At 51.5% G+C, this 207,786-nt stretch overlaps 2 protein-coding genes across 4 annotated transcripts; both read right to left on the reverse strand.

The window, feature by feature from the left end:
• Positions 1-6,952: 6,952 nt before the first annotated feature.
• On the reverse strand, positions 6,953-43,910 carry FBXO21 (F-box protein 21). Of its 3 annotated transcripts, none has more exons than XM_054594235.1 (12): positions 43,639-43,910; positions 42,630-42,765; positions 39,943-40,037; positions 34,513-34,634; positions 31,831-31,977; positions 31,419-31,555; positions 30,104-30,240; positions 26,569-26,748; positions 25,325-25,457; positions 19,265-19,455; positions 17,627-17,784; positions 6,953-11,106 (listed from the first exon to the last, which is right to left on the reverse strand). In XM_054594235.1, the coding sequence occupies exons 1-12, from the start codon at positions 43,875-43,877 to the stop codon at positions 10,919-10,921; spliced, it is 1,863 nt and encodes a 620-aa protein (XP_054450210.1). In that variant the 5' UTR covers positions 43,878-43,910; the 3' UTR covers positions 6,953-10,918. The 3 variants fall into 3 exon arrangements, with proteins under 3 accessions (XP_054450210.1, XP_054450209.1, XP_054450211.1); XM_054594234.1 differs by having other exon boundaries at positions 19,265-19,476; XM_054594236.1 differs by lacking the exon at positions 19,265-19,455 and having other exon boundaries at positions 10,963-11,106.
• Positions 43,911-58,950: 15,040 nt separating this feature from the next.
• NOS1 (nitric oxide synthase 1) lies at positions 58,951-207,421 on the reverse strand. Its single transcript, XM_054594224.1, has 30 exons — positions 207,331-207,421; positions 128,588-129,728; positions 118,750-118,876; positions 105,763-105,891; positions 104,988-105,133; positions 103,666-103,828; positions 102,918-103,009; positions 99,615-99,756; positions 97,206-97,345; positions 95,828-96,002; positions 92,808-92,909; positions 91,241-91,435; positions 90,762-90,847; positions 88,235-88,379; positions 86,940-87,044; positions 86,083-86,141; positions 85,017-85,118; positions 83,226-83,342; positions 79,382-79,556; positions 77,726-77,864; positions 77,222-77,300; positions 71,228-71,421; positions 69,621-69,790; positions 67,201-67,411; positions 66,510-66,597; positions 65,039-65,160; positions 63,857-64,005; positions 62,448-62,642; positions 61,051-61,169; positions 58,951-60,033 (listed from the first exon to the last, which is right to left on the reverse strand). Exons 2-30 carry the CDS (start codon positions 129,310-129,312, stop codon positions 60,018-60,020), a joined length of 4,407 nt encoding a protein of 1,468 aa, XP_054450199.1. The 5' UTR covers positions 129,313-129,728; positions 207,331-207,421; the 3' UTR covers positions 58,951-60,017.
• Between the last annotated feature and the right edge of the window lie 365 nt (positions 207,422-207,786).

The raw sequence follows: 207,786 nt of genomic DNA on the forward strand, positions 1-207,786 counted from the left end.
GCACCTTCTGAACGCAGGGCGTGGCGCCATCTAACTGGCTGCCCGCCAGGGAGCCCACCTCCTCCACGTGCCCAGAACGGCCACTGGGGTGGGCAGTGGGGGGGGGGGTGGCAGGTCATTGCCAGCGCTTGGGGGATCTTGGCCAAAGTGAGAACGAGCCGGTCCTGGTCATGGCCCAGGGGTGGGGGGAGGCAGGAGAGGACCTCTGTCCTTTTACTCAGAGTCACTTACTGGGACCAAGAAAGTCCAGGTTTAACATGCAAGTGCTATCTCAAGGACAGTATTTCGGAAGGCACGGCCACCCTCGTGTGCTTTCCCAGCCTGCTGTGTTCCCCTGGATTTGTGGCACGTATCACAAGGCAGCAACGTGGGACCAAAACCTCATGTCTGAGCCTCCTGAACCCCACCCGCCACTGGGCCGCAAAGGGGCAGCAGCCCTTTCATTTAAAATGAAATGGCAACAGAGAGAGCATCTCCGAGGCTTCGGGAGGTGCACGGGGAAGTGGGCAGCGAGGAGGAGGTAGGATCAGGCACAGGAGCGGGGCCAGACAAGTGTCTCCCAGCCTTTGCAGCTCAGCCAGAGAAATGACAGAAGTCGTAGAACAAACTGGGAACAGATTTTGCTTTCTTCTGAGTCACTCGGAGAGGGAGGATGGAAAATTCCCACTCTCCCTCTCTCTCCCTCGCTCCCAAACGGGAACACGGGTTCCCCAGGGGGAACAGCATAGCCTGAGCGCGCGGCCAGCTGGCAGGACACCTGGGCCATCCTGTGCGGTGGCCGATCCCTCCTGGCTCTCGGTGCTCCCTTTTGGCAGAGCCCCCTCTGGGTATCACAAGCCTAATGAGCTTTTAACATTAGTGGCGTGGTTTGCTTGGGGCCGCTGTGCAATCAGACGGCTGGGTGACTCATCCTGAGTGTACCTTGCCTCGACTGTGACACTTAGCAGAGTCTATCACTACCAGATAAAACTACAAAACATTTCCCCCAGACCCCTTCCCCCTCCTCACCCTGGAACCATCTGCTTGCCTCTCTGCCTCCCTCCGCAGGGCTCACGCGGCCGCTGCACGTCTGACAAACCTGCGCATCTCAGACCCCAAACCAGCTCAGCAGCAGCTTGTCTACCCCCAGCTCCCAGCAGAGGGCAAAACCAAACTAAAGTGACTAATAAACAGCAAATGTGTTCAGATGCTTTCAGGGAGCGATAAAGAGACAAGGAAGGTGGATGTCCTAGCAAACACAGAGGAAAACTTAGCCGTTGATAACTGACACCCTCATGTAGATATGTGACTGAGAAACCAAGAAATCAACAGCAGCACTCAGCCTCAGTCCTCAGAGCATCTTTGCCTGGCAGCCACCGACCCCTGCAAAGGCAAAATGGTGACAATGGGCACACAAATAAGCCATGCATAAGGTCGCAAAGTGTGTGCCCCGAGTCCGCCCTTCTGAGCCTCACTGACTCAGCCGAACCACGCTCGCTGAACTCTGCTGAACTACAAGCAGATCCCTGAAAACGGGACCCCTGTAGAAGGGGAGCTGCCTCATTCCGCATGTTTTCAGGAGGGGCAGGCGTTAAGTCCACCAGCAGCTACCCTAGTCTGCTCAGGCTGCTGTAGCACAAAGGCCATAGACCGGGTGGCTTGGACATTTATTACTCACAGTTCTGGAGCTTGGGAAGCCCAAGATCAAGGCTCTGGCAGATTCGGTGTCTGATGAGGCCCCGTTTTGTGTGTCCCAGCGGCGGAGTAAAGGGTGAGGGCACTCTCTGAGGTCTCTTTTATAAGGACACTAACCCCATCATGAGGGCTCCGCCCTCATGACCTCATCACCTCCCAGAGGCCCCACCTCCAAATACCATCACCTTGAGGGCCAGGTTTCAGCACACACCTTGCAGGACGCACACTCTCAGCGTGCGGCGTTGCCCAACCAGCTCAGGGTTCGCAGTCAGGCAGAGCTGGTGGGGGCCTGGGCCCTGTGGCTCAGTAGCTGTGTCATTTTGGGCAAGTCACTCAACTTCTCGGAGCTGCAGTTTCCTCGTGTGTCAATTGGGGATCATTCCGAGTATACCTGGGGCTGGCTCGGAAAAAGGCTCGGAAGAGTCTGAGCTCTGACACGGCGTGACATGTTTGTGCAGTGTGATTTGATCACAGGAAGGAGAATGACTTCATCTAACTTTCTAGAAGCATTCGCCTGCCTCGGATGTGTCAGCCGCTGTGGACACAGGCGTAAGTTGAATGCAGACACCAGGAGCTCATTCTGTGTGTCCCACTGAGGCCTCCGGGGCAGACAAGCTGAAGGAAAGGCTGCTTCACTGAACGTGAAGATGCCCACCAGACCGGTGTGGGTGAGCTCCTGCTCCCGAGCCCCGCGGGCTCCCAGCAGCCGCAGCATCGCCCCTGCGGCCACCTCCAGCCTAAATCCCGCCCCCCGCCCCTTTCTCCGGCTGGAGTAAAGCTCCGCGAGCCATGTTTTCCACATCATGAGGTTCAGGCCCTGACAGCAGAGGGTGAGCAGGCTCGTCACAATGCAGAACTCTGGCCCTGTGCCCAGCGACCCATGCCAAGCACCAGCAGACAACTGGCCCATGCGCAAAGATGTTTTTGGGGACGGTGTCTGCTAAGGCCAAGGGACTTGGCTGAGCCCCAGGGTGCCATATCTCCAGTCCTCACACGACTTCCGGCTGGGCCCCTCAAGACGAGTGTTTCAGAGTCTCTAAACCCTGAAAGCTCTTGGAGGGGAGTGAAAAATCTATAGGAACATTTCTCCTCTCCAGCGCTAAGAAAATAAAAGTCTCTGAGCCCGCAAGTGGAGAGCTGTGTCAACCAGCATCGCAGATGAGACGCTGGAAGAGGGGACTGGCCGGCTGCCTTATAAGAAATGTAAGCAGGCTGGTATGGCCACGCCGCTGGCTCTGCAACCTGCATGGTCCGAGAAAGGTCCAAGTGCACGGCACAGGAGGCGTCAGGAGAGAGGGTGTGACAATTTCGATGCAGCAGGGAGACCCCTGGCTCATTCACACAAGGAGGCAGCCCCGGAGGAAGACAGACCTCGGGGCTGCTGAGAGGAAACAGCCCCTGATCGACCTCAGGCGGCCATTCTCATTCCTCAGACCAAACCGGTGTTCTCGGCCAATCCCGTAGATTGAATCAGGGCACTTAAATTTTGTTAAGAGGGCAGAACTCGTCTTAAATGTTCTAGCAACAAAAAACAACAACAACAAAACCCAAAGGGACACGGGGACACTTTTGGAGGTGATGGATATGTTTTATCCCTAGATTGAGGTGATGGTAACACAATTGCACATGTATGTCCACACATGAATTATGTAGTTTTCTTGCATACCAAATAGACCTCAAGAAAACAAGGGGGGGAAAAGCAATCTCCCTGTAGGCTTTTCATAGGGTTTCTCCAAATTTCAAGAGAATGAATTGCTGAGATAGTGAGGGAAACACTCGTTTTCCTTCAACAAAGTAAACACGAGCCAAATAAGAGTGGCTGAAGGTGACCAGGAGGTGGCAGCAGCGCAGCCGGTGAGGAAGACACATCAAGGTTTTTGAATCCCAAATAATAAAGGCTGATGATATGAGCAGGACATTTTGTCTAAGGCAAGAAAGCGTACAGAGGAGCAATTTGGGGGCAGCAGAGACACCACCTCAGTCAAGTCCGAAGGCCCAGGCTTGGGTCCCCGCTCTGAGTCACCTGCCAGGTCAAGTCACTTAACTCATTATTTCTATCTGCTAAACATCGGAATGAATGATCCAGGGGCCCTTTACGTTCCAGATTCTCTCATCTCATGGAAGCAATTTAGGCAGTAGTTCCGTACAAGGGTAGCCCTTACCCAGGAAGTCTTGTAACTGCCCTTTCTTTTATCCTACTTTTCTAAGAGGCTATAACTCAAACTTACCAGGGTTTGCGTCTGTGTGTGTCTTTGGTTGATTTTTTTTTTAGGAATATGTAGGAGATTCTGGAATCAAGTCATTATAACACTAAACAGATTACACAATGGATGTACAAAAAGCTCTTTAGAATATACATTTTAGCACTTCCTGGTGGCAGAAATGACCGCCTGGCACAGAACTGGGTTGATTCAAAGACACTCAAAGCAAGACAGCTGTGGTCGACCAGTGTGATGACATAGACAGCAGGCCTTCCTAATGCCGCCTCCCAGGTAGAACTCGATTTCCCACTGGGGCAACATTGCCCCTAAAGGGAAAATCTGGTACTTGGGTGGGGGAGAGAAAAACTATTAGTCTTTTAATGTGTGATGCACAGATATATGTGCAATCCTTAAGTAGATAATAGCTATCTGTGGTATTAAAATGTCATGGGGGTTCACAGCAGCTCTATCAACAATAGCTAAAAGATGGAAACAGCTTAAACCTCCTTCAATAGCTGAATGGACAAGCTGTGGTCTATTGGCCCAATGGAATATTATGCAGCCATGAAAAGGAATGAGGTACCGATTGATATACGCTACAACATGGCTGAACTTTGAAAACACGATGCTTAGTGATAGAAGCCAGGCACAGAAAGGACACTTTTTACATGATCCCATTTATATGAAATGTCTAAAATGGGAAAATCCATGAAAACAGAAAGTAAACTGGGGCTGAGGGAGAGAGAGAGAGGGAGTGGCTGCTTAATGGGCATGGTTTCACTCTGGGGTGTGGACGTTTTGTAACGCAAGAGTGGTGGAGGTTGCCCAACACTCTGGGGGTACAAATGCCACTGGTTTGTCGACTTTAAAATGGTTCACTTTATGTTACGTGAATTTCACCTCAATTGAAAACAAAGGTCAGGCAATCTCCGGGGCGGGTGCGGGGTGGGGTGCGGGGGGAAGGACTAGGAAAACAATTGTCCACAGTGCTGGTCCTGGGGGTGAGGGGGCCTTTACTGGAAAAAGGCTGAGAGAGGCCAGGGCGGAGCACGGTGCCGTGGGAGGAGCCCGCACTGCCTTCACCGAGGACGTCACCACGCGTGATGGGAGATTACTAGGGTCTAAAACCTTGAGAAGAGAGTGTCCTGGAGACAGGAAAATCACGAACCATTCAAAGTGACCTCTAACTTCCCCCAAATTCAGCCACCTGAAGAGAAAAGTCTCCGTGAAGAATCCTGTCATTTTATGAGAAGCAGACACGACGAAGATTCTGTGATACAGACTGTCCCGCTGGTCTCCCCGCCAACCTGCTTCTTTTACTCTGAATTTTTTTAAAAATATTTTTTAAGTTTATTTTCAGAGAGGTAGGAAGGGAGGGAGAGATAAACATTGATGCGTGAGAGAAACATCAGTTGGTTGCCTCTCATGTGCCCCCTACTGGGGACGTGGCCTGCAACCCAGGCATGTGTCCTGGCTGGGAATCAAACCGGCGACCCCTTGGCTCACAGGCTGACGCGCCGTCCAGTGAGCCACGCCAGCCAGGCTTGGGTGATCTCTTTTCCTAAGTTGATTACACAACTTGCTTTAGCTCTTTCTACTCCCCAGGGAAGTGGACATCATTACGTTCAGGGTTTTTTTGCACAGCCAAACAGGAAGTGGAACTTCCTATGGAAACTTGAAACTTTAAAACAACAAAATGCCCCGGAGAGGAGAAACGCTGTGACAAAAACCTAGACTCCACGGGGTCAGCTGAGCGCCAGCTGGCAGGGTGGCGCCCGCGGCAGGCCGGGAGGCCAGAGCGCTGTGTTTGTGGGCTGTACCTGACAAAACTGTCACAACCTGCAAGGTGGAACCCCTGGTCTTGGGAAGTAGTTGAAAAGAAACAGAATGTGGTGTGCGGGTTGCTCTTTGCTGCTGATGGCCAGGTAGGACCCAAGAGAAGCTCAGGCAAAAATGAACTCAAATGAAGAGAAGTCAGAAACTCCGCCCGGCTCTTGATGTTGAAGAAGAAAACACGTGGGTGCCCCCGTTGTGAGGGGTGGTGGTGGGAATCAGTCAGCTCTGCCTCCTGTCGGGTTAAGGTGGCCACGCTGAAGGCAGGGCGGGGAGAGGCATGGGACAGAGAAGGAAATCCAGCAGCCTGGAAAGTTCTGGAAAAGAACCTAGGGTCTGGTTGACTATGGACAGAGGGGTTGGCGGCCTGCTAAGTTTCCAAGGGCATCATTGCCAGGGGATCTCAAGCATGTTGTACGAAGTCCCAGACTGGCCCCCCAGCTGCACCTGGAGGTGGCTGTGAAAGGTACGCAGCTACCAGGGAGGGGGCGCCCCGACACCCACCTGTGAGGTCAGCGGGGACGACGTGTCCTAGAGGGCAGGATCGGGCGTGGGTACCATGGAGGAGGGGCCGTGTCCCAGCGAGCACTCTCCACTGCCCGCTCCGCTCCCACGGCTCAGGACTTCACGACCCCCACCCGGCAGGACCTCGTCGCTGCAGGAGCCTGGTGTTTGGGGGGTGTGGGTACAGACGCAGTGGAGGCAGACAAGGCAGAGCCGCAAACTTCACTTCCTCCCGGGCACACAGGCCACTGCCCAAACTCCTCTCCCTCCCTCGCACGCCATCTGTCGCAGAGACAGGGATTTAAGACAGCGCAGCCCGTGGGGAGCTCCCCCTACTGCCTGGGCACCACGCTGTGGCAGAAGCCAGGGCCAGCCCAAGTTGCACAGGCTTCCCACCCCCGCGCCCCACCAAGGCCCCGGAAGCAGGGCACGTCAGGCCCCGGGAAGAGCGCGCCTGTGCAGCAGGCAGGGGCGGCAGCTGCCCCCCCCCCCCCCGCCCAGTGCCCTTTCCCTCCCAGCCTCCCCCCGGAACATGCGTGGAAGTGCTAAGAGCTGCTCCAGCCTCAGCTCACAGAACCCCCTCAGACGTCACCCTCCAGAGGCCTGGTCCCCTCCCCGCTGGACAGACGGCCCCAGGGTGCTCCTGACCACCCCCACCCCCCGCCAGGGTCTCTAAGTGACTGCCCCAGGGCTGCCGCGCCCACCCACTCCCGTGCCCCGGGGTTACTTCGGCAAGAAAGTTCTTTTGTGTTTGAGCCATTGTATTTTTGGGGGGTCTATTTATTACAGAACTAGCATTACCCTAATACAATCATTGCTAAATGGCCATTATACATTTATGCTATAATTGCACATTTTAATCACCAAAGGAATGTCCTTTTCTCGATTCTAAATTTTCAGAAGTGAAAGGTTAGAAGTTAAAGTTGCTGCAAGGCAAAGGATAAAAACATTGCGAGGTAGTCGGTAGTGTGGCTGTCAAATGCTAGGTTTCCCGCCAATAAACGAGCAGCGTGCGGTTCCCCGCCTGCACGGTGGAAGGAATGCCAGGCGGGCCTGCCCCCGCCGGGGCCGGCCGATCGGCCGGCGGGCCGCATCCCACCTTCGGCCTGCTTCTGCACAGCCCTCGGGCTCAGGTTTTGTGTTTTTAAAAACAAAGAAGAATATGTGACAGACTGTATGCAGTCCAAATAGTCACTACCCAGCCCTGCCTGTGGGGCTGCAGTGAGGGCCGTCAGCATCCTGGCCAGTGCCTGGCTTGAAGTAAGCAAGCAATAGAAAGTGATACATGCAATACAGCTATTAACGTCTCCAAAAATACACTGCCACATAGCTGAGTTCCTCATTCCCTCTAGGTGCACAGTCTCTCCTCCCCTCCCAGACACAAAAGACAAGCATCTTGATTACTATGGTCACAAGATACTTTCAAATTAAAAAGTTGCTGGTGGTTCAATTTCACATATCTGGAATAAGAAGTAAGAGGAAAAAGTGTTTCCCTTCATAGCAAAGGGACTTGACGGTGGCAGAAGAGAGCCTAGGAGAGGGATGCACGACTCACGATGGAATACATCAGGGAAGACCGAGACATTTGACATTTTAAAATTAGAACAAGACATTAGGTAGATAGGGGAAAATGTTAGACTGATTTGGCGACAGTATTTAGCGCTGGTTTTCGCAATCAAACAATTCTGCGGTGTGAATGCACTTACAGTAGAGATCTAGGATTCAGGCAGAGACACAACACGAAGCCGGCCTTTCAAAGTCCGATTAGACGGGGAGCGTTGTCCAACGAGACGCCTGGCAAACCCGGGCTGATGCTAAGGTAGGCTAGTGCTGGCATGACCGGTGGACTGGCGTCACACTGAGTCCAGGTTTCCCAAAGGAGGTCTGCACCCCTGGGCCCCAGGGACGCGGTGTGCGTGTGTGCGTGCCTGGGGAGGGACGTGCCAGCGTCTTAAGATGTCACGAAGACTGGCCGTGCCACACGCTCTTGCGAAGTCACACTGCACGACAGCGCAATACGGGCCTCGAGAAATGCCACAGCGCAGGACACTGGTGACCCTGCCGAGCCCACGGCCCCCTCCTTCCACAAGCACGCAGCGGCGCCAGGAAGGGCCGGGACCCTGCCGGACACTCTGGACAGGCTGCAGGCCGCGCAGACGTCAGGTCGACGGGGACGCCGCACCGGGGCTTCCCGCAGAGCATCGGACGTTCTCGTTCCACAAACGCACACTTGGACATAATTAAAAAGCTGAAGTCTTTGCATTATAAGCAGATACTCTCAAGATTACTAGCGAGCTTATAAAATTCAGGTTTGGCAGGAAAATCACAGTCTAAAGATACCCTGTTCACTCACCAATGTTAAGAAAATTTTCAGCAGGGCAAACTTTTGCATATTTTGATCAGAAGAGAAGAGAGAGACATTCTGCTGCTTGTCACGGTGGGGCTTTCTGTTCTGCAATGAAGTCGGGCCGTGTGCCTGGCTTCTCCGGGTAAGTTCCATTTATTAATCATTGTACCCCCAAAAAATATCTTGGCATTCATTGGAAAAGAAGTTACTAGATCCCAATATTTAATATTTTAACATTGTGAAAGTTCTACTTTTGTAACAGGGCTTTTTAAAATGGAGAAAACTTTGGAAAAATTTTAAAAAGAAACTTATGATTTATTAGAGAACAGGTTCCAAAAAACGTTCTTAGAAAAATATAAAGTGCCCAAATACCAACTGACACAGGTGACAGAGGCCTCCTGGGGCCAAAGAAGCATTCGTGAAAAAAACATTTAAAACAGTCTAGGTACATATTTACATTGGGTCAGTAAAGGTGAAACCATCTTCCTTGGCTTTGATGTTACTCTATGAGAAAAGAAAATCAAACTAGAAACCCAACAATCATATTCTCAGCATGCTCCACTGTTGCTTAGCGATGCATCTCGCGAATATTTACTCCACGCTTTCTACTTTTCACCTTTAAATGAGAGTAGTGTAAAACTGCCCAGCCTCAGGCAGGCTGGGTGCTGTGAGGGGTCACAATTTCAAAGGCAAGTCCAAATTGTCTGACTCTAGATCTGACGAGGGGCATGGACACCGGACGGCAGCGACCTCGGGCTGCGGGGAGCGGGCTGGTCAAATCTCCATCTCTCGCTAACAGCTGCGTAACTCGGCTGCCACTTGCTACCAAGTGCTCAGGTGGCGTCCCCAAACCTCTGTCATCCCCGGGTTTCAGAAAGAATCATTAGGAGGCAGCCATCGAAGAGGCCGTGAAAATGCTGCGTGCAATGACCCCCGGCAGTGAGGGGTGACTGGACCCCCGGCCCCGAAGGCCCCATTCACTAGGTCAACTGGGATCTTTTCAAACCAGCGAGGGAAGCTCCGAGGCCCTGGCCGCGGACGTTAAGCCTTGGCTGGCGGACTACAAGGTCAGCTGGCTGGAGACCTGGCCGTCGGAGCGGCTGCGTGGGCTCAGAACCTTCGGCGCTGTCACTGAGAATGCGGAAAAGCAGCCAGCGGGGTCTGAGCAGGAAGTCGGGGGCCCCGCGGGACTGGAGACCAGGCTTCGTCCTGAGGCCCTCACGGCCGGGGCGTCTCGGGAGCGCAGCCTCTCCGTGTTTCCCTGCCCACTGACCGAAGGCTCCTGCACGGGGAGGCGTCCCACGCGTTCCTGCCCTGCCGCCTTCGGGGCTGTTCTGCAGTGATTCTCCGGAATGGCGGGGCCTGATGCCTCCTCTTTTCTCTTTTTCATTTTTAAGGTTCATTATTTCTTCTTTTTTCTGGTTACAAAAGTGAAATCTCATTTTTGGGACTTTGGAGACTGAGGAGGAAAATTTCTAAAAGGAGACATTTTAACATCAGATTGTACTTCTTACTGTAAAGAGAACCCATCACTGATTTAAGATCTATTTGTGATACTGAATACTTAAAAATTTTTTAAAAAGTAGCTATTTGAAAGGGAGGATTAATATATGAACATGGAAAACCCATCACCAAGGCCAATATACATTTCCTCAAAGAATTTCATGTAATAAAATGGGAGATTAAGGAGTCACAGAGATAGAAGCATAAATCCAAGAAGAAAAACTGTTACTCTCCTAATTCGAATACAGAAAAAGATAAATGCCTGAAATCTGTTTCACATATTAGAAAAAAAATAAAAGCAAATTCTGATTACCATTAGTTTGTTAATCTCCACGATGCTGCCAAGATCACTTAGCTTCACCTCTGAATAAGCAACTAAATTCAGGGTAAAAAGACAAAGAAAAAGTCCTTACTCAGGACTGCGCATCTTCCACAGAGAACTCAGAAAAGAAACTACTGCAAACTTGTAACCCCATCTTCCCAGTAAATAAAGTGTTCTGAGACGAATGTACGACAGACAGAATGGAAATGAATTAAAAAAGTGACTAGAAGAGTGTTGGCTGTGAGACCTCGTGAAGACAGAACGTCACACACTGTCACCACAGGACAAGCATACAAGCCATGCCACTGAACGCAGCGCCTTTCAGACGGACTCACTAGTGTGGGCGCAGAGCAACACTGTCTTTGCGGCTGGAGGAGAGCACAGGCTGCCTAAACTCAGGGGCGCCCCGGCGCCCCGGCTAAGCGGCTTTCCTGCTGGGGCGAATCCGGAGGGATCCGTGGAGACTTCTCGAAAGAATCCTGTTCTCTTGGAAGATAGCAGCAGCAGCAAAGGTGCAATGTCCTCTACCGGACTTTACTCTGCATTCTCTTTCTTGGCACTGTAAATGTTCTGCACCGTTTCGTAGACGGACTCCAGGTCCTCTGGGTACCGGAGCTCTAGCTCTGCGTTCGGGATGTAGTGAGTGCCAGTGAACTCTGAGAAGTAGCGTCCGACGTCGGGGTGTGAGATTTCTTGAGGCTCCACGTTATATTCCAAGTTTTCTGTTGACAAAGAGGCACAATCTCATTAAAATGGACGTTTCGGTGGCATCTTTTATCCAGAGAGCTTCCTAGCAATAGTTTTTGAGTAGCATTTTTGAGGTGGAAAAAGAAAACACAGCATGTGGCAGAACAACCAGGAACAGGCAGCAAGCGGGAGTCAGGGGGCGGAGGGGTGGTGGCCTGGGGCCCCCTGCAGCTCCGAACCAGACAGAACTTTCCTGGTCTCCGAGCACGGTGCCTGGCTCCAGCAAAGCTGCCGCAGCCTCTCGGGGACCGGCAGACCGGAGGCCACCGTGCTCCTCTGACCTGATCTAACACGAGCGCAGGCGAGGGTGTCCCAGCGGCTCCGCTTTCGCCAGCAGTTAAGCTTATGAAGCCGCCACAGCGCCTGGTGACCAGTCTCGTATCTGCAACCCTCTCGTCTACTAACGGGAGCCCCCTACACAGACCACAATCTCCCCCCAGCTCCTTCCTTTCCACACCGGCCATGTACTTCCGCAGGCACCGTCCCCTGTCACCAGTGGGCAGCCTGGAACAACGCTTTGCTGCCAGTTTGCCAAGAGCAGCAGTTCTCAGCCGGGGGCTGTCTGGCCTCTTCTGGGACATCGGGAAACATCTTAAGACACTTCCAGTTGTCATGACCCAGAGCTGCGGCAGGCGCTGAGCAGCAAGAGGCCGGGGAGCTGCTCAACGGCTGCACAGGCCAGCCCCCCAACAATAAAGAGCCCTCTAGACCTAAGCGTGGGTCGCCCTGCTCTGGAGAAAGTCAGACGCACGTTCCGGCATCTTCTCCCCTCCCTCTTTCCTTTCTCTGTGTCTATTCAGGAGCGGCTGGGGCCGCGACTACCTAGGGGTCTGAGTGCGGGGAGCAGTGCAGGGGGTCGAGGTCAGGTCATAGTCACGGACCTGCTGGGACCACGCAGGTGGGCAGCGGTGCCCGGGACTCTAAACGTGGGCCCAGCACAGGAGGCGTGGGGAGCGCAAGCGGAGGGAGGAGAAGCCGACCGCGGGCGGCGGGCAGGTGCGGGCGGCCCGGCTCCCGCCCTCAGGAGGAACGGGCACTGAGCTGGGCGCGCCCACCTGCCCGCGCCGCGGCCAAACAGGAAAACAGTGTTAATGAGAGAACTTTCTGAAGGAGAAAACAAGGAGGGATAGTGAGGTTGGCAACTATGTATTAGGAGGGGAAGATAAATTCCACTCTACTGAACAAGGTTTTTGAAATATGTACTAGAAGAGAGATGAGAAAGCTACGTGATATAAAATGTAACTGAGCAAAATGTTAAACAGGGACTACTTACAAGTCCTGAAAAACCTTGAGAAGTCTTTTTGATTCCCTTGAAATTTTCAGAGAATGTGTCTGCTTATTTTACTTTAAATTTTCAAGCTGCCCCCAAATACATGCACACACTCCTGGAAAACTGCGGAGACACTAGCTGTGAGTCTCTGGGGACAGCCCTCTGCCCTGGTCCCTCCGCCTCTGGAGAGAAACCCCTACAAGTGTGAGCGTATCTTTCTAGTCCTTCTTCTATGAACATACAGACATGTACCTACATGTTAACTGCATGTGCTTAAAGAAAATTCGGTAGTGTTTTGTCTTTGTTTATTCATACGAAACATATACTAAGTGTTTGCCTACAACTGGTTTACTTAACAAGGGCTTAGTAATGCCACAGTGTGGATAGGTCCCAACTTCCCAATCCTTGGGAACAGCACAGTTTTGTGATAACAAGGGACCTCAGGCCCCTGGGCAAGCGTGTCTCTATAGAAGGACTGAAGGCTGGAACTTACAGGTCAGAAGGGAAAGACATTTGAGATTCTCACGATTTAAAAGGGCGCACCAATCCACCCTCTGAAATGGCTCAGCTTTTACGCTCGAGCCCCGAGGCAGGGGATCCTCACCCACGAGCCAGCCCGTGCGGGCGGCCATGGGCTGCTATGTGTGGAGGGGGGTGTGGTAGAAACTTGCGTTTGGAGCTGTTAAGACAAATTATGGAAATGGGAATGAACATTTGGTGTGCGCACACATGTACCAAGCATTCTACAAGGTGCTTTATGTATAAAACACATGTAAAAACTAGATGTTCACATCACAGTTGAAGTCCTGACCTTCCAACATGGGCAGCTGACTGCAGTTCAGAGCCCCTGCCATGCTGGTTTCCGATAGGACCAAGGTCGGGCGGGGAGCTGAGCCCGGCAGCCCGCCCCCTTCTGGGGGAAATGGTAATTAGGCCAGATGCCGTATATCCCTCCTTAGGATATGGGGGACCGCTATCTTATTGTTCGGAATATTCCCTTGATCGTGCAGGATAAAATGATTTGAAGATGTCGTGCATGCATGCGATGAATGATCTACTATTCACCTCTCTTGGAGAACTAGTAACTAGAAGAGCATTCATTGGGGGGTTCTACCCAGGTTACTAGGGTCCTGGAGCCAAAGTTTGAAAATTTGGATCAAGAAAAGTTGTAAAACAGAATAGATTTAATGCAAATAAGTGAATCCAAAAATGGAAAAAAAAAAAATAGACCAACCCATATTTAAATAAGTGTTTTAAAAAGTTAGCCTCTCAAGGTCTCCCGCTGGCTAAATATGGGCTAATTGGAACAAAAAAATCGTTCCCAATGATTGCAACACACTGACAAAATAAAAATCTAGGCATCTATGGGAGGTGAGGGGAAGGAGAGCTAGTGGTGGAGGTGCAGGAGGGATGGGCAGGGAGAAGGAAGAGGGAGAGGAGAGCACGGAGACAGCCCAGGGGGCAGGGAGGGGGAGAAAGGGGGGCGGGAAGCCCTTGTCTCCGGAAGTGGAGGGAACAGCAGCAGCAGCAGCGGGGAATCAGCGTTTTGCAGCTCTCATATAACAGCTTAGGCGAGGAGGTGCAACAGGCACTGACACAAACACAAGGATAAAGGGGGCTGGGGAAGACGAGACACACAGGGTGTCACAGGACCACTCCACGGGCTTCTTGTTAACTGCGCAGGGAAGACGGTCCCTCAGTGAGTCACCATCTTAGCCAAGTGACCAAAACCCACTTCCCTGACAGTGGGACATGGAACATCACAGGCCTCTGGACGAGAGGCAACGGGACAGACACAGAGCATCTGAGAATAAATATTTCAGCCCAAAATATTGACCTGATCTAAGCAGGCCTCATGCTTCCAGTTTACAGACAACACACAGGCAGGCAAACAGTATGACTCCTCCGGGGATCAGACAATTTACAAGATAACCAGCCTGCGCTCTTCAAAATGCTGAGGGCTTGTGACAAAGGAAAATAAGGGGGGAAAGAAGAGGAATGAGAAAATGTTTTTGTTTTTTGTTTTGCCTAAGAGAGACCTGAGGCATAACAAAGCAGTGTGTACGTAAATCCTGGTTGGATCATGATTTGAAAATAATCACAGACACACACCTAGAAAGGTTATTTTGTGACAGTTCAGAAATTTGAATGATGCCTGGATATTAGCTATTACAAAATAATTTCTACTTGTTAGCTGTGATGCTGTAACTAATGGTACCGCAGTGAAATATCCTTGTTCTTAAAACAGGTATAACTGAGTATTGAGCTGAGGATGTCTGCAATGTTCTTTCAAATGGTTTAGCAAGAAATGAAAACCTCTCCAAGTCAAACAAATATTGTAAAAACGCTAACCGTTGCGTCTCGTGGAAGGTGTATGGGGTGATCACTGTGTTCGCATGTTTGAAATGCTCTTCATTCAAAGTCGTCAAAACCAAAGACATTAGCCTCTCAGTCACACACTATGTGCACGCATCTCCTTGTCTGCGCTTCTGTCACAAACCTCTCTCCCCCTCGGGGACAGGGAATCCCGCCTCCCCGCCCTCCCCAACCGCTGGATGTGAGCATCTGCTAGGTGTGGAGTGACCCATGGTGCTGGGGACCCGTCAGAGAGTGGGGCAGACTCGGTCCTGCTCTCAGAGCTTTGGGCGGAGCAAGGGAGCGCGGCCACCGCAAGGGCAATACTGGAGGAGAAGGCGCGCGGCTCAGAATGGCAGGAGCTGGGGGAGCGCAGGGCAGGGACAGGTGGCCCAGTGTGAGGGCAGTGGGGAGGCTGGGCTGACGTTAAACCGGAAGCACAGCCCAATGCCTGGGAGGGCGCAGGGAAGCCTATCCATAAGGGACAGCCACCTGTGCGAAGACCTGCGGGAACGGCGACCGCGAGGCACAAGGTTGCGAGCCCGGCAGGAGCCTGGCGGGGGCAGGAACGAGGTGAGCCGGGAGAGGGGCTACGTCACCTCTGGGCCACACACAGGAGCCCAGCCTGGCAGCAGACACTTCTGACCAGCAGCCGAAGCTGCGAGTGGAAGGTTCTCCAGCCCTGATGAGGAGATGCGCTGTGGGGGGCCAGCCTGCAGGCGGGGGCCAGCTCAGACACTGGGGCAACTCTGGCAGGAAACGCGCACGGTACAGAGAGGAGTCGGGAGACGGGGGTGGAGAAAGCGGACGCAAGTCTGGGATGGGCACTTAGGAGGCGGAATCAGCGTGATGTGCTGTCTGGCTGGATATATGACGGGGGAGGGGCTGGAGCAGAAGAGATGGGGCCCAGGTGGCACCGTTCCAATGAGACAAGCAGGAGCAGGTTGGGGTGGGGACGAGCAGTGACACAGTGCGTTCAGTCCGGACCGTCTGAGCTGCTTGAAGAACCTGAGTGCAGGTGCTGGGGGCTCTGAGAGGTGGCCACGGGCCCAGAGAAGAGCTGGACATGGAAAGAAGGTTCTCAGAGTGGCCGGCGTAAGGTCAACAGCTAACAAGGCCACGGAGGAAGCGGAGCCCCACCAAGTGAGAGGAGCCCTGAGGCGCGCCACGAACCGGGCCAGGCCCTCCGGGGGGACCTGCGACGGGGCCCCTCCATCTCTGCAGCCGCAGCCCAGCACCCGGCTGACGGGCAACCCTGCGCACTGCCTGCCGACAGCAGAGAAAGTGGACAGTGGCCTCGGGGTACGTCTGGGAAGTCAGGAATTTTCCAAAAGCCTCAGAATTTAAAATTTGAGAAGGCAACCTATGAACATTACCCACAATCACTTAGTTCAATCTCAGTTTTAGGGAGCGTAAAACTGACAGCCAGACGTTAAGATTTTTTACAAAGTTGCTACATTATTATGACTGTAAACCTTATGTGGCTTATTTAAAATACAATCAGAAATGGATTCCTGAGAATTCCTATGGATGCATTTACCAGAAAAAATTCAGGACACCTAAACCCAATTAGCATTTCACCTACTCTGAAAAGCCCATTTTAAAGTTAAACACGGGTGTTTCTAGAAACTCAAATATCAAATACTGGAAGCCTGAAGAGCCGCCCCGTCATGGGCTGTGAGCAGACGAGGTGAAGCCACAGGCGCTGGCCCGCGTGCGGTCACGAGACGGCCCCCCGTGACTCTGGCACGCACTCTGGGACAGGCAGCGTGGCACGCTTACCACGCGGTTAGTGGCAGGAGCAGAGTCGACAGGTTACTCAGTAATTTTCAGATCATGTTAATTTTTAGAAATTGTTAGTATGATTTTTGGGTCACAGCTTGAAAAGTTAAGTAAAATCGCTGCCCGCGCCTTTGGCAGAGACGAGCACAGGCCAGCCCCTCCGGAACTTCCTCGTCACGGCGGCAGAGGCTGACACGACCTGCAGTCTCAATAAACAGATTTCTCTCGTTGCACGCGATCGTCTCTCAGTTTCTGAGGAATTAACAATTAACATGAAACTTTTTCTAGTCTTCTTGATACTGGAGCTTTTTCTACATCTACTATTTCTACAAATGCAGTCGCCAGAACGTTAACACTGAGTTAGGTCCAGCATGTTTTAGGTCAGGCACAAAAGAGTAGAGCGTGATGGTTACGGACAAGGCTTTGCCAGCTGCCTGGGCTCCAATTCATACTGTGTAAGTTACAATTTAAACGACTCTATGTCCTTCAGTTTCCTCATGTAATAAACGAGGATGATGATGGTGATGAAGAAAACTAGAGTCTTCCGGTGGAGTTAATGGGCATCTGAACCCCGCCTGCCACCGAGGTGGCGGAAGAAAGGAAAGGGAGCCTCACAGCGAGGGCGTTTCTGTCTCTAGCCGCCCTCAGGGCTGGCGGAGGCCGCACTGCCATCTCAGGAGACCTGGGCGGATGCTAGGGTGGCTCCCCCAGTAGCGTCCATTCAACACCCTCAGGTTCAAGCAGGCCACGTGGGCCCGGCACAAGCTGACCCTCCTTACCTGGAAGGGGCCAGTGGCAGTGCCTGGGAAGCAGGCACTGGGGATTTGATTGGCAAAGGCAATGGCCAATGAAAACAGAGATAATCAGCAGCACGTGTGGTGGTGATGGAGGGGGAGGCTTTGAGGCCCGCGACTCCCGAACCCGCGGCGTGGCCGCACCACGGGACGCCCCCTGTGCGGACCGGCTGAGTATCGGCCCTCGTGAGGGGAGCTACAGGAAAGCGTGGGCCCACGGTATCTGAGAGCTCAAGTGTGTGCCTGAATGTGCCCTGGTGTCACTAAACGCATCGACACGAACTAGCCACTTACCTTGGGCTGCGTATCTGCAAGAACCATCCTCCACCAGGACATTGTAGAAAGGCTGATGGTGGCCGTGAGGCAGGCTGTGGACGTTCATGTTGCGGATCCACTCGTGCCCCATCATGCAGGTGGGGTCCCAGCCGTAGATGACACAGTTGTAGCCATACCTAGTTAACGCAAGAGCAACGGCCAGTCAGTTCCCCGCGATCCTGGCGACTGTGAAACAGATACAAGATGGCCTGGCTTCTCTTAAGCTCCTGTTCTTACAAATTTACCTGCCTTTACCCCCCACGCTGATTTGTCTTCCAGGACGCCCCTGCGCTTCTTTATAGACCTGTCTTACCGTCAATCTAGCACCTGAGTTGGAAAAAAATAAACTTTCTGACAAGGAGTGATGGGATAACAAGGGGCTGTCGGAAAAAATGGGAAAGGTACCAGGACCTAGGCCTGACAAGAGCACACGAAACCGGTTCTTAGTGGGACAGAGACCTAAGGGTAATGTGCAGAGCTTCTAAACTGTCTCCGTGACTCGGGGTCGCGAATGATTTCTCAAAGTCCTTAAAACACAATCCATAAAGGGAGAGACTGGCCGGTCTGGCAGCATGAAAGGACCCCGATTCAAAGAGGCTGTCTGTCCAGCTACCTACCTGGTAAGGAACTGCCTAGTTCTTAGATCTGACAACTGGACAGGAAATGTACTTTTAACAAAAGAGAGGGCCCTTACCTTCGAGAGACACATTGTGAAATAGCTACAGGAGAAATGACATCAGGGGATGCGCTTCCAGGGAGGAGGGAGGCAAGGGCGGGCGGGGAGGGGACAGTGGAGGCGGACCCTGTCACGATGACCACTGAAGCTGACAGGGAAACATCCCCTGGTTCGTTACACTCGTCTTTGTACTCTTAGGTGCTTAAAATGTCCATAAGCAGTAAGAAACAAAAGGCAATAAAAGGAGGAAAACACAAACCAAAACCTGGAAAGAAGTATTTGGAACTTAGGGGCACAGACAGTAAGCAGACAGAAAAGGATGACTCCAGGTCGGAGCCCAATGCTTCTTAGACACTTAATAAAAGAAAATGCGAGTGGCTGTCCACCTGTGGAAAGAACCTCAACCTGTGCAGCAATCAGGGAAACGCAAATCAAGACCACAGTGAAAGAGCATTGGCCGCGTAGCGCCCGAGTGCATTTGTGGAGGCCTGGCAGCGACACAGGCCGGCAAGGAGAGGGACTCGCCGCTCCCCAGCCGCCTGGGAGCTGGGGTGTAAATGCGCGCCATCACTTTGGACCCGGTTTAATTCTGTCTAGTGACTGGACCACGAGCCTACCCTACCACCCACAACTTAAATTCAGGGAGACCGGGATGAACAGAAGAGACGAAGAACAGTGAAGACAGGAGAGGACCACTCCATTTGCGCTGTTTCCGTCTTCCTGCCAGGCAGCTAAAGGTCACAAAAGCATTAGAAGACCTCCCGGTCAGGAGCGCGAGTCCCTTCTTAAAGCACAAAAAGGTTAAAGCTCTGGTTCAGCTCGCAGGCCTTCCTGCGCGGGACTGAGCTGGTCGCTGCGGGAAGCCGGGTCCCCTTCCGGCGTGTCACGGCCGCTGCTCCCGGGCTCTCGGCGTCCTCTGCGGCCACGGGTGGGGCACTCACCTCTTGTGTTTCATAATGAGCCCAATGGAGTAGCAGACATCCCTGTGCTTCTCGTGGGAACGGAGCTTCACCTCCACGCCCACGTCCTCCTTCTTGCGCTCAATGTGCTCTAGTGTGTGCTGCACCAAGTAACCCACGGCCCCGTGCTGCCCGGGGTCTAGGGTCTGAATGTGTTGGAGGATGTCAAGCACCTTCAAGACAAGACAGAAAGACTAGGTGATAATATTTTTAGTAAGGCCTTTTCCTTTTTGCTGCATTGGGTACAGCCCTACCTAAGCTAGCCTCACAGAGGGCGGCAAGGCGGGCCCCGATGGCAGCCCAGGTCCCCGAGACCCACGGGCCTCTCCCCAGTCAGCGTGCGCACTTCTCATAGCGGGCGTCGGCCTCGGACATCCCAACTCAACGGCACGAAAGCGAGGACGCCCTCAGGAACGCGGGGGCCTGCGGTCAGCGCAGGGCAGGGAGATGGGCCGCTCGCAGGTGATTAGGTGAGCTCTCAAAGGGACTTACGTTCTTGGTCAGTGTGAGCTCCCATTTTTTTATACACAGAAAGGAAACAATTTCAACCTGCCCGCACTCATGAACTGGTTGGAAAAATAAATGCTCAGCTGCTTTGATCAGGAGGACGCTGGAGAGAACTGCCTCAGAGCCACGGAGGACTGGAAGGGGTCACAGAGAAGCCCCCGAAGGGACGCTGAGTCGTTTCTGATGTTGCACTTGAAGAACGGAGATGTGGGTACCATGGTTCTGAAAGCCCACCGGTCACTTCCGTTGTTTTAACGCGCAGTGGTGCTTCCTAGTCAAGTGGGCAGGGGAAAGCCACCTCTACGTGGGGTTTGAATGACCAGCTGGTAGAAGCAGAACTCGAGGTTACACTCTTTCTACTGTAACCCCGTGCCTCCAGGGAAAATATAATTTCTGATAAAGTTAATTCCCACACACAGGTGCAAACACAAACACACACAAAATTACAGCCTTTAGCAGAGGGTCTCTGGCGTGCTTCTCCTTTGTAAACAGGACCTTTCCCTGTTTACCGAGTCCTAAGGCACAGCAACCTAAATTCTAGGCCCAGATCTGTCAAACTTGCTGTTTTTACCTTTGAACCTGTTTATTCGCTTATCAAGTGATGATTAATAAAGGCCCTGTCTCCTGATATATTACAAACCTTGTCAAAGGGTTGTGAAAGCTAGCGCCTTATACAATGGAAGATACTATTATTCTAACACCCAACCGTGCCTTCCAGACTGAGATTTGTGGGTCTCAGTATTTCCTCACCACTTATTTTTCACGGGTCACTGTGCCAAGCCCATCACTTTTGAAGTCATTTAATCCTCACAAGTCGAAGGTATGCCACAGTCACCGCCAGCGGAGGAATCGGGCTTAGAGAAGGCGCGTCACTTGCCTGAGGTCACAGGCCATGAGGACTTGGAGTGAGGATGAGGCCTGGCCTAAGTCTACACCACCAGACCAAAGAGGAGTATTTTAATTAACTTATGAAAAATTTCAAACACATAAAAATGGGCGGAATGGTACAACGGGCAGTACCTCCAACCCCGCTTCACCCACTGTCAGCAGAGAGCCAATGCCATGCCCCTCCCCCTCCAAGGGGACTTTTAACTTGGAGACACTAACAACCTTTATCTTTTGTAGCAAACAGCATGGGATTTAACAGTAAGCTTCTATTTACTGGGCTTGCGCAACGCGTTCCTTGTGTTCCCCTCTGCAGCTCCAACCAGTTACTGCTGACCAGATTTCTGCTACATTCGGGACACAGCTTCCCCTCCTTTCCCAGCAGCCCCTCCCACCCGAGCACGGAACAGACCGAACTTGGAGTGTTCAGCACACAAAGGAATTCTCCAGCTCAGAGTACGAGAGGGGAGAGGAGGCGCCAGGACAAGCCCCTCATCCTTCCCTTGACGTGTGGGTGATGGGCTGAAGGGAGTGGGCAGAAACGGGGACGAGCTGGTGATCTGGGCCTTGCATGTTCCTAACAGCTGGGCACCGGGCTGTGTCCATGCCAGGGTCCACGCCTCGAATCCTGAGTCTACAATTTGTGGGGCGGACTGGCAAACGCTTTTTGTAAAGGGCCGGAGAGTAAACATGTCAGGCTCTGTGGGCCATTTGGTCTCTGACTCCACTACTCCCTTTGGCGGTTGTGGCTGGAAGGCAGCCAGAGACAGGCAGCGAATGGGTGTGGGTATGCGCAAAAACAAAAATTCATACAGCCCGCCACTGCGGGCCGGCAGGCCGCAGTTTGCTGGCCTCACTGTCCCTCACTGCAGGTTCCTCGGGGTTGTCTCTGCAGCTCTGGGCTCCGACCTCCAAAGCCCACTGTCTGTGGGCTCTTCTACTTTCAGCTCTTCCGGTACCGGGCCCCGGTGCTGGAGCCCCCAGGGGCTCCAGGCCGGCGGCACAGGGCTCCGGGTCCTATGGCATCCAGTACTCGCTGGCCTAAACGCCCCCCCACCCCGCAACAGGTCTGCTCTCCAAATACTCACTTTTCCTGTGGCCAAACTGTTGTTGGGAAATCTGAGGGAAAGCCTCTCTGGGCCTCCTCCCCGACTTGCAGCTAATGAAGACCAGTCATTCCTTACTCATTCAGACACAAACTTCTGAGCACGTGCCGCGCGGCAGGAACTGCGCAGGGGCAAGGGGAGCAGCTCCGGGGAGGGGCAGAGCGGCCCCAGCACTCACAGCGGCTCCACGAGGGGCAGCGGGGCCGGCGCGGTGCGGGCCTGGCCCACGCGAAGCGCCCGGGACAGGGTTTCCGAGGCAGATGTGAGCGGGCAGATGGGGCCGGGAGGCAGGACAACGTCCCAGGTCGGGGTGCGGCACGTGCCAAAGACTGACGCAGAGGACAGGGACGAATGGAGGTTGTGGTCGTGGGAGCAGAGCACACAAGGGGCCACTGTGAGAGACAAGACGCTCGGGGAGGGGGGGCCAGGCCACCGCAACCCTCGCGGGCCAGGCTGAGGGCAATGGGCCTCACCTTCACGACAGTGGGGAGCCAGCCAGAGGGCCCTGAGCAGCGAAGGGACATAGCTGACATCTTCTTAAGCTCACTCTGGCCACAGCATATGAAACGGGGTCAAGGGCCTGAGAGCAGAGGGATGAGACCACGCAGGAGGCCTGTGCCGTCACCCAGGAGGCAGGGCCGTGGACAGACGGGGAGGGAACATCGGGGTACGCTGGCCTGGAGCCTAGGGTCCAGGCAGAAGATCAAAGACCCAGCGCTGTGAGCCTGCAGATGGGGACCACGGCAGGAAGAACAGGCGATGACCGAGGGGAAAGGTGCAGAGCGAAAAAAAAAGTCTAGAAATTAACAAAGGACCAGGAACGAGCAAGAGCCTGAGAACTAAGAACCCGCGCAGAAGGAACAGAGTGTACTGAGAGGGGGCGGCCCCCAGCGATCACTAAAGATAACGAACACAAGTATCTGTTGGATTTGGCAACAAAAAGAACGATTTATCAAAAAGGGGTCACTGGTTTCCTTGGCCAACGCAGTTCCGGGGGAGGAGGGGTGGGAACAGACCTCACGTCTGGGGACTGTGTGGGAGGCGAGGCTGGACCGCAGGGCCAGCCGGCACATTTTAGCCTCGCGGGGGAGGGGAGAGATGAGGAGGGGCCGCGGGAACTGCCAGCAGGGCTGTCAGGGGAGGCCTTCTCATTCTCTCCCCAGAGAGGAGAGCGATCTGGGCGTGTTTAATGCTGACAGCACACAGCGGGCACAGGGTGGCGCAGACAGAGCCGGGTAAAGGCAGCCTCAGCACCCCTAGGGGTGCAGGGAACGGGGCCGGCGCACGGCAGCTCCGCCCTGGGAGACCGCAGGGCACCTCCTTCACCGAAACGCAGAGAAACAGCAGCAGTACGGCCGCAGACCGAAGCGGGGAGGCAGCCTGGCGGCCGGGAGCCGCTGTGCCTCTGCCCACTGTCGGGGCGGGGGGCGCAGCATGCGGGGGCCCCAGCAGGTCCTCAGCGGCTCAGTGCCTCAGTTTTATTATTTATAAAAGAGCAAAAAAAAAAAAAAAAGTAGATAATAAAAAACAGCTCGCACCCCACAGGGCAGGAAGATGTTCAGTTAAGTGTCAGTGGCTTTAAAGTTTGGCCGCCCTACACTCTCCGTTTCTGTCACAGCCACATCACCCGGGATGACTACGACAGTGACCAGGGGGACTTGTGTTTTGCTCTTCCTGGTTTAATTCCACTGAAAACAAGTTGCCCTTCTGGTCTTCCTGGTTTAGGAATGTTTCTCTTTCACCTAACAAGGTCAAGCAGATTCCAAGCCCTCCACAAACTGATCTCATGTCCCATAAAGTGTTCTCTGTACACCGACGCACGCACGCACATGCACACGTGCACGTCTCGGGACCCCGCGAGGCGGGTGTCGTCTGCACGCCGGTCCGGCCCGCCGCAGCAGCTGCTTGCCTGCCTCCTGAAACGGCTTCCCATCCTTCGGCGCCTACCTCCAACCCTTCCTCGGGCAGAGAGCGTGTCCTCATCACCATAGCAGCCCCGAGCCTTCCTCCTGGGAGCGCCACGGTCTCCCCCGCCCCATCTCGGTGTCGGCTCCCTGGCTAGGGTGCCCATTCACAAGGGGGAGCCCCCTTCCATCCCGGATCTCTGAATGGGGGAAGTGCCCACACCAGCGGCAAATGCGTGGCCATGGTGAGGACCAATGTTCTGTACATGTAACAAATAGGAACTTGTTTTGTACGGTGGCACCTGCCGGGTGGGAAGGTGAGGTCGGTCCCCGGGGAAGCTGAGGTAATCCCCCAGGAGGCAGCAGGTGAGCACTTAAGCAGACTCGCTGTGGGTCCAGCCAGAGGTCCTGCAGCCTCCCCTGCAGAGGGGAGGTGACCTAACCCCTGCCAAGGCTGGTGTGTAACTTAAGGACAGAATTTATTTATCAAGAATCTTGCTTTGCAAGGATCTCTGCATTTGACAAATTACCATGAAATTCCTCCACTGATCTAAAGTAGAAAGTGATAGGAATTATGTATATCCTAGTATCAAAAATAAATAAACCATAAAACTAAAATAAGCTATCAAACCCTGGACAACAGCATTTATGCAGGTTCTGGGAAGCAGGCGGTAACTTTGGTAGAGTCTAGATTTCCTGTAACTCTTCAACCACATCACATGCTCTTTGCTCCCTGGGACACGGATGTATCTTTTCTTAAGACAGGAGTCTAGAGATTTTCTTACTGATGTGTCCTTTCTCAGAATTACTTAGATCTCTGAAGTTGTAACTGAGACAGTTTAAATCTCAGCAATGTCAAGCCATTTAGATGACTTACTTTCTCAAGAAAGATTTTTACCACTCAGAATTCAGTCCTCTCACCAGACTGTTCTAAACAAACAAAACGGATTATTAACATATTTCCCTTGGAAAAGCGAGGCCCTGTTGCAAGCTGCAGCTGCTCCTGCTCCGGACACAAGGCGGGCCTTGAACTCCGCCACACCCACAGCCTGCAGGGGAGCACTTCCGCACCCCCGCGGCCCCGGGCCAGCTTGCTGCCGGCCGCAGGGCCGTGACAGAAGAGAAATCCGTGCGGAGCACTATCAAACCGTACAGCTTCCTAGAGGCATGACTGGTCCAGAGCCAGTCCCATAGCTGGACGTGAACAAACCGAAGATGTAGCTTTCCTGTGTCCCACAGGGGTGCGTATGCATGGTCAGTTTAGTTACTAGCAGCACAGCTGGAGGCTGAGCGTTTTGAGTTTTGCCTCCCCGTGGTGAGTCGGGGTGACCTGGGGAGAATACATCTCAGGGGCACCAGTAGTGACTGGCCGGGCAGAGGCACCGTGGTTCTGGACATTTGAGGCGCTGGCCACAGAGAGAATGGGCAAGTACTGGTAGTAGAACCAGTTTTTTGGGTTTTTTTTTAAATAACAATAAAAGAAGACAAAGACATTTCTGAGAGATTGGGCACGATCGGGAGACTTTGAGCAGGTCTGCGTTCTCCCCCACGTTCACGCAGGGTAAACCTGTAGAAGCCGCCTTCCAAGCTACACATTCCCTCTCTAAAGCAAGTGCAGAGCATCAAAGGCGAATAATTACCTTCTCTGGCCAGATTCCCAGGTGGAAGTAGAGCCTGGCTTGGAGCAGGAGGAGCTGCACCTGGTCCGGGTACATTGCCAGATACAGGTCCAGCGAGTCTCGCAGCAGCTGGTACGACTGGTCGATGCCTTCCCTGTGGGGAGAAGCCTTCGTCTTATCCCCCGCACTTCTGAGTAAGACCCTCGTGTGCAAGTCCCAGGTTTTAGGAGTAACTAACGCAAATCCCATGCACTTTCTGACTCTGGTACTTCCTCTCTGCTCAGCAAATAGTTACAATAGTCTTAATTAAACACATACACACATGCAGGAAATACGCATTTTGTACCCCACTTTGGTGATGGGCACTAAACTAAAATCATACATGTTTTCATCACACAGTCACATCGGTAACACTGTATATAAATAAAAATAAATTCTGAACAGGTGGAGCAGGGGACTTTTAGGGCAGAAACTGATTTGGGGGATACTATAATGGTAGATTCCTGTCATTAAATACTTTTTAATTAAAACCCGCAGAATGTGTAACCCTGGGGGAACCCGACCATATCACTGTAGTTCTGGACGTTGGGGACGGTGACGGATCAGTGCAGACTCATCGATCGTAACTCTGTACCCTTTTGGTGCAGGATGTCCATCTGTGGGAGGCTGCGTGTGCCTGGAGGCAGGAGGCCTATGGGAAATCTCTGTACTTTCTGCTCAGTTTTGCTGTGAACCTAAAACTGCTCTAAAAATAAAGTCTATTACAGAAAGAATTCTGCCACTAGGCAGAAAACCATGGCTACAATGCACAACTTCGTATTTCCTCTGTAGGGTGGATTTCCTTGGACTCAGAGGCAAGAGAGTGTCACACTTTTGTTTGTTTTCTTACTTAAGTGGCAGAAAGGTATAAATTAGAAGATGACCAAGCAGTCGGACTTGAGAACAGCCTGCCCCTGAAAGAGAACCTTTGCCCGTCTAAGGTATTCTTGTTCCTGAACGACACTCTCGTTATAGAGAACTGTCCAAGTCTTCTGCAGAATCTCAAAGAAAACTCACTTAGCACGTCCTACTCTGGAGAGCAGTGTGTCATGGGAGGCAGTTTTTTCCATGGTGGGTGACAGCTGTAGATACGCCGACGGGACCACACCTCACCCACTGCTGCGCTGCACCCCAGGGAGGCTCATTATGGAAAGTCTCTGGGAGGCAACTCGGGCCTTCTGGGACATGCACTCCACACAAGGGCTGGAAAGCCGAGAAAACCTTACCGCTTTCCCAGGCTCAGAAGGTTCCCCACCATTCGCTGCAGCACCTTCTTCACGGTGACCACCCCATACAGCGCTGCAGTCACGTGCTGGCCGATCAGGTATTCACATTCTTTCACCGTCAGTTGCCTGCCTTTCCCAAAAGCGTCGATGTAGATGTAGTCAAAGATGTCCAGGTTGGCCCTATCCAAGGAACACATGGAGCCAGCTCAATCTCTGATCAGAGCTGAGCAAGTCAATATTTAACCCCCCATAATAAGTGGCTCAGATTAGAGACTGAATGTTAACACAGTAGCATTTCTATTTAAAAAACACAAGGTCTTGCCCCAAGTTAACAATCTGGCCCTTTAAACACTGATATTTAAGAGGAAGGGTACTGATGCACGCCATCTGATAGAGTTTTTCAGGGAAATTCGTCCTAACACTCATTGCCGGGAATACCCGGCAGGAGTTCGATGGGTGCCACACACAGGTCAGCAGCAGCTGACGCCTGTGGGTCCTGGGCCCCTCGAGGATATGCCGAAGGTCATGGCACCTTGCACCAGGAGGCTTCTGCCCTCACTTCTGCAGACAGGCAGGGGGTCACACACCTGCCAAGCCCTCCCATGTTCCAGACCACGGAGGGCTGTGTCCCTGGACGCAGCCCCACTGCCCGTCCCGTGGGGACGCCCTCCCCAAAGCGCACTTTTGTACGCGGCGGTGGCCCGCGCTGAGCGGTCGGGGGTGGCGGGCACCGCCAGGCGTGCTCTGAGAGGACTCCAAGACTTCTAGGGGGGCCTTTGTCTCAGGGAGAGTTGTATTTTTTTCCTGGAGCAACTGTCTCAGATTTCCCCCTTGAGTCATCCGAGGAGCACTCCTGGCAAGGCATTTGTTAATGCCCCAGAAACAAGGAACACTCTTCAACTTGCGTTATGAGTCTAGGGGAACCTTGCACACCAATTCATAGGCAAAAATATGAGCAAATCCAGTACGGAATGTATTTAAAAGAATCTATATGATTAAGTTAGATGCACCCTAAGAATGAAAAGAGAGCTGAACTTGAAAAAATCTACTTCAAGCACATACAGACTGTAAAAGAAAAACCCTATGATCCTATCAAAAAGAAAAAAGATTTTAGGAAAAAGATATACTGCTTAGTTATTAATAAAAGTCTCCACAAAACAGGAATTTAGAGGACAGCTTTGATAACCCAAATGAAAGTTACTGTCCCTGAGTATCATGCTCAAGGTGGGATTTTAAAAGGGTTCCATTCAGTCATACTCAAGGCAAGTGGCCTGCTCTCACTGGCTGCTGCTGGCATCTGGGCTTGGGGGGGCCGGGCCAGCGGGATAAGCAAAAGCAGCAAAAACATATCAAGGTGAGGAAGAAAAGAACAAGCAAACCCGTCATAATTTATAGACAATACGACTGTCTGCAGAGAAAAGCCAAGAGTTGACAAATTATCAGCCCTTATCATTTATTCGGCAAAGGCGTGGAATACCAGACCTGTATCTAAGTATCGACCATATCCTTGCACAATGTCAGTATTTAGAAAATGTCATTTTAAACACCATTTACAATAGCAACAAAACTTTAAGGTACTAGGGATGAATCTACCAAGATGTCAGAGGGCTCAATGGAGAAATGAGAAAATCTCTGGAAGGACCTGAAAGATGACTTCGGTGTGGGGAGACACGCTCACAGACAGAGGCCGGAGCCAGGCACTAGCAGTGCCCCTCACGCCAACGGACGCACCCGGCCCGGGGAGCCCTGGCACCACTGACATCCATGTGGGGCTGAAAAAGCCCAGTGAACTGATTCTAAATCCACATTAGAGCCAAAGGCACGAAGAACAGCCAAGGCGCCTGGAAGAACCTGGCGGGGCCTCGCCCACCGGGCGTGGGGACTGAGGGCAGAGGTACCGGGAACAAACAGCCCGTCCCGGTGCAGGCACAGGCAGGCAGGGCGGGCGCAGGGACAGTGCCAGCAGCCCCGCGCTGGCGAGACACCTGCGCCCGCCCTGCCTCCTCCCTGCCTTTCCCGGAGGGCCCAGCCCCGGCGTTGGTGGGTCTCGGTGCTTGTTTTTGCCAGGGACCTGCAATGCTAACAAATTATTTCATTGCTCATTTGCATTGTTCATTGCAACCTAAGAAGGAAAAATAATACTGCTACCACAACGGTACCCAGTATAAGTTACTATGGTAAATAATACAGTCATTGGTGTTTTAAATGCTCTGTAGCAAGCAGAAATCCTCGGTGGGTTACTATGTAGGGATTTGGGAATATTTTAGAGATATCTGGAGAAATGGATTGGGTTGTTCAGGGGGCGGAAACGGGATGGAAAATAAAATCATTTTTCCCACTTAAAATAATGGAAAATGGGTGCCTGCTATCCAAAAGGGAAAAAGTACATTTTCCTCTGAGTACATTTCTAGGGAACAGACTACATGTGGAGAAAAGGGAAGCCCGTATATATTATTTAAGGAAAAATACACAGTAAAAATTTGCATGAAGACAAATAATTTCAAATTAACTGGTGGTTACCTCTGGTGAGGAGAAGGGACAAAAGGGTAAGAATACTCGGGAAGCTCCAGCTGCATATGTGTTTTATTTCTTAAACTACCAAGTAGAAATACAGAGACCAGCCATCCTTATTTTCTATGTATGCATCCGAAACTGGTCTGCTAGGTGGGTAATGCCCTGGGTCCCCCCCACTGAACCCTCCAAGCCGTTTTATGAAAAGCTTCAGTCCCGTTTGACAGGGGAAGACACCGAAGCTCAGAGGCAGCCGAGGTCTGCATGCAGCCCGACCTCGAACCTCAGGTGCTTCCTTTCCCACTGCGCAGTGCACTGCCAAAGGCTGTTACAGCGGGCCATTGGGACGTAGTGTCCAAGAACAGGATATAATTAAATAACTCTGCTTCTTTTCCCTCTAACTGGCACATTTAATGAGGAGACAGTCTACCTACCTGATGAGCTATTTCTTGCAGGAAAGTGAGACTACAGCTGAAAAGAAGCGCTGTGCCCAGCAGAACACCGGGTTTAAAAGAGGACAAAGCCCTGTTAGCCTGGCCCACACAATGCCTTCCAGGCACCAACCTTGCCCAAGGGGACCGAGGGGAGAACGCGGGCTGTCCGCCGCGCTTTGCAAGTCAGGGGAGAGCCTGGCTAATCTGTTCTCTCCGCGCCTCTCCTGCGTGGGGAGGGAGCGGAGACTTTATGGCAGGCGGCAAAGTGGGAGTTTCTTTAAAACTCTTTGATCTGATCTGCTTTGGAACAAAAAGACTTTGAGGTTCAGAGAGGCCCTGGAACCCCCAGTCCTATCATTTAAAATTAAACTTCATGCTTTGAGATAACTGCGTGTTCACATGCGGCTGTCAGGAAAAACACCCAAAGAGTGTCCTTCTTGCGCACCAGGTTAGTGACGTGGATACAGCCAAGAAGTGAAACAAGTCCACCACCTCCGCAGGCCTCTTTGACCTCTGTTTGGTTACATCTCCTGTCAGCACAGTAGAAACAGATCCTTAGGACCCACTGCAACGTGTTGCAGGTGGCTCACCTTTCTGTGGTTTGGCACCATCTTAGTAAGAAGTGACTTGGGAAGTTGACAGGTTCCAGTGGGACCCCCAACTGCCGGGCAATTGTCATGTACAGCAGAGACATGCTGATTGGGATCCCTGTTCTGCGGATCAAAACCTAGAGGAGAAAAAAAATACTTTCGCTTACTGGAAATGAACCACATGTTCTCATTGCTTCAGCGCACATCTGTATTAGGCATCTACTGTGTATCAGGCATGAGGCTACGTTTTGAGGTTGAAGCAGAGGAATATTTTTACTTATTTTTTAAATGATTACTTTAACTTCTTTTTAATATTTTCATTCAAAGATATGTTCATTGATTTTTAGAGAGGGGAAAGGAGGCAGGAGACAGAGAGAGTGAGTGAGAGAGAAACATTGATCTGTTGCCTCCCATAAGCACCCAGACTGGGGAATGAATGTGCAACCAAGGCATGTGCCCCGATCAGGCATCGAACCAGCGACCTTCTGGTTTAGAGGACAATGCTCCAACCAACTGAACCACACTGCCCAGGGTGAATGTTTCACTTACTGAGACCAGAGGTCTGCAAACTACACTCCCTGGGCCAAGTCTAGCCCACCCCCCCTTTTTGAACGGCCTGTGTAAGAATAATTTTATCATGTTTTAACGTTTAAAAAGACAGAAAAATGCTATTTCATGACACATGAAAACTATATGGAATTCCAGCTTCCACATCTATACAGACAGTTCTGCTGGAACACAACAAGCCACTTGGCTTGGACTGTCAGTGCCTCCTCTCCAGCTACGATGGTAGAACCGAGCAGCGAGGGCCAAGCCACGGCCCCTGAGAGCCGGAAATGCCCGCTGCCTGGCCCTTCCCAGGCTGACCTAGGCCCTTCTCCTTCCAGAAGGAGTTGGAGGCCACGGCAGGGAAAGCACGTAAGACAGGAAGAAAGAAAATACAAGCAGCAGAGAGAGCGAAGAACAGATGAAGAAGGAGCCAAGTGGAGAGCAGATAACAAATGAACAGCAGCAGCAGAGCCGCCCCCCAGTGTCCTCCAGCCTCCCACAGGCCGGCACAGGAGGGCAGGCCGGGCTCGTGCTGTGGCGTGGTGCTCCTACGGCGCAGCCGACTGGCCCAAGTCACAGCGACAGGTTTTCAGATGGACGACACTTAGTGATGAGATGAAAAATTGATAGTCGTTTCCTTACAGTAGAGGCAAAATGAATTTTGTAAGCACTGAGTGATGAAAAAGATATACTGCTTGCTGTCAAAAATTGCACAATTTATCTGAGACGAGCTTAACTGTGATTGTTTTAATACACCCAAGTTTACCTGGTGCATATATAAGTTTAGGGCATTGTAGTAATCCATTCGGTTCCCCTTGAACTTCAGTTGGTCATAGAGGACATAGTTCATGGCATCCAGCACCTGGCCCTGGAGGTCGAGCTCCATGATCATGGAGGACTGCCCTGAAACACACAGACCCACTCTGAGGACACACGGAACGCTGGGACCAGGGTCCCCAACAGCCTCTGACATGCAGACACCAGCCAGGTCCTAGCAGTATTTGTTAGGTGTTACCAACCCTATGTGTGTACAGTCTTTTACATTATGCAGGTGCACATGCGGCTGTGTCATGGATGGCTGTTTTGTGACATAACGGGGACACACTGCAGAATTTCCCAACAAGCATCTGCACTAGGTGTCCTTGTGCACAGACAGCGGATCCAGAGCAATTCCCCACCTGCCTTGAAGGTCAAGCTGGGGTGGCGGCTGTTGAGGCCTCGGAGGGTCTTGCGCACCAGCTCCACGACGCTGCTGATCTGCGCCTGGATGTCTCTGAGGGTGATCTCGGCGAGCGGGTTGCAGTATTGGTCGATGAACACTGCGCCTGCGCACGAGTGAGCGAGGGCGAATGAGTGAACGCCTCTCTTTACCCTTTTCTTATTGGTCTGCCATCTGCCCCAGGTGCCTGGAGCCCCACTCTTTAAAACATCCCACCAAAGAAGTTCCGCGTCCCGGAGGTCAGGCCTGGCTGCTAAATAACACTCTGAGAAGGAGCAAGAAATGTCCGCAGAACAAAGGAGCTTACGTGTCACTGTGTCTTCTTAAATAAACCGAGCCTCTCTGAGGTCACGGACTCAGAACACTGCGCGACATGTGGCACATGGCACATTGCACATTCCATTACAAAGAGAAATGAACGCCATAAAGGAGGTCTTTCCAGCTGCTCCACTCTCCCTCTAATTCCCTAACAGTTTAAAACCCAACAACCAGAAAACTTAAGGTTGTGAGACAGTCCTTTACTTAAAAAAGAAAGAAAAAAGCTAAAAGCTCTGAACAGGTCTGCCGTTTCAACAAACCGGCCTCTCCCAGGTGAGCCTGTGCACAGACTCCAGAGACAGCAGCACTTCCAAACGAGGTGCAGGCGCACTCAGGGGCCCTGCGGCTGGAAGGCTGTACACCGAGCACCAGAGATGCTGTCTCTTGCAAGCCCCCTCCTCAGGGCCTCAGGCAAGGTTTTAACCAGAGACCCATGGGCTTCCGTGATCATAGGGCTGTAGAACATTTTGTGGAAGCCCGAGAGTTGCTTTAAATTCAAACGGCCTCAAGCCAGCTCAGAATCTTACGCCCCCCCACCCCCATCTCAGGAGCTTAAAACATGGGCGTCAGGAGAGCTGGACCCCGCTCGTTTTGCCGCTAGCCACTTCGAAGCTCCTGGGCCTCCCTGGGACTGAGCTTCTCTACCTGCCCATGGAAGGAGGCTCACTCCATCCCAATGCCAGGTCGTCTGGGCTGCATCGAGGGCATCGGCCTATCAGCCAGTCAGCAGGGGTCCCCCGCCCTCTGGAGCCTGCTTCCGTTCACCAGGCTACTTAAAAACTCCAGTGGCTGCCCAATGCCTACAGCACTGACTTAGATGGCTTATATGAGAACGATAACATTACTTTATAATTGAAAGAGAAAAAGAAGTAATCCGTTTCATAAATAAGCTATGGAAAAATAAAGCTTGTCAACTTATTCTTGACTGGGGAATAAACAAGACAGGATGGCTCCATACCAGTATGCCCATGAGAAGATGCCAGTGACGAGGGTATTTTAAGGAGCTGCAACAGATTTTTCATTTTGTTTTGGATGATGCGAGACATTCATACAGTTAAGAGTCTGCACTAGGCACTGTGGAGTAGACAGCGATCATAACATAAGGGCAAGGAACACAAGAAAATCAGTGGCCACTTGGAGAAACGACTTGCACACGAGACAGAAATAATGCAACAGAATTGGGCAGCCAACGCTCCTGTGGTAGTTCTGACGCAAGCATCTGTGTGGCTGAGCCAGAGAAACTCAATGGAAGTGAGGCCTGAACTGAATGCCCGGAGGGTGAGTGGGATTTGAGGGAGAACGCGAAGGACAAGGGACACCACGAATGAGGATGTGAGTGAGGTGCACCTGGAGGGTGGCAGTGAGGACCGCGGCCTGGCTGGGGCCAATGGGACGTTCTGGGGAGCTTGGCACAGGGCAAAGGACTGTGGACACGGGGCACTGAGAGCAGGTAGGGACAGAATACAGAACAGGGACCGGGCTGGCCGTGCTGCGGGCTCGCAGGGCGTGGGGGACGGCGGGGCTCCGACTGTGCCGCACTGCACGGCGACGACCTGGGGGCAGAGGGGTGTCGCTCAGGAAAACGGCGCTGCTTAGAAGGCTGTTGCTGCTGCAGGGAGACGGGGTGAGCGCCTGTGCGAGAGCAGTGAGAGAAGAGAGACAGGACTGTGGGAACCACCAGAGGGAACGACGAATTGGATGAAGCTCTGGGAAGAGGGAACATGTGTATTTCATAACCACAGCTTCCGGGAGTGTGTGTGTGATATGCTAGGAATTTAAAATCGTTTGGGGGAAAAAAAAAGTCACATTTTGTCCTTGTTCAGCTCGGCAGGAGCAGACAGTGGCTGCCTTCCTCGGGGCTGTCCGCGCGCCTTCTTTCTCCTCACTCCTCGTCAGGCCGGCAGACCCACTGACGCACAAGAACACTGTGTCCTCATTAAACTCCACCCAGAGGCCAAGGGGTTGGCTCCAGGTCACACGGAGACAAAAGTGGGCAAACTGATTTCTCATTGGGAAGTGATGCTTCAAAGCTTAGGAAAACAGGAAATTAATCTCATTAGCTAAAACATCAGCCCCTTGTGCTTTGAACCAATGGTGCATCTTGAGAAAAGCGTCTTTAGCTGATAGCTAAAGGTTTTGACAGCATTTTAGCTCTAAGTTGAAGAGTTTTGCCCACCTAAGTGACCAGACCGCACACTCCAACCTCCGGGAGCCCACGGAGCACAGCTGACCTTTCCACTGCTTGTTCATCAAGGACAGTTTCCACGGCTGCTCTAAGGTGGCAGCTTAGCTGCCCATTGAAAGAGCATCGTTCAAGCCTCACCTTCAAGATACGATTCGTAGTCATCCGAGTGCTGAAGAAAAGCCTTAAGATTATTTAAAATTTTCTGCTGTCGTAGGTAATAAAGGATTTTTTTTGCATAGTACTTCCAGGTCAGTGCTTTCCTGGAACAAAAAAACAATCAGTAAGTTGAGAAGAATTAAGATACTGAAACTTCCAGTGATTCACTCTTTACTTCACACTCATCGTTGCATGTAAAGAGTCTGCTGTCCACGACAGCTATAACTGCTTCACGGCCATAGAGTGATTACCATGGAAGCAAACAATACAGTTTAGGACTTTGCATTTGTAATATAACACTACATGGGTCGTGCTGAAATTCAAGAAACAGTTATCTGTCTGGCTTCAGATTTATTAAAAGGAAATGAGAGAAACCTGGACAGTTAGGAGAACTGGGTGGGCCTCAGGAGAGAGCGGCGAGGTGTCTGGAACCCTCTGCTGCCGCCCACCCCTGCCCCCGGCTGCTGCTTTCCTCCTACGCTCCAGGCCATGGCGATCACGCCCGGGCTCCTGGTCTCAAATATTACCACACGGACAACCCCCAGTCCATTTCCCAGGTGGGATTCTCCCCTACACCCCAGACCTGTATATCCAACTGCTATTCCCCTTCCCCTGCTTGGGGATCTGGTAGGGCCCTCCACGGTCTTCCTCGCCCAGTCTTCCTCGTCTCCCACAAAGGCAACTCTACCCGTCCAGGTGGCCCCAAACCTCGGAGTCGCCCTTGACTCCAGGCCACGTCTCATGAGCCGCACTCAATGCCCCCACCAGTGCTACTAGTCGGACCAGGAACGGGAACGCTGCTCCCTGACTTGTCCAAGCCACCCCCACCTCCTGTGTGTATCACAGTGGCATCCCCTCCCCGAGCAAACCTTGGCCCCCGGCTTGTGCCCGATACCGATACCGCGGCCAGAGCGCTGCAGTGACCAACCTGCCAGGCCACAGCATGAATGCTCTGTGCCCCAAGGTCCCCAACCTTGGTCAAAGTGAAGCCCAAGCTCCACGATGACACACAGCGGCCTTTAAACTCTCGCCCCATCGCCTCTCTGCCTCAGCTCCTGCCGTCGCCCCTCAGTGCCGGCTGTGCACCGGGCCTGGCGGGTGCGCAACCAAGGCCTCGCCCTCCCGGCTGCTTGACTGGAACGTTCTTTCCCTAGAGAACAGTTTCCCTTTGTTTACTATTTGGTCCCCCAATGGCATAACATATTATAAAGGCAGGATAAATACTCATTTCTTTCATTTTCCATTTTTCAAAATAAAAGTTTGGGTTCTTCTTGTCCTCCCAAGGGGACTGATTAGTTGTTAAGTATTACTACAAACTCACAGGGCTCAACTAGTTGATGCATTTCAATCCACTCGTTACTGTCCACACTGACGATCCCCTGAATTCTTCTGACGTGAAGTATCATACTTCCCTTGCTATCTGGCTTCATGCTTCCAAAACACTCCCAGCTCATCTTTGACATTTTCCTGTATTAGATCTAGAATCAGCCACTTCTCCAAAACCTCCGGGCACTAGAGGTGATCACTTCTAGTTTATAGTGCGTATATGTGCGCACATAACAACACACACACACCCCTATGTATATTTAAACATAAGGTGTCTCGTGTTTCTACTGAAATTTCTAATTCAGTTATACAGTTTTTACCTTCTTTTATTCTACATCTGTATCTTTTCTTCTTCCAAAGAACCCTGCATCTCCAGTTACGTTAAGTCCCTTGCACAACAGGAGGGTTAAGGGCATGAGTAGCCCAAGGAGTGAAAAACTCCTGTACCCCTTAAGCTGGCCCTCCGTGTACAAGCTTCCAACTGCCAGCTGACTCTTGGAAAACACAGGTTTGAACTGTCCAGGTCAACGGAGCTGTGAAGGTCAACAGAAAAAAATCTGCATATAAGTGGACCTGCAGAGTCCAAACCTGAGTCGTTCAAGGGTCACATGTACTTATTTGTTTATTTCACATCTCTCTCATGCACATGCACACACTAGCTTCAGAACGACAAGATCGACAGTCACATCACTTTGATGAGTGTTGAGAAGTAGCTAAATATTCTGCTGATGTTCTCCCACATTCCCTGCTCATTTTTTTAAACAGCTGCATTATATCCACATTGTCAGGGCTCAGGGCCACTACATACAACACAGACTAACCTACTGTCATTTGGATTTAATTCTACAAGCAAATACATATTTTTTAAAGTAAATACATATTTAATGTTCACCCCTAGTTCTTATGTCAATGTCTCTCTGATGAGTTCGTTGGTTGAAGTTCCTTTTCTAGCACATTTCTCAGGAAGGGCTCACAAGTCCCCAAGTTCTTACAAGTTGCTAATTTTGTCTGCAGCCTTTATACCTGGAAGTCAGTTTGGCTGGATGTGAAAATCCCTGGCGACGTCACTGACCCTTGGGTGTGTTAAGTGTGTTACTCTTTTTTCCCTCTGGCATTGAGCATTGTTGTTGAAAAGTCTGATGATATTCTGATTTTCTTTTCCTTATAAGTGACTTCCTTTTTTTTTCCTTGGATGCCCAAAGGACTTTTCTATCTTTAATATCCAGTGATGCAATAGTTTTACTGAAATACGAATCAGTGTTGGTCATTCAGGTCAATTTTCTCAGGTACCGTGTACCCTTTCAGTATGTTGTTTAAATCTTTGTTGTAGGATGTACTCTTTTTAAAGACCACACAGAACACCTTAAATGAACATTGTTTTCAAGTACTCAAGGATTGGTGCTTTAGTTTTTAGAGAAACTACCTACCCTTCTTCCTTCCTGTTTTCCATATCCAAACACTGACAAGGATTTGTCAAGAATAAATACAAAAAGGGTCCTTCATGAAAAGTGGCACCTCGAAGTATTTATAAATGTGAGAGTGTGACAATGTCCCTTGTTATCTAAAAACAGCCCTGTTTTAAGTTCAAAATGTATATGCCAGAGCAAGAGGTAACAAACCTATGACCGTTCTACAAAGACTATAATAATGCATGTTTTTCCTGGCTGTGCACATTCAGCCATTTTTTGCAAATCTGATGAGGAAAAAGCAGTATTTCACTATTCTCTGACATTTCTTTGAAGAGTGAGTTTAAAGGTCTTTTTACATGATGCCAGCCGCTTGGATTTGCTCCTCAGTAAATGTCATCCTCCGAGCCATTTTCCAATTTCTTCCTGGAGATTTTAAGAATTCTATTGACTTTATGGTTTCTTTGGACATACAGAAGTTTATTTTTTAATTGCAAAACCATCTGTCCATATTCTTTTATTGCTTCTGCATTATCAGTCTTGGTTAAGGAGGTCTCTCTAGACAGTACCAAAAATCTCCTATTTTCTCAAAGGATTTTCATTGATAAAATTAGGTTGTTTAATCTTGGAATTTAGTTTTTATATATGATGTAAGTTTTATTTTCTCCCAGAATGATAATCAGTTGTCTAACAGCGTTCATTAATTAGTCCATCTTTTTCCCTTTGAGTTTAAAATATACTATCTATTATGCTGGGACATGTTTCTAAATTATCCTTTGCCATGGGCGTGGCTATCAAGTTTTATTTACTGTTAGCTTTATAATATGTTCTAATATCTAGTGTATTAGATATTACTGTATTAATATCTACACTGTATTGTGTACATTACACAACTGTATTGTTTTAATTATAGTTAGCTTTATATATGTTCTAATATCTAGTGATCAAAGTTTCCCACTGTGATATTTAAAAATTATTTTTTCCCTGGCTCTTCTTGTGACTTTATTCTTCTGTGACAGCAATATCCAATTAAAAGACACACACACAGAAACTCTCCCCTCCCAAAATTCTTGTAGGATCCTAACTGGAATGGCAATAGGTTTGTGTTCATTTGGGAAGAACTACCATTTTTTGTGATGCCAAGTCTTCTCAAACAAGAGCATGGTCGTACTTTACATTTTTCACTAACATTCTATAGTCTGACCTAGAATACCCATTCCCAGAATCTTCTACCAACTAGCAAAGCCACTGAAACATCACCCTCCATAGTAACACAAAAGTGGTTACCCATTGGTAGGGGTATGGTTAAATAAATTGTGGTAAACACTGCAGAACAGTATGCAGCTGTTAAAAAAATGAATTAGATTTTTCACCAGTTGATTAGGATTGATTTCAATAAGGTAATGATGAATGAGAAAAAAGATATAGGCAAGTTACCTATTTTATAATCGTAATTTTGTAAAATAATGATCCCTCTCAGTCCCCGTGTACATCAATCAGTGCATACTACTAGCATGGAAGAATACAACACACAGGCCCATGAATTAGAACGGTGGGGGGCAGGGGAAGGCCAACACCAATGGGAGGGAGGAAGGGAAAAATCAGACAAACAACAAAGTCTGCGCTAAAGATCATATGAAAACTAGACAATAAATTCAGTATGTATGATAGTACATTTATGTAGCTAAAAGTATACGTGTGTATGTATGTAAAAAAGACAGCTCAGCTTTTATTTTTAAGGCTGCACAACACTGGCCATTAGATCATACTTCAATTCATTTATAGATAAACCAAAATAGACATGGAAAAATGACCCCTGGTTCTGAACGCGTCCGAGGCCTGGGACAGTGACACAGCTTACCTCTCCCCCACACCTGCTCCCCTGACAAACATTTCTCTCTCCCAACCCCCCTTAAAAACAACAAGAAAAAGATCTGAATGCCCTGTTTGTCAGGTATTGCACAAGGATCTCTCTTACAGAAGATGCTAAACTAGAATTCTTATCTTCCATCACCAGCAGAGTTTCCAGAACTTTTAGAGCACAAAATCTTCTTCATAGGTAAGTTAGGCTGGAAGCCAAGTCCCCTTTCGGACACACTGGTAATTAAACCTCAGAGCAGAAAATGTGATTCACAGCAACTTTTAAGCAACAACCAACAGATAATGGATTCTTCTTGATCAGGAGCGACAGATAAAAGAAAAGTTCGACCAAATATCTATACTGCTCTTGGCCAGAGTAAGAGTGTCTCTAACCTGAATTCAAAAATTCTAAAAAATCATCCATTAAGACATGTTTAAGAAATTATTTAATAAGTATTCAACGCATGACAGGCAAATGTGGTGGTGGTAAAAATAAAGGTGATAACAAAGGAAGGATAATTTATATTACCTAAATGACATTGTAGATACAAGTGCCCAGAGCACAGTATTTGACCCACAGTAGGACTAAATATGTACTAATTCTCTTCCTTCCAAAAGGATTTTTGCATGGTTTCGTTAAATATCAATTGTCTTAGTATACTTACCTTATACACACAGAATTTTTCAAAAATGTAACTGTAGCAACACATGAGGTAGCTGGAAACACATGTCCCAAGACTGAGCCACAAAGTACAGCAACTAATTCTGAGGTTATTATGAAAACAAACAAACAAAAACCTCTGCTGTAACTCTGGCTTACCTTCCTTCCATATTTAGGATACACACCAGTTCGTCCTCAAAAAATATCTCTGGCCCCTCAAGATTCTCGATGTCACTAAAACCATTACAAGGGACCTATGAAGAAGACATACAAACAGGTCTCGATAACAAGTAATAATGTTATCACTCTCATACACAAATCTGAGTTGCAAAGACAGATTGTTATTGTCATGGAAGTGGTAACAGCTATCCCATAGTATCTTACATCGCCTACCAGGGGTGGAAAAAAACATGCAAAGTAACGATAATTTGTTCAGATCTTGTTAGTTGTAAATTAATTATATTTTCATAGACTGAAATTTCTGAAACTAGTAACTCAAGAAGTCTAATGCAAAGAAAAGTGGCTCTGCAACAAGAACTAGAAATACAAAATTGAATTCACAATAACTATTTCATGCAATCTATATTGCACTCCACTAGGAGGGAAGGCACAGAGGGAGAAGTCTCGTGACTTGGGCTACTCAACCCTCTGGGCATGTTTTCTCCTCTGTAAATTGAGGTGATGGTACCTATGAGCTTTGAGAGCCCTTCAGTTTAAAATTCTGTTACTTCTCCCACATTTCTTTTTTTTTAGATTTTATTTACTTTTTAGAGAATGGAATGGAGGAAGAAAGAGAGGGAGGGAAACATCAATGTCTGGTTGCCTCTCGCGTGCTTCCTACTGGGGATCTGGCCCGCAACCCTGGCACGTGTCCTAACTGGGAATCAAACTGGCGACCCTTTGGTTCGCAGGCCAGCGCTCAATCCACTGAGCCACACCAGCCAGGGTTGCCACTTTTCTTTTTTCTTTTCTTTCTTTCTCTTTGTTTTAAATGGGCAGCAGACCTTGTGATTCCGAAGCCTGATTCTTTCTGGTTTTTTTTTTAAGACTGTATTTATTTATTTTTAGAGAGGGGGAAGGGAGGGAGAAAAAGAGGGAGAGAAACATCAATGTGTGGTTGCCTGTCGCACACCCCCTGCTGGGGACCTGGCCCACAACCCAGGCACGTGCCCTGACTGGGAACTGAACCCCCAACTTTTGGTTCACAGGCTGGCACTCAATCCACTGAGCCACACCAGCCAGGGCTCCCACTTTTCTCTTTGAAGGGAGCCAGGAAATTTCATGACAACCTGTATGTCACTCAAAAAGCACAGGAATATAAGGGTCCTGAGTCAAAGTAATCGCGAACCCACAGATAAATCTTAAGTATACTCCTGCTATATTGACAGTCCTCAGCATATTTCTAATAAGTAGTGCAGGGAACGAGGGAGCTAAGGAAAAAACACAACAATTCATCATTATTAGACAAAGGCGCAGGCTGTTAAAAATGCATACAAATGAGCTGGTATAGAGGCAGAGGTTGCAAACTAGTAGCCCACGACCAAGTGCATCAAATACATCTAGCACCCAAATATATCTGTGTGCAAACACATTTAAACGGGCATCTAAAGTCTGTGATTACGAACACTTTTAGTCAGGGCACGGCTTGTCCAAAATGGAACATAAATTTTGTCCATTCTTACACCCACAATGATTTATTTATAGAAACGAATTACACTAGGGAATATCTAGTTTTATTCTCCATAGGAGAATCTCAAGTTCAAATGTATCCAAAGTTCAAAATTTGAACTTTCCCTTTCCAAACTTCAAGTGCCTTAAACATTTAAAATGTATGAACTCCATTAAGTAATAGTGATTAGAGTTAAAAAATAGGAATGAATCTGCAGGAAACCATGATAGTAACATAAACCAGAATGGCTGTATTTCTAGCCAATCCCCTCCCCACCTTAAGAAATAAATTTAAAATATTAGTGTGGATTATTTTCCAGAGTTACAAAAAGTTAGGAATCAGGACCTGACACAGGAACTTCTAAGAATGCTTTGTGGAAAGAAAAACCATGTATTTCAGCAATATTTAAAAAAGAACTTTTCAGAGATAATGAATGCAAGACAATTCACTCAAGGGAGTAGTAATTCTGATTTACAGGTGGCCCTTAATCATGTTAACTTAACAAATAACTCAGTTCACTACTGGCTGGAACCTGCAAAGCCAGAGTGAAGAACAGTATTCATGTCATCAACCCTTTTGGGAAAACAACAGGGCGAAACCTGGAGTGTTCAATCTTTGACTGCCCCAAGTCACGTGGAGATCGCAAAAAAATATGGCCAACCCACTTGAAGAGAAATAACGCTGATCGGATCCCCTCTCCCTTGTGTGGCTGGTCCCTCCCTCCCAGGCCACCCTCATTCTCTCCCCGGCTTTAGAAAAGTAAAGCTGGCAGGGACCAATGCCCTCATGTTGCTGGATTGGAGGAAAAGGACACAATGACTCTTGCAGCCATCGAAATGAGTAAGGGATTGTGAGAGCACTGAAAAGGGAGCTATCAAAAAAAGCTGGATGAGCTAATGCCTGCAGACAGCCAGACAGACAGACAGACAGACAGACACAGACACAGACACAGACACAGACACACACACACACACACACACACACACACCCACATCACCCCACCCCCCCATCCCTCACCTCCCACCCCCCACCCCCACCCCCTCCCACCCCACCCCCACCCCCCTCCCACCCCACCCCCCACCCCCTCCCACCCTCACCCCCCCACCCCCACCTTCCACCCCCACCCCCACCCCCACCCCCAGGCAAACACGTAGAGCTACACGGGCCAGATCCTTACGTGCTCTGAAAAGAACCTCTTTGAGAAAGAGGCTACAATCTTCCGGGCTTCTACCCCAGCTTTTTGCCGAACTTTATACTCCTCCAGCCAGTTGACGTAGTCAGTGGGGCTGTAGTGGTTCATAAGAGAAGGCCATCTACAAGGAAAAAAACACCCCCTCGGCTTAACAGAGACTCAAAGGCAGGCAGGCAGGCAGAGACGAATCAAAGGCAGCCTTAGAAAACAAGGAAAGAAGTATGGTTTGGTGGGCAGAGGGGCACTGCTGATGGACCTAGTTCAAGTCCCCACCAGGCACACACGCACTTGCTCACGGTGTGACCTTGGCACAGCAATGTAAACGCTGTGTCTCCACTCCCCACCTATGAAATGGGCACAGTTGTAGCAGTAATTACGATAGTGATGACAACAACAGTGAACATTTCTGGGGCGCCTCCTAAGAATTGGTAAACGCTCCCGACACATCATCTCGTTCAATAACCACAGTCAAAGGTAGGTCTCGCTATCATCAAAGTCGATGAATGAAGCTCAGAAACGAGAAGTCTACCCCAAGGTCATACGGCAAGGATGCCAGGGCCAGATTTTATCCCAGGTCCCAAACTGAAATCTGTGCTATCAGCCAACAGCCAGCGGATGCTGCGCCCGCTTTCCCTAAGGGCTGTTAGGATCACTGCATCCCCAGATCCATGTAAACATTTTAGCAGAGTCGGGCACAAAAGGAGCGCTCGGAATAGACTAGCTGTTACACTACCGTCGTCATCTGTTAGTGAGGGCCCAGCTGCTGGGCGCTTTCCGATGCGCAATTTGGGCACCGGAAAGTCCGCGCAGCGTGGACCCTAGGGGCCAGCGGCCTGAAGGCCTTTGTCTGTCGGTCCACGGGACGGGGTCCGGGGGTGGCATCAGGGGTGGGGTCGGCGCGCGCGTCCGGGGAGGCAGGCCGAGGCTCAGGCCAGCCAGGCCCGGGCCAGGGGTGCGCAAATCGGGGCATCAGCGGCCGGGGCAGCGGACTCACCTCACCCGGAACTGCTCTTTCCACACCTTCCCGCTACTCTGGCACAGCTCGCGCAGCCTCCGGCAGGTGCTGGAGACATGGGTGATGTCCGTGGCCGTCAGCGAGCCGCTGCACAGGATGTACTCCAGCAATTCGCCGGGCAGGCGGACGAGGCAGCTGAGGCCCGCCGTGTCGGTCACGGCCTCGTCCGCCAGCGCTTGCACCACCTCCATCGGGCTGTCCACTGCTGCCTCCGCCATCTTGTCCGAATACCTGCGGCCGCTGCGCGCGCGCGCTCTGGGGAAACCCCTTCTCGCCCCGCCCACCTGACTCATGGGGTGGGCACAAGGATCGCCCCGCCCACGCCCGCAGGCACACACACCCCTGTGCCCGGGCTACTGGGAGAGCGCCGCTCCGCGGAGGAAAAGGGAAAGAACTGCGTTTTGGAAAAGAACTGCGCGGTGGGCCTCGGAGTCCTGAACCGACAAGAATAGCATCTCTCTTTCCCATGCGTGCTTAGCGCTTCCTGTGCATGAACTCACTGAACCTTCCCAATAACCCTATGAACTCATTCTCCCCCAGGTTATAGATGGGGAAACTGAGGATTCAGGGAGATAAACAGACTTGTCCAGAGTCCCTTGTCGTACCTAGATTTTAATCCAGACCTGCTTGACTTTTCCTTGACTCTGCTGTAAACCAAAACAAACCGAATATTCTTGCGTGGGTTCTGTGCCAAGCACTTCACTTATGGTCTTCAAGGATCCCTCATTTGAACCCTCTATGGTAGGTACCTTATTTACATCCACTGTACAGCTGAGGAAAACAAAGCTCATAAGGGTGGGTGTCACTGGTTCAAAGTCACGGAGACAAAAAGTGGTAAAACCTGGATTTGAATCTTTAAAGTGTGTGTGTGGGGGGGGTATTCCTTTTGCTGCCTACAACTTTTTAAAAAAACTCCAGTTAGTTTGGTTAGTTTAGTGCCAGGCCCAACATGGTGTGCCCTGGGGATAAAGAGGTGAGTAAGCCGGTGTCCTTGCCTCTCAGGAGCTCATAGAACATGCTGTTTATCAGTACACGGAGGGCTCAGTAAATTCCTCCCCTCCCTGGAAGTGGAAAATCAGAATGCCCTGAGACAGTTGAACTAGTAAAGTTACTCTCAGTGGATGGTGTTAGCCATCCATGGCTCTCTATTGCCCTTAGAAGTAAATCTGAAACCCCAAACATTGTTGCAAAGGGACAGACCCCTGTCAACCACCCCACACTTGTCCGAAGCCATTCTCTCGGTCAGCAACCACATACCCGCCAGACTGGTCTCTTCCCTCCTGCCTGTATCCTATTCCCACTCCTGGCAGGACGTTTATGCCAGCACCCTCTTCCTCCCAGCCTCCCTTCCCTCATCCCAGCCCCAGAATCAGGCAGAGTTCCTCCCCCACATTTTGCAGCCTTGTAATTATTCACTGAATTTATAATGGTTTAACCTGTGTCTTTCCCACTAGATCAGAAGCAACTTCAGAATCAGGACCAGCCAGGTGCCCAGTTACTTGGCATGGGCCCTGCCCACAGCAGATTCTCAATACTTGTCTATCATAATTGTCTAACCAGTTGTTCAGCTGGAATAAGTTACTCAGCTTTTCTGAGGCCCAATTTCTCACTTGTCAAATGGGGTTAATAATAATGCTGGCCTCCTGGGACCGTTGACAGGATTCCATGAGTGCCTTTATGTGAAACACAGTACACTGCCTGGCATAAAGTGCTTGATAAAAGTGTGTTGCGGGGGAACGGGAAGAAGTTGCTCAATGGGCACAGGTTTTATCCTGGAGAATGGCAGTGTGTTGGAACTAGACAGAGGTAGCAGTTGCACAACATTGCGGATGTGCTAAATGCCACTGAATCGTTCACTTTAAAAGGTTGAGTTTTATATTACGTGAATTTCACCTCCATCAGTTTGTTTAAAGATGTGTTGCTGCTTGCATTCGCTGGCCGGGGCTGCCATAAGCAAGTGCCACAGACTGAGGAGCTGAACAGAAAGTATTGTTTCATTGTGCTGGAGGCCAGAAGACTGAGATCAAGGGGTCACCCACCGGGGCTCGGGTTTTTTTCTGGGGCCTCACTCCTTGCCTTGTAGATGGCTGTCTTCCTGCTGTCTTCACATGGTATTTGTGTGTGTCTCTGTCCAAACTCCTGTTTTTATAAGGACACCAGACCTTTTGGATTAGGACCCACCCCCATGATCTCATTTGACTTTAATTGTCTTTTTAAAGACCCTGTCTCCAAATATAGTCACATAGGGTTAGGGCTTCGACATAGGAAATGGGGGCGAGTGCCGTGGCAGGAGCCGCGACTACAGTCCTTACAACAGAAAGGTTTGGAGGAGGCCCTGGAGGCTGGCAGATCCGGGACTGAGTCTGGGTGGACCTTCGTTGTTGTTTACCAGGTTGCTTCTTCTCCACACACTGACTCACCTTGACCCTTGTGGCCCCACCCTCTCCCTAGGGCTGCTCCTTCTCAGTCTCCTTTGTAGTCTCACCTAGCCTGTATGCGGTGGGGTGTCGGGGGCAGAGCGACAGGACCCCTCTTTCGCTTTCTCACCCCTGTCTACAGTTTGAATGACAATCCAAAGCCAGTTCAAATGTCCACGTCTCTTCAGTTCAGCCTGCCCCTCTGAGACCTGGACCTGCTTGGCCAACTGGTCACCTGGCACTCCCCTTGGGCCCCTGAGGTCGAACTTATCCGGGACGGAACTCACGCCCCCACCACCCCACTTACCTTGTCCCTCCCAGTGGTTTCTGCCTTAGGACCAGAGCTTGTCGCCATCCTTGGCCCCTCACCATCCAAATGCCCCCTACAGGTTAACATCTTGGCGCCTTGGCTTTCTCACCTATGAAAATGAGGATAACAATAGATCTTCCTATTACATGAAACAGCATCTATATTACCATTAACACATTGTTCTCAACCACCGTATACACTGTACTGACCTCTATCAGGTCCTGCAGGGCCTGGAGAGAGGGCTGGGGTTTTGTCTTTACGTGTGCTGGGAAGCATTACCCACGTCCTAATGCCCGACAGAGGTTAAGTTATCTGTGCATCAGTATTTGGAACAGAGAAGCAATTTTCTTTTCTAAAAGATTACTCCTAATGTTTCTCAGGTCTGCCTCCTTCTCTGTCTCCTCAGCCCCGGTCCCGGTCCACGTCTGCCCTGTGGCTCCTCACTGTTCCTCTGGCTTCTGCCCTGGCCCCGAGAATGTGGAAATCAGCTCCCATGACCCTCAGATCTTGACAGTTTCTATCCTGTCACGTGGGAGGCAGACCCCCCGGCTGCACAGATGATTAATTAGCTGTTCTTCCAAATGACCACTGCTTTCTTATCAATGATGTCCTCCTGGCCCTCCTTCTGTTTTTCTGCCTTTTGATCAAAGATGATTAAAATGTTGTCAGGAAAAAAATTAAAATTTCCTGCCAATCCCGAAACTCCGTGCCACAACTCTATGGAAGGGGAACAGTTTTATTATTGAACAAGCATTAAACCACACTGTGATGCACATCACAGGTAACCTGCTAACAAGATGACAAAGACAGAGAGAATTCTCATCCTTTTTCTATATTCAGCCACTCACTGCGTTAGATACATGCTGTCAAGACTAATGGTAACTTGCCCTCAGGGAAGAGGGCCTGACCACACCTTTGTTATATATTCTTTTCTAGTTCATCCTAAACTTACCTGGTCATTGGGGTACCCATTGTGCTACCTAATGCTTTTGTCTCAGGGGATAATACAACTTGTCAATTTTATGACAAGCAGGTGGCTGCAGTTGGAACCAGGGTGCTCAGGCTGACCTCCCGCTCTAGGGAGGTAGAGACACTACCTGCCCCGACATTTCATTTCAAGGGGACGGTTCCCAGACCTTTAAGAAAAACATTCCTGGGTCGTCATACTGGCAAGAGGCTTATTTTTTTCTTTTTCTTTTCTTTCTTTTTTTTTTTTAAGATTCGCAAACTATAGTATATTCATGCAACGGACTATTCCTCAGCCATGAGAAGGAATGAAGTCGTGACTCAGGCCGCTACGTGGATGAACCTTGAAAACATGATGCTGAGTGAAATAAGACAGACGTGAAAGGACAGAGATTGCATGAGGCCATGCATGCGGACTATCTAGATTGGGAAAATGCAAAGAAACAGAACATAATTACAGGTTATCAGAGGCTGGGGGAAGGAGAGAATGGAGGGTTATTGCCTAATAGGGACAGAGTTCCTGGTTAGGAGGATGAAAAGGTTCTGGAAAGAGATTATGGAGATGGTTGCACAACCCTGTCAACGTCCTCAATGCTGCTCAGCTGCATTCTTTGAAATGGCTAAGTGGTACATTTTCTATCATGTCGGTTTTACCATCATTTCAAATAATAGCGCACACAAAACAGATTTACACACCTATCAGACACAGGACAGACAGACACACACACACACACAGACACACACACACCATTTCTCCAGGAAATGCTCTAACAAAGAAAGAAAGGATGGTTTTCTTTTCCCTCTGGCCACAGGGGACATTCTGTCTCAACATTTATCCCGCAGGGCCCTCTTGCTGAACAGGCAACCGCACTCAGCAGAGAGCTGTTCCCCACTATGCTCAAACCCACTGAAATCATCCCACACAAGCCCGAACCCTGGAGGAGTCCCCTCTTGGCCGCCTGCGACCCGACTCCCCAGTGTCTCTGGGCGCCCTCCTCCCACGGCCGGAGGCTGAGGGACGTTCCTTGGTGGACTATCGGTGCATCTCCGCTTATCTTTGGCTGGAGGACATGAACATTCCTCTCCCATGAGATCTCCACAGCCTGGCCGGAGAGACCGCTTTGCTCCCTCCAACATCTCCAACGGCTTGCCTTCTTTTTCAAATAAATACCGTATATACTCCTTTCTCTCCCAGCCCATCAGCCCAGGTTCTCCCTCCCACCTGAGGAGCTTGTGGAGACACCTCTGTTCTGCTGGATGGCTGGCTTCCCAGCTCCTTCAGGTTCCAGTTCAAGCCCTTGTCTGCAGAAAAATGCCTGCCTGCTGACCACAGGCTCCTGCCCCTGCCCGCTCGGGACCCCCTTCCTTTTGTCCAGTGAGCATGCCCGACCTGCTGTCTTTCACATATTGGAGATCACTGCGTTCACCCACCAGCACAGGCAGGTCTAGGTTCTGTGGGTCCTATTTGGAGGCCCTGTTTCAGAAAAGAAATTCCCAGGGATGAGTTCCTAAGTCAACAGGAGGGCTTTTATGTAGGAGGAGAACAGAAGGCACCTTGGGTAGGGTCTTGCCAACCAAGGGGCCTGAAGCTGAGCTGTATTAACTCCACAGTAAATGGGTCTCTTTCTGTGAAATGGTAACCTCCAGCCCTGGCCAGTGTGGCTCAGTCGGTTGGGTGTCCACCCCCAAAGCAAAAGATTGCTGGATCGATTTCTATTCAGGGCACATGCCTGGGTTGGGGGTTCAGTAAGAGAGGCAACTGATCAATGTTTCTCTCTCTCCCCCCCCCCCTTCCCGTCTCTCTTAAAATAAATAAATAAAACCTTTTCTAAAACATCTTAAAATTGCAGCCTCCATGAAAGCAGGGCCCTGTCCAGTCTCGCTCAGATATGTGTGGTATTTATTGGCCGTCCTGGCTGTGCGAGAGCATCTACCCGTGGACACATTCTTCAGACCAGCTAAGCCCCTACCAGCCCTGTACGGGCGTGACGTCTCCACACCGTCCTCAAGGCTCCTGAGGGTCACCCCGCTGACGAGGCCTTCCCCGACCACCCGCTCACCCCGTCACTCTGCCCTGCTGTGTTTTTGTCACTATCTAACAACTAGCAGAAGGTTGCCCTCCTTCCAGTAGAATGGGAAAGAGTCCTGGTCGACCTCCAGGGCCCACAAAACGGCCTGGCAATAGTAGGTTCTCATTATATCTCTACGGACTGTGTGAATTAATCCCCTAAGTGCCTTTCCACTGAGCTGAATGTGCTCTGTATGTGTGGCGGACAAGAATCTTTGAGGGTTAAGATGGGCCCCCAAGCTTGTTCACATTCTCATCCCTAAAACCTGTGACTCTACCAGGGTGGGCAAAAGTAGGTTTACAGTTGTGAGTACCTGAAGCAGAATTTATTGTTGCATTATTCTTTATTAATGATTGTATTATTATTTGTATGACAACGGCAAACCTACTTTTGCCCACTCCTGGATTAATATGATGTGGATTTTTTTTTCTCCCTCACGCCACCCAGCAATTCTCTGAATTCTCCTGCAATTCAGCTCCGCTCTGACACCAGCTACCTGACGCTATGACCGGGAGACAGACTCCACAGGTTAAGGTTCAGTCCTACAAGGCTACCCACCCCCCGCCCCGCCCCCCGCCACCAGAACCCAATTGCGGGTCCAAGTTGCTGCCTGTGCTTCTGATGGACCAGCTACAGATTGGAGGTTCCCACGCTACCCTCCTTGTGTTTGATTAATTTGCTAGAGCAGCTCATAGAACTCAGGGAAACATTTTACTTACTAGATTACAAGTTTATGATAAGAGGGCATATCTCAGGAAGAGCCAGATGGAAGAGATGAGCAGGGCGAGGTCGGGGGGAAGGGCGAGAAGCTTTCAAGGCTTCTCCAGGGGCGCCGCTCTCCCAGCCCCTCCTGGGCTCACCAACCCGAAAGCTCTCCAACCTGCCTCTTCTGGGTTTTTAAGGAGGACTCATCAGGAAGGCACAATGGACTAAATCAAAGATGGCTGGTGAGTCAGTCTCCAGCTCCTCTGCCTTCCCAGCGGTCAGGGGGTGGGACTGAAACTTTCAACCCTCTAATCACCTGGTTGGTTGCCCGGGCAACTAGCCCCCATTCTCAGGGGCTTTCCCTTAGTCACGCATTAACATAAACTCAGGTGTGTTTGAGCGGGGGTTTGTTAAGAATAACAAGACTCCTTTATTGCTCTTATCACTGAGAGAATTCCAAGGGTTCTAGGAGCTCTCTACCAGCATGGAGATGAAGACCAAATAGATCCTTCTTATTATAAGTCACAATATTGCAGTGATCTTATATGGCAAAAGCAATGGCAGTTGTAATTAAGCTAGAAATTTTGAGATGGGAGATTATCCTGAACAATGTAATCACCGGAGTCCTTATAAACAGGGTGACCGGTCAGGGTCAGAGAGAGGGGACGTGACAACGGAAACAGAAGTTGAGATGACGCTGGGCCAGAAGCCAGGATATGCGAGTAGCTTCTAGAAGCCGGAAAACACAGAAATGGATCCTTCCCTAGAACATAGCCATGAGAACCTAACACAGACTTTAGATTTTTATTGCTGCTTGAACTAACTACCCCAACTTCCGGCTTAAGACAACACACACTTACTGTCTAACTGCTGTGGATGTCAGAAGTCTCAAATGGGGCTTACGTGATTAAAATAAACATGTCGGCAGAGCTGCGCTCCTTCTGGCGAAAACCTGTCCTTGCTTTTTCTCCGGCGTGGGGAGGCTGCCCGCATTCCTTGGCCCAGAGCAGCACGACTCCGGCCCGTGCAGCAGTCACGCCACGAGCCAGGGAGGTGTTGTGATTGTTGCTCAGCATCACTGTGGCAATAGGTAACAGCCCCACAGAGGCCGACGACACAGGCACAAACACACGCAACTACTGCAAAGCAAAGACTGCCAGGGGGCCCGGTGACTGGTACGGACAGAAAGTACAGTGGGAGGACAGAGCCCTGAAAAGACAGCATTTGAATCAAACCCTCAGCCATGGGCGTGGGCTCAGCTGAGGTGGGGGAGGCGGGTGGGCTTTCCAGGGAAAGCAAGTGGGAGAAGCAAAGGCCAGGCAGACGGAGCATCAAAGCTGTGTTTAGAACTAGTAAGGCAAATCTGCAGAAGCGGAGGCTTGTGGGAAGCGGGGAAGGGAGCAGAGGCAGACAAGGCTGCTTGTGGCCAGAGCAGGCACTGAACCTTGGCTGGTCCCTGGTGGCACCGAATGCCTTGGAGCAAAGGCATGACTGGGTGAAAGAGATGTTTCTGCAAGGGCAATGTGAGAACACTGTGTGCTTTTCAAGGAAGATGATGTGTGGCTTCTTGGAGGAAAAGGAAGCAGGCGTCTCTCTCCTCACAGACTTTTCCAGCAGCTCGTCTGCTAATAACTGCATTTCCATTAGTGACTCTTTTTGAAGCCTTCACAACAAAACCGATTCAATTGCTCCGTGCGTAAGGTTTAATTAATGCCGCAGATACTACGCCCTCAGTTGAAAGCACCTCTCAAGGCTTTCTTGCATTTAGTTCCTTTGCCCAGTCACACCCCTGTGAGACCAGGAACAGGAGCAGAGTGGAGAGCAGAAGTCACCGCCCTTACAGACCTCAAAGTCCTTAGACCCCAATAAGTTAGGGTGGAACTGAATCAGCCTTTGGATATCAACTTCCAACCTCAACTCTGAGTTCTAGCTGAGAAAACGGAGACACAGAGATGTCAGGGAACCAACCACCCCGATCCCCTTAACCCCGTCCCCCCGAAAAAAATCACTTCACTAATTACTGTGGCTTTAATCGTCTGCTATTTGATTCACAATCTTATTTTCCCCCAGAGGCCTTTGCTAAAGTGATTTTCTTTTGGTGATGTGCATTGAGCTCTAGCTGTATTGATCCACCAGATGGTAAATACTTTCTCTGCTTTTGCTCTTTTGGTGACTTTGCCAAGGGTACAACAAAAACAATAAGTATATTTTTACTAATTAACCTACTGAGAAGCCCAATACATTCTTTTTTTTGTTTTATTTTTAATTTATGGATTTGAGAGAGAGAAACAAGGATTTGTTGTTTCACTTATTTATGCAGCTATTGGTTGATTCTTGTATGTGCCCTGACCAGGGGTCAAACCCACAAACCCTGGCCTATCCGACGACACTCTAACCAACTGAGTTACCCGGCCAGGGCCACCAAAGTCCTGACTCAAAAATCCTTTGTTTCCCCCCAACTCCACTTGTTTCCCACTCCCTTCTGTTTGGATTTACGGTTGGGAAGGTTCTGTTTTGGTGTAAACTTGGATTTTTCTCCTGGTTGCCAGGCAACAGAACTCCCCGAGTTGGGACACATATAAATGTTACATTGTCCCCAGCCACCTCCAAAATAGGGGCTGTCAAAGCTCTAGTGTGTGCATGAATTACACAGGGAGATGGTTAGAAGTGTACGCAGGTGTCAGACCTGATTCCCTCGGATGCTAACGGGCAGGTGTGGGGAGAGGTCGGGAATTGGCGTTTACAACAAGTGGCTCCCGCCATGGCCGGTGGGCTGAGGAGGCCTGAGAAACACGGTGCCTCAGTATCACATGGCAAATGACATCAAGACGGGGCTGTCTGAGCTTCAGGAAGAGGAGAGGGCTGAGAGGGTTGGAAGGAACTGGAGTGTGGATCTTAGTTTGTTTACTCATGTATATGGAACCAAGGGTCCTTAAGACTTTGATTAAATGTAGCCTTCAGTCTTGGCTCTAGAAATTCTCCCCTTCTCTCTCTCTCTCCCTCTCCCCCTCCCTTAGAGACCTAGCCTTTCCCCTGGAAGAGCAGCCACCCCTGAGGCAGCAGAAGACCAGAGCCCAGCCTTGCCGAAGGATCACAAGGTCCGACTGAAGATAACATCTCGACCTAAGCATTGTTTCAGCTCCTGGGCCCTGACTGGAACAAGCCCCCGGCTACTTTCTGATGAAACCAGACAGAGGGGCGCCAGAGCAGGCCTCAGAGCTGTCCTCCAGACCCGAAGGAATGACTGCCCTCGCCTCCGGCCAGCCAGCTCCCAGCACGACCTGTCCCCCCACCTGCGGTGTCCTGAGATTTTGCCCTGTAGAACCTGTGGCCTACATACCACGGGGAGTTGGGGCTTTTGAGCATCAGCTCCCCATTCTCCTAGATGGTGCCACTCATGATAAAATAGCCAACGTTTCTCCACTGCGATGATCAGTGTTTAGGGTTTGGCTCTGCCAGCCCCAGTGGATGAGCTCTGTCTGCTGGGCAACATAGGGCTATTGCGTTCCATCCCATCCCATCCCACCCCATCCCATTCACGTTGTGTTGCACATAGTAACCCATTTAATCCCATCTCAATGCAGTGAACTTGGAACAATCACAGCTCATTTCACAGACAAGGAATGACGCCACAGAGAGGCAGGGTAATTAGCTGAAGTCACGCAACCAGGAAGCGGAACAGCCGGGTTCGCACTGGGGCAGCCTGGGTCTGGCGGTGGCCCCAGGAGGCGGTGAAGAACGCAGGTTCTAGAGCCACATAGTCAGGGTTCCAGCTCCGCCGCTGACCGTCACTGCCTATGCCGACCTTGCTCAAGCCAGCCGATCCCCTTCTGCCTCCGTTTCCCACGTTTGAAACCGGGAAGAGCGGTGGTCACACGGCCAGGTGTTCTGGGGGAGAGCAGTACTTAACAACTGCCAGCCGTTTCCATGAGCTAACTTCTGCAAGGCAGCGTGGAGCCAGGCCCTGGCTCCCACGCGCCCTCTGACTTGCATCTCACCCTGAGGGCCACCTTCGGAATCCCCCTGAGGGCATCAGAAGTTTTGGTTGAGGCAATATTGCAGTTCTTGTTTTCCCTCTAACTAGTTGGTCTGCTTCCCCACCCCCAGCTCCCTGTCCTTCTTTCCCCCGCCCAAGCCCACCCCCTGGTCAGACGCCTGCTCCCTCTGTCCCAGGGCCGGCTTCCTGCGGGCCCTGGCCTGGCAGAGTGGGCCAGGGGGCGAGAAACTCCAAGCAAACCAAACAAAAGACAGCAGCCGGCCAAGTTGAGTCCACTTTTTAATATTTTAACCATAATGCAAACAGGCATAAGTAGACTTCTGTTGAATTCCATCAGCTTAGAAGATGAGAACTCTACAGAGGAAGAGCATGCGGCGGACACAGCCTGGACAACCTGGCGAGGGGCGTGGGGCGGGCGTCAGTCCTTAGAGGGGGTGCTGGAGCACAGGGACACTCGGCAGAGAGCAGCAGCATCGAGAGCTCAGAGGTAGGGGGAAGTCTGTGTTTCTGACAGCGTGCGTGTGGTTGGCTGAGACATCGCTCTGCCCACCGGCCCAGCGCCCCGACCCTGGAGTGGAAACCCGGGGGCGCAGCCTCGCGAGCACTCAAACGTGCACACGTCCTCTCCCCGCCTTCCAGAAAACCACTGCTGAGCCCAGAGTGGGTCTCACAGTCACAACAACAACACAGCAACAAGGGCAACAGGGCGGCGGCGGGAGGCAGGGCGCGGAGGGCGTTAGGCCTTCATCGGAACGGACGCCCAGGGCAGAGCCCGTTATGGAAACGGAACGGTTGTCCTTCTGTCTCGGGAGGGAGTTTGTGAGGCCATGCCTTTTTATCCCCCCGCCCCCAAACTCCTTCACGTCTCAGGGTGGTGGTGGATAACAGAAGCAAAACCACCAGGCTGAGGAATGCTTGGCTTGCCCCCAGGGACACTGGGTAATGTCCAAGGACATATTTGGTTGTCATGCTTGGGGCCAGCGACTGGCAGCTCAACATCCTCTAATGCCCAGGAAGGCCCTGCCACAAAGAATTCTGCAGGCCCGGGTGCCCCCCTCACTGAGGGTGAGGGACCCTAGAGTCTCGTGGAGCCCAGGAGCCAAGTCTGGGCACTTGGACATCCTGGAGTCTTTTTCTAGAAGACTGTGGTAAACAGCATCTTAAGGTGGATTTGTTTCTGCCTGTCCAGGCCACCTTGTGAAGAGGGGACACTGTCCTGGACCAGACAGACATGTCCTACTCACTCAGAACTGCTCAGATATTCTAGGACAAAGCAAACTCATAAACATGCTAAGGCATTTTTGTCCCTGCCCACCTGCCTTGAGGGTGGCTTTGACAAGAGAAGAGACCCCAAAGAGAATTCCTTTCCTAGGTCCTCACATCCGAGACACGTCAGAGTCTGGGGAGAGGCGGCTTTTCCTCCTGGGCCCCTTTGCCACCAGGCAGGGGTCGGAGTGGCCAGGCAGGCGTCAGCCCCCGAAAGGCCAAATTCAGGTTCACAGGAGCTGTCTGAGCTGAGTCTTTGGGAGGCAGGCCCCTCCCTTAGACAGTCAGACCTCTGTTTTCTCCATCCGGCTCCTGGGCTTTCATTCTTGAGTCAAACTGGGCATGTGGACGCAGGCGACATTACAAGGGTTGGGAGAAGGCCGGAAGGATGGAGGGACAGGTCACATAGGAAGCTCAGGCCAGCATTTCTTCCTTCTCGTCACCTGCAGGCTTCAGATTAACTTGCAGATTCCTACAGAAGGCTTTGTGGGCGTAAGGTGGGCACAGTGACATGTTAGAGATAGAGGCAGTGGAGACAGAAATACAGAAATAAACATGGCCAGCTAAAAACACAGTCTTCAGTTCGCAGTTTTCCTAATGGTATGACCTGAACGGCCGTACTGGCGGCCGGTGCTGTCGGGGTGAAGGAGCCCAGACTCCTGGCTTGCCCGTCTGGCAGGGGCCACGAGCTCCAGAAAACCTCGCTCGGTTTGGAGTGGGGGCAAACCTGACCTCCTCTTGGAGCCCCAAACAGGCGGCTGCTGGGAGCATGTCTGGCAAGAAAAATCCTGCGTGCTAAGGCCAAGGTCTACGGACTGGGGGTCACTTTTCTTTCTGTGCAGCCAGGCCCAGCTGACCCTTGGAAGGACTGACCCTGTAGACTCAGGCAGAAGCCGGTTATCGTGCCGGCATCACAAACGCATCGTTCTCTTGAGCCTGTTTTTTTTTATCTCCCAAGCCCCCTTTCTCAACCAAGAGTCAAGAATCTTGACTTTCTTGTTTGTTTTCATCTTCCGCAACAGATAGGTCTCCAGGTCCTGTTGATACAACCCCTGGAATCTCTTTTATCGCTGTATCTGTTTCTTCCTTCATTCCAGCCTTTGTTACTGCAATCACCTGCCATAGGTCAGCAGGCCAGCTCTCTGTGCTCAATGCTGTTGCCAGAACATTCTTTCCTAAGCACAACTCCAATCATCTTATTTTTCCCCTTTTGAAAACATTCTGAAGGGCTCCTTAAAGTCGAAATATCTTGACATGCCACTCGCTCCCCCCCGCCCCCACCCCGCTGTCCCTGTCCATCTTCCCAGCGTCTCGCTCACCATCCTGACCCTCCTGAGCCTTCCAGAGCTGGGTACTTCTGACACCACCCCAACTTTATCCTACATGCCCCCCAATCCTGGTCTTTCCTCTCACTCATCCTACTTCCAAGCAAACCTGTCTCCCCAAACCTTCTGGTGGAATCCCAACCATCCCTGAAACCCCAGACATTTTTTGTTGATTCTAAGAATTGTCTCTCTGTACACCAGATTCAAACTGTCTCTAAGCAGGGCACTGTGTTTTGCTCTGTACATTGCACCATGCCTCCAGCATACTGGAGAAGCAAGACATGTTACAGATTAAGTGGGAAAAAAAAAATCAAATTTGATCCCTTTCAACAGGCCAGGTACTCTAACCGGAAGTCTTAGGGGTAGCATCTCATTGAATGCGCTTTGTTACGCAGGTGTATATGCAGACTCAGGAAGGTTCATACTTCACCAGGCCCCAGCTGTCTTCAGAAACAGGGGCTCATGGGGACAAACAAGTAAATACGGCCAGCTAAAAGCAAATGGGCAAACTCTGTCTTACCGTGTGGACTCAGGACAGCTTTCAAAATTCCATTCTCGTCCCCAAAAGAAAACCGCCTGGCTTGTCTCCCTGCATAGAAACCAAAGGGAAACCTTTCTCCCTTCAGGGAGTTTAACTGCTGCTTCTCTCCTGACAGAAGGTGTGGGAATTGGATTCTCAGTCATGGTGACAGGAGCATGTGGCTGTTCAAGGGAAGACCCATTCCTCCTGGCCAAGCTCACTTTCGTTAAATGGGACTGGAACTGCTGAAGGCCACCAAAGGGGGAGGGGAATAGGAGGTTTGGAACCTGAGTAACCCCGAAAGTCAACCCTATTTTTGCTCACCTATCCTTAAATCAAATTTTGCACTTATAACCTACAGACCGCCACGAGAGGGCAGCATTTACACACCCTGGATTAGAACTAACCCTACAACCAGGACTCCACTCTCCGTTGCTTCTTGGAAGGCTCATTACAGCCAGGCTTTTGGTGTCAGGGATTCTGACAAACGAGAGAAACAGACGAGTCTAGTCTCCCGTCTTTGAGCCAGGAGCTATGAAGCAGCTGTGTTGTGGCTGAATGCTGTTTACTTAAAAAAAAAATTCCTTCTTGGGAGGAGAGATGAATCCTGGTTAAGTAATCATTTCTTTGGCCTCCCTGATAAAACGACGTGATGTTCCCATCTGTCTGCCTACTTCTAGGACAGGGATATTTGAAGAAGGTGCCGGGCACAGAGTGTTCACAAGTATTTGTTCGGCGATGGAAAAGCATGCATGCGGGAGAGGTTGACTCGGAGAGGGAAGCACTGGCCGGCTCCCCCTTGATGGCAGTTGGACAGTGCAGTCCCCGGGGAGCTAGTGACAGCGAGGGGCTGGGAAGCAAGTCCCTGGAAGGAAAGCTAGCAGGAGACAGAAGCATGTTCACAGAAAAGATGGGGTTCACAGTGGGCTTCCCTCCAGGTTGCAGAGGGCTGGGGTGCAGGCTGAGCACCTGGGCTCTGTGCCTGTGAGGTCAAGCGGAAGGCGGGGAGACCCTAACTCTGTCCCAGGGCATGGGACACCAGTAGGATAGGCCGGGGGGTGGGGGGGGGGCTTGGAAAAAGGCGAGCCGTAGCCTGCCCTGTGACTTAGAGTCTTGGGGGTGTCCTCCCCAGCGCCTCTGGGGAACCCCCATTCTGAGGCCCTTCCAAAGCCGGCCCGGGCACTTTCTCCTAGGAAGCCCCCGCATGGACCATCAAGAGAGGCCCATCGTGCAGTATATAAAGCAGGTGCTGTCTTTTTGTGTGACAAAATCGAGCGGAAGGATGGGGCTGGCTTAGCGCTTCTCTCACAACCCTGGGGGCCCAGAGCGGGGCGTGGAGCTAGCCCCTTGGGGGTGGGCCCTGGAATTTCCTGGCTATCTCTGGGTGCCGCCTGCCATTGGTCTGTAGCACTTCCGAGTGCAAAGGGACCCACCTGTGCCACTTGCTCTCAGAGGGTAAACTCAGCAGCCTGCCTGCCAGGGACAAATTGTATCAGCTCTGATTCCTGCTGACCACTTCATGGCCCATGTTTTCTCTGAGTTGAGGACAATTTATTTGTTAAGTTATTTCAGCAGGTGAAAAATGTGGTGGGTCCCCTGGAGAAGGCCAGGCTCCTCCCACCCTCGACTGCGGTCCCGGGGCAGCAGCCCTGCGGTGCCTCCTCCCGGCGCCCCCTCCCGGCGCCCTGCCCCCACCGGATCCACTTGCACGGGCTTCCCTAATTCTATCCCTGAGCCTGAAATAGCAAGTCCCACTGGGAGGAATGAAAACAAAACGATGACATTCTTCCTTGATACTGTCTCTTGTCTTCAGACGTTAACGTTTGATCCATTCATACGCTTTAGTTTTATAGCATTAAAGTGAGCAGAAACTGAGGACCAGTTGCTTGCCCTAAGTCACTGCGTGGCAAAAACGAGAAGATTCTTATTCCCAGCGTGTTCCCTTGGACAACATTCCATCTGGCCTCGCGGTTGGGATGCCCCGTGAGGGCCGGGCTACCTAACCCAAGAGATGGGTTCATTTCCCAGCGAGGGCTCCTCTACCTGGTGCCGGAATCTACACGCATCTAGTTCTCTGATTCCCCTTTCCTCGGAGATTTTCCCCCTTGAAAAGCACATGCCTCTCTCTGTACCCTGATCCTTTATAACCAGGACCATTAGGGGGCTTCCATGTGTTCCAGGGACACAGGCGCAGACGTGGGGGCCACCCACACAGGCAGGAGCACGGTTCTTGGCATCCGCGGTCTGCAGGCAACACATTCGCGCAGGCAAGAGGACGGACTGCGCCACCCAGGCCCGCCATGTGCACCCACACACGTGATCAGAACGTCATCACGTAAAAGGGTGAGGCGGGGCTTCAGCGGCTGGGAGACTGGTTCAGAGCGCTCTCCGGGGAGGTCCCTCCGCCTGTTCTGGGGGGCCCCAGGACACAAGCCCTGCCTCCGGGGACGTGCGTGTTCTAGTGCCTTCATGCACCGCCGATTTGTCCTTGTCAGGAAGAGGGGGCAGGGGGACAGTTTTGTAAGAGCCACTGTGGATTATAAAGGCATTGCATTGCAGCAGGAAAACTCAAGGAGAAAACCCAAGGAAGGCCAAGGAAACACTGAGAGGCGAGGACCCAGAAGAACACCAGGACATGGCGACAGGATGAGAGGCAGAGCAGGGGGCCACGTGGGGTCCCGTGGGGACGGTTCAGCAGTGTTCGCGCTTACAAAACCTGCCGCCACCCCCGCCGGAGCGCACGGGGCGGCCCCCCTGCCATCGGTCTGGGCGAGAGGATCCAGTTAGGAGCTAAAAACCCTGTGGAAGAAGAAGTGGGGAGGGAGTTAGTGCCGCAGGAACAAGGCTGCTGCCCCCTTAAAGACACCAGAGAGACCCCCCCTTCATCTCTGGGCACTCCCTAACCTCTGTCCTCACTTTCATTTCCTCCGTAGCCCCCCCCCCCCAACTCGTGACTTGGATGGCACCTGGCACCTGGCACCCCGTGGGGGCTTGTAATGAATGAACAAATGAATGCGTGAATGCTTGCTTGCCTACACAGGTGGCCAGGGAGAGGGACATTTACAGGGGCTCTGTGACAACCAAAGGAGCGGTGATGTTAATAACAGAGCCTCTGGGGCACAAATGTACGTTTTCGAGACTGCCATTTTGTACGGGGAAAACCATGAGGCTCCTTGAGAAATGGAGCGTGTGCCCTCTGCTCCATTTCCTGCCCAATTTCAAGGGCAGGCGGCAGTGGTTGCGAGGCACCCGGGGCAGGGAATGGGGGAGCGAGGTGGCACTCGAGGCTGATGTGTGGCGGCGCTGTGGTCAGGTTTCAAGAGGGAGACTCAGTCCCAATCTTGTGGTGCGCCAGGCTGTTTCCAGCAATTTCCAGAGGAGGAGTGAAGTTGTCAAAACAATGCCAATTTGAATTTGCATCAATGAGGGCGTTCCCAGCAGTTTTGAGAGGCCAGAGAGGTGGAGTGAACCTAAAGAATACCATTTGGTAGAGAGCACTGAGCCATAGTTCCACCAGGGGGCGCCTCAGGCAGAAGCCGGCATCCAAAGCTGGGGCCCACCCTGGAACGCACCCCAGAATCTCCCAGGACACTCTTTAAAACACAAACTGCTGCACCCTGACCCCAGAGTCTTAGATTCTGCAGGTCAGGGGTGGCCTCAGGTTTGCATTTCTCCCACGTGGCTGGGAGCTGCTCATGCTGCTGTCTCCGGGGTCCCCCTGCAGGAAAGCCCCGTGGACGTCAGATCCCCCTGCCCATCAGGACCCAGAAGAGAGGTCTCTGCCCACCCCTGGCCCCCGGGGACAGGCTGGCTTACTCATCGGTGTCCTTTTTGCTCTCCTCAATGAAGGCAATGGATTCAGATCTAAGGCGGTTGGTCACTTCATACGTTCGCAGGGTGACCCCGAAAATATCTTCATGGTAACGGTTGTCATCCTAGGGGAGAGAAACAGGGAACAGCCCTCAAACGCCAGCCAAGGGCCCAGAGACAGGTGGACATGCTGACACACAGGATGAACTATGCCTAAAGAAAACGGTCCCCGAAGAAGCGCAGTGTGAGCCGGTGCCCACGTCTGGCCCCATCCAGGAACGGGGCGGCTGCTTTGTCCATTCGGAGGACGGAGGAGGTGAGGACGTCAGCCGGAAGCCGCGCCACCCTCGCCCTTTCCTGCCTCCTCCTCGCTCCTGCAAGTTCAGGCCTGGGCACTGCAGGGTTTAGTGTGAAACATCACAGTCTGTCAAGACCAGCAGAGACGGGGGGAAAGTGCTGTGTGGCTTTCAGGAGACACCTCCCAGCTGCCAAGGTGGGGACTTCTTGGGCACAATGCCACACAGACTTAAGTTCGAAGGTTTTTGAAGAAAGTTGTTCATCTGTAGAACAGGCTCGTGTTCAAGTGGGGGCGGTGTCTCAGCCTCATTCTGCATGGTTCTCGGGAACCTATGAAAGTGTCTCCCGAGGCCACTAGCAGAGACAGAGTGGCGGGGGCCTCTGTGACTCTCCTTGGCCTGCTGACATCTCTACCAGAAAGTCCTTTTATTTATTTATTTGGTTGACCTGCTGGGGGGTTAGCATCAGATTGACAGCAAGGGCTTCTGCAAAAATGCTGGCTCCTTGCTCACTTAGGGAAGCAGGGGCAGCTGGGGATCACCCCTGGAGCTTTGTGGAGACCTGGACTTTTGGGGCAGCGGGTCACATGGGACTTTGCCTGAGGGGCTCTCTTAGCCATTGTTCTGTGCATAGCAGGAGACGGCAGCCCTCCTTCTGGGAGGGGCACAGCTCCAGGCCAAGGCTCACAGCGTGGGGGCCCAGCCTGGGGTGCTTTCAGCTCCCACTTGTCCCCCTGAGTTAGGCCTTTCCACGCAGGGCCCAGCCTGTGCCACTGCCCAGCACAGAGCTGCCACTTGGTTCTGGGGGCGGGAAAAGGTGGGTTCGGGTGGCTTCTGCCTACCTCCCCAGGGATTGGTCCACCTGTGACTTTCTCATACCACGGTCCCCAACAGTATTTAATACACTCGCCTGCATGACTGGCCACCCTACCTTTTCTCTGCACTATGGGCTGGGACCACCGCAACACTCTACCCTGGCCACACGTGGAACACTAGGAGCGGGGATGTTATCAGGGCTCCCCTGATCATCGAGACAGGCGGGAGAGGAAGAGGGGATGGGACACTGGATGCCGAGAAGGGGACCCCAGGAGCCAGTCTGCTGCTCACCCTCAGCCGGCTGATGAACACGCCGGCGTCCTCCACCGAGAGCTTCCCCTGCTGGGTCATGATGCGCTGTATGGCTTTGAGGACGTCGGCGGCCATGGTGACGTCCCCACAGACATAGATGTGGCCCCCTTGCTCCTTTAGGGCTCGGTACACGGGCTCCGCCAGCTTCTCCTGCAGGATGTCCTGCACGTACTTCTGCGGGGGGACAGGGGACCGGTGACAACAGGCCAGCTGTTTGACCTCCCCCCCTACCCGGGAGCAGCGAATGACCAGAGCCTGCGGGCAGGTACTCCAGTGGGCGAGGTGATCCCTGGGGGCTAGGAAGGGTGACACCGGGGAGGAGGGAAAGCGCACCTGAGGCTGCGTGAAGGCGCTGCTCCCCACCCTGGACCTCAGCTCTGCCGAGGACCCCAGAACCATTACTTGCAGGGGCATCAGAGAGGGGACATGGTCTACCTGCTCCTCCCTCCCACCGCCAGTGGCAGCCCGGCCAGTGTGGACGCCACACACGTGCAGGAGCGGGGCTCCCCCTGCAGGCGTGCTAGGCAGGGGGCCACAGCAGGCCCCAGCTGACGGCCAGAGGTGGATGGGGCCACTGGCCTGCTCCTCTGCGAGGCCAGCTGCAGCCGCTGGGGGAGGGATGGGCTCCAGAGCGCGAGGCGGCCCAGGGCTGTTCGCCCCCGCCAGGGAGCTCCCCTCCGGGCGAGGTTGCCATTCACTGGGCACTTCCCGGCTTGGCTGTCCTGCTTGTTCTAAGTGTTGCTGTCCTTCTACACCAGCTGTCAAACGGCCACGGCCTGGGCCTCTGAGTTGCCCCCTCACCCCTGCTGTCCTGGCCCACTTCCTGGGACCCCCACCCCTGACCGCCCCAAGATCGGCCAGGAACGCGCTGCGGTCCTGTGGCCGTGCCCGTTCGACGGGTAGGGCTTCTTACAGGCTGTTCAATATATTTTTAATTCATGTTAACACTTTGTATTGTGTATTTTAAAACACACATAACATTTAGCATCTGACCATTGTGGTAAAGTGCACGATTCAGCGGCATTACGGGCATTCGCAATGTACAACCATCTCCACTGTCTAGTTCCAATCCTTTTCCTCGCCCCAGCTGAGGCCTCGTACTGATGACGGGCACTCCTCACGCCCCTCCCCACAGCCCCTGGCCACCACCAATCTGCTCTCTCTCTCTGTAGACATGGCTGTTCTGGATATGTCATAGGAGTGGCGTCGTGTCCTATGAGCTCTTAAATATTTTACATTGTTATTTTTAGGTCCCATGCTTCCTGAAGCACAGAGCAATTCCACAGAGGATTTGGGGGGCGGGGGTGGGGGGTTTCTGGGAGCATGCGCCAGCGTGCCTGTGTGTATTTTAAAGCTGGGGTGGGGGGCTGCGGATGAGCCGGGGTTACCTTTGGTTTGTCTGGCTCCCGGGAGTAGGCCGTGTATAGTTCTCTGAAGACCCCCATGTTTCTGGCTTGTAGGGTCTCCTCCTTGTAGATGTGGTCTATCTTGGATTGCCGGCACCCGAAGACCAGGATCATGGGGCAGGGACTCATTCCTGGGGACCAGAAGGGGTCATGTCATCAAGAGCTCTGCTGATTTGGGGGTGGCTGGTGGTGCCGGGGGGCAGGGTTCCTGGGAACCTCAGCAGCTGCCACGAGGGTAAGAGTCCCGGGACACTGCGGCAGGCCAGTATACGGACTCCCACACATACATGCTCCCACACACGGGAGCAGGTAAAGCGTGTCCAGACTTTGGCAAACCTCCCTTCTCAGGGCCTCAGCCTTTCCTCCTGACCACTGTGAAAGGTGCCAAGACCCCAGACTTCGGAGCAATGCTGCCTGGGTTCAGATCCAAGCTCTGTTGGACAGTGAGTGACTGACTTAGCTTTCCATGTCTCTATTTCCCCCATGTACAAAATGGGAATGATAATAGCAACCACCTTACAGGGTTATTGTTAAAAATGAATGTCAAATGTCAGAACTGTGCCTGGTATACAGCGAATACTGTATAAATGTTAGCTAGTCCACTTGAATGACAGTTGCATAGGAGCAGGGTTTTTTTCTTCCTTTTGTTAATGTTGTTTCTGTCTTGTTCATTGGTCTGCCTCCAGTGCCTACAAAAGTGTTGGGCACTTATTAGGTGCTCAATAAATCCCCCTTGAATGCCAACACTGTGGCCTTCTTTTCCTCTTTCCTCCCAAAGCTGATCTGTGTGTGCTCAGATCTCACATAACAAGAGCTGCTCTTAAATAAGAACCTCTGAGAGAATCCCATAAACACAAGTCCGTTTGAGAAGGCTTCATATTTACCTCTTCCCGAGCTGCTTGAGTTTTAGGGAGGGGTCCTAGCTTAACAGTCAAAAAAAATGTGGAATTTCAGGCCCTAGTATGGCTGGGAGAAAGATCTGTTGGGACAGGTCTCTTGACTCACACCATAGGTCAGGTCAGAACTACGCTCCCCCCTCCCCTCCCCGGGCAGCGATGCAAAGGAGAGATAAAGCCATTACATGATCACCGGGCTGCTGAGACACAGGTGGGCCTTGCCAGGTCCGGGGGGTGGAAACCATGTAGCTACTGGCTCAGGACCTACCTTTGTGCTGGATATCAAACTGTCGTTGCTGCCAGAAGCTTCGGAAAGGGGCAATGCCGGTGCCGGGCCCAACCAGGATGCAGGGCACCTGGGGATTTCGGGGCAGGTGGAAGCTGGGTGCTCTGACAAGGAAAAGAAAGTCACAAGCCTTACTGAGTCAACTGTGATGAAGAACAGCCGGGTCTTAGGTAGACCAGGTGGCTGTCTTGGGTAGCAATGTAGCAGGACCTGCAATTCTTCAGCTGGGTCAGCTGCCCCTAATCAGGGTGAGAAGCCCCACAGATGTGGGGACTTCCCAGAACAGGATGTCCCCAGAGTCTGGCTATCCTTCCATTTCTCAATGATCCCCATTGCTGAGCGGAGCCACAGTGGGCGGTGGGGTTGACCTGACCCAGGGTTTCCCTGCCTCAGCACTGCTCACATTCGGGGCTGCATACCTCTCTGTTGCGGGGCCTGTGCTGTGCATTGTAGGCTACTGAGCAGAACCGCTGGCCTCTACCCACTAGGTTCCAGGAACACCCTCCAGCACTGACAACCAAAAACATCTCCGGACATTGCCAAATGTCTGGGGTAGGGGAGCAATGTTACCCCCATTGAGAACCACTGACTTAACCACCCATGAGATCTCCCGTAATCAGGAGACTCCGCTGACTCCAATGTACAGAAGAATCCCTTGGGGATTTTAAAAGCGGTGCAGATTTCCTGCGCAATGCAGCAAGTCTGGGCTAGGAGACAGTATTTCTGAAGCAACCCCGAGGGCATGTGGACCATCCCGTGAATGTTCTACCTTCAACAGTTGAGAACAGTGGCTGGCCAAGGTCGCAGTTCAGGGGGAGATGTTACTGGCTGACAAAGCAGGAACTGACAATGGGCCTAAGCTCAGGCATATCCCTAACTTTTTATTTTTATTTTTTGAAAGGAATAGGGTTTTTTTTTTCTTTTTGGTTGATGGATTATGATAAGAACACGTAACATGAAATTTACCCTCCTAACAAAGTTTTCAGTACACAATGCAGCATTGTTAATGATAGGCAAGAGTATCTCTTAAAGCTGAGTTTGGGAGGAAAGGCTCTGATTGATGGGTTTGGGGCAAGGTGTTTGGATCTTCCCTGTTTCTAACAGGGGACAGATGGGGCATCCTACAGAATTTGGGTAGAAGCTCCCCTGGTCTGCAAATTCCATGAAGGCTGGGACTGCGTTTGCTTGGTTCTGCACTGCAGCCTCAGCATCTAGCATAGTATGTGCACTTGTTACATACCTGCTGCATTGACTTGACCTTGGCTAGAGAACTTCTTAGCTTCTTCTAGGTGCTGTCTCATGATCCCATTTCCTTAACAGCTTGGAGGGATGCAGGATGTTGAGCCTGTCTGATTCTGCCACCTCTCTAGAGCCCTTTGGGCTGGGTCACCCACCCCAGCCAGGACATCAGTGCGCAGGTTTGGGATGGCCGCTCACTTCTTTTTCCACTCACCCTCTCACGAAACAGGGGACCACTTCATCAGACTGTATCCGGTTGAGCCAGGAGGAGCACACGCCATGGTGAATTGGTCCTTCTCCATCTAGCAGAATAACCAAGGAGGTCTCGCTCACCTACGGTCCCTGAGCTCCCCTCTCGCTGGCCTCCTCCCTCCCTCCAGTCCAGAAGGCTCACAGCCCCCATGCCAAATTTCTGCCTTGGAGTTCCTCGTGTTGATCCCTTCCTCTGAAAGGGAAGAGGAAATGGTAGCACTGGGGCCGAGCTCGTGAGCTGTGAGAGTGCCCAGGGTCCTGTTGGGTAAAGGGGAGTTGGATTCAAATCCTGCCCACTGAAAGGGCCTTGGTCAGCGTGCCCTCAGCGGGCTGCTGGGATGCTGGGCTATCCGACCGACCTACAACCAGCCGGACACCCTCAGCAGGGAGCTCCCCGCTCCAAGGTAATGGGTTGTGGTGGCTTGTTCTAGCTGCTGCCTTGGGGGCGTGAGGGAGTAATGCACCTCTCACCTCCTTCTTAATTCTACACGGAGTTGGCTCTGCTTAAGGGGACAGTTTGCCTGCTCTGCTTCTACCCAGCATCCCCTGGCCACAGGCATGGGTCTCCAGCCAGGGACTTGGGATTTGGTGGGCCCACAGGGGCCCCAGTGGGGGGGTGCACACCCGGAGCCTCTCCCCGCAGCTCTGCCCACCTCGGGTGCGGTAGGAGACGATGGCCACGGTGAGGTGCACCTCGTCAGGGTACATGTCTGGGGAGGAGCTGATGGAGTAGTAACGAGGCTGCAGAAGGGACAGCTGGGTCAGGAGCAGGGTGGCTGGCATCTGGACGGACCGGAACTCCTCCAGCACCTCCACGATGGTGGGGTTCTTGCCCCACTTCCATTCCTCGTACTCTTGTAAGCCCTGTGTCAAGGGGCGGGGGCAGAGGAAAACCCGCACTCAGCGCCTGGTACACAGGTCTGGCAACAGCTTGAGTAGGTTCGGGGACGAAGGCACAAATAGTCATAGTTAACGCGTACACAGTGAATGCTCGGTGCTGGGTTCTCGCTCTCACTAGGACCTTACACAATGAGTATGATTGTTAAACCTATTTCATAGATGAGGAAACTGAGGGCGATGGAGATCCTGGGGCTACGCGGTCGTCATTCTGGGTTTTGAATCTAGCTCGGGGGTGGCCGACATCAGCCTGCAAACCAAATCTGGCTCATCCCTTGCTTTGTATGTTTAAATAGTTTGGGGAAACATCAAAAGAAGAGCGCTGTTTTATGACACAAAAATACGATGTAAAATTGGAATTCCAGTGCCCCAAAATAAGGCTGGGTTGGAATGCAGCCACGCGCACTCATTAGGCATTGTCTCCATGTTGCACTACAGGGGCAGGGCTGGGGAACGGCGACAGACACCGAAAGGACCACGAGCCTAAAATATGTATCACCTGGCCCTTTGCAGAAAAAGAGCGCTGAGCCTTGCCTTAGGCAGCCAGGCCCGGAATCTGGACTCCTGACCATCACATGCCCCTGCAGCACGTGAAGGTCAAGAGGGTCTCACCGTGCAGGGAGTCACGGCTCGCAGGGACACAGTACAGACCTGCAGTTTGTGGGTCTGCCAGGGTGGAGGCGAGTCTGCAGAGAGCATGCTCGGACGGTAAAGGACAGCCCCGAAGGCAGAGGTTAGGGAGTGGGGGACTGTGTTCGTGGGCGTGTTGACAGCAAAGCCCCGCTGTTACTAGGGAGCAGAGGGACTCCTTGGGACTCTGGGGTTATTTTCCCTACATCTCAGAAGCTGCCCTGGGTAGTCCCTTGTTGCTTCCGGGGGTTCAGATTTTGAGGAGGGGTAGAGCCCAATCTAAGTGCGCTGTATAACAAGGCCTTTTCCCATGTCTCTAAAGACCATCCTCACTTTATTGATGGGTCTGGCATTGGGGAGAACGTGCCTCCCACACCTCCAGCCTCACTGACCTTCACCTGCAGGGGCACAATTTGCCGAGAGCCCCAGCAGCTGCTCTCTGAAACGGACACCCCCCTGAAACTGATGTGACTGCCTGCGCTGGTCTGTCCTGAGAGGGCTGTGCAACCCTGGACACTTCATTCAACCTTCTTCCCCCTCCTTCGCTTGGGGTCAGACTTCTCTGACTCCCTCCCATGTTCTCTTACACAGGTGTTTCCTCGAACAAAAATCCTCGCTCATTTAACTTGGGAGTTTATGCTCTTTTGGAAGAAATGGACTAACCCAAACAGTTACATCAAATTCTACTTCAAATAACCCAGTGCAAACAGTGCAAGCTCTGGTTCCTCTTCCTATTAGATATACATGTACAGTTTAAAAAGTTAAATAATTCTGCAAAACTTTTGAAGAAAATAATGCTCTTTGGTTCCACCTCCCCAGTGTTTCCAACTCCCCAGAAGACCACTGACAGCTCTTTAAATGTTTCTTCTGCTGTTTACGTCTGTATTTCTAAATAATGTGCACTCCTTGAATTAGCCTCTGCCTTGCGACCACAACTCAATGTCCTCTCCTGGAAGGCAGGAAAAGCCGCCCCATCCTTTGCTGGGGGATTGCACACGGGGGGAGGAGCCCCCACTGGGAGAAACCTGGGAGGCCTTCCTGGGTGGGATTCTTACTGCTTGAGCAAGGCTTTGCAGCCGCTTGGAGCCGATGAGCCCTGTTTCCAAGCAAGGGTGGTAGCAGCTGTGCGTGCTGGCTTCGCCTTTCCATCGGAGAAGTCCTACCTATAGCTCCTCTGCACTGGAAAAGGCTCATCTTGAAAACAGGTCATTTTGAGGTTCTGCTTCTTTTTCTCCCAAGCTTTGGCTAAGATGGAAGTAATGGAAGCTCCAGCGTTCCAAAGGAAGGAGGAACGGCAATTTCTACTGTGGCCAAGGACCTCTGAAATTCGATGAGGTCACTGTCGTTCTAACAGGGCTTAGAACCAGGCGAGATGGTTGGGACTAACCCAAACGGAGGAGCCACGAGGGCAACTTTCCGCAAACTAGAAAATGGCAGTGCTTGCTCAAGACTGCCATCTGCTGGAAAGCTGTTGTAATACTCTACAACTCTCCAAGGACGAGGAGGTGACAGGCACGGCCTGGGGCTGTAGGCAGCAGGCACCCACCTTGCTGAGGACCAGCAGGCGCTGCTTCTCTTTCTCGCTGGTGGCCAGGGAGGCAAACTGCTGCAGCTGCAGTGGCGTGGGTGGCGTGGTGATGTCCAGGTAGTACTTGAAGGCCTGGAAGATGGTGCAGGGCGGGAGGCGGTGCTCATCCGTCCAGTTGCTGATAACTCCTGGGGAGGCACGGTGGGGGTTAGGGGAGCGGGGGTGGGGAGGAGAGTCTGAGCTCTGAGGGCTTGGGTCCCAGTTGGGAGGGGCTGGGTGAGCCCACCCACCCCTCACCCCTCCACCTTTCATATCCCGCATCTACACATCGTGTGTGCAAGGAACACACCCAAAATCCCAAGCACACTAGTCCACAAATTAAAAAATAAACTCAGATTAAAATAGCAAGAGGCGGTCCCCTGGCATTCTCCGCAGTGAGCCGCCAGCTGAGCGTGAGCTATGGGTCTATTTTGGCTCTGTCTGTCCTCTCGTGCTATTGGCCTCTCACTCCTCTGGATGGGATTCCAGAGTTTAAAATTACAAACGTGCTTAACACTTACCTCGTACTTTCTATATGGCAGGCACTATTCTCAGCACTTTATACTATTAGCTCATCTAATCCTTCTCATCTCCCCAAACTCACAGCCATCTTAGGTGGTAGTGCTATCATTATTCTCTTTTTCCAGCTGAGATAAATGGAAGCACAGAGAGGTTAAGGACTTTGCCCAAGGTCACACAGCTCATAACTGTGAAGTCAGGCAACCTGTCTTCTCACTACTACACCGTACTGCCTCTGTGTACTTTTCATTCAATAGAACTCCTAAACACAAGCCTTCCCTTTAGCAGGGACTCAACCCAAGATAAAAAAAGGCCCAGTTGTAACACAGAGTAAGAACTGGCTGAGTTGGACTGATTTGGAGAGGGCGTGTCTCTCCAAAGGGGTGCCTTCCCAGAAGATTTTCAGCAGGACTTTAACTATTTACTACTTTCACATCCCACCCTGACTTTGCCCCTAGCTCCTCCGTGAAAGCAATGCGTCGCTGCATCACAGGCTGCCAAGCAAGGTCACTGCCGGTCCTCGGACCTGAGCCCTGAGCTCACCGGCACCTACTGAAAAGAAGCACTGAGACCCATTGGCCTTTGCAAGTCCTTCAATGGGAAGGTCAAGAACAGTCCCTGAAATAGGTTAGAACTTGATCTAAAGAGGTCAGAAATGTGCTCTGTGCCTCGCGGACCATCGAGCTTCCTGTAGCGCCTCTGGACCTAAGAGGAGGCAGGGTCAGATTTCAGTGGCTATTTACTCTGTGGGTAGCGGGGTGGAGGGAACACATAAGGGAAGAGGAGTGGGTTCTGCTCAAATCAGTGTCCCCCAGCGATGGGCCATCAATGTCCTTGCGTCACAGACAATTGCTCAGTCAGCGGGGCCGGGTGGTTCAGCCAAGAAAAGTGGGAAGGCTTCCGTCTCATAGGCCAGAGGCAACAGAGACCCACTCTCCTGCCTGGGCTGGCGATTGGGACCAGGAAGGGGCCCCCTCGTCCCCGGACGCCCACTGCCACCGGAACTCCCTGGGGAAGGGAAGGGCCCTCGGGTGGCCAGGCGGGGTGCCCGGCGCGGCCGCAGTTACCCAGAGCCGTGTTCCGCTCCTCCAGCAGCTCCACCTTCACCAGCTGGTTGACAGGGGGTGCGTCCTCCAGCCGCTCGATCAGGGCATTCACGAGGTCGTCGTGGTTGCCAGGGAAGACGCCCAGGTGGTCGCCAGGCTGGTACTGCAGCTCCTGGTTCCCGTTGGTGTGGAGACGCACGAAGATGGTTGACCGGCTGGAGGGAAGGAGCGGGGGACGATCAGATAGGGGCCGCCGGCTACGGCCCCTTTCTTGGCTCCTTTGTCCGTCCTGTCCTGTGACTGCAGTTTCTCTCCTTCCAGGCTCCTTGGGGCTCATGCCAACCGGACTTCTGTCCCCATCGTTTCCACACCACGGCCTCAGCAAGGTCACCCGTGAGCCCCTCTTTGCAAATCCAGCAGCCGGTTCCCAGGGCTCCTCATGTTGGTCATGGGTGCAGCTCAGGACACAGCTGCTTGTTCCCTCCCCCTCTGGGTGCTAGCACCGCAGGCTCTCCCCGTCTTCGCTCTGGCTGCCCTGGCTCAGTCTCCTGCGCTGGCTCCTTCTCCTCTCCCCAAACCCCAGGCATCGGAGCCCCCAGGGTTCGGCCCTCGCACACCTTTGCTCCCCTGTCTTCCTGCCCCGGCTTCCCTCTTCTCCATAGCAGTTACCGTCCCCCGACCCACAGGAGAGTTTACTTCCTTCTCGGGTTGGTGGTTGTGCCCCCCGCCCCCTGGTCCCCTCAACAATGTCAATTCTAGCGGACGGGGGTTTGTCCGTTCGTTTTGTTCATGGCCCCATTCCTGGCACCTAGGACCGTGCATGGCACACAGTGGGTGCTCAAGAGGCATTTGCTGGTTGAAGGAACATCGGATTCCCAGCTGCCAGAACAGGCTTTGTTCTCAGTACCAACGGGGGTCCTCTCAGCAGCTACTACCCCATTGGCGCCAAGGCACTGGTGTCCCCAATCTGTGACACTCCATCCCCCTGAGAATCCTAAGCTCCACGCTTTTGCAGCTGGAGGTCCTCGTGTTGTCAGGGAAAAAGGGAAAAGGACCCGGCCTTAACCTTGGGTTGTTGTTAAACAGGAATCCACTGATATTATATTGTAAAATTGAGAGACCTAAGCAGAAAACCCAGAGAGGACCTCACTTACACCTGCCAGGTCATGCCCTTTCACGTTGATTTTTGTATTTCAAGGGCAGGAGGCCCGTGCTAACTGAATGGCTTCAAGAGTGAATTCTCAGACTATGAATATTCTGGTCCTTTTAGAGTCTTAGTACAGATGCTACGTTTTACACAATTTCTGAAAACATCGCGATGGATCACACTTTGGTAAATCAAGTCCTTTGCACACCTTGGGTCATGATCGCATTTCAGATCTGCTCTCCCTTCATTGCCAACTGGTTTTCATTTGATAGAGAACTTGATATTCTACATGAAGCTTTTGCATTGAACCTTGAATAATCAACACTTGAAAGAACCAATGGAACTCACTATTTAAAGGAATTTTTGGTGTAACCAAGAGCTCTTTGGTGCTGTGGGCAGCCACCATTAATAAAAATAGCTGTGCCAGCACACCTGCTTTTTGGGGTGTCAAATACTTTTTTTTTTTTTGAAGCAAGGCACCCTGTCCTTTGTATGGTGGGGAACTTGGGGTCTGAAATCGTGAAGGGCGGTACTAGAGCCTGGGGTCCCACACTCCTTTCCTGGGCAGATTTCGCCCTCTGTGGGGCACTGATTTTTGTCCATTATATGGACTTGCACAACTGATTCTGCTCCGAGCTCGCACCCATCCCGATTCCCGAGAGCGAAGACCTGACCCACGGCTAGCTCCAGGAAGGGAATGAGCAGAGGCCGACGGCCAGCAGGGGGCGCCGTGGGGCCGCTAACTTGGGAGCCTCCACAGACAACCACAGGAAGCCTTGGAAAGGCCCGCAAATCCATTCCCACTTTCTCCCAGATCATTGCAATTTCTTTCAGAAGTATACTTCCCTCTGTTCTTTTGCCCAGTGCAAAATAGAAATGCGGAGGACACGAACTTGCTGAGCTGGCTCACGTTCACAGCCACTTGCCCCAAGTCCTTTTGAATGTGGCGGAAGGTGGTCAGGCAGGTAAGGGCAGGGCTGGGGACGTAGCTGGCAGGTTAGCTAGAAGGAGGGCCCGGCTCTGCCTGCGCCAGGGATCTGACCGAGCGAGGGGACTCTGCAAGCCACTGACCAGATACGGCCCGCTGACGGCCTCAGCGCAGGGTGGCTGCGAGGCCCCGGGGACCCTTGCTGGGCTGCTCCTTGAGGCCCAGCAGGAAGCTGACCCCTGGTGGGCAGCACTCGCCTCAAGACGCGTTGTCTTACATCTCAGTTCTGTTGGGGGGTTTTAAGGGCAGGATTTGCTAAGCCTTTAACAAAAATAATGAGTAACCTTGGGACACACATGGACCCTTGAACAGTATTTGGGGGGCAAAGAAAGGGAAGTACAGGGGAGGCAATAGCCATGGGGCTTCTCCGCCGCCTCCCCCGGAGGGCCCTGCCTGTGATGTGCTTGGCAGTGGTCCAATGTCAAGTTTCCAGATAAAAGAATAACCTGCTAATGTCCGGCATTAAATGAAAAAAGAAAAAAAAGGCTCATGTTTAATCTTGCACAAAAGGGGTAAACATCATCAAGAGCAGTTTGAGTTATTAGGTTCATTCGACGCATTGCTGTTGCGTGTCAGGCACTGCTCTGGGCACCGAGGAGAAAGCACTGGATGAAGTGTCCCGCTTTCACTGGGAAGCAACTGGAAAAGACCTCAGGTTGGTGGGTGATGTGGGAATGGGTGGTGATGGGCCGGGGACAGGGGGCTTCGAGGGCCTCAGACAGGACGGTCGCGGGGGGCCTCTCTGGAGACCTGACATTTGAACAGAGACCTGAACAATGGGGAGGAGTGGACGTGCCCAGGTCTGGGGGGACAGTGTTCCCAAAAGGAGGTGCAGCGCAGGCCAAGGCCCCGGGGAGGCCATGGTGCGGGGCGGGCGAGGAAGGGGACGGAGGCCGGAGTGTTTGGAGAGTAATCAGCTCAGGGCTGAGCGGGGGAGGAAGGAGGTCAGAGAGCTGGGCAGAGGTCATGGCCTGCCATGCAAGGACTTGGGGGGTTTCCTGGGTTCAGTGGGAAGCCAGGGAGGGTATGCGGCTAAGGATGACAGGCTTCAATTTACGCTTTAAAAAGATCACTCTGGCTACTGTTTGTAAGTTGGATCTTTGAGGGAAAAGCCAAGGAACCAGGAGGCAGAGTAGGTGACTACTGCGGCCACTCAGACCCGAGGTCGTCACGGCTTTGCCCGAGGTGGCGGGTGAGAGTTGGGTGTGCAGTGGGAGAGGAGGGGAGGGGGAGGTTTAGCGTTTGGCTTACGCCAAATGTTAATGTTCTCTGTTGCGATGGCAAAGGCTGGAGGGAGCAAAGTATCCGAGGGGAGATGGGATTCAAGAGTTTGAGCCATCAAGAGCTCCCCATTGCAAGGCCCCGCCAATCTCTAAGATGAGCCAAGGGCTCAGGCCCCCTCTGCACCTTTGTTCCCTGCCGTTCTCTCTTCCGCGTCCCTCCGCCATCTTCCCAAGCCCATCCCAAGCGCATCCTGCATCCTCCTTCCTCCTTCTGCCTCCCAAGACTTGCGCCCCCACCCCACCCATGAGCCCCACTATACTCTCTTCTCTACTGTTTGCTAATTGGCATGCATAATTAGAAAATTTATTTTCTGGCTGAGCAGTAACTGCGGTCACTTTTCTCTTTAGATTTTCAAGGACACCCCTCGAAAGGCCGTTTACTTCCCCTGAAGCACTCTGCTCGCTATCAAGGCTCTCCAGCGGAGGTGACGGGCGATGGCTTGCCTATGGCCTCTTGGGCCCGACAGCCTGCCTGGGGCCTTGGCTGGGGCAGAACGGGAGAGAGGGTCATGCTTTTTCCCTCAATTAACCCTTAAAACAAAAACAAAAACCTTGTAAAGCTGGAAATGGAAGTAAGCCTGAAAACAGGCCGTGCCACAGAGCACGCTTCCACAGAGATGAACACCAGACATGGTGTGGCCCTTTTTGTGCTAACCCATACGGTCTTCCGGTTCTAACCTGATGAAACTCGTTTGGGTCAGCCAAGCAGCATGGAGCCAGCTGACCTTTCCAGAGGTGGGAGGCGGTTATTCTGGGACTTTGGTCCAACTCACCAGCAAAACATTTGCAAAATAACTTGCTTTTTATGGACTATGCTTTTGGGGGTGATTTTTGTGATCTGGTCTTTTATAGATTTTTCTGCTGAAAGAAATCTCCAGGTGATTCCTAGTCCCTTCTCTTATAATGCTACTTAGGTCCTACCTTTGCACAGGACAGAAATGGAAAGTAAGATGTGTAGTATTTCAAATGCAGAGTCCTTCTCTCTATCAGAGATTGTTATGTTGTGAATATTGCATTCAACTAGCTATTCAGAGGGATCCAGTTCCCAATCCACTCCTTTAAGGTTTGAGGACCTGGGAGAGAACATGAGAGCCCTGGGATTCTACCCAGTTGATCACTTAATCAAAGTCTTGACGTCCTTGACAGCAGGCACACAAAATTTGCAAGTGTAGGAAGCTGGGATGGATAAAGAATAGTAATGGGAACATATGATACAGCATTGCTTAGTGAACGTGCCTTTAGTACAGCAGGCCCGCAATGCGGTGGAGGCTCCGTGCACAGGCATTCAGCGTATTGACTCTGGAGCCGGAGAAACCCGGGGTGTGTGACCTTGAAACAGTCCCTTGTGTTTTCTAATCGTCATTTCTCATATGGGAAATGTGGATGATAATGGGAACCGAGACCCTGAGCTGCCCAGGAGGAGGGGCCCTGCACGGGGTGGGCTCCGGAGGGCGCTTGGGACACAGAAAGGACTAGATACACATCAGCTACCTCTGTAGCCACCGTTCTCATTTTAGGTGAGGAGACGGGGCCTCAGAGGACCCGAGGGACTTGCTCAAGGTCACGCAGCCGTTGCAGGGCAGAGCTGGGGGGTCCGAACCCAGGGCTGTCCAGCTCAGGAGGACACTTTTTGTCCCAGGCCATGCACACAAAGAGTGAAGGTTTCAGAAGATCCTCGTGTGTGCTAAAAAAATGTACTAGTACAAGTGGAGGGATGGACAGAGCTGGCGGGGTCCTTTGGAAAAGGCTGGGCAGCAAACCCACAAGCCGAAGTGGAGACCAGCAGGCTATCAGAGCGGCGCCGCAATCTCGGGCAGCGTCGGCGTGTCGTGTTCCGATCAGGGAGGGTAATAATAGCCTCAGCGCCCTTGGCAGTGATCACAGGACCTCCACTGCACTGTGACCAGTTCTGAAAATGACACTTCCAGAGGGACAGAGCGTGTCCTTTTACTAAAGCAAAAGGCGTGGAACACCAGGGCTTAGAAGGAGCGATTGGAAGGAATCAGGGCCCAGGACGGATCGGTCAAAGTCTTGGCCCGTTGCAGCCAAATTTGGCTCCTCTGGAAGAACCGCATTTGTTTTGAGTGTCACTGGAGACAGTAACTGGCATCAAAACAAAGTGCTAGGAAGGTATGCTGTGGATCTATGCTGCGGTAAGATGATTTCTGACAATCAGGACTTCAAAACACACAGTGGCTGTCTGGTGTAGGAATGAGCCTCCTGTCGTCCCTAAGGAATTAAGTAGGTCTCCCAAGAAGAACCATCCACAAGGAGGAAATGCCTGGGCTAAGTGGTTTGGACTTAGATGCCCTGGTACAATGAGCAGCTCTACAAGGGAGTGGTCTCTATTAAACTCTAAGAAACCGGTCTCCTCTCTCTCTCCACAAGGAGCACGGCTCTCTCCTTCTTCTGTCCCTCCACCTGGGCCTTGGCAGAGGGAAAGCAAGCAACCGAGATGCCACAAAGCAGCAAAGGAGTCTCAGGGGCACTTGGGATGGTCACAGGAAACCAGTCCCTGGGGCCGGCAAGGACCTCCGCCTTCCTGCGGGGGCTTCTGGAGCAGAGGTGGGTGGCCCACGGGCACGAGGTGTTCCTACCTGGATTTAGGGCTCTGCAGGTTTTGACGGCTGAGGAGGCGAGCGGCCGAGACCCTCTTTTTGTGGACGTTGGATAGACCTGCAGGGAGAAAAGCCACAGTCTTCTGACGTGGGCTCCACGGCTGTCGGTGAAACGCCTTCAGCTTCCAAGGACCGCCTCCCCCTCCCCACATTCCCACACGTCCTGAGAGCCACGTGAAGAGATGAAAGGGCAGAGGTCAGGTGGGGGCGGTTGTGGGTAATGCAGGGCACAAAGCAAACGGTGGGACTTAGCTGAGAGGAGGCGGTTCAGGGTAGCGCCCTCTGCTCCCGGGGAGAGGAACGTCCTCGCGCATGTTTCACGGAGCGTGGGGCACTAGCGGGGTATTCGGTTTTGGAGAACTACACTAAAGGTGGGTCAAAGCAAGGGAGCCTGCCTTCTCTGAGTGCCTGGTAGTGGGGAGCGCTCCTGAATTCCCTGTTTCCCCGCTGTCGCGACGCCGCCAGGAGAGTGGGGAGAGGCACCTTGTGTGAGCTCCGGAGCTTCGGCCACATAGGTGAGGCGGAACTTGTTCCTCTTCCAGCTGCGGTCGTTGCTGATGAGGGAGTTGTTCGCCTTCTCTATGTTGACATCATCTCCCACACAGAACACATCACAGGCTGCCTGTGGCACACACAGGGCTTTTAGTGACCTCTGTCGGCCAAGAGGGACTCCTCTCCAGCAGCTCCAAGACACGGCGTGTATCCTGTCAGGCATCCATCCTCCTCTAGCCACCCACCCACCTCCATCCACCCACCCACCCACCCACCTCCATCCACCCACCCACCCACCCACCTCCATCCACCCACCCACCTCCATCCACCCACCCACCCACCCACCCACCTCCATCCACCCACCCACCCACCCACCCACCCACCTCCATCCATCCACCCACCCACCTCCATCCATCCACCCATCAATTCAATTTATACATATGTAAGTTAATATAGAATATATTGAAGTAATATAGCATTAGTATATAATATATAAATGAACCGTATTTTATAGTTATATGTTGTTACAGAGAAGACATAATTCATATAATATAAACTTCACCATGTAAAAATGTACAATTCAGTGTTTTTTAGTATATTTACAAGGATGTGCAACCACCACCACTATCCACTTATAGAACATTTTCATGACTCCAAAGAAACCCTGAACCCATTAGCATTAACTCCCATTTCCACTTCCCCGAAACTTGGCAACCAATAATTTACTTTCTGTCTCCACAGATTTGCCTATTACGGACATTTCACTTAGCATCATGTTTTCAAGGTTCATCCATGATGTAGCATGAGTCAGTACTTCATTCTTTTTTAGGCCTGAATAGCATTCATTGCATAACATACTGTATTTTATTTACCCATTCATCATATTTAATATGAATGAGTTTACCTTTTTTCTTTAATCCTCACCTGAGAACATGCTTATTGATTTTAGAGAGAGGGCAAGGGAGGGAGAAAAAGAGGGAAAGAAACATCGATGTGAGAGAGAAACATCGATGTGAGAGAGAAACATCGATTGGTTGTTTCTTGTACGCACCCCGACCTGAGATTGAAACCACAACCTAGGCACGTACCCTGACTGGGAATCGAACCTGCAACCTTTGGGCTTATGGGAGGACACCCAACCAACTGGGCCACACCGGCCAGGGCATGAATTAGTTTACCTTTAAACTTAAATAGCCACATGTGACTGGTGGCCACCATATTGGCCAGGGAATCTCCAGCACAGGAGGAATAAGCTTTTCGAAGTAGACAAGTTGAGATCCGAGTTCTAGGTCGAGGCACGGCCCTTGGGCTGGTTAACCAGCTCTGTGTTTTATCTGCTTGTCAACCGAATGAGAGTGAGGCATGGACCCCTCCAGCTGTGAAATTCCAAGGTGGGTTTATAATTTTTTTTTGTAGACCAATTCCTTATCCCTAAGGCAGGAGGCTGGGTTCAGGGTGAAGAATGCGGTTTAAGGCCACCCGGACTCATCTGAGTTGTTTAAAGCTGTCTCCTGGGTGGATACTGGGGGAAGTACCACGGGATCTCTCAAGTTTCTTCTGTTTCTGATGGTTCAGGGAGTCTGTCTTTGGGGTCAATGGGAGTATGGCTTCTCCCCCCGGGTCTCTGAGATCTGGGAAGGTGGGTACCTTGAAGACCTTCTTGGCCCAGGTCCTGAAAGCCTCCTCCTGCCCACAGAGCTCGTCCCCCTCCCTCATCTTCAGGATCCTCTCTCCTCCCAACTCCTCCAGGAGGGTGTCCACGGCATGTCCAAAGGCGCAGAAGTGGGGGTATGCCCGTGAGCCAAGGCCAAACACTGAGAACCTACCAATAAGAGAACAGAAAGCCTGTGTTTAGGGACTCTGGTGGTATTGGGAGTGCCTGGCATTATAAATAGAAGTATGTCCCCCAAAACTCATATGTTGAAGCCCTACTTGCCAGTGTAACTGTATTTAAAGGTGGAGCCTCAAGGCGGTAACTGAGATTAAATGAGGTCATAACGTTGAGGCCCTAATCCAATAGGCCTGGTGTCCTTATAAGAAGAGGGAGAGACTCCAGAGACTCTCTGTCTCTCTCTCTGCATGTGTACAGTGGAAAGTCATGTGAGGGCAGAGCAAGAAGGTGGCTGTCTGCAAGCCAGGAAGAGAGGCCTCGCCAGGAACCATTCCTACTGGCACCTTGACCTTGGACTTCCAGCCTCCATAACAGTGAAAGAAATAACTTTCTGTTGGTGGAGCCATCTAGGTTGTGGTATTTTGTTATGGCCACCCAAGCAGACTAATCCATCGGGTATTTCCAGAAGGACTGAGTTTAGCCACAGTGGTCAGGCAACCCCAAGCCTATTTGGGGGAGGCCACTGTTAGATCTGAGAGTCCCCAGGACAGCCCCTTTCCTCTGGCTCTGCTAGGGATACCGCCCCCAGGGGAAAATTCCCAGTTTGTCCTCAGGAGGACGAGCTGGGACAGCGATCATGCGGAACCACTGGCTATTTCCTGTGTGTCCGTTTCTAAGCTGGACTAATTTGGGAAATTAGTCTACATGATCAGCAGGCTTAAATTCTACACGTTCTGTAATTCTACAAAGCTAGATTAGGTTTAAGTACAAAGGTAATGAACGCTAGAACACAGAAGTCCTCAGGGACCTACATGAATGAGATCAGGAGGACTTGCTAACCCATCAAATACTGGTGTGTGAACAGGCTCTTCTAACAGGGGATGAAAGATTGGTAAACATGCTGGCTCCACCCCTTGCAATGTCTATGAAATTAATTAGCTTCACAAACCCTCTTTGCATAGCTACCCCCAAGGAGATGTTGCTGTTTGAATGGTTGGGGGTCAAGTGGGTGGGATTTTTGTCTATGTTGAGATGGGGCAGGCTGCTTTCAAGTATGGGCAGTGGAGGGCTGTGCCTCAGGTGGCCCCTCTTGCTAGTTCACTGTGTCCTACAGACACTTGATGTCACACTTCCAGGGTGTGGTCCTGGGTGTAGGTCTTGACCTCTTTGGAACTGAAATGACAGGTTCATAAGTAGGATGAGAACGCCCCACCCCACTTCCCTCCCAGGTCGGAGTATTCTGCTGACAAGCCAAGGACTGGAGCTGTGCATCCGACCCCATTCAGGGTCTAGCTCTGTCCCTGGATCTCGCTTTTAGGATGCGGGGGCCAAGATGGTGAGAGATTGAGATGGGGGAGGAGGGAACGAGGCAGGAGACGTGGGAAGAAACTCTCCATCATCGGAGAATGAACCCGAGCTAGGTCCAGGTGTCTCACAAGTCAAATGAAAGTGAACATAGGTTCATCTCCACTCCGTTCAAGTCCACATTCATGCTTTCTGCTCTCACTCTCCCCTTCTTTCCTGCCCTGCTCTTCCCCCTGGGGTTCCAGAGCCGCTCCAAGGAAAGTTTGCGAGATTTGGCCACATTTCCCCCCATCACTCCTCTACCTATGCTCGTCCTGGACCTGGATTCCTCACCTCTCCTTTGCAGGGCAGCAGCCTGAAGGGCAGAGAGAGTGGGTGACAAGGAGTGGACCGGTTGGAGGTGTGACTTAAGCCTATGCAGATCTGCAAACTCGCAGCACCAGCATGCTATGTTGCTAAGGCACTGCTCTCCAAAGCTCCAATGTTTATCTTTGCGACATCCACCATACTGAACTACCACCAATCCTGTTAAGTTACTTATTAGCGTGTTAGCCTGCTTTTAATTTGTGCTTACAAGCTCATCAAGCCCACTTGTGTTCACTAACAGATGGTTCAAGTGATCAGTTCATGAATATGCTTCCCGATGCATCTGAAGACCTGCATCATCGTCACTTCCTAGACTCGCATTTCTAGCACAGCCTTTACCCTGTGAGTTCAAAATTCCTTTTTTAAGCATCTAAACCAGGAGTTGACAAACTTATTATATATGGGGCCAGAGAGTAAATATTTTTAGACTTTCAGGCAAAGAAGCAAAATTGAAACTATTATGTAGATACTTCTATAACAAGAAAGAAAACAAATTTCCACACATTTTTATGTACAAAGTTAAAAATATGATAATAATAATGATAGTAATTATAGCTGAGTACAATTTTTAGTAATACATGTCCACTAATGAGAATGCAATTCTTTTTGGAGCAGATAACATTTTGCTTAATTGGGGCTCACACGTAGTATTTTTTTAAAAATCATTAAATGAATTGCAAGTGTTCGTCTGCAAAAACCATTCTCAGCTCATGTTTGTACAAAAACACAGTGGCCCGGCTGTATTTGGGCCACGGGCTATAGCTCGCAGTCGCCCTCTCTGAGCCACGGTGGACTTAATAAGGGAAAAATAGGTCTGACTGCAAAACTGTGCAGCCGATGTTTCCATGTCAAGCTGAAAACTGTACTGATATCAAAACCTGTAAGAATGACCACCACCGAGGGCAAGCCCTAATGTAAACTACGGACTCTGAGATCCCGATGTGTCAGCGCAGGCTCATGCGCTGTGCAAACGCACCCCTGGGGTGCAGGATGTTGACAGCGGATGAAGCTGTTAGTGGGTGCGCGTTGCGGGGTGGGAAGTATATGGGGAATCTTGTGTGTGTGTGTTGGGGGATGGGAAGTATATGGGAAACCTCTGTGCCTTCCTCCCAGTTTTGCTATGAACCTAAAACTGCTTAAAACATTACGTCTATTAAAAAGTGTACCGATGGACACAATACTTCCATATCCAGGGACCCTGTGACCTGCACCATCTACTAAGCATTGCCCTGAGCAGCTGCAGAGATGGTTTAGTTAGAGGTTCTTGGCCAAGCCTGGATATTCGGCTTCTATCAGCCTCGTCTTGACCACTATCTGTGAAACCAAGGGTTTGACATCCAGTTTTGTGTCTTCCCCAATATCCATTAAACTGAATACACAACTGTTAAAATACAAAATATACGTGTATGTCCATGTACTACCTAGGGCTACCTCATGGCATGTGACTATGCTTTTGAAAACACAGGGGTAGGCCAGTATTTTTGAATTTGATGACATTGGAGTCAACTGAGGAGATTTTTTATTTTTAAAAAGCAATGCTTGGGCCCAATTCTAGACCAATTACACCAGAATCTCTGGAGAAGGGGCTTGGTTATGAGTATATTGCAAACGTCTCTAGATGCTTTTAATGCACACCTGGCTTGAGAGCCACTGGCTTGTGGCAGTGGGTCTCCAGAAGCTTCTGCTAAATGCAAAACATATCCCTTGGGAAGGGCAGCTCATTGCAGAATTTCTAGGGTCGACACCCTTCATCACAAATGATGTGTTGATGGGGGGTGAAATGTGCCTGACCGGGTAAGACATGGGTGGCAGGGGCCCTGAGGGCGTGCGTTTGAAGAGGGGTCGGGTGCAGCCAGGGTGAGGCTGGTTGTTTGAGGCATGAGTGGGCATGGAAGAGACCCCCTTCCGCCCAACAGAGAGCCCACATTGCAACTAAGTCCAGGTCCCCAAGGGCCTTCATCATCCCCGAGGCCCTGGCCCCTTGCTCACCTCACATTGGCCAGGGGGCCGGCACTCTCAAAGTTGTCTCTGACGTCCGGCCCGTCGCCTGATGGTTTGTGGGAGTCGGAATAGGAGGAAACGCTATTGAACCTGACCTTGTAGCTCCTGCCAAAATGAGAGAGAGTCATGAGCTCTGGCTTGGAGCCCCTCCTGAGGTCCACATCCTGAAGGACTTTTGACTGACCAGTCCTTGTTCTAGGACCCTCTCCTGTGTGGTGAGTGAGACCACAACATTCGAAAGGCCTCTGCAACGTACCAACTTACCCTCGCCCACCACAGTGACAGCTGGCCATCCATACTTGACGCTGGGTGTGCTAAAACGTGTCTGGCCACACTCGACTCAGGAAACTGAGACCCGGACAGGCAGAATGATTTCATTGGCAAGAAGCCAGGAATAGACCACCCCCTAAAATTAGACCATGCTTCCTTGCTACCCAAATTTTAATGTGCATAAGAACCAGCCTGGGATCCTGTTAGACAGATTCGATTCATCAGATCTGGGGCAGAGCCTGAGAGTCTGCATTTCAAATAAACACCCAGGAGAGGCCGATGCTTCCAGCAGCCAGGGCCTAGGCTTGTACTGCCCACTGCGGTAGCCACTGGCGACTTGCGGCTATGTACACTTAAAGTTAAATTAATTCAAGTTAAACATAATGAAAAATTCTGTTTCTCACTTGCACTAGCCACGTGTCAAGGGCTCAACAACCTCATGTGGCTCGTGGCTGCTGTATCGGGGCGGGGGCAGAAATACAGACCACTCACAGCATCCCAGAAAGTTTTATTTGATGGTGTTTTCCTGCAAAGTTAGGGTCCTCGGACACTCCAAGGGTCTGTCACATCCCACATTTCAAGTCGATGTGAAAATGCTCAGCATGACACATGGCCTGGAGAGTCTGGATTTCTTATTAAATTGTTTTGAGGGGAAGGAAGATGTTACTGGGGCTCAAACCTCAGCGTTAGAGGCTCATGAGCCTTAAGACTTACAGGGAAAAACCCAGTTTCAAAGTTTTCCCCTAAAAGTGGCAAGTTTTGATCTCAGACAGGGTAAAAACAAAACATAAAATAAAACAAAACAAGCCCTAAGAAACAATGTTACCCCAATGAATTTATTACAAAAATAAAACAAACCAAAAAGGTCCTCAAGACCTCCCCCCCAAAAAACCCCCAAACAAAACAAAAAACCCAAACTCCAAAACAAAAAACAAAATGAAAACACAAAAACTCAATATATCAAACTGAGTGCAAAAGACAAAAAAAGAAATAGTGCAATCTGGCAGCAGGGTCTCTAAGCTGGATGTTCTTCAAAGTTTTCACTTCAGCATTGGGGAAGTTCTAAATATACGTAAGTGTATTTTCTGCCCTAAAATAGTTGCACATTGAGTCACTTCTCCAAATAAGTCATGCAACATATCAGGGGGTGGCTATGTTGTTAGTGTGGGGGTGGGTGGGGTAAGAATAACAACACATACATTTGTATGAGGCTTGGGGTCTTTCCAAGTGCTTTCCTCTTTGTTGTTAGCCTTCCATCCTCCTAATAACTCCCAGAGGTGGCCAGGGCAGAGGGAGCACCTCCCATGCATGAGAAAGACAGGCTCCGCAAGGTCTAAGGACTTGCTCAAGGTTGCTTAGAGAGTTAGTGGCACAGTCTGGGTTAGAACTCAGGCCTTCTTGAGACCTGAACGTGGCCTTGGGTGTTCTGGCTTTAGACATGCATGCACACATGTGTACACACAGCTGCATGCATGCACGCCCATGCACACCGGCACACACACGCTCTACCTGCGCTGGCTGTCACAGGCTCCAGCCAGACCATAGACTTCGCTGTCACCTCGGGGGAGGGGAGGCCCTTTACGGGGAAAGAAACGCAAGGGTTCCGGGTACCTAGAGGGGAGAACGGATGGTGCCCTATCTCTCCCTGAAGGAGGGGTGAGGGGAACCTGCGGGAGACCACCCAGGAGGCATTGGGAAGGAGAAGGGCAAGGACAGTGGGCGCTGGAGTTGGGCACAGACGAGCACTGAGGGCAGGGACTCAGCTCTCCCTTGGATACGGGACATATGCGAGTTTGGCAACGTGTGCTCGGCTACAAGCAGACCAAGAGGCGGTTTCTGCACAGAACCGCCAGCTACAGTATTCGATGCTCAGCTGAAGACATGGATCGGTCCTGTGCGGGAGGAAACGCTGTGCTGGCCTCATCGGAAGGCGGCTCAGTATGCCCGTGCCATATGCTCTCGGCTTTATGGGGGATTTAAGGGCTTTCCAAGGGTAATTTTGACTACAGGTGTCTTTCACCTTAAGAAATATCTTTAAGGATGCACCCTCACGTTAGATGCAACTTCACCACGAACATCTTTTGACTACAGGCATTTCTTTGCTGCCTTTTGAAGGCAACCTCCACATTAGCTGCCGCTCCATCATGAGCATCAGATGGACATGTTCCAGGGACGGCAGCTCATTTCACGGATTCTGAATGTTGGTTTCCAAAGGCAGGGGATAAGAACTGATATTTACACAGAGCTCGTAACTTCTCACAGGACATGCGACATCTATTTTCTAATTTGACTCTTACAAATTAGAAAGTTCAGGCAGGTGAATTAACCCCTATTTCATGGGAAAAAGAAACTGAGGCACAGGGCTGTGCAGTGACCAACCCAAGACCTTCAAGTCAGAGCCCAAAATACCAGCCCCAGTGGGGCACAGACACCCGCCTGCTCAAATCAGCGGCAAACGGATGTTAGGTCACAACCACCATCCATCCAGAACTCAAAGGTGAACCCCAAGGGCCAAAAGACAATTTTCAGTTACACCCACGGGGTGTCATGTGGCACTGGAGGGTCATTCACTTACTTCCTTTCCTCGTGCACAGAGTTGGGGTGCCGCATTTCCATCAAAGCGCAGCCGAACTTCTGCAGACCAAAGGAGACAAGTGAGATGCAAAGCGTATGCTATTAAGTCAGAATAGGGCCAGGCACTGACGGTCTGGGGTCCTAGCTGGAAAAAGAGGAGCCTCATGCCTGTGGGGCCAGGATGCCCGAGAGGGGGAGGGGCTCGGGCGGGCAGCCAATGCTTGAGCTGTGGACGCACCTGGAAGGGTCAGCTGCTTAAAGGGCTGCAGGTGTGGACTCCCCCGCCCTAGTACACAATGCCCTGTTCTGGCTTTCTCGCTACAAAAATACTGTCCCCACTTCTCTCCTCTGGAGCAGGGACACTAAGCTCTTGGTTGGAGCACCCATTCCAAAGAAGTGGCTCACTCAGGGGACGGCATTTTCACAAGGAGTCAGTGATTCACCAATAGACCGAGGACTTGGAATTGTCCAGTCTTTGCCAAACTTGGATCCAAACTCAAATCACGGTCTTTAAAAAAAAAAAAAAAAAATCTTCACCCGAGGACATTTTTTTTCATTGCTTTCTGAGAGAGAGGGGAAGGGAGGGAGAGAAACATTGATGGAAGACAGAAGCATCGACTGGCTGCCTCTCTCATATGCCAAGGTTGGAGGCCGTGCGTACCCAGACACTGAGGATCTAACCCGTAACCTTTTGGTTACTGGACGATGCTCCAACCAGGTGAGCCACACCGGCCAGGGCTTGAAATCGCTGTCTTTGAGGCTCTGGGAGGATTTGCTACTGAATAGTGGGTGTAACTGTGGCCCCTCCTTCTTCCTGCTGACGGAAACACATGTAGAACACGTGAAAATTCATCTTACCTCCCCGTTTTCTGGGGGATCACCATTGCCGAAGGTGCTGGTGACCACCAGGACCAGAGTTTCATGTTCCAGGTGCACAATGTCGTATTCTTCCATGGACATCACCTAAGGGAGAATGGTGCGGGAAGAGGAAGGAAGAGGTGATGAGGAGAGAGAGGAGGTGGGAGAGAGCAAGGAGTGATGGGGGAAGGAGAAGAAGAGCGAGAAAGGAAAAAGGTGAGTCATCTTGAGCCATTTTGCTTGGAAAAACCAAAAGTTTGGGTGTCACTCCTTCAACGGGCTCAAGTGTTTGATCTGAAAGCTTTTTGGTAGCATGGGACCTCTCTGTGGTCACTGTGGCCCAGGGGACCGCAGGGAATCAGGGACAATGGTGCCCAGGGTTGGCTGCCTATAGAGACAGGTCCTGATTGAGACCCTGAAGCTTTTGATAACCAACGGCTCTTGGAATCTCCTTGACCTCATCTAGGCTGGGAATGACCTGGCTGGCCAGTCAGACCAACTGTCTGCTCAGCCTCCTTTCTAATCCTCTCTCCAGCAGAGCGGAGGGCCGGGGCCGAACAAGTCTGAGATAACCGCTTGAGGGAAAGACCGCTGCCCTGTATCTTAGCATCGCTTGAGCAACAGTTCTCAAAGTAGGTTCTAGGGAAGCCTAGTTTCCGGACATGCTCCTTGAAAACACAGGAGCCATAAACATACTGAGAAACATTTGCATTCTCTGCCCTCCTCTCTTGGGGATGATAACACATATGTGCAGATTAAAGGCTCTGAGAAGTCCTGCAGCAAAGAAACCCATCGAACTGTATTTACTTTTTAAAATTTTGTATTGATTTTTAGAGAGAGGGGAAGGGAGGGAGAAAGAGAGGGAGAGAAACATCAACGTGAGAAAGAAACATCAATTTGTTGGCTCTCATACGCAGTCTGACTGGGGATCGAACCTACAACCTGGGCAAGTGCTCTGCCTGGGAATTGAACCTGTGACCTTTTGGTTTATGGGATGACACCCCAACCAACTGAGCCACACCAGCCAGAGCCACTGAACTGTATTTAATGCAGAGCTTCTTAAACTGACTCCAGAATTGATTTTCATAGAACTCTAACATTTTGCTCTAGATATGGGGGTTTCATTTTAGACCCCTGGATGATTCCGAGGGAGAGGGGCAGCACAGTCCCCTGAAATTTATGAGAACGTGAGTGTGTGGCATCGGTTCTCAGAGGGTTCTACTTTGAATCTCCTCTGTCCCCTCCCAACTGTATTTACCCCGGGGTCTGGAGAGCTGCCAGGGCCCCCTACCCACCTTGGCATCAAAGGCGTGTTTGAAGATCTCACACAAGGTTTTGGCGTAGGCCTGCGATTTGCCCGTCTCTGTGGCGTAAAGGATGGTTGCCTTGACCCTCTTGGCCATTGCCTGCCCCATCAGCTTGGCCGAGAACTTGACGGCTCTTGGAGGAAGAGGGTGGAGAGGAAATTGGGAAATGTCAGGCTGGGACTTTTGGGCAAGAACAATGATCCATGAAATACAGCTGGAGAGAACTTCATCTTCTGGTCCTGGACGGCCTCGGGGACACTCAAAGCCTGAGTTTAGACACCCCTTGACTCCTTATTAAATCCCTCAGTGCTATGAGTCAGGGGCTAAAATGGTTGGTTAATTTTGTTGGGTTGTTACTTAGTGGATCAATCTCAGTCTTGAGAATCTTGCTTTGTCAAGCACTGACCCCAAAAGATGATCATTCATTCATGCACTCATGTGTTCATTCACTGAATGTTCATTATGTGCCTGTGTACCAGGCATTGCTATAGAAGCTGAAAAACATAGAAAATATAGTATGGACAAGCAGCTGTCATGGAGTTAACATTAGTGTGCATGTGAGAGAGAGAGAGAGAGAGAGAGTTAGAGAGAGAGAGAGAGAGGAATGAATCACTAACAAACCACCAGGTGCTGAGTTTGAAGGGATTTTAGAGGCGCTGTGGCCCACAAAGGAAGGCCCAAGTCCGGGTTAGTCAGCCATGCATATCCAGGGTCTTGCATAGACCCTGATACCTGACAGGCACTAAATACATATCTAGCGAAAGAAGGAACGAATTGGAAAGACGCTGCTACCACTTGGGAGTTCAGATGCCAAGCCTAGGCCCTGGAGTGAAGTGGGGAGCTCAGAAGCACCGCTCTTCCTTCCCATCCACGAGGGCCCAGGGTTGGCAGATAGGCCAGAGCCTCAGGAAAGTCTGGGCTCACCTTCTGAGCAAACATCCCTGCTCTAAGTAGGTATCTCCCTGCAGACAAATTGCTAATTGCTTCCACCTGGGAATTATTGGTGGTAAATTCATCATTTTTTAGAATCAGGGAAGCCACCCACGCTGCAGGAGCACTCGGGCTAAGGGGGAGAAACGGGGAGAAAGAAGAGGTGCCTGGGGGGCTCCCTTAGAAGGATGGAGGCATTAAAAAGCAGCTATAATTAACTTCCATTGTGCCTACCCCAAACTTAATAGTGCAATTAATGTTTTAGATTTCTCCCTCCTTTCTTCACCCAAAGACAGCTAAACTGAACAGAAGCCAATGGCTGCCGTCCCTGAGGATATCTGGGATTCTCTCGTAAGGGAAAGAATGGCTGCTGACGTGACCTTGCGTGCCTGGAAGATGGGGTTGTGTGGAAGGAGAGAGAAGGGCAGAGAGGGAGAGACACCGTGGGCCATAGTATCCAAGCCAGCACCTGCGTTTGAGTCCCTGCAAGACCCACCAGTGCCCTGCTTCTGTGCTCCGTGGCATGGTTGGCACTTTTTTTAAAACTACATACCATGCACAGAGAGTTTTGGACCCAAGGGGCACTCAGGACAGAGAGTAAGGAGCTCAGTGCATACCTAGCTCCTAAGCCAAAAAGTTAGCTCCACACAGGGGGCGTCTCTGAGCGGACCCGTGGAGCTCTCTTGCTTTAGGTGAAGACTGGCAGCCCCGTTAAAGCATCTCAGATGGCCCCATCCCATTTGTCAGCTGGCCCCTTGGCCAGCTATGTGTTCTTCAGGACAGTTATTCTTTAGTAGCCTTGGTCCATAACCCCCTTCCCTCCCTTTTGTGCCCAGTTAGGGCTTAACGTATTCTTCAGTTCACTTGTCGTCTGAAGGAAGCCTTCTTTGACCTCCCAAACTTGGTTAAGGCTGCCGCAGGACACCATGGATTGTTCCTCAGTGGCACTTGCAGAGCTGACCATTTGTATGATTCTTTGGCAGATGGCTGTGAACTTCAGGAGGGCTGGGACCACATTTATCCGGCTCAGGATGGCATCCCTGGAGCCCAGCACAGGGCCTGGCACGGAGCAGGCACTCAGCGCTCATGTGTTGTCCAAATGAATGAACGAACGAATGAATGGGTGACATTTAGAGTTCAGCCCTGGACAAGGGCGCGGCTAGGCAGGGACGCTCCGGAGCTCCTCTCTGCTTCAGATTTAATGACCTCCTGTTGGGAGCTTAAAACTGGTCATAGTGGGAACGCAGCACTCCCACTGTGCAACTGCAGCAATTGGCAAATGCTACGAATCTACTATTATTATCACTTTAAATATTATTATAAGAAAAAGCTGGTTTACCAACACACCACGGCCTCCAGGAAAGGAATTTACAAAACTGGACGAGGAAAGTAAAATTAGGAAGGAGAAACATTGCGGTGATATTCACATCCCAGACTCTGAGGCAAAGAAGGCATTGGGGGTGGGGACGGAGAAAGTACTCCTATCACACGAGAAGTCAGAGGCATGGCTATCCGCCTGGCCTCCTTTTCTGGGGCTTTCTGAGCCTGGAGGCACGTATACCCTCACCTACTCCCGGAGACTTACTCTGCCAGCTTCTTGAAGCCGATGGCGCGCCGCTTTGTGGGGGTCCCGTTGGTGCCTTTCCAGACGTGGGTGTTCCAAGGGTCAGGCTGGGAAGACAGGACTAAGGTTACCACGCTGAGGGCATCTGACTCCTCCCGGGAGAGGCTCAGGACCCCCTGGAGGCCTGTGGCTGCCCAGCCATGCCCAGCCCTCAGCCTCTGAAAGGAGTGGTTCTGCTGGTGGTGACCACAGAGTCCTTGCACAGCCTCCCTGCGTTGTCCCACTAGACCCCAGACTTTCCTTGGGACCCCAGACTACTCATTTCATCTCCACTAGTCTTCCAGCGAGAGCTGTGCTGTCCCAGGTGGTAGCCGCTAACCAGGCATGGCTACCGAGTACCTGAGTGTCCAAAGTGCCGATCTGGATTGAGACCTGCTCCAATCATAACACACAAGGATACTGAAGACTGAGCATGAGCAGAGGCAGGGAGGGGGCAGGACCTGGTATTCGAAGGAGGGGGTGAGCCGGTAGTTGAGCATCTCCTGGTGGAAGACAGGGGTGATGCTGCCAGACATGGGGGGCACAATCCACACCCAATCTGCGGGACAGCCCCCCCGGCAGCGGTATTCATTCTCCATGTGCTTGATGAAGGACTCGGTGGCCGAGTGGTGGTCGACGATGGTCACTTTGTCACTCTGCGGGTGGAGAGGGAATGAGGAGTCAGAGGTAAGGAAGCTGGGGTGTTTCAGGGCTGCCCCACAGAGCGGTGTTTCCCAAAGCGGGGTCCTGGAGATGATTTTAGGCAGCATCCAGTGCTTCTCTGCATTTCTCCTTCTGATCGTACCCAGGAGGAAGTCTCTGGTATATTGAGGTATCTTTAACGCCTCTCTTGCCTCTCTCCTCTCCCACTCCCCCCCTTGTTTTCAAATGCAGGGAACCTCTCTCTTATTTGATTAGAATTTAACGACTTCATTACTGTTATTCCCTGTATTTGTTTGTTTACTTATTTAAACGTACAATTCTCTTCTATCTATGGCAACTAATCCTGGCTCTCCATTTAGGGTGGCGATACAAAATCCTCTTATAATAAAACATTTAAACTAATAAAGTTGAGTTTATTAAAATTAAACAAGTCCGTCACAGCAGAGGCGGCGCGGTGTCCGGGTGCACAGCTGGCTGGGATTCACACCTTCGCTAACCACCGCCTTCCCTCTCTGCCCGCACACCCTTGTCCCCAGCCTAGAGGTGCGTGAGATGAGTGGCTAGAAAACCCTTGTCTTTTTTAATCACCCATCTCACTCACCGCTGCTGTCTCTGGTTCATTGGCCCTCACACTGGTCACCAAGCCACACTCCATCGTTTTTGACTCCTGATATCTCCCCCCTCCCCCCAGCCCCATCGCAGCTTGTCTTTTTTCTGAGACGTTTCTCAGTGTGCCCGTTCGCTTGACTCCTGACACGGGACCCACGGTTTATAGCCATGTGTCCGTGACTGGATATGTCCATTTTACTGTGTGTGCCTCCCATGTATGTCCATGAGGGCCCAGCTTCCCAGACCGCCAGCCCCCAGAGGACAGAGCTGGTGTCAGTGACAGACCATGGCTTCTATGTGTCTCCTGGTCTGCCCAGAAGAATCCTGGCTTATGCCCATTGTCCTGGCACAATAATTAGTGGTGCCCCACCTTTGCTCTCAAAAGTGGCGTGGTTCCAGTGATAAATTTTATACGGTTCTACTATAAACACCATTCACCATGGGGCTGCATGCACCAAGGGGCCCATGTGCCTCTGATCATAATGTGTCTGTAAGTCCCTAAGCAAGAAACAGGTGATGCCTGCTATCTCAATCTGAAAAATCATAGGTGACAAGTCACAACCTCCCTATCGGTCATCTCTTTCTCAAGTCGTCCACACTCAAGACCCACACTGGCGAGGAAGGCATGCCGGACCTCACTGGTGAGCAGACCCCCCTCACTGGTTCCTAGCGGTGAGGGCTCCTGAGCCTTCGGCTCCGAGGCTCAGAAAGGGTTCGTTCTTCTCTGAGGCTGGGCAGCCGGGGCCCCGGCGCTACCTGGAAACTGTAGAGGACTGCGATGTTGATCTCCACCAGCGCCTGGTCCTTCCACAGGGAGGACGTCCTCTTCATGTCCAAGTTCATCTTCTTGGCCACTTCCTGAAAGGGGAAGGGAACACAGACTCACAGCCTGGGGCACTTCAGCCTAACGAGCGACAGGGCCAGCTAGTGGCATGAACTTCTTAATTAATTCACCGACTCGCTGGCAGACTGATTCACTCACTCCGAAGATTTCTTACTGAGGGCGGGAAACAGGAGAGACGTGGCTGGTCATTTATTACTGAGCGTGCCTTCTAGGAGGGGGGAGAGGCAGTTCACGTTGTGATGACTGCTAGTGCCTATAAACAAATAAGACGAGGAGGGATGGGGGCCAGGACGAACTGGACCACAATTCAGGGAGGCCCACTCTGGAGGTGGCATACTAGGTGAGACCGAAAGGATGAGAAAAAGCAAGGCATTTGCCGATAGAGCGGGGGAGATTCTAGGGGGAGAGAGAGCATGTGCAAAGCCCCCGAGGCGGGTCCGGGCTGGCAGCATCGAGATACAGAACGGAGGCCAGTGCGCATGGCAGGTGGAGAGCCAGGCGGAGCTGGTGGGAAGGGCAGGACTGGGTCACGCAGGGCCTTGAAGAATGTGCAAGGAGCCAGGGTTTTTATTCCAAATGTGACAAGGAGGGTCTTTGCAGGGTTTTAAGCAGAGATGTGGGTCCAGGAGTAACATCATCTACTTTCTATTAGGAAAAGCTCGCCACCCAACCTGCTCCACCCCTGGAGTGGCTGCTACTTGCAATCTAGATCATGGAAGCTTTGGGCTCATGGGGGCACCTGCCTGACTCCATCTGACAGATGAGAAAACTGAGGCTCAGGGAGGGGCCTCGGAGCTGGAGTCCAGGGAGCTCCAGCCACTGAAGGGACAGGCGGTGAAATGCCCCGAGCTGGCCGGCTCACTTGGCGAATGTACTCGGGGAAAACAACCCCTGACATTTCTGTTACAGCTCCAGCCGAAGGAGGGGCTGGTGTCAAGCGCCGGGAAGACCCAGGAGCAAATCCACTAATTAGAGCCTTGCTTTTCACTTACTCTGTCAATTCTAGTCACTCATGGGAACCCAGGTCTCATTATGGGGCTAGAAGGTGACAATTTCTCAGCTTTGGGTAAATCGCTTCCCAGCCTCAGCTGTCAACATCTGTCCACAACAGCAGTTGGAATCGGCGGAGGCAGGGGTGGGAGGGAGTCTCGCTGCCCTTACCCGGTGCAGCTGGAGTGGAAGCCAGCTCCTGGAAGCAGACTTACTAATTCGCTCCTTTGGGGTTTGCGGCGTTAGGTTCTGCTTGGGGTCTTTTTTGGCAGTGACACATGCAGAAAAGTAAATACATACAAAACCTGCTGCTTTACATAAACACACATAAAACTTGAGTTAGTATATGAAAGAGGAGAGTATGTCTAGCCAGTCATGCTGCTACTGTTACTTCTCCGACATTATTTTGGTTAAAAGAATAGAAATTAATTGTGGGAAAAGGAGGACCACATGACTTCAAAAAATCTCCAAGTGTGACTAGAGGCATCTCTATGAAAATTGCCTGAAATGTCTTTTTCTTCCTTACCATTATTAGTCTGTACAGATCAGTGGCTGCCCCTAGTAGAATCTTCTAGGGAGCTTTGAAAAATGCTGAAGCCCAGCTCCCCTCAGCCTACCGGCCATGGAGCAATTACATTCAAATCTTGAGGAGTGGGACCCTGGGCATCACTAGCTCCCCAAGGCTGAGGACCCCTGGCTTCTGTTTTCCAGGTTAACACCCGTGGGATTTTTTTAAAGTGGGAAATAAGTGACAGATAACATTGTGCAAGTTTAAGATGTTGGATGCATTTATGTATTGTAACTCCTTCACCATTGCAGCGTTAGTTAACACCCGCCCAATGAATTCTTTTTTTGTGGTGAGAACAATTAAGATCTAGTCTCCTAACAGCTTTGAAGTTGATACTATAGGGTTGTTGGCTATAGTTGCGATGCTTTAGATCTCTAGAAATTATTTATCTGTACAACTTAAACAATATCTCCCCAATTCTGATGCACCTTGCCCCTGGTAACCACCGTTCACCTCTCTTTTTATGAGTTTGGTTTTTTTAGGTTCCACATGCCAGCGAGATCATGCAGTGTTTGTCCTTGTCTGTCTGTCTCGGCTCCCTTAGCATTATGCCCCCAAGGTCCATCCACGTGAACACCCACGGGTTTTAACCACAAGACTGATGCTGGGGTCTGAGTTCTAATCTCGACTCTACCTTATTTACTGGGCGACGCAGGCCCAGCACTTAACTTCCCTGCGTTTCGGTGTCCCATTCTGAAACAAGGCCAACCACAGCAGATTGTTGTGGGAACAACGTTCGCTGACGAGACGAGACCGCGGCAGTCTTGCCGCCGTCACCAAAGCTGAGCCCCGGGAAGCACACCGCCCAGCACTCCTAGTGGATGAGGAGGACTCGGCCTGGCAGGAAGTCAGACCCTCCGCTGGGAAACGCGGACGGTGGGGAGCGACTGCCAGCCCTCCTCCTTTATTTTTCAGATAAGAGACCAAAAATGTCCCAAGTTCATGGGTCATTCTCAAACCCTTCTAACAGTTTGACACCGAGAGGCCGTGGTTATGAACTTGGACCATAAAGCCAGATTGGGTTCGCATCTCAGCCCTGCTACTTCTAGGGGCGTGACCTTGAGCTTGTCATGTCATCCTTGCAAAGGCCTTGGTTTCCTCATCTGTGAAAGGGGTTTTCATCTCCGGAGGCTGTGCCAGGATTAAACGAGCCTGTAACGCACGCCAAGAGCTTTGAACAGCGCCTGGCTCACAGCACCTGCACAGCCAGTGCCTCGGGGGTCTCCCGAATCGCCAGAGGCTTCCCTGGAGCGCAGGGCTGCTTTTACCCACTGTCAGTTTCTAGGCCCCAAAGCTTGGCTGTGGAGCTGGGCTGCTGAGCCTGCCCCTCCCGCCTTGTGCTTCCCCGTCGTGGTGACTCAGGGGAGACCTTACCTCCAGGATGTTGTATCGAGAGTTGTCACAGTAGTCACGGACGCCGATCTCCGTGCCCATGTACCAGCCACTGAAGGGACAGGCGGTGAACTCCAGGCCACCGATCTCCAGAAGCATGTTGGACACAGCGGGGAGGCCGTACCACTTCAGCCCCAGGTCCTTGAACCATTCAAACCTGCGGAGAGCAACACGACCCCCCTCACCGTGGGGCGGGAGTCTCACGGGCAGGCAAGGGGCGGGACACCTTTAGCCTGGGACGCTGAAATGCCAGCGACTGGCTGGGACTCCCTCTGCCGGACCTGATTCCTGGGCTCTGCTTCAGACCTGTAGAATCACAGGTTCCAGAGCTGGGGCCTGAGAATGTGCATTTTAACATGGTTCCCAAGTGATCTGGATGGACACCCAGGCCTGGAAACCACCGCCTTGGCCTGCTGTTTATCCTCCAAACCCGCTCTGAAAATTAGTCCAGGAGAAAGCGCATCCCTTCCCAACCCAGGGCCTTTGCTCGGCAGTTCTTTCCTCCTGGGACCTTCTCTCTTCCTTCTGTGTCTGTCCAGCTCTTGCACTTTAATCCTCAGCTCACATGTGGTCTCCTCTAGAAAGCCCTCCATGAGGCCCAGTCTGGGATGGATCAGTTGACTTCATGCCTCTGGGCACTGTGAGGTTTTGATTGCAGCACTTACTGGAATTTAGTTGTTATTTGGGTATGATCAAAATCTTAAATAACGATAGGATTCTGCCCTGCACTTGCATGACTCTTGAATCTCAGCCCTGAGTTGGGTCCTGTCTTTATTTAAAATGTTGACACATTGTGCACCGTAAATTTTTTTTAATAGTCGTTGACTTTTTCCAATAGTTGCATGAAAATATTATTTATCTTGATTAATGAGATTTTTGGTGCCTGCCTCTAATTCTGCCCCCGAAGCCAGGGCCTCATGGGATTCCCTTCGCCCTCACAGTGTGAACTCTGCGTGCCTGGATGGCCTCAGTCCTCACAGCCCTTGCCTGGCTCCACATCCTTTTGGACTTGACTCATATCAGGTCACACAGAGTTTTAAACAGCTCCCTCTATCTAAAATTTGTGCCTGCAACAAGACAGCAGGTACTTCTGCTGATCCACCCCTTAGGGTTAAAGGGCAGGTCTGGGACAAGAGCTGAGGAGTGGCATAGGGAGGGAGATGTCTTCAGAAAAAACGGCAGACCCCAGGCTGGCCAGGGAGGGATTATTGATTCTCAGGCCCCACGGTGAGGATTGGAACCAAGACCCCCTTTCAGCCTGTACCTGGGCTGGAGAGAGGGCCAGGGGTACAGGGACGGGCAGAGAGGGGCTCCGGGCATATCCGCCCAGCCTCACCCACCCCACGCCAGGCCCTCTTACTTGGGGTGCCGGATGGGCACTTCCAACACCAGCTCTGGAGGGATCTGGAAAAGCTCGGGGTCGTTGCCGTTGGCCTGGAGCAGGAGAGGCAGGACGTCGAAGCGACCTCTCGGGGGCTTCCAGCCCTGCTGCACGCAGATCTGCAAAGAGGCCCGGCCAGGTCAGGCCACCAGGTCGGCCACCGTGCCCCAGGCCCTCCAGACACAAAGGCAGTCGGGGAGGGGCCAGGACGCAGGCGCCAGCAGCCCCTTCCTCCAGAGGCTCCTGACCACAACTCCTCCCTTGTCAAGGTCTCCCTGACGTCACCACGTAACCAGCATCACTTCTCGGGGTCCCAGGGGATGGAGGCAAATCTGTGGCTCGGCACCACATTTTATTATGTTCTCTGGGTCTTCCCTGCCCACTGGGGACCCCCCAAGGGCAGGGGCTGGGTCTGACTGCTGTGTCGGCAGCACCCGCGTGCACAGGCCTGGTGCACGGCAGGCAGTCCCCTGGACGTGTTCGCATTGGGAGCCCTGAGCTACAAAGAAAATGTGCCAGATTTGATGGGGGCGAATCTATCAGAATTCGTGCATAAAAAGCACCTGTTAGAGGAGCATTTGTCCAATCAAAATATAAAGCAAGTCACATTAAGTAATTTAAAATATTCTGGTAGCCACATTTAAAAAAGCAAAACAAAAAACAAAAGGTGAAAATAATTTAATGTATTCATTTTATATATATTTTAATTTAAACATTTAATAATTAAATAATTATTAATTATAATATATCAATTATATCAGTATTAATCTATTAATACTGTATTAAATAAAGCATTGGTTTCAATATATTTCAATATATTTCACACTAAAATTACATATGAATATATCTATTAATTCAACAAATATATGAAATATGTATATAATATCTCATGAAATGTATTAGAGACCATAACTTATTTGTTAATACATTTTAAAATAAATTTTAATATTGACATATTTAAAGCTATTTCACATACAATCAAATACACTTATTAACCCAATAAATGTATTAATTTATTAATAAGTATAATAAATAGGTTAGTGCAATGTTATCCACTATCTTATTTTCAGCCTGTAGTCCGGATAAGCACTTATGAAGGAGATATTTGTCACTCCCCTTTTTCGGTTTCTGTTGTGGAGGTCGGGCCGGTCTCAATGTGAACCCCTGTGCCTCGGGCCCTTGCTAGACGCACATGCCCAGTAGCTGCAGAATGGGACAACTCAGGGGAGGGGGCTTCAAGAGATACAGCTGATGTACTTATGTTCTGGGTGGTCTCTTCTGCCACAAAGCAGCAGCATGAAATTATGGGCTTAGGAGAGAGAACCTGTCCTGTCAGCACGGTTGGAGACAGAAGGAGAGGGACAGGCCACGGCGTTCATGTTCGGCCGCCACGAGGACAAGGTCAGCCAAGTAGACAGTTAGCGCTCAGCCAAGCAGAGCAGAGAGTCTGGCGGAGTTGAAACCGCACAGGTGCGACTCCTGGTCGCCCCGGTTACAGCCCCTTCCTCGGGAGAGCAACATTTTAATAAGAAGAGCCAGATGCAAATGGAGTCAGCAGCACTGAGGGAAGGGAGCGGTCCTGCCCTGCCAGCTCATCTTTGAGTGGGGAGGCGGTACTGGGTGGAGTTTGAGGGGGGCTGAAGAAGGACAAAGATGACTTTCAATTGGAATTGAGTGGGGTGATCAATGAAAGGGGTTGCCAGGCCTGTGTGCCTGAGATCCTGGCAGGCATAGTGTCTCCTCTGGGCACAGATGCTGTAAGCACCTTAGCTGTGCTACCTGTCCCCATCGCCACCTGCGAGGAACCTTGGATGGTGGTGTTTGCGTTCCTGGTGGCTTCTGTGTGTTGACTTGGAGCGCCAGCAACAGTGGCTGTGCAGGTACCACGCGGAGTCCAGTCCGCCCACAGAGGGCTGTACGGGGAGCATAGCGGTGCCAACAGATGAATGAAGGAGTGCTGTGAGTTTGGCATATCACCTGACTCAGAACACGTGGGTGCCAGATGTGGTTTCCATATGCCAGCTCCTCTCCTCCAGGTGGGAGGCAGGGGACTTGGACGGCACTTCTAGCTTTCCTTCTGTGCACTTATTGACTCGCATAACTCATTTGGCCTTGGTGAGACTCAGCCTACCAACCTGAGAAAGGGGGCAACGGTTCCCATCACGAGGTTGGGCAAGGTAATGGCATGGAAATGCCCGATCGGCCACTTGCGGAAGGACCAGCCGGACTGGGGCAGTCGGAGGGCGGAGGGGATTTGGGGAAGAATACAGAGAGCCTCTGCGCTCTCTCTGTGATGATAACATTAAACCACGAAAAGTCTGCGGGTGAAAGTAGCGTAGGGTGGGGGAACGAGAGCCCAGGTGGGCACGGACGGCGGGGGGCACACACCTCTGTGAACTGAACATTGGCTGGGTCCCCCAGGATGGAGCCGTCCGGCTGCTTGTAGCCAGCGTAGCGGATGAGCTGGGAGTTCCAGACTCGGAAATCGTGCTTGCTGTCGATCCTCTGCGGAAATATGGTGATGGCAGACCTGTGTCGGAGAGAGGGGACACCTGGTATCAGGGCGGGGCTGGCACTTTGGGTGACACCTGGGAAAGCCAATGACTAGGGATCCAGGCCAAGGTCCCCAGGGCCCGTGGAGCAGCTGTTGGTAGGGAGGGGCCCTGCGCTCTTCCTCCGGGGCACCGCGGTCTGAGGAAGGGTGGAAAGCAAGAGGCTTAAGGAAAAAGAGTGCTTCTCAAATGCGACTTTCACACCAACTTGACTCGGGCCATTTTTCAGGGAGTTCTTTTGCAGCAGGTAACCTCCAGGGAAAGAAAAGTAGACCCTGCTTCCCATTAGGGATGAACCACCAATTTCTGGTTCCAGTCTTTCTCCTATCGTGGTTACCACCATTGTTCTCGTCCCCCCCACCCCGCGCCCCTCCCCCGTTCCATAACAAAGTCTATAGATTCAGGACTAGAAAAGAAATAGCCTTCCCCGTGTCCTCACATTTTTTTACTCCGAAACTACAGATCCCCACTGGCCTCACCCGCCTAGCGAGGCAGCCGCGACACCTTATACCGCCAGTAAATGGCAGCTGTCGCCCGTCGAAGGTGCCTGATGGAGGCGCTGCTCTCTGCTGGTTGAAAGGGGACCTGCAGGGCTAGAGAGCCGTGAACGGTGGGTGAGCACCGAACAGAAACTGTCTTGGGACAGGCAACTTTTCATGAGGTGGTTCAATGTAATCTCATGCCAGGAGTTCCTGCCACCTGGATCCATTGGTCCCATTAGGGGACCGAGTCCCAGGCTATGACACTTGTCAGCGTGGCAGTTGCATCGTGGGTCCCGCCCAATGCGTACACACCTTCTCCCACACACATCCTGCCTCTCGAACTTCGTCTCCCTCCGCTGGACTCCCTCCCTGTTCTCAGGCTTCCAAATCCAAGCCCTGACTCAAATCCACTTTCTCCATATGGCATCCCCTGTCCCATCTAGTTCCCAAGTTCCCCCTCCTGAGCACATTTAGGTCTCACTCTTTGCACAGGACAAAAGTACATTGAAGCAATGCACCTGGTGCTATGCACCTGGCGGTGAGTCTACGCACCTGGCGGTGAGTCTGGAACAGGGACTGAAGGTAAAAGTCACAAAGAACCAGAGATGCTCTTAAAAATCTCTTAGCAAATGTGCCATATTGGGAATCGACACAAGATGAGTCAAACCATCAGTTTTCCCTCCAGCAGTAAAACACATAGCTATTTCTTTGGTTGAGCACCAGATAAAGGGTGTTTGTGTATATATACAAATTTAGAAAGCATGTTTAGAAACACCAGAGTCATACACAGCAGGGCGGGATACATACTCTGTGTGCAGGAACTGAGACCAACAGCGGAAATACAGCCCATGTACACCGCTCATCTCCTGCGTCCCCTAGGCCTAATCTCAACACACAGCAGGGCGAATACCCGACACTGTTTAAATTATGTCTCTCTTGCCCTGGCTGGTGTGGCTCAGTGGGTTGAGCGCCGGCCTGGGAACCGAGAGGCTGCTGGTTTGATTCCCGGTCAGTGTACATGCCTGGGTTGCGGGCCAGGTCCCCAGCTGGGGGCGTGCAAGAGGCAACCAGTCAATGTTTCTCCCCCTTCCTTTCTCCCTCCTTTCCCTCTCTCTAAAAATAAATAAATAAAATTGTTTAAAAAACAGTTTCACTCATGTTTCAATAGATAGATAAATAAAAAACATTCTCCCTTCCCCCCTCTTTTCTCTGTTTTCTCTTGCCTACTTTTCTCTCCCATGTTAAGATTATTTCTATACGTGGTATCATGCTCTTATATATGTGTCCAGCTGTGTGGTTTTCAAATTTGTAGAAAAAAAATCAACTGAATATTTTCTTTAATAGAAGATCTCATGAAGACTCCCCCAAAGTGGAGGCACACTGCCTGGCCTGTGAAGCCCCCACCCACATATCACCCCCACAGCATCATTGGAAAACCACCAGAATAGCCCACGAGCTCTGTGAGGCTGAGACCTCGACCAAGCCCTCCTTTAACGCTCCGGATATGCAGGATTTTCTCTGACCGGTGAGGTCTTCTAGTCAAAGGACAAACAGTTCACTCATGAACAATGTAGGGTTTAGGGGCACATATCCCGCGCAGTTGAAAATCCACAGCTAACTTTTCACTCTCCCAAAACTTAACTACTAATAGCCCACGGTTGCCTGAAAGCCTTACCGATAACAAACAATCAGCACATTTTTGTATATGTATTACAATACTGTATTCTTACACTAAAGTAAGCTAGAGAAAATATTATTTAAAAAATCACTAGGGAGAGAAAAATACATCTTCTGCATTTCTTGAAAAAAATTCTGCACGTAAGCGGGCTGGTGTAGTTGAAACCCGTGCTGTTCAAGTGCCAACTGCGCTGACTCCCCATGCAGGCGCCGAGCTTGGATTGCAGGCCCTTTTCCTACCGGCAGGCTCAGCTGGCAAACACTGGTTCCTTCTCGAGGAAGAGACACATGCAAGAGAACCCATGCTTCAGGCCAACAAGCCACTTTGGGGATGAGCTCAGTGTCACCTGGGGGCTTATGGGAATATCCCTCCAGCGGCCTCAAGATGGGGCTGGTCCTTAGGAGCTGGGAACAGATGCCAGGGCAGGGGACAGACTGGTCAGCATTAACAGGTTTAACTGCCCGTCTGTGGGGACCCAGCTGTGCCCCTCCAGCTGCTCCTTTCCCAGCTGCAACTTGCCAGGGTGAAAGCCACCGGCCCACACCGGGGCCTTCCTGCCTTGGCCTGCTCCTGGCGGCTTTGTTCTTCGTGTGGGGCAGGAGTTGGCTCGGTGGAACCTGACGAAGCAGTCCCCACAGCTGCAGGAGGACAAATTAATTGCTTTTTCAACCAAGGGGGATCCTGAGGCTGCTCCACGCAGCAGAGCAGGAGCTGGTAAAAGCAGGTCACCACTGGCAATGGGATTCTCCTGCTCCCAGGAATGAGAAACATCCCTTCTCACTGCAGCTCTGCAGCCACCGGGAGTCTGTTTCTCCCAAAGACAAGGGACAAGGCGGTGGAACAAAAGATGCCAGGCCGCCCCTCCCAGCTTGGAGCAGCTCCCCGTGGGAGGGGGAGGATTTCCTTGCCAGCTGAGCCAACTGCAGACCGCAGGGTCAGTGGGTGGGGGGACGCCCCTGCCCCGAGCTGGTCGGCTCACCTGAGGTTCCCTTTGTTGGTGGCATACTTGATGTGGTTGCAGATGTAGTTGAACATCCCATGAGCCGTGGTGCAGTCACGGGCATCGAACACCTGGAAGAAGGGCATGGTGGGACTGATGGCCTCCCATCCCTCCTCGACTCCCCCAGCCATTCCCACTGGAGGAGAGCCCGGAGCCCACTCCAGCTGCCGCCCCACAGAACCAGGAAAATCCCCTAAATGCAGGCGTGGAGTGTAAGTGATGTGGGAAAGGGACGGCGAGGAGAGCGGAGGCTTTCAATGGACTGGCTATTGTTTCCTGTTAGGTTACTAGGGATTTAAAAACAAAGCAAAACCCAAACAAGAACCCCTTGAGTTTGATAATTAATCTACTTCCAACTTGAAACTATTCCCCAGGGGAAAAAAAAAATCACACAAGGGGACACAGGATCTGATGTTTTCAGTGAGTAGGCAAATAATATAGTTAAATAAAGAGCGGAGATATGAGACAAAAGGGAGTGTATAAGCCCTACCAAGAGGCATGTAAATTTATTTAAAAAATGAGCACTGTGTTGGCTAAAGGAGACATCACTCTAAACCAGATTTGGTCATGATCTGAGAGCCTGGGACCCCATGACAACGATCTGGTGGTTCACCATCGCCTCCAGATGCCCCTGGGAGGAGCTGAGCCATTTTAAAACTTACCCTCCCCCCGCCCCACTACCCGCTCCACCAAAGGGCTCACCGAGGAACCCGAGCCTCGCCCCTACCTGCAGCTTGGACCACTGGATCCTGCCAACGCAGCGCGAGGCATTCCTCCAGGCGTGCTTGGCCCCGTAGATGAGCTCCGTGTCTTTGAGTTGGTAGGTGCTGGTGGTTTCAATCTCTTTGTTCACCTCTTCCAGCCTCTCCATGTGGGCTTTGGAGCCAAATCTGGGTGAGGAGGGAAAGGAGATAGGCGTGTCACCTTCTCTCCGAAATTAGAGGTTGGTGAAAGGAGGGGGCCATTCCAGGAGGCCAGAAGCCACAGAAAGTCCGAGTCGATTTCTGGACACAACAGCTCAAGCAAAAGTAGAGACTGCAAACTAAAATGCCCACAAAGGTCTAGCAGTGAGCGAACCGGTTGGGTGGGAACTGCGGCAAACAGGTGAGCCCATGCCTGGTCCAAAGGGGCAGCCACAACGCGGCTCTGCCCACTTGTTGCCTGAGGGCCACAGGGGCCCACTGCCGCCAGATCTTCTTTCAAACGAAACCAGAAATTGGACTTTTAAAGGAAACTTCTCATTTTAAATGATGGCAATGAATTACGTTTTAGAAAGTCCAAAAAATTATTACAAAAAATTTCAGACTTACGAAAAGGTATAGAGAATAGTACAATGAACAACCAAGCACCAAGCCTAAGAAATAATAAATAAATAAGACCTAATATTATAGTTCCTTGGCGACTACTTCCCCATAGCAGCCCACTTTCTTCCCAGAAGCGACAGCTATTTTGAATGTGGTACTTACCATTCTCATACTTTTGCCAACATGTATATGCAGTAATATTATATACAATATTACATATATTAATTATAGTACAGTAATATTCTGCATGTTTAAAATGTTTATATAAATGTCCGGACTGTATCCTTTTACAACTTGTCCTTTCTCTCTTTTGTGAGCTTCATTCCGACTGGCATGCAGAGTTCCAGCCCTTTCATGTTTTACAGCTGTATAGTATTTCATTATGGAAAACACCACATTCTATTTGCAGATCCTCTTGTCGAATGGCATTGAGGTGGTTCCCAGCTGGTTCTTTAATTTTAATTTTTTTCCCTATTACAACAATGTTTCAGTGAACATTTTTATGTGTGCCTTCTTGTGCCCAAGTGTGCAAGTTTCTTCAGGGTATACACCTAGGCGTGGGATTGCTTGAAATGTTTCAAATGTGAGCAACACTTTGCAGGTCCAACAAAAACATTTGGGGGCCAGTGTGCCAGATAGAGGCCTTATGCACAGGCCTTGGTTCAACCGCCTGCAAAGCTGAAGCTGAACTGAAGTCTTTGTCCCCAGTACTCAGTAACGCCCCCCAGGCTCCCCGTGAACTTACCTTTTAATGGATGAGTAGTACTGATCAATAAACTCTTTGGCGAGAGGGAAGAGTTGTTCTTTTGTGCGGATGTCTTCAGGCCTTCGTACTTGCTGAGAAGCATGCATGATGGAGCCCATACAAATGTGCTCGCTGCATCCCGTTTCCTGGGTGGAAAGGGGAGATTTGAACTATCGCTGGGCCTTGCCCAAGTGTGGCAAGTACTGGGCTGTGGACTCAGAGTGGATATTCATGGTGAAGTTCACCTAGCCCTTCATTCCCAAGTGGGATTTCTCGAGTACCAGCTTCGAATCATCGTTGGACGTGGTCATTGGCCAAGGTAAAGAACCCTAAGCAGCACTTTAAGGTTCTGAAAATGTTTGCTCTACTCCCTGGGGGCAGAGGGGCTTTGTGACAGGCATCCCCCTAGAAACGATGCCCACGGTGCTGGCAGCGTGGCCTCAGTGACTCATTCAGACACATCTATGGTCATTCAGACACTGATTGCAAAAAACAGCCCCCGTTTTCCTCTCCCTATACTATACCCTTTGCAATGTGACTTTATAGAAACTCTCCAGCAAGAGGCGGAGCCTCTTCCATCACTTCGTGGCCTGTTGTCCACTAGGTATGAGTAGCGCCCCCTGAAGTAGTGACAACCAAAAATGTCCCCAGATATTGCCCGTTGTCCCCTGGGTGGACACACGGAGCAGTCCCCACCACAAAGAACTATCCGGTCTCCAATGTGGGTAGTGCTGAGACTGATAAATCCCGGTCTGCACCCTCCTGAGATACTCACCAGCGTACTCTTAAGGTGGAGGGTGTCCGTGAGAACCACGTCAGTCTCCCAGTTCTTCACCTTGAGGAAGCGGGGGCACTTGGAGGGGCTGCCGTTCTTTGTGGGGGACTGTTTTCCCGAGGCAGGGGACTGAGGAGGGAATGAAGATGGGACGTTAGGCAGGGTCTCCACTGGGACCAGAGAGGCATCGCCCTCCCTGGAGTCTGCTCAGCTACCCACTGTCTGCGCAGAGAGGAGGGTCTGACTCTCCTTGGTTGACCCGTGGAAGGTGTCTGGGAAGCCGGTCCCGCCACCCCTGTGGAAGGAGGTGTCGCAGAAGAGCCTTTTGGGCTCTGTTCTGGGGACTGGGGTCAGGAGCCCAAAGGCAGTCGGGGACTCCGCAGTGTCTAGCCCAGTTGGACAGGTAGCAGGGACTCGGTGACTGTGTGCCGAATGAATAAACGACTCAAAGGACACCACTGGTTTCTCTGAAGAATTAAACCGTCAGGACTGGGGGATGGATCAAACCTGAGGCGGGGTCAAGTTGCTTTTCTGGGCCTCCCTGCTACATCCCAGACTCATGATTTCTAGCAAGTACTGGGAAAACAGAAGGTTTACATGAGAAAGATTTGAAGCATAGAGCATTTTCCCCAAATTTTAGGTTTCTGCCTCTCAAAATAGTCAAGTGTGCCCCTGTCTCAGGGCCTTTGCACTTCCTGCTCCCTCTGTCTTAAACCCCTTCAGTTCTCCATTTGTCTTTGCCACTGTAAGCAAACTGCCCAGTAGCTGCGGGGATAAGTCCTGGACTGAGTGACGCTGGCCTCTCCATTTTAGACTCATGGATAAGGACCACATGCTATCTCGGTCGTTTCTGAGTCGTTGTCTACCTGCCTGGGCAGAGGTGTGCCCGAGCACCAGACAAGCTTCATTCACTGCGCAGTGTGTAAGGGGGAGGCAGCAGGCACACCCTGATGCGGCCGCTGAGCAGAGAGGGGAGAAGAGCTGATGTTGAGTGATGCTCATGCCAAAGAGGAGAGCAATGGCAGGGCCTTCACACTTTCAACTGCCATTTATTGGGCCCCTTCGATGTGCTAGGGGCTGTTAGACCCTGGGGACGCTCTGGAGAACAAGTCAGACAGGGTCCTGGACCTTCCGGAGCACTGTTGTGGGAGAGATGGAGATAGTATGTAAATGAATTCACGGACGACGTAATTTCAGGGGGCGCAAAGAATATGAAATAGAGGGAGGTGGCGGTGACTAAGCAGAGGGGAGAAAGGCGAGTTCAAAGGCCTTGAGGGGGAGGTGAGCATGTTAAGTTCAAAGGACCAGCCAATAGACGACTATGGCTGGAGTAGATGACTCATGGCGAGCAGCAGGTGACAGAATCAGAAAGAAGGTAGGGCCACGTTACATCGGCTTGGAGGACTTGAGGTGAGTGAGGGAGCTGCGAGGGGCTAAGTCCAGGGCAGAAGGCACAGAGAACTCTGAGCGACTACTACCGAAAACTGCCGTTCAGGGAGCTCTTACTTTGTGCTAAGCAAAAACCTTATTATCCCCGCTTCACAGATGAGAACACTGAATCACAGAGCGGTTAACGAAGTTGTCCAAGGACACAGAACTAGTAAGCTAGAGCCAGGAGTCAAATCCTGGCAGTCTACCTCTCAAACCATTGCCCTAACTGTGTGGCAATCCTGCCTCCTGACCACTATGCCTAATTCATTCATGAACGCATTCAGCTCATGTTTATTGAGTATCTATCTCTCCTAGGTGCTAGGCAAGGCAGCAAGGACCAGGGCTACTGTGACAAACAAGACAGATGTGGTCTCTACCCTCACGGAGTTCACCGTTCCAATGAGAGGGGGAATCACAAGTGAATGAGCCACTGTAATTGAGAGCAATGGGTGCAATAATGTGGAACATTGGCAGCATGGAAGGGACAATGGAAACACATAGAGGAGGCACCTGACCCAGAGCATTTGACTTCTGAGTCAAGACCTGAAGGACAAGTAGGTGTTAACAAAGAAGGGGTTGGGGGAGGCCAGCACGGTCTTGCAGGCAGAGAGAACAGCCTGTGCAAAGGTCCTGGGGTGAGAGGCCTATCACAGCCACCTGTTGGCCATGGGCAACTCTGGGCCAAAGCGCCCATCCCGCCCTGTTGGAATTCGGGGAAAGGAGCACACCGTTATGAAAGAGAGCTACAGCACAGTGCAGGGAACAGTAGTAGAGAACAAATGGCGGGGGCCGTGGCTCACGATCTCCCACCCCTCCCTGCCCTGGCCAGATCCAGTCACCCCTAGTGGTCCCCATCTCGGCGCTGGGCACCACTATCTATGCACCCGGGCGAGCCACAGAGGGAGCTCTCCTGGACAGAGTCCTCACTACCTCCCATGCCTAACCCGCCCCCCGCGCCCCTCCATCGTAGCTTTCTAAATAGTTCTAGAAGCCCTCCACGCCTCTGTCCGAGCCACCATCATCCCTCACTTGGATGACAGCAACCACCTCCTAAATGTTAGCAATGGCTAACATTACCTATTACAATCGGTGTTATTATTCTGCTAATACTAGTCCAGTGTCTAGTATTATTACTGTTGTTATTGCTAGAAGTATTATCACTACACTGCTACCAGACTGGGAGCAGGAAGACGGACCTGGATGTGTTCTTCCCTTGGCCCCCCTTTGGCACTTTCTGTCCAGCCAAACTTTATTTAACTTGTGAGGCTGCATACAAATAACCCCGCTGCCTTTGAAGGCTTCAAAAGACATTCTAAACCCTTCTTTAGGATTCCGTCTCCACTGCTGTCTCCTCCAGCAGACAAGGTGACGGAAGTCGCATCTGGGCAGGCCTTTGTTGTGACGGACTCCTCTGATGGGGCCTACAACCTGCACCCGTGAGGAACAAACGGTCCTCCCTTGTCTGTGGGAGGGCACCTGAGCACCCTGCGCATATACCTGGCGTCACTCAGCCAGCTTAGAAACTGTCTGGACCATCCACGTTAACGCCCTGGAGGCTGAGGAGCAACAGGGATCCCAGGTGATTACAGAGCAGGTGCTGACGTGGGGTTGGGCCCAGGACCCAGTACCCATGGAGACGGGGGGTGGGGAGGGCAGATGGTCAGGCCCACAGTGAGGCGGGAGGAAGAGGTGTGGGGTGTGGCCGGTGGGCGGGCAGCCGGCAGCCCTCACTGGCAGGGAGCAGAGCTAAGAGGCCTAATAAAAGAGGCCATCTGTTGAGGTTCCAGATGTGCAAGGGGTGGTCATTACAAGCCAAGTAATTGGGGGCCCGAGCGCCAGGCCTGCCACTCTCCGCCCCGGGCTGTGCTGAACCGCACGCTGGAAACCCACCATTAGGAGGCCTCTGGCAGGGCTGTTGTGCTTGGGGCTTTGATGTTTTAATTAGCCAGCAGTAATATTAGATGACTCAAGAGGGGACAAATGGGAGATTAATATAGCAGTCAGGAGCCCTGTATGGAGGATGCAAATGACTTTTCAGAGTGGGGACTGAAGGGCTCCGCTGAAAATGCAGATTGTGGCACTTGTGAGTCATTATGCTGGGGACAGGGCACAAGTGGGCTCTGGGCTGCGGCTCTGCGCGTCCTTTTCCGGATTTGTGTCTGGGGTGGACAATGGAAGCTTCTCCGGTGGCAGGGGACGCTGATTTGATCTAGTAAGTTCTGTGGGAGGGCTGCCTGCTCGCACATTTGGAAAGAAGGCTCTGAGTTTGTGGGCATTTCAAAGGCGACGTCAACCTGTCTTTGCAGAGGCTCCGAGGAAATGGCCTTGAAGCCCAAGAAGAGCCAGCTGGGCAAAGTCACCGTCAGCCTAGGGCTCCGAGCCAGGAATGCCTGCTTATAGGATTTCTTTCTTTCTTTCTTTCTTTCTTTCTTTCTTTCTTTCTTTCTTTCTTTCTTTCTTTCTTTCTTTCTTTCTTTCTTTCTTTCTTTCTTTCAACAGCTTGTTTGTTTATTTTATTTATTTATTTATTTATTTGAGAGGGAGGAAGGGAGAAAGAAAGGGGGAGAGAGAGAAACATCAATGTGAGAGAAACATTATTTGGTTGCCTCCCATACACTCCTGGACCAGGGGTCGGACCCACAACCTAGGTGCGCACTGACTGAGGAAAGAGCCGGCAACCCTGCAGTTACGGGATGACGCTCCTACCAGCTGAGCCGCCCTGGCCAGGGCACTTGTAGGATTTCTGACACCCCGATTCCTTCTTCCCTTTCCTTCACCCCCTTCTTTCTCTCCTTCAACAAATACACATGGAGTTCGTGCTGCGTGCCAGGGACTTGTGTTCTAGGCCCTACGCTGGTGCCCCCCCACCCCACAACCCACAGCTGGGAGAAGCACCTTACAGCTTCATGCTCTAAAGCAGGGGTTGCAAACTGTGGCCCGTGGGCCACGTCTGGTCTGGGCCATTTTGGTATAGCCTGTAAGCTAAGAATGGTTTTTCCATTTTTTATCTTTCTCAGTAAAAAAAAAAAAATCAAAAGAAGAATGTTTCATGATACATGCAAGTTCAGGTTTCAGTGTCCACCAATAAGGTTTTAATGGCACACAGCTACGCTCACTTGTTTCTGTATTGTCTATGGCTGCTTTTGCAATACAATGATGGAGCGAGTAGTTGTGATGGAGACCAAGATGGTAGGGTCCACGAAGACAAAAACATTTCCTATCTTAGTCTTCACTGGAGAAGTTTGCAGACTCCTGAGCTAAAGCGTTGAATTCCACTGGTTGAACTCTAAGCAATTCGACATGTCTCCGTCTCCTTAAAGGTCACTACCTTAGACATCTTTCCCGATCATTTGTTAAAACTATGCCTTACCTCTGTTAGTCTATGCTCCCTCACCCCCTTACTATGTTTCATTTTCCTTCCTAGCACTTGCCACTGCTTGCAATTATTTTGAGTATTTGCATGTGCATGTAAATATTTACATCTTATAGATTTATATGTGTCTCTACAGATTTAGCTTTCTGCCTACCCACTGTTCACTTTGTGCTATCGCTCGCCCCTATACCAGTGCCCAACATGTTCAACTGCTTGTGGTCTGTCGTGGACGGAATTGTGTCCCTCCCAAATTCATAGGTTAAAGTCACAATTCCCACTGTCACTGTATTTGGAGATGCGGTCTTTAGGAGGTAATTAAGGCTAAACGAGGTCATAAGGGTGGGGCTCTAATCTGATAGGATTCACGTCCTTAAAAGAAGAGGAAAAGGCATCTCTCATTTTCTGTCTCCACAAACACAAAGAAGGAAGCCTCTGTAAGGACACAGCAAAGGCGCTGTCTGCAAGCCAGGAAGAGAGGCCTCACCAAATGTGCCCATGCTGGCTACTTGACCTTGGACATCCCGCCTCCAGAACTGTGAGAAATAACTTCCTGTTGTTTAAGCCACCCAGTCTGTGGTATTTAGTTATGGCAGTTCAAGATGACTAATATAAGATCTAAATGCATTTCATAATGGTGGAGTCTGTTAAATGCTAAGCCAGAGACTTTGGTCTTGACTTAGCAGAGAAGAACTCCCACAGCTGCTTGAATGAGAGGGTGACCTTATCAAAGCCGAGTTTTGAAAAATATGTGCCTGTAAGCATTGCAGGACAGAAAAGGGGATTGGGGTACCAGAAGAGAGCCCCACAGTGGAAGGAAAAAGATAAAGTCAACACTGACGTGGAAGCTTCCAGTTTGAGTACGTGGGCGCAGGGTGAGCCTTGTGGCCGAAGTCGGGCAGGGAAAAGCAGGAGTGATGAGAAGGTAGAGGGAGGCAGGATTTTAGGCAGGAAGGCAGACACTAGACCTCAGAATCTGGAAGACCTAGAAAAGGAAGCCCAGCCCCTGCCCTTCCCCAGTTACGGGCTGCCCACCATCAGGAGCCTCGTAGTGAAACAGGGCCAGGAGCCAGGGGGAGGCACCTGTGAGACACGGGGCACCGGAGGAACCGTCACGGGGTGAACAGGGTCCCTCCCAAACTCACATGTTGACATCCTAACCCCCAGTACCTCAGAATATGACCTTATTTGGCATTGTTAATGAAGGGATTGCATTAGAAGGAGGTCACTCGGGTGGCCCTATCCACTAGGACTGAAGTTTCATAAACGGGAAACTGGGAGACAGACAGGCGCACAGGGAGGACGCCTTGTAAGCGCGGAGGCAGCCATCGGCAGCCGCGGAGAGGGGCCTGGGGCAAAGCCTTCCCCCGCAGCCCCCGGGAGGAGCTAGCCCTGCCCACACCTTGGTTTCGGACTTCCGGCCTCCAGAGCTGGGAGATGGCCGCTTTCTGTTGTTTAAGCCACCCCGTCTGGGGCGCTTTGTTATGGCAGCCCCAGGAAACGAATCCCGGAGCCGAACGTCCACCCTGTACACGGCGAGTAGCTTCCTATTCTCTCACTGTTGATGCCAGCGACAGCCCCTGCACTACAGGCCTGAGCCCCCTGCCTCGCAAGGCCTCTGCTTAAGTGGGGGCAGCACCTGGGGCCGAGCTGGGCAGCAGGCCCCGCGCACCAGGGGCCAGAGGCCGCTCGCCGTGCCCTTCCCTGCAGCTCCGGCAGCGCAGCCCCAGCCGGTGGGCACCACGCGTGAGGGCAGCAAGTGCGACCCACGTACGAGCTGCGGCAGCTCAGGGTTCAGGAAACAGACCCGCACACTGGCAGGGATACACCCATCCGTGCAATTAAAAAATTGCTATTTAAAAAGCTTAACCAACTGTGTTTAATTCCTTGGAGTCTAATTTCCTTGTAGTATACTCAAAGCATTATTTCTAACGGGATTCGCTCTCCATAATAACTCCGCGGAAGCTTGAAATGGCTTATTCTCTCTCACATTCTCTCCCTCTATCTTTCTTCCTCCATCCACAATTCTACAGTCAATGTTCTATAGTTTGAGGAGGGCGATTAAGGAAGGGGTGCTTGGGAGTCATACCCGTCACAGCCTGGGTCCAAAGACAGGGGCCTCTGGAGGTGAGGGGTTGTTAGGTTACAGAGCTGAAACTTCCTCCGGATGGCTTTATGCGTACCAGTGCAATGGCATCTCAAGATATTACCAGACAACTTCAAACTTGGTCCCACTTCCGGGCCAGAATGTATATGTGTCCTATGAATTAATTTGAAAATAAATCCTGTAATTATCTTGTGGCCTATATATTGCATGGGACGGCGTGTTTATTAAAATTGCTAAATGGAAATAGTTAAAATGCACAAGCATTGTTGTGATTATGTTTTGGCCTCTGAAAGTATCCTAGGACCCCCAGAAAATGGAAGTGTGTTGGGCGTCCATCGACCTCTGAGAATCTCTGTTTGGGTTTTGGACACTGATATTAATTTGCAAAGGGAGGAAACAAAAATGGCTTTGACCCAACTTGGCCTGTCTGGGCACAGAACCTGGGCACGGCGTGAGGCACTGAAGGGACCTGTGGAGCGGTGTCACCGATTCCTGAATCAGAATGCCATCGTCCCACTCAGCAACAGCCGGGGCAGCCTGCGTTGAATACACTCACTATTAACATAAACAGTTAGCAAAATAAGTGGAAATTCCAGCAGGGCCAAACCCAAACACCCAACCATTCGAGCTCCACTTCCTGGCTCCATCCTGGTTCTGACCACCTCGGCGAGGCCGGTCTCTCGGCCAAGAGACCAACAAAGGCCCTGGGGGTCAGTGCGCAGGTGGTGACTTGGGTAAAGGGAAGTGAAACATCAGCAGGATTTGGATTCTGCTCCTCCCCAGGGCCTGAGAGAGTGTGTTTGATATGAATTCCTGGAGAACATCTTTGCTGAGGGTCCTTGACCCGTGTCCAAGGGCACCCGGGAGAACAATGGATAACCTGAGAAAGGGGAAGGGATTAAAGAGGCTTTTGGGGCAAATCCAACCTAGGTATCTAACTCTAGTCATGAGCCAGATCTCACGGAGAGGGATAGCTGGCCTGATCGAGTTGGGGGGCAAAAAGGAGTTTAATAGCCACTTATAGCTAGGGATGTGGGGCGCCCACCCACAGAGGGAAATTAATCTCAAAACACAGGAGGTTTCTCCAGTGCTTCTATGAGTCTTAGGGAAGGAAGTTATCCACTGGAGCTGCAAGGCACCCCCCTGATGGGGGCCCAAGGAGTTTGCTAAAGCCAGCCAGGTGGGGAACATCTGTGCAGGATTCCAGGAAGCCCGGCCATCACGCAGTGATAACTGCCGTGTGTGTCTATGGCAGAAGCTGGTCTGAAGAGCGGACGTTCCTGGATTGGAGGCACATAGTTGATGGAAAGAGGGCGCCTCGGCTGTGAACTCCCTGGGGCAGAGATCACGTTCAAATTCATTGCATTTTGAGTAACATTTAGGGAATGCCTATTTGGTACCCAACCTGGGTGAGGCCATTGCCTATCCACTAGTTCATTGGTTCCTCATGGGAACCCACGTTTCAGATGTGGAAACTGAAGCTCTGAGAGAAGAGGTCACGATCCTCAAATTAACAACCCACGGGCAACAGGGCTGGGCATGGGATCCGGGCCTCAGAGTGCCCACCTTTCCACCGCAGGTCTCACTGCTGTGCGCTTTGTGTGTTTCCAGAGCCTGACCCCCAGGAGGCATGAGTGACATATGCTACACTGATTTGAATGGTTAACAAGGATCATGATGTGTCTGTAAAGGGACAGAGGTGCGGCTCTGTCACCAAGACTCAGTGGGTGCTCACTTTCCCTTTCTGGACCACAAGAGCACCATTGGTAAAATAGGAAGTGTGCCTCACATTAGCAATACAAGAATTAGTAATATATCTATACATAAATTAGCGATATAATAATTAGCCAACTAAAAACAACACCACCACACATTTTTGGAGCACTTATTCTGGGCCAGATTCTATAGAGTTAAGAGAGGACTTCGCGGCTTCATGGCCTGGGTTCAAGTCCTATCTCCTGCAAGTACTAGTCATGTGACCTTCATTGAGCTACTAACCCCTTTCTCTGTGCCTCAGTTGCCTCATCTATAAAGTGGGGACAATAATAGCACCTCATTGGGTTGGGCTGGGGTGAAACGAAGCTGTAGACCTCAAGTGCTAAGCGCAGTGCCTGACCTGGCTCAAGAAACACGAGCTATTCTTGTCCTAAGTGAAGCTGTCATCTCATACATCACTGTACTTCATCTGCCCCACAACTCGACGAGTCTGTTAGACCCTGCTGGGAAATGAAGGCTCAGTGTGGACACTAGTGGTCTGACCAAGGTCCCCAGGGGTTAGAGGCTAAGCCTGGGCTGACCCAGAGCTGAGTGCTTGGCCCGGGGCTGTGGGGGAGTGAGAAGGAGGGTTAGAATGGCCACAACCTCCACAAGGCGGTGTTGTTATCAGTGTAGTTGTTATTTTTATTGCCACGTCGTTAATGTGCAGTGAGTCAGGGCTGACTTAGAAGGTTGCCCTATGGCCCACTGGGCTGTCACTGAAGGGCAGTGTGTTTTTTCTTCATTCAGACACAGCTTCGCTGGGTCTGGCTGCGCCCTTTCTGGATTTCAGCAAAGCCGGCACTCGTGAGCCAGTGGGGGTGTGTGCTCATGCAGAGAGGGGCCCACGCGCCTCTGAACATGGGAGACCCACAAACACTCCTCAGCTGCCTCATAAGGAGCTCTCCAGAGAGTGGGGTGATGCTGACACTTACCTGGAAGCAGAGAAAAGCTTCTCAACAGATTTTGACGTTTGGAAAGCAGCTGGCAAGGCCTGTGTCCCCAGGGGTGAGGGGGCGCCAGGCTCCTGATGAGGTGGTGGGAGTGGGGTGGGGGAATTCAATGGAAGTCAGCTCTCTGACTACCTGATTGCTTTTGTCAGAAAGAGGCTGGAGAGAAGGGCAGCGGGCTGAGCAGGAGGGAAGAACGCTGTGTGGAAATCTCATTTCCCCCAGTCCCAAGACCCTCTGTGCACCCACTGAGGACTGGACTGATGCTTAATTAGTATCTGAAAATAGATGTTCTGCCCTCAAGCAGGGCATGGTTCCACCCCGACCCCTCAGGAAAGGAAATCAGGCAGGCAAGGGACGTAGATGCTTATTAAGAACAGAAAGCGAGAGGGCTTGATTCAGGCCTAACGTTTTGCAGGCAGAAAGGACAGGCAGCCACTTCTCCTATCATTTTGCCAGGGTCGCATTTTCACTTAAGAGGATTATTGTGAGTGGTGTCAACAATCGATCCACATCTCAGGTCGGAAAGAAGGACGCTGCCTTTTTTATGTCCTTGCTCAGGCTGGGAAACATTTCTGAGCCCCGTGGCCATAGGGATGTCTAACAGGACGGAATGGGGCCACTTCCTTAGCCTGGGACACAACTGTAACCAACCCAGCGCTGAGGTCTCCACTCCTTCCCGCTCCACTTTGGAGAGGCACTTGGAAAACGGAGCCTCAGACCATGGAGCCAGATGATCTCACTGGTTGGCGGATTTGAACCTGTTTTTTGACGCGTGGACTATGCTGAGGATTTGCGGATACAGGAGCGACTGGGAACCCCGCACTGCTGGGCTGTGTGTGCATCTAGGAGCTCCCATGTGGAAAGCCATCGGGCTGCCTTAACCTCAGGAAGACTTGGCCGTTCCCCCTTTCTCCAGGACACTTTCTCCTTCCCCAAGGACTGGGAATTTTCATTTTAGAGGGGCCCTTAGGCAAGTCCTCACCACCTTTCCCTCATTGCTATAGATTGAACATATCTTCCCAAAATTCATATGTTGAAACCTAATCCCCAAGGTGATAGTATGAAGAGGCCATGAAGTCAGGAGGTGATGAGGTCATGAAGATAAGGAATTAGGCGCCTTATATAAGAGACCCCACAGAGCTATGTGACCCTTCCACCATATGGGGACACAGCAAGAAGACTGTATATCTATGAACCAGCAAGCAGGCTCGCATTAGACGCTGAATCTGTTGGCGCCTTGATCTTAGGCTTCCCAGCTTCCAGAACTGTGAGAAATTAATGCCTGTTGTGTATAAGCCACCCAGTCTATGCTATTCTGCTACAGCAGCTCAAACAGACTAAGGTGTTCACCATTTCACCACGATGCCCTGCGAAGGTGGCCAGTGGTCCTACCAACCATGCCTGCCCTGTACCCAGCACTGAGGCCCACTCCTCAGGCTTGAAGTTCAAGGTTATGTTTTTCAAGCTGTCACTGTCTAACCAAGGTGGACAGCATGAAAGGAAATGGCTGTCGTCCTGCTATTGCTCAGATTTCAGCAGGACTTTAAGGGTCCTTCTGGTGGGGTCAAGGGCTCCTCTGCTTCTCCTCTGATTTAACGCGAGGGACACGATAGGCAGTGTGGGGACTGTAGCAGGCCGGAGGGCCTTGTCTAGAGGGAACAGCTGCTATTCGGACCAAGAGATTATTGCTCCATAAGAATACAAGCTCAACGTGCTCAGACTGTCTACACTTTTAAGAGAAGTTGTAAATATGATATTCATACAAAATTGTGAAATATTGGCAATAAATTCAAAGTTCAAATAGAAATTGTCTCTTAGGAGAAGATAGTGTAGCTCTAACAAATCGTTGTTTACAGCCCGAATCTGGCCTGAGACTGCCTTTTTCCATCCTTTGTCTTGGGAGGGTTTGCATCATGGCAACGCCTCTTAATCTTCAATTAACAGAAGATAAAGAAAATTTTACTGTGTTTATTTAATCATTAATGCTTAAGAGTCCCCTCGTGCTCACAATGTGACCTTGATTTTTGAGGCAGCATAACAGGAACCTACAATTGTCCTCCAAACATTCCCAGAAGTCATTCCAAGGCAGAGCAATTGGCCAGGCGCATGGGTCTGGCCTACTGCAGAATCCCTCGTGTTCCTACCTTCCTGGCCAGCCGTCGGCAGCTACGGAAAGAAAGCAGTCCCCACAGGGCTCTGCAGTGTCCCACCTTCCCTGGTGGAGCTATGCAGAGAGACTTTGCATCATTGCTTAGGTGCGCTGGTGGCAAGAGGTGCCACAGATCAGTTTTCAGAAGAGAGCTTGCCACCCTGGCCTGTGCCACCCAAGGCTTGGGGCAGGTGTTGGGAAGGAAGAAGATGACCTGCTGAGCAACCTGGACCATCTCCCTGTTGTGACCTCTCGCTGCTTGTTAGTCCGCCTGTACGCTGCTGCTGCTGCACAGAGGAGGAGGGGTAGGCGGGTCACACACCTCACTAGGGCTGCTTTGATCCCATCTGTTACCTGCCTGGGCAGGGGAGAAAAGGGGCGCTGCTGTTCTCTAGGCCAATCTAGCCACTCTCAGAACCATACCTGCTCAGCTGCCAACCTACATCTTGACAAATGGCAAAGATTGAAAAGTGTGATAATACACGGAGCTGGCGAGGCTATGGGGAAACCACCTCCCACCCGGCCGGGAGCAGTGGCACAACCTTCATCATGAGCCATTTCTCAATTTCTGCCCAAAGAACAAGTGATTACGGCCTTTGCCCCAACAAGTCCACTTCTAGGGATTGATTTCATTACAAAGCCTGACCATGTGCCAAATAAGGTATTCCAACAATGTCACTCTTTACAGCAATGTCATAGCAAAATACTGGCAGTGACATAAGAGTATCCATTTTGGAAGGCTGCCTCAGCGAATATGGCAGAGTCAGGCAGTGGAAAATTACGCAGCTGTGAAAAAGAACCAGGATACTCTTCATCTACTAATTAGGAGTAATTGCCAAGATACGGTGGCAAGTGAAACAGCCAGGTGCAAAACAATATGTATATAATGGACTCTCATTTGTGTAAAAAAATGTGAAAATATGCTGTGTGTGTATTTGTCTGTCTATGCTAAAAGGACCAAGAGAATAATGAATATTGCTTCCCTGTAGGGAGAGAAACTGTGTGGCTGGAATTGGGGGGAGAGTGAAACTTTTCACCGTGGGTATTTTATGTCTTTTAAATTCAGAAACATGTGAGTGCCTTTAAGGTAGAAGTGGAATTAAAACTTGAGAAATGGTAAGCTCACAGAGAAAACAAAACAAAGCAAAGCCAAAATCCACATCCCGGGACAGGTGCCCGCGGCCTCAGCCCCTACGCCCTCCCCATGTCTCCGCCCACTTACCTGCTCCTTCTCTGAATACGGGTTGTTAAGGACCACAGGCACGTTTCCCTTCCCCCACAGGTCATTGAAGACTCGGTCATTCTCCACGCCGAGGGGCAGAGGTTTGTGAGACTTGCTGTCCAGATCTCTGAAAGGCAAGGTCGGGAAGAGGTGAGGATAGCATGAGGTCAGCTATCCTCACCAGCTGGTTTCCCTGGGTGGGAATTCCTGAGTCAGTCCAGAACCTCCACGGTTCACCCACGTGACTTTATTCGGAGCCAGAGAGCATGGGGTGCCCAGCCTGCTGCATCGAAGGACGGCCAGCGACAGGTGGGAAGGCAGCCCCATTGTCAAACTCAAAGGTGAGCTCATCCAAGTTGGCACCGATGGCTGGCATATAACCATCTTTGTGGACACCGTTTCAGGATGGCCACGGCACGGCTTTCGCTCCGCCTTACCCCCTCCCACATTTCACAGATCTAGGAACAGAGGAATCACATCTCCCAGCAGACTCCCTGCAGAATCCCTGGACAAAGGAAGGGCCATCAGACTTAATTATGTAAGAAGGAGGAGGCAGGAGGAATAGGAAACAAGTCCTGTGTGCCAGGGTGGTAAGTCAGTCCCAGGCATTGACGGTAGGACTGAGGACACCAGTCCAGGATAAACAGGAATGGTTCTGAAGGCAAGGGGGGCCCAAAAACCAACAGCAGTCATTTTAATAATGATAGCTAATGTTTACTGAGCGCCTTACACTCGTTTCGGTTCATTTAATCTTTGTGACAACCCTATGAGATATGACTACTAATCGCCATTTTATAGGTGGCAGAGGTGAGACCAAAGCCCACCTGCTCAAGGGCACAGCATTCCAGCCTACTCTTCACGTCCGTTCTCCAGGGGGGGCTCTCATCATGCCCATCATCTGCCATCCTCCTCCTCCTCACCATCGTCACCATCATAATCCACACCACCCAGCTTCTTTCAGCATAACCATCACTAGCACCAGAGTCGTCCTCACGGGGTTACCGCCACCGCCGCGGCCCTCGTCACCGTCACCGTCACCGTCAGCCCCATCCTCCTCCATCGTGACCGTTATTAGTCCTCGCTGGACGAGGAAACAGGCTCAGAGAGGCTAAATCAGCAGCCGAAGAGACATACCTAGCGATGGCAGATTTAGGATTCAAACCCAGGCTTGCTCTTGCCTCTCGAGCCCAACGTCTCACTACACAGCTCTCCTCGCTCCCAGGCTTTACACTCAAATAGGTTCAGAAGGAGGCTCTCTCGGCCGTCCTCTGAGATGGAGAGAAATCAGGGCCGGGAGGGGACTGACTTTGTACCAAAATCCAGACCTGTCCTTCCTCTCCTGAGTGTTGCCCTCCTGCTTCCTGACAACCTGCTTCTTTTCAACCCTCCCACCCAGCTTTGCTCTGACTGTGGCATCTGTCTCCTCCCTGGCGTTGGACACCGTGGCCTGCTCTGTGGCCCGTCTTGGTTTTGGTCCCAGGCGTACAGGCTGGCCCTTGTCTAGCCCTCTGTTCCATGTTCCCAGCTCTGGGGACTCCTGGTCCTGGCTCCATAATTCACCCTGACCGGCAATCTGGTGCCAGCCGCCATTTGGGATGAATCAGAAGCTGGGGCCCAAGTGAGCGCACAGCCCGAGCCCCCGCTCCAGCTGCTCACTGGGGTCCAGCCAGACCCCGCTCTGTGCGGCGTCTCGCATAGTTCTGGTGGCCCACGTCAAAGCCACTTCCGCTCTTCCTTTTGGAGAGGTCTGCAATCGTCAGAGAGAACACACTGCTTTACCCCCTTTAAAATGTCACCAAAACACAATGGGACTGGTTCCTGATTACTGAACCCCAGTCAATTGTTTACCTATGCGGTGATAAACAGAGGAAGCGTCTGTCTGTTGAGAGGGCTCCTCGAAATGCCCCTCAGCTCCCTCCCAGCTCTGAAATCCTGAATTCCATGAGACCGCATGACCGTAAGTGGGTATTCAGCAGCGAAGGGACAGGGTTAACATTGTCTGAACGTCTGTAATGTACCAGGTACTTGCACCGAAGTTATTTCATTTAATCTCAGTGGAGATTGAAGGCTCAGTTTTACAGATGTGGAAAACGAGCCCGGGGAGCTTAGGTAAGTTTCCCAGGCCGCCCGCCCCATACGCACGCAGCGGAGCCGGGGCTTCAAACTACGTCGGACTGGTGCCCCGCCTGGGTCCTTTCTTTTTTAAAAGGACAGACAGGAAAAAGGAGTCAGGGTGCTCACAGTAAGCCAGAGGTGGAAGAGCAAGTAATCCAACTTCTCTTGTAGCACGAGTGCAGCCTACAAAAATCACAGGGTACAATTACCTAGGCAACTCGGAAACGGCTCGCATGGCTTGGCTTGCGTGAATCGACATGGAGAGGACTGCTTTTATCCGCCTTTTGTAAAAATAAGCCTTTAATAACTTTGTTTAAATAACGCTTTTGAAGTGTTTTGTCAACACAAATTTATTTAAGAGTCCCGTGTGATCAGCAGGGGAAGGATATTTTTAATATGGCACCGGGGGAACTAGCAGGTTGAGCTATTTTGCTTCCATTCACTCAGGGGCAACATGAGAAGTAGATTTAGGTAAATTCCCAACCCCCAGTCTGTCAGTGATAAGCAGGTCTGAGGGAAATATCTGGCTTATTGTTACAGATTTGCTCACCCTGGGACCTGGCTGCTTGATGGGTTTCTCCGAGCAGTGTAGCCTGCGAGTTATGAGCACCAACTATGGACTGGATGAAACTGGGTTCAACGCTTGGCTTTGCTGGTTATAAGCTGTGCAATGCCAGGTATTTTGGATACTTAACCTTTCTAATTCTGTTTGTCCATTTCCAAAGTAGGGTTAATAATGGTGCCTTGTCTGCGGGGTTGTTGCCATGGTTCAACGAGGTCAGGCTTAGAGCACTTAGCTTTGTGGTACCTGCTGTCATCGCTCTTACCACTCATTTGCTCAAGGGTTGATCAGACAGACACAGAGGAAGGAAAGGGCTACTTCTGCAGGCAACAGTCAAGATTCCTGCAAGCCGGCGCGGGCTAGCAGGGCTTCCTGCCCCAAAGGCCACTTTCCGCAGCTGTGATGTCTGGTATCGCAGCCACTGGGAGCACGCGGCAACTGAGTGCTTGACATGTGGCTATTGTCAGTAAGGAACTGAACATTTGGTTCTGTTTAGCTGTGACTCAGTTTAAATTGCTACATGCGCCTAGTGCTATAGCCTAGTGACTATAGCAGTGGACAGTGCCGCATCAAGTTTTCCCATCTCTGAAGACAGAAATGAAGGCGTGCGTGGCTCCTGCCTGGGAAGGGGGCATCTGCCCTGGGGGCCGGGGGACAGGCGCAGGGACGTCTGCACTCAGACCCCTTCTGAGCTGTCACGGCTTGCTCCTCAGGAGTCTGGGGCTTCTTGGCCTCCCTCCCGGACTCCCACCTCCCATTGCTCCCTGCTCTGCCATTCACTCAGTCTCCACCAGGCGAGCGCGTTTTCTGTGCTTCCTGGCAATGACTACACCCAACCCATTTTTCTTCCGCTTTGCTAGCTGGGTGACCATACCCATGCCAAAAGGCAGTCTAGCATCTCTAAACCTTCCGAGAACCTTTGCCAAATCCTTCTAACCAAGGCTCCCTGGGAGCTAGGACCCCCTGACCTCTCACACAATGGGGCTGGGTAGGGGGTTCTGGGCCTGGCTCCACAGAAAGTTCGTGTGAGTGTTGGTTGGCCCCGTGCTGACCCCGAAAACCCCGGAGGGGGAACAGGTGGGCCAGGCCTGTGTGCAGGGCGCAGCCTGCAGGTGGGGGCCACCGGCTCTGGCCCAACCAGGCAAGCAGGCCGCTGAGGAGCAGCTGGCCCTGGCAGGAAGCCCCGCCTGCATCTCTCAGCAGACGCTGCGCTCGCTCTGACCCCCCCCTTCTCCCCTCCACACACCAACAGCCTTTGGTTTCTGCCTCCACCTGGTCGTGGATGCTGGGAGCTGTATTAAAGCAGGGAGGCCTGGGGACTGCGGAAACTGGGTCTGGGGTATGTGCAAAGCTTTTCTCCAAGACTGCATCATGCTAGAAGAGAAAACGGTCCCCATAAAGAGAAAAGAGTGCCTTTGAGAGAAATTCGCGGCAAAAGCTGTAGCTGGGAAGTGAGGTGAGGGCCTCTGAGATCAGGAATAGTCATGACTCTAATATCTCACATCACACAAGCTGGTCAGGATTCTCAAACTCCAGCGTCCACAGGGCCAGGCTGGGTAGGTGGGGCTGAGTTTGGATCCTGGGAAACTGGAGGGCCCGTGACAGCCCCGGCCAGCACCTGAGGCTGGCTGCCCCGCTTGGGTGAGGACGTGTGCTAATAGCTCTTCTGATATTTTCTTCCTTTTTTAAAAGGCTAGACATCAGTTTTTATGTGGTATCTCTTGATCCTTCTATTTCGCCACAATTTCACTTTTTCAGAAAACTCTGCAGGCCAAATAAAACCCGTGGGAGAATTGGGTGACCTCTGACCTAAAGGGATGTTCGAGTTCCGCCCCCTGGAGCTGTGTGCCAGAGAAGTCAAATGGCGCGGGAAACCGCCCCGGTGTGGCTTGAGAGTAGGGGCGCCGGTCAGTTGCTTGGCCTGTGATGAGGGTGGCCACCACTGACTTTCAGGAGGAACCTGGTTGTTCTGGAAGGAATCTTAGGACTCATCTGACCCAAATACCATTTTTGCAGTGGGGGAACTAAGGTCCAAGAGGACAAGGGGCTTCCCTAAAGCATGTAGCTGGTGAGTGGCAAAGGGTAAGGACTGGAAGCAAGGTCACTAGAACAGTCCAGCGAGGCCTCACTTTGATGGCGATGGGCTGGCCATGACACTGTTCAGTGGGGCTTGCTGGAAGACAGTGGCCCCAGAGCATCAGGTCCTAATCCCTGGGATAATGCGTAACTTCACATGGAAAAAGGGTTTTTGTGGCGTGTTTAAGGATCTTGAAAATGGGGAGGTTATCCTGGATCATGTGGCCGGTCTCTAAATGCAATGGGAAGTGTCCCTCTAAGAGAAGGCAGAGTGCTTTCCTACCAAAGAGGAAGGTCATGTGACAATGGAAGCAAGATGCTGGCTTTAAAGATGGAGGGAGAGGTCAGGAGCCAAGAAGGGCCAGAGTGCAGCGCTAGAAGCTGGAAAGGCGGGGAGCAGATTCTTTTTTAGAGCTTCCAGATGTAAGACCTCCAGAACTGTGAGAGAACAAGTGTGTGTTGTTTTAAGCCATCAAGTCGGTGGGATTTGTCGCAGAACCCACAGGAAACGGATACAGTGAGCGATGACAGAGACGGATGGCATGGTGGTTGGAGAGCTGATGGCCCCTGTCCCCGTGTCTGACCTCACTGCTTACCATTCTCCCCCTGCTTACTACACTCGAGGTTCAGAGGCTGCCTTTCCGTTTTGTGACAGCCCAACCTCACTCCTGCCCTGCGGCCTTTGACCTTGCTGTACCTCCTGCCAGGAACACCCTTCCCTGGACTTCACATGTTTTGTACCTTCTGGCCTCAGTATACAGGTTGCCTCTTCACAAAGGCCTGCCCCCACCCTCCAATCTAACGGTCTACGCAACTCCAAGCCACTTGCCTTCAAATCACGGTTATATTTCCTTCATAGCAGGTATGGCTACCTAAAAGGATTGTATGTGTCAATTTGTTTACTATTCATTTTTAAAAAATCTGTGGTCTGACTCCACAGTGGCAGAGGCTCATCGGGGACCCCTAGTTCTGAGGACCGAGTCTGAGGCAGCACAGAGCCCACCCATGTTGGCCGGGTGAAAGGCGGCGAGCAGCCCCGGGGACGTGCAGTTCGCGGAGGGTCTGTGGGCCTACTCCATCGCCCTCCTCCAGCCTGAGGGGGTGGATGCCCATGTGACAAGATGACAGGGGCACAGGTGGAAAGAGGGCGCAATGCAAGAGTAAAGACTATAAATGGGGTCCACCTGGGAGAAGATGGACTGGGGAAGCCGCTCGCGTTCGAATGGTCAAGGTGCGGATGGAGAGCGGCACTGAGATGCAGTGTAAAGGCGACAGCACTGGTTTCAATTCCTGAGCCGAAAATGCCATCAGCATGGTTCAAAGCTTCAAGGCACGTCAAGTGCAGCAGGGACAGCGCCTCTGACACGGACCGGCCCGGAGTCAACGCTGCCATTGGCTGGTCTAGGTCAGCTCTCCAGAGGTGGCGTCTTTAGTAGGTGGCACCCCACGGCCTGCGTTTCCCTGGGTTTGGACTCTGAGCAAATAGTCTGATGTCCTCAGAACCCCGATGGCTAGTGGTCAAGTGAACGGCGGCCAACAGGGCAGGGCCATCTACAAAGTCAGCAGAGGTCAAGAGCGTGGGCTTGGAGTCAAGCCCTGGCTTTGCTGCTTGCTAGCTGTGTGATCTGGGACAAGTAACTGCACCTCTCTGAGCCTTGGTTTCCTCGTCAGGAAAACAGGATGCTATGTGGAGTAAATGAATTACTGGATGTAAAGACCTTAGCTTGGGGCCAGGCGCCCCTGGAGTGCTCTGCGGAGGTTGAACATGATGATTACAAAACTCAGGCCGTTTGCAACAACATAGATGGGCCTTGAAGGCGTTCTGCAAAGTGAAGTCAGAGGAAGAAAGACAAATGTCGTATCATTTCACTTATATCTGAACTATGAAAAACAAGCAAACACAACAAAAACAAACTCACTGATGCAGAGGACAGGTGGGTGGTTACCAGAGGGGAAGGGGGTAGGGGAGGGCGAATGGCAGAGGATCCATTCTATGGTGATGGATGGTCATTAGCCTTACAGTGGTGAACACTGTGCAGTGTACACAAATATTATAATGTTAGAAATATGTATGGTCTTGTATACCAATTTACCACATTACAACAACCTGCCAAAAACCAAAAACAAAACTCGGGCTTGTGGCAGAAGGAGGCCTTCTCCCTTCAGTTAAGCTGATTCTCTGGGGTTGAAATTGACTTCCATTCCTCCAGCCACATTTTGCTGCCTCATTTCTCTTTAACTCATTGTGAGATTTCTAGGTAGAACCAGGGAAGTGCTGTGTGACCCTGGGCAAGTCGCTTCACCTCTCTGAGCTTCAGTTCTCTCGTCTATAGAAGGTGGCTAAAGCCACACGTCCTACTTAGGGAGCCTCATTCCCGCGAGGAGGTAATCTGTAAGTAACCAAGCGCCCCGCAAGTGGAGGAGCAGTTTTCAGAGCACAGGGTGAGGCTGACCGGCTGGTCCAGATGGATGCTGGACCGGAGACCTTGGCCTCTTTAGAACCCTCCTCAGGGCAGCAAGCTGATAACCTGGATATCCCCTGACATGCAGCATCTTAAAGTGACCGCTCCCAAGTACAGGAGGCCCCGGATTTCTCTTTCTTATACGCCCTCACATGCTGCCACCACCTGCCAGGGCCACCTCCCCCCAGGATGAAGGGATGAGGCTGAGGTAAGGGCCCGCACCCCCAGACAACAGGACCAGGGATGTTCCAGGAGGGAAAGGGATTAGATGGAGCAGAAAAATTGAAAAAGTCTGTCCTAAAGGAAAGAGGGAAGGAAGGAAGGAAGGGAACGAGACCAAGAGAACAGAAGGTCAGGGGCACTGCTGAGAAGCGGCCTCCGCTCAGACCCCATAACTCCCAGACCAGGGTGTGTGACTTGGATGTGGCGCTCCAGGCCTGGCAGGCAGCCTGCCTCATTGTGACCTGTTCACCCAGTGTCCAGGACCCTAGATCCAACACTACCCCCAAAACGCAGCTCAGGTGGCGAGGCCCCAGGCAGGAGGCCTAATTTCCAGGCAGCCACATGCTCCACGGGGCCTGAATTCTCCACGGCCTGTCTGCCCCGAGAATGCCGGCGAAAACACCTGTCTCTGCGTTTCCCTTTCCTGACACGGGACAGAGATTTTTAGTGAGGCACTTCAGCGTGGCAGTTTGGCAATTTGTGGGGGACACTTTTGAGTGTCACAGTGGGAGGGAGGTGGCATCTGGCATCGCGAACACTGTGTAACAACAGGGACACCCCCATACATACAAGGAATAAGTGTTTGGACTGCCACACAACCTTTGGACATTTATACAGATTAAAAAAAAAAGCTTAAATTTCTGAGCCAGGATTACAATGGGCTCTGGTGTCTATATAGGGCTTTAAAGTATATATTGACTTTTCCATGCATGGTACTATTACAGCTAAATCAAAGACAGACAAGGCTTCGTTTTATCCGGAGTTATTCACCATTTCAGAAAACCACATCACCAAGGCGACGACGCTGCTGGCGACGTTCGAGTTGCCAAAACAACACACCTGTGTCAATCTGCATCCAACGCAGTTGTGTTTACAGCGATTCTATGTTTAGGTGCAAACATCCAACCATTGCAGTGGAGTCATGCCTGAGCCCTAATATATTAAATTATAGGTTCTTTTTATTGTAAATTGCTTTTATGCTCTGTCTCCTTTATTTTATACTTAGAGCATTATATTGATTTAAAAAAATGTAAAGTGTGCATAGCTTATTTGATCTACAAATTAGCTTCTGGTGAGTGAAGGGGGCTTTTCAAAATATTTGTTTAACAATGGCGGCGGGGGAGGGAGCTTATGAGTGTGAACCATTGAGCTTGGGAAACATAGGCCGTTATTAAACATTCCCCATCCTTAGAACCACTTACGTTAGTGGGTTTTGCGGAGCCCTGCATTCGCCCTTGGTTGCTTTCTCCCAAATCTTACCTCCTCCAGAACAGTTTTTTTCTGCCGCTTTGGGTCAAACCACCACTCTATGTGCAAGGTTTTCACAGAGTAACTAGAGGGAGGGCCGGGATGGATGAGGGTGGGCACAGAGCTCAGGCGCAGCCACCCAAGTTGGGAAAACAGATTGGGCTGTGCCTGAGGCTGCGTGCCCCGCCCTCACCTTCGGGGAAACAAAGGCTGCTCCCCTGAGGTGGTGCCATGGGGCCCCCACTGAAGTCCTTCGCATCTGACAACCTCATGGTTTCTGGTGGCGGGAGTGGGGAGGGCCCACACCTGAGTCTCCCTCCGTAGAGGGGGATAGATACGAAGGGTCCACCTGGCCGCACCCTGGTAGCATGGGGGGCCAGAGGGTCAGTGCTGGAGCGAAAATGAGAGTGTGGGGGGAGCAGAAAGAAATTTCTCTCTCTCTCTCTCTGGCCATTTTCTGACCACCTGGCCCAGCTGCTGATTCCTCCCCAGAGAAAGAGCTAGAATTACCTACGGTGTTGCCACCTTTCCTCCCCATAGGAACAAAACATGCCCACCTGGCAAACAGAGAGGCTGGCACCCAGTTCTTCGAGTTCTAGCCTCAGCTCCCTCCTACTTCGAGCAGGACCCCTGCGTGGGGAGTCGGGGCCGATTCTCTACCGTGATTCCATCTCCTGCCTTCCGAGTCCTCTTTGCCCCGGATTGGCCAGCACAGGAGAGAACAGGCTTGGGCTGAGGGCTTCCCAGTGCTCCCCTCCGCTCTCCTTCCAGGGCCCTGACACCTGCCTCACACACTGGGCGACCTTGGGAAAGGCCCCTCCACTTTGAGCCGCAGCCTCCTCGCCCATGACATGTGGGTTGCAAACACACTCATTGTGTGAGGCTGCTGGAGGGTCATATGGGATCAAGATGAGAAGACATGACACCAGCGACCGTGAGTGACAACTCTGGGATTCATGGCAAGAGATGTGTCCTAGATGCTAAGCCTTTTCTGCTCTTGCAACTGCAATTTTGAGAGAAAGAGGCGAAGGCGTGGCTGCGCCCACTCACAGATGTCAGGGACAGCACAGGTTGGCTCCTGGGCTGTGGGGCTGAGCTCCAGGACACGCTCGCATGCAGTGCACACGTGCACACGCACACCGGTGGGGCTTACCTGTCTGCCTGGACTTCCGCATCTTTTGTCTCTGCCTTGGCCGGTCCCCCTCCATTCATCCCTCTGTCACCGCTGGTGAGAAGGTTCAGCACAGGCTCTATCTCTTTGAGCAAGTCATTGTGCTCCCCACTGCCCTGTGGGGTGACCCCAGCATTCTTCTTGGCAGGGTCTGGGCCTGGGGGCCTGGGAGCCAGGCCGTTGGTGTGGGACAGCGAGCCAGCTTCCTGTCCATTGTCGTGGGCATGCTGCGGCCCATTGCCAGGACCGGTGGCCCCGTCCACGGCCAGCGGCTGCTCTTTGCAGGCTGATGTCGGGTGTGACAGATCGACGGCAGTGGTGGGGGGACCCAGGGGCCGTGTTACCCGAATGGTCTTGGGGGTCCCGTCCCCAGTAAAGGTGGTCTCCAGGTGCGTGGTGAAGCCCTCAGGGCCCCGCAGGATGAGGACCACGTGGGTCTCAGAGGCTATGCCCCTGAGCACCTCCAGAGCACTGTCGTAACTCAGGTCCACCAACGGCTGGCCGTTGGCCGCCAGGATGATGTCTCCGGCCTGGATGAGGCCACTCTGCTCTGCAGCGCCCCCTCGAATCAGGTCAGAGATGATCACAGGGGGCTTGCTCACCCGCTCCTTCACCAGGAACCCCAGGCCCCCCACTTTGCGCTTGAAGAGGCGGACAGAAATCACGTTGGGTTGGATTTGCTGGACGCTGAATGTGTGGTTCTCCATGGCGTCCAGTGTGCAAGAGTCTGAAGATCTCAGACAATGTCAAGCCTAAGGCGACTTCACCAGGAGGAGCCCAGCTTCAGGCTCTGCCGAGACGGAGTTGGGGGGCTGGCACTGCAGGCGCTGCGGCGAATCTCTTGGGCTTCTCTTTGACGTCCACTCAGTGTCACCCACTCATCGCTGTTCAGCTGTCGGTGGCATGATTTCTTGCGTCTGCTTCCTTCCTTGTTCTCTAAGGAAGTGATGTTGATCAGGCAGACGTCAGGAGAAGCAGTGGGACGTGTCCCTAAGCAACAGGTCAGGCCGACTGTGAGGAGAAGTAGCTGGCGGATGTGTCTAGAGGTGACGCATGCTCTTGTGGACTATTCTCTGGGCATCGCCAGCCCGTAAGGTGCAGATGAGATCTGGGGCTCCCTGAGCTGAAGGAGGGGAGAGGGAGAATTACAAGAGATTGAAAATCACATGACCATATCAATAGATGCAGAAAAAACATCCAATAAAATCCAGCACCTATTTATGATTAAAAAAATTCTCCGCAAAGTGGGAGTAGAGAGATCATACCTCAACATAATACACGAAAAACCTAGAGCCAACACCATACTCAAAGGGCAAAAACTAAATATTTCCCTTAAGATCAAAAACAAGACAGGGATGTCTACTTTCACCCCTGTTATTCAACATAGTACTAGAAGTTCTAGCCACAGAGATCAGACAAAAAGAAGAAATAAGTCATCCAAATTGGAAAGGAGGAAGTGAAACTGTCATTATTTGCAGATGATATGATACTGTACGTAGAAAACTCTGCAAAGACTCCAATGAAAAATAGATTGATGTGAGGTGCCCGACACCACCTTCAAAACGAAGATGGAAAACTCAGAAGTCTAGCCGTAAGACGCTCTGGCATTCTGAAGCCAACCTAGCAACGAAACCCTTTGTTTTCGAGGAGCTCCCTCCCCAGTTACCTGCAAATTGCCTGGGTTTATCTCCGTGATCAAAACCCTGGAGAAACCGCAGTCAGCCAGCCCAGAAATCAAAAAGCAAGAATCGTAAGACCCCTCTTATTTTTCTCCCACCATGAGAAGCTGACTTGTCACGCTTGTGGCCATTGTCTCTCTGTGTTTCACATTTTCCACCCACAGATCAGGAGCTCAGCCCACGGATCTTGGGGCTCTCCACTCCGGCCACTCCCAAAGCCCCCACAACAAAGCCCTGGAAGGGGACACAGCCTTCTGTGGGACTGCAGATGAGAGACGTCCGTGGGCCTTTATGACTCTCGTCATTGTCGACTTGTTCCAGGTTCAAAAGGACAGATTCGGCCACATTACAAACCAAACTGGGTATTATCAACACCAAAGATCCAGGCCCATGGCAAACTCTGGAGGACACACGTACTCCACAGGCTGTCGGAGAGCCTAAGAGAGAAATGTTAGGAAGGGTGGACCGTGTACCCCCATAGCAGGTGCTCAATGAGCGTTTGTTGAAAGAAGAAAATTCCCAGAAGATTAATCATAGCAGACACTTAATGAGCACAGACACTCTTAATGTATGTTTTTTCTTTTTAATCTGCAGAGTAACCCTTCCACCGGCAAGAAGACCGAAAGTAGGGAAGGGTCAGTGACCTGTCCAAGGTCAAGTAGAGAATGATGGCAGACAGAGGATTGGAACTCAGATTGGTCCAGCTTTTAAGCCTGAGCTTTTAAACTTACATTCTAGGTTTAAAAAATTTCTCTTCGAGTTATTTTTACAACTCCCACCAGCTCCCCCAGGCTCAGGGAAATGAGGTGTGGTCGGGGTACCAAAGGCCAACAGGAGGCTATGGCCCAGGTGCGGTGGGCACACCTGTGGCATGTATGCGGCAGGCAGTGATGTGTGTCTTACGCGTCTGGGTGGGGGCAGGTGGTCTATGGCTGCAGGTGGATTGGGGACAGGTTTGGGACAGCACAGAACCCGTCCATGTCTTTCCTATCCCCAGTTCCATCTGTGTCCTGGCACCCCCTCTGCCGGCATCTTCACCGCGCCTTAGCTCAGAGAGAGAGCACCCATCTGCCACTACTGACAAACTGACACTCACTCCCTCGTTTCCCTTTTAGCGGTTTCCCGGGGTCACCCCAGGGCTGAGGCAGCGGACAAGCTCCTGCTGCCTCTGAGAGCAGGAGGTGGGTGCAGACACCCCCCCCCAGGAGAAGGAGGCGCCACCTCCTGGGTCCCCTGGGGGTGGTTAGCAAGTCCAGCATCCCCCTTGCGCGGCTTGCATTACGTAACTCGCCAGTCCCTTCGTGTGAGTGAGGGAGTAATGACTACCCAGCCCAGCCCGGGCTGCGCTCTCCATCTGGTGTTGCTCCGTGTGTGTGTTTCTCTCTGTGTATTCATGCATCGCCCTCACGCTGTGTCATTTCTCTGCTGCGTGTGTGAGCGGGTGCGTCCCGTGTATCACCCGGCTGAGCGTCTGCCAGCATCTTGCGGCTGAGGTTCTGGCGTGCAGAGAAACCATCCAGAGCCGAGTGTCCCTCCTCATGTGGGGGAGGGTCAGTCCACCCGGCCCCCTTGCTTCCTAAACTCTTGGAGCCCCATTTCTTTCCTGTACCAAAACCAGGACGTTCACTGTGACAGTGGAGGCAGAGGCAGCTGGCAGCTCCGGATCACTCTGGAGTGTCCACACTGGGCACAAGGCTGAGGGCTTTAATTAGAAAAGGGGCTTGAAGGGGAGCTCCTGGGGGACGCGAGGTCGCGTGCTTCCTTCTCCCGCAGGCCGGCTTAGGCCAGACTTTACCAAGGGACAGCGGCCGGCTGGGCTGGAGGAAAAGAAACAAAGCACCCCACAAACCTCCCGGCCTGGCCCCTCTTCTCAGCCGCTTCCCAGCCAGAGGGGGCTGTTGGCTGGTGCTGGGGAAACGGGGGTGCTGTTTCTCAGACCTTGGCCGTAGAAAGGTCACGTGAAATTCGGAAGGAGTTGGAAAGGGGCTGGGCTTGAGGGGCAGGGATCGGTCGCAGGGTGAGAGTGACAGTGAGAGGAGGGAACGCGGCCCCGGGCCTAAGGGAGCGGGTTCTGCGCGCTTGTCATGATGTCACCCCTCCAATACTGCGTGTCTCTCCTCTCCCTTCCCAAAGCACGCCTTCCTCTGCGGCCGTGCTTTCAGGCTCACTCTGACCGGTGTCAGGCTGGAGGGTCCCTGTTTTACAGACGAATAAATTAAGCTGCTAGAGGGAGACGCCCTTGACCCGGTTTGCCGACATCCAGGGTCCAGCAGGCTCCTCGGGCCTGGGCCACCCTGGAGAGCTGGTCACCCTTTGGCCACAGGGAAGGTTTTAAAGGCCCTTTCTAGCTCTCTCTGTGTTTCTGGGTGAGTTCTTTATTTTCTCTGAGCCTCAGTTTCCTCATCTGTAAAATGGGGTCATTAAGGACTCAGCGGCCGCCTGGGTAACCAGGATGATTGAATGGAACAGCAAATGCCGGGTGCTGGGCAACGGCATGGCGTGAATGCTCAGGAAAAAAATGGCTTCCTGTTGCTGTTACATAATATGTAATGTTTTGGGCTTCTGGCTTATAATTTAGCCACTTTCTATTCCACTGCAGTCTCACCGAAGGTCCATCATGTGCCATCTAGAAGCAGGCCCTGTGCCTGAAATCACACCCAGGAATCTCACAACAGTCACGGTATAGGGCAGGGACTACAACCCAGCCTCCGCCCCTTGGAGCTGCGATCTTAGACAAATCACATGTGCGTGCCCGCCAGAGTATATACCATGGAAACAACACTTGGACCCGGGCCTCATTCAAGTAGTTCAGTGGCTTCAGTGTGTTTATTTCAGCTACCTTGCTGCGAGGAAAGAAGCGCTGACTTTCAGGAATGACTGCCAGCGAGAAGCAGGGAGCCAAAATAGGCCAGCGTCTGCTACTACCGTCTCGCTGCGCGACCTTGGGCAAGCTACTTCCCACCCCGGGGCTGCGCTTCTGCAGTTGCGGGAAGAGCGACAGGCAGTGTGGAGTGATTGAGAGTTTCCGGTGGGCGAGCCTGGGGCTGAGCCCGGGGCATGGGCACCCTGTGATGTGAGGGCTGACGAGCTGCCTGAGGTTCAGAGACGGAGCCGGGTCCCGGGGAGTGGATTCGGAGTGCTCAGCAAGGTCAATGCCAGTCCCAACAATAACCCCTCAAGATCATGCCTCCCTCCTTTTCCTCCCCAAAGCACATTCCTCTCCTCTGCCACCATATTCCTCGTCCTCACCCTGACCAAGGTCACATTTGATTGCCCCCATTTTACAGATGCGGAAATTAAGTTACAACAGGAAGATCTGCTTGTCTTGGCTTGCCTGTAGCTTCCCATGTTTAGCACTGAAGCTCAGAGGACTCAGGAATCAGTGTCCTCTGGGGGTTCGAAGGCTGTGCCATACACGTGTGGCCATTGAACTCCTGAGCTGCGGCTGGTTCCCCTGAGATCTGTGGTATGAGTGAAACGCACATTGGATTTCAAAGACTAGTAGGGGAAAAAAGAACGTAAAATATCTCAATAATTTTCCAGTATCGATTACACGTTGAACTGACCATGTTTTAGATACATTGGGTTAAGCACAATTGTTAGAAAATGTAGTCACCTGTTGCTTTTTACGCTGTAGGGTGAGCCCTCTGTGCAGTTAAAGATCACACGTGCGGCTCACAGGGTACTGCCACTGGGTGGCGCCAGTCTAGAGTCTGGTTCCAGAGTCTGGCCTCAGGACCAGGGCTCTGCCTGTATCCCACTGTCCCGCAAGTCCCCTCAAGAATCTGAACATAACTGTTAACTTAGCCAGGCGGAAAATACTTCTTTCTGAAAGTGACACAGAAGGTGAACAAGCATCTCACCACGTTCTGAGGTTACCTTCTGGGAGTAAGCGTGATAGGGGTAGAAAGGGGAGAGAAACCCACCCAGAGCCCTGTGCAGAGACGGGTAACAGGAAGGTGTCACCTGGGCTAATAGCCCAGGATCCGGCATCCTGCCACCCAGATGCTATTTGAAATAACACAACAATACAATAAATATTTCATCAAAAAGAATGAAGCAGATCACCTGGCCAGGCAGCTCCACTGGTTAGAGCATCGTCCCAATACGTCAAGGTTGCAAGTTCGATCCCTGGTCAGGGCACATACAAGAAGCAACCAATGAATGCATAAATAAGTGGAACAACAAATCAATCAATGCTTCTCTCTCTTTCCCTTCCTCTCTTTCTGTAAAATCAATAAATAAAGTATTGTTTTTTTAAAAAAATGAAGCACATACCTACTTATAGGTAGAAAGTGAGCTTCAAGATATACCATTAGGTTAAAAAAGAAAAAAAGGAGAAAGGGACCAATGTATAAATGCAGAGAACATTCTGGAAGGAATGCACATCAGTGGTTCTATCTTACGAGGAGTACTGGAAGTCAGAAATAGGAGGAAGCACTGACGACCTTTGTTGCTCCTATTTGAATATTACTTAAATTATTTTTATCACATGTGTATTGCCTTTTAAATGAGCAACAGTGAAAAGAACACTCAGCCTGTGAAAGCCCAGGTGTTTTCGGCGCGCACACCCACAAAACCTCTAATGGAGCTACAGCCCTGTTCCCCACCTCTCTCCAATCTCATTTAAAAAACAAATCCAAGTCCTCCACATCTCAAAACAAAACAAAAAAATATTGCCACCCTCAACACAAAAACACCAAAACTGTAACCCAACTGCGCTCTAAAAAAACAAGAACAACAAAAAAACCAAACGAACAAACTTCCCTACATCTCCCAAACAGCTAATTTGCAGTCCTTTCCCCCCCGGGAGTCAAGCTGACATGCTTTCTCCCACGCCAAGTCATCGCCACAAACCTGCCAACCTCTGCAAACCAGGGCGTAACTTGGTGTTCTGTGCTTTGGAGATCCCAGAGACATGGACGCCCTGGTCCCACGGGATCTTCCCAGACACACAAGTCCCCCAGATGCGTGGCTGCAGTTTGCCTGCAGTGACTTTGTTATTCCCGGATCACATGCCCACCCCCTCAGGGGTAGGACGGACACAGCTCAGAGTTAGGGGCACAGGAGCGATGATTATTTCAAGTTTGACGGTATGCTCTGCGCCGGAGGGTTTGAGAAACCCACGCTCTCTTATATTGCTGCTTTGTGCAGCCTCTTTGTATGGCAGTTTGACTCTATCTACCCCTGAATTAATAATACACAGATCTTTGGCCTAGCGAGTCGACTTGTAAGACTTTCCCCTGCGGATGAACGGGAACGGCCATCTGTAAATGCGCACACTCGATTCTTCCTTTGCAGGGCTGTTCAGAGTATCGAGAGACTGGGAGTCGGCGTATCCACCGTTAGCCGGGCACAGCCATACGATGGAAGGCTGTGCGGGTAGGACATATGGGGGATTAGATCTAAAAGGATCAATGGGGAATGATTTTCAAGGTCGATTACTGAATTTAAAAAGCGAGTCAGAGAACAAGATATATAAATACGTTTCTATGTCCATCTTATGTATTTATCCACACTCCCATATAAGCTTGAAGACGCACTGAAAATCTCTGCAAAAGCACCCAAGATGTCAGCAACAGTGTCACTTCTGGGAAAGGGGACTGGGAGGCTGGGGGTCAGGTGGGAGGAAAGCTTACTTTTTATTGTATAATCTTTCTGTATAGTGTATATTCAGAACACCGAAAGCGCAGGATTTGGTGAGTTGGACATGGGACTCACGAGAGGCGGCCACAGTCTCAGGCCCTGGACACTGGCGGTGAGTCAATGCCACTGGGGTGGCGTGGGGGTGCCACTGGTCCGTGCTGTCACTGGGAGAGAGCTACAGGGCTGGCATCGCCATGTTGGAATAGCTCAGGGGAATTATGGAGCCTTAATTTCATCTTCATTTTGCAAAGCTCATTTTTATGAGCTAGTTCAGCTGGCTGTAGAGCACTATATCCATCAAAGAGACAGAAAATTCCAGGGCTTGGGGCTAAGATTCTTAAATCCCTTCCATCCACGGACCGCTCTGTGGCACAAAAGTCCCCAGAGATGTATGTCCCTCCTCGCCTTCACCAGACCCCGTTGCCAGAAGCATCATGTAGTGGTCAAGGGCATCGGCCTTGGAGCCAGAAAGACAAGGGTTTGCGACTCACCTCTACCACCTATTAGGTTCAGAGTCCTCGTCTGTAATACGGGAGCAATAAATTACGCGGGATAATTAAATGGGAATGCATTTGGTGGAACAATACATGTAATGTGCGGGCCACTGTTAACTACTATTTTTTAGAGTCAATTTAGATTACACCTCAAGGAAAATGAACTATTTCAGGCAAACATAATTTTGGCCGAGGATGGCCTTATTACTAGAAAAAGGAAACATATTACCAGTGGTCTCTGAAACGTTCTTTGAGAACCATTAAAAAAAGATTGCACATTTTTCTACCCCAGTAAACCTCCCCCTCTTTGTTACTTCCTCTCCTTTTTTTCTCTTTCCTTACTCTTTCCCTTTTCTTCCATCCAAGTCATCCACTCACTTACTAATTATTACATAGCCCCCACCTGGGTCAGCAAGGCTCTGGGCAGGAGGAATGTAGGAATGGACCAGACAGACAGCATCTCTACCCTCAGAGCTCACAACCTGGGGACCGAGGTGGGTGTAGAGATATTAGCAACAGGGATAGGGAAGAGAACAAAATAGAAATACAGGAACACGGAGAGGATAGTAACAATCGGGGAGGGTGGTCAGGGAAGGCTTCCTGGAGGAAGAGTCAGGATACAGAGTTGGCCAGATGAATGAGTGGGTGTTGGGAGTGAACGGTGGAGGAGAGAAGGTACTGAGGATGAAGGGAGTGGGCAATTTAGGCCCCGGACACAGTCCACTGTGGCAGGAGAAAAAAATCTTCTGAAGCTGGAGAGGTCTGCAGGCGCTGGGCCATGCAGGTCTTTTGAGAGCCAAGTTAAAGATCTGGACTTTATGCCGAGAGGGATGACGAGCCTTGAAGGGTTTAGAGAAGTTCTGTGGTCAGATCTGGGTTTTATTACGTTCGCTCTGGCTGCTGGATGTGGGGCGGGTGGGAAGGACAAGGCTGGCTCTGCAGTGTCCACTCAGGAGGCCGGTTATCGTCAGGGGAATGAGAGGGAGAAAGGAGGGAAGTGGGTCGGTTAAAGGGGTATTTGGGCGGGTGAGTCTGCAAGACGTAGTGACTGATTAGGCGGAGGTGGTAAGAGAGGAGGAAGTGTCCCTGGTGACTTCCTGGCTTCTGGCTTCCATGGACAGAATGCAAGAGTGGGTCAAAGTGGGGTGAAAGAAAAGATAAGAATAAGCATTTGATGGAATTATTCTTCCTGAGTAGAAATAACTAATTTAACTGTGGTCCAGCATACTGCTAGGGTCAACATCTCATTATTTCCACATTCTGAGAATTAAGAGAGGATTACAGAAAATACACTTGATTTGGCTCATTCCCCAGCAGCGCCATTTACTGGTCATTTCATCTTAGGCAAGTCATTTAAGTTTGAACCTCAGTTTCCTTTTGTGAAATTGCAAAGATAAAAACAAGTACTTCCCAGGTTTTTGTGGCTTACATAAGATGGATGCTGTAAGAGACACTTTGTAAACTGTAAATGTCAACTGTTGTGGCCATGTTGAGCCTGTGTTTCTAGGAGAACATCAAGAACAGTGCCTTCCAAACTGCAGCTCAGTGTTAACTCGAGGCTCAGCCAAGTTTCTCCATTCACGCCTGAATCCTTAGGTGCCCCTGGTGTGTCAAGGGGACGGCAAAACATGCCCATCGGAGGAAAAAGAAGAATGGCTACTGCAAAGGGGCAGGAGTAATATCTGCTCCCTTAATACGTTAGCAACTAGTAAGCACAAAATAAATATTTATTGAACAAATGATCATCTATCCACAGCATTATTTTTTATTGAATTTTTATAACTTAGGTTGAACTACATGAAATTAGTAGTTTTAGAGATGATCACATTCACCAATGTCCTACTGTTCAACCTAATATTTTGAACATTTTTTAAATTTATTTTTCAATTTTTTATCCTCACCCAAGGACATGCCTATTAACTTTAGAGAGAGGGGAAGAAAGGGAGAGAGTGAGAGGAAGAGGAATATCAATGGGAAATAGAAACATCGATTGGTTACCTCTCGTATAGGCCCCAACCAGACCGAACCTGCAGCCTAGTATGCACCCTGACTGGGACTCGAACCTGCAACCTTTCAGTTTATGGGACAGTGCTCCAACCACCCAAGCCACCCTGGCCAAAGATGAACATTTTTATATGTAAGCCCTTTAGTGAATTATCTAACTTCATTCTTGCAATGATCATATGAAGGACATACTATTATTTCCATTTTATAGTTGCAGAAACGGAGGCTCAAAGATTTTAATGAAGTCACAGACATCTGTCCAGCTCGCGCCAACAACGGGGACTCACACGAAGTTTGCCTGAACTCAAAATCTTCGCATTAAAAAAACACAACTTACTACACTGTTTTATTAGCCCCAAGGATTTTCACTCTCAGGTTTTCTAAGCACATAATGATATAACCTATAAATAAGGACAGTTCAAAGTCTCTGCTTTTGTCACCTTCCTAGTACCACCGCGTATCTCCATTTTAGTCAGCCTGATTGCCACCTATAGATTGGACAACAGTAATTGGAAGACGAAAGTGACGGGGCGGGGGCGGGTTTCTGCTCCAAGGTTCCTAACTGGAGTCTATGGACCCCCGACGACCCTGGAATTGTGTACCCAACTTTCATGCCTATGTGCACATGCGCACCTTTATGGGGTGGGCGCCATAGCACTAATACGGTTTCCCAAGCACTCCGTGACCCCCTAAGCAGTAAGAGCGGAAGTCCCTGGGTCCACCCACATTTTACAGAGGAGTCGGAGGCCCACAGGTGAAGATTCTTAGAAACAGGCTCAAAACTAGGATTTTGGTCTCCTGCATGATTTCTTCTCAAACTCAGGTTGCATGCTCCTTTTTTGTTGCCTTCCTTCATGAAATTAGGGTGTTTCCTCAGGGTCCTGCCTTCAACAGTAACTCTCAGCTCAGGATGTGAGCTGTAGTCTTCTTGGTAGGTGCCCTTTCTGTCTAGGTACGCTGTGTCTTGATTATTCAAAATTCACTCAAGGAGACACATCTTCTCAGCCCTTCCTTTCTAGTGAACCACCTTTGATTATTACGCACCCTTCCAGGACTGATAACAGGGGTGTCTGAGGATCCCTTGACAAGTGGCAGAAGCGGGGAAACTGTCACAAAGTTGCGCACACAATGCCAGGATTTTCAGGTGTCCCAGAGCTCTGCAGGGGTCCACAGGTCCCATAGTAGCTGCTTGTCAAGGTAAATGTTTAAAAGATCAATTCCATAATGAGGGTAAAAAGCTGACTATATTTATTAAGTGTTGATTAAGAGAGCTATAAATGATAATGTAATTTTTAAATAAAAATAAGGATCATAGTATTAGAGACCCCTGCTCCAACTCTTCCATTTATTCAGCTTTTATTGAATAACTACTTTGTTCCAAAATCAGAGCATCCTAATGAACTATGAGACTGTATGCTCCTTGATGACAGAGATCATTGTTCCCTCATTTACTGTTGCATCCTCACTGTACAGCAAAATGCTTGGCACATAGTAGGTGCTCAATATACCAGAGTCTCAATCTCCAAGTCTACAGCTATTGAATGACGTAGCCCGGGTAGGAGGTGAGAAGGAAGAGTGGAGACTGTGTAGAACCAGAGAGCCCGTGCCACGTCCAGAGCACCATTCCAGGTGGCGGTTGCCATGCAGGAAGGTGGGGCTGATATCAGTTCACTTCCTACCAGGTAGCTGCATGGCCTCTAGCAAAAGGAAGAATGAACAAATGAGTCTTCACATACTTGGGTAACAACACATAGGTTCAGAAAAAGGAGCTAAAGAGGGAGTCTCCATAAAGTTTGTACGAATGACCAGTGATGAGCATGGTCTACTGCATGGCTACACAATGCGGTTCACGAATCAGCAGGCATCGCCGGAGAACTGCTTAGAAATGCAGAGTCTCAGGCGCCACCCCAGACTATTCATCCGACTCTGCATTTTAAAGAAGATCTCCAGGTGATTGGTGTGTGGATTATAGTGGGGGAAACCAGTTTGCCTCTAAATGCCTGTTACTTTTTCTTGCAGTCCCACGATGCTTCAAGCAGAATGCTGCAGTCTAGAGAGTGTGATAATATTAGGCTGAACCTTGTAAAATTGCAGATAGTCAACTATTTTGTGACCTACAAAAACGGCAATTCCAAATGAAATTTCAATTTCAACCCAAACTCTACACTGTTCTGCACAAAAGTGCTTCAGACCCAGGTTGTTACTCGCTTGCTACGGTCAGATTCTACAAACCACCTCCGCAGGCGTACAGCTGAGTTTCATTTGGTTACCACAGTTAAAGCTGGGAGTTTCCCATGAAATGCACATTGTTGTTGTTGTTTTTGGAATATTGGAAGGTGCGCTCACCGTCTGCCTACCTGAATGTCAACCAAGAGCTGGAGCGGGGGGTGGTGCTCCCAGGTGACCCCCCTCACTCATTTGCTTCCTGCCAGAACCCTGTAGACATTTATTTGACTGTGGGACCCCTGCTAGGTAGTGAGGCTTAAAGGGAAGCAAGAAAAGTCACCTTGAAGACCTGCTCAATGAAAGGACAGATGTGCTCAGTGATTTGGGTCCTGTCCCCTATCCACACAATGGAATTTTATTCAGCCATAAAAAGGAACAAAGTACCGATACCTGCTACAGGTTGACCTGGGCCCCCACCTGCCTGAGAGCTCTCTCCATCTGTCCCGGCTTGTGCCCCGTGGCTGCTGCTTGCCTGACCTCATTTCCCCTGGATTAACGCTACTGAGAGGGGAAGAGCCTTTCACACAATAGTCATCCTTAACTCCATACCTGCTTCTTTTGCCTCGGTGTGTTTACAAAATCCCTTCCTGGAGAGACACCTTCCTCTCAACATAGAGCTTTTTCTTTTGAGGTCAAACCAGTTCACGCCTACTCACCCCGACAAGAGCTGAATGGAGCGCAGTCTCTGCTCCCAGAGGGAGCCTGCCGTCCCACGCCCCACGTCCCGTAAACTGCCCTAAGTGACTAGGCCTCGGGGTTACCAGGACAGGCTGGGCCTTTGTCTCCTGTTGCGCCAGTACACCCGGGAAGCCCCTAGAAGATACCCCTTCTTTTGCACTGAGCAACGCGTTCGCACCCGGTTCAGCCTTACCAATAGTGCTCTGTAAATGTTCCCCTGAACCAGAAATCGCAGAAGAAAGAGAACAGCGTCACCTTGATCAGCATCTAAGCTGACATCACGGGTGCAAAGGAAGGCTTATGGGGAAACGTCATGGTTAAGATGGTAGGTCCTGGGTTCAGATCCTGACTCTGCCACTTACTGACTGTGCAGCTTTGGGCAAGACACTTAGCATCTCTGTGCCTGTTTTGTCATCAAGGAAATGGTGAATAACAACACTTTACAGGGCTCTTGTGAGGATTATATGAAATAAAGTCATATTTCCCCAACTGGTCTTATTACCTTCATATCTCTTGTCCACTGTGTCTTGCCTATACAATGATTTATCTACTATTTTTCCTTAAAGTTAACTCACTTTTTACCTTTAATACTTACTATAATCTCATCATAAGGACTAACATCCATGAAATCACAGTACGAAAGTGCAAGTTACATTTTTCTATTATCCATCAAAACAAATAATGAATACAATTAAAAAATAGATACCACTTTGTTCCAATGAGGAGAAAACAGTGAACAAACTCATATTGGGGGACATTCTACAGAACTGACTAGTACTTTCTGAAAGTATCCAGCCCATGAGAGGCAAGGAAAAACAGACAAATTGTTACAGATCAGAGGAGACTAAGGAAAAATAAGCACAATCAATCCAGGTGTGGCACCTGGATTAGATGCTGGGACAGAAAAAGGTCCTTAGCGGAAAAAATAACGACATTCAATAAGGACTGTAGTTTAGTCAATAATATTATATCATTGTAGTTTAGTTAACAATATATCATTGTCAATTTCTTGGTCTTGATAATCGTACCGTGGCTGTGAATGATGCTTACATTAGACGATGCTGGAGAGGGGTATAAGGAATCTGATTGCCCTGTTCTGTAACTTTTCTGTAAGTCTAAAATTAATTAAAAATAAAAAGTTTTTAAAAATGGGTACCAGGTAAGCATCCCTCACTCTTGCCCCCTCTCTTCAGCACCTGGCAACCACTCATTAGCTTTTGTCTCTGTGGGTTCGAGCTTTTTCCTTGGAATCCTACAATATGTGGCCTCTTGTGTCTGGTTTCTTGCACATAGCACAAGGTCTTCAAGGACCATCCACGCTGTAGCATGTATCAGTACTGCATTTGCTTTTACAGCCCGCCCCCCCAAATTCCATTGTGTGGATAAATCACATTTTGTTTCTCCATTCATCTGGTGAGGGACCTTTGGGTTGTTTCCACCTTTTGACTGTTGCGAATAATGCCGCTACGAACATTCACGTACAAGGCTTTTTTAAACACTTGTTTTCAGTTCTTAATGGGTATGAGGTTTCCCTTGGGGGTGATGGAAATGTTTTGGGATAGATTGATGTGGCGGTTGTAAAACATCATGGCTGTACCAAATGCCACTAAAGTGTACTTAAAATACACGTTAGGTAATGAAAATTTTACCTCAGTGAAAAAATGGGTACCACCGGGGAAGGGTCTACCACACTTTGGAGAACCTGTGCTTCGGTGAGACCGGCACTTCACACAGCACCAGGCCTCAGCGAGCGTGCAGAGGAATGGCGGCCCGGGTCATTATCATTGCCAAAGCCACACCAGGCTCCCAGCGCCCTCTCCGGGGTCTTTCTACAACATCATGCTGCTTTCACCATGTAAGTTCCTCCAAGTTTAATCCACTACTCTCCTTGAATATTGGAAACAAAATTCCAGGGCCCTCGGGAAACCGCCACTAGAGTGCCTTGCTTTGTCACCCCGAAACTCTGCTTCTACCGGACACGCACCTGGCGGGCACGAACGCAGCGGGCCATCGCCCCCAGCTGTGTGCTCAGAACAACACGGAGTGAACATTCAATGGACACCATACTGCTTACTTGTTGACGGAACACAAAACCTATTTCGGCAGCTTATTCAACAAACCTTACCTCCTCCAGAGAGTGACGGCTTTAGGTACCCAGAACTCTACCCTACAGTTTGCTGGTGAGGGTGCAATGCCCTGGCCCTGCTCACCGGATTTTATAACGCCCACTCCCATTTCCTCCAAGTACTCCAGGATGTAGTTCAGTGTTTGAAATGAAAGCAAATGACCGGCTTGTGGTGAGAATCCTACAGCACATGCCAGAGAGGGAAGCATCTTTCTACTCAGTGCTGATGAACTGAGGTTGTATTTATTAACCGTTATCTGCGAGCTCTTCCTCCTCCCCTATCTGTGCTAGCTTCTCTCCACCCTCCGCCTTAAGATCTGTTCTCCACCCTTCACAGGCCTCGATGGCTATCAATAGGCTCCTTGCCCTCTGGTTTCTGATTGGGTTTGGCCAATCGAGGTACAAAGGCGATAAGAGAGAGGGAGGAGAGAGGCCGTTCTCTCTTCCCCTGCTCACTCGTGTCTTAGTGCCGCGGTCTGGAGAAACCTGCATTCTTCTCGGAGCACAGCTTCGCTGGCAGGCTCCTGTCACACCCTATTCCTTGGCCCAAAGGGCCTTGGTCCTACTGTTCCCTCCCCTGCTTCATCAGGCCGGGGTGGGCACCACTCCCGCTGTTGCAAGTCCCTGGACACTTTGTCTTCCCTTGGCAGTCCCTTAAACTGTGTCCTAGATGCGGGTGCTTTCCATTTCCTAGCTTGACCCTGACCGGCAAATCAGTCTGTCTGTCTGTCTGTCTACCTATCTATCTATCTTCCTGCCTACCTTCCTTTCACATCGAACCATTTGAAAATACGATGCTTCAGCCCTAAATTCTTAAGTCCCCATTGAACGTGGGGTCTAAGGATGAGGGCTTTCAGAAGCAACCCTAATGGTCAAGGGCACAGCACGTCTAAGTGGAATTATCCTAATGGCCATCCTCATCCTTACTACAAACCAGACAGAGCACCCAACAGGTGCCAACCATTTAATGGCCCCACTAACCCAGTGAAGTTGAGTTATCGTCCTGTCTATGAAGAAAAAAGGAGATGTAAAGAGAAATGAAGTAACTTGCCCAAGGTTGTAAGAGGCCGTGGGTGGCTGGACCTGAATCCAGCTTGGATGGGCTCCAGAACCCTGCCTCCCCCCTTTCCCCTCCCACCCAAAGGGACCTAATAACGACATCACGACAAGTCAGTCCCCTGCGCCTGAGACACATGCTTGCTGACCCCGAGGAGGACGTCAAAGCTGCAGTTTTGAATCTGCCCTCGGAACTCAAATGCATCGAGGCACGCCCAGGCTATGAAGCCAGCGGCAGAAAAGGCAACTTTAGAAGATATTCCAGGGATGAACCTTCAGCTCATTCCTGAATTCCTCAAGAGACCCGGAGCCTGTTCTGCTGCTGACAGAGGGGACTGTCTCTGATGTAATGCACCGTGGAAGAAGGCTCAATTGGGATGCTAAACAGCCGTAAATGACATTGTCACCAGCCTTCATAAAGCACAGTGACTCACAGCCCTAATTAAAATGCTGAGGGAAAAATGTAAAGAAAGGCTGCCATGGAAAACAGTGACATTCTGCAAAACTGCAGGGTTACTTCTTCCAGGAAAAGCGGTGCTCGCGAGTGTGTGTCTGTGTGAAGATGGGGGATAGAGACAGGGAGACTGAATATTATTCTCCTAAGAAATGTGGGAAAATTTAACACAGTGGAAAGTCTAACTAAAGCTATTCAGGCTCCCCAACTTTTTATTAGGAAATATTTAAACAGAGAAAATCGAATAGCACAACACCTATAAACTTCTAACCAGATGGGTTCGATAACTATTAGCATTTGCTGTATTTGCCCTGCCTGTCTGTTGCGTCTGTTGAACAGTTGATCAGTACATCCATCCTTCCATCAATCCATCACTTCTCTGACCTTGTCTGTCTGTCTGCCCCTCTATCTATCTACCTCCCTATCCATCTAGCTATCTCCCCTCTCCCTCCCTCCCTTTCTCCTTCCCTATCTTTTATCTACCTCTGTCTCACCCTCTCTCCCTCCTTCCCTCCTTCTCTACCTGCCTGCCTACCTATTTTTTACACTGAACCATTTGAAAATAAGGTGCTTCAGACCTCAATTCTTAAGAACACAGAGTCTAAGAATAAATACAGTCTCCCACAAAACCCAGAGTAAAGTTATTATACCTAAGAAAGTTAACTATACTGGCTAAATTGTACCAAATATCCAGTGAAGGTCGTTTTTTTAAGCAATGGTAACCTGAGTAGTAAATCTGATCCCCACTGCCTAGGAGAGAGAAGTCAATCTACTGCACAGAAATTGGCTGTCAAGGGTTCTTGAGTGGGAAGATTTTTGGCTTCATGGGAGCTGGTTCCTGTCATCAGCCTCATGATGAAGTGTACAGGATACACCGCTTGACTTAGACACCAGTTTGGAAACAGGCAAGAAATCCACCATGTTGTTTTTAAAGAGAGCCCTCTTCAACACTAAATCTTCACTATTTCATGCAATACAATCACAGTTTTAACGGCAAAATGTGGCTCCCGATGATCTCCTGCTGTTTCTCAAATACAAATACACCCTTAAAAGGCCTAATAAGCTATCACCATTCAAAAAGATACAGTTTGATTTCTAAAGGCAAGTCCTGAGGAAGGTACAGTAGCCAAGAAATTCTGGGTGTGGAAGGCAGCAGTTAATCTACATGCACCAAGAGTTTTTGCATGTTTGCTAAAAGATAATCAAAAAACAATTAAAATATCAATACAAAAAAAATCCATCCGGTCTCATTATTTTATACCATGCTTTGCAACAAATACAGGAATTTTATTTCAGTGACTATCATATTAGGGGGGAAATGACAAATGAAGGTCTTTGCAGCTAAGACTTATCTTAGTAAACTAGCATATAGGAGTTATTGACCCTTTTCATTACCTGAATTCTGGTACCTGAATGTAATTGGTTTTCATTTTCCTTATTGAATATTTCAGAACTAAGAGACTGCTTCAAAAATCAAAGAGACTGCCCAACATATGTCAGTTGCTATTGAGGATTATTCTGATTTATCCCTGTAGTTTACATTTTTATGCTTAAAATTCCTGGAATGAAATACAGCACAGTGTGAACTGGAAGGTCCTTTCAGCAACCAAAGAGGATGGGTTGGCCAATCACTTGTCCCACTGCGTTCTAGTCATTGGCACATCACTCCCTTTCTCGGGCACTGGGAGTTCTTGAGGGTAGGGACAGTGTCTTCCACTTCTTTCTGCCCCCACTCCTCTCTTACGGGGTCTGGCTTGATGCTGGAAGTCAGGGCTTGCTTCAGATGCAGAAGCAGCTTTCCTGACTTGCTGAAGACACGACATTCTTGAGCTGAGAAACACTGACATTCACTGATCTTATCTGAAGTTGGACAAGCTTTGTGAGTTCACAAGCTCCCGCCTTCACTTCTCCCTGGAAACAGGTTCCAGAAAGACCGACCTTTGTAATCCCCATGGTCGCTGTGTAGCTCTTGGGTTTTGCACGAAGAAGAGATCCCTGAGTGTTAGCTACTGCTGGTGGGCAAAGGTTCCAGCAAGAGCTGGGATGCTTTCCAGTTAACCCCTGAAAATCTGTGGAATCTCTCTCAGGCGCCTTTAGTCCAAGGCTCTGAAAGCATCTTGGATAGCCCAAAAGGCAGCTCTTGTTTTCTGGGGAATCCCAATTGAGAAGTGGTGATCTTATAATGGTAGGTGACAGAATACGCAATCAGAGGTGGGGACAGAGAAAACACTGCCCAGGCTGACAATGGGAACTTCGCTCCTGCAGAGGACTCTATGTTTTCAATCCTAACAGAGCAGCCTTTCTTTTAGAAACTCATCAGAAAACACAAGTGCAATTGATAGACAAGAATCGGGCAAATGTCTGTCTCATGTAAGGTATAGAATGTCATGATTTAAAATGCCTAAGAGGGAAGGTAGTCTGGGGGTTGCAAACTGAAATGTCTTGAAGGACCAGGAGAGAGATGAACAATATTTAATGTTGGGACCTGTGACTGTAAAGGCAACAACAATAAAAACGACAAAAACCAAACTAAACCGAACGCAAACCTGTAGCAGCCAAATAAAACACACCTGCAGGCTTGCAAATGGAGTTGCCCTTGAATTCCAGCCTTTTCACTTCACAGAGGAGAAAAGCGGGGCTGAGTGAGCAGAGGGGCACGGCCCCCATCACTGGGCTCACTGGAGGGGTCCCTCCTTTTTGCATCTGTTTCCTTTGTTCTGATCACTGAGAGTGGCCTGATGCCGTTCCCTGTCCAGAGTTACACAACCACGGTCTCACTGAAGGCTCCTAACAACCGCACGCAGTGGATATGGCCCCACTCTGTGGACGACATTCCATATGGACGCCGGAGGTTCAGAGGGGTTACCTCACTCACCCCAATTCACAGACCCCACAAGTGCCCGAGCCTGGGTCAGATGCTTCTCCAGATGACGCCCCCTTCGTATTTCCCGTGTGGTGCTCTGCCTTCCGACCTGGCTGCACTTGACCCAGTTTGGCACCAGAGACCTCGTTACTGAGACGATGCTGCGAATCAGAAGGTGACCAGCGCCGAAGCTGCTTCCTCGGAGGAGTCTTCCCCGATGCCCCCAGTCACCCGTCCTGGGCGCGGCGCCGTCTTTCGCCCCCACCTCTCTTGGCAGAAACTTCTGCTACAGGGCTTGTTTTGTGCTCACTGCCCGACCAGACCGCAGGCCGCCTCAGAGTGGGGCTCACACCACCTTAATCTGAGCACCCGTCCTTGGGGCCCGACACAGGGCCTGCTATTTAACACTCATCATTACACCCTTGACAAATGTGCTGACGTCTGCCGCAGAAGCCCATGTAACTGCTGCTCAGCTCTGGCTCATCATCACTAACTCTGGCCATGCCAAGATCCACGCCCGCTGTACCCTGTTGGCTATACTTTTATTGGGGACTTGGGTGCATTTTCTGTTGACAGATCATTTTCATTTAATATGGTCAAGTGGACTCAATTTTCCAGACTGGCAGGATGCTGCCCATAATTCTCCTTCCCTAGGAGCGGGCGTGTGAGCATCATAAACATATGCAGAACTTGGAAAGGTTGGGGAGGGCAACTCAGCTGTTGAAACGAGGGCAAATCAATGGCTTTGAGGAAACCAGTGGTAGTTAGACAGGGTTTATTAGCTCCTGTGATTATTTGGTTCCTAAAGTTATAACTGAAAGGCCACTTTTAAAAGGAATTTCCTCTTTGAAAGGACAGGTCAGTCAGCCAACAGGGCCTAATACCTAACATTAGATAGGGACTCGTGGCTGACACGCAGTAAGGTCAAGGTGGAAGGGATCACGCTCAGTCTCTCTGAACACGTTATCCAGCCTATAACAACCACCAGGAAACAGATGGAGTTAAATTGCCGTTAAGTTGAGAATCTATGGGGCTTCTCTATACTGAAATAAAGGCGAGGTTATCTTATAACAGCACTGTGCAGAGTTAAGACATGGAGGATGTATCCCAGCTTTGTCAAATACTGTGCTGTGTGACTGTCAGCAAGTCACACACCTTTTCTGGGCCTCAGTTTCTCCATCTGTAAAGTGAGGGTGAGGGATAAGAGTGGAGGGGCATTAAAATCTCCTGAAAAAGTTGCATTAAAACTACAGGAACTTCCCTCTCCCCGGGGACATGGATTCGTTTAGGCCTGGGTGGGGTCTCTCCTCTTTAACCAGTGCCTTGGTGGAGTTTGATGCTGACGGTCCACTGGGTGGATGCTTGGCAGTTTCTAGATTCAGTGATGTCTAAATGCTGTCATACGTGAGAATGAGAAAAATGGTCATGTCTACCATCCTTGTGCCTTCATATTGTCAACCACACAAACTGACAGGGACCCACGGTGGGAAGCATGTCCCCTTGTTCACACACACCAGATGAAAACTGGTCCTGGAATACCAAATTCACTTCGGCACGGTCTACTTTCTAATAGGAAAAAAGCCCCAGTTCTAAGAAGTACAGTTGTTGCCTGTAGCTCTCAACCAGGATCCGAGGCTCAGACCCAGAGATACGGTGTGACAGGCAGCGCACCGAGTCTTGTCATAAGGCACCCCCAAACACACACCCAAGAAGGCGGCACAGGCAAGCCTGTGTATGCTCACAATACTCAACCGCACTGGCCCTCCAATCTTCCTGCATCCCTGAAAATCAGCACCCGCCAAGCAGGGAAGATTTTTGACAACTGTCTGGTTGGTACTTTGGAAGGTACCTTGCAGCTCAGTGCCAGAGACCCTCCAAAAGCAGCCTACCCCACCAGACCACTCCTAGCCTCCCACCCTTTCCCATGTGGGGTCCTTCTCAATGGAAAACTCAAACTGGGGCAAGGTGGTGGTTGCTTTGGCCATCTGGGGAAAATGAAGAAGAAGCAGGAAGAGCAAAGAACAGGCTATTCTGGAAACCACGTCCACACTACTGGCCCCAAATGGTTGCTACAGGAGACTTCCTTCTGGGGATTCTGGCCTTGTACAACCACCAATCTTGGCATAAAACTATTGTTTCCAGAGCAGCTTTTACGGACATTATCAGAAAATCTTCAAAACCAACCCGCATAGGAGTTATTGTTTTCATTTGGCAGATAATGGAACTGGAGCTCAGAGAGGTTAAGAAACCAGCCAGAGGTCGCACAGGCATGAGGTGAGCTAAGCTCGGCCTCAAGCAGAGGTCCTTACCAGGTCTCTCTGCTGTGCGGCTTGCTCTTCTTCTACATGGCTCGGGGCTTTGGAGAAATCCCTATTTTTGGACACACGGTGGTGCCCCTGACCGCTGGGGTAGCCTCCAGCTGAGCGGATGTATCAGGAAAGGAAGCTGTGGGTGCTCTGGGAGGGCCACACATCAGAATGCTTACGTGCCCAGGAGTGTGTAAAAAAAAATCCCCAAATAAGAAGCCCTAAACCATGACGGAGGCCTCCAGTCATGCCACTTCCCCGCCAGGTAGCTATGTGCAGGGTGCTTGACTTGCCTGGCCTGATCTCACATCTGCAAAATGGGATTCAGATCGCCCTGCTGGCGACCTGGGTGGGGGGGGGGCTTGGGGAGCATTCCTGAGGGTATTCCAGGGACACCTTTTGTGTGACAGGGCCTGGAGATGGCCCACAGCTGTGCGTCCCTGGGGGCTTCTGAAATCGGGGCTTGGGGGAGAGAACAAGGGTAGTGGCAGTAGACACTGTGCGTCAGAATGTCTTCCTTCAGCTACTGCTAAGGCTTCTCAGATCTGTCTGCTGAGGTGCCTGAGAGCAGGGGAGAAAGGGTACCACGCCTGCAGGCTGGGCACAAGGGTTCTTCCCCGTTTCATCTAAGTTCAAAGTAACAACGGGGCAGAACCAACGCTACCTTGTGTCTTGGTGAACCTGCCGTGCTTGCCTAACCCCGATTAGAGAAACATCGAAGAGGGAGGAGAAGCTTTCTTTCGTTCCCCTGGGGAGCAGCCTGAGGGGCCAGTCCCTTCCTGCAGGCTCCCAAAATCCTGGAGGAGGGGGGCAGACAACGCTCCTTGTACTCAAGGGCCGGGCTGCGCCACTTCCCGGGGACACCCTGGGGCCCCTTCTGTTGCCGCTGGTGTGCGTCTTCTGGAGCTGAGCTCCCCACTTGAGCTGGGCTACAAGGGTTTCATCTGTGGGAAGGAACCTATGTGTCTTCCCTGGGGCTCACTGGGCCCCACTGGAGGTAAGCGCAACCTACTGCTGCCTGGGAGGGGCGGACCCCCAGTTCCTTTGGGCAGGAAACCGCAGACCATCAAATCTCCTGGATCAATCATGGGACGTTAAAATCAAAATACCAGCAATGTTTCCCACAAATTGAGCACTCACTCTAGGCTTTCCTTTCGCATTCATACTTTTTTAACAAGGTCCTCACGATAGTACCACGATAACACCACGATAACGTATGCATTGTTTCTCGGTTTTACAGACCAGAGAGCTCTGGCTTAGAGAGGGGAAGGGACTTACCTAAAACCAAACAACAAGTACAGGGCAAATCTAGGATTAGACCCCAGGGGCGTCCCTCAGAAAGCATCTGTCCTAGCGCCACTGCCTTCTTCTCATCGCACACTTCTCCCCTCTGGGCGCCCACCCTGGACGGCGTGGTCAGCGCGAGGGCTCCAAGAGCGAGAGCAGCGGCAGCGCTGGTCACCGTGCCCTGGGGGTGGGGAGTCTCTAGGGCGCGGTCTGGAGAGCCTCCTCCGGGCCCTTGGGCCCAAGGACCCGCAGGGTGGCTCTAGAATTTGTATCTTGAAGGGACCTTGCTCCTACCCTTGGCCACCTGGAAGCAAACATCACGCTCAGCGTACACTGTCCGGCTTCTAATCCTAATGAAGCGCAACCCTCCCCAGCCAGGGAGACGCGCCGGGAGCCTTAGAGCCTCTTTCCAGCGGGAGGTACAACTTTCCAAGGTTCTGGGAACCCGCGCTCTTACAGCCCAATCTCACTGGGCCAGGAGTAGTACGAGGTGCAGGAGACCCTGCCATTACCGCGAGAGCGCAACGAGGATCCTCGCAAAGTTGGAAACCAGGGAGGAGAAACGTTCTAAGGAGCAGAGCCCGCCCAGTCTCGGGCCCCCTAAGGAGTCCGCCATTACCGGGGGCGCGCAGGTGCCATACCTCGGAAGAGCTGGGCATGAAGGAAACCTTAAAGTTGAGGCCGGGCAGGTGCACAGATCCCCAGGGACTGGCATCCCTCAGCCTCGGCTGCCCGCTGTGGGAATCAAGCGGTGCCAAAGGCTCCGCCATTAACGTCTGCGCACAGCTCGGAGCGGAGCGCGCGGCTGGCGGGGGACCCGGGACCCTGCAAAGTTGGAGTGGGGTGAGCGCCGATGACCCGCGGAACGAGGGCCCCCTGCGTGGGGCCGCCCGCGGGGAGGAGAACGTGGCTGCCCAAACCAAGTTGGGACGCGGCAAACCCCGCGTCTCTCTAGGCACCAGGGGCTCGCGCGGGAGCTGGTAGCCAGAGAGGACAGGAAGGGGACTCGGGGCACCGGGGCCAAGAACTCACCTGCCACTGAGCCGGGCAGCATCCAGGCTGCCTTTCCGTGCTGAGAGCCTGCCCGCCTGCCGGTCCGTGCGCCAGCCCACCTCTTCCTCCTCCTTCTCCGGCTTCTCCTCCTCCCAGTTCCGAGTCCCCCGTCCACCGCCTTGCGCCCTGCGCGGCGGGAGGGCACCGGGCGCACCCCGGGTAGGAGCCTCTCGTCCTTTCCCCTTCCGCTCAGCTTTGTGTTTCTCTGATCCTTCCCCACCCACTCTCGCCTAGCCCCCACCTCTCTCTTGTCCCCTCCCCTCCCTCCACCTCAGCGAACCCAAGTTCGGGACAGAGGCTGTGGGCTGCCCCCGCTCCGTGCCCAGCGCCCTAACGCACGCCCCTGGCTCACCCAGTCCTGCCGCCGCTTGCCCGCCGCCTGGCCACCCCTCGGAGGAGCCGCGGCGCTAAGTAGTTCCTCGCCTAGCGGCTGGAAATGTGGCATAAATATGTAGGGACTGAGCTGTGAGCTCAGCGAGGGTCGTGAGGGGGAATTTATTTCTTAATGTCCCTCCTTTATCCTATCATCGCTGAAACGAATTAGCGGTGACGTCCAACCCGGCTGGTTTATGGGTGTGGGGAGGAGACGTCGCAACCCTCATTAAAAGAGCTGCTCTGGGCTCCAAAGCATACATCTTTTATATAACCTAATTTCCATTTTTTTTCTATCAGGAAACACACACACACGTCAGGGCAATTTCTGGGAGCCTGGAGGGGGCTAAATGTAGTAGCCACAAGGGCAGCTCTCTCTGGCAGAGGACCCCCCGTGGGAGGCAGGGAAGATTCTTTCTGTTTCCACATCAGTGCTGGGCTAACGGTCCTTAGTGGGACAGTGGGGTGCACAGCCTCCCGGGCTGGGAAGGGCTGGGAGCCCCCGAGACCCCCCCAGGAGACTGCTGCCTGAGGGCTCTTGGGTGGGCAGGCGGGGAGACTGGCAGCTAGTCCTGGAAGCGCTGCCTTGGCCAACCTTCCCTGGAGCAGGGCTGAGGCCTGGCAGCTGGGGAGGAGGGAGCTGGGAAGGGACAGGCTCACCTGTGGCCTGGCCGACCTGCAGGTGGGAAGAGGCCAAGGGCCGGGCTGGGGGAGGGGAGGATGCAGAGAACCAAGCTCTCCTTCCTTTCTTCGGGGCCCTAACATATGGGTAACCATATAAACCCATCTCAAAAGCTGTCTTTTCCTGGGCAGATTGCACAGGATTTTGCATTTCACTGTTGCTGCTGCTCACACACTCTTGGGGAAATGAGGAAAGGGAGGAGGATTCAGATACACACACTCCCTCACAGACACTGGGCCCTCGGCACCCGGCTCCGGTGGCCTGCCCCCTCCCCGTGTCACCCAGGGGAGCAAGCCCACTCAGGCTGGGAGCCCTGCCGGGAAGAGGCAAAGAGGAAACACCAGCCCCCTTTGTCACTAATAAATGCTTTTCAGACTGTCTTGCACATAAAGCAGGAGAGAAGGGGGTGTGACTTTGGGGGCAGGAAGAGGGGCGAGCAGAATGAGGAGGGGAGGGAGGAATAAAGGGTAAGCTGGCAGGGGTGCCGGGAGGTCTGTTTTGTCATCATCATGCTGGAAGGAAGGCATCCTCTCGGCCCCTGGGCTCTGTCACTCACTGCCTGACCGTGCGGCACAGGGCGAGTTCCAAGCCCCGGCTCCCCAGCGGTGCAAGGGGTCTGCGGTTGCCGTGGAGAGGTGTGCAGTGGGGGTGCGGGCGAAGTGCTAGGCATAGTGCCTGGCTCATAGTAAATGCTCAGTAAACAGGAGCCAAAAATAGGGACAACGATGAGGAAAGTAAGAACAGTGATATCAAGGCTGGATGGGGCACCCAGAGCGGCCGGCTGAAGCTGAGCCCTTCCAGCCTGAGCCCGGCTTCCCTGGCCTGAACCATTTCAAAGTTGAGTGCTGGGCTTCAGTGGTGTCAGACTCAGAACACTGCTCCCCTCAATTACCATGGCAACTGGGGAAAATCAGGAAGCCAGGGGGGAAGGGAAGCCACTCTCCCACTGGGCTGGTGGTTCACCTGCTCAAACGGGGACCGTGCCTGCCTGTGTTCAGGTCGCACCAGAAGAGGCCCCAGTGGGGCGCCTCCTGTGCCGGAGCACCTGCTGTTTGGAAACTGGGGAGGAGGGTGGTTGGTACACAGCGGGCAGCCACGAGGTGGCGGGGTCAGGGCCAGAGCTGGACCGCGCCTGAGGGCGGCAGCGTTGGCCTGGGTTCGGGGAAAGGGGGGCAGAAACCCCACTCCTCTAATCTTGTTCTCTGCATCAGGTGTCCCAGTGCAATCAAGAGCAAAGCACCGGTAAGACTGTAGCTCTTGAAGCAGAGATTTGGAAAGCCAGGGCCTCGGAGCCCAGGTGGGAGCTGGTCGTCACAAGGTTATGTGTGTGGGTATAGGGGGTCGGGGGGAGAGAGTTTGGCAGACAGAAGAAGAGGGAGAGGGAAGGAGGGAGGAGCAAGACTCCCTTCTCTCACCCTCGTTGTTTCTGTAGGGTTAGGGGACTAGCAACAATACTAGTTGTAGCAGTAGAAAGAATAATGGCTAGCTTGTGCTGAGCACTTAAGATTTTGCCAGTCTTGAACCAAGCATTTTACAGGAACATCTCATTGATTCATCATAAAAATGGCAGGAGATCATTCCTTTTCTTGTTCCCATTTTACAGAGGGGAAAGCAGAGGCTCTGAGAGGAGGTGACTTGCTCTAGGTCAACCAGTGAATCGGTGGCAAAGCAGTATTAGGACTCTGGTTCTACTGACCCCAAATCGGGGCTCCATCTGCCTCCCCACTGCCAGGGGAATGATGATTCAGAGCTGCCTTTTGGGGACACCCCTCCTCTACTTATGCTGGGCCATGACCCCATATGGCTTCAACAGCTGGCGCTGAAAGCCCAGAGACTTGTGGCCTGTGGTGGCCCTCAAACCATGCAGAGCCAGTGTCCCCACAACTCACAGGCATGGTGGCTCTTGAAGTCTTTCCCCTCAGCAGCTGCCTGGACATTCCCTATAACCCGGTTCCACCAGGAGCCCCTAGACTTTCAGGGAAGATGTTGGCAATGCCACCCCTTCCCCAGATGCAAGAAGCTGAGACGCGTCCAGGTCTCAGCACAGAGCAAGCTTCCCCTAAACAGTCACCATGATAACAGCTTTTCTCGGGCCTCCTCTCGGGCTCATAGCCTCTTTCCCCGGTGGACGGCAGGCGGAGTAAAGGCCTCTCCCAGCCGAAGGAAGGTGGCTCTCTCTCCCCACTCCGCACGACGGGGACCCTCCCCAGTCCCCACCCAGCAGCACAGAGGCGGCCTCTCAGGGGAGCAGAGTCTCTGGCAGAGCCAGGGGAGGAGAGGGAAGAAGGAGGCTCTCCGATGTGGCTGCCACCGAGGGGGTAATACATTATCCAGGGCTAATGAAAACATAATTATCTTCTTTTGGCTGCAGAGAAGGGCTAATTTAATAGGCTGCGATCGAAAGGCATCTGCTGAATTCACCCAGCAGTGAAAACACTTGAAGGGCTTGAGCGGCGGGGGCAGCAGGCACAGTGTGGCCAGCCAGGTCCTGCAGCTGCGTCAAGGTGACAGCTGCCCCAGGGGCGGGGGATAGAGGTGGGCAGGGCAGAAGCAGCAGAGAGGGTGTGGAAGCCGACAGGTGTCCTATGAACAGACAGACTGGGCTACTTTCCTGTAATGTGATCCTGGTCCACTTCTTTGCTCCTCTGAGCCTCTGCTTCCTCATCTGTAAAATGGGGTTAATTCTGCCTCCTCCCCGCTGTCTGGAAGGAATAGATGGGAAATGTGCAAGGCATCCTGGGACATTCTTCGTGAGGCTTTAGCAAACCTTTCCCCTTTCTGATGCCTTGCTGGGCCAGTTCTACTTAGAGGCCTTAGCATAGACATCCCCTCCTTGGAGATGCCCTTGCTCTGAGCTCCCGCAGTGCCTTTCACTACACAAGGCACTTTAGAACATGTGCTCCCTTTGTGCTGCATGGAGAAGAGCTGCATGAGGGCACGGGCCTGCCTCGCTTCTCCCTCCGAGCCAGTGCTTCCCAGGGCACGCCCCCTGGCCACGGGGCTCAGCATGCCCTGGGAACGTATCAGAAATGCCAGTTCTTCAGGCCGATGGCTGCCAGAGCGGAGGGGGCTTGGGGGGGGGGAACAAAGGTGAAGGGATTGAGAAGTACAGTTTGTTAGTTACACACAGTCACTGGGATGTAAAGTCCAGCACAGGAAATACAGTCAGTGACATGTATTAACTTTGTATGGTGCCAGGTGGGCACTGGGAACATCAGGGGCAACACTTTGTGAAGTCTGTGATTGTCTAACCACGACGCTGTAGCCTGAAACGAATACAAAATCATACTGAATGTAAAAAAAAGAAAGAAATGCCAGTTCTTGGGCCCTGCGCCAGGCCTGCTGAACCAGACACGCACGCTGGGGTCCAGCAATCTGTGTTTTACACCAGCTCTCCAGGAGACCCTGATTCATGTTCAAGTTTGAGAACATTTGCTCCAACCAAACACCGAACCGATGTTCATTGGCCACATGAGGGATGGAGCTCGGTATCAATAACTCTCCCTTATTAGCCATCAACCATAGGCCAAGCCCGGTGCATTATGTCATTGGATGCTCCAGCCACCCTCTTACTCATGTCACCGTCCCTCGTGCTCCTCCAGCCTCTGTCCTGAGTTGAAGGCCCACAGAGGGCATTGAAAAACCCACCGGGTGCCTTCTGTGTGCCCCCTGCCCCGTTGCACATAGATGCCCCTGCCCTCACGTAGTCCCCCACCCTATGCCACCCCACCCACCTGGGTCCTCTGTTTCTGGAAAAGAATCCAGCTCTCAACCTGTCCCTGGCTGCTTGGCCAGGGAAGTCACCCAGATGTGCTTATGCAGGACTGTGCCCATTGGCCAGTCTTGCAGGCAAGGAGAGAGGGGACAGCGTCATGGAAGGGTCCTTGGGGACGGCCGTCCCCAATCCAGGCGTTTTACACACGGGGGAGCCAAGGCCCAGGGAGGTTCAGTGATTTATCCAAGGGCAATGGCTGACAATGGCCCGTCAGCTCCCTGACCTGGCTTCCAGGCCAGGGTGCTGGTTCTGGGGCCCCTCAGGGGGGATCACCACAGCACCCTGAGGTCCTAGGGGGAAAGCAGGCAGCAGGGCCAGGGAGCAGAGTTGCCTGAGAATCTAGAAACATCAGGAGGGTGGGGGTGCCATCGTCCCTGGGATGGGTGCTGACTGGTCACCCCCCGCCCCCCCCCCGACACCACCCTGAGACATCCGCAGAACTCTGGCAAGGAAGGAAAGGGGAGCAGTCCTTTAACGCCTAAAGAGACAGCCTGGACATAAGAAAAAGCACTCGATTTGAAGCTGGAACCTCTGACTTCCAGACCTGGCTCTGCCACCCACGGGCTGCGTGACCTAGGGGGAACCCCTTAGCATCCGTGGGTCTTAACCGGAAGACAGCCAACTCCCTGGAATTATGTGCAAAATCAAGTACAAGTGTGTGTTTCTGAGGTAGAGGGTTCACAGTGTCCGCCGCCTTGTTGAAGGGGCCTGAGATCCTGAAGAATTTAAGAGCAACTGAACTAGGCAGTCTTCTCAGGGTGCTTCTGGGGGGAAAAAGGAGGCAATTCTTGCCTGAGAACACCCCCCCCGGCTACTTTGCAGGTGCCCTTTGCTCTACGCAGACAGGCCCAGCAGAGAGGCAGTTCCCTGAATGACCGACAGATGGCCCTCAACCTTCACTGTAGGGCTTTCTGTTTTCCTGAGCCCTGCCAGGTAGGTCCTGGCTTCTGTTTTCTCAGCTTCGAAACCCCGGGCCTGGGTCTCCACTCTGCTGAGCTGACTTGAGTGGGATGAGAGTGCTGGGCCCCTCCGGGGACTGTCTGTGTCTTCTGGTTGTCACCTCATCTTGCAGTGTCTGTCCATAGAGGAGGCACAACAGAGATGGGGGGGGGAGGGCATTAGGCTGTGAGCGAGAGGAGGGGTGGGGGTCTGGGGCACCCCAGGCGACCAACTGAAAAATAGGAAGGAGCCCGAAGGTTGCTGCTCATACCCCCAATTTAGTCCTTTCATTCTCCCCTTCACCCCATCACAGGGCTCCCTACCTATGTTCCCCACCTCGAGTCGCTCTATCTCGGAATCCTCTAAACCTGGGGTGTCTGATGGCCTGTCACACTGGGGTGTAAAGGGTCAAAGTATTCGCATTACGAAGTCAGCGGCAGGGAGAAGCAGCCAGTGCTTCCAGGGAACAGACAAGCGGGCTGGGTCAGACACCAGGGGGCAGGGGCCTGTGGCTAACTGCAGTGCGTGTCCCGCCTAAAGACAGTCACATCCAGACGCTTTCAAAGCGATGCTCCACAAAACTAGACCGCTTTGGCCACCGGTGTGAGGACTTGGACCAAGAAAATAGATTTCGGTGCCTGTGAGGAGAAGCATTTAGTGCAAGGTCTTAACCGGAACATAAAGCGTGGTCCTTAAATTGGCAGATGCATAAGCGCTGCCTGGGAAGGACACCAGTTCCTGGGTGCTGCTTCCAAAGATTCTGAGCATGTATGTCTAAAGTGGGATCCAAGAGCTTGTATTTTTGCAAGCTCCTTAGGGGAACCTGAGGCAGGTAGCCTTCTGGCCCCCACTCAGCTACTCCCCTGTGCCTCTAAGGCACCCCAGTGAGCTGGCTGGCGGGGTCCTCACCCTCAGCTTGTAGACACCTGCAGCTCAATGACACAGCAACAACAATGGCGTTGCCCCCGCCCACCAAAGCAGAGACCTCTCACAACGGTGTCCCCTGCCCATCGCAGCGCAGACAGGCACAGAAGAGATGACACATGTGGCCTTAATTCTAAGGATCAGGGAAATTCTGAGGCCCGGTCTTGGAGGAGAGTTGTGGGGAGGTGGCAGAGAGAGGAGCAGGTAAAACTCGAGCTCGGTGTCTGGAAAGCTACCCAAACCAGGGTCAGGGGTCTGACTTTTCACCCTCCCTCCGCTCTGTGATGCTGGGCAAGGCCCCTCTCCTCTCTGGGTCTCTGTTTCCCCACCTATAAGATTAAGGGAGTTGGACAGGAGCATAACTTCAGTTCTAGGACCCCCCAGGCTCTGCAGCAGCATCTTGAGGCTGTGGGTTATGCAGGTGGAGCTGGGGGCAACCGGGGAAAGATGCCGTGGACCTCCCCGCCCCGGTCTCCCCCTTCATTCGAGGTTGATCTGTGTTTATCTATGTGTCTGGCTTTCTCATTTAGCTTGCGTTTGAAAAACCAACTTAAGAGCAGCTGGTCTGGGAGCTCTCCGTGGAGTCTCCTGTCGTCCATTTAATCGTTCACCGCACCCTCTTCTTGGTGGGCCATGTGCCAGGCACCGGGACCACTGAGGCCCCCAAGCAGGATTTCTGCCTCCGGTAGCACTCCGTGCAGTGGGGGAAGCCAGGCAGGCTCTCAGCTCACGAGCAGTGGCAACCCCGCCTGCTGACACGCTGACACTGCAGCCGATACTGCCCGAACCTCGGAGAGGGGTCCTGTGGACCTCGCCCTGACTTGTAAAGCCTTAATGAGAGAACCCACTTTCTTCTCCCCAGCTGACAGCCCAGAGCTCCATTAGCTTCATATGTTTTGACATTTGATTTATTCCAACTGACACTCAAGCAAATGGTCTCATGCTTCCATCTAACTGTGGAAGAGGGGGGCGTGCAAGAACATGGTGTGACTCAAAAGCTCTGGATTCAGTCCTGGGGTTTGCACTTCAGGCTGTGGGGTCTTGGCCAGGATCATGACCCTTCCTGAGCTTCTGCTCTCTCATCTGCCAAAACTAGGATGATGGTATTCCCTACCTCATAGGATTGTGCTGATTAACGGAGGTAATATATGTGAAGCCCTTGGCAGGGTGTTTGGCACATAGTGCATGCTCGATGAATGATAGCTCCTCCTCCTCCTTTTATTATTATTAATTTGGGTGGGATTCTTGTCTCCCTTTTGCAATTAGAGCCCTTGTGGGGTACGAGCCGTGTCTGGATCCATTTCTGATGTTCTCCAATGTGCCATGCCGTTGGCTAGCATATCCCATGCACTCGATAACCAAATCAGGACAGTTCTTCTACAACAGTGATTCTCCAAGTATGGTTCCCAGGCCAAGCAGCGCCACCTGGGAACTATTTGAAAACGCAGATTTTCTGGACCCGCCCCCGACCAACTGAATCAGCGCTCCGGAGGCCAGGTCTGGCAATTGGAGTTTCAGTGAACCTCCGGGGACTCAGATACGTTTTTTTGCCTTTGAGAATTGCTTCTCTACACCAATGATTGTCAAACTTGTTTTAGCTGGGACAATATTTTTAAAAATGTTTTTCAAATGGAATTGTATGCAGAAGCCAAAATATATATAATAGGTGAAAAAGAAGCTATTGAGGGACCTTGAGGAGGGGCCAAGGCCCCTGACTGCCCTGTCCTCCTCCAGGGAGCCCCTGACTTCCAGGGCCTCTCTTGACTTCCAGGAACACAACTTAAAAAGCACTGCCTTCCAGTTTTTAATCTTCTTATCCACCTATCCATCCGTCCATCCACTGACCCATCTGTCTACCCACCCATCCACCCACCCATCCGTCATCCATCCTTCTATCCATCCACCCACCCACCCTCCCATCTATATCTGCTGGAGACCACGTATCCCTTGCATTTCTGCACATTTTGCCAGTAGACGCACTGATTACCTTTTTTCCAGACTATCTGTTCATGATGTTTGTAGAACAGCTTTGGAAGACAGCAATAGTATCTCCCTTCAGAGCACAGAGCAGGCCTGCTTACTGTCCAATATAATGAAGATACTGACTACCTCCAGAGCCAAGGGCAGGTTTGCTTACTGTCCATTATAAAAGATTTGCATTCCCTAGGTTGGGGGTTCCTCTCCTGTAATCCAACCCATGACACCTGGTCCTCTTTGTGTTGCCTGTGGGAATTGGGGCTTGGGGAACTGGCACAGATGCTCATATTCTGGTTAGTGCTCTTGCTATGCGTAATGAAATCCTGGGTCAGAAATCCTGGGTCTCTGACCCAGGAATCTTGTGTCTTCTGCTGGCATCCACAAAACTGTAGCAGCATTGGGTGTTAGCTACTTCCTGACATGTAAAAGAAACTTAACGTACTGTCCCAGCCTTAGAGAGCTTACTGTTGGGTTGTCAAGGTGGAGCATAGAGACCCACTGAGAAATCCAGCTGTGCTGAAAGGCAGGAAGCAGGAGACTTTGGGCAGAGCGAGGTGTATGGACAGAAGGGATGGAAGGGTGTTTAGGAGAGGCCATATCTCAGGGGTCCACAGGGACCCCCGGGGTCTGGGCTCTCACCTTCTCATTGGATGTGATATCAGTGTTCTTCTGTCCCACTGTCCCAGTGCTTATTGATTTATTCTGTATTTACTCTCTATTGGGCCCTGCTTCTCCATCTGACCCAGTGCACCTTGGAGCAGGGACCCTATTTTCTTTATGTCTTGGGCCCCCGCATTCCACCCAATGTTTGGCACATAATAGGTGTTTACTAAGGGTTTGCTGACTCACAGGAGGACATTTAGGTGTTATTAATGATGACAATAAGAAGTATGATGATTGTAAACACTTGAATAAACACTTAGCAGCACGCTGGCCCTTACTACATGGTAACACTTACCCTATGTCAACTCTCACCCACATGGTGAGTGGCAGAGCAAGGATTTGAATCCAGGAGAACTGGCTCCAGGGTCTACACAATTAAATACTACATTATGGTTGCCGCTGTTAAGAGGGAAAGGGGAGAAGAAGCAGTCTAAGGCACCAGAAGATAGGGTAGCAACTGACTGGTACACTGATCATCATTTATTTAAGATCACCGTGCTTAGCATTTTTTGAGCCCTTAACATAAGCCACGCTAAGCCACCTTAATCATAGCCGCCCTGTAAGGTGGGTGTTACAGGCCTGCTTTTGGGGGAAACTGAATCACAAAGAGGTAGAATTACCTGCGCAAGGACACACCACGAAGCAGCAACAGCTCCAGATTTTGAACTCAGGTTTATTGGACTCTAACGCCTACCAACCTGAAGGCTGCTGTGAAGCCCTAGAGGGTTGGAATGATTTCAGGGCAAGAGGCTCCATTGACTAGACTTTGGGCCAACAGTGGGGTTGACTCAGACACAGAGCCAAGTAGAAGACAATGAAATAAAGAGGATAAATGACGAAAGTGGGAGCCCTTCCTGGACTTTCCAGCCCAGGGCATCCACATCACTGTTGTTCCCCACCAGCTGACATTACAGAAGACAGAGAGAGTGGGCATGAAGCCAGAAAGACCGAGCTAAATTCAGACTCTGCCTCTTGCTTGCTGTGTGGCCTTGGGCAACTTACCTAACCTTTCTGAGCCAGTATCTATCTGCCTTTCAAAAGTTTTGAAAAATCACATTAACAAACACCTATAAGGCACCTGGTATTTAGTAGGCATCCAACCAACACCCATTCACTTATTGATTCATTCAATAAATATTTACTGTAGCACCTCCTGGCAGCGCCCCACTCATACCCCCTTGGCACCTACAATTACCGCACCTGCTGACCCAGCTTCCCGCTGGCAGCATCGGCAGCTCCTTTGCAGAAGAAATGTCAAGGAACGGCATAGCTCCCACGAATACCCGCAGCCAGGGAGTGACGGAAGTTGCCGTATGAGCGCCCTCGAGCGGGGTAACTCTGAGGTGTGTGGTTTATTGACATTGGCCCTTGGGGCGGCCCTGCAGGACTCGGCTCCCACCCCGCAAAGGAAGCGCGCCTGCGAACACGCTTTTTCCCCAGTTCCTTCCCTTTCCTGCCTCACCTCCCCACTGCCCCCCTGCTGTTTTCTGGGATCACCTCCCACAGAAATTCCTGGCATGCCAATCCCCATCTGAGTCCAGGCTGCTTCTGGGAGACCAAAACAAAAACTAGACTAAGACGTTGACTAAATGCCTAAGTGTCACACAGCACACCCCTTCTTGAGCCCAGATTAATGATTAAGGGGACAGACATGGTCCCTGCTGTCAGCACAGTATCTACAGTCAGGCCACTGGGGGAAGAGAAAACAAAGAATCCCGCAAAAATTATTATAGTCAGTATAGGAGGTCCCTTCTTCTCTCTCCCCCGCCCTCAGAGAATGTAACTACTCTCTCTTAGAACATAGCCAATCCTTCCCAGAATTGTAATTATTTTTTGTTGACCACCCAATAAGCAGCATTTTGAGGCCAGAATCCACATCTCAATGCTTGTTCCCCCCACCGCATAAATAGCTGGCCCAGTGCTTTGCATTTTTTCACCTGATAAATATTCAGTGAACACCCAGTGTATGTTCTAGGCTGTGAGGACACAGCAGTGAGCAAAATAGCCCTAGTCCAGGCTCTCGCAGGGCTGCCAGCCTGGTCAGGGTGACTGAGCATAAAACAATAAAGATATCAGTAACAAAAAACATCTATAAGTAAGCAAACAAATAGCATAATGTCCCATTGGGATAAACACTATGACAAAAATAGCAAAGTGAGGGAGCAGAGCAGGGACCGGGCTGGGGATTTTAGATAGTGGGGCAGAGAAGACCTCCTGGAGGATGCACATACAGCTGGTGCTCAATAAGGGCTCAGTGAATAGAGGAAGGAAGTCTTTAGGCAGCCAGCCAATGAGTAATACCACGGACAATGACAGCACCTTCAAGAAGACTTTTCTAAGCCCATCAAGGAACCCTGACCCCTCTCTGAGTTGACACCAGGGGAAAGGTATCAATGACTCCATTCAGAAATCTGTTAGGTCTCCATGCCTACCATTCCTAAGCCAACTAACACCCCCAGAGAGGAAAACAGTCTTGATATTTGATCAATACTAGTAGGAGAGCTGCCAGAATCAATGAGGGGCCTTCTGAGGTCTCAGGAAATCACTTGGCACTGGAAAAACAAGGTCTGTAGCAGATTCTGCAGTGAGTTTCATGGCTGAGAAGTGGTTAAGTCCAGCAGTGGCTAATATCTACTGATTTCTTACTGGCTCTAGGCGCAATGCTAGGTGCACTATAAGGGCCACACTGTTTAGCTGATGGGGCTCTAAGCTGTGTTTAGCAGCTCCAGCAAATGCTGGGTCTCAAAGTCTCTAACTATGCCCTCAGCTCCCAAATTGCTTGACATAACCCAATCTTTCCTTCTCTACGCCCCCTTTCTGGCCTGTATCACCGACTTCCTAGATCACTCCATCAGCCCCAACAGGCTGCCCTGCACCCTGCAACCCAGTCTCCCTCCCAACTCAGAGACACCTTTCCGAAACGCAATTCAGACCATACCACAGCCCGAGCTTGAAGCGCTTCAAAGTCTCCAATGCCCTCTGGATGAAGCCCAAATTCTTTAGTATTCCTTGGTTCATTTATTCTTCCCACCCACAAATGTTGATTGAGCACCAATGGATGATCCTTCTGAGGTTTGATGAGGTATTAGCTTTTCAACTGACTTGGTTTTATTTTCATTTTGATAGGAACGAGTCCTGTGAGGACACCTCTTGTTTTTGTGGGTCCAGCATTCACATCCGTACTCTGGCAACTGCACCTCCTCCCTCACACGCAGTCCTGGGGCTCCAGTTCTAAGATATCCAGCTTTTTCTGGGAATCTTAGAGCTACCCCGAATCCCTCCAATACATCCATCCTTTTGCGGGAGTTTTGCCAGAGTCAGGTTATGGATGGCATCTGAAACCCAAGAAACCCTAATGGATGGGGCCACCTCTCATCTTTCAGCCTGAAAGGGCTATGGGCTGGCTGTCATCCGTTTGCCCCTCCAAGTCCACTTGCCTCCGTTCTGTACCCTGCTTGGTGCCCTTGGAGGCTGGCTCAGTCAGCAGAGTCCCTTGCCTCTGGCTTGTGGTTGGATTCAGCCCACGGAAAGTATCAGTACAGCCACAGAGGTGAGGGGGGCAGTGAGGCTGGGTGTATTTCCTCCTAGGTCCCTCCATGGGGGCTAGAGAAGCGATGACTCTGTTCCTCATTTCAAAGCAGCCCTTCCCACACCGCTCCCCCCCTTACCCTGTGAGCCTTCCCATGGTCCTGGGGTCTGCACTACTGCTGGCTGGTTTCCCTTGAGCCTGACCACACCGTTGTAAACAGACCCTTCATTAATCTCCCCACCATTACAGAGTTTGAAGGCGTGTCCCTTCTTGTCATTTCTACCACGATCTGTGTCTGCTGAGGGTCAGGATGAGCTAGGAAGCCATGGCGCATCTCCCAGGGTTCTGGGAGATGGAAGGAAGATAGACAACCTGGGGGAAGATAGAGAAATCTCCCGAAATAATCCTCAAATAGGAGTGCTCAGAAGAGGCCAGCTAGAAAGACCTCTGAACTGTAGGTCCACCCCTTCCTTGCTGTGTGGCCTTGGGAAACCCCATTTCCTCTGAGCCTTGTCTTCTCATCTATGAAATGGGACCAATAGAACCTACCACATCAGGTTGTGCTGGGAAGTCAATGACATCATTTCATGTCATTCATTCATTCATTCATTCTCTCAACAAATATTTACAGAGCCCCTACTGTGTGCCTGGCAATGTGCTGGGTGTGTGGACACAGCAGTGAAGAGAACTGATATTGTTCCTACTCTCCAGGAGTTTATAGCTAATGTGGAGAAAGGGACGTAAAAAAGGAGCCACACAAATAAATATCCGATTACTCACTGTGAAAACCCCTTCTATGAGGGACCGTATTATCTGGATTGAAAAGTCCCCTCGGATGGCAAGTGCTTGAGTGCGTCTTGGAGGATGAGGCAGGCCAGCCAGGTAGGAAAGGCGACTCAAGAGCAGGTAGCAGAGGATGTCGAGAATAGAGGTGGTTGTGGGAGGAACCAGGGGTGATTGGGGAAGTAGATGATGAGGTGGGAGAGGTGCCTGGGACCAGGCAAATCCCAGCTTCGTCTGCCACTGGGAGGGGTACTTTATTCTGAGTATGAGGTAGCATGTGGATGATCTGACTTAGAGTTTGAAACTCTGCTATGGCTTCTCTGTGAAGAACAGACTAGAGAATGCATAGGAATGGAATCAGAAAGACCAAAAGGGAACTGTTGCCGTTTCCCAGGTAAGACATAACAGTGGCTTAGCCTGGGGAAGTGACGCTGAGGGTGAAGGAAATGAACTGAAGCAGCGATAGCCCACTGCCCACCAAAGCTCCGCTTCCCTAGTCTGTACTTGTGGCTGGGAATAAGCTGCCCAGCCAGACTGTATTTCCCAGTGTCCTTTGCATCGGAATGAGGTCATGTGACTGGTTCTCACCAGTGAAAAGGGAGCGACAGTAATGGCATCACTTCCGGGCTGCAGTCAGGTTGAGAGCATGGGTGTTGTCCCGCCTTCTCGCTTCCTGTCCGTTGGTTGGAAGGGAGGCCTTCGGGGATGGATGGTGGAGGCATAAGAAGGGAGCTCCCTGGGTCCCGGGGTCACCAGGTGGCTACCCAGTTAGACGTTATTTGGCCTAAGGATACAGTTTTGCTCTGAGACTGTAGGATCTAGCTGTTACAGCCGCCAGCACTGCCTTAAATAACCACTGAGAAGATTAGTTAGGAAAAAGGAGCAGCAGGATTTGGTGATGGATTGGCTGTTACAGATGAGTGAGAAGGGGGGTCAAAAATATCTTCTGAGTTTTATCTTGAGCCACTGTGAACATGAAGTTGATGTTTCCTGGGCTGGATGTGAGAAGGTTTTTTTGTTTTGTTTTGTTTAGTTTTGTTTTGGTTGGTTGGTGTGTGAGAGAGAGAGAGCTGAGTTCAGAACATGATGTTTGCAATGTGACAGATCTGAATGGAGATGTCAAGTAGGAAGTTAGGTATAAGGATCCAGAAGAGGGCTGAACTAGCGATGTATTTAGGCATTTGTTGTCTTGTAGATGGTGGTTGAAGTGCATAGTAGGCACTCACCCATTGTGCTTCAAATCAGGATGTGAATAATTTCTTCCTCACTTCTCGTCAGCGTTTGGAAGTTGGTGGGCACAAATTGTCCAGAAGTGATTGAAAAGCCTCCCCCTCTGAAACCTGACAGCCGAAGAACCATCTATTCCTTGCTATGCTCTTGTATACCCATTGAAGAGGCTCTCTGAGCTCAGAGAAGCCTGGAAATCAAGCTATTCAAAGGCTGAATGAAGGTAATTCTAAGGATGCTTAAAACCGCCTTCCTGCTGTGTTAGGTAAAACACTCACTCATCTCTGATGCGCTGAAAACCACTTGAATCTCTGCTTTTTATTTCGAGCAGCTTCACCTAAACAGGCTGGGGTTTGAAAAGAGTGTGAAAAAACACAAGGCCGGACTTCACCTGCCTCTAGATGGGCCACTTGCCTCTCTCCCCGGGCTACAGGCCTTTTATTCTGCGGGGCTTTCGGAGCGGCTGCCGCAGGGGAAGGCTTCTGTGAGGCAGCTTGGCAGGAAGAGCCCCTTGGCAGAGCAGAGAGTTTCACCCAGCGGCCTCTCACCCCAGGGCAGAAAACTGAAATGACCTGCGGGAGCCAGCCAGCTGACGACACAGAAAAATGACTCATATGAGGGACCTTGGAGAATTGGCACGCACAGGTTGTGTTAAAGGGGTGGATGCAACGTGGCTCTGGCCGCTTGTTCCCATGTGGAATGCAAGTCCAGTATGACTAGGTCTTCTGGCTTTTCAAGAAAAACCTCAAATTCAGACCTTATACAAAATCTGAGTTTTAAATCATGGTCGCTAATTAAGTGTAAACAGCACTCTCTGGGTCAAAGGACTGGTGCCCAGTGCATATGATTCCTGTGCTCGGAACTGGCCTGAAACCTGCGGGTGCTTATTGCGCGGACGCGTGCCTCTTCCTAAGCCACTGCCAGAGGCGGGAACATGCAGTCATTTTGGAATTGCTAACAAACTGACACAAGGTCATTGACTCAGTACATAGGTTGTGAACCATAATTTATGGCTCTTTTTACCCCCGCTTTGGTGAGGTAAACATGTTAATTTTTTCAACAGGAGAGAAAAAAATGTAACGATAGATTGTGGCTGAGAGGGAGCTGGGCTTTGAGTGCGAGGGCTGTGTGTCGTCTTGTTCGTTGATGAACGAATCCTCAGGCCTGAGCAGGTACACAAAAATGTTACTGAATGAAGAAATGAATTGAAGGGAATGGGCAAATAAAAGAAACCACCACAGAACCAAAACTGCAGGTTTCAGGGTATGGAAACCCTCAGTGACCCTGTGGCCTCCCAAGGCCCACATCGTAGTTCTGCTACATTAAATTATCCTCCAGGGAGGACACCCTATAGACAGACTGCTGGGGCAACGTACATGGCCCCCATGGAGGCACAGGAGCTTAGCATTGACAAGGCCTGTGTAGCTGCTCTGGGATTCTCTTCTCTCTTAAAATCCCTTTAAGCCCTTAAGGTGCAGGTCCAGACCTCTTACAAACGAAGCTGTTACTATCAATAGCAGCAACATTCCCATTTATTGAGCAGCTACGACATGCCAGACACTCCCCTAGGTGTTTGTAATGGGTTTTAGTAACTTTTTAGTCGTCTTTCCTCTGATAATATAGCCTACTCTCCTGGCCATAGTGGTAAGTACAAGACCCAGGTCTGGCCAATCAGAGTTCCTCGTATCCTTCCCTCAAAGCGATTGGTCTGAAGTGTAAGCATGTGACTCAAGCAGGATCAATCAGAGCCTTTCCCTGGAACTGATATGCTGTTACTGGGTGAAGGACGCTCTTTCTCTCTGCTGAGACTGCTGTAAGCTGAGGCTGTAAGTGGCATTGTCCATGCCTTCTGGAAAAGGCTCCTCTGCAGGGGGAGAGACAGCCGTTGCAAAGACAAAAGAGGAAGAGACAGCAGAGAACAGAGGGCACCAGGGATGCAGCACATTCCCTTTTCTGTCTCTGTGGAGCTGGGTTGCTGTCACCTACAACCAAAGATTTTGACCAATATGGCCCTTCATATACTTTGTCTCACCTAACTCTCTCAACAATTCTCTGAAGACCATATTAATAACTCCCATTTTATAGATGAGGAAATTGAGGCTCAGAGAGGTGACTTGCCCAAAGCCACACAGACTTTGTAGGAGGCAGTTTTGATGCCTCCAGGCCTGCCCTATGTCCATCATGCTACTGTCTGCCCTGAGGACCAGTATTCTGGATTGGAGCTTGCATAATATTTTGTGTTGTTAGTGTAAACTTCTATAGGGCAGAAATGTCTTCTACTAAGAAATGCATCATTCAGGGCTAGAGGGAACTTCAGAGGTCAGCTGGGGCTCTCTGGAAAGGGCAGGGGACTTGAACTGAAAAAATTCATTGGGCGAGTTCTGTTTTTACTAGCTAGAAAAGTCACTTAATCTCTGTGAATTTGAATTTCATCATCTGTGAAAGAAGAACATTCAGGATAACACTCAAGATGCGCGGTTATTATGACAATAAAGGAGATAAAGTATATGAAACCATTCTAGAAACATTAAGTCCCAAATGAAAGTATGGTACCGATGCTGTTCTTTACCCATGTTGATACTTTATCCTGGGTTAGTCCGTACCTCGATGCCCCTCAACGTGGAGTGCTTGCTGCCTCTTAAGGCATTTCTTTCCATCCCGGGGCAACTTGATGATTACAAAAATTTTTCACATTCCAAGTTGAAATATTTCCTTCTTGAACTTTGTTTGTTGGTTCTATGGGTTCCATCCATTCATCCATTTCCTTCCTCCCTCCCTTCTCTCCCTTCTCATTCCCTCTGATCCATCTACAGTTACGCACTGTTGAACAATGGGGATACACCCTGAGAAAGGCATCATCAGGCAATTCTGTTGTCGTGCGAACATCACGGAGAGCACTTACACAAAACTAGATGGTATAACCTACTACCTGCCTAGGCTATAAGCTTATTGTTCCTATGCTACGAGCCTGGGCAGCATGTCACTGTACTGAATACTGCAGGCAATTGTAACACAATGGTTAGGTACTTGGGTACCTGAACATATCTAAATATAGAAAAGATACAGTAAAAATATCATATAAAAGATAAAAAACGGTGCACTTGAATGTTGCTCTGAGTGAGGCAGTGAGCGAGTGGTGAGTGGATGTGCAGGCCTAGGGCTCTACTGTCCCCTGCTGAAGACTTAATAAACACCGTGCAGTTAGGCCGCACTAAATTTATAAAACAGCAAGAGATTAAATCAAGTGCAGAGAAAATGATGCAATCAAGGGACGTGGCAAACGCGAGATGCAGGGGGTGGCTGCTGGTGCAACAAGGCGCGCTGTTTCACCTCCATCTTTTCTTTATAAGTAGAAAGAATACCGTGAAAAACTCCAAAATAACAATAAAACTGTACTATAGTAAACATATATACCAGTAACCGAGTTGTTTATTACCAAGTATTATATCGTGTACATAATTGGATGTACTGTATTTCAACCGAGCTGGCAGCACAGTAGGTCTGTTTACACCAGGCTCGCCACAAACCCACTGTGCTATGAAGTTACGACGGCTATGCTGTGTCTAGGTAACAGGGAATTTTCAGTGCCATGCTAATCCTACGCGACCAGCATCGTATGTGTGGCCTGTTGTTGACCGCAGTCATTATGCAGCACATGACTGAACTGTAATGAGCCCTGGAGATAATGGGAGAGCCGAGAGGACACGGTCTCATGCCCACACTAGCTTCACCGCATCAGTCCCATCCATCCTCGCCGCAGTGAGGGTACTATTCTAAAACACAAGTGTAATTCTCTCACCCCCTTGCTTCAAGCTCCTCGATGGAATGAGTTGCAGACCCCTATCTGATCCGGCCTCCGCCCACCCCTCCAGCCCAGCCTCTCCCTCCTTCACAACACCTAGACTTCAGCCAAAAACCAGCAGCTCCCAGTGGCGAGCCTGAGCCACTGACTCCTGCACCTGGGCCCCTGCACCGACTTTTCATTATGCCTGGACTCCCTTTCCACTCTTCTTTACCTGGCTACTTCCTACTGATTCTTCAGGTCTCTCCTACCTCCTGAGACCGGGCCAAGCCCCCTGTCCGTGTCCTGAGTCCCCCAGGGTTCACCTCCAACCTGGTACAGATCACACTGCCCTTGGCCCCCTGGCACGGGCCTGCCTCCGTCTTGGAGTCCCGGCCATGACTGACTGGTTCTCCAATGCCTAACAGTCGCAATAAAGAATTCTGAATGAATTACGACCTCTCCTTCCACCTCTGCCTTCTGTCCCCTGCTGCGATCCCGCAGGGCCTGTGAATTATAAAAAGAGTTATTGGTTCTCTGCAAGGTAGGGAGTGGGGGCAGAGGGAGGGGCCCGGCCTGCATCATCGCTCTGACACACCGCAATGTCAGAAGTGCCACCAGTAGCAAGTCATTATCTAAGACAACCGTTGTCCCCTTCTGGGAACCCTCAAGGAGACCCTACAACAAGCACGCCACACTTCTGGTGTCACAGAAGCATCCCTGTGTGTGTGCGTGCGTGCGTGCGTGCGTGAGTGTGTGTGTGGTCCATCCTCTAGTACTTCCTAAGGGTCCCAAACGCAGATTTTCCAACAGCAGTGCCACCGGAGGCCAGGTAAGAGGCTATTTCTACGAGGCTGTGTGGGGTAATGGTTACCTTCTCGGCCTGCGGCCTCCAGGTTCCTGGGTTGGAATCCCACCTCTGTCATTTCCCAGCTGGGTACCCTTGGCCAATTCACTTAACTTATCTGCACCTCAGTTTCCCCCTCTGTAAAATGATCTTGATAAGAAAAGGGCTAACTTTCGGGGTCAGAATAAGCATTCAGTACTATGATGCCAGTGGAGTGCAGCGTGAGGGTGCTGTAAGAGTCTGAGAAACCACAATCGAAATTGAAATTATTTTGCTCATCCAGAAGACCTCGCCTCTGGTCCCAGCTCCACTGCCGACTCTTTGGGTGGCCCTGCGCAAGTCCCTTTCCCTCTTGGGCCTCTCCTGCTATTCTTGGATTCCCCCACCCAGGTAGGCTGGCTCTGCCAAGCAGCTGGGAAAGAGCTGTTGGACCCCCAGCCTAAAGCGGGCCTCTCCGGGGAGGGGTTGGAAAGCTGGCTGGCTGGGAAGTGGGTCTGGGCCACTCCAGGGCCGATTTGCCCACAGAAGCCCTAGATGGTGTGGGCCAAGGGCTGGCGAGGGACTTCAGATGGAGTGATAACCCACAATGGGCTTCCTAGGACCGTCCTGGTTTTAGCCTTGAAAGGTCTGTGTCCTGGGAACCCTGTCAGCCCTGGGCATCCAGGGCCATTGGTCACCTAGCATAGCACACGCCCTCCGAATAGCACTAGGGCATTCTGGGAACAGCAAGGTTGATAAGAAACAGATGTGGCTACCAGAGGCTCTGGAGGGGCTGCCTGAACCACCAGGTACAGCTGCCGACCTTGGGCAGGGGAAAGAGGAGGAAGGGCTGTTGCTATTTCTATTTCTGCACCGCTTCTTCCAAAATGTTGGCTGCCCTGTCAAATGAAAGCTGAGACTTTCCCAACCTAATGGCCTTGTTCCTCTGTCCGGACCGCCCTTCCTCCCTCCCTTTCCTTAAAAGCAATCCTACTACTGGCCCAAGATCCAGCTCAAAGGTCAGCACCCGCTTCCTGACCTCCAGGCAGCAGCAGCTCTCTGCTGCATGCTAGCCAGGACTCCATCGTGCTGCCAGTGCCGCAGCCAAGTGACAAGTACCTCCATCTCTTGTCTGCACAACAGAAATAATCAGAAAAGCCACACTGTAAGGTGAGCAGGACGATTACATGAGATAATGTGTGTTGAGTTCTTAGACTATTGCCTGAAGCAGAGTAAGCAATCAATAAATGTCAGTGACCATAACAGGGACGGAAGCAGCCGCAGAAAAATAATGATGGCGACGATCATGATTTGTGCTTCTGCTGCCCCCCTCTCCCTGCTGGTCCCTTTCTCTTACCTCCTTAAAAACTGGGCCCGTATATGTCTCCATCCCAGGCTGGCCTAGAGCACCCCATACATGTTTGCTGTATGATGTTAGACTACAGATTTCAAAAGCGCCTTTTAAAGGACTCGAAAGTCCCTTTGGCAAGATGATGAGAACAAGAGCAGCTAACATCTGCTCAGCACCGACCACAGGGCCAGCAGTGTTCTGAGTGCCCTGTGGTCCTGTGGCCTCTTTGAACTCAGAAAAGAATGGCTGGTCTCCTGCAGCCTCGGTCTATCAAGTGTTCACCGCAGCCGGGCACACCACGAGACACTCCGCGCCACTGATTCTCGGCAGGTGTGATATTAACCCCCAGGGGACGTGTGGCGATGTCTGGAGACATTTTTGGTTGTCACAGCTGGGGGTGGGGGTGCTACGGGTGTTTAGAGGGCTGAGGTCAAGAATGCCCCTGAACACGCTGCAAAGTACAGGGCAGCCCCTCGCCACAAAGAGTTATCCAGAGCAGAGTATCAACGGTGCCGAGGCTGAGGGACGCTGTCCTATGTGTGTTATCTCCTAGTTCATCCTCCCAGTGGCCCTGGGATCAGAGAGGGGAGAGCAGAGGCTCAGAGATTTTCTGGCGAATGTCAAGTGGAGCCAGGGCAGGATCCCTGGTAGACCTGATGCCAGACATGTGCTCTTTTCGCCTCTGCTCTGGGGAGCAGACTCAGAGTGGGGAGCAGAGCAGCCACACTCTACTGCAGGGGAGGACCCTGCTGATTAGCCGAGCGCAGCCCTGTCTGAGGGTCACCGGAGGGTCGTGTCAGACCAGAGCGGCTTGTTCTGAGCCCAGAGCTGACCCATGGGGAATTCTTCCGGCCAGCCAGAGCTGCCACCAGATGGGAGGCTGAGTAGTATTTAATATCTGACCATCTGCAGCCAGCAGCCCCCGAACTCGGCAGGCCGCCCTCCTGGCGTAGCGGATGAGAAGGCTCTTCCGGCAACGCTGCAACACTGTGTGCTCAGTTCACTGCTGCTCCTGGGAGGCTTGACTGCGGAAGATAGTGTCTCACGTACCACAGACACACGCACGCACGCACAGCCTCTGTCCCCGGGTTCCAGGAGCACTGGTGGGCACCGAAGCCATCCCTCTCTCTGTCCCATGCCTGCTCCCCTCTCCGCGACTCTCCTGAAGAAACTGGTGGCTACTGAGCTATGATGGAGGGGCTCTTTGTCCCCTATGCCAAGACAAAGGGAAAACACCAAGATTTCTCAGAGTGGAGGCACGATGCATCCAGGGAGGACATTTAGAGGTGGTGAGGGGGAGAGTCTCCCTCGCCTACACCCAGCCCACCCTAAGCCTTTAGAAACACCCGGCCCCCTCTCCCTCAAGTTCCTTCTTGATCTGTTTCCAGACAAATACAACCAGCTTCACTGCTTGGGACCAAGGGGGTCCTTAGGAGCTGCAGAACCATTCTGAAGAAGCATCTCTCTCAACAGCAGCGGGAGCTACCAGGCACCGGGCACTGTGATGCGTATGTCACTTTCAAATCCTTATGACACCTCTGGAGGTGCTGATATAAAGCCTCATGTTTTTGAAGCTCAAAGAGGTTAAGTTTTTCTCCTCGGGTCACAGAGCAAGCAAGCACAGTATTTCAGGGTTTTCAGTATGCCGAGAATTGCCACAGATAGTGCAGAAAAGCCTGCCTTAGAGCTGGCACCCAGGTTAATCCTTGTCCCGTAGCATCTTCGTGAGCCCCCTTCAATGAGCGACAAGCGCTGGTCCTAAACCGTCTTGCACTTGGCTACCTCTCAGGAGTTGAGGGCTGTCTGTTCTTTTGAAGCGATTGAAACACACCTGATCGCCAGGCACGGAGTTAATATCACTGGCTCGTTTGGCCAAAGCTTTCTGTAGAAACAAGGTCAGGGCCCATTTCCGTAGACTCCACATCTGAGAATGGTTCCAGCTCCCGACTTTGCATCTTCCTAGCCTTCACCCTGCTCAGAAGCTGCAGCCTTCGAGTCTCTAAGTGATTAGCCAGGTGTGTGCCAGGCATGAGGAAGACGGCATGGCGGCGGCATTTCTCTGCCTGGCGTGTCCCACCCCACTGGGAACAGCCACTGTTTGCTCAACCCCTGCTCTGCACAGGGCACTTTGCACGCCTTACATTGTCTTATATGGATGGTGGTCCTGCAAGGATGTATTATCATCGCTACCATTTTGTAAGTCTGGAAACTTGGGGCTTGGGGGTTCGTGGCTTGCTCAGGGTCCTACCATTGGATAATGGCAGAGGTAGGGTGGGGAGCCAAGCCTGGATGGGGTGGAAGTTCCCATCCCTTCTGGAAGGCTGCCATGCCCTGGGCTTGCTGGGGTCAGGAGGGACAGGCCCTTCCCTTTGCTTCCCGGGTTACAGGAAATAACGATCCGTCTGGGAACAGCTCTGCTCTCCTAACTTTAACCTGAGCAGACAGCGCTGGCTGGCTTGATTTCTCCGATGAGGCCAAGCCCGACAGGCTAAGGAGTTTGCTCCTGCTGGCCCACAACACCCGGTCTGCCTCGGGGAAGGAAATCGCATTACCGGTTGGTTTGCAAGGTTCCCCTGACCAGCCAGGAGGCCGGCTTCCTGACCCCATTAATCAGATATTCAAATCCCCAAGTTCAGGGCAGCCCAGACGGTCTGTGGCTCGATCCCAAAGGACAGTGGCCTGACCTTCGTTGAATGAGATGCCAAAGAGGAATACACGGTTCAAATTCCAGCAGCTCCTCCTGGTTTCTGGGTGAGTGACCTAACTTCTCTGAACCTCAGCTTCTCACCTATAGAGTAAAGACAGTAACAGTATCAGGAAGACTTTATTTTTGCGTCGTGTTATGCATTTTCCTTTCCTACCAGCACCCTTATTTTTTAAGGAGGTATTTACCTCTTTTTCTGTTGTGTAATCATTTGTTTTTCTCGTCCCTGGCCAGGGAAGGTAATACTTAGCCCCAGGGCCGTAGTGGGGATTAGACAAGGTGATGTCAGCAAAGAATTTAACCCAGTGCTTGACACTCAGCAAGGACCCAAACTGTCCCTTTTGGGCAGGCAGTCCCCATGGTGCCCCCGGTGACCCCTGTCTCCTGGTAGTCACACTGACATCCCTCTGAAGCATTCCCCTCTGAGCGTGGCCGGGACCTCCTGACTTGCTTCTAATGAAGAGAACACAGCTAAGGGATGGCGTGTCACTTCTGAGATGAGGTTCCAAAAGATGGAGGCTTCTTTCTTGTCTTCTCTTGCCCTGGCCTTAGTGAGGATTAAATAAGATGGTGCAGAGCGTCGATCCCAGCGTGGCAGCCTTGGATCCCTCGCCGTGGGAAAGCCAGGGCGGAGGCCGGGGACTGTGCTGCAGAGGGGCCCGTGGAGAAGGGCTGAGGTCTCCGGGCAACAGCGAGCGAGGCCCCCGAGGGAAGGAGCGGGGAAGTGGGTCCTCCCCCCAGTGGAGCCTCCAGACGACTGCCCGTCTACTCCCACTCCGGGCCTTGAGGAGAATCCATGGGACAGTGGTGTGAAAGGGTCTTGTAGGCGCTGAAGGCCTCTACGGTGCGGAAGCCCCCTCCCTTGTCCACACGGGGTACAACCCAAGACCCCCAGAGAATCCCTGAAACCACCGATAGTACTGAACCCTATCAAGTGTGCTTTTCCCTATCCGTACATACTTATGACAAAGTTTAATTTCTAAATTAGGTACAGCAAGAGATTAACAACAATAACTAATAACAAAACAGATCAATTATAACATACTGTAATAAACGTCAAGTGAACGCAGTCTGTCATTGTATCTTATTGTACCGTACTCACCTTTTCTTGTAAAGGGAGCATTTTTCAGCTTCTCTGAAACTGTCATTGTCATTCCTCTCGCACTTTGGGGCCATTATTAAGTAAAATTAGGGTGGCTTGAACGCAAGCACTGCGACACTTCAACAGTGACCGAGAACCAAGATGGCTACTCGGGGAGGAATGGGCAGGCGGCGTGGAGACGCCGGGCAAAGAGAGGAATCCCGCCCTGGGCAGGATGGAGCGAAAAAACGCGAGATTTCTTCCCTACTCTCAGAACGACCCACAATTGAAAACTCATGAGTTGTTTATTTCTGGAATTTTCTACTTAATATTTTTGGACTGTGGCTGATGGCAGATAACTGAAACCACAGGAAACTAAACTGCAGATGAGACGGGGCTACTGTATTTGTACTGTGTTTTTCTGTTAACTATTATTCTGGCAACTGTCAACAGCAGCCTCACCCCCAAGTATTCTCTATGTGCCAGGCACTTTGTGAAGCCCATTTATCTACTTGCTTTAAAAAAAACAAAAACAAAAAACACCCCATTTTATAGATGGGAAAACAGGCTTGGAGAGGTAAAGAGACTTGTACATGGCCAACCTGGGAGTCGACCGTGAGTTGGCCTGGCCATTAAGCATTTGCTTCCCGACAGATTTAAGTTGGGCCTTTGGAGAAAGGCTCCTGAGGAACCCTTACTTGCTCCAGGAAGCACCTGTAGCCTATGCTGGGGTCAGTGAACATCATCCGCGTGCCCTGCCCCAAGAGTCACCCAAAGCTGGGCCTGGTCCCAAGAGACCCAGAGACTGGTGTGTTTCTGGCACCTTCTTCTCCGTCAAGCAGAGTATCGGGGCTGCCTGCGTGGAGGCAGGGATTGGGCCTGGCAGCCAACCTGACCTCTGGATGGCCGGGTTCCTCCCAACCCTCTTGGACCTGTCCTCAGAGGCCCTGGCCCCCGGCTTCTGGCTGTGGGTCCCCTGGAGGCCCCTGGTGGGTGTGGCCCGCACCTGTGCAGCTGCAGGGTAAGGGGTCCCTGCTGTCAGCCCCTCTCTCCCTGGGGAATCTTATCTGGCCCCGAGGTTTACGGTTGCCGTCACCACATCCCTGCTTCCTCATAATTTGTGCTCACATCCACATTAACTGATGTTGCAGAGGCCGTGAACTGGGCTAATTGTTTGCAAACAGTGAACTGTGGGCTTTCTTGGCCGATTACAGGCATTAGAGTGGGAAGCAGCAAGGTTCTGCTGCATAATAGATAATTAGCGGAGGGCCTCGAGGATGCCATCTGCCCGGATGGGATGCAGAAGCCCCCACATGGCCTGGCCACACAGCGGCTTCCAACGGTCTCCAGCCCCGGCCCACAGGAAGGGCATGTCTCCGGGAAGGAGCAGGTGGAATTCTCCCCCGTGGAGATTCCTTCAGCATCCCCCCATTTTCAGGCGGAGGTGATATGACAGAAAGAAAGGGCCTTGTGCGGACTTCCCGGCCACCGAAGGGGCAGGCCATGGCAATGTGGACTGGCTAGACATGGCAAGAGTTATTATTACTACTGTTGTTGCAGGGCCACGTGCCAGGGACGGTGCCTGTGGCTTCCATGGATCTCATTTAATTAACATGTCAACTGTGTCACACAGGCACCCTCGCCTTTCCCATCTCACGGATGAGAAAACCGGGGCTGCGACATGGAGTGGGGACCTCAGCAGGTGATAGAGCTGGGCTGTAACCCCTCGGAGTCTGGCTCCAAAACCCATGCTTGTACCCACCCCTCCCAACAGCCTCACCAGCAGGTGGTGTTGTATCTTATATCTTGTATCTCTTAGTCTGGAAGCGGCGGGGTTGGTTTTTAAAACTTGCTGCTGCTTTCCAGTTGCTCCAATTTCAGTTCTTTCCCAGGTCAGCCCCTCTGCGCTCTCCTTATCCGGTCACTCCAGGGCCTTCTCTCTCCCGTCCCAGACTGCTCACTTTCTCAGGATGGACAGCTATCGGGGCAGAGGGTAGAAAGCAGGGAAGTAGGGCTTCCTGAGTGTCAGTACATATGAATCATGTGGCATATATGATCTCGATTTATCCCTTAAAAAATCATATGCAGTAGAAGTGAGGTTATTGCTATAATAATGAAATGAGGAGGAAAATGATGCAGGTGACCTGTCCAAGGTCACATAGTGTACACGCAGGGAAGCCAGGAGTGTTCTGACCTCAGAATCTGCTCTTTGTTGTGACATGTGGCCTCAGGACAATCCCTCTAATATTGCTCTGCATCTATTTCTAGCCGTGTACTTTCCACAAAAATGCTCAACGTCACCTGTTTGATAAGGTGTGGTAAAAGGCTGGCATGTGTGCACAGCCCACTGTTCCCACGTCCCTGGCAGACATTACTAGTGGATCACAGCACACTTTCCTGCAGTGCCTACATCCAGGCCTGACACTGTGGTCCAGGCAGTCACTACCAAATGTCTTGAGATGGCATTTGAGATGAAAGCCAGGTGTTGCTCCAACTCATATGGTCATTTTGAGGACAAGGCATTTCTAGTCACTAAATCTCAGGGTACAGATGACCTGCCAATAACATGGGGGAACCCCAAAAGCCCTCCAAGATGGCTGAAAACAAATCCAACCTAAAGCTTGGCCTCCTTCCCACACGCAGGCATTTCTGGAAGTTGCTTTTTCTGGGTCAGATATGACCTTAATACTGCTAAGTTGCAATTCTCAACTCTCACTCTTCTGAGACCCACAAAACAAATGAGGCAAGGCACCCCCATGAGCAGACCTAATTTTAAGGCCAGAAAAGCAGAGACTAGCTAAAGCAATGCATAGCTGCTGACCGCCAGGACTGCCAGCTCCCACCAGCCACGGCTTCATGGCATCGGGGGCAGCTAAGCCAGGCAAATGGTGGGTTTAGACCCTCATGCATCTATGGTGACTCTAGGCCCTTCTCTCTTGCTCATAAAAATTTTTAAGTAACCAAAAGTGACATTTTTACAGGGACCTCCCAGAATCTGCTTTGATGTGTCATTGGTCAGGTCTTTACATGCTTGGGAGCTCTAGTATCGTTTGGTTGACTCTGTTCCACCCTGGAGGCGAGAACCACAGCCCTAAAACACATGCCCACAAACAATCCGCTCTCTTCTCCAGTTCCCAGAGTCCTCTGTTCCCCTGCCTGTCCCCTCCACAGTCTGCAGAGGGTGTCTTCTGGGTTTGCTGGACTGTCGTCATCTTATCCTTCTCTGGAACAGCACCCCACTTGCCGTTGGGGAACAATTCTTCTCTTACTCTTGCTGCCGTGAGACTGGTTGAGGACCAAGTGTCCTCCACTACAATATAATCTCCAAGAGGGCAAAAATTCTGTCCATTTTGTTACTGATGACTCCTCAACTCTTAGAACAGTGCCTGGGGCATTGTAAGTGCTCAGTAAAGACTTTACTGGTGAGTAAATGAGGACTTAACTCTGGCTCTGTGGTCAGAAACAGAGCCTCAGTTTCCCCTGGAGTTGGTAAATCGCAAGGGAAAAAGCCTGCCTGGAGGAGGGCCTGTCTGTGAAGGAAGATGGCACAGAGCAAAGCAGGTAAGTGAACAGAGAAGATTCCCGCTGACAATGATCAGCTGGATCTAGCTCTGCCTGAAGCCAGAACTGGAGCCACTGCATGAGAGGGCTGTTTTCCCTTTTATTCTACTAAGTGTAATTCATTGTCTTAGGCGCTGGGTACTGTGTAGGTAAATAAAACATTCATGGTCCCTGCCTTCATAATCCAGAGAGGAAACTAGATGGCATAAAAGCAAGCAGATGAACAGAAGCTGTCATTTCAAGCCACGAGGAGGGTTACGAAAAAATGACATAAAGTTCAGTGAGAGAGAATGACCGGGGAAATGACTCAAACTTAAATCTTAAACTTGAAGGTCAAGAAGCAGTCCCCCGGCCCCTCATGTGAGGATGAAGAGTCCCTGACAGAGGAAAGAGCACGTGCAAAGGCCCTGAGGTTGAAATAAGCACGACCTGTTGGAGGATGCGGGAACCCTGACATGCACAGTGTGAGGGCCCACATGGTTAGAGATGAGGCTGGACAGGGAGACAGCTCATCCATTGGACTAGAACTTGGAGATCAAGGTGAGGCATTGAGATTTTCTCTGATGTGCACTGAGAAGCAACAGAAGGATTTGGAACCAGGAAATGATGGTCACCTTGTCTCTAGACAGATTCCTCCTCTGCCTGAGACGAATGGATTGGGGGAGAAGGGGAGACGGGAAGAAGGGGCATCTGCTAGGCAGTCTTTTCAGGCTCCAGGGGAGGGAGGGCAGGGCTTGGATCAACGTGGGGGAGCTGGACATTGCAAGCAGTGGGTACATTTGAGGTCAGTGGTCTGGCTGGATTTTCTGAGGCCCTCTCATGGCACCAGCTCTTTAGAATCATTGTTGCAGATCCGTTACGGGACCCCGACCCCAGCCTGGCCCCGAGACCCAATCGTGTCCCGCCATGGCCTTCTAGGATCGTTCCCTTACCTGCTTTTCTATCTGTTTTTGAAGCTCTTCATGACTCCTTAATTGTCCTGATTTCAGTTCTTTCTTGTTCTTGTCAAACACCAATTTAAAAAATGAGTCATCATTAATTTCACGCCACTCCTCAGTTGTAATTAGGCCCATTTCCCCTGCTCTTCCTTTCTCTCTCTCTCTCTCTCTCTCTCTCTCTCTCTTTCGGCTTTGAAACACTAGGGGAGAAAAAAATTATCCTTTTTTGACATTTAAAAAAAATCTCCTTTGCCAGCATAGATGCTATTGGCTGCTCTACTGTCTCACAGATTGTTCCCATGGCCTAACTGAGCAGCCTTGTGCTTCTGCCTGGTTTAAATACCACACACAGATCACAGCTGGGGACACTGGGAGGCTCCAGGGTGCCTCAGGAGCGGCAGCATGGCTGACAGTGGCCTTTGATGGTTCCTGGGGGCCGACCTCCCACCCTGGCCAGCTCAGGTGGGGGTCAAGCCAAGGTTGCACTACTGGGGACACGAATCTACTGCTCACCCCACAAGCAGAGCTGGCCTGGCTTCGAGTCACCCCCGGGAAGTAATCCTAGGTGTTTTCAGTGTGGCAGCTCCAAAGGTCAGCAAGGCTGCTGCTTTGAAGCAGTTCACGGCAGTCAGTCAACAAACACGGACGGCATGTCTACCGAGTCGCAAGGTACCATTGGGAGGGAGGCAGGATAGTCCAGTGGTTAAGGGCAGGCTTGGATTCCAAGTGCCCGAGACTGCATCGTAGAGGCTGTGGGGTTGGGGCCAGTATCTTCACCTCCTGGAACCTCAGTTTTTCTCATCTGTGAGATGGCAGGAATGTGAACACCTTCCTTCCAGGGCTGTTTGGAGACTTAAAACAGATGATGCAAAACCCCTTGAGGGCAACGAGAAGTCAGAGGACCTGAAGGAAATCGCACCTTATGCTGAGGGGGAGGCAGAAGGGACAGCAAGTGTCCATGGATACCGTCGCTTGGGCTCTCTGGACTGGGTTTTTGGACTGAGAAATAAAAAACTTGGCCAACCAACTATACAGAAAGGGCCTATGGCAGCGAGAGAACATAACATGCAATTTGGTCTTTTGAAGCTCAAGAGGAAGTTCAGGAGGATGGTGGCAGAAGTCAGAACTGAGGTTACCTCCAGGGGTGGGTGACTGATGGGGGGCACACATGAGAGAGATCGCAGGAAGCCCTGGAAATGTTCCTTATCTAGATCCAGATGGTGACTACATGGCTGTATATTCATGTAAAAATCCACCATGCATGCACGTATCTTTAAGATTAATGTACTTTGCTGAGTGTACGTTATAACTCATTGCAAAAAGAGGGCAATATATGAATAGGGGATCTGGGAGAATGTGCAGAAAGGGCTGGGTGAGGGGAGAAAGGAAGGATAAAAGTTCAGAGACCAGGCAGAGAGCCTTGAACCCCAGCCACGCCAATAGTCCTTCCTCTTAAGAGAGCCACCCCTCTATGACGTCTTTTGGAGTGTTGTCCAAGGACCAGCTGCATGGGCGTCAAGTGGGAACTTGTTAGAAATGCAAACTCCTGGGCCCCACCGCAGATGCCACTGAAGGTCTGGGGTAAGATCAGGACACGCAGCTCTTGAGGCGCCTTGTTGACAACCCCACCGGAGAGGCCCCTGAAGGTGGGCTGCAGGAATGACCGATGAAGGGGGAATGGCTATTGGCCAAGACAAGGAGTGAGAAGTGGCTGGCGTTGCAGGTGGAAGGGACAGCATTTGCAAAGGCATGGCGGCTTGAAGGAGCGATTCGAGCTCGGGGACATGCACGCGCGGCCTGGTCACAGCATGAGGATTCGAGTGGAAGTCCGCTGGGCTTTGAGTCGGTGTGGAGGCCTTGTTTGCGGGGCCCTTGTGGGAGCCAGTTGCCTTGGTAGCATTAACCTCATGGTGCCCGGGAAAGGAGGATGCTATTCCTGAAGCAGGGGCCAGCCTCGGCCTCCCTCACTTGGAAATGAAAGCCCTCCCAAGACCACAGGGACTTCAGGGCAATGCCTCTTCCCTTTTCTCAAAACTTGGAAGTGCCTCGGTTCTGGCAGTAAAACAGGCCCTGGGCCCTAATTAAACATCTACAGTACACTTAGTTATGTGTCCAATTTAGATCCAATAAGAGAGTTCCTGGATTGTGTAATAAAATACAAGGAGCGTGTTATCAGGTAAGGCCTGATCTGTATTTAATTAGATGCCAGCTTCAAATGGCTTCAGGGAACAGCAGAAGGACTTGTGCGCTGGAGGATCGTGTCTGCAGCGGGATCTCTCTATGTTCCTCTCCAGGATACCAGCGGAAATTACCAATGGAGTATAAAAACCAGTAAAAAGCCTTTACTGGTGATAGAAACTAGGTAGCCTGGCGTCCGCATTGTACCGAAGAGAGTGTAGATGGGATTAGACTGGAGGAAGGTCTGAACAGGCCCATGGAAGGTCATGTGTGAAGGAATAAGTCACTGTCATGTCAGTGGAAGAGACCCCCGAGCATGCCACTGTCAGGGAGGGGGAGTAACGCACAGGGTCATTCCAATCCAGCCGGCACCTCCGGGGAGGCTGTCGTACGGGCCACCATGTCGTGGGGAATCCCAAGCGGACACTGGCCACTGGGGTCATGGCCAGGGCTGCAGCCACCAAGGGAAGCCAAGACTGGCAAGGAGTTTAGAGTCTTACCAAGTCCCCTGATACCCCTGGACCAACCTCAGTTTTCTCCTTCTCACCATCACTGGGCCCAAAAGGATCAGTGGGATGCATAGTCTCAGAAAAACCCAGCTCAACTCCCTACCCTGTATCCAGCAGAACGCTCCCTTGGGAGGAATAAGCAGACAGAGGAAAACTATTGAACGTCAGGAAAAATGAGGCATTCACGAGAATGGGACACTGCATCCTTATGGGGTGGAGGGATTAAAAGAAATCGGAGAAAACTTTGTCCAATTTCTCATTCATCCCCCGAATTCTGAGGGATGCTGCGTCTAGGGCTCTGTAGGAAGCATTCATGGAGAAGGCAGATCTGAGATTACAGACAGCTGTGAGATGAAAACATAACCACTGAATTAAAAACCACAATGGGAGCAGGGAACACAAGACAAAGGACTGCCGGGAAGCAAAATCTCCACGGACTGAGAAAACGCTCCGGAGGACAGCAGTTCTGTAGCTTATTTTATACATTAGAATCAAAGGACTAGAGGTAAGGGGAAGGGTGGAAGGAAGCAAAGCAGGAAACAACTGATTGATGTTTCTCTTTCTCCCTCTCTCCCTTCCTCTCTCTAAAATTAATAAACATATCCTCAGGTGAGGGTTTAAAAAAATTATAAAAGAGGTTCTTGGCCAATGCTAGTAGTTGGACTTGAGTGAAACAGGTCCTGGGAGTCCTGGTAAAACCCTTGGGTTTTCCCCAGGAAAATAAACAGGAGGATTGATGAAGAATCCCAGGGGCCTGTCAGACTTCGGCTTTTGATGAATTACAGGAAATCTGGCCCAAGGAGGGAGAGGCACATGTCTAGTGTGAGCAGCCGGGCCTCCTCCTGCTTCAAGGACAAATAATAGAGTAAGAGCGCCTTCTTCCTCCACCATCTCATTTGAGCTATGGGACAACCTGTGAGGCAGGCAGGGTGAGCGCATTTCGCTCTTACTATCAGTGAGGAAATGAGGCCCAGAGAAGTGAAGCAACTTCCCCAGGTCACATAGCTACGTATCTGACAGCGCCTCAGAGCCAGATTAAGTGCTGGTGCTGCAAACCATGAAGACTCTCCCTGAACAGCTGACCTCGACCTGGGTGGAAAATACCTTTGTGGTAGATTGCAAAAATGCCGATAATACTTGGGGTGCAATCGATTTCCCCACCCCTTGGATCTGGGCTGGGCACGTAACTTGCTTTGACCAACAAAGTACAACAGAAGTGGCATTTCCCAGTTCCCAGTGTAAGCTTCAAGGGTCCTTATAGCTCCTCTCATGCACTTAAAACTCTGCCATCGCCACTTGTGCAAGCTCAGACTAGCTCGTTGGAGGATCAGAGACCAGGTGGAGAAGAGACAAGTCATTCCAGCTAAAATTCTTCTAGATCATCTAGCCCCTAGCCAACCAGATAGCTAACTGCAGACCCAAACTGCCAACTTGCAGAATTATGTTAAATAGTGACTTAAAATAACAAGCATTTACATTTTAGGGTGGATTGTTACCCAGCAAAAGCTGACTGATACATAAAAAGGACAGACGGTTTCGAAGGCCATCATCGACCCGGCCTCAGTCAGACTTGGAGCACCCACAGAAAAAGGACCTTATCCCCTCAAGAGGCCAGAGCCTCAGTTGTGCTGACTCATGGTCAGTCCTCTTGGGGACCCACCCGCCCTGCTTCCAAAGCTGGGACCCCAGGTGCTTCTCGCACAATGAGCAGAGAGATGTATTTGCACCCAGTCTGAAGTAACCCTTTTACAACCAATAGCTTGTTGACTAAATCTAGCACAGTGTTTACGAGCACGGACAGACAGACGAATCCCGGCGCAACTTTAATACCCAACAGCCATTCCCGCATTCCAAACCTCAGTTTCTTTATCTGCAAAATGGGGTGTATTAGGAGTCCTCACACCTCAGAGAATTGCTGTGAAGCAGAAATCACCTAATAATATGAACTGCTTGGTACAGGTACAGCTCAGAGTCATGCGTGAGGTATTATCACTTCTGGGCCCTTCTGCCATTGCAAGCCCCAAACGTCAGGCCACATACATCGCATTTTGATGGCTCTTGTATTTACCAGAGGAGGGTGTGACATCCTCATACTGTCACAAAAAGTTAAAAGAAGTGGAGAAACACAGCGCCCGGGGTTCTCAACCTCAGCACTGTTGACATTTGGAACCAGGTAATTCTTTGCGGTGGCGGTGAGGGGTCTGTCCCATGCACTGCAGGATGTTTAGCGGCATCTCTGGTCTCCACCCACGAGATGCTAGTATGAGCCTCCTTCCCCAGCTGTGAGAGCCGAAACTGTCTCCAGTATTGCCCAATGTCTCTTGGGGGACAAAGTTGTCTCCACAGCGACCCTCTGATGCCCAAGAAACAGGGCGGTGCTTCCTCCATCACAGAGGACAACAAAAGGTGGGGAGCGGCAGCTAAAAATAACGGCCTCCCCATCAAGGATCATAAATCACAGCAAAGGCCACTCTCTCACCTGGATGATGCCATCTGCTTCCAAGGTAGGGAGGGGAGGCAGAGCAGGCAGGGAGATGGTGGCGGGCAGGGGGCAGTGGGGAGGAATGGGACCGGGTGGAGAGGGAGGGCGATCTGGGAGTATGAGACCCAAAGACGATACTGTCTTTGTTTGGGCTCCGCAGAAGCAGGCCCTGCGGTGAACTGACTCCAGGGATTCAAGTTCCGATTCCCGAAGACTCCTGAGTGGCCTTTCTCTGCCTCTGCCTCTGCCTCCCCGCATCTCCATCCTCAGTTCTCATACTGCAGGCTCCAGCTTCCCCTGCCAGTTCCTTCCTCTTGAAATCCCCTTCCTGCCTTTCCTCACCTAGCTCATGCTTACTTATCCTTCGGGTCCCAGGTTAGGGCTGCCTCGTCCCGGAAGCCCCCCTGGCTTGCCCAGGTTGAATGAGAGGCTTCCCCCATGCTCCCACAGTACGCTGCCTCCCTCAACCCCACTTCCCAGGTCCCCCCACCAGCAGTCTCAGGGGGCTGCCCAGAGGCCTTGCTTGCTCTGCAGGGAGCAGGAGCCCCCAGCCCAGACACCGGATGTCATGTCCAAATGTGGTCTTCCACGTGGTCACCAAGACACAGAAACAGGCTCTCAAGCAGATGACATTGACCCAACCACTTTTCACATCTACCCTCGCCCCAGGCTGTGCTGCCTGCATTGCACTATAAATCAATATTTAAAACAAGTCCTGTCATTTTCCTGTGGGCAGCCTACTTGTATTGCCTCTTTGTGGTGGGTGTTAAATGAAGTCTCAGGAGTTCATTGCAAGCAGTAAAAGTATAGCAGTGAGCTTTGTCAACTCTATTTTGAAATTCCCTCCTTTTTTCCCTGAACCTCAGGATATGAGTGTGGTCCAGCTCTCTCTCAAATACCGAGCTGCCCTGTCGCCTTGTCAACTAGAACTGCCTTTGCAATCCTCTGGGCCCGTTCGAACCCGCCCTGCCCCCTCCAGTGCCCACAAGGGGTGATTTCCTTAACAAATCCGGACCCTGCCCAGGACTGTCAGGGTGGGTGGTACCAGGACAGAGCCTCACCTGCACAGAGTCTTGGCAGAAGGACCTTCCGACTGGGCGGAGTGGCTGGGCTCTACCCTGCCCAGGCCCCCTACCTGCGGAGGCTGCTGAGACCCTTCCAGGCTCCTCCTCCTCCTCCCGTGGAGCTCAGCGGAGGGACCTCCCAGAGGCCCGCCCTCCCCAGCTCCTGGAAGCGGGGCGCTGAGCTGGTCTGACCCCGGCCTCAGTGAGCCCTCCCCCAGGGCTCTGGGCCATGAGAATCAGCCCAGGTGTGTCCCCGGGGCCTTGTCACCCAGGCCCAGCTGTCCCCATGATCCTGGGGCTGCATGTGAGGCTTCAGGGATGCAGCTGAGTGTGGAAGACAAGGTGCTGCTGAGACAGGGCTCACTTGCCCCTGGGCAGCCCCCGCCACATGTCTGCACTGAATGGGGAGCCTGTCAGACACTCAGGTTCCAGGTACCACGTGCGGATGATCTCCAGGAGTCTTCTAGAAATCTCCTTCCTTCCCTCCCTCCCTTCCCCTCCCTCTATCCCTCCCTTCCTCCCTCCCTCCCTCCCTCCCTTCCTTCCTTCCTTTTCTCTCTCTCTTTCTTTTTCAAGGTGCATCAGTGATTCTCATAGCTGGGCAGATTGAAGCAAGAGTGAAGGAAAGCTCTGGGCAGGAGCCTCTGGCAGACCAGGAGCCTGGGGGCTGGGCCAGGCTGCCAGCAGAACAGTCAGAGAAACGCAAGGAGAAGTGGGAGGACTAGCAGATGGGCGGCCAGCCAGATGGATGGCAAGGCAGCAGCCTGGCTGTGTCCCCCCGAGTGTTCGCCCACCTTGTGATTATATGTTCGCCTGTCTGCTACTGCTGGGTCCCTCACTGGAACGTCAGCCTCAGGAGGGCAGCAGCAGTCCGCCCCGCTCCCAGCAATGCCCCAGGCCTAGCGCAGTCCCTGGCCCATAGGTGGTGCTCAGTAAATACCCGTGGAGTAAATGAATGAATGAAATGGATGCATGAGAGGAGGGACGGGCAGGCCAGCAGACGGAAGGGCAGATGAAGGATGGATGGATGGATGGACGGACGGATGGACGGGTGGATGGACAGAAGGGCACAGGCACAGAGAGGTGGATGGATAGGTGGATGGACAGGCACCGGGGCCGGCATTCCAGGGAGCCTCTTGTGCAGCCTTCTGACCTGTCATTCCATCCCAAGAGGCCCTCTGACCTCAAAGCCGCTCTTCTTCCCTCTACCAACCTGGCCCAAGACCCTCCTATCTCCCCAGCAGCCTGGCTTCTCCCCATGTCCACCCCAGACAAAGAATATCGGAGAGAAAAGCTGCCTCTCGGGCCAGGCCAGAGAGCTCCCCAGGCCAGGCCCGAGCTGCCCTGAGCAGGCCCAGAAGCATCGGACCCGCAGCCGGAGAGCCCGCTGAGAGCCAGGCCCTGTTGCAGTGCGTGCAGGCCCCGAAATGGGGTGGGAGGTCAGAATTTTCTAAAAAGCACAAATGAAATAACAACTCCGTATATTCCTACTACCCGGCATTACCCTTGGTTAACATTTTGGTCTTCCATCCTTTTTTCTAGACATTTGGTTGTTTTTTTTTCTTAAATAGATTTTATATTCTAGAGCATGTTCAGGGTCACAGGAAAAATTAGTGGAAAGTACAGAGATTCCCCCTATGCCTCCTGCCCCCACAACATACGCAGCCACCATCATCCCCCAGCCAAAGGTACACTGTTAAACTGATGAACCTACTTGGACACATCATTATCACCCAGAATCCATGGTCTTTTCGGGTTCGCACTTCCTGGTGTACGTCCTATGGATCTGGACAAACGTGTAATGACGTTCACCCATCATTTCAGTATCACATAGAATAGTTTCACTGCCCTAAACATTCTCTGTGCTTTGCCTGGTCCTTCCTCCCTCCCGACTAATCCCTGGCAACCACTGACCTTACTGTCTCCCTGGTTTCTCCTTTTCCAGAAGGTCATAGAGTTGGAATCATACAGTAGGCAGCCTTTTTAAATAGGCTTCTTCCAGGGAGTAATAGGCATTTAAGCTTCCTCCGGGCGTGGCAGCTCATTTCTCTAGCACTGAAAAATATTCCATCGTGTGAACGTACCACAGCTTATTAACCCTTCACCCTTAGGTTGCTTCCAGATTTTGGTAATTATAAGTAAAGTCGCTATAAACACATGTCTGCACATTGTTATGTGGACATGATACTTAAACGCATTTGAGTAAATACCGAGGAGTGCAATTGCTAGATTGTATGGTAAGAATACGTGTAAGCATATATTTTTTTTCAACTGACATTGTTCATATATGAATAGCCTATTCCTCCAAAGACATGGTTAACATTTATTGAGCACTTACTATGTGCAGGAGATATTTCTATGCTTTTTATACAAATATCTTATGTCATCTTCACAGCCACTGTATGATACAGATATTGTTAGCTCCATACTACGGACAAGGAAACTGAGAATGGGAGAAGTTAAGTAACTTGCCCACCAACACAACCTTGGGGCCAGGGTTTGAACCCAGGCAGTTGACTCCAGAGCCTATGCTCTTAGCCACTATGCTGGAAAAAAATTAGACTAATTTAGGTGAAACTAAAGCCTCCTTTGACCAGGGCCCTTCCCTCGGTCCCCACCAGCCCTCCCTTGCTACGGGGCAGCAAGGGCGTGGCTGAGGGGGCGTTGCACCCTCAAAATGAGCAGTAAGGAGCTGCGCCCTCTGTAGGAGAGGTTGCAGTACAATAAAACTGACGCAAGCCAGGTTGCCTTATATCACCCCTGTGTGCCACCTGTGCTCACTGAGGCAGTGATCACATGCTCCTCCCTGAGAAAGTGTTTTGTTTGTCTAGATTCTAAACCATCACTGCGTTATGGTAAGGCTTAATAATGAGCTTCCAAATAGCCCACTTTTATTATTTAGTCTTTAATGAACATACTACTCTGCCTGGAAGGGAAGTCAGAGAACCCTCCACCCCCGCCCCGCCGCCAGCTACTCACTGGCTCCTGACACTGGAGGACCCAGCTCCCCAGAACTGGTTGGCAAGTTCAAAAGTGCCTGATGGTTTAGAATTGTTCACCGTCACTTTGGGCTCAGATTGCGCCTCCAGCCTCTGGGATAATATATGTTCTCATGTTTACACAGTAGATTCCAAATTAGCAGTGACTGTAGATGTGAAGAAACAGCAGTTTTGTTACTTCTGTCATTCTCTGCCACTGCTTGGAGTGGCGTTTAACGTTTATTTATATTTAAAAGCGTGACGTGGAGTGCCAAGGACTAGGAAAATATTTTTGGTTTTTGTTAAGCACAATGTTTTAGTTCATTTATGACCTATTTTACTGAATTTGAATATATCTTTAAAGTGGCAACTTATTCTTTTAAAATTATTGGTTTAAAACCAAAGAAAAAAATATATGAAAATAATATTTATTATTACAGCGTTTTTACTGAAAATAACTTCGTCACATAGAGGAGAAGGGTGTTAAAGAATGATCTGTTCTGGGTATCAAATGTCCTCTAACCTCACTGCTCCCCACACTGAGTTTCCTGTGTCTCTTTTCAGTCTCGCTTTATATTGATACATATAAATACATACATATATATTACCGATAAAGTATATTGAGCATTATTTTGTATATGTACAAAGAGTTAAATGTACATGAATATTATTACCTTTTATACCCTATTCTGTAACTTTCTTTTCTTACTCTACAGGATGTGTTTAGACCTCATCATATAAATGCTTATGCTTACAGACTAGTGCTTTGTTTTAAATAGCTAGAGCCATCAAAGAGACTGCATTTTCCTTTTTGGATCCTGTTCTGATGGGCATTTAGGCTGTTTCCAGTTTTTTTTCACTGTTGTGAATAACGTGCTCCAAGCAGGAGTTTCTCCAGAGGCGGCAGGGTTGGGGCAGGCGGCGTTTTCCGTTTAAAAGGCCCACCACGTGCCCTCCTGGAGGCCATCTCGCCGTCAGCTTCTGACAGTCCGGGGTTATTTTCACCCTTGCCCTTTAGCTGGACGGCCCAGGGCCAGGTGGGGCCCCGGACGCCTTGTGCATCTCACATAGCGCTCCCGCATGGATCCCGTGACCCCCTGACCATCACACACCCAGCGCCATGAGGCTTGTGACCTGGGCTATTTAGGCAACTCCCCGACTCCAGCGCACACGCATACATGCGTACACACACACACACACACACACACACACACACACACACCCTTGGTCTCTCTGTGCCAAGGAGAGATTTCCAGGCCTGATCATATAACTCTGCTCCGTGTTCCCGGCTGGCAGCTGAGGCCAGGGATCCCGGGGTGGTTCTTACTGTCCACACCCATAGTTTTTCCATCTCCCCACAAATGTTCCCCTGGTCATTATCCGTGCCTGTGAGGAACACCGGGCACACCCCAGTTCAAACCCTGTCCGTGGAGAAACTTGGTGCGTGGCCTTGGGCAAACGCCTAAGCTCTCTCACCTTGGCCTCCCCAAAGAGAAGAAAGGATCGCCACCCACCTCTGAGGAAAAATAACAGCACCCACCCATGCAGTTGACTCCTCCCTTCCCTTTAGATACCTGTCTGCCTCCCCAGCGCTCCTGTGACATCTTTGAGGATAGGGACAGCGTCTTGCTCTCTGGGTCCCCAGAACATGGCATGAAGTAGGTGCTGGGCCAGGGGAGAATTAACAAGTGACAAATGAAATTGTTACAGCCACTCTGTGTTGGGTCCTTTCTCTGTTGGGCACCATTCCTTATGTGCATTTTCTTGTTAAATCCTCTCATGGCCAGATGAGTGGCCGCTGTTACTTTTCCTGTGAACTAGGTGACTGATTGTCCTTATTTCATGGCTGGTGAGACCAACGCTGAGAGAGCTTAAGCGTGTTGCCCAAGGCCACACAGCAAGGTCCTCCAAGGCCAGGATTTGAACTGGGGTGCCTGCCCTCTGCTGGTGATACTCTCTAGCCCCTGCCATCTGACTAGGTCAGGTTCAGGAGTTCAGAGAGGAGACAGGTGCCATTGTTATCCTCAGTCCTTCAGCCGTATTAGAAAGCCTTTGGCCACCGCCATCTCTTGCCGGGGTTACTGCGGCGTGCCTCTAACTGGCCTCTGGCATCTTCACTGCCATCCACCCAGTACGATGGATCTTTCTAAAGCATGAGTCAGCGTTTATTTCCCTCCTCCCCTTGCTCAAATCCTTCCCTTAACTCCCCACGGCCCAACCTCCTTAAGGTGTCTCACAGGCCCTCCTGACCCCTTGGCCCAGGCCCGCCTTCGCCTCCAGGTTGAACTCTCTTTACCATCCACCCCGCCCCCTGCCCCCTGCCCCCCGCCCCCCCTCACCTGCAGTCAGGGGCAGACCAGGTGTATGCTGAAGTTTGAGATCTGCAGCTCTAGGGAACCTAAGCTGGGGGAGGGGGATGTAAAGGAAAGCGCTTTCTGAATATTCTCATGTAAAAAGGCAAAATACATTAGCACTGTTTCTTTTCCAAATTCCAGCAGCTCCCCCTTGCTCACCTGTCCCTGGGATGTCTCCTTTCATAGAGAGAAATCATCCTCAAAGCGGCCAAGTCCCGCACGGTTCACCTATGAGGAGGGGGGAGCGGAGAGGAAGACGAAGGAAGAGGAGGAGGAAGGGGAACAACCACCCTGAGTTCTGGTGACAGACTCATGTCCTTTTACTCCAGTTCCAACCACTCATTCAAAACCACACACTCTCGCCTGTCTCCTCCTGCCACCCTGCCCTTTTCGTACCCAGTTATCTGTCTCCTGAGCACTTATAGAAGAGATGACAGGTTCCAAACCATGTTTGCCCTTTTCTAAGTTGCTACAAGAAGTCCCCTTCTTGTAACGGGAAGAACTGCGTTCCTCTGTTCCTCCCGCCCCACCTCCAGTTCATATGTTGACATCCTCGCCCCAGGACCTCAGAATGTGACTTTATTTGGAAATAGGGCTGTAGCAGATGTAATTAGCTAAGATGAGGTCATACTGGGGTGGGAAGGGGAAATCCTACACGACTGGTGTCCTTATAAAAAGAACACCACGTGAACAGACAGACACGACAGGCAGAGAGGGAAGATGATGTAAAGACAGGAAAAATGCCCCGAACTAGTCAAGGAAGGCCTGAGGCGGCCAGAGCTGCGTGAGTGAGGTGCGAGCAGGGCCTCGCCCGCGGCTCTCCGAAGGAGCCACCCCTGCCGCCACCTTGATCTTGGACTTCCAGCCTCCCAAACTGGGGAATGATAAATTTCTATTGCCTCAGCCGCCCAGTATGCGGGAGTTTACTATGGTAGCCCTAGCAAACTAACACATCTCTTGTTCAAGACAGTTAAGATCCCACAGCCCACGCGCACAGCGGTTGCCACTGCCTCTCGCATTTCAGAAGGGGGGCCGGGGCACCCAGAGAGGTCAGTCATGCGCCTGGGCTCCCTGGCACGTCCGGGCTTGTGCAGGGTTGGCCTTAGAACATTCCCAGGCAGCGTTTCCCTCCTTTCTGATCTGACGCATCTTGCACGCTCTGTGGGTGGAGATACAGAGGGAAACAGAATGTCCACTGCTAACGGCTCTTAATTGGCATGAGCCGGTCATTCAGGCAACTCCTGTGATGGCAGCCAAGACCCCAGGAGAGGTCAGGGACTGAAGCCACCGACTTCAGTGGGTCTTGCGGCCTTGTGTGTGGGAGAACATCACCGCCAGGCTGTCAGCCTGCCGCTTCTCTGCCGGTCAAAGTCACGGCGGGGAAAAGTCACAGCGGGGAAAAGCCCACGACCACATTCCTTCCAGGAGACCAAGCCACTGGGCAACCGGTTTCCAGTGACCCCAGGGCCCACTGGTTTCTCCTACCAGTGGAAGGGCAGGAAAGAGACCGGCCATCCAATTAAAGGACGCCCATGAGCTGTCCCGCCATTCTCCACCACCGTGAGAAACACAGCCCCCCTGGCGCCCAAAAGAAGGACGCTGCCCTGGGAACCTCGGGCAGCTTTGGGGGTGCTGAGCTCAAGGAGGTCTGGCTCTGCACGCAGCCCACACAGTGCGCCCCACGGCTGGGAGCAGAGTGCACCGCGGTCACGGCCATGATGGCCAGGCACTGTGCTGCGTCTCCTCTGCTCCTGTCCCAGCCCCGTGAGCTCTGGCCCAACAAAGACACTGTCTTACTGCATTTACCTTTGGGCTGTAGGAACAGCTGGCCCTATGCCACATTAATCCTCTCACATTAGGACGACTCTTGGAATTAAATGGACCCAGGTGACCGCCCAGCTCTGCCACTCACTGAACGATCTTGGGTGAGTAACTTCACCCCCTGAGCCTCAGTGTCTTCATCGGTGAAATGGGGATTTCAGGTGGGATTGCTTTGTTTGTTCAAAATGCTAGTACATGTAAGAAGCTCCGTGCAAAGCTCAGAATGTGGGAAATCTCCAAACGATGGTGATGGTTGCTTTGATCAGTTCACAGATGCTCGGGAGCATTTCCTTGTCCACAGAGAGACTTTGAAACCTGATCCTCTCTGGTCCCCTGGTGTACAAAATCCAAGATCACTAACGCGCTAATGTGGGTCACTGCCTGACTCACACCGTGGCCCTGGAACCAGGAGGGCTGAGCCTGCGCCCACGGCGGGGTGCCCACCGCCTCAGATGGCTTGGGCAATTTAGGGTCCATATATGTTTCTCAGAGAGAGGTTCTAGCTGTTATTAGACTCTCAAAGTGGTTCCCTGTCCGTAAAGGGATCACTTATGAGAATAATCCAAACAGGTTGCTTGTGCCCAAGGACCCGGAGAAGAGATTCACTGTTTACGGAGCCCAGCCGTGTGCCAGGCTGGCCTGCGCAATCCTTAGACTCACATGGGCAAAGGAGCCACCGCAGCTCCCATTTCCAGAGGAGGAAACAGAGGCTCGGAGAGCTCACACTGAGACCCAGACCCTGGATTCGGTCACCCGCCTGTCCCACGCCTGGCAGAGGCCTGGGATTCCAGCTCAGGCCCATCTGATCCCTAGCGGGGTCCCGCCCTTGGCACTGTGCCGCCTCGAGGAAAGCAAGTGGGGCAACTGAGAAATACATGCCTGCCCTTGGCCAGAGCCTCAGCCCACGCTGAGACACCACGGAACGCACCACACTGGGTCATTCCGCGGGACAAGCCCTGTCCCCTTCTGTGGATAACCACCCGCAGGTGCATGGAGAACATCTCCCGGGGCAAATTCTCTAGCCTGCCCCTAGGAAGAGCGCATTTCCCTCTCTGCCATGTTCCCCTGGAACCTGGCTTAGCCCATTTCTGGCCCCTCCCTCATGGTCTCCTTTATGCTACGTCAAGGACGTGCAGTTGTTAGAAGCCTGGGTCCTGGGGGAAGGGAGGCTGCCACTTACCAGCTACATGATCTTGAATTATTCCGCTGACCCCTCTGGGCCTCACCTCCCACATTGATGCTATGAAATTCGCAGTGCCTACCTCACACGATAGGGCAGCATCGTTTTCCCGTGCTTCTTCCTGTTGGGACATCTGCCCATGTCGCTCTACCTATGACCTCTTCTCCTATCACTCAGTAAACGGCAGGGGTGCTGGTTGCTATTGCTGTTCTTGTGTTGTTTTTGGCTGAATGCATGTTAACACCCACCATGGCCCCTACTTTGGGCTCTGGAAAGGCCATGTTTGCTCATCTCCACATCCCTAGCACCTACCGTGATGGCGGGGGGCACCTTACACTCTTAGGAAATGTTATTGAAAAATAAACTCAGAGAAAGTCCTGCTTACACCATTGGTGACAAACACCTAAAATTCAGAGCCCCAAAGACTCTCCGGAGAAGTCCAGGTTCCGGGAAGGGTCAGCGATACTTTCGAGTGTCCATTGCCATGGGTTAAAGAGCGCTGGGGAAAGCTGGGACACGAACTTCCCTCCGGGCGACGTGCAACAGGGCCGGTCCCATGGAGTTTCAGGGTGAAAGGCACATGAAGTTTGTTCCCCAGGGTCTTTCTTATTATTTATACATTTATCAGGGATGAGAAGATCATCTACCTTCCATCCTCCAACCGATAACCTTTTTACCCACCTACATATCAGCCTCATCTTTCCAGTTGTCCACCCACCCACCCACCCACCCAAATATCTACCAATTATTCACTTCCCTGCCCATCCCTTCCCCCACCATCCGTCACCCTCCCATCTATCCACGCCCATCATGAGCGTATTTACTGAACACTTCCTGGCTTTCAGGCACTGTGCGAGGCATTGTTGTGACCTAATCCCGAATAACATGGACCCTCCCTTCAAGGAGTTCACATTCTATAGGGGATACAAGCAAGTAAAGGGTAATCTGCACCCAGTATGGTGCGGGTTATGAGAGGAATGAGTGCAAGAGGCTGTGTGAGGGCGCAAGGCCCAGAAGGGTCAGGCGAGACTTTCTGGCAGAGGTGGTGTCAGAGCTGAAGCAGGAAGGACCAGCAGGGGCGGCCGTGAGGGGAGAAGAGCCTTCCGGGCAGAAGGAACAGCAAGAGCAAAGGCAAGGGCAAGAGAAAAGATGCTGAGCTGGGGGAATTAAGAGCTGTCTGTCTGTCTGTCTATGTATTATGGAAAGGAAAGCAGGAGGGCCTGAGAGGACTGGCCGCAGTCCAGGGCCTTGCGTTGGGTTTGAGTTTGGGCTTTGCCCCAGGAGACCAGGACGCCTTGGATGGATGTTAGAGAGACTTGAGTGAAGAGCACAAGCTTTAGACAGATCTTTTGTGCAGGAGATCTCTCTCACAGAAGATGGATTTGTTTTTTTGTTTTGTTTTTTTTTTGAACATGAACAGCACGTGGGAGGCAAGTCATCAAACTCGGGAAGGATACGAAAAAGCCTTCTGAAATTCAGTCTTGCTGTCTCCTTGCCCAGAACCATTTCATGCCTGGCTGAACATCTCGTGATGCTGCAGGGAAGGAAGCTAATCATTCAGACAGTCACTAATAGTCTCCCTGAAGATGCTTCCTTGAAGCTGTAGTGGGGAGTTCAGCCCGAAGATCAGGAGAGACCTGTAGTGTGAGACGATGGGCAACGATGGCCTGTGGCCTGCTGCCAGGAATAGACTTGGACTGTATCAGTCCACTCCCTCCCCGGTCCTGGCGGTGGCTGGGGGCTCCTTGCCCGGATAGGCAGTCAGGTGGGCGGGGGTACATCTTATAAACCTCTGGGATACAAGAGAAACCCGACCACATCCCTGCTTTCCAGAAACCTGTAAATATAGTAAGTGCACAGGACCTAACATTAAAAAAAAATACATATCAATATTGAAAATTCAGGAAAGGAGGAGAGGAAAGGAAGGCAGAGCACCAACATCTCGTCTGAGAGAGTGTGGGGTCAAAATATACTGCCTGCAGTGGATGCGGTAAGAAATAAGAGTGAAGGCACGTCTCAAAGTTGCCAAGGTAACTGATGCAGAACTAAAAATAGTGAGAGACCTCTACTGGGAGGACAGGGAAGGAAATGTCAATAGATAAGGTGTAAGGTCGGTATATCAATAAACATCAACTATAAGCACAGGTTTTAGAGATTTGGAGGTTACCACGGAGGAAAGAGAAAACACAGCACAGTAACCCCTGGGATGCAGCCAAGAGTAGGAAGGGGCGGGGCGGGAACTGCTTACTAATGTAAGGCTTTCTCTCTTGTGTGATTATTTTTTCACATTCAAACAGAGATTTTGCACTTTCAAACAGAGATAAGACACAACCTATAGAGTTAGTGGTGAAAGGCAAATGCATAGCAGTTAATGACATTGGATTTGGAGCAAGGGGTCTATGGATACAACTCGGAGGGGCCATGGACTTGGATGGGAAAAAGTGACATCTTTACTGACTTCTCACCGAAGTTTGGCACTTGCTTTCTTTACGAATAGCGGCAAAAAGCCAGGTCAGTGTCATCTGACCTGTGACTTTGTCACCAATAGGAATCATAAGTACTTTCATATCACCTTACAATGGTTGCAAATATCTTGAAATATTTATGCTCCTCCCTACCTTGAAAATATAGTTTCTGTTGCACTGACTCCTAACTATTCTGGTTAGTTAATCCATTAATAGAGAATGTTCCCATATCACGTTTGTTTAAAAACACATTTTTCTGGAATGACATTTCAATATAATTGGTTCCTTTGCAATCCCATGTGTTATTTTTTATGCATTGAAAAACACGCTTCTGAGAAGGGGTCTGCAGCCTTCACCAGCTGCCAAGGAGTGCACGGCGGGAGCCAGGCCGAGGGCCGGCTCTAGAGAAAGGGCAGCAGCTGGGGGGTCAGGGCATCCGACCGCGTCTCCCCAGGGAGCAGGAGCCGCAGGCAGCGGGCAGCCAGGACCCAGATGGATGGAGCAGGAGACAGAGGCACCGAGGAAAGAATGCAGCCCGTGGGCCCACAGGACAATCGCAGTAACAGTAGCAACAGCCGCAGGTCTGAGCTACTGAGCTCACGAGGGTCTAGACACTGGCTCCAACCCTTTGCAGACATGACTGCGTTTGACCTTGATGATAACCATAGGAAGGTGCTCTTGCTATTCCCCTATACAGCCTCGGAAACACATCTCCAGGGATGCGCAGATAGTTTGAGGTCTCTTAGCTGGTAAGTCACAGAGCTAGGGTTCAGACTGTGGTCTGCTGGACACCCAGCTAGCACCTTCACCCAGTTGTCAGCCCTGCCAAGCATGGCAAGAGGGCTTCGTCTCAGGAAACCGGGAAAGAAACCAAGGACCAGACACAGTGGAGACAGTCAAGCCTCAGAGCCCGGCGTGCTCCGGAAGACCCAGCTGAGGCGTCTTCCTCCCGGCTGCCTGCTGATTTCTTCCTCGGTGCTGCGGCTCCTGGGGGACTCTGGGAAGCCAGGGGTCTGGCCTCGCCACCCAGGCCCACCTCCTGCCTAATCTCCCTTGAGAACAGAGATTTTCAACCTTTTTCTTTAAAAAAAAAAATCTCATGACACATGACAATTGAGATTTAGTAATCTCAATTACTAAACCTCTGAGGCACACAAAAATATATTTTTTGCTGATATGACCATAAAAATAGGTATAATTTTGATTTGTTCACACCAGATGGCTATTGTTGTGTTGGCTGTTATAATTTTTTTTTCTTTTATTGCACTCTACGGGAAAAGAGATCAGTGCCTCCAACCAAATAGTCAGGTGTTGCGTGTTTTAAAAATTCTTGCAGCGCACTGGTTTGAAAATTGCTGCTCTGGTACATCCTTCAGGTCGTCCTTCCCATTTTTGCACTTGGACCCCTCCTGGCATCCTACCTTAAGGCCACCGTGTCCCCCTAATGGGGCTCCCCAACCTTACTGCACACTCCCACTGCTGCTGAACGCACTTCAACTTCAGTTCCAGACCCTGGTGTCCCCGGGGGATGGTTCATAAAATGCTCATGTTATAAGCGTTGTTGTGTTTTTACTTGTAGGACATCGCCATCAGCCTTCCCTGGATTTGCCGGTAGCTATCTTATCACTACGAAAGGCCACACATTTCCAGAGACCGTTCTGGTAGGACGGCCACTGGGCTGAGCTGTCCTGTTTTAATTACAGCTTGATAATGAAACCAGGCCATGCATATGACACGGAAATGAGCCGCTGCATGTCCAGTGAAGGCCAGAGGCTGGGACACGCCGCGGTGCAGATGGAATTCACAGCAACGTGATGAGGGGAGGAAACCAAGTCTCCCCGGGCCCTCCGAGGCCGAGGCCAGCGGAAATTCCAAGGTGCGCAGCGCCGCTCGGCCCACGGCAGACACGTTTTGAGTTCATGTTTGATGTACTTTGTGATTGTGATTGTATTTAACTTGTGGGTTAGTTTTTCCTTTAGGGTAACATAAGGGTGGAAGATTCATGCCTGCTACTTGGCCGTGTATAAGCAAGGGCATCATAAAAATATTTCAAGGCGATATTGAGAGGGAGGTCTCTGTGAAAACATGTGTCCTCTAACAGTGCTTCATGCCTGAGCCCTGGCTGGTATGGCTTGGTTGGTTGGAGCGTCATTCTCTGAGCTGAAAGGTTGCAAGTTAGATTCCTGGTCAGGGCACATGCCTAGGTTGCAGGTTCGGACCCCTCTGGGGTATGTACAGAAGGTAACACATTGATGTTTCTCCACACCCCCCCCCCGCCCCGTTCCTTCCCCTCTCTCTAAAATCAGTAAGCATGTCCTCGGGTGAGGACAGAAAGAAAGAAAGGTAGTTCATGTTTGCAAGACACGGAGCCGCACACCATTTTGCAGGCCACGCTCATTGCTCAGTACCTGTTGCCCATTTGGTGTTAATATCCCACATGCTTAGCCTGAACCCTGTTTGTCCATATGGACAGGCCCTCCACCGCAGCCAGTCAATTTCACATTAAACGGGTCCGTGTGAGTTTCCAGCAATGGTAGGCGGGGTGTGCCCACCCCTCACACCAGCACCGGACACACCGACCAGCGCCTGACAGGCGGTGGCCACACTGATTCTAGCACTACTGCTCTCTCGTGGGACCGAGGGAAGGATGTCCAAGGGTACAAAACACCCTCCTGACGTTCCTGTCTCCATACTTTACATCCTCGTCAAATGAACAGAGGGAAGTTGAGGCCGAGCATCAGCCAGAGTGGAGAAACCTGTACTGCCTTTCTTTCCTGTCCCCTTCCCGGAGCTAAAGCAGGCACAGTCCCCAAGACATTTCCCTCCCAGCTCCCTCCCTCCACAGGGTGCAGCTCCCTGCTGGCAGCTCAGGTCACAGAAGGATGCTAGAAGGGTCATGGGTGGAAGAGGAGGGAGGACCAGGCGGGAGACATGGCCCTGGCCGCTCAGAGCAGAGGAGGCTCAAGTCGGGGCTGCGCAAAGCCCAGACAGCACGGGGCTCAGCGGGAGCCCAGAGCTCAGTGCTGGCCCTCAGATCCGCAGAATGGAATAGGGGCCCCTCCTCAAATATCCATGTGGGTGCCTGGAGGACTGACAGTGTGTACCCCTGACAAAGAGGCGGATAGTCTGGGGGGCATCAGCTCAGCCTGCAGGGTCCAGTGGGCAGAAGGCGGCATTTTGTTCCCCAGGTCAGTGGGAATTACTGGCCGACAGCTCTACCGGCTTCCTTAAGACTGGATTTGTTTTCTCTGCTTTGGGGTTTGATTCTGAAAATATTTGGTCTTTATTTGCATCGTTTGTTTTCCTTTGTAAGCATTAAATGTCTCTTTGTAAGGCATTGTTCTGGAGGAGCGGTGGTGAGCATTGCAAACCCATTTTTTTCCTAACCGTTTTCTTGCATAATAAACTCCCCTTTGATTTAAACATTTTTATAAGAATTTCCTTCTTAATTGAAAAGTGATTTTTAAAGTGCATTTGGCAGAGGGGGCTGAGGGATGTGTTGAAGCTATAGCCTCATTTATTCCTAATGAAGTGGAACAGAAAGGGAACCCAGGGGAGAAATAGAATAAAAAAAGAAAGAAAGAGAATCAAAGAACAAAAGAAATAATATACTGACTTGCGTGGGCTTTGAATAGTCATCTTGTCATGTGCATTAGCACTTGAGTTGGAAGAGATACAGAAATAAGTAGTCAGAGCCCATGTCTGGCTGGAGATGAGCTGCTGTGACTTAGGCACTGCCGCCACCGCCCGGGGGCCCTTGGGCCTCAAGGTCCACATCTGTCAAATGGAACGAAGCCGTCTTCACAGGGCCACTGCGAGGGCCCCCTGGAATAAAGAGCAGGACCGTGCAAACTGTAGAGTGCGGCGCATGTGCGAGGTGGGGTTGTTACTCAGACAAATCGGGGAGTGGGAGAGAGGCTGGACTGAAGGCGCTTCAAGGCTCTCATGCTGAGACCCTGGAATTGGAGGAAAAAATACACGACACATACATACAGTCACACATGTTCACAGATGCAGACATTGACACACATACACCCTCTCGGGTACATTCACACACACACACACTCACAGGTACAGATGCCCCTCACAGCATCCTTCACGCCGTCTCCCACACGCGTGTCCTCACACTCCCTCACATGCACCCATACAGACACTGCACATGCAACTCATTCATAAACACCCTTGCACACACATATACACACCACTAAGTACATGCAACCTCACACATACACTCCCACACAACCCGTCCTACACACATGCCCCACAGATGCTGCGTCACACACATACACACTCACACACACTCTTGCACACATGCAAATCGTCATACGCACACACCCTCACACACACACTATGTTCCTCCAGTTCGGTGGTTGCTCCAGGAGATCCCTGCCCCTTCCCTTCCCAGCTGGCTTCTGGTTAAAGCGGAGCATGTGCTCTGTCGCCCCGGCCAGCTCACAGCCTCGCAGACCCGCCTCCAGGCCTCTGCCCCCGTTGCCCAGAAACCACTCAATGCTTTCATCCTCCTGACCTCTTGGCGATGTCCCTTTTTTTTGTCCCCTCTCCTTGGTATTTGATGGCCTCCCTCATGAACTCTGAGCTCCATGAGTATAGGGGTCCCTTCTGTCTCATTCACAATGCATCCTCTGTGCCTGGTACATAATTCACGTTCAAGAAATATTTGTTGGATGGATGGATGGGCGGATGGATGGGTAGAGATGGATGGATGGGTAGAGATGGATGGATGGGTACGTGGGTGGATGGGTGGGTGGGTGGAAGGGTGGGTGGAACCTGGAGACGGAGATGGTCTGGCTTTGGGACTGAGGGGTGGGCAGGTGCGGGGAGGCCTGCCCCACTGAAGCTCTCAGCTAAGCCCCAGGCCCTTCCCGAGCCAACTCTGCCCCATCCACACATGTCCCACCTTTCCTCCTCCTGGAGGACCCACAGGACGGGCCACGTTCGGGACCTGCCGCTGGCAGCCACCTCGGGCTCACGTCCTGGAGCCTCCTTTGGAGTTCGCAGGAGAGGGCCTGGTGTGCCTCGGGACACAGACGCCCTGTCACCTGAGCCACTGACACTGCTGTTGCATCGCCCCAGTGGCAACCGCGTGCCGGGAGCCCGGCTACATGGTTCACACACAAATGCTGCTGACCGGTCTACAAGGGAGACGCAAGGCACATCTACGTCTTAGAACAGAGTGAACAGAGGCTCTCGAAAGGAAGTATTGGCTGGAGGTCAGCAGCCGGCAAGTGGCAAAGGTAGGACTTGAACCCAGGGCCGAAACTCTTCCACTCCCTGTCTCCTGATTCCCACATTGGGTCTGGCGCACCCTCTGCCCTGTGCTTCTCCACTGGGGCAAGTCACCCTCTCCATGGTCCTCACCTGCCCAGCACCTATCTCCCTGGCTGGACCAGGAACGACTCAGGGGCAGCACTGGAGACGATTTTGGTCCCTTGCCCAGGTGGCCTTTGCCAGGCCAATATGCCCATTCACCAGCTGCTGGCCTATTTTTTTTTTCTGTCTGGAGAATTGCCTTACATAAGAACATTGGCTTGCTGGGAAAATTGAGACACCCCTCACCCCAGCTGGGGACAGCCTGTGTCGGCCACCAGCTGACAGAAAAATACCAAAGGCCTGCCCCCTCGTGGCAGGTGGGATCAACTCAGCCACGCAGCTCAGGCTCCAGAAGTCCCCAGGCAGTCAGGTCGCGGCACCTAGCGCCAGACCCCAGCCTTGCCAAGCCCCTCCTAGACAGGACTCCTCCTGGACGCCGTGTGCACAGAACGTCACCTCTCAGGCTCTGCTTCCAGAGAACCTGACCTCACCTGTTTGTCTTGGTCACCCAGACCAAGTGGCCTGCAGGAGCTTCCCATGCGTTTACTGGATGAAGAAGCCATTTCTCCTGCCTTCCACCCAAGCCTCTGCTCCACTGCCACGGGCCTCCCAGGTCAGGCCCTGCAGAGAATCTGTTCTCGGCCAAGGGGAGGTGCGTGGTTTTCCAGAATCGCCAGTGTCCCCAGTGCCTAGACCAATGCCTGACACACGGCAGCAGCTCAGTGGATGTTTGTTGAATGAATGGATGAGTGAGTGAATGAATGGATGAACGACTGCCTCGTCCTCCGCCGACCCAGACGTCTGCCTTTCTCAGTTCCTACCCATTTCCCCTCCCAACCTTCAAGGCCACTTCGGCCATCCCCTGCCAGGGATCCTCACCTGCCCTGTGCACCCCGGCTGGCTTTGACTTCACACCAAAGTGCTTTGCCAGCTGCCTGCACGCCGCCAGGCTTCACCCAAGGACCTCAGAGCCCTCAAAGGCAGGGGGTCAGAGGGAGGCTGGGCTGTTTAAGACCACGAAGACGGACCAGGCTTCTGCCACCTCGCATTCTCTATCCATCCACCTACTGCATGGACATGGAGCACAACCTCCCTCAAGCTGCCCTGTCCAAGTTTTGTGTCCCCATCTAATTGGAAACACCTTGAAAGTTTTAGCCTAAAGGTTAAAAGCATGGGCTTTAGCATCAGAAAGGCCTTGGCCAAGTTATTAGCCCCTCTTAGCCTCAGTTTCTGTAGCTGATAAATGGGTAAGTAACAGGGGTTCCATCTGAGAGTTGGGCAAGAATTCAGTAATGTGCTAAACACAGTGCCTGGCTCCTGGCAAATGAATAAGGGTACATTCTAGTATTTATTAATTACCTGAACAGGTGCTTTGGGCTTCCTTGATAATTACTCAAAGTTACCATAGTGCCCTTTGTAACAGGAAGTTAAACCAGGGGCGTGCATGAGCCCCTCTTGTCCTGGTGAGGATATTCCCCAGATTCCCAACAGGGTGCAGCTCCAGGGGAAGCCAGTCATTCCAAGTGCACAGGCAGCTGCGTGGCGAAACAAGGCCCTCGTCTCTTGCTGCAAAGGGACCAGGGAAGGGACCCCAATGTCCTCTGCTTCTTTAAGCACCTGTCTTTCTCCCAGATCCAGGCTCACTGTGTGCAGACAGCAGAGAAAGTTGGTTGTCATGTCTCAGATCCGCTGCTGTGCCTGCAGCCTGCGCAGAGCTGGGTGCACAGGGACTGCCTGATACGCATGGTGGGGTGAATGAAGGCACAAAGGAATGAATGGATTTGAGACCCACCATGGAACTGTAGGTGTCTCTCCATCAGTGCTTTTGAGTGAATGAAGGAATTCTAGGTTCACTCTCACATTCCTAGTTTGGAGCCGGAGCCCAAGCCCCAGCCCGGAGGACGCTCACAATGAATATTTACGGCGGAAATGAGCTAGATACACTATTTCCCAGAAAGCAGCCGAGCTTCAGCTGTGGTTCCCCACCACCTTCCATTTGCCCCAAATGCATGAACACAGGTGCCAGGGACCAAGTGCTCAAGTTCAGCCATCAGCCTGGCTTGCCCTTGGCCACATGGGGGCGATGGGGCCTGGGAGAGAGCAAGGGTCCCCAGGGGCACGGCCGGGAGACCGTCTGGCTGGCCCGCCAGGGAGCTCACCGGTGCTGCCCTCGGGAGACACTCACCCCACGACGGACCGTGCTCAAGAGAGCAGAGCACGGTGATCCAGAGGGGCTGCCAAGGGGCCCCCGTCGGCTCGGCGCTTGGCATCCACGCAACCACACACACAGAGGGGACACGTGGCCATGCCCTCCCGGACACTGGCTCTCTGCCCGCCGCCCATCCTTCCTCTCCAGTCAGCACGCTGGAGCCACGCACCGAAGGGGCCACACAGCTGATCCTGCTCATCTTCCAGAGGCGCCCCAGGTGGCACAGAGACAGACGCATGCACCCAGCCTTGTTCCGTGTCCCCAGACCCCGCCAGCCCCTCCCAAACACACCTTGCCTCTGCCCCAAGCAGACGGTGGCCACAGACCACCTCGTGGCACCGCCAAGAGGTAACAGCACCCTCTGTCACCAGGGGTCCCTTCCGTGGATAACCGAACCCCTATTAGACAGGAGCTGAGGCTCAGCGTTCCCAGTGCAGGCCCAGAGACAAGTCTCCTCGCTGCCTGGAGGTGCTGGGGCTGCCCCTCTCTCTGACCCCCCACTCTGTGCCGTGGACAGGCAGCTGCCCCGTCCTTTGCCACTGCTGGGACCGACTCCCCACTGGGACCCAGGAGGCGGTTCACACCCTGCGGAGGGGCCCAGCCTGCAGACTGGACCGGTGTCCCCAGAAGCTCTGTGGGTCCTGAGCCAGAGCCCTTCGCGGCCCCCGGCCGTGTTGCAGGACACGGCCTCCTCCCGAGCTCCCAGCCTTCAGTGCAGCGGCCTCCCCACAGCTGTTTCCTGCAGGGGTCTCATGCCAGTCCACCAAACGGGCCACCCCGCAGCCCGGGCTGGCAGGGTGGAGGGCACGGCCCTGGATGCTTAGAAAGGCCGGTGCAGAGAGCCAGCTCCACTGGGGACAGCGAGGAGACAGTCGGGACCCGAGAGCCTCCGTCTGGGCTGCTGGCCCTCCATTTACCCATTAGGTTCCCTTTAGCCACGGTCTGGGGGCGGCCCCTGCAGCTGTATGATCCTGGGAGAAGGACACTGGGCTGGCATTTGGTCCCCTTGGGTTCCCTTCAAGTAAGGCCGAGGCAAAGAGGGTCAGAGATGCTGGGAAGCCCCATAACGCTCCCAGGGGAGCAAACCACACGACAAGCCCCCTCCCCAGGCGCCCCAGCCAGCTCACCAGGCCCGCTGCCTGGGGAGCAGAGCCCCGCCCGGGTACTCACTGGCTCCGCTGAGGCCTCCCCCTGGCGCGGTGGCAGCCTCCCCCTCAGGCAGCGCTCCCCATCTGGAGAGGCCAGCGGCACTAATCAGCTGCCCCGCGTGGTGTGCCGCGTGGCTGGGGTTTAATTGACACCAGGTGGCCCCTCCCCAGGGGCAGGCAGGGAGGAGACTCCTCTAGGCTGGGAGGCCAAGCCCTGGGTGGACCCAGGCCTGGCTGGTTCGGGCCTCCTGGGGAGAGATAAGGTCAGTGGGGCAGCCGCCGGCCACCCTCCTCCCGTCCGGCCACCACCTCCATTGCACACCCGGCCCTGCTTCCCCAGGCTCTGACCTTTCTTTCATTTCAGAGGCAGGGGCAGCAGCAGCAGCGTCTACCCGGGACAGTGGCTCAGGTTTCCCCCGACCCCAGCTGGTCAGGGGCAGCCAGGAGGGCCTGCGGTGGCCCGGCTGGGCTCGCTGGA

The sequence above is a fragment of the Pteronotus mesoamericanus genome, unplaced genomic scaffold (genome assembly GCF_021234165.1).
Source record: "Pteronotus mesoamericanus isolate MK-2021 breed Mesoamerican mustached bat unplaced genomic scaffold, CSHL_Meso_final scaffold_507, whole genome shotgun sequence".
Lineage (NCBI taxonomy): Eukaryota > Metazoa > Chordata > Mammalia > Chiroptera > Mormoopidae > Pteronotus > Pteronotus mesoamericanus.

Excerpts from the sequence above, each read along its gene's own strand:
- NOS1 (XM_054594224.1), bottom strand. The coding sequence starts at position 129,312 with ATGGAGAACCACACATTCAGCGTCCAGCAAATCCAACCCAACGTGATT. Across the intron at positions 99,757-102,917 it reads ACCAACAAAGGGAACCTCAG|GTCTGCCATCACCATATTTC; the intron begins GTGAGCCGACCA and ends TCTCCGACACAG. Across the intron at positions 64,006-65,038 it reads GTTTGATATCCAGCACAAAG|GAATGAGTCCCTGCCCCATG; the intron begins GTAGGTCCTGAG and ends TCTGGTCCCCAG.
- FBXO21 (XM_054594234.1), bottom strand. The coding sequence starts at position 43,877 with ATGGCGGAGGCAGCAGTGGACAGCCCGATGGAGGTGGTGCAAGCGCTG. Across the intron at positions 26,749-30,103 it reads TGGTGCCAAACCACAGAAAG|GGCCAACCTGGACATCTTTG; the intron begins GTGAGCCACCTG and ends TTCCTTGGATAG. Across the intron at positions 11,107-17,626 it reads TTGCAGATACGCAGCCCAAG|AAAACTTGGAATATAACGTG; the intron begins GTAAGTGGCTAG and ends CTTTGTCAACAG.